This window comes from Staurois parvus, unplaced genomic scaffold, assembly GCF_062004578.1.
Source record: "Staurois parvus isolate SC_StPar_1 unplaced genomic scaffold, SC_StPar_1.0 ptg003601l, whole genome shotgun sequence".
NCBI lineage: Eukaryota > Metazoa > Chordata > Amphibia > Anura > Ranidae > Staurois > Staurois parvus.
This window is the reverse complement of record NW_028321397.1, coordinates 257,781-495,921: the sequence shown is the minus strand read 5'-3', so window position 1 is coordinate 495,921 and position 238,141 is coordinate 257,781. Positions and strand designations below refer to the sequence as shown.

At 45.6% G+C, this 238,141-nt stretch overlaps 3 protein-coding genes, 1 non-coding gene and 1 pseudogene across 4 annotated transcripts; 4 read left to right on the top strand and 1 right to left on the bottom strand.

The window, feature by feature from the left end:
• Positions 1 to 11,908: 11,908 nt before the first annotated feature.
• Positions 11,909 to 33,266, top strand: WDR88 (WD repeat domain 88). Its single transcript, XM_089667838.1, has 11 exons — positions 11,909 to 12,001; positions 12,531 to 12,641; positions 15,072 to 15,160; positions 17,782 to 17,845; positions 19,392 to 19,530; positions 22,445 to 22,574; positions 24,039 to 24,223; positions 27,196 to 27,278; positions 29,720 to 29,788; positions 30,125 to 30,217; positions 33,109 to 33,266. Exons 1-11 carry the CDS (start codon positions 11,924 to 11,926, stop codon positions 33,250 to 33,252), a joined length of 1,185 nt encoding a protein of 394 aa, XP_089523964.1. The 5' UTR covers positions 11,909 to 11,923; the 3' UTR covers positions 33,253 to 33,266.
• A 2,346-nt stretch (positions 33,267 to 35,612) lies between these two features.
• Positions 35,613 to 35,686, top strand: TRNAT-AGU (transfer RNA threonine (anticodon AGU)). Its single transcript has one exon. It is a non-coding gene; the product is annotated as a tRNA-Thr (tRNA).
• A 46,645-nt stretch (positions 35,687 to 82,331) lies between these two features.
• On the top strand, positions 82,332 to 146,437 carry LRP3 (LDL receptor related protein 3). The gene is given in 8 exon segments (XM_089667833.1): positions 82,332 to 82,712; positions 113,620 to 113,667; positions 119,829 to 119,967; positions 123,771 to 123,979; positions 135,448 to 136,534; positions 139,068 to 139,200; positions 142,655 to 142,868; positions 142,871 to 146,437. Coding segments are annotated over 8 exon segments (2,433 nt in total). The 5' UTR covers positions 82,332 to 82,654; the 3' UTR covers positions 143,416 to 146,437.
• A 15,144-nt stretch (positions 146,438 to 161,581) lies between these two features.
• SLC7A10 (solute carrier family 7 member 10) lies at positions 161,582 to 234,518 on the bottom strand. Its single transcript, XM_089667820.1, has 11 exons — positions 234,120 to 234,518; positions 189,031 to 189,235; positions 187,514 to 187,665; positions 183,628 to 183,753; positions 182,554 to 182,707; positions 180,563 to 180,686; positions 179,346 to 179,449; positions 169,894 to 169,990; positions 166,373 to 166,522; positions 164,984 to 165,161; positions 161,582 to 162,089 (listed from the first exon to the last, which is right to left on the bottom strand). Exons 1-11 carry the CDS (start codon positions 234,283 to 234,285, stop codon positions 161,959 to 161,961), a joined length of 1,587 nt encoding a protein of 528 aa, XP_089523946.1. The 5' UTR covers positions 234,286 to 234,518; the 3' UTR covers positions 161,582 to 161,958.
• On the top strand, positions 162,320 to 162,445 carry LOC149427635 (U2 spliceosomal RNA; annotated as a pseudogene).
• Positions 234,519 to 238,141: the final 3,623 nt, after the last annotated feature.

Genomic DNA, 238,141 nt, shown 5'->3' with positions numbered 1-238,141 from the left:
GTGACCTTCTGAGAGTAGAAAAGGTCATGATGTCAGTGGAGCAAAACAATGCCCCATCATTGGTGTCAGTGGGAGGAATAGTGCCCCATCATTGGTGTCAGTGGGAGGAATAGTGCCCCATCATTGGTGTCAGTGGGAGGAATAGTGCCCCATCATTGGTATCAGTGGGAGGAATAGTGTCCCATCATTGGTGTCAGTGGGAGGAATAGTGCCCCATCATTGGTGTCAGTGGGAGGAATAGTGCCCCATCATTGGTGTCAGTGGGAGGAATAGTGCCCCATCGTTGGTGTCAGTGGGAGGAATAGTGCCCCATCGTTGGTGTCAGTGGGAGGAATAGTGCCCCATCGTTGGTATCAGTGGGAGGAATAGTGCCCCATCATTGGTGTCAGTGGGAGGAATAGTGCCCCATCATTGGTATCAGTGGGAGGAATAGTGCTCCATCATTGGTGTCAGTGGGAGGAATAGTGCCCCATCATTGGTGTCAGTGGGAGGAATAGTGCCCCATCATTGGTGTCAGTGGGAGGAATAGTGCCCCATCGTTGGTGTCAGTGGGAGGAATAGTGCCCCATCGTTGGTGTCAGTGGGAGGAATAGTGCCCCATCGTTGGTATCAGTGGGAGGAATAGTGCCCCATCATTGGTGTCAGTGGGAGGAATAGTGCCCCATCGTTGGTATCAGTGGGAGGAATAGCGCCCCATCATTGGTGTCAGTGGGAGGAATAGCGCCCCATCATTGGTGTCAGTGGGAGGAATAGCGCCCCATCATTGGTATCAGTGAGAGGAATAGTGCCCCATCATTGGTATCAGTGGGAGGAATAGTGCCTCATCATTGGTATCAGTGGGAGGAATTGTGCCCCATCAGCGCTGTCAGTGGGTCCCACTGGTGTCATTGCGAGAAATTGTGACCCATAGTTGGCGTCATTGGGAGGAATTGTGCCTCATAATTGGTGTCATATGGAGGAATGGCGTCCCATCATTTGTGTCAGTAGGAGGAATTGTGCCCCATTATTGGTATAAGTGGATGAAATAGTGCCCCAAGGGCCAGATAAAAGTAAGCAAGGGGCCACATCTGGCCCGCGGGAGACCCCTGCTCTAATCTGTAACATATATAGTAAACATTGACTTGGTTATAATAGGAGAGGTTGTAACTAAACAGAATTATCAACCAGGAATAAAAGCTTTAAACCCTTCCCATACTCCACCAACTCTACATCCTTTGCATGCTTATAGAGCTTCTACTGAGGTGCGTTCTATTGAGCAGTTTGGTCTCCTGGAGGACATATAGGAGTTGGTGGAAAGGATGTAGCATCCTCTCTGTTATATGGCATGCCTGCAAACCTTCCCTTGGCTCTATGGGGGTTTCTTCACATGCTTCATAATCATTCCCTTGGCCTTTTAACACCAACACATGCGATATATCTGTGGGGCATGGCAGCTTTTACACCGTTACTTTCTTACATTCCACAAATTTTTCTTCCGAAAATGACCCTTACTTTGGTTCAGAAATGCCCTCACCCACCTTGGGGATCTGCAACACGTATAATGTCATATATCATAGATGGGGATGTTGGATTTCAGTCTTCTATCCCTACGCTCCAGGGCCTCCCCACAGGCCTGCAAGGTCTAAATGACTCTGCCGGTCTTCCTCCACCTCAGGGGCAGCCGCAGTAACATCCTGACCCATCCCAGGAATCCACTACACTCATGGATGCCATATATAGGAGGCATGACCGATTTCATGGCCTAGGGTAGGTTACACACCATTTAAAGCAAGGGTCAGTGAACTATAACATGCTGATACATTGTGAAAATAGTATATATATGCTTTGTATTCAAATAATTATAGTCAAGCGTTATTTATAATGATTTTGCTCCAATCTTTGGGTCGGTGACTGACCTGATCAACGCAAGTCACTGTAAGGGCTTATAGAAAACAACTGTTTTCTATGCGCCCCAGTCACAACACAATGCTGGTATGAAGTTGAAAAATGCAGACATGACCACTTTTGCACTGTAAAGACTTGAGTGGTGCATTTAGTGTGCAGTTAAGGTGTGAGTGGACCCTTACTGATGTAAACGCACGGTCCTAGCGGAGTGAAATATTAGAAGTGATCACATTCCATTTGTTTTGCTGCTGCAGGGAGTGATGAAGAAGCACATTGGGGATGTTTATCAAACTGAAGACGCTCGTCTGTTTTCATGCATTATGTGAATGTTTGGGCCACAGAAGGGAAAATAAAGTATTGTTTTGCTAAGGGGTGGGGGCTTGAAGTCATACACCAAAATGCACGAAAATTCACGTTGCTTGTGTTTTTCTTGCACACCCATTGAAGTCTGTGGGGCAAACAATATACTATGGTGCAACAAGAGAAGCGCCTGTGCCTTTTTCCAAGTTGCACTAAACATAGGCATGAATGGGCACAATAGAGAAGAGAAAGATCCCTCTTGGCATGCATTGTTGCATGATGGCTGAAGTACTTCAACTTGCACATATGTGTTCCGGTTCTTAGCTCCGCCCCTTTGCTATCCTCTTGCTGACATCTGTCTGAGCTTCTGGGAGGGAACCTGCAGTTCTCCATGAAAATTCTCTCACTTCCTGGATTGGCTTCAGGCACATGGAAGCTGCTATTGGTATGGAGTTTATATTTCTCCAGGGAGCGACTTGTAGGTATAGCAGGTTTACGTGAGCGTTGTGTTCATTTTTTGAGCAAACATTTCATAAAGATTTGACAGTGTTACACTAACAGACACTTTATGAAGGAACAATAAGATGGAGTTTCTTAGTTTGTTCCTGTATAAGTGAGAGAATTGGAGTCCAATTGATGTGGAGCAAACAGCACCATACTGATTAAGCATGCACCGGTATATCGGCGGACGAAAACAGTGTTATTGACATTTTGCCGATAGGAAAAAAGGTGCCAATAATAGTCGCCAAAAACATGCGCTTTTGTTGAGATTTTACCTGCGATTTGCTGAGATTTGACCCGTGATTTTACCATGATTAGGGTGTTTTTTAAAGGCTATGTGACTTAATAAAACGCATCAAAACCCAACACTTGTGCATTTTTAATGGGTTATCAATGCATTTCAGGCCTGGTTCACACCAATGCAGTTTGTGGTTTTTGCAGGGCATTTTGCAGTGCGAGTGGCATTTTTGCACTCACATTTTTTATGCATTTTTGCAGGTTGGAGGGTTTTTTTGGGCCAACTTGTTGCTTGTCAGATTAAAAACAATGCATTTCAGGCCTGGTTCACACCAGTGCAGCTTACGTTTTGTCTGATTTTGCACATATGTTTTTGCCAAGTTTTGTAAAGTTTTTTTTTTTTTTTTTGAGCCACCTTAAGCAGTTTTAGATCTGCCTGAAGTTCAGCTTTAATTTGGCCCATTACTGTATAATGATATAATATTGTACTTTGTTATTGGTCCCGGGTCCTCACCCATCCAGATAGAGATGTATAAACACGCACTCACTCCCAGAAGTGAATCCACCCCTAACATTTCTGTAAATATTTGATTCTATCTTTTCATGTGACAACACTGAAGAAATTACACTTTGCTACAATGTGACGTAGTCAGTGTACAGCTTGTATAACATGTAAATTTGCTGTCCCCTCAAAATAACTCAACACACAGCCATTAATGTCTAAACCGCTGGCAACAAAAGTGAGGACACCCCTAAGTGACAAGGTCCAAATTGGGCCCAATTAGCCATTTTTCCCTCCCTGGTGTCATGTGACTCGTTAGTGTTGCAAGGTCTCAGGTGTGAATGGGGAGGAGTGTTAAATTTGGTGTTATCGCTCTCATTCTCTCATACTGGTCACTGGAAGTTCAACATGGCACCTCATGGCAAAGAATTCAGAGGATCTGAAAAAAAAAAGAATTATTGCTCTACATAAAGATAGCCTAAGCTATAAGAAGATTGGCAAGACCCTGCAACTGAGCTGCAGCACGGTGGCCAAGACCACACAGCGGTTTACCAGGACAGGTTTCACTCAGAACAGGCCTCGCCATGGTCCACCAAAGAACTTGAGTGCATGTGCTCAGCGTCATATCCAGAGGTTGTCTTTGGGAAATAGACATATGAGTACTGTCAGCATTGCTGCAGAGGTTGAAGGGGTGGGGGGGTCAGCCTGTCAGTGCTCAGACCATACGCTGCACACTGCATCAAAATGGTCTTCATGGCTGTCGTCCCAGAAGGAAGCCTCTTCTAAAGATGATGCACAAGAAAGCCCACAAACCATTTGCTGAAGACAAGCAGACTAAGGACATGGATTACTGGAACCATGTCCTGTGGTCTGATGACACCAAGATAAACTTATTCGGTTCAGATGGTGTCAAGCGTGTGTGGCGGCAACCAGTTGAGGAGAACAAAGACAAGTGTGTCTTGCCTACAGTCAAGCATGGTGGTGGGAGTGTCATGGTCTGGGGGCTGCATGAGTGCTGCCGGCACTGGGGAGCTACAGTTCATTGCGGGATCCATGAATGCCAACATGTACTGTGACATACTGAAGCAGAGCATGATCCCCTCCCTTCGGAGACTGGGCCGCAAGGCAGTATTCCAACATAACGACCCCAAACACACCTCCACGACGGCCACTGCCTTGGTAAAGAAGCTGAAGGTAAAGGTGATGGACTGGCCAAGCATGTCTCCAGACCTAAACCCTATTGAGCATCTATGGGGCATCCTCAAACGGGAGGTGGAGGAGCACAAGGTCTCTAACATCCACCAGCTCCGTGATGTCATCATGGAGGAGTGGAAGAGGACTCCAGTGGCAACCTGTGAAGCTCTGGTGAACTCCATGCCCAAGAGGGTTAAGGCAGTGCTGGAAAATAATGGTGGCCACACAAAATATTGACACTTTGGGCCCAATTTGGACCTTGTCACTTAGGGGTGGACTCACTTTTGTTGCTAACGGCTTAGACATTAATGGCGGTCTGTTGAATTATTTTCAGGGGACAGCAAATTTACATGTTATACAAGCTGTACACTGACTACGTCACATTGTAGCAAAGTGTCATTTCTTCAGTGTTGTCACATGAAAAGATAGAATAAAATATTTACAAACATGTGAGGGGGGGGACTCACTTCAGTGAGATACTGTATATATAATATATACATACACTGCTCAAAAAATTAAAGGAACACTTTGAAAACACATCAGATCTCAATGAGGATTAATATGCTGTATATACTGCCATGGACGGGGTAATGTGTAAGGGACGTTCGGATGCCCCATTGTTTGATGGAAATGAAAATGATCGACCTACAGAGGATTGAACTCAGACACCCCGAAAATCAAAGTGAGCTCCTGGACAGTCAGGTGCAACCTAGCATCATCGGGTGGACCGAAACATGACATCCCAGAGGTTTCCTATTGGATTTAGGTCAGGCGAGCGTGGGGACCATTTAATGGTATCAATTTCTTCATCCTCCAGGAACTGCCTGCATACTCTCGCCACATGATGCCGGGCATTGTCATGCACCAGGAGGAACCCAGGACCCACTGCACCAGCATAGGGTCTGACAATGGGTCCAAGGATTTAATCCCGATACCTAATGGCAGTCAGGGTGCCATTGTCTAGCCTGTAGCGGTCTGTGTGTCCCTCCATGGATATATGCTAGCCCCACCCTCTCCTTCCACTAATAGCAATTGGAGTTCTTTCTGCTAAGTGGGGACAAGGTGCTCCTAGCTCCACCCACTCTACCCTCTTCTTCCAAAGGAGGCACCCCATTCTAAAATGTGAAAAACTATTCTAATAGTTCTATATAACGCAGCAACCTCCACACACATAGGACACCCAACATTGGAGGTGATTTATTCTCCAAAGCAAAAATACTTTTGCACACTGGTACTGACTAGTATGACAGTGTTTCTCCTTTCCCTCAGTTTTTCTCCATCACTGAGCTAATGTGATCCCAGCACTGATGGAGAGGGACAGGGGAGAGTCAAACTAGGATTCTGTGCAGGCAGCTGACACCCTCCTTATCAACTGATGATGTAATTGGTTGTCAGGGCGCTGGTGGCTAGAAGATCGTAATGGTGATCAAAGAAAACCTGTGGCTTTATGTAACTAAAAGGCGGGCTTGTTCCACCTGCTGGCTTGTATACATTTTCTGGGCAATTTTTAGACATTTTGCCAAGGCACCCCTGAAGAAACCTCAAGGCACCCTGGTGAGACAGACTGATCTAAGTTCCTTCTACTAGCTCCACCCACTCCACCTTTTTTTTTCTCACTAATACAAACTCTCTTTTCACAGATAGGAATAAGAGTTCCTACTACTGGGTGATGACAAGGTGTCCCAGTTCTACCCTCTCCCACAGATAGGAATAGGAGTTCCTTCTACTGGGCAGTATTCCTAGCTCCGCCCACTCCACCCTCTCCTTCCATTGATATGATCCAAGCTCCATCTACTGGGCAGTTCTCCTTGCTCTGCCCACTCCACCTTCTTCTTCCAATGAAATGATCCAAGCTCCATCTACTGGGCAGTTCTCCTTGCTCTGCCCACTCCACCTTCTTCTTCCAATGAAATGATCCAAGCTCCTTCTACTGGGCAGTTCTCCTTGCTCTGCCCACTCCACCTTCTTCTTCCAATGAAATGATCCAAGCTCCATCTACTGGGCTGTATTCCTAGCTCCGCCCACTCCACCCTCTCCTTCCAATGAAATGATCCAAGCTCCATCTACTGGGCAGTTCTCCTTGCTCTGCCCACTCCACCTTCTTCTTCCAGTGAAATGATCCAAGCTCCATCTACTGGGCAGTGCTCCTTGCTCTGCCTACTGCACCCTCTTCCAGTGAAATGATCCAAGCTCCATCTACTGGGCAGTGCTCCTTGCTCTGCCTACTGCACCCTCTTCCAATGATATGATCCAAGCTCCATCTACTGGGCAGTTCTCCTTGCTCTGCCCACTCCACCCTCTTCTTCCATTGATATGATCCAAGCTCCATCTACTGGGCAGTTCTCTTAGCTCCTCCCTCTTCTATTCATATTAAGGCATGCTGGGTGGTGGCAGTTTGCTTTAGCTCTGACCAGGGACGGTTCCAGAATGCAGTAGGCCTGTGTGCAAGAACATACATTTTGCTAAATGTGGATCTGCAGCAAGAGAGAACCATGCCACCTCCCCATACTAACAAACTACCTTCAGCAATAAAGGTCAGCGTGGACTGGCAAAATGCTGGGTACCGCCAGAATGTGCTAACGGGGTATATTTCTTGCTGTGGCTACAGCCAGGGGCATATTTACCACAAAGCAAACAAGGCATTTGCCTAGGGTGGCATTTTTCAGGGGGGCAGCACTGCCCCCTGGAAGAAGAGACACTTGTGGCATGGGGACCAGGTAGGATCGGAGAGAGACTGCAGGCTGCCTGATAGTGTATGCAGAACCTGACTCTCGTTCCCAGGGGTGTCCCGAGCTGTGAAGGTGAGTATCTGTCCTCTCTCTCGCCTGGGGGGATGTCTGGTAGTGGAAAACTCTCCCGGGGGGGGTTGTTGGTCAATGTCAGGCTCTCTCCGCAGGGGGAGGGGGCTCAAAACTTCCTAGGGCACCACAAAACTTAAATACACCACTGGCTACAGCATGTGCATACCCCCAGCCGCTGCCTCTGGAGCAGAAGGGAGTAGAGGTTGAGGATGGTAGGAATGTGGCTCAACCGCAGGGTTTTACCACTCCCCAACATCACTTGTGAACGAGCACTTAGATATTTCACGTTGTTATTAGTAGCATGGGGAATTATTGTATCCACTGATACCAGCACTAGGGGTGGTTATTGCATCCACTGCCACCAGCGCTTGGGATTATTATTGCGCCTGCCCCCACCAGTGCTGAGCGTTATTATTGTGACCACCGACACCAGTGCTGAGACAATACGGCGTCCACCGACACCAGTGCTGGGGGTTAATATTGCATCCACTGACACAAGTGCTCAGGCTTATTATTGCATCCACCGACACCAGTGATTAGGATTAATATTGCGTCCACTGACACCAGTGGTGAGGGTGAATTTTGCATCCACTTGCACTTGCAAGTGCTTGGGATTAATATTATGTCCACAGCCACCAGTGCTGAGAGTTATTATTGCATCCATCGACACCAGTGCTCGGGGTTAATATTGCATCCATCACCACCAATGTTGGGGGTTAATATTGCATCCACCACCACCAATGTTGGGGGTTAATATTGCATCAACCACCACTTGTTCTGAGGTTTATTATTGCGTCCACCACCACCAATGTTGGGGGTTAATATTGCGTCCACCACCACCAATGTTGGGGGTTAATATTGCGTCCACCACCACCAATGTTGGGGGTTAATATTGCGTCCACCACCACCAGTGCTGAGGCTTATTATTGTGCCCAAAGAGATTACCCAAAAATAAAATATATAAAAGAACAAAAATAAAATAAAGTCCCAATATGCAAAGTGTCCAAATAATGTGTCCAAACAAAGATCAATTTCTTGATAGGAAGACGCTTCCTACTCCACTGAAGAAGATGCAAATCAATCACAGGTGCTCTTCAAATACCTCAAAAAACAAAATCTCAACATAGTATATTACCTTTTAAATCCCAGAACTAAAGTGCCACACGTGTATCATGCAAAAAAAACACTCCAGTGTCACAGCACTCATGTGAAAAGAAAATTAATAAATATCACTGCAAACTATATATAAAGTGCATAATTACCCTAAAACAAACAGATTCCAGCTTGTAATCAACCACATATGTACAGAGTGTCCTTAGATTGGTATCCTCTTGTTCCTCAGGACCTCACAAACAGACCAGGAATCAGTATGTGAATTATAATCATATATAAAATTTATTGTAGCCACTTACATATAAAAACGATAAGATCAGCAAAACAGCATCCAACTCCTCATGCCCAGTATACGATCCCCTTTCCGTGTGTAGAGGGTCTCCCGAGCACCAGGTAATTCCCCCTTGCTACTCCTATCCAGCACTATCACTTTGTAGCTCTGGGGGACACCTGAAGTGCACCGTTACTCTCCAGATCTCCGACACACAGGGATTCCAGAATCCAAAATGGCTGCCGCAGCACTTCCGGGAACGTCATTACGTCACGTGCCCTGGACGCGTTTCGTCACTTCCGGACTTTGGATTTTATATATATATATGTGTGCTGATTTATACTTATTCCATTTTATTATTGTGCCCACCACCACCACCTATGTTGGAGGTTAATATTGCGTCCATCACTACCAATGTTGGAGGTTAATATTGCGTCCATCACCACCAATTTTGGAGGTTAATATTGCGTCCACCATCACCAATGTTGGGGGTTAATATTGCATCCATCACCACCAATGTTGGGGGTTAATATTGCGTCCACCAGCACCAATGTTGGGGGTTAATGTTGCGTCCACCAGCACCAATGTTGGGGGTTAATATTGCATCCATCACCACCAATGTTGGGGGTTAATGTTGCGTCCATCACTACCAATGTTGGGGGTTAATATTGCGTCCACCACCAATGTTGGGGGTTAATGTTGCGTCCATCACTACCAATGTTGGGGGTTAATATTACGTCCATCACTACCAATGTTGGGGGTTAATATTGGGTCCACCACAACCAATGTTGGGGGTTAATGTTGCGTCCACCACCACCAATGTTGGGGGTTAATATTGCGTCCATCACTACCAATGTTGGGGGTTAATATTGCGTCCATCACCACCAATGTTGGGGGTTAATGTTGCGTCCATCACCACCAATGTTGGAGGTTAATATTGCGTCCATCACCACCAATGTTGGGGGTTAATGTTGTGTCCACCATCACCAATGTTGGGGGTTAATATTGCGTCCACCATCACCAATGTTGGGGGTTAATATTGCGTCCATCACCACCAATGTTGGGGGTTAATATTGCGTCCATCACCACCAATGTTGGGGGTTAATATTGCGTCCACCACCACCAATGTTGGGGGTTAATATTGCGTCCACCACCACCAATGTTGGGGGTTAATATTGCGTCCACCACCAATGTTGGGGGTTAATATTGCGTCCACCACCACCAATGTTGGAGGTTAATATTGCGTCCACCACCAATGTTGGAGGTTAATATTGCATCCACCACCAATGTTGGGGGTTAACATTGCGTCCACCACCAATGTTGGGGGTTAATGTTGCGTCGACCACCACCAATGTTGCGGGTTAATATTGCATCCATCACCACCAATGTTGGGGGTTAATATTGCATCCACCACCACCAATGTTGGGGGTTAATATTGTGTCCACCACTACCACCAATGTTGGAGGTTAATATTGCATCAACCACCACTTGTTCTGAGGTTTATTATTGCGTCCACCACCACCAATGTTGGGGATTAATATTACGTCCACCACCACCAATGTTGGGGGTTAATATTGCGTCCACCACCACCAATGTTGGGGGTTAATATTGCGTCCACCACCACCAGTGCTGAGGCTTATTATTGTGCCCACCACCACCACCAATGTTGGGGGTTAATCTTGCGTCCACCACCACCAATGTTGGGGGTTAATCTTGCGTCCACCACCACCAATGTTGGGGGTTAATATTGCGTCCACCACCACCAATGTTGGGGGTTAATATTGCGTCCACCACCACCAATGTTGGGGGTTAATATTGCGTCCACCACCACCAATGTTGGGGGTTAATATTGCGTCCACCACCACCAATGTTGGGGGTTAATATTGCGTCCACCACCACCAATGTTGGGGGTTAATATTGCATCCATCACCACCAGTGCTGAGGCTTATTATTGTGTCCACTGCCACAAGTGCTTGGGGTTATTATTGCATCCGCCGACATTCTTGATGCGTTTTGGATGCGTTTCAGTGCCTTTTTTATGCATTCCAGTTCATTTTTTCTCCTCCCCTTTTCTTCAATTTAAATAGGGACATGTGCATTCCGGGTGCGATTTTTAGGGCCGGTGCACACCACAAGAACACTCCGGATACGTTTTTGCTTCCAGTTCACACCACACGCACTTCCGGTGCAGTTTTGATGCAGTTTGCTGTGTTCCAGTATGGTTCTGTGCAGAAATAATGCAGCCTGTTCTACTTTTTTTTTTTCCTGCACTGGACTAGAACTGACTGCCCTGGTGTGAACTTAGGGCCATTGGAATACATGGAAAACACTGCATGCATTTTTGATGCAGAAAAAAAATGCACTGGACTGCATCTAATGTGAACTAACCCTTATTATTTATTTATTATTATTATTTCAGGTACTTATATAGCGCCATCAATTTACACAGCGCTTTACATATATATTGTACATTCACATCAGTCCCTAACCCTCAAGGGGTGTACAATCTAAGGTCCCTAACTCACATTCATACATACACATACTAGGGACAATTCACCTACCAGCATGTCTTTGGAGTGTGGGAGGAAACCGGAGTCCCTGGAGGAAACCCACGCAGGCACAGGGAGAACATGCAAACTCTAGGCAGGTGGCGCCATGGTTGGGATTTGAACCAACGACCCGAGTACTGCCAGGCGGAAGTGTTAACCATTTAGCCACTGTGCTGCTCTTATCGCGTTCCAGTACAGTTTTGCGCTGGAAAAATGCAGCCCATTCGACTTTTTTTTTTCTGCAACCAGAACGCACTGGAACTGCAAGCGCTGATGTGAACTATGACATTGACAACCATATCACCTACTTTCTGTGTGTTTTGGATGCAGAAAAAAAAGCAACTGAAACGCATGGAGTGTGAACTGACCCTAAAGGTTGCATATACTTGACCGTATACAACGTTGCTGCGTTTCTCCTCATTCCTTGTTATATATTACATCCTTTGCAGTCATGTGACTGGGCTTCTTCTAGTGGGCGGGAACAAGTTGGTCTCCATAGAGATGCTGCTTGCTGGCTTGGCCTCGCTGTGGCCGGTCTCCATGGAGACAGGAACTCCGGAAGTGCAGCCGCATGGATCCTCTGTGTGTACAGGAGGCCGAGCCTGTCCTGCCTGTCCTGAAAGAATGGAGGAGCGATCGATTGTCTCAGGTGACTAGCCGAGCTCTCAGTGTTGTGGATGGCGGGGGGGGCTCAGGGGACCTCCACACATGAGCTCTCATGCAGGCCATACATGGATCGAATTATGAACGATTTTTCATCCGAAAATCGGAAACTTAGTTCGCTCGGTAATCCGATGGTGCCATCAATGATTTCAAAAATCGGCCGACCAAGTTCACCCCATATAACAGGTGAAACTTCTGTTCCTTCCAGGTCACGGCTCATGCGCATATTCTTTTCGGGAAAAACGATCGTACGATTTGACCATCATGGAGTCGAAAATCTGTTGTTTTTCACGAATTTTCCAACATTCTAATCACTGAAAAGGGGAGGAACCACGAAAATCGGTCGGTGCCATTGACCCACTAACAGAGCGAAAATCGACCGATTATATTTCGGATGAAAAATCGGTCAAATTTCGGCCCATGTAGGGCTGGCATCAGTCTGTGTTGTGAGAAAATAATATGAAGACGGATTTCTGGAAGCCAATGTTTGTTAGAAATCTGCTCTTTTCCTGCAGATCCCCTTCCAGACCCTGAGGGGACACCAAAGTGCGGTGAGCTGCTGTCACTTCTGCTGCCGCGATACAAAACTGCTAACCTGTTCACATGACCAGACCGCCAAACTTTGGGTAAGTCATCGCCCCGCTGACGTGGCGTCTCTGGCGCCATCACCATTTGAGTCAAATGAGGCCAAGCAAGCATGCAGCAAGTGAAGTTAGCAAAATCTCCTAATGTGCATGCTCCGTCTGGGTCAATCCCTGAGAATTTGAAGCAGGAGGATTAGCATGACAACTAGTCCGGTGGGCTTTTCAGAGAGAGAATAGCAGCCTAATACTTAGCCTAGCAGCACAGTGGCTAAATGATTAGCACTTCCGCCTGGCAGTACTCGGGTCGCTGGTTTGAATCCCAGCCATGGCACCACCTGCCTGGAGTTTGCATGTTCTCCCTGTGCCTGCGTGGGATTCCTCCGGGTGCTCTGGTTTCCTCCCACACTCCAAAGACGTGCTGGTAGGTGAATTGGCTCCTGTCTAAATTGGCCCTAGTATGTGTATGTATGAATGTGAGTTAGGGACCTTAGATTGTAGGCACCTTGAGGGTTAGGGACCTTAGATTGTACGCCCCTTGAGGGTTAGGGACTGATGTGAATGTACAATATATATGTAAAGTGCTGCGTAAACTGATGGCGCTATATAAGTACCTGAAATAAATAAATAAAATAGTTTTCTTTAACCCTTTTACTGCCGTAGAAGCTACCTTAGTAGCAGCGGGGGGTTTAAAAGCGTGGAAAGTGTGTAAATCTGACATGCCAACAGCTGCAGATCGAATGGATCCACCTAAGCCTCCCCACCACCCACGTGCCCCCGCCATGCTTTCTGGGCAGCCAAGTAGAGTGAAGGCAGACTAGCGAAGAAAAAAGCATGTCAAAGGGTGCAGGAAAAGAGAAAAAAAAAAAGTAGGAAATAGAAAACAAAAAAAAGGGATGAAGAAGGAAAAAAAAAAAAAAAGATAATGAGAAGGACAAGGGTGGCCAGTACACATGGGAAGCCCCCAGGGCAACTAGATCCTCAAGTTTTCGCTGAGACAAAGGAGATAAAAGCAGAGGACACCTTTTTTTTTTTTCTTTTTTTAAAGTGATGTTAAAGAGGAGTTCCGCTCATCCTGTCAAAAAATAAAAGTCAGCAGCTACAAAAACTGTAGCTGCTGACTTTTAAAATACAGCCACTTACCTGTCCCTCGGTCCCATGGTGTGTCCCCCGCAGCCCGTTTCACTGGCCGTCCTGTATTCCAGGAGGCCGGCATCTTCAGTGTGGGCACCCAGCTGTGACTGCTTGCGGCTTCACAGCCGGGTACCCACTGCACATGTGCGAGTAGCGCTGCGCTTCATGAATGGTCCTATAGTCTTCTGGGACCTGTCACGTGACCCAAAAGACTACAGGGAGGGAGGACACCTTCCGCTTCCAATCGCCTAGGCCGGGTGTCGGCAACCCGCGGCTCTTTTTCACCTTTCCTGCGGCTCCGGAGCACACTGCCCACCAGGTGACAGGCAATAGGGTCGGCAAGCTGCGGCTCTTTTAATGCAGCTCTTCTGTGTGCCGGGCGCCCGCTGGCAAACATTGGCTGTCAGGATGTAGGCGGGGCAGCCCGGATGTAGGCGGGGCAGCGTGAAGAACTCCTCTCACAGTCCGCCCTGAAGACCAGAACGGCGCGGGAACCCAGCGAGAGGAACGCGCGGAGCAAAGGTAAGTGAATTCACACAATATGGGGAATGAATTACTATAGGGGGGATGAAATACTATATGGGGGATGAATTACTATATGGGGGATGAATTACTATAGGGGGGATGAATTACTATAGGGGGGATGAATTACTATGGGGGATGAATTACTATAGGGGGGATGAATTACTATAGGGGGGATGAATTACTATGGGGGATGAATTACTATATGGGGGATGTATTTTCAGTTTTAAAAATGTTTCTCTCAAAATAAATTTCAATCGTGGTTTTGGCGAGATTTGGCTCAGTCGAAAAAAAAGGTTGCCCACCACTGACCTAAGGCTATGATTGTGATTATGACGATACACTGTGGCCCTGATTAACCCTTTGCTTACTGGGCCCTTAAACCCCCTTCATGACCAGAGCGTTTTTTGCAATATATGCAGTGTCGGATTTGTTTTAAATGTTGCAATGGTTTTGCGGCTCCCAGTCTTTTTTTCCCTCTCGGAAACGGGTCCAAGTGGCTCTTTATGTCTTAAAGCTTGCAGACCCCTGGCCTAGGCGATCGGACCGGAAGTGGAAGCGGGTACCTATCAAATTCAGATACCAGCTCCCCACCACCTCCTAAAGGTGCCAATCCTTATTGGGGAGCGGGGGAACAGTCCTTAAAGAGGAACTTCCCCTTTTGGGTGGAGCTCCGCTTTAAATGTTTCCAGGAAAACCGACAGTTCCCTTTGGCATGAGTGTTAGGTCCGGTAATCATTGGCTGCTCTCACTGGGGTCACTAATAATTGTTTTCATTTCTATCATTTTTAGGTATAATACTGGTGATTTATTTTCCAGGATCTCTCTAGCAGCACTTCTATTTGTGACTATGGAGGAGAACACACGGCTCCTATTTCACAGTGCAGCCAAACACAGGATGACACAAGGTGATCATTGTATCATAAAGGGAATGATCATTTTTTAAAAGTGACTTACTTATGCAAAAATGTGTTGCTGATTGTTATTACATGCAGACACCTAGAGGTACCCATACGTGTACAGCAGCTTCAGTCCCCCCAACTCCACCAGAATACCGAGCTGCTCTGATTGGGCACAGTGCTAGCACTTTTAGTATCCTAACTGAGGGATTTCCGTGGAGGCTGACCATCACTGTAGCAGTTGGTTCTACTACAATGATTGCTGCTATCTTCAGGGTCTCCTGCACACTGACCATAGGGGATTGTTCACTCGGCACTGGCGCCATTCGCAGAATGCCTTGTGTTCTTTTCAATGACTACGACACGTTCTCTGATTGGATTATGGTGGTGGTGATGTCACCAACCCCTGTTTTCCACCTCATCCAATGAGAGAACACTTTATACTCATTAAAAAAAATACAAGGTGTTCTGTGAATGGTAGAAGTCCAAGCAAGTGACCGCCTGTGGTCAGTGTGCAAAGAGGAAGTCATGAGGTACAGGAACCATCAGATCGCAGTTTGTCAGGTTCCCTAACAGCCCGTCAGGTGTGAGATATGCATACTTACTTTGTGCCAAGTATGCAATAAAGATCATACCTATCATTCAGATTTAAATGCTTATTTTCAGTGTGTTTTTTCTTTTCCATAAATCTATTTTTATTGATGTATCTTTGAACCTGAAGATGACTCCAAGAAAAGTCAGTTCCCTAGCACAGCCTCTTCCCTTCTTGCAAGTCATAGCCCTCTTCTTTTCTGGAAGTGTTTATTGTTTGTGCTGGCACAGCTCCTCGACCCCTCCACTCACTTCCTTATATAGTGTTTCATGTAGCTGCTGGGGAGGAGTGAAGGGGAATACTATAGAGCAGTGATGGCGAACCTTTTTGAGCCCGAGTGCCCAAAACTGCAACACAAAACCAACTTTTTTTATTTCAAAGTGCCAACACTTTATCACGTGATCACCGGCAGCGCAGGGTGTGTGCCACTGGGTTCGCGTTCTGGGACACCCTCCCAGAACTAGACAACCACGCTGTAGCCATCTTTTGGCTATAGTATGGTTGGCAAGCAGTTAATCTCACCTCTGGCAGTGTCGGTGTGGCTTCCAACCCAGCAGCTCATTCCCATCCACGCTGAACACGTTGCCCCTGGCTCCGGAGCTGTGTGGGAGCCTCTTCCTCTCTTCCACGCCCATCCCCGGCTACATCACCCCTGGTGCCAGATCCGCATAGGAGCCGTTTCCTCTCGTCCACACCCACCCTGGCCCCAGAGACATGTGGGAGATGTAGTTTGATGGGGGTCCAGTGTGGACGAGATCTGGATGGCCGGTCAGTGTGCGTGGTCCGTGTGCGCTCATCTTCCTCTTCTTCCTGGTGTGCCCACTGAGATGGCTCTGCGTGCCAACGGTTCGCCATCACTGCTATAGAGGGTCACTTGAGTGACAGCTCTCAGTCTGCTGACATCACATCCAATGTGAACATCTCGGTAATTTTGTCTACATATGGGAAGCTTTACAGCTTTAAAATACATTAAATGCACATATGGTCTTATGGGAATATGTTGTTGAAATGAATGATGTGGGGAAACGATCTCTTAAAAGCTACTTCAGGTATGTGTAGGTATCTCTGGGTCTCAAAGTCACATGGTCACTTGGATTTCTCTCCTTTATAGCCAGTTTCTTTGTCTCTTTAAAGTGGTAGTAAAGCCTACCTACATACTAAAATAAAGCTTACCTGAAGGTAAAGTAAATATCTCCGATATTTGCACTGTTTAGGTGATATTTACTAAAGCAGCACAGTAGCTAAATGGTTAGCACTTCTGCCTGACAGCATTACAGTCGTTGGTTCAAATCCCAGCCACGGCACCACCTGCCTGGAGTTTGCATGTTCTTCCTGTGCCTGTGTGGGTTTCCTCCGGGTACTCCGGTTTCCTCCTACACTCTAAAGACATGCTGGTAGGGTATTTGGCTCCTGTCTAAATTGGCCCTAGTATGTGTATGTATGAATGTACGCTAGGGACCTTAGATTGTACACCCCTTGAGGGTTAGGGACTGATGTGAATGTACAATATATATGTAAAGAGCTGTGTAAATTGACAGCGCTATATAAGTACCTGAAATAAATAAATAAAATAAATAGTAGCAGCCGGTGACATCACCGGCACATGTGCATTGCCCAGTCAATCAACCAAAGCCTGCGAACCCTGAAGGAAGACCAAGTGAAGATGGAGGTGCCCACTGAGGTGACAGCGTGCTGCTGGCCACCTTCATTCCAACGGAAGTCTTTCATAATGTGCTAGTATGTGATGCCTACTAGCACATTATGCCATTATTTTGCAGGATAATTTTTTCTTTTTTTTATGGTTTACTACCGTTTTAAAGTCCTTGTATACAACTATGAGGGGGTGTGTGCTCTTGATTCTGTGCAGGTTAGAGGCTGGAGTCGTTTGGTGGCCCTGTGTCCCCTGTAGATCCTCTGGCTGCCTTCTGCCCACTTTATATCTGTCACTCAGTCAGATCTGTCCACTCCCTTAAGTTGGCTCACTTTGTATCCATATAGGGTAGTATGTATCCTGACTATAATTATGTCTCATTTATAGAATGGTCACATCATCCTACGACAAAACAGTGAAGTTCTGGGACCTGGAGACGGGGAAGGTTCATGTATGTATAACTACTTATCACCCATATTTTACTCCTAGATTGTAAGCTCCCAGGATCAGGGCCCTCCTAACCTTCTTGTATTGTTGCTGTATTGTCTCCCGTTATATTGTAAAGCACTGAGCAAACTGTTGGCGCTATATAAATCCTGTATAATAATAATATATAAATCCTGTATAATAATAATATATAAATCCTGTATAATAATATATAAATCCTGTATAATAATAATATATAAATCCTGTATAATAATAATATATAAATCCTGTATAATAATAATAATAATATATAAATCCTGTATAATAATAATAATATATAAATCCTGTATAATAATAATAATATATAAATCCTGTATAATAATAATAATATATAAATCCTGTATAATAATATATAAATCCTGTATAATAATAATATATAAATCCTGTATAATAATAATAATATATAAATCCTGTATAATAATATATAAATCCTGTATAATAATAATATTACTATTTGTTTGCTTGTAAAATATTTGCTATTCCAGCTTTATTTTCTCAGTTATGTAAATCCTAACAATAAACTTCTTATTTGCTCCTTATGGTTTGTTTATGATACCATTCGAGGTGTTTTGTTATATCTGTTTAATAAATACAAAGACCTGGTGATCTAGTCTGAAGTTCAGAGCTGCCCTGTGTCCTCTGTACAGTTCCTCTGTTCTCTCAAAGAGTCTTCCCAATTCTTATCTTGGATTGCAGAATGAACATCCTTCATGTTGTAGAATTCTGAGAGTGGGGAGTGTTTGTGTAGTTTAGTAGAATACACTGGACAGGGCTGACACCACTCTGTCAACAAAAAAAGGATAAACCATGCTGGAATGTGTTTGTTGCAGAGATGTACATGTACTGCATATTTTTTAAAAATAACTTTTTTTTTTTTTTTTTGGACTGAGTAGAGTGGGATTAGAACCCCTCTCAGTTTTATAAAAATCTGTGACCCCATTAGGGAGATTCACGCTCTCTATTTGTCCTGTTTACCATTATCATTGAGAGTGAAAGTAAAAGAAATTCACAAATTTTAGGTTGTCCCCAGAAAAGTGATAGAGGGGCAATCTTCCAATGGAGACACAAGTTGTGGTGACCTGGGGGGCTCCAAGGGATTCCCTTCATTTGCAGGAATAGCTTCTCATTTCCTGTTTTGGCTATGGGACAGGAAGGTAAGGTAAATATCCCAAATGGGACACATGGCAAAAAACCCCCAAAAAACTGACAGGGCTTATAACACTCCATTACTCTATCCAAAATGAAAAAAAAAAGTTTTCCCTAATAGTTCTATTTTTATTTTTCATTTCATTGCATTGATATGTACTTTAATGACCACATTTTCTCTGTTTCCTATTGACTGCGCTTTAAGTTTTTTCTGTATGTCTATGGCCCGAAGAACTGTTTGGATCTCAGAGGTAGATGGAGTTTTTTCACAGCAAGAACTGCAGATTTTGTGAAATCTCACTGGATTTGCTGAATGAAAATCTTCATTAAATATTGTTTGTTGATGTTTTGGCTGTGAATTGCAGTGGTCGGTGAGCTTGGACGGTCTGGTGACATCCTGTAACGTTTCTGCTGATGGAAAGCTTGTGGTATGCAGCGTGGATGTAGACAATGCAGTGTGCATCATTGACTCCACCACGGCCTCCAAAGTGAAATATATTAAAGGTACTTTTTTTTTTTTTTTCATTTTGCTGCTGCTTGACACCTTAGTAGTTATGTGGAGCATCCACATTTATTTGCAAATACCCTTAAAGCTAAACTCTGGGGATTAGACAAGATCTATCCTGACCAGGGGCGGACTGACCGTTTGGAAACTCTGGCACTGCCCGAGGGCCTGGGGTCAGTAGGGGGCCCCATGAGATGCCCCTGGTACCTTTTTCATAGGCTTTTTTGAGTTTGGGCAAGGACACAGGGGCCCCATGATCCCCTATTGCCCGGGGGCCCCATGAGTTGTCAGTCCACCCCTGATCCTGACAGTGGATCCTCTTCCCCCACAGTGCACAGGTTAAACGTAAAGGTGCGGGGATAAGTTGTATTACTTACTCCATCCCTTGATCCAGCAGTCTCCAATGCTCCCCCTTTTTCTCAAAGCTCTCATTTGTGTTCAGTCCCTTGGCGTCATTACATACAGTGCAGTTTTATTAACCCTGCATTGTATAAGGAGGACCTGAGCATATGATCACAGCTGAGTGTGCCTTAGGGAGGTGGTGGTACTGGACTGGTCACATGAATGGAGAGAACCTGCTGGAGCAAGATATAAGGTAAGTTTTACACTTTATCCCTACTCCTCGAGACTAAACATTTATTTAACCCTGGCAATGCAAAGAGTTCAGCTTTAAAGTGTATTTAATCGCTTAACAACGAACTTCTAATTTTTGGTCCCTTTTTGTCTGTAAAATATGCCTGCAAAAAAAAACTATTGATCCTGCCAGAAATTGAGAGTTGTTCTTTGTCCTCTGCGCACTCAAAAAGCCCTTCTATTTCTTATCTAGGGCTACAGAAATGTTAGCCTTTATCTTTTATAGATCTAGGAGTGGGAGTGGTTCAATGGATTTGAAAAAAACAACTGGGTAGGACTGACACCAGAACTGTGGTGTCAGCCCACAACAGGACTTATGAGGTGAGTGCATTTCTGGCAGATCAGTCGGTATTTTCCATACGTGAAGGGTCTTCAATAGGATGTTCATTGGTGGTCAGTGTAGATGTGACCCCTTACATTAGTAGTAAGTTTAGGAGTGACCCTTTAGATTGGTTGTCATCTTAAAAGTGACCCCTTAGATTGGTGGTTAGGGTAGATGTGAACCCTTAGTCTAGTGCTGAGTGTACAAGTGACCCTCTTGATTAGTGGTTAGTGTAGAATTGACCCCTTATATTGGTGGTCTGTGTAGATATGACCCTTTACATTGGTGGCCAGAGTAGATGTGACCCCCTTATATTGATATTCACTGTAAATGAGACCCCTTAGATTGGTGGCTAGTGTAGATGTGACCCCATAGATTGGTGCTCAGTGTAGATGTGACCCCCTTAAATTGGTCAGTGTAGATGTGACCCCTTAAATTGGTGGTCAGCAGGGGTGGACTGACCATTTGGAAACTCGGGCACTGCCCGAGGGCCCAGGGTCAGTAGGGGGCCCCATGAAATGCCCCTGGTACCTTTTTCATACGCTTTTTTTTTTAGTTTGGGCAAGGACACAGGGGCCCCATAATCCCCTATTGCCCGGGGGCCCCATGAGTTGTCAGTCTGCCCCTGGTGGTCAGTGTAGATGTGACCCCTTAGATTGGTGGTCAGTGTAGATGTGACCCCTTAGATTGGTGCTCAGTGTAGATGTGACCCCTTAGATTGGTGCTCAGTGTAGATGTGACCCCTTAGATTGGTGCTCAGTGTAGATGTGACCCCTTAGATTGGTGGTCAGTGTAGATGTGACCCCTTAGATTGGTGGTCAGTGTAGATGTGACCCCTTACTCTAGTGGTGCATGTAGAAGTGACCCCTTACTCTAGTGGTGCATGTAGAAGTGACCCCTTACTCTAGTGGTGCATGTAGAAGTGACCCCTTACTCTAGTGGTGCATGTAGAAGTGACCCCTTACTCTAGTGGTGCATGTAGAAGCAATCCCTTACATTGGTGGTCAGTGTACATGGGGCCTCTTACGCTAGTGGTGAGTGTAGAAGTGACCCCTTAGATTGGTGGTCAGTGTTGATGTGACCCTTTAGATTGGTGATCAGTGTAGCTGTGACCCCTTACTCTAGTGGTGCATGTAGAAGTGACCCCTTACTCTAGTGGTGCATGTAGAAGCAATCCCTTACATTGGTGGTCAATGTACATGGGGCCTCTTATGCTAGTGGTGAGTGTAGAAGTGACCTCTTAGATTGGTGGTCAGTGTTGATGTGACCCTTTAGATTGGTGATCAGTGTAGCTGTGACCCCTTACTCTAGTGGTGCATGTAGAAGTGATCCCTTACATTGGTGGTCAGTGTACATGGGGCCTCTTACGCTAGTGGTGAGTGTAGAAGTGACCTCTTAGATTTGTGGTCAGTGTAGATGTGACCTCTTAGATTTGTGGTCAGTGTAGATGTGACCCCTTAGATTGGTGGTCAGTGTTGATGTGACCCCTTAGATTGGCGATCAGTCTAGAATGCCCCCTTAGATTAGTGGTCTTTGTACAAGTGACCCCTGACATTGGTGATCAGTGTTGGTAGGAGTTCAATTTACCATTGCTGTCTTCTCAAAGAATCCCTTGCAACCTTTGGAGAAACACAGGATTCCATACTACATTGGTTGAGAAAGACTGCCTTAGATTAGTCCCACCCAAGGTCATGAGAAAGCTTGCTGGACCCAGATCCTAAAGGAAAAGGCCAAAGGGAAGAGTGCTAACCACTTAGCCATTGTTTTTCTGATTCTTCACTGATTTCACCAGGCTCTGGGTATCATTATGTCCGTTGGTGGGTTATTTTCATCTATTTTGGGGTTTAAAAAGTACAACCAGGCTGGCAATGAAATACCCAACTCATCCCCTTTCAGAGGCGATCGTGTCCTTTACGTCATATAGAATTTAAGCTTTTAATATCATTGGTTCTTCTCAGACCAGCACACATCCACTATAACCCGATGCTGCTTTGACCCTGAGAGTCAGAGGATTTGTTCAGTGTCATCAGACAGAGCCATCAAATTGTGGGATGTGATCGCCCAGCGCACCACCATCAACATAAGTGGGTAAGAAGAAACACAAGCTTGTATTCAGTATTTTTCACTCCAGTGAAAACCATCTCTTTATCTTTATAGACTGGTGTATTTTTACTACAACTTTTGAGATGTTATTGTAACATTAACCTCTTCCCGTCCTGCCCATGCCGATAAATGGCCAGACGGGAGCGCTGCAGATGCAGGGGGATGTTTCTAAACGTCCCCCCTCATCCATTGCCTGTGAGCGCTCCTCGGGAGCACGCAGCAACGCAATCTGTGACCGCTGTGTCCGCCGGAACACAGATCGCTTTACGGGACCACTGTGTGAGGTCCCGATTCATGTGATCCCTGATTAGTCAATCAGTGATCACATGAACAGTAGTAAACAAGATGTTACTTCCTGACATCATTGCTTACTACGTGTGAAATCTGTGAATGATCACCGAGATCACATGGTACAAGGCTATTCACACCAGTTTTTTACCATGTGACAAGCTGTGACCAATCACAGCTCTCAAAGTATTTCTCAATGGCTGCAGGAATGCAGCCAGAGAGAAATAGAAATGATTGCTTTTACAGCCTTTATGGGTGTAAAAGCAATCAATGTAAAAAAAATCATCACCCCCCATAGATAATACACAGGGGCGGACTGACCATTTGGAAACTCGGGCACTGCCCAAGAGCCCTGGGTCAGTGGGGGGCCCCATGAGATGCCCCTGGTACCTTTTTCATAGGCTTTTTTGAGTTTGGGCAAGGGCACAGGAGCCCCATGATCCCTTATTGCCCGGGGGCCCCATGAGTTGTCAGTCCGCCCCTGGTAATACAGTGTCACTATGGTGTCTCTGTACTGCTAGGGTGAAAGTATGGAAAAAAAAACCCAGTAATATAAAAGTGTAAAAAATATTTTTGAAAAATGTTTTTATAAACTAGTTTGTGTTATTTTTTTTTTTTAACCAGAAAGATAGCTGAATACATTTTGGCCAAGATTTATGAAGAAAGATTATTTATTTGAAAAATTGTATAAGAAAAACACTTTCTTTTCAAAATTTTTGGTGTTTTTCATTTATATAGCAAAAAAATTAAAATCCCAGTGGTGAATAATACCACCAAAATCAAGTTTTATCTGTTTCCAAACAAATGCTAAAAATGTAATCTTTGTTCAGTGTTGCATGACTGCGCAATTGTTATTCAAAGTGTGATAGCACTGAAAGCTGACAATTTGCCTGGACAGGACGGGGATGAAAGTGGTTAATGTGATACAAAATCTAAATTATTTTTTACCCTAATGCATTTCTTGCATTAAGGTACAAAACATTTTTAGTTTCCCTGTGTGAAGGGGAAGAGAGGGGAGAAGAGATCAGCCTTGTGCCGGCCTTCATCTCTTCTCCCCTCACTTCCTCTTCACACAGAGACTCGAACAGCAGCCCAGTTTATTTTGTTAATTCTTGACCTTAGCGCGGTCCAATTTTGAAATCTATAATAATTCTCTCGTAGAGCACATGGCAATGTTATTTCAGACTGCGGCTTCAGTAACAATGGGCGCTTACTCTGCACGGCCTCCTGGGATAAGAGTATAAAGCTTTGGGACATTAATGCTGGGGAGTACCGCCACCATGGACCGGATACTCTCCTTCATGCACACAGCGGATCTATCAGCTCCTGCGCATTTTCAGATGATGGTGAGTCATTTAATGCAATTTTCCTTGTAAGTGTGCCTGCGTGGGTTTCCTCCGGGTACTCCGGTTTCCTCTCGCACTCCAAAGTCATTCTGGTAGGTGAATTGGCTCCTGTCTAAATTGTCCCTAGTATGTGTATGTATGAATGTGAGTTAGGGACCTTAGATTGTACACCCCTTGAGGGTTAGGGACCATAGATTGTACGCCCCTTGAGGGTTCGGGACCTTAGATTGTACACCCCTTGAGGGTTAGGGACTGATGTGAATGTACAATATATATGTAAAGCGCTGTGTGAAGTGACGGCGCTATATAAGTACCTGAAATAAATAAATAAGTGCAACGCCATTGACAGCACTGCAGAAATTGTTGAGAATGTTTTATGCAGACCATAGATGGGTCGAAAATCGGCCAATTTTTCTTTAAAAAAAAACAAAAATCGGTCGTTCAAGCGGCCGACGTTACCAGCAACGGTAAAAAAAATCGGCCGATTTTCAACCCGTCTACAGCTGGCAAAAAGTGTACCTGCAGAGAGCTCCGCTATTTCTTTGACAGTTCTTTGACATTTATAGCGGTTGCAACAATGTATCTATTTGTATCCATTTAGGATAAAGATTTTTTTTTATTCGGAAACAAATAGATACATTGTTGCAACCGCTATAAATGTCAAGGAACTGTCAAAGAAATAGCGGCGCTCTCTGCAGGGACACTTTTTGCCGGACTGGAATTCCTCTTCTTCTTCCTCCTCTTCTTCCTCTTCTTCTTCCTCCTCTTCTTCATCCTCTTCATCCTCTTCTTCATCCTCTTCTTCATCTTCATCCTCTTCTTCATCCTCTTCTTCATCTTCTTCTTCATCATCCTCTTCTTCTTCTTCTTCTTCCTCTTCTTCTTCTTCCTCTTCCTCTTCTTCTTCTTCTTCCTCTTCTTCTTCTTCTTCATCCTCTTCTTCTTCCTCTTCATCCTCTTCTTCTTCCTCTTCTTCCTCTCCTTCTTCTTCATCCTCCTTCTTCATCCTCTTCTTTCCTTCATCCTCTTCTTCTTCATCCTCCTTCTTCATCCTCTTCTTCTTCCTCTTCATCCTCTTCTTCTGTTTTCTTCTTCTTTTTGTCTTCCTCTTGCAGGTCACTGCTCATGCGCAGGTTTTTTTATCGGTAAAAAGATCGGCCGATTTGCCAATCATTGCTGCAAAAGTCAGCCAATCTGCAAAATCGGCTGAATTTTTTCCAACTTTACCGATAAAAAATCTGCCAAAATACCGAAAAACGGCTGAACAATTAGCCCACTAACGATCAGAAAATCGGCCGAAAAATCGGCCGATTTTCGACCCAAAAATCGGCCGATTTTCGACCCATCTATGGCCTGCATTAGAATCTCCATCAGCAACATCCGTGTACAAAAGAATCCTTACTGCTTATTTCAGTAAAGCTGGCCATACACTATCCAATCTAATTGTTCAATCTCTGTACAATCTCCTTTAGTATTACCAAAACTATGTAATATGAGAACGCTTCTAAGCAAACTATTCAATGTGTGTCAACTTCATTATACACAGTAATTGATTGGCGGGTCTAAAGGAGATAGTTTAACCACTTGACCATCCAGAAGGATTTACTCCTTTCGTGACCAGAGCACTTTTTTCCTGTTCAGCACTGTGCTACTTTAACTGGCAATTGCGTGGTCATGCAACATTGTACCCAAATGAACCTTATATCCTTTTTTTTTTTTTTTTTCTCACAAATAGAGCTTTCTTTTGGTGGTATTAGATCATTGCTGGGTTTTTCGTTTATTATTATATAAATGAAAAAAGACTGAAACGTTTGAAAAAAAAAACAGAATTGTCTCTACTTTCTGTAATAAAACATGTCCAATAAAAAATCAAATTTCTTCTTAAATTTAGTTCAAAATGTATTTTGCTACATGTATTTGGTAAAAAAAAAATCCCAATAAGTGCATATTAATTGGTTTGTATGAAAGTTTTAGCGTCTACAAACAATGGTATATATACTGGAATTTACTCAGCGATGTGCTATACTGGTAATCGTGGTGATCAGCAACTTATAATGGGACTGTGATAGTGTTGCGGATAATCTGGTGCTAGCTGACGCTGGCTAGAAGGGACACTGACATCAATAGTGACACTAATACAGTAATCAGTGCTAACACTGTCACTGTACTAATGACACTGACTCAGGAGCGGACTGACCATTTGGAAATTCGGGCACTGCCCGAGGGCTCGGGTCAGTAGGGGGCCCCATGAGATGCCCCTGGTACCTTTTTCATAGGCTTTTTTGAGTTTGGGCAAGGACACAGCGGCCCCATGATCCCCTATTGCCCGGGGGCCCCATGAGTTGTCAGTCCGCCCCTGCACTGACTGGGAGGGGCTAAACATCTAGGGGCAATCAAATGTGTGAAGTGAACCTCACAATGTGTATATGTGTGTAATATGTGGTGCTTTTACTTTATCATCTGGTTGTTTTTTTTCCCTGCTTTGCAGGGAGTAGCAACAGCCAGATCGATGTTCCCGTACACAAAGTTCTGTGCTTTTGTAAACACAGAACTCTGTATATGATTGGACACTGCCAATCAGCTGATTTCAGCCAAAATCATTGACTGAAGTCAGCTGCCAAACTCCCGCTGTGTCCAATCACAGCACGGGTCGACACGGGGCACAACCATGCCTGCTTCAAACCTGATAGAAGGCCGATTACGTACATGCAGCTGCCGCCCGATAGCAGTATATTCACTGTGAGTGGCCGGCAGGTAATCAGATTATATAGTGTACAGCCAGCTTAATACAAAGGCAAGGGCAAAGCACAATAAATATAGCATCTAGTAACATTTTCACTTTTTTGAGGCTACAGATGGAGAGACATTGGATTGGTTGCTAAAGGTTATTGCTCTTTCCTTGGACAAGTGTGAACGGGCCTTTTCACTAACCAATCATCGAGTATTTGTCTCCTGTTTCTCTGTCTCCTTAGGCTCCACTCTTGTATCCGGAGGGTATGACAAAACGATCGTTGTGTGGGATGTGAGTTCAGCATGCAAGAAACTCGTCCTCAAGGTATTTCATGAGATTATAAGGGTTCACCATGGAAATTCCAATATTTGCCAAAATTGCTTCTACGCCATTTTATACCTAAACTACATACTGTATATACTTTTACCTAAATGTCTGCTAACCCCCAACCAAAGTGTGTGAACCCCCCTCCTTCTCCCAGCTGCTTGGAGCTTGAATGGAACCCTATACTACAGATCTTTATTTCTTTATCCATCCCCTTTCAAGTACGTTTCAAGTACCATTAACCTCCTTGGCGGTATGATTATTTCCGATTTTTTTTGTGCTGAAAGCGGTACCATTTTTTTGCATGGAAATATGTAGTTTTTTATTGTAGGCTGTAATTTTTAGGAATAACTCACTGAAATCTGTCCGAACAAGAGTCTATTAAACATTCCGGATATGATAAAATTTGAAACACAAAATCATAAAATATAATTTAATAAATAATCATAAAAAATAATAATATAATAATAATAAATTTAATTCAATAATATAATCAAACCAAAAACACTGAAATTTGAAATACAGAGGCAAATTCGCACATCGCTGAGCAAAGTCGCAAAATCGTTTTCAGTGTCTGATGACGAATTTCCCCCACAAATCATCACTCAATTCTGCAAGTGCTTCTGATTTACTATCGTTGTTCTCTAGCCGGTCTAAAATCGCTTTTGACCTAAAGGGACGCTTTTTGGACGCCATGGACTTTTCTAAGTTTCCAGGCAGAAAGAACAGTCAAAATGCAGGCAGGGCGCAGGACAAAGCACTCGGGACAAAATGTTTGTGAAATGCATTGAAACAGCAATGTTTTACTATGTAATAATCATTTTTAAAAAATGACATTTTTAAAAATTTTTAAATTTGCCGCCGGTTCCGGCACCCGTACGTCCTGACGTCACAGGGACCGGAACACGGAAGCCGGATGCCGGCATCGGCCGGAGGAGATGGCTGGGGACGCTGCAGGGGACACATCATGGGAGCGAAGGACAAGGTAAGCGCTGCAGGGACTCCCTGAGCAATGCCGCATGGTAAGCCTGAGTGTAGCTCATTGGATTCAGGTGTTCCAATCCCCTCCATGGACACAGGTGTATACAATCAAGCCCCTAGGCATGCAGACTGCTTCTACAAACATTTGTGGAAGAATGGGTCACTCTCAGGAGCTCAGTGACTCCAAGCGTGGTCCCGTGATAGGTGGTCACCTGTGCAATAAGTCCATCCATGACATCTCCTGGCTACTAAATATTCCACGCTCAACTGTTAGTGGGATTATAACAAAGTGGAAGCAACTGGGAACAGCAACTCAGCCACCAAGTGGTAGGCCACGTCACATGACAGAGCGGGGTCAGCGCATGCTGAAGTGCACAGTGCGCAGAAGTCACCAACTGTCTGCAGAGTCAATAGCTAAAGACCTCCAAACTCGGTGTGGCCTTCAGATGAGCCCAACAACAGTGTGTAGAGAGCTTCATGGAATGGGTTTCCATGGCCGAGCAGCTGCATCCAAGCCTTACATCACCAAGTGAAATGCAAAGCGTTCCAACATGACTGCGCACCAGTGCACAAAATAAGGTCCATAGAGACATGGAGGAGCCAGTTTGGGGTGGAGGAACTTGACTGGCCTGCACAGAGTCCTGACCTCATCCCCATAGAACACCTTTGGGATGAATTAGAGCGGAGACTGAGAGCCAGGCCTCCTCCCCCGACATCAGTGCCTGACCTGACAAATGTGCTTCTGGAAGAATGGTCCAACCTTCCCATAGACACCCTCCTAAACCTTGTGGACGGCCTTCCCAGAAGAGTTGAAGCTGTTATAGCTGCAAAGGGCGGGGCCAACTCAATATTGAACCCTACGGACTAAGACTGGGGGGCCATTAAAGGTCATGTGCGTGTAAAGGCCGACCGACCAAAACGTTTTGCAGTTTAGTGTGTATGTGTATATATATATATATATATATATATATATGTGTGTATATATATATATATATATATATATATATATATATAAATAATGTGTGCGTGTGTGTATGTGTGTGTATATATATATATATATATATATATATATATATATATACATACTTTTATGCCCATCCTTACCTTACGATATTATCCCCAACCTTGTGAGCGAAACACAACACGTCACATCAAAGGAGGAGTTAGCCCCAGGTGGGGACTCCTTGTCCATATGAGCAGAAGAATAAAGTTGCCAGCAACTGAATTTATGGAGTGCTTTCTTCTTTCTGGATGGTCTGGTGTATGGAGCATACTATGAGTCCCAGGCCTGACGTATGGTACCCAATGTATATGGATGGTGACCCATATGGGCTTGGGAGCAGCATGTTTTGTATTTTATATACATGTCGCTCGGTTCAGATTTTCTTCTACCTTAAAGGAATATGTGATTATACTTTGCATGATACTTATAACCTCAACTGCTTTTGGTCACTCCGCAGGGCCACACAGATTGGGTGCTGGACGTGGCGCTGAGCACTGATAAGAAATGGATTGTGTCTGCTTCAAAGGTGAGCAACCTTGTAGCTGCTCTCTGTGACCTTTATATAGGGCAACTGCAGAGTATATTCAGTCAGTGTAGACACATGGGAAGCTGTGTCTATAAGGTTTCTGTGCATAGCAGCTGGGTTTGTAACATGAAACACACACTGTATACTTTTCACTGGAAACAACAGAGAGGACACGCTGGGGCAAACATGACAGACACTAACTACTGATTGCACAGCTGATGATTTCTCTGCCATGTTCTGTTCAAATAAAGTTTGCCATAAAAGAGCAGTTCCCCTTCAATGACTGTAGCGGTTTCAGTTACAGAAGTGATTTCAGATCTCTCTGTGCTCCTGTAGGATTCTATGCTAAGACTGTGGAATATAGAGAATTGCGAGGAGATCCCTGCCGTGATTGAGAACAAGAAAGCGATTGGTCCCCGACTTGCCCAGGTGACATATTAATAGATTTTACAGAAGCTGTTTATACATGATGTGAATGTTCCCTAATCTGCCACCAGTGCACCCCAAGGTGGGCAGATCTGTTCCAGAGAAACATGGATGGGGAGATATATCTGCTGTAGTATACACTTCATTTCAGCCAATGCATGACTGTAGGGCCTTCATTAGAAACCCTGGGGCCCCAGACAGGCTATCTGACAGTCCCCTTTCCACAGAGCTGCTGTGCACACAGTCCAGCTGTCTTTGCATAGGCCCCCATGCCCCTGAAAAGAGATAACAAAAGGCTCATCTCTCCAGTGTCAGCAAATACTGAAAGGAGAATCTTGGGGTTGCAAAAAAATTAAATAAAAACATATACTCACCTCTTTGCTGCAGCATTGGTGTGATGCTGCAGCTGTCCTACATCGGCTCTAAGACTTGACTCAGTTCCCAGTCTGTTCAGAGCGGAGAGCAGTGACTGTCAGTCACCACTCTTCGCGATGCTCTTGCAGCGCTCACAGGAGCAACAGGTAGAGGAGCAGACTGGCACAGCTGTGTGCTGAGAGGCAGAGCCAGCAATCAATTAGGCTTCTGGACGAATTCTGACAAAATTGTTTGGATCTTTCCAGAACCTAGGACGGTTCTACCACATCAACTGATAGCATGCTATAACTTGCTGTCAGCGGATCCTGGGTCACAGGAGAGCAAAATAAGTACACTCCTGTGACCCGCAAGAGACGTATGTGCCACCTTTTGCAGTTCCCAGGAAAATCTTGCCCCATAATGCACAATGATTGTGCTGTGAACTGTCCAGTACGACACTTCAAAATATGCAGGTCTCCCCCTCTCCTCCACTGCTAACTGATTGCAAAGGGAGGTAGAGGTATGCTTGCCCAAAGGTAGCCCCTGCCAGGTCCTGGCTCAGCTGATAACCCAATGGGGCCTGGGCCTGCTATGGGAGTATTGCCTGTACCCTCCTATCGGTAGCCATGGGAGACTTTGTGAAGGGCCATGTTTTCTACAAAGAAAAGTGAATGGTTGACACCCACTTGTATAAACCTCACCCTGCAGGCTGGAAGATCTCTGTGTGTAAAGCCTAGGACTTGGCAGGAATGTTTTTATTTCCTCTTAGCAGAGCCATTTACAGCTTGATTCTTTTCTGACCATCAAAGGAGGACAGAACAGGATTGACTCATCTCTGGATACAAATTTAATGGTGTCAGTGCAAACATTTTGAGCAAAACTTTACAGTAACTGGCTTGAAGAAGCTGCAATGTAAGCATCAGGACAGCGCTGCTTTATTCATGATTAAAATGGGGCAATTTACCTGGCCCAACAGGATAGGAGGCCTGCCCACCAGGTCCTGAAGTTCTGCTGCTCGTCACTATTATCGGCACTCTTCTGCTCAAATTGATATAATGTAGGTGGAGTTTGAGAGGAAGGTTGCACTGCATTAAATTACACCAAGGATCTCCAGACTTTCTAAACAAACATGTCATTCAGAATTTAGAGGGGGCCAGACTGTGGCCAGTAGGAGTAGAAGAGGTCCTGACGTCAATGGAAAAAACCACTAACACCATCTTTGGTATTATAGGGAGGAATTGTGCCCCTTCATTGGTGTCCGTGGGAGGAATTGTGCCCCTTCGTTGGTGTCCGTGGGAGGAATTGTGCCCCTTCGTTGGTGTCCGTGGGAGGAATTGTGCCCCTTCGTTGGTGTCCGTGGGAGGAATTGTGCCCCTTCGTTGGTGTCCGTGGGAGGAATTGTGCCCCTTCGTTGGTGTCCGTGGGAGGAATTGTGCCCCTTCGTTGGTGTCCGTGGGAGGAATTGTGCCCCTTCGTTGGTGTCCGTGGGAGGAATTGTGCCCCTTCGTTGGTGTCCGTGGGAGGAATTGTGCCCCTTCGTTGGTGTCCGTGGGAGGAATTGTGCCCCTTCGTTGGTGTCCGTGGGAGGAATTGTGCCCCTTCGTTGGTGTCCGTGGGAGGAATTGTGCCCCTTCGTTGGTGTCCGTGGGAGGAATTGTGCCCCTTCGTTGGTGTCCGTGGGAGGAATTGTGCCCCTTCGTTGGTGTCCGTGGGAGGAATTGTGCCCCTTCGTTGGTGTCCGTGGGAGGAATTGTGCCCCTTCGTTGGTGTCCGTGGGAGGAATTGTGCCCCTTCGTTGGTGTCCGTGGGAGGAATTGTGCCCCTTCGTTGGTGTCCGTGGGAGGAATTGTGCCCCTTCGTTGGTGTCCGTGGGAGGAATTGTGCCCCTTCGTTGGTGTCCGTGGGAGGAATTGTGCCCCTTCGTTGGTGTCCGTGGGAGGAATTGTGCCCCTTCGTTGGTATCAGTGGATGAAATATTATTATTATTATTATTATTACTACGAGTTTATATAGCGCCAAAGGGTTTGCTCAGCGCTGTACAATAGGGGGGACAATACATGGCACAGTACAACAACAACAAACAATGTACGAGGGGTAAGAGGGCCCTACTCTTACGAGCTTACAATCTAGGATAGTGCCTCAAGGGTCAGATATAAAAGCAAGCAAAGGGACACAGTTTGGAGAGCATTGGATTACACTAATGGGCCGTAGGGCATGAAAAGCAGGACTGGTGGTAGCGGGGTGTCTGTCCTATTATGACATTGTGGGGGAACTACCTCTGATATAATTTTCCTGGGTCCTCCAATTTCTTAACATGGTACTGATCAAAGGTGCTTGTTGTTACTCCCATGCTGGCGAATCTTGGGCTACCAGTAATCCGTCATTCCCTCTTCTCGATGCGACTTTGAACATTGCCCTGCAGCTCTATGGAAGGTAGGAGTGCGCTGTTTTGGAGAGGGGGTCACCATTGACGGCAGTGATGGGTCTCCTATCCTATGGTTGGTGTTTTCTGAGCCTAACCACCCTGTGTGTCCTTCCAGTGTGAAGAGTGCCAGAAGCCTTTTCCCATCATGCACTGGGACAATACTAACGTCACCCACAGATGTGTTTTTTGTCGCCGTTCCGCTCCTTCTGGAGACATCCTTCGCCTCATGCCTCCAATCGTCTCTACACAACTGGAATAAAACATTTTCTACTATGATTGTGTTTGTGTGCATTTGTAGCTCTTATTCATCCCACTCCCTCCAGACTGAACCCGGCCTGAGGAATGGTTTTTGATTCATATGAACTTTCATAAAACTGACACCATGGGTGTATGTTATAGCCAAAGTTTATATTTGCTTTTCCTGGTGCCTGTCTCCCCCTCATCAATATGCTAATGAGATTTTTAAATAAAACCTTTCCGTTTTCAGTACATATCTTATGTTAGATCAAGTGATTTCATCACTGGGCCTCTGTACTTCTAAATGCAGTGTAGGCGGATCATGGCTGGTGGGAGGGGCCAACTAGGTGGTGGAAATATGCATCTTCAGTAGGGCGATCTGTATTTATATAAATGTAACACAAAGCTGGTCAAATGTAGTCTCAGAACTGCCATCCATGCTGTTCCACTGATGCACATGTCCATCTGCTGATGTGTTTGACGTCCTGAAAATACAGATAAACAAAACACTGTAAGGCAGGCCATAGACGGGCCGTTTATCGGCCGAATTGTCGGCCGATAAACGTAAAATCGGTCGACGCCGTTGCCGATGCTGCCACCATCGTCCACGAAATACGGCTGGTTTTTGTGGATTTTCCAGCATGACCGATAAAAGTAAACGAGACGATGCATGAAAAACAGCCGACAGGCGGGCCCCACTAACTCTGTGAATATCGACCGATTTTTCGTGCTGACAAAAAATCAGCCAATAAATGACCCGTCTATGGCCTGCATAAGGCCCCTTTCACACAGGGCAGAATTGACTTGCTCAGTGTGGGATCTATCCGCTGATCCCCACCCCCCCTGCTGAGCAGACCAGGCAAATGATTGGTCAATGTCCCCTCCACTTATGCACAATGGATACAGCCTGCTCTGCTCTATGGGCAGTGGGATGTTAGTGGACCGGCTGTCTGTTTTAACAGGGGTGTCAAACTGGCCACCCTCCTGCTGTTGCAAAACTACAAGTCCCATCATGCCTCTGCCTTTGGGAGTCATGCTTTTAAAGCGGAGCTCCACCCAAAAGAGGAAGTTCCGCTTTAACAACTGCTCCCCCGCTCCCCATTAAGGATTGGCATTTTTGGGGGGCGGGTACCCGAATTTGACAGGTACCCACTCCCACTTCCAGTTTTTTTTGCCTAGGCGATCGGAAGTGGAAGGTGTCCTCCCTTCCTGTAGTCTTTTGGGACATGTGACAGGTCCCAGAAGACTACAGGACCATTCATGAAGCGCAGCGCTACTCGCGCATGCGCAGTGGGTACCCGGCTATGAAGCCACAAGCTATCACAGCCGGGTGCCCACACTGAAGATGTCGGGCCTCCTAGAATACAGGATGGCCCGTGAAACGAGCTTCGGGGGACACCCCACGAGACCGAGTGACAGGTAAGTGGCTGTTTTTTAAAATTCAGCAGCTATAGTCAGGGGTGGACTGACAACTCATGGGGCCCCCGGGCAATAGGGGATCATGAGGCCCCTGTGTCCTTGCCCAAACTCAAAAAAAGCCTATGAAAAAGGTACCAGGGGCATCTCATGGGGCCCCCTACTGACCCTGGGCCCTCGGGCAGTGCCTGAGTTTCCAAATGGTCAGTCCGCCCCTGAAGGCTACAGTTTTTGTAGCTGCTGACTTTTATTTTTTGGCTGTGAGTGGAACTCCGCTTTAAGAACATTCCTCTGAATTTCTAATCATTAGTGCAGTCAAAGTGACGGTCATTCCTGATTGCAGTGACAGGAAAATTTGAAGGAACGGTGGAAAATTTTTCTTGAGCAAATTTCTAGCAGTGGTTTGTTATTTTTGTTTATTTTCATTCCAAGATCAAATATTAAAAGCAGACGACATCTTGAAGTATCAAATATTAAAAGCAGAAGTATTTTCAAATGACATTTATCAAGTCATCGAATGTACTGAAAATTTTCGTAGTAACATTCGTTTGCAAAGCCAGCTGAATTCACACTTGGGGGTCTGCTTTAAAGACTAAAATCCTATAATAAAAAAAAATTAACATTTGTAATATTTTTATCAAAACAAAGCAATTAAATTACACTTACACAATTTAAATAAGTCATGAATATTATTATTCCTTCATTTTGATCCATTCTTCCTTCCTTTAGGTTGTAAGCTCCACGAGCTGGGCCCTCCTGTTCCTTCTGTACTGAAATGTATTGTAATTGGACTGTCTCCCCTTATATTGTACAGCGCTGCGCAAACTGTTGGCGCAATATAAATCCTGAATAACAATTCTTTCTGCTTTCTTGTACAATCCCATGTATTGTATACTAACTGCAGTACCAAAAACCACCAGCAGCAGCACCCCATGTAACAGGCTTGTTGAGGCTGGAACAGCGTGCGGCGCCGTGGCTTAGTTGGTTAAAGCGCCTGTCTAGTAAACAGGAGATCCTGGGTTCGAATCCCAGCGGTGCCTTGTGGAAGTAATTTTTATTTTTTATATACATTTTTTTAATGTTTTCCTTACCTAGGAGTAATTTAGGAACTCCTTTGATACTTTAACAATTTTTTTTTTTTCTCCATGGCAAGCCATAGGTTTTTTTTTTCCTGGCAGTCAATGAAATCTATATTTTAGGATATATTTTTTTTCATTTGCACAAAAACTTATTTTAAATTTGACCTGGACCCTAGCAATGCTGAAATTATCTGAAATTGATAAGAAATGATTATCCTAGTAAATAAATTGCATCTAGCGAACATGTAACTGTCTGTATACCATACACAGAACCAGTGAAGCTGGTGAAGAGCATCACCTAGTGGTCAAGCGAAGGTAACACAGCCTTCTGTGGTTGGGGTGGAACAGAGCCAGATAACTGCTAAAAGATTGATAATGATTGATGAAAGCAATCTGTATGATAGCTACACCTGCTTCAATATTTTTAATTACATTTTATTTTCAATTTAATTCAAATATTAAATTAGACCTGGGATTTATTATCCTTTTAAGAGATATCTAAACTCAAGTACCAAAGTTTAACTTGTGCAGATCACCAGTCTTCAGAACGATTATCAGAGGATTGATCAGTTAATTTGTTGATCTTAATCGTAATACAAATGAAAGTACCTCTAAACCCTAAAACTGAAATATATTTCTGCTTACCAGTCCTTAGATGTGACACCTGCTTTAGTTTTCTTTTTTCTGTCCAGGTACATTTTCTGCAAATATACCAAAATGCCTGTTGACCCTGCCAGGAATCTAGTGTCCTTGTCATTTCTGGTGCACTGAATGAAATCTCAAACAATCCTTTAATACTTCCAAGCTATCATCTTTGAACTACCGTATTTTTCGCTCCATAAGACGCACTTTTTTCCCCCAAAAAAAGGGGGAAAAATGTCAGTGCGTCTTATGGAGCGAATATAAAGCGGCCGGTCCGGTATTTTTGCGGCCACCATGTCAGGATACCGGGCCGGCCGCTCAGCTCTTCTCTCCTGCAGGGCCTTACCTGTTCCTCGCTCCAGCGCTGCACAGTCTTCCCGCGCTGGCTTCTGTGACAGCCGGGTGCCCACTGCGCATGTGCTGCGCTTTGTGAATGATCCGCTGTCTTCTGGGACACATGACAGGTCCCAGAAGGTGCCGGACCATTCACAAAGCGCCGCGCTTCTCGCGCATGTGCAGTGGGCACCCGGCTGCCACAGAAGCCGGCCCGGGAAGAAGAGGGAAGGACAACTCCGCGGAAGTGGGAGCGGGTACCTGTCAAATTCAGGTACCTGCTCCCCCTCCCTCCCCAAAGGTCAGCAGTCTCTGGTCATTCCCTGCACTGTCTGCAGTCTCTGGTCATTCCCTGCACTGTCTGCAGTCTCTGGTCATCTCCTGCACTGTCCGCAGTCTCTGGTCATCTCCTGCACTGTCCGCAGTCTCTGGTCATCTCCTGTACTGTGTCCGCAGTCTCTGGTCATCTCCTGTACTGTCCGCAGTCTCTGGTCATCTCCTGTACTATGTCCGCAGTCTCTGGTCATCCCTGTACTGTCCGCAGTCTCTGGTCATCTCCTGTACTGTGTCCGCAGTCTCTGGTCATCTCCTGTACTGTGTCCGCAGTCTCTGGTCATCTCCTGTACTGTGTCCGCAGTCTCTGGTCATCTCCTGTACTGTGTCCGCAGTCTCTGGTCATCTCCTGTACTGTGTCCGCAGTCTCTGGTCATCTCCTGTACTGTGTCCGCAGTCTCTGGTCATCCCCTGTACTGTGTCTGCAGTCCATTGGTTCAGAATATTTTTTTTCTTGTTTTTCGCCTCTAAAACCTAGGTGCGTCTTATGGAGCGAAAAATACGGTACATAATAAAATAATAAAACACAGTACAGCGCTAAAATATATATATATCCTTCAAGGTGCCTTAACAATAAAAATGAATGACGTTCATGGATAAATGGTTATAAATATATATAGAAATGTTCCAAAAGTGACAATATTATTATTATTATTATACAGTATTTATAAAGCGCCGATAGTTCGCTCAGCGCTGTACATTACAAAGGGGGACAGAACATGTGACAGAACAATACCAATACAATGCAAAACATGAGGGGATCGAGGGCCCTGCTCTTTGGAGCTTACAATCTAGGAGGGAGGGGATGGTGGTACAGGAGGAGATAGCTGTGGGGGATGGGGTGGTAGGAAGAGTGGAGGAGGTCGGCAAGTTAGCAGGGGGTGGGGTAGGCTTCCCTGAAGAGATGGGTTTTCAGGGTGCGCCTAAAGGAGAGGAGAGTAGGTGGTAATCTGATGGGTTGGGGCAGGGAGTTCCAGAGGATGGGTGACACCCTGGAGAAGTCCTGGAGGTGGGCATGGGAGGAGGAGACCAGGGAACTAGAGAGAAGGAGGTCTTGTGAGGAGCGGAGTGTGCGTGCTGGGCGGTACTTGGATATTAGGTCGGTGATGTAGTTCGGGGCAGTATGGTGGACAGCTTTGTACATCAGTGTTAGGATTTTGAATTTGATCCGTTGCGCAATCGGAAGCCAGTGGAGGGATTGGCAGGGGGGGGTGGCGGAGATGGAGCAGTTGGAAAGGTGAATGAGTCTGGCAGCCGTATTCAGGATGGACTGAAGCGGGGATAGCCAGCGGCGAGGCAGGCCAGTGAGGAGGGAGTTGCAGTAGTCGAGTCGTGATATGATGAGGGAGTGGATGAGCTGTTTAGTGGTTTCTGGGGTTAGGAATGGGCGTATTTTGGCGATGTTGCGGAGGTGGAGTCTGCATGAGTTTGTTAAAGATTGGACTTGGGGCTGGAAGGATAGGTTGGAGTCCAGAATGACATCAAGTACTCTGGCCTGCGGGGCGGGTTTGATGGTGGCATTGTTGGACGTGTCGGAGAAGTCAATGGGGGGTGGTGTCCGGGCTGGGGGGAAGACAAGGAGCTCGGTTTTGGAGAGGTTCCGTTTAAGGAAGTGGAGCGACATCCAGTCTGATATGTCGCTCAGTAGGTGTGTGATTCGGGCACAGACTGAGGGGGTGAGGTGGGGGGTTGAGAGAGAGTGCTCTGAAGGTGCCTGCTTCAAAGGTATTCCGGTGCTTGTGCAAATGGTTATAGTAAAATTGCGCACTCACCAGATGCGCAACATAAATGCGCATATAAATATAGATCAAGATGTCCTCTCAAGAAGATCAGGGTAGACCAGGTGGTAGGTAATCCTCCCTCTGAAGGGTAAGTGGCACACCAGATAATTCCAGGGCTTTACGGTGATCCAAGTCAGCCAGAGGTCCCCTATAGGGTTCGGTGGGTGTAGCTTCCTGGATATACAGGAGATCCCCTCTCAGGGTACTGGAATGGACCTTTGATCTTGAATGGGCTTCTGCAAACGAATGATCTCATTTAACACCTCCACCAGCTCAGCGCAGATCTCACACATCGTTCAGGAAGGAGCTGCGTCCTGAGCATGGAGATGGCGCTGCCCGCGGCCCGTCAGCCGGTGAATGCGGTGCCTGTGCAGCCTACAAGGCCCGGAGGCGTGTGTGGGAAGGAGGAGAGAAGACGGGGGCGCTCCTGAGGCGGCTGCACAAAGCCTAAATCTTTGAACTACAGGACACCGCCTCCTTTATTATGAGGATGAGGTAGTGTTTGCAGTCCAAATCAGGAGAACAACTAGGGTGGCTGCTCCTCCAGGGATATAGTAGGATGAGTGAGTGTTGCCACCCCAGGACAGCAAGTCTGTTATTGGAAGGATAACCAGTTAACAATAACACTTAAGGCTCCTTTCGCACCGGTGCAATTTGTCATGTGACTTTGGACATCGAAGTCGCATGACAAATCGCACACCGTTCTTTTCAATATGTATAAAAGTAAGAAGTGAGCGCTGTATTATAGAGCAGCTGGGACACCAAAAAGGTACCAAAAACAACCTCCCAGAATCAAAGCATAAAATAAAGGTGCAGCGCTTGCATAACTATCATTAAATTGAGAAATTATCCAACAATATGAATCATTTGTATATATCAATCCAATAGTGTGAAATGGGATAAAAAACTGTAAAAGTATAATAAATAACCAATCACTCAAAGTGAAGATTCGTGCATCTGTCATTTGTGGAGAGGTGAGGGTGACGACGGTCCGAGGTCCAGCATCAGCTCACCTCTCCACACGTGACAGATGAGTCTAACCACCCACAGAGTCTCATGAGAAGGAGAGGGAAGTTGCTGCCATCTATGACCTATCCAGGGAGAAATCCATACCAGGTTATAGAGGCCCCATAAGACGCTCCAGCTGACCTAAGATATTGTGTTATCAAATGCGCAATGAAATTGCGCATCTGGTGAGTGCGCAATTTTATTACTTGATTGTCCCCAGAAGATAAAGAAAGGGATCACTCCTAAATCTGATATCTCACTATTAGACTTCACATTTGTTTAATATATGTGGACTTTTTTGGCACTTTATGCACGAATCTTCACTTTGTTGAGTGATTGGTTATTTATTATACTTTTACAGTTTTTTTTATCCCATTTCACACTATTGGATTGACATATACAAATGATTCATATTGTTGGATTCTTTTCAATGGCACCCTTTCAGATCACTGCGACTTAAAAATCACAGCAACTTTGAAAAGGTCCCAGCACTAATTTGGTGCAACTTTTGATGCTACTTTGATCCATAGAATGTAAACTCGAATCAAAATCACACTAAAAGTTGGATTGCAGTTGCTCTGCAGGTGCGTTAATGTGAAAAGAGCCTGTTTCACACATCGTGTGGTGACGGACATTGTACTGCATTGCAAAACGTCAGTCACTACAAGGACACACAGAAATCAGTTGTTTCCTATGTGTCCCATTCACACTGCAACGCAGCCTAGGGCTGTGCTAAAATGCACACATGCTGCATTTCATCGCAGCACACCATAGAGAGTCACATGGCACTGTATGGCAGCACAGCACATCGTGCTGCTGTACAGTGCCATGAATGAAGTGTACGTTTTGTACACTTCAAATAAAGTTAAAAAAACCTGAAGAATAAAAACTAATATAGCTACCACATCTAAAGACAGGCAAGCGGCAACATATGGTTTCGTCATTTCGGCTACAGTTTAATCATCTGTTACTAATATTAATAACCAATTAATCCATGCCACCGATAATCCTTTTCAAATGACATTTGATCAATATTAGAGTCAATCAAAAATGATAAAAGTGAGAATAAACTGCAAAAAATAAATAAATAAATATCTCTCAAATTTACCGCTTGCTATAAAAATCCATCAGACATTTCCTGCTGAGCTTTGACCTAAAACAAATAATTGAAAACAAATAAAGAACACCATAGGCTGGTCATACACATCGGTATCTGATTGTAGAATCATCTTTATTTCAGGTACTTATATAGCGCCATCAATTTACACCGCACTTTACATATATATTGTACATTCACATCAGTCCCTAACCCTCAAGGGGTGTACAATCTAAGGTCCCTAACTCACATTCATACATACACATACTAGGGACAATATAGACAGGAGCCAATTCACCTACCAGCATGTCTTTGAAGTGTGGGAGGAAACTGGACTACCCGGAGGAAACCCACGCAGGCACAGGGAGAATATGCAAACTCCAGGCAGGTGGTGCCGTGGTTGGGATTCGAACTGACAACCCTAGTACTGCCAGGTGGAAGTGCTAACCATTTAGCCACTTTCTTAATCATCTTTAGATTTAAATCAATTAAATAAACAGGAAAAGAGTAGAAAAAAAATCAGATTTTGTCCTATGCCATGTTCATCTGCTGCCATTGTTCTTCCGAGTTGAATGACACCCATTGCCATTCAACCCACTCACTGTGAGCTCACACTGACCTGGGCTCACAGTACCGCTGCACAGATTAGTGCTGAGTGCCATTCTGCACAGCAGTAAGGACCGCCCACTTAGCAGACGAGTAACTCACTCATCACATGACAACAGAGAAGATACCTGCGACCCCCAAAGCACAACTGCAGTAAAAAAAATCCAGCTGCTGCGTTATAGTGCAGCCCAGCACACGGATGTAAATGCTGCTTCCATTGTGGTGCAATGCATTGTCAAAAATAGCACAATTGTATTTTTTTTTTGTGTTGAGGTGCATTTAAGGGCTCGTTTACAATTAACCTGCTTTGATGCACATGAACACACAGGTTAACGCTTGCATTATTGGGCCCATATGAATGCTTCCTGTGTTTCAGTTATTTGTTACCGGTATTCTGAAACTTGGGCTGTGTAGTCTCATGACTGACCTGTATGAGGATGAAGCTGCAAGACCACCTTGGCTACTGCCTCTGCACCCTTTCCCATTGTACTTTGTTTCTAGAAAAAAATTGGCTGTAAAAAGTCTGAATGTTAGTAGATATCCAGAAAGATGAACAAGACCGGCATTTACACAGCACGGGATGTTCCCCAACGCTCTTGGTGGTGGAACCGCAATTGTGTCGCAAGCATTCATGCAGTGTGGCCCCAAGGGATGGCCACATTGGTGGAGGTATTTGGCTACTGTAAGTGTCCAGGGCTGAACACCATAAATGAAAGTGTATGACCCAAGATATAACCCCAGACCACCCTTTGACCCTATAGGTCACATCCCTGTGTTAGGGATCCGGGTATGACCAGAAATGTGTGGACTGACACAGGGAAATGCAGGCTTCAGGTATAGTGTAAATAAGACAATTTATTAAGACTAAACAACACAAACGCAGTGCAAGGTAAACATAAAACAGTGCAAACAACCCAAACTCCAACAGATAACCATATATACAAATCAACGTAGTCGGGCAGGCTGGGTCGGTAGCAAACGGGCAAACGGTACCAGGAGAGAGCAGAAGAGTGGTCAGGAATAGCCGAGGTCAGGACAGGCAGAGTTCATGCAGAGTCAGGATTAAAGCAGAATCAGGCAGGAAGCAGACAGGATGCAGGTACAGGGACTCATGGGAAACATACACTAAGGCCCTGATCACAGGCCTGGCCATTCCTTAAATACACCTGCTGTAATCAGCCTCAGGTGATGGCTCATTGCAGGAGTGAGCCTCTGGTTGCTGAGAGCACCCGCTGGCCAGCCCTGGTACTGCAACCCACAAGGCAGGTGAGTCCCACCACCACTGGCAAGTCCATTCCTGACACCCTGCAATATTTTGTCTTTTACCTTTTTCCTGTAGTGAGAACTGATATAATTACTCCTTATGATATCAACATCAGGCTTGCAAAATGCTTTCAGGGCAGTTATAGATAGGTCTGAAGGGCAGCTACTGGTAGGTCAGTTCCTATTAATGTGAACTCCCCCAGATTTACATCTCCTAAGGCCCCTTTCTCTACATGCAGTGCGTGGGCAGGATCTTGCATAGCCAAAGATTGCTGTTGAGGATAAATAACTTCAAGTATGAATGCAAACGTAGTCAGGAAGCACAGCAAGTGTCATGTCTGGCTGATAAAAATCGAGGTTAGAACAAGCAATGTCAGCGTCTTAGGATCTGCAACACAACAGAGATTTGTAATCGTGAGCTCAAAATCTGTACAATAAGCAGCTTGAAAATTTGACAGCCCTAAAAAGTGAGCTCAGTCTAGGCAGGAGGCCAATGCCTGCTTATGTGCTTGGCTGTCCCTTATAGGTGGACAGGGTCCCTAAGGGCATAATGTGAATATTGGGGCACCCATGTTGGAATCAGGAGGGGGATTGGAATTGCTTTGAGGCCCAAAACTTGCACCAGAGAAAGACAAGAAATAAATGCTGCATGCTAAGCCTGCCAGGACCAAATCAGTAGTAACAGATGGCCAATTGACAGTCTCTTCTCTAGATGGGAGCAATGCATATGAGTACCTGACATACGTGCTCCAGTACATGTAAGTGTTGCAATAGAGGACATAAAGTGAATGCTGGTGCACCCCTTTTGGAATTAGGAAGGGGATTCAAAGAGTGGCAAGGCCCAAAACGTGCACCAAAGAAAGACGGAATAAAGAATGCATGCTGAGCCAACAACGACCACTCAGGAAAAAACGGGTGTTCATTTGTGGCGTGGACAACCTCCTGTCTGGAGGGTAGCAGTGCATGTGAGTCCCTATACATAAGTGTGTCATGAGAGGGCATAAAGTGAATGCTGGTGCACCCCTTTTGGAATTAGGAGGGGGATTCAAAGAGTGGCAAGGCCCAAAACGTGCACCAAAGAAAGACAGGAAATAAAGACTGCATGTTGAGCCAACAAGGACCAATCAGGAGAAACGGGTGTTCATTTGTGGCATGGGGAACCTCCTGTCTGGAGGGGAGCAGTGCATGTGAGTCCCTATACATAAGTGTGGCATGAGAGGGCATAAAATGAATGCTGGTGCACCCATGTTGGAATCAAGAATGGGAAGCCGAACAGTTTCAATGCCCAGAAAGGTGTACCAGAGAAAGATGAAAAATAAATGCTCCGTGCTGAGCTAGCAAGGGCCAGTTAGGAGAACTGGACACTTGTTGCATGGACAATCATCTGCCTGGAGGGGAGAAGCACATGTGAATGCTGGTGCACCTGTGTTGAAATCTGGGGGCAGATTCAAAGAGCTATGAGGCCCAAAATGTGCATTAGAGGAAGGCGAGAAATAAATGTTGCATGCTGGGCTAGCAAGGGCCAATTTGGAGAAACAGGAGGACAATTGTGGCATGGACCACCTCCTGTATGGAGGGGAGCAGTACACAGAAGTACTTCAAATAAGTGTTGCAATAGAGGGCATAAAGTGAATGCTGGTACACCCATGTTAGAATCCAGAATGGGATTCAAACAGCGGCAAGACCCAGATTGTGCACAAGAGAAAGATGAGAAGTAAATGCAGTGTGCCGAGCCAGCGAAGACCAATCTGGAGAAACAGGAGCACAGCTGTGGCCTGGATAATTACTGTCTGAAGGGAAGCAGCGCACAGGCATCCCTGAGATAAGTGTTGCAAGAGAATGAATGACGTGAATCTTGGTGCACCCATGTTAGAATTAGAAAGGTGATTCAAAGGGTGGCGAGACTCAGATGACACAACAGGGAAAATCGAGAATTAAATGCTGCATGCTGAGCCAGTAAGGGTCAATCAGGTGAAACGGATGGTCATTAGTATTATGGACAACCTCTTGTCTGGGGGGAGCAGCACATTTGAGTCCCTATCCATAAATATTGCAATAGAGGTCATAAATGGAATATTTACAATATGAAAAAGTGCAGCGCTAATAAACAAATTAAATGTGCTATATCAGAGACTGGCCACACCCTCAAATAGACAGTATGAAGTCCATAGGAACAATGTCCGGTAAATGACATGGTGACTTTGTTACTCCCAGTGAGGCACTCGTCAAAACCGTGTAGGAAATATAAGAAATGCGCACTCACCAGATGCGCACTAGGTAAGTGCAATATTAATAGCCAGAGGTCCCCTCTTATCCTGTGGAAAGTGCAGTTCTCTACTGGTGGAAGCTGCGATGGGGGTCAGCTTATATGAGTCACTCTCCTCTGGGCCTCAGGGTGGTCACCATTTGGTCCTCAGGTGCCTTCCCAATTCTCTTGATTGTTGCTGAGATGTTTCTACACCTTGATTGGAGTCCACCTGCACTCTGCTTCTCTCCTGACCTTCGATGGTGGAGGTGCAGGTGGACTCCAATCAAGGTGTAGAAACATCTCAGCAACAATCAAGAGAGTTGGGAAGGCACCTGAGGACCATATGGTGACCAGCCTGAGGCCCAGAGGAGGTTATATGGTTTACTTGTAGTGTGTCGGCAGCTTATGTTCTCATCATCTTAGAGCTCGCCGAATCACCTTTATTTAAATTGAATATTGGAACACCCACATTGGAATCAAGAGAGGGGACAACAGAGGAGGGAGGTCCAAAACATGCAGTAGAGAATGATGAGCAGTAAATGCCGCATGTCGAGCCAGCATGGACCAATCTGGAGAAACAAGAGAACAGTTGTGATCTGGATAACCTCCTGTCTGGAGGGGAGCAGCACATGAGTCCCTGTCACAAGTGTTGCAATAGAGGTCACAAAGTGAATTGTGGTGCACCCATGTTGGGATCAGGAAGGGGATTCAAAGAGAAAGACGAGAAATAAATGCTGCTTGCTGAGCCAGCAAGGGACAATCAGGAGAAATGAATGGTCAGTTGTGTTGACAACCTGCTGGATAGAGGGGAGCAGCACATATGAGTCCCTATACATAAGTATTGCAATAGAGGGCATAAAGTGAATGCTGGCACACCCACATTGGAATCAGGAGGAGACTACAGAGGTGAGAGGTCCAAAACGTACACCAGAGAATGAGAAGCGACATAAGTGTTGCAATAGAGGGCATAAAGTGAATGCTGGTGACCCAACAAAGGAATCAAGAGGAGGATACTACAGAGGTGAGAGGTCCAAAACGTACACCAGAGAATGAGAAGTAAGTGACATAAGTGTTGCAATAGAGGGCATAAAGTGAATGCTGGTGCACCAACGATGGAATCAGGAAGGGGATTCAAAGAGCGGTGCAACCCAGATTGTGCACCAGAGAAAGACGAGAAGTAAATGCTGCATGCTGAGCCAGCAAGGACCAATCTGGAGAAACAGGAGGACAGTTGTAGCCTGGATAACCAGTCCCTATACATAAGTTTTGCAATAGAGGTGCTAAAGTAAATGCTGGCACACCAATGTTGGAATCAGGAGGAGACTACAGAGGTGAGAGGTCCAAATCGTACACCAGAGAATGAGAAGTGACATAAATGTTGCAATAGATGGCATAAAATGAATGCTGGTGCACCAACGTTGGAATCAGGAGGAGACTACAGAGGTGAGAGGTCCAAATCGTACACCAGAGAATGAGAAGTAAGTGACATAAATGTTGCAATAGAGGGCATTGTTGGAATCAGGAAGGGGATTCAAAGAGCGGTGCAACCCAGATTGTGCACCAGAGAAAGACAAGAAGTAAATGCTGCATGCTGAGCCAGCAAGGACCAATCTGGAGAAACAGGAGGACAGTTGTAGCCTGGATAACCTTCTGTCTGGAAGGAAGCAGCACATAGGAGTCCCTGTCACGTGTTGCAATAGAGGGCATAACGTGAATGCTGGTGCACCTGTGATGAAATCAAGAGGGGGAGCCAATGAGCGGTGAGTCCCAGATTATGAACCAGAGAAAGAAGAGAAATGAATGCTGCATAATGAGCCAGTAAGGCCCATTCAGAAGAAACGGGAAGTCTACTTGGCATGGACAACCTTCTATCTGGAGGGCAGCAGCGCCCGAGTCACTGTCATAAGCGTTGCAATGGTAGGGGTCACTCATTTATGTCCACCCCTTCAGAGATGAAAGCTGTCATCCCTTCACTGGATTTAGGTCAAGTAGCCACAGAGCCTGGGAGCTCCATCAGCCTCTGTGCCTTCCGTCTGCTCAGACTCCTCTAAATCTGTGACTCTAAAATTAGACTACATCTGTAAAACTGGCACCTCAGCTGAAACCGCACGTGTCCTGGCTAAATTTAAGGATTAAAATACTCCGAGGAAGTTGTGTCTAACAATGACTTCTACCCCGACAAATGTGCGCCGCCAACCGTTTCTAATCCACGCATTCATTTACAGACCTGGGAACGGTCTGCTCTGAACCATGCGGCTCAGTCAGCTCGTGCAAATAAAAATGTTTCTTTCCACTTCGAGCAATTTTCAGGATTTGATATCCTATATTACTAATTCCCCGCATTCTTTAATTATTTGGAAGGAAGGAGAACACACTAGCTGAGTTCAGAGATGATTTACTTCCCATAAGCCTGGATTTAGGAGTTCTCCAGCTAAAGGAATTTGTTAGCGCAAAACGGAGACCAAACAGCTACAAACACAGCAGAAAGTATATTTACACAAGCTACTGTATGTGCCAAAATATTTTTAAGTCTGTTCAGCCATTCTTGTGACACACACACTGGAGGAGTTGGATGAAATAACTAAAACACTACAGGATAAAGGGTTCTATCTATTAAAAAAAGTGTGCGAATGTCTCACACATCATCTAATCTTTACTATTTGTCTAATATGATTATCTCCTATAGTCATCAGATCCATCTAGTGGCCATAATGCAGTATTTTCCTGAAATACCTTAATCAGGAAAATACCACATTTTGGCCACTGGATGGAGCTGACAACCATAGGACATAGGCAGATTACAGGGATTATTTTTTTTAAAATAGACCCCTAAAGTTGAGAGTTCTGAAAAGAAAAATTGTATTTTTGTGTTGAATAGTTAAAAGGGTTAGCACTTCCTGAGGGTTTTATTCTGGTCCCCATTGGTGAGAATATCACTGCAATGGGAAGTAAAATGAAACTTCTTTAATGTAGGGTGATGGATAGGGTAAGGACTATAACCTCTGTCTAGTTTTTATTCATTATGCAAAAGAAGAGAGCAGGGGGCACTGGATTATTATTTTTAGGTGGTTCTCTGGAGGTGCCACAGCCTCAGATAGGCTCATGTCACAGATCAACTGAAGACAGAAGTAGGACAGCCCCAGCAGGTTGTGAGTCCAGAAAGGATTTATTAAAAGCCACGTTAAAAAATAAACACATTTTGCACAGTTAGAGGGCCCCTCATTATCAGGGCTATAAAAGAGTATATAAAAGGTAACCATATAGGTACCACTGGAGATATATGATTTATTATTTTTATACTATTAAGTAATCCATTGTAGCCCTGATGAAGGAGGATCCTCTGAAATGCATTAGATTTTGATAAATGTTTTCTAGATTTTTCCCTCTGCTTATTTCAGTTGTTTTTTTTTCATGTCTATTGTTATGTACCTGGTGAAGGAGCCTGATGAGGTGAGGATGGCCTCTCTTACACCTCCAGCACTGGCTCCCCAAGCAAACAAGTGGCACAAGTGCCTTACACATCTGCTGGATGCTGGCGAATAGGAGACATTGGTCTGGCCTGTGATGCGTTGACTCCCTTTTGGATGATGACAGGCTAAAAATTGATCAGTGGAACATCCGGAGAGAGCAGCATGGACAGGCAACTGATTGGCCTCAAGAACAAGCAGGCAGATGCACCATATAGAGGCAAATGGCTGGTCCCAAGAACAACCAAGCAGACAGGTGCACCATGGAGGACAGATGACTTGCCTCAATAAGAACTAGCAGGCAGGTGTACCATGGGCAAGGGGGATGACTGGTCTCAAGAACATGATTGCAGGTGTACCATGGAGAAGGTGTATGACTGGTCTCAAGAACAAGCAGGCAGGTGTAACATGGACAAGAGGATGAGTGTTCCCAAGAACAAGCAGGCAGGTGTACCATGGACAGGCAGTTGGCTGGTCTCAAGAACAACCAAACAAGCAGGTGCACCATGGACAGGTGGATGACTGGTCTCGAGAACAACCAAGCAGGCAGGTGCACCATGGAGGACAGATGACTGGTCTTGAGAACAACCAAGCAGGCAGGTGCACAATGGACAGGCAGAAGACGTACCTCAAGAACAAGTAAGCAGGTGCACTGTGGACAGGCAATTGGCTGGTCTCAAGAACAACCAAGCAGACAAGTGCACCATGGAGAAGCAGATGGCTGCTCTCAAGAACAACCAAGCAGGCAGATGCACCATGGACAGTCAGAAGACTTGCCTCAAGAACAAGCAGGCAGAGGCACCATGAACAATCCAATGCTTGGTCTCATAAAACAAGCAAGCAGGCAGATGCACCATGGATAGGTGGATGTCTGGTCTTAAGAACATCCAAGCAGACAGTGAGGCAGATGACTGGTCTCGAGAACAACCAAGCAGGCAGGTTCACCAAGGACCGGCAGAAGACTTTCCTCAAGAACAAGCAGGCAGGTGCATGGTGGAGAAACGGTTGGCTGGTCTCAAAAACAACCAAGCAAACAGGAGCACCATGAACAGGCTGACTGGCCTCAAGAACAACCAAACAGGCAGATGCACCATGGACAGGTGGATGGCTGGTCTCAAGGACAACCAAGCAGACAGGTGAACCATGGACAGGCGGGTCACTGGTTCCAAAAACAAGCAGACAAGTGCACCATGGACAGACGGATGACTGGTCTTAGGGTCAGTAGACAGATGCATTGATGAGTGACTAGTCTCAGGATCAGCAGATACATGCACTGAGTGTTTGTACAATGAAGCCACCAATAGGTGAGCAAACATGATGCAGATACTGGAGAGTGGTGTGTTGTCAAGATTTAAGCCAGGTCAGGGGGGACAGGTGCAGATATGATAGCATGTGTGTATTCGGAGTTCAGGCCGCAGTCAGTAACAAGTAGGCAGATCAGATACAGATGAAATGGGCAGATGCACAGTCAGGGTATGAGCCAGAGTTATAAAAAAAAACCCCACAGCACTGAACTTATGAGGTTGTTTCATCTGTAGTACGTCTCCAGTCTCTGACCATCTCTTGTAGTATGTCTGCAGCCTCTGACTGCTTTCTGTAGTCTTACAGTCACTGAATCTTGTGTGCGGCCCCCTGGTGATGTTATGGGCTGCACTTTAGTCCCTTTATACCAAGTAGGTTGACCTCCATTAGTAGAGAGTCCTCTAGTATACAGCCTCAGATTGAGGCAGTCTATTGTAAGTGATAATGTGATTGGTTCTCTTTAACATTGGCAGCAGTAGTGAAGAGCACAGATGTTCCACATTTCCCATGTCAGACCCATTACTATTCCCATGGCCTTGGCTCCTGGTAGTTCCCATGGTTTTAAAGCCTCATGGATAAAAATAACCGTCTGCACGTTGAACATTAATCTTTTTTTCTTTTTAGCATTAGGCTCCTAATCTGTGTCCTCGGTTAATGTAACTCCTCCATGCCTGATCTATCTCTGCATATGGAAGTTAAGTACATTAATCTTGCATAAAAAGCTCTGTTCTTGAACATATTCTGCACAGAAGTGTCATTTATCTTCTCTGTGCTCAAAGAACAGTACGGTGCCACTCAAGATGAATTTACATTACTGCCAATGGTGCTTAGATCGTGCATCTTCCCTAGTCTTGATGTTGCATCTTCCCTGTCTGCCATTGTTGTAGGAACATAAAGCCCAACTCCAGGCTGCAGGTCAATTTAAAAGGCCTTCCCTACCCTGCTTGAGGCCTCCTGTATGTGTTTATGCCTACCAGGGGCGGACTGACCATTTGGAAACTCGGGCACTGCCCGGGGTCAGTAGGGGGCCCCATGAGATGCCCCTGGTACCTTTTTCATAGGCTTTTTTGAGTTTGGGCAAGGACACAGGGGCCCCATGATCCCCTATTGCCCGGGGGGCCCCATGAGTTGTCAGTCCACCCCTGCTCACATATATATTCTCATTATTATAGCCAAATTTACCCCCCTAACTCCTCCCACAGTTTTTACACTACATAGACAGTAATACGCCGAAACGTGCGGATTGTTCCCGATCGGTGTGCTATTACTTTGTGGAACGTTTCACCGAATGGTTCACGAAATATCGCTGTTTTTGTGGTGAAATTGGTCCAATAGGAATTGCCTGGGGGCCCCATGAGTTGTCAGTCCGCCCTTGATGCCTATCTTTTCCAAATATCTCCAAGTTGGTCATATGAGGCACAAGGTCCTCTTTCCCAGCAGGGCTGGTGCTTGCCATCAATCTCTTCCCGGGGTGGGGTGGGTCCATGACACCATGCACTCTCACAGTATTTATTTCAGGTACTTATATAGCGCCGTCAATTTGTGCAGTGCTTTACATATATATTGTATATTCACATCAATACCTACCCTCAAGGGGTGTACAATCTAAGGTCCCTAACTCACATTCATACATACGAAGGCCAATTTAGAAAGGATTCAATTAACCTACCAGCATGTCTTCGGAGTGTGGAAGAAACCCGAAGGAAACCCACACAGGCACAACATGCAAACTCCAGGCAGGTGGTGCCGTGGTTGGGATTTGAACCAACGACCCCAGTACTGCCAGGCGGTAGTGCTAACCATTTAGCCACTGTGCTGCCCAGTATGACCTTAGTCTTCTAGGTTGACTAACGCTGGGTGAGGACATTATGTGATGAAAAGTCCCAGTGCTGGGGAGGAGGTCAGAATTACAACCAGACCAGTTTTTAATTCTTTTCTTTAAAAATTGAACCCAGAGTTGAGCTGTAACAGGACGGAATCCAAAGAAAAAAAGGTATACCGCTCAGGCAAACAATCCAGATCAGTCCACAAGAGGTGCAGGTTCTGGTTCGCCACCACACACAATGCAATCGGAAGAAGGGTCAGCCGCACACCGGAGGATAGATGAATATACTGTGTATTTATTGATCCATAGGACACACAAAACACCAGGACATGAATACAGGACTTGTTAACGCGTTTCACACCATCGCATGCTTAATCATAATGTAACAGACAGGACATATTTATAAAACAGGACTTGGGGTGATATTTTCCAGCACACAGCTGGCTTCCTGTCTAGTAATCCCAGTGCATATGGCCAACCATCACATTTAAAGCGAACCTCTGCCAAAGTGATGTCTTATCTATTCTTCTCATCCCAGTCCAAAAAAATACTAAATTAGGCAGCAACATACTTAACTTTCCCGCTTTTCTGCTCCACCCAGAACTGGCACACATAACTAAAGGTGAGCATTTATATTTATATTACAATGAATCCATTTTTCCTCTATGCCTCAGATCGAAGCCGAAACCCATATGCCTGCTGTCATAATAATTGTGCAGCCATCTGTCGAGAGCGGAATGCGGATTAATTAATTTTTCAAAACCCACTAATGACGGGGGCCCCCCGAATATGAGTGACGGCGCCAGCCTTGTCTCTTGTGTTCCCTGCTCTCTTAACGAACAGGTGTTGCTAGGCAACAGGCAAAGAAGAGCGATGAAAGGTGCGTTAAAGGCGGGCGCAGGCCTCAAAGCTGTGGATGTAGCACTACACGATACACTTTGCTTTGTAGAATAAATAAATAAATAAGACATAAGAAGGTGCTGTGTGCATGGTCGGGGGGGGGGGGAGTTCAGATTTCAGAAGTAACATAAAAAATGATGTGAGTGAAGAAATAACGAGGGAATGAGAATATGCCTCTCGACAAGATCATTTCTCAAGAGTCATCGAAGTGCGAGTCTAGCAGTAGGGTCTAAATCAGGGACCAGAACCGAATTCTCCTGCGCTCTGAGACCCAGGAAGGGGTGGGTAGATGGAACCAGAACTGAAAATTCGACCACCAGTGCATATAGGGTTGTGCAGCTCCAAACAAGGCTGGGTAAGCCCGACCAATACTGTGAAGCGAAACAAAACAGCGCACCAACCTTGCGCATTACCTCAGTAAAACCAAATTTGATTGAATACAGAATGATACAAACAGCGAAGCAATTCAAGCATGTAAGTCCTCAAGGGAACTTTAGAATAGTAGAACCTATGCAAGTCCCATCATAGGGGTAGACACTCAGGATACAGCTGACGCGTTTCGAAGGGGGGAGCTCTGATGAAGAAGGGACCAACTTTGAAATGCGTCAGCTCCAAACAAGGCTGGGGAAGCCCGACCAGTACTGCGAAGTGAAACAAAACAGCGCACCAACCTTGCGCATTACCTCGGTAAACCAAATTTGATTAAATACAGAATGATACTCACAAACAGCGAAGCAATTCAAGCATGTAAGTCCTCAAGGGAACTTTAGAATAGTAGAACCTGTGCGAGTCCCATCATGGGGTAGACAGGATACACTGACGCGTTTCGAAGGGGTCCGTGTTTCGAAGGGGGGGAGCTCTGATGAAGAAGGGCCCCCTTCGAAACGCGTCAGGTGTATCCTGAGTGTCTACCCCTATGATGGGACTCACACAGGTTCTACTATTCTAAAGTTCCCTTGAGGACTTACATGCTTGAATTGCTTCGCTGTTTGTGAGTATCATTCTGTATTCAATCAAATTTGGTTTACTGAGGTAATGCGCAAGGTTGGTGCGCTTTCTGTTTTGTTTCGCTTCGCAGTCTAAATTGGGGACGCCGTGCAAAGGGTCAAAGAGTCTAAAATGGTATTTTATTTGATAATCATTGTAATAAGAAAGCCAACGCATTTCGAGAGTTCAGACACTGCCTCTTCATCAGGAGTATACTACAAGTGAGAAAATACAAAAATCCATACAACATAATAAAATTCATATAGTAAAGGATCTATTATGCAAAAAACTATTTCAAAATTGGGGGGGGGGGTAGAAAAGAAAAAGTCAAATGTTGTGATAATACCATACAGTGAGGAACAGAAGTATTTGAACACCCTGCGATTTTGCAATTTCTCCCACTTAGAAATCATGGAGGGGTCTAAAAATTCACAATGTAGGTGCATTCCCACTCTGAGAGACAGAATTTAAAAAATTTTTTAGGAAATCACATTGTATGATTTTTAAAGAATTTATTTGTCTTGCACTGCTGAACATAAGTATTTGAACATCTGAGAAAATCAGTGTTAATATTTGGTACAGAAGCCTTTGTTTGCAATTACAGAGGTCAAACGTTTCCTGTAGTTCTTGACCAGGTTTGCACTGCAACAGGGATTTTGGCCCACTCCTCCACACAGATCTCCTCTAGATCTGTCAGGTTTCGGGGCTGTCGCTGAGCAACACGGAGTTTCAGCTCCCTCCAAAGATGTTCTATTGGATTTAGGTCTGGAGACTGGCTAGGCCACTCCAGAACCTTGATATGCTTCTTATGGAGCCACTCCTTGGTTATCCTGGCTGTGTGCTTCGGGTCGATGTCATGTTGGAAGACCCAGCCACGACCCATCTACAATGCTCTGACTGAGGGAAGGAGGTTGTTGCTCAAAATCTCACAATAAATGGCCCCATTCATCCTCTCCTTAATACAGTGCAGTCATCCTGTCCCCTTCGCAGAAAAGCACCCCAAAAGCATGATGTTACCACCCTCATGCTTCACAGTAGGGGTGGTGTTCTTGGGATGCAACTCATCCTTCTTTTTCCTCCAAACACGACGAGTGAAGTTTAGACCAAAAAGTTCTACTTTGGTCTCATCTGACCACATGACTTTCTCCCATGCCTCCTCTGGATCATCCAGATGGTCGTTGGCAAACTTCAGACAGGCCTGGACATGTGATGACTTGAGCAGGGGAACCTTCCATGCAATGCATGATTTGAAACCATGACGGCGTAGTGTTCTACTGACAGTGACCTTTGAAACTGTGGTCCCAGCTCTCTTCATGTCATTGACTAGCTCCTCTCTTGTAGTTCTGGGCTGATTCCTCACCTTTCTTATCATCAGTGATACCCCACGAGGTGAGATATTGCATGGAGCCCCAGACCGAGGGAGACTGACAGTCATCTTTAGCCTCTTCCATTTTCTAAATTGCTCCAACAGTTGATCTATTTTCACCAAGCTGCTTGGCAATTGCCCCGTAGCCCTTTCCAGCCTTGTGGAGGTCCACAATTTTGTCTCTGGTGTCTTTTGACAGCTCTTTGGTCTTGCCCATGGTAGTAGTTGGCATCTGACTGACTGTGGGGTGGACACGTGTCTTTAAAGAGCTCAGACAGGTGCTACTAAGTAAGATTAATGAGTGGAGTAGAGGTGGACTTTTTAAAGGCACAGTAACAGGTCTTTGAGAGCCAGAATTCTTGCTGTTTCTCAGGTGTTCAAATACTTATGTTCAGCAGTGCAAGACAAATAAATTCTTTAAAAATCATACAATGTGATTTCCTGAATTTTTTTTAAATTCTGTCTCTTAGAGTGGGAATGCACCTACAATGTGAATTTCAGACCCCTCCATGATTTCTAAGTGGGATAACTTGCAAAATCGCAGGGGGTTCAAATACTTATGTTCCTCACTGTATAAGAGGTCATTCTTCTACTAATAAAAAACACAATATTGAAATGATAAAGATCAAATATTAGTTTAGAAAATGGAACAATAGACCGTCCATAATCCTTTGTCTCATTATTAGCTAAATAGGGGTGCTGCGCTGTGCCCGTTATTTTTGCTTGGGCATCCTGGCCACCAGTACTGTCCTGCACCATATTGCTATGTAGTAAAAAGTGGAAAGTTGGACTCCAATGTGAAAAAGGGGAGCTGAGTACTCTGATGTGAAAGGGGAGGACTGGGGACTCTGATGCAAAAGAGGGACTGAGGATTCTACTGTGAAGGAGGGCAGCGGAAGGACTTCTAATTTAAAGAGAGCGGGGGGTAGCTGAGAACTCTGATGTAAAAGGGGAAGAGGGACTGAGGGCTCTGGTATAAAAGGGGGGGGGGGGGGCTGTGGAATCAAATGTTAAATGGGGTCATGTGACTAAAGACTCTTATGTGAAAAGGCGGTAGATAGGGACTCTGAGGTAAATGGAGAGAGAGACTTTTATGTGAAAGGGGACTGGGACTGAAGATTTTTATGTAGAAGGATGTGGGGACTGAGGATTCTGATGGAAGGGGTGGGGACTGAGGATTCTGATGGAAGGGGTGGGGACTGAGGTCTCTAATATGAAAGGGTGTCCGGCTTAGGACTCTGATGTGAAAGGGGAGGACTGGGGACTCTGATGCAAAAGAGGGGCTGAGGTTTCTACTGTGAAGGAGGGCAGCAGAAGGACTTCTAATTTAAAGGGAAGGGGGGTAGGTGAGAACTCTGATGTAAAAGGGGAAGAGGGACTCAGGTCTCTGGTGTAAAAGGGGGGGGACTGAGGAATCAAATGTCAAATGGGGTCAGGTGACTAAGGACTCTTATGTGAAAGGAGGTAGATGGGGACTCTAAGGTAAATGGGGAGAGGGACTGAGACTCTTATGTGAAAGGGAATGGGACTGTGGAAGGATGTGGGGACTGATGATTCTGATGGAAGGGGGGGGGCTCAGGACTCTAATATGAAAGGGTGCCTGGCTTAGGACTCTGATGTTAAAGGGGGGACTGAAAACTGCAGGAGGCACTGAGGACTGTAATGTAATAAAGGGTAAGACAGACGACTCTGATGTGAAAGAGGGGCTGAGGATTCTGATGGAAGGCAGGGGGAGGAATCTGATGACAAAGGAGGAGAGGGATTAAGAACTCTAATGTAAAAGGAGGGAGAGACTAAGGGCTCATCTGTAAAAGGGTGATATGTAGAACTAAGATACTGGGATGGGATTGAGGACTCTTATGTGAAAGGATGGGGGGGACTGAGGACTCTAATGTGGGGGGATTCTGATGGGGCTCAGTTTTAGACTGGGGTGCCTTGAGATTTAACATACATTCAAGGGTTAAGGACTGAAAAAAGGTTAAGAAACACATGGCTAAACCATGGCAGCATTGTCCCCTGCAATGATTCCTTTTAGCCACTAGATGTTCTCAGTCTTCCAGACTGAAGGAGACCCAGTGACCTTCAACCTGAGAGACTGAGGACATATTGTGAGTTCAGGACAGACACGCTGCTAAGAGGAGTCACCCACACTCCTATGCAATGGTGGTGGGGGGCAGGAAGGGGAAGCCCAGAGAAGGAATTTATAACAGTGGTTGGGCAGCACTACAGAACAGAGAGCAGAGCCTGCATATGTAATTATTATTATACAGGATTTATATATTATTATTATACAGGATTTATATGTTATTATTATTATACAGGATTTATATATTATTATTATACAGGATTTATATATTATTATTATTATACAGGATTTATATATTATTATTATACAGGATTTATATATTATTATTATACAGGATTTATATATTATTATATAGGATTTATATATTATTATTATACAGGATTTATATATTATTATTATACAGGATTTATATATTATTATTATTATTATACAGGATTTATTTATTATTATTATACAGGATTTATATATTATTATTATTATTATACAGGATTTATATATTATTATTATACAGGATTTATATATTATTATTATTATTATTATACAGGAATTATATATTATTATTATTATTATTATTATACAGGATTTATATATTATTATTATACAGGATTTATATATTATTATTATTATTATTATACAGGATTTATATATTATTATTATACAGGATTTATATATTATTATTATTATTATACAGGATTTATATATTATTATTATACAGGATTTATATATTATTATTATTATACAGGATTTATTTATTATTATTATTATACAGGATTTATATATTATTATTATTATACAGGATTTATTTATATATTATTATTATACAGGATTTATTTTTTATTATTATTATTATTATTATACAGGATTTATATATTATTATTATACAGGATTTATATGGCGCCAACAGTTTGCTCAGCGCTTTACAATATAACGGGAGACAATGCAGCAACTATACAGTTCAATACAAGAGGGATAGGAGGGCCCTGATCCTGGGAGCTTACAATCTAGGAGACCAAATACAAGAATTGCAATCTATACCGGGGATATCTTACAAAAGATCTGATACACATTCAGCTGATTGACAGAAGCTCTAAGAAGACTGCAGATTCCCTAATCTGATGCTGAGGAGTCACAGAGACAAGGACCGGATGTCTGCTCCATCCTCCGAGTTCCGTCTTTGGATGTCAAAACAGGAAAAATCTCTTCTCTGTGTTTTCTGTGGATTCGGCACTTTCACCCCCACTCAGTCCATTCCAATCAATATCGCTTCCTGTGGGGATGAGACCATGTGTGTGTTATGATTATTATTGAACATGTGTCATGCACACGTGGTCCAGAGCTGCTTCATGTTCATGTTGGTACAGCAGCCATGGAAACCGAACAGCCGCTATGTAATGTACAAAATATACTCCAGGTGAGCTGATGAACGCGGATGAAGTTCATATATTGGGAAAAGCTTTATAACTCTGTCCAGCCAGTTTAGTGACTCAGAAAACTGCGCCAGGTCTGTGACCTCACTTCCTCTACCACAGTTAGGCAATACAACGTGGTCATTGACCCGCCTCCGACCAGCTGAGTGGATGGTCAAGGAACATCCATCAAAATTTAGCTCACTCCACCTGTTAGCGAGTTTCCATTGACAGCACTGTGCAGTCAGGTTTCTTTGGCTCACAATGCTTTAAAGCGGAGTTCCACTCTCCCTGTCAAAAAATAAAAGTCAGCAGCTGCAAAAACTGTAGCTGCTGACTTTTAAAAAATGGCCACTTACCTGTCTCTCGGTCCCACGGTGTGTCCCCCGCAGCCCGTTTCACCAGCCGTCCCGTATTCCAGGAGCCTGGCATCTTCAGTGTGGGCACATGGCTGTGATAGCTTGCGGCTTCATGTTATGACCGGAGACCAGATATAGTGAATGCAGGGTTCTGGGAGACCAGATAAAGTGAATGCAGGGTCCGGGGAGACTAGATATAGTGAATGCAGGGTCCGGGGAGAGTGGATATAGTGAATGCAGGGTCCGGGGAGACCAGATATAGTGAGTGCAGGGTCCGGGGAGACCAGATATAGTGAATGCAGGGTTCTGGGAGACCAGATAAAGTGAATGCAGGGTCCGGGGAGACTAGATATAGTGAATGCAGGGTCCGGGGAGAGCGGATATAGTGAATGCAGGGTCCAGGGATACCGGATATAGTGAATGCAGGGTCCGTGGAGACCGGATATAGTGAATGCAGAGTCCGGGGAGGCCAGATATAGTGAATGCAGAGTCCGGGAGACCGGATATAGTGAATGCAGGGTCCGGGGAGACCAGATATAGTGAATACAGAGTCCGGGGAGACCGGATATAGTGAATGCAGGGTCCGGGGAGACCGGATATAGTGAATGCAGGGTCCGGGGAGACCGGATATAGTGAATGCAGGGTCCAGGGAGACCGCATATAGTGACTGCAGGGTCCGGGGAGAGCGGATATAGTGAATGCAGAGTCCACGGAGACCGGATATAGTGAATGCAGGGTCCGGGGAGACCAGATATAGTGAATGCAGGGTCCAGGGAGACCGGATATAGTGAATGCAGGGTCCGGGGAGAGCAGATATAGTGAATGCCGGGTCCGGGGAGAGCGGATATAGTGAATGCAGGGTCCGGGGAGAGCGGATATAGTGAATGCGGGGTCCGGGGAGAGCGGATATAGTGAATGCAGGGTCCGGGGAGACCAGATATAGTGAATGCAGGGTCCGGGGAGACCGGATATAGTGAATGCAGAGTCCAGGGAGAGCGGATATAGTGAATGCAGAGTCCAGGGAGAGCGGATATAGTGAATGCAGGGTCCGGGGAGAGCGGATTTAGTGAATGCCGGGTCCAGGGAGAGTGGATATAGTGAATGCAGGGTCCAGGGAGAGTGGATATAGTGAATGCAGGGTCCAGGGAGACCGGATATAGTGAATGCAGGGTCCGGGGAGAGCGGATATAGTGAATGCCGGGTCCAGGGAGAGCGGATATAGTGAATGCAGGGTCCGGGGAGAGCGGATATAGTGAATGCGGGGTCCGGGGAGAGCGGATATAGTGAATGCAGAGTCCAGGGAGAGCAGATATAGTGATTGCGGGGTCTTTAACAGCGGCCACAATCATTCTGCAATTCGCTCAGATATGGCGCACATTGTCCTCGAATGACGGTCCACCCACACACTAGTAAAGCGGCGAGACTTCAACTTCTAGTCTTGGAACAGTACAGGCAATCAACATCTCCTGAGAAGGTCATTTTATTGTTTTGGTGAAAACACGGAATTTAAATAAAATTTCTCTCGCTCTCCTGTTCGAGCACAAGGCTGGGATTGTACTGGCGATCACAGTGTGTGGGTGGATTGTCATCTATAGGGAATCAGACGCTAATTAGCTGGCTTCATTCTGTGTTCCCTCTGAGTCACTCATGTACAGGGAGAACTGGAACGCTTGCCAGGAAGAAAGATGGAGGCAGGCATCACAGAGAAAGCAAAGGATTCATTTATATGGCTGATAACTCCCACTGAGCCTTACAGAGTACAATGAACATTGACTGCAGTCCAGGGGCAAACTGACCATTTGGAAACTTGGGCACTGCCCAAGGGCCCGGGGTCAGTAGGGGGCCCCATGAGATGCCCCTGGTACCTTTTTCATAGGCTTTTTTGAGTTTGGGCAAGGACACAGGGGCCCCATGATCCCCTATTGCCCGGGGGCCCCATGAGTTGTCAGTCTGCCCCTGCTGCATTCCCTGCATCTGCAGGAGCTCACATTCCCCTCCACAGCCACACCCTCACTGGAGACCCTTCCCATAAAAGCTGATTAACATACCAAGGAAGTAAAGCTGGCCATACACTATCCAATTTTCTGCCAATTTCCTTTAGATTTACCTTCAACTATGTAGCACAAGGACTTGCCTAATTGGATACAATTGAAAGTGTTGTTTAGGTTTGACCACATATTATGTTTTTTGGTAAATCTAAAGCAAAATTCTAAAGAAAATTTTATAATGTATGGCCAGCCTAAGACAAAAAAACCCCCTTCATTCCAGTAAAAGTGATAAAAGAATAAATGCATGCACCAAGTAAGACTGATCAGTCAAATACTGACTTTACTATCTGTACTACATTTACTGTGAGCCTCCTGGACCCTCCAAGTCACAGTTCAGGTTGAACTGGATGGCCGAGTGTCTTTATTCAACCTACTGTGTAACTTTACAATTAGATGTATTTAAAGCCGAACTTTAGTCTGCTTATATTTTGCCTTTCCTGTTCCTTTACCAACATGACAATGGAAATGTTTAAAGGATAACTTCACCTTTTATAAAAAAAAAAATAAAAAATGCACATTTTGTTTTGTTTATGGAGGTAAAAAAATGTGTATTAAGGGCTAGTTCACAATAGATGCAGACCGATGTGGCTTTTTTCTGCATCAAAAATGCATGTACAGTGTTTTCAGTGTATGCCTTAGTGCACACCAGTGCAGTCAGTTTTCAGTGCAGAAAAAAAGTAGAACATGCTGCGTTTTTTCTGCACAGAACTGCACTGGAACACAGCAAACTGCATCAAAACTGCACCAGAACTGCGTGTGGTGTGAACTGGAAGCAAAAATGAATCTATCTATCTATCTATCTATCTATCTATCTCTCTCTCTATCCATCCCTCTATCTCTCCATCCATCCCTCTATCTCTCCATCCATCCCTCTATCTCTCCATCCATCCCTAATCTCTCTATCCATCCCTCTATCTCTCCATCCATCCCTCTATCTCTCCATCCATCCCTCTATCTCTCTATCCATCCCTTATCTCTCCATCCATCCCTCTATCTCTCCATCCATCCCTCTATCTCTCCATCCATCCCTCTATCTCTCCAACCATCCCTCTATCTCTCCATCCATCCCTCTATCTCTCTATCCATCCCTTATCTCTCTATCCATCCCTCTATCTCTCCATCCATCCCTCTATCTCTCCATCCATCCCTCTATCTCTCCATCCATCCCTTATCTCTCTATCCATCCCTCTATCTCTCTATCCATCCCTTATCTCTCTATCCATCCCTCTATCTCTCTATCCATCCCTCTATCTCTCTATCCATCCCTCTATCTCTCTATCCATCCCTTATCTCTCTATCCATCCCTCTATCTCTCCATCCATCCCTCTATCTCTCTATCCATCCCTTATCTCTCTATCCATCCCTTATCTCTCTATCCATCCCTCTATCTCTCTATCCATCCCTTATCTCTCTATCCATCCCTCTATCTCTCCATCCATCCCTCTATCTCTCTATCCATCCCTTATCTCTCTATCCATCCCTCTATCTCTCTATCCATCCCTTATCTCTCTATCCATCCCTCTATCTCTCCATCCATCCCTCTATCTCTCTATCCATCCCTTATCTCTCTATCCATCCCTTATCTCTCCATCCATCCCTCTATCTCTCTATCCATCCCTCTATCTTTCTATCCATCCCTCTATCTCTCCATCCATCCCTCCATCCCTCTATCTCTCTATCCATCCCTCTATCTCTCCATCCATCCCTCTATCTCTCTATCCATCCCTCTATCTCTCTATCCATCCCTCTATCTCTCCATCCATCCCTCTATCTCTCTATCCATCCCTCTATCTCTCCATCCATCCCTCTATCTCTCCATCCATCCCTTATCTCTCTATCCATCCTTTATCTCTCTATCCATCCCTTATCTCTCTATCCATCCCTCTATCTCTCTATCCATCCCTCTATCTCTCCATCCATCCCTCTATCTCTCCATCCATCCCTCTATCTCTCCATCCATCCCTCTATCTCTCTATCCATCCCTCTATCTCTCCATCCATCCCTCTATCTCTCCATCCATCCCTCTATCTCTCCATCCATCCCTCTATCTCTCCATCCATCCCTCTATCTTTCTATCCATCCCTCTATCTCTCCATCCATCCCTCTATCTCTCCATCCATCCCTCTATCTCTCTATCCATCCCTCTATCTCTCCATCCATCCCTCTATCTCTCCATCCATCCCTCTATCCATCCATCCCTCTATCTCTCCATCCATCCCTCTATCTCTCTATCCATCCCTCTATCTCTCCATCCATCCCTCTATCTCTCCATCCATCCCTCTATCTCTCCATCCATCCCTCTATCTCTCCATCCATCCCTCTATCTCTCTATCCATCCCTCTATCTCTCCATCCATCCCTCTATCTCTCTATCCATCCCTTATCTCTCTATCCATCCCTCTATCTCTCCATCCATCCCTCTATCTCTCCATCCATCCCTCTATCTCTATATCCATCCCTCTATCTCTATATCCATCCCTCTATCTCTCTATCCATCCCTCTATCTCTCCATCCATCCCTCTATCTCTCCATCCATCCCTCTATCTCTCCATCCATCCATCCCTCTATCTCTCCATCCATCCATCCATCCCTCTATCTCTCCATCCATCCCTCTATCTTTCCATCCATCCCTCTATCTTTCTATCCATCCCTCTATCTCTCCATCCATCCCTCTATCTCTCCATCTATCCCTCTATCTCTCTATCCATCCCTCTATCTCTCCATCCATCCCTCTATCTCTCCATCCATCCCTCTATCTCTCTATCCATCCCTCTATCTCTCCATCCATCCCTCTATCTCTCTATCCATCCCTTATCTCTCTATCCATCCCTCTATCTCTCCATCCATCCCTCTATCTCTCCATCCATCCCTCTATCTCTATATCCATCCCTCTATCTCTATATCCATCCCTCTATCTCTCTATCCATCCCTCTATCTCTCCATCCATCCCTCTATCTCTCCATCCATCCCTCTATCTCTCCATCCATCCATCCCTCTATCTCTCCATCCATCCATCCATCCCTCTATCTCTCCATCCATCCCTCTATCTTTCCATCCATCCCTCTATCTTTCTATCCATCCCTCTATCTCTCCATCCATCCCTCTATCTCTCCATCCATCCCTCTATCTCTCCATCTATCCCTCTATCTCTCTATCCATCCCTCTATCTCTCCATCCATCCCTCTATCTCTCCATCCATCCCTCTATCTCTCCATCCATCCCTCTATCTCTCTATCCATCCCTCTATCTCTCCATCCATCCATCCATCCCTCTATCTCTCCATCCATCCCTCTATCTCTCTATCCATCCCTCTATCTCTCCATCCATCCCTCTATCTCTCTATCCATCCATCCCTCTATCTCTCCATCCATCCATCCCTCTATCTCTCCATCCATCCATCCCTCTATCTCTCCATCCATCCCTCTATCTCTCTAAGTAAGAATAAAATTAAACACAATGAGTGCTCCCGATGATGCATCCCGATGAAGCAGCTACTGCTATTTTAGGAGGAGCCAACACACCGTGATGTCACGCCGTCGGAGCCTCGTGAAGGTCCGGCGGCCAGCTTAATCTTGGTAAGTGCTGCGTTCACTCTTCATTACTGTCACCGTTTTATTGTATCTATTTTCCATGGAATAAACAATTTCCTTTACAAATATACTGCACTATGGGCACCTTTTGTTTGGCTCCTTGAATTGCAGAACCTGGCCCATACGAGCACCCAGAGGAGGGAATCCCTGTAACACAGGCTGCTGACCCATCCATCCTTAAAGGGGACCTCTGGATGAGCTGACCATTAACCCAGTCCAAGTATCTCTGCCGTGTTGCCTAACACCCTGAAGGAGGTTTACCACACACCTGGCATATCCCGTTCCTTAAAGTGGACCGTGTTGGATATATTTACATGCGCATATTCTATGCGCATCTGGTGAGTGTGCAATTTTACTATACCTTCAAAGCACCAGCACTTGAATATCACTGCGGTTAGAATCCTTTATTACTACTATCAATATAAGAACTTTTATGAACTTATATTTTAATTTTTATTCTGTTCCATAATTATTATATATCTATTTTATAGACGTATCCCTCATTTTACTTTAGCGCTGCACTCCTTGTTTATTTATTACAGTTACAATACAATTTGGTACAAGAGGAAACAGAGGGCCCGGCTCTGACACTTTTTATAAAATAACGATCCTTATTGTGTCGTGTGGCATTGGGCGCCGAGCCTATCATAGGGCTCATGTACAAGTGTGAATTACGTATTTTTATTTCAAGCTACAGAAAACAGACAGAACCCTCCGGCAATCAGCTGCGGCACTGCCTGATTTTCACATTTTATCTGCGAGTAACATAACGTGAAACCGTCACAAAGAAAAGTGATTCTAAAGATGCATAGCCTGCGCCCTCTCTGCCCTTCCTGATGTTATATTGTTTCTTTAGCTCTACAGCTCAGTCGATCTGTTATGAATTCTCTGATTGATCTAGATATCCCCCCACGATGCTGTGCTCTGTGCCTATGGTGATATAGGAGTCATTTGTGGGGCAGGGAGATTTATGGTGCCAAAAAAAATGCAAATACCGACTTCCAGAAGACTCAATATTTGCATGGCAGCATTTGAGATTAGAGTTGTGAACTGGGGTGGAGGCAGGATACAATGTGACACTGGAGAGTGCAGATATAGAACTGCGGGGTTTCACTTTACTTTTTGGGGTCTATTTGTATAAATATAATATTTGATGCTTTTGAGGCTATAATGAGGTATGTTTCCTAAAATCTCTCAATCAGGGAAAATACCACATTATGTCCATTAGATGGCATTTCTGATCATAGGAAATAATCATATAACTCAAAATACAGCAATTTTTCTTTGTGGTGTGCAAATGTTTGTCACGTTCGTAAAACCAATTTTTTAACAATAGACCTCTTTGGGTTACAGGTATAGTTTAATGTTACACCCTTCTTTAAATTCTTAGAAAGAGAGAGAGGGAGACACAGAGGGTGAAAGAGATGGTTCAGTGGTAGATCAAGTGAAAAAAGAGACAGCGAAAGAAAGAGAAAAAAGAATAGGCAATAGGTGAGGTGGTAAAGTGGAAAACGGGTGTGAGAGAGGTGAGAGCGAGTGAGAGGTGAGATACACTGTGTTGCCAAAAGTATTGGGCCACCGGCTTTTCCACGCACATGAACTTTAATGGCCTCCCAGTCCATAGGGTTCAATATTGAGTTGGCCTTGCCCTTTGCAGCTATAACAGCTTCAACTCTTCTGGGAAGGCCATCCAAGGTTTAGGAGGGTGTCTATGGGAAGGTTGGACCATTCTTCCAGAAGCACATTTGTCAGGTCAGACACTGATGTCGGGGGAGGAGGCCTGGCTCTCAGTCTCCGCTCTAATTCATCCCAAAGGTGTTCTATGGGGTTGAGGTCAGGACTCTGTGAAGGCCATTCAAGTTCCTCCACCCCAAACTGGCTCCTCCATGTCTTTATGGACCTTGCTTTGTGCACTGGTGTGCAGTCATGTTGGAACAGGAAGGGGCCATCCCCAAACTCTTCCCACAAAGTTGGGAGCATAACATTGTCCAAAATGTCTTGGTATGCTGACACCTTAAGAGTTCCCCTCACTGGAGTAAAGGGGCCAAGCCCAACCCCTGAAAAACAACCCCACACCATAATCCCCCTCCACCAAACTCTACACTTGGCACAATGCAGTCAGGCAAGTACCGTTCTCCTGGCAACCGCCAAACCCAGACACGTCCATCGGATTGCCAGACAGAGAAGTGTGATTGGTCACTCCAGAGAACACATCTCCATTGCTCTAGAGTCCAGTGGCGGCGTGCTTTACACCACAACGTTTGATGCTTTGCATTGCACTTGGTGATGGAAGGCTTGGATGCAGCTGCTCAGCTGTGGAAACCCTTTCCATGGAGATCTCTACACACTGTTGTGCTCATCTGAAGGCCACACCAAGTTTGGAGGTCTTTAGCTATTGACTCTGCAGACAGTTGGCGACTTCTGCGCACTGTGCGCTTCAGCATGCGCTGACCCCGCTCTGTCATGTAATGTGGCCTACCACTTGGTGGCTGAGTTGCTGTTGTTCCCAGTTGCTTCCACTTTGTTATAATCCCACTAACAGTTGAGCGTGGAATATTTAGTAGCCAGGAAATGTCACGGATGGACTTATTGCCCAGGTGACCACCTATCACGGGACCACGCTTGGAGTCACTGAGCTCCTGAGAGCAACCCATTCTTTCACCAATGTTTGTAGAAGCAGTCTGCATGCCTAGGGGATGATTGTATACACCTGTGACCATGGAGGTGATTGGAACACCTGAATCACATGATTTGGAGGGTTGGCCCAATACTTTTGGTAATAGAGTGTATATTGGAAGGAAAAACTCAGTGATGATAGATAGCAAGAGAGAAAAAAAACTGAAATAATAATTTGAGAAATGCTGCTTATAAAAACGAAGAGTAAAGAGCAACCATTCTGAACCATGGGTCCACAAAACCCTAGGGTTCCTCCAAAGGTTGCTAGGGGTTTCTGGAGCTGTGGCTGATTGACCTCCCATCTAATTATTATATTATTATACAGGATTTATATATTATTATTATACAGGATTTATATATTATTATTATTATTATACAGGATTTATATATTATTATTATACAGGATTTATAGATTATTATTATTATTATTATTATACAGGATTTATATATTATTATTATACAGGATTTATATGTTATTATTATACAGGATTTATATATTATTATTATTATTATTATTATACAGGATTTATATATTATTATTATTATACAGGATTTATATATTATTATAATACAGGATTTATATATTATTATTATTATTATACAGGATTTATATATTATTATAATACAGGATTTATATATTATTATTATACAGGATTTATATATTATTATTATACAGGATTTATATATTATTATTATACAGGATTTATATAGCGCCAACAGTTTTCTCAGCGCTTTACAATATAACGGGAGACAATACAGCAACAATACAGTTCAATACAAGAGGGATAGGAGGCCCTGATCCTGGGAGCTTACAATCTAAGAGGTGCCAGTCTAATTCTGGGTCCAAAGCCACTCCAGCCACTGTCCGAAGCAGGGCCAGCAAATGACATCAGTGATATTTTTAGCTGTCTGTAAGGATAATGTTTTGACCGCCATTGTGGGTGGGGGGGTGGGAGATGCTTTCTTTCCACTCACCACCAATGTAAGGAACATTCTTCCCACTGACCCCCATGAGTTATTTTATCAGCCCATCTGGGGTAAAAAGTTTGAGAAAGGTGTACATAGACAGCAAGGGGATTAGAGAGACCATGCACTGGGATAGGAGCTGTGCTGTTGGGGCAATGCCATTGTTACTGTTTAATAAGTACTCTCGGTGCAGAAGTGGTTCAGATTTCACTGGCGTTTGAGGAGCTGAAGCTCTAAAGCGATTAAACGAGTGATTTTATAAAGCGCAGAGCACTGGATGTAGATGTGAAGGTTCTGCTGTAAGAAGGCAAGTGGTGGCAAAGACATTGTAAAAATCTATATTAATGTAATAAAAATGTGTTTTAGTGTCTAGCCTGATTTTGTAAGGGCGTTTTCACGTATTTACCAGAGGCCGGCAGTGAAAAATTCCTTTGTAGCCAATATGTTGGAAAGCAGATTTGTTGTTACCCCACTCCCCCCTCCCCAACTGGAGAATCCCAACCCCTAGTAAGTATTTTGCCTTCCCCATTGAAGAAGAGTGCCACCTCCCATACATTGGAGTGCTCTTCCCCCTGACAGTTTTTTCGACCTTTGCACTGGTTCATTTGTGCTCCCCCACTGCAGTATCCCCACCCCTGCTGATTAGATTCCCCTCCCCACTGGAGAGGGCACTCCTCTGATTACTTTGCCCTCCCACTCTAGGAAAGGCACTCCTCCACTGATTAGTTTGCATCCCCACCCTCTGCTGTTTAGTTTATCCCCCAACTGAAGATTTCCTGAATACTGTAGGATCAGGGTATTTAGTGTCTCTCTTACCTGTTATTATTCCATTGAACTGCCAAACTCAAATTTCCAAAAATACAGCCCACCTAAAAACAAAGGTCTTACTATACACACTTGACTGTGACTTTGAGTAGGGGGCCCATGGAACCCAGCTCACTTTGGAGAGGTGGGAGACCCCTGTCTCAGCTCCCCATATCCCTCTTATGTGTACGTCACCCTGTGCCTGTTAGGGGTACAGGGTGATATGTCCTAATATTGTGGTGGAATATTGTTGATTGGTTAATGCCATGTGGTTGCATCCCATTGTTCTATTGCGTGTCTTGCTTGGGAGCAAACTATTATGGGATGTATGTGTTTGTGTGTATTGGCTTGGTGGGGGGTGTTTCTGGCAGCCCTCCCTCCTGATAGGACTGTCTGTTGGTGTCTCTTGTTACTGGGTGTGGTTTCCCTGTGTAGGGAGGGGGGATTATTCCCTTGAATGTATACAGTTGTGGCCAAAATTATTCAACCCCCAATGCTGTAAAGGGGTTTAGGGACTATAGTGTACATTTGGAATTGTATTCAGAATCAAATCCTACAAGGACGTTGTAACTACCCAAATGCAACTAAAATGACATCAATTGTTTATGTAATACAGTAGTAAATGGTTCTTATGTGGTTTCTTCATTGCCACAATTATTCAACCCCTTAAAGACTACCACTCTGAAGAACAGAGGTTCATACAGGTGCTTTCCATCAGGTATTGAAAACACCTGTGGATGTCACCGAGCAGCAATCAAGCATAATAAGCACCAATTAGGCAGCTTTAAAATGACTGTGATACTCAGCTCCTTCTAGACATTTACTGGTGTGGTTACAAACATGGTGAAGGCAAGAGAATGGTCCAGGAAGACAAGAGAAGAGGTGATTTCTCTTCACAGGAAGGGCAATGGCTATAAGAAGATTGCAAAGATGTTAAACATACCAAGAGACACCTTAGGAAGCATCATTCGCAAATTCAAGGCAAAGGGCACTGTTGAAACGCTACCTGGTCGTGGCAGAAAGAAGATGCTGACTTCGACTGCTGTGCGCTACCTGAAGCGTAGAGTGGAGAGAAGTCCCCGTGTGACTGCTGAGGAACTGAGAAAAGATTTGTCAGATGTGGGTACAGAAGTTTCAGCCCAGACAATAAGACGCACACTGCGTAATGAAGGCCTCCGTGCCAGAACTCCCAGGCGTACCCCCTTGCTGTCTCCAAAGAATAAGAAGAGTCGACTGCAGTATGCCAAAAGCCATGTGGACAAACCACAAAAGTTGTGGGATAGTGTTCTGTGGACTGATGAAACAAAATTAGAACTGTTTGGGCCCATGGATCAACGCTATGTTTGGAGGAGGAAGAACAAGGCCTATGATGAAAAGAACACCTTGCCTACTGTGAAGCATGGTGGAGGGTCAATCATGCTTTGGGGCTGTTTTGCTTCTGCAGGTACAGGGAAGCTTCAGCGTGTGCAAGGTACCATGAATTCTCTTCAGTACCAGGAGATATTGGATGGAAACGTGATGCAGTCCGTCACACACCTGAGGCTTGGGAGACGTTGGACCTTTCAACAGGACAATGATCCCAAGCATACCTCCAAGTCCACTAGAGCATGGTTGCAGAGGAAAGGCTGGAACATTTTGGAGTGGCCATCGCAGTCACCAGACTTAAATCCGATTGAGAACCTCTGGTGGGACTTAAAGAAAGCAGTTGCAGTGCGCAAGCCTAAGAATGTGACTGAACTGGAGGCCTTTGCCCATGAAGAATGGGCGAAGATACCCGTAGATCGCTGCAAGACACTTGTGTCAAGCTATGCTTCACGTTTAAAAGCTGTTATAACTGTAAAAGGATGCTGTACTAAGTACTAAGATTGAATGTCACTTGGGGGTTGAATAAAACTGATAATGCTGTGAGCACAGAAAAGACATTTGTGGTTATTTCATTATAACTGTTATGTTATATTTGTCTGACCTACAAGTGCCTCTTTAATGTAAATGTAAGCAAGATGACTGAATGATCAAAAGCAATGTCAAACTGGCCAAAACACTCAATTTCAGTGGGGGTTGAATAATTTTGGCCACAACTGTATATCTTGTATCTGTGTTAAAATAAAGTAGTCTACTCAGGTTTACTTCAAGACTGGTGTCGTCTAGTCTTGTATGGTCAGCTGTGGTGTCCACACCTCTTCTAGTTCATACTCATCCCTGTTCTTTTAGGCATCATGCGCACAGGATGTTTTTTCTTCCCCTGGAAGCCTTTCTTCCTGCATAGGAAAAAGCAGCGTTAAAAAATGCGCCTAAATGCATCAAGGTTTTGGGCATTCATTCATTTCATTGGCCAGAATAATAATTTATTCTGGCTAATGGAATGAATGAATGTTCAAGCGTTTAGGTGCGTCTAGTGTTTTTCTGCCAAAGCGCTCTTCTTCTGAACGTGCAAGTGATGTTTTTTTTTTCTGCCTCTAAACACTTGTAAATGCTTATGTGTGCGTGGACACATAGGCTAACATAGAGGGGCGTTTAAAGGCAGAAAAAAAATGTTAACTCCACTCCATAGACATGCTGGTAGGTTAATTGGCTCCTGTCTTAATTGTCCCTAGTATGTGTATGTATGAATGTGAGTTAGGGACCTTAGATTGTACACCCCTTGAGGGTTAGGGACTGATGTGAATGTACAATATATATGTAAAGTGCTGTGTAAATTGATGGGACTATATAAGTACCTGAAATAAATAAATAAATGTACGCCCTTGCGAAGTGTTCTGTGCATCCTCATGCAGGCAGTCCCATTCATGTTGATTGGGTTGTACACAACTGCTGCTCCCAATTTGACAGCCATGTGGGTTCATGCGGGTGCAGGTCCCTGAATGTACACGGCTGTCAAACTGGGAGCAGCAGCTGTGTGTGCGTTCAGCCACTGCAACCCAATTGACATGAATGGGACTGCCTGCATGAGGATGCATAGAACGCGTGTGCGGGCAAACACGGCCCTTGTACGGGTGTATGCCAATGTGAACAAGGCCTTAAAACTGGAAGTTCTGTCCTAAAGTGCACCTGTCACGAGTGAAACATAGAGAGCACCATTGCTGAACTCTGTGCGTCATGTTTATTCCAGGTCTGTGGCACAGTCAGGTAACTAGCATTTTTAGTAGGAGGCAAGCAATGTTAGATTCTGACTTTTGACAGGTGCACTCTAAAGTGGAACGCTAAAACTTAAAGTGGAACTCAACCCTCCTATCCCTAACAGCCAAGGAAGCTGCCATCTTAGCCAGCTTTAATCTGTAGCTGTCACGGTGCTGCACGTGATCAGCTATCAGCTAGATTGTAAGCTCAAAAGAGCAGGGCCCTCAGTCCCCTCATGTTTTGCATTGTATTGGTATTGTTCTGTCACATGTTCTGTCCCCCTTTGTAATGTACAGCGCTGAGCGAACTATTGGCGCTTTATAAATACTGTATAATAATAATAATAATGACACCAGCCATTTGATGGTCTCAAAATATCAACCAAACCACTCTCTTCGATCCTCCCAAGACCTTCTGCTCTCTAGTTCCCGTGTCACCTCCTCCAAGGGGTGGACTGACTATTTGGAAACTCGGGCACTGCCCAAGGGCCCGGGGTCAGTAGGGGGCCCCATGAGATGCCCCTGGTACCTTTTTCCTAGGCTTTTTTGAGTTTGGGCAAGGACACAGGGGCCCCATGATCCCCTATTGCCCAGGGGCCCCATGAGTTGTCAGTCCGCCCCTGATCGCACCCCGTTCATGCAAACCGATGCGGACGTGTATGTTAACAACACCCCGTAATCGGTCCACAAAACGCGGTGCGATGTGCAGAATCGGATCGCATAGGTGTGAATACCCAGGTGTCGCCTCCAGGACTTCTCCTGAGCTTCTCCCATCCTATGGAATTCTCTACCCCAATCTGTCCGGCTGTCTCCTAATCTATCCACCTTTAGACGATCCCTGAAAACCTTTCTCTTTAAAGAAGTCTATTCTGCTTCTACCTAGTAAACCGCCATTTATTTCCTCCATCAGCTCATCCCCCCACAGCTTTTGTATCACTCAACCCTTCCTCCTAGATTGTAAGCTCTCAGGATCAGGGCCCTCTGTTTCCTCTTGTTCCAAATTGTATTGTAACTGTATTGTCTCCCTTTATATTGTAAAGTGCTGCACAAAATGTTGGCGCTATATAAATCCTGTATAATAATAATGTTTGTTCCAGGTCTGTGGCACAGTCAGGTAACTAGCATTTCTTAGTAGGAGGCAAGCAATGTTAGATTCTGACTTTTGACAGGTGTACTCTAAAGTGGAACGCTAAAACCTAAAGTGGAACTCAACCCTCCTATCCCTAACAGCCAAGGAAGCTGCCATCTTAGCCAGGTTTGATCTGTAGTTGTCACGGTGCTGCACATGTGATCAGCTATGACACCAGCCATTATGTAAACAATAATGATGATTTTATCTTCCTGCACTTTTAAGTGAAAAATATATATAAATAACTACAAAGCTGCTAACACCCAACCCTATACCTATAGGTGAAAAATGGTGCTAAAAATATATATATATATGTCTATTGGTGTAGCACTACTACATAAATATTCATATAACCACATATAATAATACAATAATAAAAAAGTGTGAAAAAAAATCATAAATGGGCAACACAGTGGCTAAGTGGTTAGCACTTCCGCCTGGCAGTACTAGGATCGTTGGTTCAAATCCCAGGCATGGCACCACCTGCCTGGAGTTTGCATGTTCTCTCTGTGCCTGCGTGGGTTTCCTCCGGGTACTCCGGTTTCCTCCCAAACTCCAAAGACATGCTGGTAGGTGAATTGGCTCCTGTCTAAATTGGCCCTAGTATGTGTATGTATGAATGTAAGTTAGGGACCTTAGATTGTACACCCCTTGAAGGTCAGGGACTGATGTGAATGTACAATATATATGTAATGTGCTGCATAAATTGATGGCGCTATATAAGTACCTGAAATAAATAAATAAACTGTGACACATATAAGGTGATCTGATCCTCTCTGGGATCTTACAAGTGACAAGAAAACGTGAAAACACGCGGTCCTAATTGGACCCAATTTGGTGAAGACACAAAATACAAATGAACAAACAAACAACCCAAATCTCTAATTGGGATCAGTGGCTAAAAATCAGCCTAACTAAAAACCAAAACAAACAAAGTGACACATAAAAAGTGAATCCCTAAAAAGAGGGATATAACTCCTATATAAAGTGACTCATCCTCAGTGAAAATATCACTAAGAACTATAAATATATAAAAAAAATAAGAAAAAACAAACAACAATTACCGACAATTCATAACACATAAAAATAATCCAAAATTACTAAAAATAATTGTTTATTGAAATATACATATATAGATAAGAAAAAATAAATAGAAAACTAGAAAAGCTACAATTTCTGGGGAAATTGTGTGACGTGTTCTTGCCTCCACTTTTATATTGTGAGAATCACAAGACCCAGACTTACATTTTGATGCATAGTATGTCTCTGAAATAATAAAAATGAAGGCACAGTCGCAGTTTAGAAATTGCCCTTTAAATTTGAGGTGGCTAGAGTGGAGTTTCAATGAATGTCAATGGGCGGCATGAGTTGCAAACAAATGGTCATATTGTGAAAACTATCAGGACTATGGCTTAGCCGTGGACATTTTTAGTGGCAGCAGGGATAGCTGAACGTTTTGATATACGATTTGTGTAGGTGGGCTTGAAAATGAGGGAGTGATGGCAGTTTAGAAATCATCTCCTGATTTTTCAGCTCACACTCTAGCTTTTGTCAGCTCCCACTCTAGTTTTGAAATTCCGCCATTCATTCCTATGGGACCAATTTCACCACAAAACCGCCGATATTTCGTGAACCATTTGGCGAAACGTTCCACAAAGTAATAGCACACCAATCGGGAACAATCCGCACGTTTCCGTATATTACTGTCTATGTAGTGTAAAAACTGTGGGAGGAGCTAGGATGGTAAATTTGGCTATAATAATGAGAATATATATGTGAGATAACAGGAAGGGGTCGCCATGCAAGAACACTTAATAAATAATTGAAACAGATAGTTATCGTTCATGGCATGCCTTCTATTGAACTTCTATTGGGAAACCGTTAAATCAATGGGTTTAGTTTCTTTTTTAAATGCAAACACAGACTTTCTGAAAGTCTGAATTTACATAGAGATGGACCAACCCCTCCGTTTGCTCGTGTGATTGACTATATGAAAGTTGGGCTCTGTGAACCGAGGGGAGATGGGTGGAGGGTGTTTGTATCTGCTCCATACCAGGAAGGTGGGGCTTTTTAGAAGGTGCCAACTGGTAGTTTGGCAGATCCATAAAGGTTGGGGGAGGCACCTTATTGGCTGTTTTACTTTGCATGACCTCATTACAGTTTTTCTTTAAAGAGTATCCAAACCCAAGAACAGAAATGTAATATGCAGTATATTTTCTCCATGTGAGAAATTTCAAATAAAGAATTGTAGCTGTCCTACTTCTAATCATGTCCTCCTGTAGCAGTGATGGATGTACCCCGGCCTATCCCCCCCTAATCCACATATTATAAAGTGATCACAATCCCTCCCGCCGTCGCACACCACGACATCATCTTTTATTCTCTTTTTAAGTGGGGCGAGCTCTCTTATGTATTTTTAATGGATAATTGTTCAGCTGGAGCACCCGGCGTCGGTTCGAGAATGATTAAATCGGGGTTTGGCTGTGTGTTTCCGCTGGGATTGCCCTGCTTCCATCATTATCTGCAGTCTAGTCATGATACTCGGCTTCTTCTGAAAGTCTCTGGCTGATTATTATCAAATGATAAACCTGCCAGAATGCTGGAAATACGTTTAAAAGAGTCATTTCTATCCTGTCCTGTCCACTTAACTTGTAACAAGCAGGATATGTTGGGATTGGAGTTGTGACAGATTTAGGGTTTTCACTGACCTGCACTTACATTATGTAATTTATTCATTCATTTATCTTTGGTTTCATTCATCCATCCATCCGATAATCATGCTTCCACTTATTCATCCCTCAGTCCATTACTCCATGTATCCCTCCATCCATCCTTCTATTCATCCATCACTCCATCTATTCATTCACGCTTTCATTTATTAATTCTTCCAATCATCTATCCATCCCTCCAATTCTTCCTCCCTCTCTCCATTTATCTTTTCCTCCATCCATGTAAAGCCATCTATCCACTCATCCATTCATCCCTTCCATTATCCATCCTTCCCTCCATCCATCAATTCCTCCCTCTATCCATCCACATATCCATCCATCTCTCCCTAACTCCCTTCCCTCATCCATTCCTCCATTCATCCTTCTCCCCTTTCATCCATCCTTCCATGCCTCCCACCCTCCCTCCATTCATTAATCCATCCTTTCCTCTGGCCATTTATCATCTATTCTATTATTACGCCATCCATATATCCATTAATTCATCCATCCATCCATCCATCCAAGCACCCATCCATTTCTCCATTCCTCCCTCCCTCCCTTCATACATCCCTCCATCCCTCCCTTCATCTATCGCTCCATTCATATCTCTATCCTGTTATCCTTCCATCCATCCCCACTCTCTTCATCCATTCATTCAGCCATCCATATATCCTTCCTTCCTGCCTTCAATCCTTTCTTCCCTCCCTCCCTTCCCTTCCTTCCCTTCCTTCCTTCCCTCCCTTCCTTCTTTCCCTCCCTCCTTCCTTCCCTCCCTCCTTCCTTCCTTCCTTCCCTCCCCCCAACAATCAATCCCGCTCTCCCTTCATCTATCCCTCCATTCATACCTCCATCCCTTTATCCATCCATCCATCCCTCTCTTCAGCTATCCCTCCATTCATACCTTCATCCCTTTACCCATCCATCCCTCTCTTCAGCTATCCCTCCATTCATACCTCCATCCCTTTATCCATCCATCCTTCTCTTCAGCTATCCTTCCATTCATACCTCCATCCATCCCTCTCTTCAGCTATCCCTCCATTCATACCTCCATCCCTTTACCCATCCATCCCTCTCTTCAGCTATCCTTCCATTCATACCTCCATCCCTTTATCCATCCATCCCTCTCTTCAGCTATCCTTCCATTCATACCTCCATCCATCCCTCTCTTCAGCTATCCTTCCATTCATACCTCCATCCCTTCATTTCATCTCTCCCTCCATCCATTAATCCATCCCTCTCTCCATCTATCTATGTTTCTAACAATTCATCCATCCCTGCTTTCATTCATCCAGTTGGTGCACCGACTATCTTCCAGCCAATCATACAACAACAAATCAATATTCCTCCTGCTTGTGGTAATAGTACTACCGCTAACAATAACCCTGTAACAACAACATTAATATTTAAGTAATACAGGCAATAGAAAGGTTAATAAGAAAGGAGTGGAATTGAGAAATTTCAAATCTGAAACATTTTAGCAAAATTGTGACATTTGTTGAGATACATTTTTTTCGATGGGAAAAGGTGAAATGAAGGCGGGATTGAAGGATGATCTGGGCTTTACATGGCTCCTGTGGGTTATGAAAGCTTTTTTCAACTTTCCTGGACTTGTTCTTGTGCCCAAAAACGTCCCCAGTTATCCGAGGAACACAAGTGGACCTCAACCCCGACTGCAACCCTAATGTAAACCCATACCGGTTTCTTTTAGTCATGTGATCACCAAAGCAGGTTGAAATGGTGTTCATGTGGCTTTTTCAATAAAGTTATGTCATGTAGCAATTGATAACTTTGTGAACGCTAACAATGAACTACTCCATACTTCCTTGCTATGGCATCGCTGTGATGCTACAGCTGTCCCCCGCGGGCTCTAAGACTGAGAACTGAGCGATCACATACCCACGGATCGCTCAGTGCTCAGTGCACTCTGAGCAGAAGTCGGTGTCAGTCACTGCTCTCTGCTCTCCCTCTCCAGTGCTCGCTGAAGCACCTTTCTCAGGCTCAGTGCGCTCTGAGCAGAAGTTGGTGTCAGTCACTGCTCTCTGCTCTGCCTCTCCAGTGTGATGGGAGTGACTTTGGGTGGGGGGCCTATGGAACACAGCCCCCTTTGGAGAGGTGGGGAGACCCCTGTCTCAGCTCCACATATCCCTATTATGTGTAAGTCACCCTGTGCCTGTTAGGGGTACAGGGTGGAATGTTCTAATATTGGTGTGGGGGTTGTTCATTGTTCACTGCCACATGGTGCATCCCGTTGTTCTATTGTGTGTCTTGCTTGGGAGCAAACTATTATGGGATGTAATGTTTCTGGCAGCCCTTCCCCCTGATGGGACGGCCTGCTGATGTGTTTCCTGTCTGGGTGTGTATTTCCCTGCCCTGTGTATATATCTTGTATCTATGTTAAAATAAAGCTGTCTATATCCTGTGTGGTCAAGGGTGGAGTCCGTGGATCTATGTTCGGACAGGGAAGCAGGAGTATAATGGAAATACCCTAGTGCAGTCCGGGGTCTGGTTCCGTTACATCCAGTGCTCGCTGGAGCACCTTTCTCAGGCTCAGTGTGCTCTGAGCAGAAGTCGGTGTCAGTCACTGCTCTCTGCTCTGCCTCTCCAGTGCTCGCTGGAGCACCTTTCTCAGGCTGTCATCGGCAGCTTCTTTGGCTGTAAAGGATAGGAGGGTTTAGCTCCCCTTTAATTACTCTATATACAGGGGTTAGACAAAAAAATGGAAACAGGACATGATCTGCAGATGTGAAAGTGATGATGTGTTTCGTGTTGAAAGCGGAAGTGATGTAACATTCTTTTGCTTCCACTGTGTGATGAGACACCTAGCTAACAGGTAGGAAGCCTCACTTTTGTCATTTGCTGCTAGCAATATGGAGTCATGTCAGAGCTTACTTCAAAGAGGGCGAAGGACTGAGATTGAGCTCTGCAGTCACTTTTGCAGCAGTTGTTTTCTTATTCCGGGTCACAATCCTGCGCAATGTCCTTTTGTCTCTTTCGGTCAGTTGACCGTGTCGACCGCACTACTTTTTAACCTTCAATCCTGTACCTCCCGACATGGCAAATGAATTGGCAACTTCAGTCACAGAGGCACCAGCTAGGCGGCACCAACAACTTGTGCTCTTTGAAGCTCAGTAAGCTCTAACATGACTTCGATAGCTAGATGAGCGTGCAGTGGATGACGAAAGTGAGGCTTCCTACCTGATAGCTAGGTGTCTCATCACACAGCGGAAGCAAAAGAGTGTTACATTACTTCCGCTTTCAGTTTGAAATGTAGTCACGTTCACAACTGCAAATAATGTAGTGTTTCCATCGCTTTGTCTAACCCCTGTAGGTGTTCAATTTACAAATGTATAGATAATAGTTGCAAGTGTATATTCACACTTTTTGATGTTGGGTATTAATTGCGCTTGAAAAATATTTTTTTTTATATATTTATTCACCTTAGATAAGGCTAACACTATAGCACTGTGTTGACTTGACATAATAGAAAATGAAAACATTGGCAATAATAATCACAACAAAAATAGCTACAAAATGTGATATAGAAATACATAGGTCACAATATATGAATAGCACCATTAATAAAAAAAAAAAGTAATAAAAATGATAGTATTAATAACAACACTAATAATACAATAATTTTATAATAAAAATGATAATAAATAAAGAATACAATTCTTGAATATTATTAACAATAATTTTAGTACTGTTAACAACAATACAATCCATGTATAAGAGCAAATGTTTTATTAATAATAACAAAACAATCATAGTATAATAATGCAAATAATTTTAGTAATTATAACAATTTTATAATAAAAAATAGCTTCAGTAGCAATAACAATAATACAATAATTTTATAATAATAATAAAAATAATTTTAGTAATAATAGCAATACTAATACAATAATTGTATAAAAAGAAAAATAATATTAATAATAATAACAGTAATAATACAATAGTCGACCACCCCCTCCTCCTCAAAAAACTACACTCCCTCAGCCTCAGAGATTCTGCTCTCTCCTGGCTCTCATCCTACCTGTCACAACGCTCCTTCAGCATTACCTATCATGCTACCACCTCCCCCTCACTCCCCCTTTCTGTTGGGGTCCCTCAAGGCTCCGTCCTCGGGCCCCTTCTCTTCTCCATCTACATCTCATCCCTTGGCCAACTTATACACTCTCACGGCTTCAACTACCACCTCTATGCCGACGACACACAAATCTATCTCTCAACCCCCCACCTCACCCCCTCGGTCTCCGCCCGAATCACACATCTACTGAGCGACATATCAGACTGGATGTCGCTCCACTTCCTTAAACTGAACCTCTCCAAAACCGAGTTTCTTGTCTTCCCCCCAACCCGGACACCCCCCCCCATTGAATTCTCCATCACATCCAACAACGCCACCATCAAACCCGCCCCGCAGGCCAGAGTACTTGGTGTAATTCTGGACTCCAACCTATCCTTCCAGCCCCAAGTCCAATCTTTAACAAACTCGTGCAGACTCCACCTCCGCAACATCGCCAAAATCTGCACGTTCCTAACCCCAGAAACCACTAAACAGCTCATCCACTCCCTCATCATATCACGACTCGACTACTGCAACTCCCGCCTTACTCGCCGCTGGCTATCCCCGCTTCAGTTGATCCTGAATTCGGCAGTCAGACTCATTCACCTTTCCAACAGCTCCATCTCCGCCACCCCCCTCTGCCAATCCCTCCACTGGCTTCCGATTGCGCAACGGATCAAATTCAAAATCCTAACACTGACGTACAAAGCCGTCCACCATACTGCCCCGAACTACATCACTGACCTAATATCCAAGTACCGCCCAGCACGCACACTCCGCTCCTCACAAGACCTCCTTCTCTCTAGTTCCCTGGTCTCCTCCTCCCATGCCCGCCTCCAGGACTTCTCCAGGGTGTCACCCATCCTCTGGAACTCCCTGCCCCAACCCATCAGATTATCACCTACTCTCCTCTCCTTTAGGCGCACCCTGAAAACCCATCTCTTCAGGGAAGCCTACCCCACCCCCTGCTAACTTGCCAACCTCCTCCACTCTTCCTACCACCCCATCCCCCACAGCTATCTCCTCCTGTGCCACCATCCCCTCCCTCCTAGATTGTAAGCTCGAAAGAGCAGGGCCCTCGATCCCCTCATGTTTTGCATTGTATTGGTATTGTTCTGTCACATGTTCTGTCCCCCTTTGTAATGTACAGCGCTGAGCCAACTATTGGCGCTTTATAAATACTGTATAATAATAATAGTTTAAATTAAGAAAAATAATAGTAATAATAATGGTAACCATACACTATTTTTATAATAATAAAAATACATTTAGTAATAATAGCAATACTATTATTATTATTCAGGATTTATATATTATTATTATACAGGATTTATATATTATTATTATTATACAGGATTTATATATTATTATACAGGATTTATATATTATTATTATTATTATACAGAATTTATATATTATTATTATACAGGATTTATATATTATTATTATACAGGATTTATATATTATTATTATTATACAGGATTTATATATTATTATTATACAGGATTTATATATTATTATTATTATACAGAATTTATATATTATTATTATACAGGATTTATATATTATTATTATACAGGATTTATATATTATTATTATTATACAGGATTTATATATTATTATTATTATACAAGATTTATATATTATTATTATACAGGATTTATATATTATTATTATTATTATACAGGATTTATATATTATTATTATTATACAGGATTTATATATTATTATTATTATACAGGATTTATATATTATTATTATACAGGATTTATATAGCGCCAATAGTTTGCTCAGCGCTTTACAATATAACTGGAGACAATACAGCAACAATACAGTTCAATACAAGAGGGTTAGGAGGGCCCTGGTCCTGGGAGCTTACAATCTAGGAGACTACTACTAATACAATAATTGTATAAAAAGAAAAATAATGTTAGTAATAATAATAACAATAATAATTCAATAGTTTAAATAATTGTAGTAATAATAATGGTAACCATACATTATTTTTATAAGAAGAAAAACTAATTTCTAATAATCACAACAATGATACACCGAAGTTGAAATACTTTTTGCTATTTCTATACCTAAAGCAGTAACACCGTCATTTCTCGTCATTGTGGTAATATAACATTGTTGTCATCATTATTGTGTAATAAATAATATTTTAAATAAATCATTTATTTTCAAAGCTTTATGCCAGCTGGTCATTTCTACCAAGCCAATGGGATGTTTACCAAAGTTCTTAGAGTGACATGGTTTTATTATTATTATTATTATTATTATTATTATTCTTGAAAAGAATAATAATCATTTTATTGTTATTATTATGATTGAAAATAATAGCCATCATATTATTATTGTTGCTGTGGCAGGGTTAATGCAGGCTGTGGTGACACCTATCAGTGTCACATTGCCCTCCCCCTCCTTTTTAGATGATGTCAGTGCAGCAGTATAGGGGGGGGGGGGGCTGGTAGGAGGGGAGTTCTCAGACACACCAGGAGAGGGGGGCAGAGAGCCATCCAGTAGGGGGTGCCTGTCCTCTTCCCCAGCACAGGAAGGGTGTGCAGGAGGGTGACCTGTGCTGGTGTCACAGGCTGGGTGGATGTCCTCAGCTGCAGAGAGTGATGCTCCTGCCTCCTCCTCCTCCCATTCAGCACACACAGGATGCCGGCTCTGCTATTGCATGTGGCTGACAAGTCCTCCTCCTCATCCCCTTGTCTGACACCAGAGCCAGCTGATGTGGAGCCTCTCCCCTCCTGCACCCCCCTGGCCGGCTGACAAAGGACCCCAGCCCCCCCCCTCTCCTCTCTATCACCATGTTACTATGGACTGTCAAGCTGGACTTCCTCCACCACATCTCCGTCCTTTGCTTCGGTGAGTGCCTGTCCCCCTCCTGCCTGCCTGCCTTCCTCCCTTTGTACAATATTGTGTTTACAGGGAAATGTTGCATTTCTGGGAGGGGGGGGGGGGGGCGGTTGGCGACCACAACAAACCTTTTCAATTGACCCAACCAGGGGCGGACTGACAACCCATGGGGCCCCTGGGCAATAGGGGATCATGGGGCCCCTGTGTCCTTGCCCACATTCAAACTACACCCAAAAAAGCCCATGAAAGGTATCAGGGGCATCTCATGGGGCCCCCTACTGACCCCGGGCCCCATGCTCAGACAGTCAGTCCACCCCTGGTTACTACCCTTTACGCATTGCCAGGAAGCTCAGAAGTGAGCGTTGTGGAATCCCTCGACAGCAGTAGAGTGTCAGCTCTTGCGATCAAGGATGCCATTCCTACCTTGTTACTGTAATGGACTTGCTATTGTTACATTGTATCTTCTTCTTTGTATGCATTACCACCTTGAATTTTTTAACTTGTTTTTGATAGCGACCCTTAAAATCGCCATTAAAAAAAAAAAAAAAAAAATGTAAATTCCGAAATAACATCCTGTACCTGCACTTTGCACATCACTGTTACTCCTACAGAACCTCGCAGACGGCGACGGGAGGAAATGGAGCTCAGTGGGCAACGCGGGGTTAAAATGTTTACAAAAGGGGTCCTTTTCTTTGCAGCTGCAGCAGCCGGCGGGTCTGCCCTGCGCTTGTTGGCTGTCTGCTGTCTTTTGAAGTCGCATCCAGCCCGGCAATGGCAGGGGTTAAACAGTATGATCTCATCCCGCTCGGGGCTCCAGGCTGGTTCCGTGGCTCCCGCAATGCCCTGAGCTCAGGTTGAACCTGTGCAGAGGTTTGGGGTATTCTGTACTACTTGAGCTTTTTTTGTATTCTTTATGGCTGAATGCAGCAGATGGGAGGAAATGTTGTAGATTGTGGTATGTTTTATACATTGTAACACAATATGGGAAGTTATATGGGGGGGGGGGGGGTATCAGAGGTGGATACCCCCTGATCTCTGCAACCAGGTAATCCTGTGTATTCGCCACAGGAAACACCAGGATACACCTTTGTATTTAAAGTCGATGAATGACAGGTAGTTTGCTAAAGCCCAAAGCATTGTAAACAATTGTCTTTTGTAAAATAAAATTCTGTTTCCACCTTTATGCCATTAAAGCGGAGCTCCAGCCAAAAGGGGAAGTTCCGCTTTAAGACGTCCTCCCCCATTCCTCTGCCTTTATTTTAGACGGGGGGAACGGGTACCTAGTTTTCACAGGTACTGTTCTGTCTCTCCCATCTAAGCATTGAAAGTGCGATCTCTGTAATTTACAGTTGTGATGAGATAGCGATAACTCCAATCTTAGCTGGATACCACAGGCAGTGACTTAATCGAGATGATATCTTGTAGATCTTGTGAAGTGTATTCCATAAACTGAGAGAATCTTACAACAAGGAACATCTGATAGGTCAAAAGATCATAATGTGTCCTGCTTCATGAGACATGAGGCTTGCTGAAATGCATTACTGGGAAGGGGTTGGGCTATCTATACAGCATGAACTAAACCAAAGGAAAGGGAGGAGCAGAGACAAAATATAGAAAACACTTAAAGGCATATGACAGTCATGTGAAACATCATGACAGGTTCTTTCTCCCACTTCCGTCTGTTCGCCCAGGTGATCCAAGTGGAAGTTTTCCTTCCCCCCCCTCCCTGCAGTCTTCTGGGACGTGACAGGTCCTGGAAGACTGCTGGACCATTCACAAAGCACTTTAAGATGTCCTCCCCCGCTCCTCTGCCTTTTTTTTTTGGAAGGTGGGGAACGGGTACCTAGTTTTGACCCTCTCCCACTTCTGTTCTGAACACCTAGGTCAGGAGTAGGCAACCTGCGGCTCTCCAGCTGTTGCAGGACTACAAGTTCCATCATGCCTCTGCAAGTCATAGCTGTAACTGTCAGTTTTGTCATCTTTGCAATGCCTCATGGGAAATGTAGTTCCACAACAGCTAGAGAGCCGCAGGTTGCCTACCCCTGGCCTAGGTGATCTGAGCCGAAGTTTTCCTCCCCCCTCCTCCCTCCCTGCAGTCTTCTGGGACATGCGACAGCTCCCAGAAGACTGCGGGCCATTCACAAAGCGCAGCGCGACTTTAAGACGTCCTCCCCCGCCAGAGGCATCCTTAGGGTTGGTGTCACCCAATGCGGTAACACTTGGTGACACCCCCCTGACAATCCCCGCAGAATGAATCGGATGTTCGGATTGAGCATAATGGATCGGACTCTGATCCATTATGCTCCCCAATCCGCAGATCCGATCCATTCCCGATCCATGTCGGGATCGGGAACCTGGAGGCTAGCGAAGAACTAGCATGGGTGAGAACGACACTGGATCCTAGGACAGGTAAGTGTCCATTTATTAAAAGTCAGCAGCCATAGGACTTGTAGCTGCTGACTTGTCATTTTTTTTTTTAGAGACTGAACCTCCGCTGTAAGGATGAGAAAAGTTGAAAATCATAACGCTGATGATCACCTGCAACCTTTTCCTGTCGCTTCATGCCATTTCTCAGGGTGGGTTTCCTGAAGGTGACAACATCAGACCGTGCCGGTGTAATGTGTGTTGAGGTGGCTGCCTGTAATGTCCATTGAAGAACAGGGTGACAACCCAGGAGCACAATTAGGAGACAGGAATGAGGTGTTGTCACCTAATAACATGAAAAAGAACCATCATGACAGGATCAGTAAGAATGATTGAAATAAAAACTGCAGATTTAAGAATATTGAGAATAACTTTGAAAATTACATTTAGCCCGGGTTCACACTAGTGCGGCTTTGTAGTTGCGCTCCGTCGGTGCGATTTCAAAGCCGACGATCAGTGTGATTTTTCATTGCGGCAGATGTTAATGCAAGTCACAATGACATCACTCAAAAATAATGCATGAACCTATTTTAAAGTTTCTGCGACTAGAGTTGCAACACTTTGAACAGTTCCGTTTCTGCAAATGGGGTGCTACTTGGACTGTCAAATCGCATGACAGATCGCATAAGTGTGAACCGGGGCTTATGCCGGCCATAGACGGTTCATTTGTCGGACGATTTTCGCACTGTTAGTGTGGCAATGGCATCAGCCAATTTTCGCACTGTTAGTGGGGCAATGGCATCAGCCAATTTTCGCACTGTTAGTGGGGCAATGGCATCAGCCAATTTTCGCACTGTTAGTGTGGCAATGGCATCAGCCAATTTTCGCGGTTCCTCCTCATTTCGTTTATCGGTCGTGCTGGAAAATTCGCGAAAAATGTCAGATTTTCTAAATCATTGGTGGCAACATCGGATTACAGAACGAACGATGTTTTGTTTTTTGGATGAAAAATCGGCCGATAAACGAACCGTCTGTGGCATGCATTAGGGTAGGGTCCAGGGGTGGACTGACCATTTGGAAACTCGGGCAATGCCCGAGGGCCCGGGGTCAGTAGGGGGCCCCATGAGATGCCCCTGGTACCTTTTTCATAGGCTTTTTTGAGTTTGGGCAAGGACACAGGGGCCCCATGATCCCCTATTGCCCAGGGGCCCCATGAGTTGTCAGTCCGCCCCTGGTAGGGTCACACCTTTGTGTGTCAGGAACAGGCGCAAGATTCCCTTTAACAGACGCACAGAGTTGTTATTACAATTTACAGTTTGTTACAAAACGCGCGGCAGCGGTTTGGTGCTCGCAATCAGGCGCGTGTTTTCAGAAGCATTGGGGTGCCGTTAACAGTTATTGAATTGTTAATGGCACCCCAATGCTTCTGTAAACACGCGCCTGATTGCGAGCACCAAACCGCTGCAGCGTGATTTTGGAAAAGAGTCCTGGACTTCTTTTCTGCGTTTCTTGCGCAGAGGGCAGCCTATTGAAATACATGGGCTGCTCTACATGCAATGCACAGAAATGCACATGTGCTTGGTTCCATCTGCGCCACTCTTTACCACCCCTCTAAATATCGGATCTGTGGCTACCAGGCTATCAAGAGGTGATGCTGCCTAATCCTGAACGCCTGGTGTTTTTTTTTTACTCGCGGATGCGAAAAAGCCGCTTTCGCTTGGGTTGCGTTTAGCAGCAATACTGCGCATCGAACACAAATGGGGTTTAATATTTTGCTGCACCCACGAAGTGACTGCAGTATATGTATGATCCAAAGCAGCTGCATATTGTCATTTAGGTAGGCAGTTACAGGGGCGGACTGACAACTCATGGGGCCCCTGGGCAATAGGGGATCATGGGGCCCCTGTGTCCTTGCCCAAACTCAAAAAAGCCTATGAAAAAGGTACCAGGGGCATCTCATGGGGCCCCCTTTTGACCCTGGGCCCTCGGGCAGTGCCTGAGTTTCCAAATGGTCAGTCCACCCCTGGGCAGTTACCCCCGGTTCACATCTATGCGGCCATACGGGTCGCGTTTTGCGCAGGCACAAGAGCCCAATTATTTGAATGGACTCCGGTGCCCATGACACGCAGGGAAGAAGTCCCTGCGCTTCTTTGGAAACCGCGGCCCGCGCGGGAACCTCGGTTCCGATTTCCATTGCAGGCGGCATCCCATTAGAATTAATGGCACCCACCCGCGGGTGCGCATTCCTCTGTGAGGGTGGTGCGGCTGCATGGATTTTCGTACGGACCCGCAGCAGCACCACCCGCACAGATGTGAACCAAGCCTAAAGGGGCTTGTGGGTGTTGGTAAAATTGCGGCTCAACTGCCTGTTTTCCCTGTCAGTTTGTCCCTGCACCCATGTGTGCTTACAGGTCCCTAATCCCACCTTAATTATCCCCTCCCTGCCCAGACATCTCTTTAACAGGGTCTTTACACCTGGGGGCGGGAAGGTCTGACCAGGGGCGGACTGACAACTCATGGGGCCCTCGGGCAATAGGGGATCATGGGGTCCCTGTGTCCTTGCCCAAACTCAAAAAAGCCTATGAAAAAGGTACCAGGGGCATCTCATGGGGCCCCCTACTGACCCCGGGCCCTCAGGCAGTGTTTCCAAATGGTCAGTCCGCCCCTGGGTCTGGCCAATCATTTATTTTTATTTTATTTATTTCAGGTACTTATATAGCGCCGTCAATTTACACAGCACTTTACATATATATTGTACATTCACATCAGTCCCTAACCCTCAAGGGGTGTACAATCTAAGGTCCCTAACTCACATTCATACATACACATACTAGGGCCAACTTAGACAGGAGCCAATTCACCTAGCAGCATGTTTTTTTTAGTGTGGGAGGAAACCGGAGTACCCAGAGGAAACCCACGCAGGCACAGGGAGAACATACAAACTCCAGGCGGGTGGTGCCGTGGTTGGGATTCAAACCAACGACCCCAGTACTGCCAGTACTGCTGTCATTCACCGAAGCCTTTGTATGAAAGGTGTTTTTTTTTTTTGTTAATCCACGACAGTAAAAATCAATACTCCCCAACCTGTGCATGCGCAGAGAGGTTTCTTAAACGCGCAACCAAGCACTCAGAAGTACACGTCTTACCGTATGTTTCGGAAACTTGCAAACACGTCACGCTTGGGATGTCATTAATTGTTAACGACACCCCAAACGTGGTCAGCAGACGCACAATTTGCTGCGAGACAAAATTTGCTACAAAGCTGCTAAAACGCGCAAACAAAAAGGTACTGCAGCTACTTTGGGGCATTTGTCATGCACGGCGAGTTAACGCGCCAAAAAAGGGAGAATGAGGCCTACAAGAGACGGGGAGCTGACAACAACAGCTCGGTCACGGGAGCGCACAATGAGCGTGCTGTCAGCACAGACACCTCACCTGCCCTTGCACACGTATGTGTGGCGTGTGTTTAAACCCATCCCCCTTTCCTTCTGCACATATGCGTTACGTGGGCAGCATGAAGTTATTCGCGCACAGATGGTTCATTTTGGGTGGAGGCCAGTTAACCTACCAGCATGCTTTGGGATTATGGCAGAAAACTGGAGCGCCCACTAGAAGTGCACATACTCCATGCAGATATTATCCTTGCTAAGAATCGATCCCGTAACTCCAGTGCTGCGAGACAAGCATGCAGTTCATATATATAGCAGATAATATATCTATGTGAGGGTGGCACAGTGGCTTAGTGGTTAGCACATCCCCCTTGCAGTAATTGGGTCATGGGTTCAATTCCTGACCATGGCGCCTCCTGCATGGAGTTTGCATGCTCTCCCTGTGCTTGCGTGGGTTTCCTCCGGGTACTCCGGTTTCCTCCCACACCAAAGACATGCTGGTAGGTTAATTGGCTCCTGTCTAAATTGTCCTAGTTTCATCCCTGGCCATGCGGGAACTCCTGCATGGTGGGGGTTGGGGAAAGACCTGGCAACCTACCCTGTAAAATAATTGCTAAGAGAATTCATGGAGAAAGTCGCTTGCGAGTGACGGTCCATGCAATCGCCAAGGGTTGGATACGACTGATAGATATCTATGTGAACTGATTTTTTTTTTTTTTGTACTACAGATTTAAAGGGAGCTTGCCAGGATGGCAATATGGGGGCTGCCACTGATTTGTCTGTAAGGGATAGTTCAGACTAGAATTTTTTTCTTGCATCAAAAATGCCTGCACAGTGTTTTCAATGTATTCAGTGGTGCCCTAGGCAACCCAAAAATCAGACGCCCCTCTTCCCTGGCGTTAAGAGCCACGACCAGGGGCGGACTGACCATTTGGAAACTCGGGCACTGCCCGAGGGCCCGGGGTCAGTAGGGGGCCCCATGAGATGCCCCTGGTACCTTTTTCATAGGCTTTTTTGAGTTTGGGCAAGGACACAGGGGCCCCATGATCCCCTATTGCCCGGGGGCCCCATGAGTTGTCAGTCCGCCCCTGGACACGACCAACAACACCCCTGCCCCATCAACTCCCCCACCCGAGAGAACATTTCACTAACACCCCCAACCCCCCCCCCCCCGGAGACAGAGAGAAAGACATTCACCTTTACAGCTATGGACATCCCCAGGAATGACAGTTGTGCTCTGCATACACCATCAATCAGTGCTGCCCCCCTAACAAAATGCTGCCCTAGGCAAGTGCCTTGTTTGCCTTGTGGTAAATACGCCCCTGAATGTATTCCAATGGCCCTAGTTCACACTAGTGCAGTCAGTTTGAGGTGCATAAAAAAGGTAGAACAAGCTGCATTTGTTCTGCACAGAACCGTACTAGAACATGGCAAACTGCATCAAAACTGCACCGGAACTGCGTGTGGTGTGAACTGGAAGTAAAAATGTATCCAGAGTGCATTTTTGTAGTTTGAACTGGCCCTAAGGGCTAGTTCACACTAGATGCTGCAGTTCAGTGCGCTTTTTTTCTGCATCAAAAATGCATGCACAGTGTTTTCCATGTATTCCAATGGCCCTGAATGGATTGAATGACCTGAAATCCAATGAATGACAGGGTCAAGCTAGGGAGAGAAGAGCTTGATGATGTTGGACGTCCTCCAGGCAGGAAATGAGGCGGAGTTCTGTTTGACTTGCTGCAGCTTCTAATGCACATTGTGAGAAGCTCACAGTGTGCAGTTTAATCAAAGGAAGCCATTTCAGTCCAGGAGAGGAGCCGGTACAACTGTGCAAGACTGAAGGGGAGGAGCCGGTACACCTGTGCAAGACTGAAGGGGAGGAGCCATACACCTGTGCAAGACTGAAGGGGAGGAGCCGGTACACCTGTGCAAGACTGAAGGGGAGGAGCCGGTACACCTGTGCAAGACTGAAGGGGGGGAGCCGGTACACCTGTGCAAGACTGAAGGGGAGGAGCCGGTACACCTGTGCAAGACTGAAGGGGGGGGAGCCGGTACACCTGTGCGAGACTGAAGGGGAGGAACCGGTACACCTGTGCGAGACTGAAGGGGAGGAGCCGGTACACCTGTGCGAGACTGAAGGGGAGGAGCCGGTACACCTGTGCAAGAATGAAGGGGAGGAGCCGGTACACCTGTGCCAGACTGAAGGGGAGGAACCGGTACACCTGTGCAAAACTGAAGGGGAGGAGCCGGTACACCTGTGCAAGGCTGAATGGGAGGAGCCGGTACACCTGTGCCAGACTGAAGGGGAGGAGCCGGTACACCTGTGCGAGACTGAAGGGGAGGAGCCAATACACCTGTGCAAGACTGAATGGGAGGAGCCGGTACACCTGTGCCAGCCTGAAGGGGAGGAGCCGGTACACCTGTGCGAGACTGAAGGGGAGGAGCTGGTACACCTGTGCGAGACTGAAGGAGAGGAGCCGGTACACCTGTGCGATACTGAATTCGAGGAGCCGGTACACCTGTGCAAGACTAAAGGGGAGGAGCCGGAACACCTGTGCAAGACTGAATGGGAGGAGCTGGTACACCTGTGCCAGACTAAAGGTGAGGAGCCGGTACACCTGTGCAAGACTGAAGGAGAGGAGCCGGTACACCTGTGCAAGACTGAAGGGGAGGAGCCGGTACACCTGTGCAAGACTGAAGGGGAGGAGCCGGTTCACCTGTGCAAGACTGAAGGGGAGGAGCTGATACACCCATGCAAGACTGAAGGGGAGGAGCTGGTACACCTGTGCAAGACTGAAGGGAAAACCGGAGGTCATGTTTAGAAAAAGCCACCAGGTAACACCTTGAAAATTCGGGGGACTCAATGACGCTTCTGGTGTCAGCACTCCACCATTTCCATCATGAAGACGCAAGCAGCTCCATACAGATTAGTCTGACTCTCCCAACCGCACAGTGTTGTCTGACTGTGATAAGACACTTCCGCTGCGCCACATAGGCTGGTTAGGTCATTCCTCTCTTTGTCCTCCTATTAGTGTTGATAAATGTACAGGAGATTGTACAATGAGATTGTATAGTGTATGGTCAGAATGTTTAGGTTTTACAGCAGCGTTCCTGGGTGTATTGTTCAATGCAGAGTTACACTTTAGAACGCCAACACATGGCAGAGCCGGAGATCCATATTCTTATTTTATCCATGGATGGCGGATAAACTAAGCGCTGTGGATGGAGCGGTCAGCTCTTCAATTACTGACAGATCTGAGCTGTATGCACGCCGCAGTGAGATGCATTTGGTTAGTTGCTGTTAGGCATTGGCATTTAAAGCGGTATTAAACCCAAAACCAAACATTTATTATATTGCAGCTTAACCAATTCTTAGATGTGATGGATGCATCGGTTTTCTTTTTTTAGGCTTTCTTTTCTCTATTTTTGCCTGGCGATCCGGCCACTGAGTCTGTTGTTTTTCAAAAGAACAAGCTGTCCTGCAGATTGTATCAGTCACAGAGATGGGACAAACCATTTGCTACAGACAGGGGTGCTTACAATGATCAGCTTTTTTTATTTGTATAAAACCTTTATTCCAAAAGGAAAAAAAAACTGTAATTGCTTATGAAGTATTAGTTGGAGTTTGGCTTCAGTTTGTTAGTGTATCTAAATCTGCTAGTGCATGGGGTGTCAAACTGGCGGCCCTCCAGCTGTTGCAAAACTACAAGTCCCATCATGCCTCTGCCTTTGGGAGTCATGCTTGTAACTGCCAATCTTGCAATGCCTCATGGGACTTGTAGTTTGGCAACAGCTGGAGGGGCGCCAGTTTGACACCCGTGTGCTAGTACATCTAACACTCCCCTCCCCCCCAGACTAACAATGCTGCTGTCCAAAGGCGCCCCCGTGCTCCTTCATCCAGAGTGGCGGCACTCTAATACATGAGGTGTGTTACTGGCCGTGTCACCAGGTGAAAAGAGGGAAAAATGCCTAAAAAAAAAAGAAAATAATCCCGCCACACAATATATTACATTTTTGGTTTTGGGTTTACTACCGCTCTAAAGTAAACCTGTACTTTGTTCATTCAAGGCAAAGGGCTCATGTGCGCTGCAGCTGATAAACTCACGTTTAGGGGATGTTCAGCGTCTTTTTCAGCAGCCGCTGAACTCTCCCTAATGTTTCCTATGTGTCCATGTACACATCTTCGTTTACAGGCAGTTGAGTTTACAGATGTTTTTTTGGACGCAGAAAACTTGCGCTCAGGAGTCAATTTTATCAGCATTTCACACTTGTAAACGCGGCAAATCGCATTTATAAGCATTTGCATTTGAAATTTTTTTTTAACTCTTCCATTTCTCGATGCTGTCCAGAGCCTTTGTTCATCATGAAAAATGCATGCAAAGTGTTTTCAAGGTACTCAGATGGAGAAAACACTGAACACAGGATGTTCCTACCAAGCTTGTCATACATTGTAATGACCAATTCACACCTCAGACCTCTCCCACCCTTGGAAACAAAAGATACGTTAATGACCATTCAGACCTCAAATTCCTCATGAAGACCCCCTGCCAGGAGACCTTAATGACTCCATCCACCAGACACCTTCCCACCCTTGGAAACAAAAGAAATGTTAATGAGCAACTCACACCTAAGCTAATCTCAACACATACTGCTGTCTCTGCTTCTACTCTCTGTATTTCTCTGAAACAGTTAATAATTTACCACTTTTAGTGCATTCTGGGCATTTGGGAGGTTCTCCTGTGCTTATCTTTAAAAAATGCTTCTAAAAGCAAACTCACATAAACGCATTATGCAAACGCAGCTAAACAGACGTTTTTTAACCTACGTTTTCCAGCAGTCAGTTTCCATCGTTCAGAAGTGTCCCGTGTACATGGGGCCAAAAACAACATTCTATAGACTTGTACTTATCTTACTTATCATACTTAAAGCTCTGTGTATGCTCCAAGGTTGTCTGACCAGTGCTTACTCTCCCTGCCACCATGTGACAGCATTCCAGTGTGGTGATTGGCCGTTTAGGCATCCATTACTGCTAAGTGGTAGGAGAAGTGGTACGAGTCACATGCTCTCCATACCCGGGTATATCCCATCACTCCAGCAGAGGAGCAAATGGAAAGTAAGTATATGAGGATGGGGCTTCCAAAATGCTTATCTGCCCGCCCCCGCCACCCCAGCAAAATGAACAGTAAAATAAAAAAGATTAAAACTGAAAACACGCTTTAATTCATTTTTAACATCCAAAGCAAACTCCTCCATCCATCCATCCATCCATCCATGTCTCCAGGCTTTATTATGTTGAGAAATCACTTTGATAAACATCCCCCTAGCATTTCTAGCTGCGACCATCTTGAGTGTGGGCAGGTGATTCATGTAGCATTTACTTTATGGAATTCATCTACCCTGGAGTCAGGCATGCAGGCAGAAGTGTGTGCTTAGCTCAGAAAGCCCCTGCTTCCTGGGATGAATGACATCATTGTGACCTAGGCCAGAAACCAGGAAGTAGCTGAAGAAATGTGTAACTAACAAAAAAGTTTAAAACAAGCAAGTGTATTATACCTTCCTATCTATTACTAATGCTAGCAGCATAAAGGATTCAAAATACAGTAGTTCAGGTTGACCAAGAGAGTGAAGTTTCTCTTCAACAAAAACAAAATAAAAAATACTCACCTTGGTCGGTCCTGGCTTTTGGGAGACACAGGTGACGTCACCATATCTTACCGCTGCGTCCTGGGATAGCATTTGAAACCCTGTGAGAATGGATCCTGGCCCAGGGAAGGCGTTGATGTCAGAGGTCAGAGAAGAATGGGCAGACTGTTTCGAAATGATAGAAAGGCAACAGGAACTCAAATATTTACTTGTTACAACCAAGGTATGCAGAATACCATCTCTGCCATTAAGAATTAATGCAGTTCTGAAGGCAAAAGGGGGTCCAACTGGTACTAGCAAAGTGGACCTAATAAAGTGGCTGGTGAGTGTATGTATCTATCCATCCTATATTTATTTATTTCAGGTACTTATATAGACCATCAATTTACGCAGCACTTTACATATTAATTGTACATTCACATCAGTCCCTAACCCTCAAGGGGTGTACAATCTAAGGTCCCTAACTCACATTCATACATACACATACTAGGGACAATTTAGACAGGAGCCAATTAACCTACCAGCATGTCTTTGGAGTGTGGGAGGAAACTGGAGTACCCGGAGGAAACCCACGCAGGCACAGGGAGAACATGCATACTCCAGGCAGGTGGTGCCGTGGTTGGGATTTGAACCAACAACCCTATTACTGCCAGGTGGAAGTGATAACTATTTAGCCACTGTGCTGGCCGTATCTATCTATCTGTCTGTTTATCTAAGAATCTATTGATCGATCAATCTATCTATCTATCTATCTATCTATCTATCTATCTATCTATCTATCTATCTATCTATCTATCTATCTATCTACCTACCTACCGATCTCTCTCTCTCATCTATCTATCTATCTATCTATCTATCTATCTATCTATCTATCTATCTATCTATCTATCTATCTATCTATCTATCTATCTATCTATCTATCTCTCCCCTATCTATCTATCGACCCCCCCCCCTCTCTCTTTCTCTCTCTCTCTCATCTATCTATCTAATCCAAACATTAGAAATGAATGTAACAGACACCTGTAGTTGTATGTTAGATGTAAAGTTTTGACCTTCGTAAATATTGTTTGTGTATTTGGTGTTTGTGTATTTGGCGTTGTTTGTGTATTTGGTGTTTGTGTATTTGGCGTTGTTTGTGTATTTGGCGTTGTTTGTGTATTTGGCGTTGTTTGTGTATTTGGTGTTGTTTGTGTATTTGGCGTTGTTTGTGTATTTGGTGTTTGTGTATTTGCCGTTGTTTGTGTATTTGCCGTTGTTTGTGTATTTGGCGTTGTTTGTGTATTTGGTGTTGTTTGTGTATTTGGCGTTGTGTGTGTATTTGTTGTTTGTGTATTTGGTGTTTGTGTATTTGGTGTTGTTTGTGTATTTGGTGTTTGTGTATTTGGCGTTGTTTGTGTATTTGGCGTTGTTTGTGTATTTGTTGTTTATGTATTTGGTGTGTGTATTTGTTTGTGTATTTGTTGTTGTTTTTGTATTTGGTGTTGTTTGTGTATTTGTCCTTGTTTGTGTATTTGTTGTTTGTGTATTTGGTGTTTGTGTATTTGTTGTTGTTTTTGTATTTGGTGTTGTTTGTGTATTTGGTGTTGTTTTTGTATTTGTTGTTTGTGTATTTGTTGTTTGTGTATTTGGTGTTGTTTGTGTATTTGGCGTTGTGTGTGTATTTGGTGTTTGTGTATTTGGCGTTGTTTGTGTATTTGGTGTTTGTGTATTTGGTGTTGTTTGTGTATTTGGCGTTGTGTGTGTATTTGGTGTTTGTGTATTTGGCGTTGTTTGTGTATTTGTTGTTTGTGTATTTGGTGTTGTTTGTGTATTTGGCGTTGTGTGTGTATTTGGTGTTTGTGTATTTGGCGTTGTTTGTGTATTTGCGTTGTTTGTGTATTTGGCGTTGTTTGTGTATTTGGCGTTGTTTGTGTATTTGGCGTTGTTTGTGTATTTGGTGTTGTTTGTGTATTTGGCGTTGTGTGTGTATTTGGTGTTTGTGTATTTGCCGTTGTTTGTGTATTTGGCGTTGTTTGTGTATTTGGTGTTGTTTGTGTATTTGGCGTTGTGTGTGTATTTGGTGTTTGTGTATTTGGTGTTTGTGTATTTGGCGTTGTTTGTGTATTTGGTGTTTGTGTATTTGGTGTTGTTTGTGTATTTGGTGTTTGTGTATTTGGCGTTGTTTGTCTATTTGGTGTTTGTGTATTTGGCGTTGTTTGTGTATTTGGTGTTTGTGTATTTGGTGTTGTTTGTGTATTTGGTGTTTGTGTATTTGGCGTTGTTTGTGTATCTATCTATCTACCTACCTACCGATCTCTCTCTCTCATCTATCTATCTATCTATCTATCTATCTATCTATCTATCTATCTATCTATCTATCTATCTATCTATCTCTCCCCTATCTATCTACCGACCCCCCCCCCTCTCTCTTTCTCTCTCTCTCTCATCTATCTATCTAATCCAAACATTAGAAATGAATGTAACAGACACCTGTAGTTGTATGTTAGATGTAAAGTTTTGACCTTCGTAAATATTGTTTGTGTATTTGGTGTTTGTGTATTTGGCGTTGTTTGTGTATTTGGTGTTTGTGTATTTGGCGTTGTTTGTGTATTTGGCGTTGTTTGTGTATTTGGCGTTGTTTGTGTATTTGGTGTTGTTTGTGTATTTGGCGTTGTTTGTGTATTTGGTGTTTGTGTATTTGGTGTTGTTTGTGTATTTGCCGTTGTTTGTGTATTTGGCGTTGTTTGTGTATTTGGTGTTGTTTGTGTATTTGGCGTTGTGTGTGTATTTGTTGTTTGTGTATTTGGTGTTTGTGTATTTGGTGTTGTTTGTGTATTTGGTGTTTGTGTATTTGGCGTTGTTTGTGTATTTGGCGTTGTTTGTGTATTTGTTGTTTATGTATTTGGTGTGTGTATTTGTTTGTGTATTTGTTGTTGTTTTTGTATTTGGTGTTGTTTGTGTATTTGTCCTTGTTTGTGTATTTGTTGTTTGTGTATTTGGTGTTTGTGTATTTGTTGTTGTTTTTGTATTTGGTGTTGTTTGTGTATTTGGTGTTGTTTTTGTATTTGTTGTTTGTGTATTTGTTGTTTGTGTATTTGGTGTTGTTTGTGTATTTGGCGTTGTGTGTGTATTTGGTGTTTGTGTATTTGGCGTTGTTTGTGTATTTGGTGTTTGTGTATTTGGTGTTGTTTGTGTATTTGGCGTTGTGTGTGTATTTGGTGTTTGTGTATTTGGCGTTGTTTGTGTATTTGTTGTTTGTGTATTTGGTGTTGTTTGTGTATTTGGCGTTGTGTGTGTATTTGGTGTTTGTGTATTTGGCGTTGTTTGTGTATTTGCGTTGTTTGTGTATTTGGCGTTGTTTGTGTATTTGGCGTTGTTTGTGTATTTGGCGTTGTTTGTGTATTTGGTGTTGTTTGTGTATTTGGCGTTGTGTGTGTATTTGGTGTTTGTGTATTTGCCGTTGTTTGTGTATTTGGCGTTGTTTGTGTATTTGGTGTTGTTTGTGTATTTGGCGTTGTGTGTGTATTTGGTGTTTGTGTATTTGGTGTTTGTGTATTTGGCGTTGTTTGTGTATTTGGTGTTTGTGTATTTGGTGTTGTTTGTGTATTTGGTGTTTGTGTATTTGGCGTTGTTTGTCTATTTGGTGTTTGTGTATTTGGCGTTGTTTGTGTATTTGGTGTTTGTGTATTTGGTGTTGTTTGTGTATTTGGTGTTTGTGTATTTGGCGTTGTTTGTGTATTTGGTGTTTGTGTATTTGGTGTTGTTTGTGTATTTGGTGTTTGTGTATTTGGCGTTGTTTGTGTATTTGGCGTTGTTTGTGTATTTGGTGTTGTTTGTGTATTTGGCGTTGTTTGTGTATTTGGCGTTGTTTGTGTATTTGGTGATTGTGTATTTGGCGTTGTTTGTGTATTTGGCTTTGTTTGTGTATTTGGCGTTGTTTGTGTATTTGTTGTTTATGTATTTGGTGTGTGTATTTGTTTGTGTATTTGTTGTTGTTTTTGTATTTGGTGTTGTTTGTGTATTTGTCGTTGTTTGTGCATTTGGTGTTTGTGTATTTGTTGTTGTTTTTGTATTTGGTGTTGTTTGTGTATTTGGTGTTGTTTATTTGTCGTTGTTTGTGTATTTGGTGTTGTTTTTGTATTTGTTGTTGTTTGTGTATTTGTTGTTTGTGTATTTGGTGTTTGTGTATTTGTTGTTTGTGTATTTGGTGTTGTTTGTGTATTTGGTGTTGTTTGTGTATTTGGCGTTGTTTGTGTATTTGTTGTTTGTGTATTTGGTGTTTGTGTATTTGGCGTTGTTTGTGTATTTGGTGTTTGTGTATTTGGCGGTGTTTGTGTATTTGGTGTTGTTTGTGTATTTGGTGTTTGTGTATTTGGCGTTGTTTGTGTATTTGGCGGTGTTTGTGTATTTGGTGTTGTTTGTGTATTTGTTGTTTGTGTATTTGTTGTTGTTTGTGTATTTGACGTTGTTTGTGTATTTGGTGTTTGTGTATTTGGTGTTGTTTGTGTATTTGGTGTTTGTGTATTTGGCGGTGTTTGTGTATTTGGTGTTTGTGTATTTGGCGGTGTTTGTGTATTTGGTGTTGTTTGTGTATTTGTTGTTTGTGTATTTGTTGTTGTTTGTGTATTTGACGTTGTTTGTGTATTTGGTGTTTGTGTATTTGGTGTTGTTTGTGTATTTGTTGTTGTTTGTGTATTTGACGTTGTTTGTGTATTTGGTGTTTGTGTATTTGGTGTTGTTTGTGTATTTGGTGTTTGTGTATTTGGCGTTGTTTGTGTATTTGACGTTGTTTGTGTATTTGGTGTTTGTGTATTTGGTGTTGTTTGTGTATTTGTTGTTGTTTGTGTATTTGGCGTTGTCTTGGTATGGAGGGGTGACAGTGATGACTGTGTTAGCCAGGACAATGCCTTGTAGATTTGCGCTGTGTGACACCATCATCTGTAGATCTCTCCTCACTCTCTGCCTCGTGTGCCATCAGTGTTACATCATCTGTGGCACCTAACGGTGTATAAATAACCAGGACGGTGACAGTGAGCGATGGTTACACGGGGCTCCTAATGACAGGGCGCAGCCTCTGCGCTGTCTTCTGTCTCCACTTCCATAGACATTGGCTGAGCAGGATCAGGATGTGACATCTTCAGGTGGATGGCAGGTCTTAAAGTGGACCTGTCATCAGACGTATTTCTCATGTTAAGTAATGTGTCAGTGTAACCCTTCCAGGTATTTATTACCTCTCACAGAGATCACAGGACTCCTTATCAATGCCTTCAACTGCTTTTCTCTCCAGAAGGACGGCGCCATCTTTGTTCAGACATCATCCCGGGTCACTATCTACTTCCTGGACTGAGATGTTTACACAGTTTTTAGCTGTGTTCACAAATATCTGAGGCAGATCAGCCTCCTGCTGCCGTCTCTCACCTTGCTACAGAATTACAATGTACAGTCTGATCTCTGGGGGAGGGTAGACTGAGAAAATGCTTCCTCCTGCCTGCAGCAGACTAATGACATCATCTCAGCCTAGGCAAAGAGTGCAGCTCAAAAACTGCTTTTTTAATGATAAAAGTCCCAGATCCCTGGACACTGTTAGACCCACCTGCAGCTAAATATGTGGGGACTGCAGATCACCCCGGCTTTACTAGTTGGTTCCGCCTGGACATGGTTTTGATCAGTTCATGCCTTTTGTGTTACTGCACATGTCAAGGTTCATGCTGTCATCCTGGGACACTATCGGTGGGAGGAAAAGCCAAGATGCAGGACTGTCTTGGCAAATCTGGGGCAGGGTGCCAAGATGTGAGACTGTCCTGGCAAATCCAGGACAGGACAAGATGGAAAACTGTCCTGGAAAATCTGGACAGAAAGTCAAGATGCAGGACTGTCTTAGCAAATCTGGGGCAGAGGGTCAAGATGTGGGACTGTTCTGACAAATCGAGGACAGAAGGCCAATATGCAGGACTGTCTTGGTAAATCCAGGACAGAGGGCCAAGATGTGGGACTGTCCTGGCAAATAAGGGAGAGTTGGCATGTATGAGTCATCTGTGACAAGCAATTGTGCTCGAAGTCACCAAGAGGAGCACTGCTGGTACACACCCTCTACCTGTATAGCCACAGTAGGAAGTGGACGATTCTTGACTTCAAATCCCGTATTGGCTCCATAAGTATAATGGGGCTCAGAATCAGAGGGAAATGTGGTGTTTTTTTTTTTTTTGTCTTTACATTTGAGGCATCTGCCCTCTCTGCCCAGTCCTCAGACCGGCCCTGCCTTCTCTGCCCAGTCCTCAGACCGGCCCTGCCTTCTCTGCCCAGTCCTCAGACCGGCCCTGCCTTCTCTGCCCAGTCCTCAGACCGGCCCTGCCTTCTCTGCCCAGTCCTCAGACCGGCCCTGCCTTCTCTGCCCAGTCCTCAGACCGGCCATGCCTTCTCTGCCCAGTCCTCAGACCGGCCCTGCCTTCTCTGCCCAGTCCTCAGACCGGCCCTGCCTCCGTCTGCCACAACTGTCATTGTTTTATATAGAGATAATATACCCGGCTCCTGTCATCAGAAGTCTGCGAAACAAAGGCATAAACCTCACCTTTTATGTGCCACTTGATGGGAAATCTGCCGATTTTATTGGTGCTCTACATATCTTCTTTTATGACTACTAGTAGCTCTTCTTCGCTTCACATCAGAGTTGCAGAAATAACATCTCAGGTGGATGCCGGGATTCAGCGAAATCACTTTCATCTTCACTCAGCTGTTTGCAGGCGGCTCTCAGTGGGACTTATTTACCAGTGATATCCATTCGCTGCAACCACGGCTCGCATCATAATCTGTGCTCTGCAGAAAAAAGGGCTTTTATCTCTTCTTCTCTGTTTAATTTTCTTTACTCTTTTGCGCTTCTCTCCTTTTCTACCTTCTTCTCCCCTATGTCTGTCTCCACTCTCCTCTCCCCTCCTGCCTTCCCTCTGCTTTCCTCCCGTCCACTCCCCCCTCTTCCCTTCTCTTTTTCTCTCCTCTCTCCTCTCCTCTCCCATTCTCTTTTTTCCCATTCTATTTTCTCTCTCCTCTCCTCTCCCATTCTCTTTTCTCTCTCCTATCCCATTCTCTTTTCTCTCTCCTCTCCTCTCCCATTCTCTTTTCTCTCTCCTCTCCCATTCTCTTTTCTCTCTCCTCTCCCATTCTCTTTTCTCTCTCCTCTTCTCTCCCATTCTCTTTTCTCTCTCCTCTCCCATTCTCATTTCTCTCTCCTCTCCCCTTCTCTACTCTATTCTTTCTCCTCCCCCCTCCCTTCTACTCTTCTCCCCTCCTCACCTCTACCCTATTCTTTCTCCCCCCCCCCCACTACCTTGTTCTCCTCCCTTCATCTATCCTCTTCCTCTTCTTTTGTTGTTCCTCTACTCTGCTGCTCTTTCCTACTTCTATTCTCTCTCTTCTCCCCTCTTGCCTCACCTCTTCTCTCCTCTCCCTTTCTCTGTTCTTATTCTTCTATCCTCTCTTCTTCTCTACTCTCTCTTCTCTTCCTCTCCCCTCCTCTTCTCCGTACTTTTTTACTCGCCTCATCTTCTCTTCTCTTTTCTCTCTCCTCTCCCCTCCTCTTTTTTTCACTCTTCTCTCCCCTTCTCTGGTCTCATTCTTCTCCCCTCCCCCTTCTCAACTCTGTTCTCTTTCCTCCCCTCCTCTGCTCTGCACTTCCTTGCTCACCTCATCTTCTCTTTTCTCTATCCTCTCCCCTCCTCTCTTCTGCACTTCTCTACTTTCCTCCTCTTTACTTTTCTCTCTCCTCTCCTCTCCTCCCTTCTTTTCCCTCTCCCCTCCTGTGTTCTCATTTTTCTCCCTTCCCCCTTCTCAACTCTCATTTCTCCCCTCCTCTCTTCTGCACTTCTCTATTCACCTCCTCTTCTCCCTCTCTTTTCCTCTCCCTCTCCCCTTCCTTCGCTGTCCACGATCCTTGCCACTTCTCCCTTCTTTTGTTTCTTTGCTGCCATCATTTTCTCTATTCTCTCTCCTCTCCTCCCCTTCCCTCCTCTATCCTATATATTTATTTCAGGTACTTATATAGTGCTGTCAATTTACACAGCACTTTACATATATATTGTACATTCACATCAGTCCCCGCCCCCGAGGGGCGTACAGTCTAAGGTCCCTAACTCACATTCATACATACACATACTAGGGACAATTTAGACAGGAGCCAATTCACCTACCAGTATGTCTTTGGATCCTATGCTTTCTCCTCCCTCCTACTCTTTTCTTCTCCCCTCTCTATTCTCTCTTCTCTCCTCTTCCCCCTCTTCTCGCTTTTCCTCCACATCTCCATTCTTTCTTCTCTCTATTCCCCTCTCCCCTCCCCTTCTCTAGTCTCGGTCCTTCCCTTCTTTCTTCTCCCCTCCTCTATTCTCTATCCTCTTCTCACCTCTCTCCTCCTCTAGCCTCTCTCCTTCCCTTCTCTCTCTCCTCCTCTCTTCTATTCTCTCTCCTCTCTTCTAGTCCCTCTCCTTCCCTTCTCTCTCTTTTCCTCTCTTCTATTCTCTCTCCTCTCCTCTAGTCTCTCTCCTTCCCTTCTCTCTATACTCCTCTCTTCTATTCTCTCTCCTCTAGTCTCTCTCTTTCCCTTCTCTATCGCTCCTCCTCTCTTCTATTCTCTCTCCTCTAGTCTCTCTCTTTCCCTTCTCTCTCTCCTCCTCTCTTCTATTCTCTCTCCTCTCCTCTAGTCCCTCTCCTTCCCTTCTATTTCTCCTCCTCTCTTCTATTCTCTCTCCTCTCCTCTAGTCTCTCTCCTTCCCTTCTCTCTATACTCCTCTCTTCTATTCTCTCTCCTTCTCTAGTCTTTCTCCTTCCCTTCTCTCTCTCCTCCTCTCTTCTATTTTCTCTCCTCTACTCTAGTCCCTCTCCTTCCCTTCTCTCTCTCCACCTCTCTTCTATTCTCTCTCCTCTCCTCTAGTCTCTCTCCTTCCCTTCTCTCTATACTCCTCTCTTCTATTCTCTCTCCTTCTCTAGTCTCTCTCCTTCCCTTCTCTCTCTCCTCCTGTCTTCTATTCTCTCCTCTCCTCTAGTCTCTCTCCTTCCCTTCTCTCTCTCCTCCTCTCTTCTATTCTCTCTCCTCTCCTCTAGTCCCTCTCCTTCCCTTCTCTCTCTTCTCCTCTCTTCTATTCTCTCTCCTCTCCTCTCTTCTATTCTCTCTCCTCTCCTCTCCTCTAGTCTCTCTCCTTCCCTTCTCTCTATACTCCTCTTTTCTATTCTCTCTCCTCTCCTCTAGTCTCTCTCCTTCCCTTCTCTCTATACTCCTCTCTTCTATTCTTTCTCCTTCTCTAGTCTCTCTCCTTCCCTTCTCTCTCTCCTCCTCTCTTCTATTCTCTCTCCTCTCCTCTCCTCTAGTCTCTCTCCTTCCCTTCTCTCTCTCCTCCTCTCTTCTATTCTCTCTCCTCTAGTCTCTCTCCTTCCCTTCTCTCTCTCCTCCTCTCTTCTATTCTCTCCTCTCCTCTAGTCTCTCTCCTTGTTTCTCTCTCTCCTCCTCTCTTCTATTCTCTCTCCTCTAGTCTCTCTCCTTTCCTTCTCTCTCTCCTCCTCTCTTCTATTCTCTCTCCTCTCCTCTAGTCTCTCTCCTCTCCCCTCTTCTAGTCTCTCTCCTATCCTCCTCTCCTCATCCCCATCATCTGTGTTCCCTTTAGCTACAAATCATTGTATCCCTCCTCAGTGAGGGACCAAAGACATCAGGTTTTCATGACAAAGCTGTGATGCAGTGATCAGGGGTCTGGCAGTACAGTATATGTGGGAAATGTTTGTTCTGGGGTCACAGAGGAGGAGGAGGGACCTCTGTTAGTCGGCTCATAACATTTACAGGCAGAATAAAGGGACAGCATGTGTCCGTCTCTCTGCCAGATGCAGTCCAGCTAAGGAGAAATTGAAGGCGAGTGTTTCTTTAATGGGATAATATTAGTTAGTGAACACTAATACACAACCACCTCCTCACTTCCTCCTCGGACACGTAACAGGATTACAGCCTCATTCCCCTCTTTTCATTTCCAACATTTTCTTTTCAAGTTAGCAGATGGAGACTTCATATGGATTGTGGGAACTGAAAGTGGACCTGTTATCAAATATCATTTTTGATCCTAAGTTCATGCATGCGAAGTAATTTGTCATTGCTATTTTTACATGGTAATATCTGAATCAAAGCCGTGTGGTGCAACCTTTGTAGTAGAAACATACTTTATATATGAAAGTTTTTTGTGTTCAGCTTTAATAATTTTGATTTTGCATGTTAAGACTTGTTAATATAGCTAAAAGGAAGAAAAAAAGGTACATCTTCTTCAGGACTGCTCAGGGTAGCAAGATATGAATGTGCCCTGCTAGAGAAGAGGCATTATACGCGTATATTCACAGCCCATGTCTCCTACCTGCCCATCATTCCAGAAATGCAGCTTCTGTCAATCTCTTTGGAATCTGACATTTCCAGGAGTGTCGGCTTTCTGTTACCATCCCCCATATGGCGTGGTTCCATCCTCTGACTCCTACATGACGTAAGCCCGGCCATAGATGGATCGAATCTTTGGCAGGGACCTGTCGAAATTCGATCCATCTATGGGCAGGTTGGCTTTACTGAAGTTACATTGTTAGTCTGGCTGAAAAAAAACAAAAGTCCATCCAGTTCAACCAAAAATAAATTATAATCCTACACCCACAGTTGATCCAGAAGAAGGCAGGGGAACAAAAAATCCTTCCTGATCCCCCGAGAGGCAATTGGATATTCCCTGGATCAACTTTACCTATAAATGTTATATCCAGTTATATTCTGTGTATCCAAGAAAGAATCCAGGACTTTCCTACAGCAATCCACTGAGCTGGCCAGAACCAACTCTTGAGGGAGTCTATTCTATATTTTCACAGCTCTTACTGTGAAGAAACCTTTCCATATGTGGAGATTAAATTTCTTTTTCTCCAGACGTAAAGGGCGCCCCCTTGTTCTCTGTGATGACCTCAGGGGGAATAGCTCTACACCGAGTTCACTATATGAACCACTGATGTATTTATATATGGAGATCATATCCCCCTTATGTATTTATATATGGAGATCATATCCCCCCTTATGTATTTATATATGGAGATCATATCCCCCTTATGTATTATACATGGAGATCATATCTCCCTTATGTATTATACATGGAGATCATATCTCCCTTATGTATTATACATGGAGATCATATCCCCCCTTATGTATTATACATGGAGATCATATCCCCCTTATGTATTATACATGGAGATCATATCCCCCCTTATGTATTATACATGGAGATCATATCCCCCCTTATGTATTATACATGGAGATCATATCTCCCCTTATGTATTATACATTGAGATCTTATCCCCCCCTTATGTATTATACATGGAGATCATATCCCCCCTTATGTATTATACATGGAGATCATATCCCCCCCTTATGTATTATACATGGAGATCATATCCCCCCTTATGTATTATACATGGAGATCATATCCCCCCCCCTTATGTATTATACATGGAGATCATATCCCCCCTTATGTATTATACATGGAGATCATATCCCCCCTTATGTATTACACATGGAGATCATATCCCCCCTTATGTATTATACATGGAGATCATATCCCCCTTATGTATTATACATGGAGATCATATCCCCCTTATGTATTATACATGGAGATCCTATCCCCCCCCCTATGTATTATACATGGAGATCATATCCCCCCTTATGTATTATACATGGAGATCATATCCCCCTTATGTATTATACATGGAGATCATATCCCCCCTTATGTATTATACATGGAGATCATATCCCCCCCTTATGTATTATACATGGAGATCATATCCCCCCTTATGTATTATACATGGAGATCCTACCTCCCCCCTATGTATTATACATGGAGATCATATCCCCCTTATGTATTATACATGGAGATCATATCCCCCTTATGTATTATACATGGAGATCATATCCCCCTTATGTATTATACATGGAGATCATATCCCCCCTTATGTATTATACATGGAGATCATATTCCCCCCTTATGTATTATACATGGAGATCATATCCCCCCTTATGTATTATACATGGATATCATATCCCCCCTTATGTATTATACATGGAGATCATATCCCCCCCTTATGTATTATACATGGTGATCATATCCCTCCCTTATGTATTATACATGGAGATCATATCCCCCTTATGTATTATACATGGAGATCATATCCCCCCTTATGTATTATACATGGAGATCATATCCCCCCTTATGTATTATACATGGAGATAATATCCCCCCTTATGTATTATACATGGAGATCATATCCCCCTTATGTATTATACATGGAGATCATATCCCCCTTATGTATTATACATGGAGATCATATCCCCCTTATGTATTATACATGATGATCATATCCCCCCTTATGTATTATACATGGAGATCATATCCCCCTTATGTATTATACATGGAGATCATATCCCCCTTATGTATTATACATGGAGATCATATCCCCCTTATGTATTATACATAGAGCTCATATCCCCCCTTATGTATTATACATGGAGATCATATCCCCCCTTATGTATTATACATGGAGATCATATCCCCCCTTATGTATTATACATGGAGATCATATCCCCCTTAATCTCCTCAAGAGAGAATACATTCAGTTCCTCTAATCTTTCCTCATAGCTGATCTCCTCCATGCCTCGTATCAATTTGGTTGCCCTTCTCTGTACTTTCTCTAGTTCCCCAATGTTCTTTTTGTGAATTGGAGCCCAAAACTGAACTGCATATTCCAGATGAGGTCTTACTAACAATTTGTAGCGGGGGGGGGGGGGTAAAATGAGAGTCTATACCTCTCCTAATACAAGACAGGATTTTGCTGGCTTTATAAACCGCAGCTTGGCATTACATGCCATTATCAAGCTTGTGATCTACCAGAACCCACAGATCCTTCACCATTGACCCCCCCAGATCCTTCTCCACCATTGACCCCCCCAGATCCTTCTCCACCATTGACCCCCCCCAGATCCTTCACCATTGACCCCCCCAGATCTTTCTCCACCATTGACCCCCCAGATCTTTCTCCACCATTGACCCCCCCGCCAGTTGTACCCCCCCTAGTATGTATGATGTATGCATACTCTTAGCCCTCAAGTGCAGAACCTTACATTTATCACCATTAACCCTCATTGGCCCCATAGTCCCCCAATTACACAGAGCATTGAGGTCGGCTTGTAGGTTGGAGACATCCTGCAAGGACGTTATTCCATGGCACAGCTTGGTGTCATCTGCAAAGACTGAAATGGGATTTATAACCCCAGACCCTATATTGTTTATAAATATATTACAAAGTAAGGGTCCCAACACTGAACCTTGGGGTACACAACTAATAACACTGAACCGTGGGGTACCCCACTACCAACACTGAACCTTGGGGTACCCCACTAATAACACTGAACCTTGGGGTACGCCACTAATAACACTGAACCTTGGGGTACGCCACTAATAACATTGAACCTTGGGGTACCCCAATAATAACACATAACTTTGGGGTACCCCACTAATAACACGTAACCTTGGGGTACCACACTAATAACACGTAACCTTGGGGTACGCCACTAATAACACTGAACCTTGGGGTACGCCACTAATAACATTGAACCTTGGGGTACCCCAATAATAACACATAACCTTGGGGTACCCCACTAATAACACGTAACCTTGGGGTACCACACTAATAACACGTAACCTTGGGGTACCACACTAATAACACTGAACCTTGGGGTGCACCACTAATAACATTGAACCTTGGGGTACACCACTAATAACACGTAACCTTGGGGTACCCCACTAATAACACTGAACCTTGGGGTACACCACTAATAACACGTAACCTTGGGGTACACCACTAATAACACTGAACCTTGGGGTACACCACTAATAACATTGAACCTTGGGGTACACCACTAATAACACTGAACCCTGGGGTCCCCCACTAATAACACGTAACCTTGGGGTACACCACTAATAACACATAACCTTGGGGTACGCCACTAAGAACACTGAGCCTTGGGGTACCCCACTAATAACACTGAACCTTGGGGTACACCACTAATAACACGTAACCTGGGGGTACCCCACTAATAACACTGAACCTTGGGGTACCCCACTAATAACACGTAACCTTGGGGTACGCCACTAATTACACTAAACCTTGGGGTACGCCACTAATAACACTTAACCTTGGGGTACCCCACTGACACCCCTGGACCATTCAGAGTAAGAATCATTAACCACTACTCTCTGAATACCATCTTTTAGCCAGTTTCCTATCCATCTACATACGGATTTTTCCAGCCCGTAGTTGATCCATCGATTGATTTCAGTACACCCAGCCTGGCTAATTTTTTGTATGTGAAATGACAGCAGCAATCAAAGAAAATTAAGAGTTTTTTTAATGAAAAGTTTGATGTATGAATTTGACAAACATTTTCACAGCCACAACACAAAATAGCACCATCTAGTGGCCATAATGCTGTATTTTTTTTAAATTGAGGTATATCAGGAAAAATACTGCAATGTGGCCACTAGATGGCAGTTATGATCATAGCAAATTTCTATATTAAACAAAATATTGTGATTTTTTTTTTTTTTGTTTCCACTGTGCAAATATTTGTCACATACAGCAAATTTTTAAGAAAGAAACCTATAAATTAAATTTAAAATAAAGCACAAAAATACATCATCTAAATCAGTGGTCTTCAAACTTGAGCCTAAGGGCCGAATGTGGCCCTTTGTTTGCCCTAGGCACACTATTTCTCCCACTGATACAAGGCACTCTTTCTCCCACTGACACCATTGATGGGACATTCTTCTTTCCACTGACACCAATGATGGGGCATTATTTCTCCCACTGACACCATTGATGGGACATTCTTCCTTCCACTGACACCAACGATGGGGCACTGTTACTCCCACTGATACAAGACACTATTTCTTGCACTGACACCATTGATGGGACATTCTTCCTTCCACTGACACCAACGATGGGGCACTATTTCTCCCACTGACACCATTGATGGGACATTCTTCCTTCCACTGACACCAATGATGGGGCACTGTTTCTCCCACTGATACAAGGCACTCTTTCTCCCACTGACACCATTGATGAGGCATTCTTCCTTCTACTGACACCAACAATGGGGCACTATTTCTCCCACTGATACAAAGCACTATTTCTCCCACTGACACCATTGATGGGACATTCTTCCTTCCACTGACACCAACGATGGGGCACTGTTACTCCCACTGATACAAGACACTATTTCTTGCACTGACACCATTGATGGGCCATTCCTCCTTCCACTGACACCAACAATGGGTCACTATTTCTCCCATTGGTACCAGTGATGGGGCATTGGTTACATCCAATGACATCGGGGCATTTTCTATTCCCACTGGGAAAAGTCTGGCCCCCTAAAGTCTCAGGGACAGTGAACTGACTCTTTGCTTGTAAAGATTGGAGACCCTTTGTCTAAATAAAGAAAAATATCAGATCATCCTTCTATCAGGCCTGTTTCACCTAAGCAGCTCAATGAACAAATTTGAGGGTTTCCTCTTCGGCAAAATTCCACTGACACCAAAAATTTTGCCGAAATCACTCCCCTCATCCCTGTTGTTGAGATGGTGTTCCACCAGCACCAGGACCAGACTGGCACTGGGTTTTAGTCATACCTGCGGCTTCTTTACTTTTAGCCGGGTTCACATATGTGCGGTGCGGCATATCGCATGTGATTCTCACCGGAACCGCACCGCATTCCTCTGCAAATCAGATGAGATTTGTGTGCGGTGCAATTTGAACCATACATCTTGTATGGCTCAAATCGCACCTCATCCGCACCAAAAATGTGCAGGACCCTTTTTTGGGTTCGCCCTAGAATCAGATCGCATTCAGACACATGCGATCCGATTCCACACATCGCACTGTATTTTGCGGACCGATTTCAGGGTGTTGTTAACATAACATACACACCCGCAGCGGTTCGCATGAATGGGGTGCGATTGTGATGCGGTGCGGAATTTGCACTGAAAACGCTGCAAATTCCGCACCGCATCAGTGTGAACCCGGGCTGAGGGGGTCATTCAGGGGAGGTCACCAGCAAGAATTTGTACCTTGTACTTTGTACAATTTAATGGTCAGTGCTGCCACTGTTTGTGCGTAACTGCATACCCGGGTGATTACTTGCAATCAAGGGATCTGACCGACCCTGGATGCAGTTTCCGTTCAGAGCAGGGGCGGACTGACCATTTGGAAAGTCGGGCACTGCCTGAGGGCCCAGGGTCAGTAGGGGGCCCCATGAGATGCCCCTGGTACCTTTTTCATAGGTTTGTTTGAGTTTGGGCAAGGACACAGGGGCCCCATGATCCCCTATTGCCCGGGGGCCCCATGAGTTGTCAGTCCGCCCCTGGTTCAGAGATGGCGGTTCTGTTCGCACACAAACTGGAAGCAGCTAATTATCTATTTCCTACGCCTCCATAGCACAGAGTGCTGCTACATCCAGAGATGGCGTTTAGCGGTCCGGCCAGCCAACTGAACGGCAGATCTCAATTTTGGTTCTGTTTTCGGGTGTCACCCCCACATGGGCTCCCAGCCATGAAGGAAGATCCGGATCTGTTTTCCTGAATTTAGCTAGGCAGATGGGTGCTGAGAACTGGAGAGCCTGCAGCCGTTTGGCAAGTGCCGCCTCATTGGCAGCAGTCTAAAGTCAATATTGAGACAGCTCCTCCGTCCTCACTTTCTCATGCTGCGGCTGCGTCACGAAATGAAATCTGAACGATTATTAGTCCGTTGCTGGGAAGAATCCAATCATGATGGACCGGAGCACTCAACTCACTAAAGATGGAAAACTTCCATGTAATCCTGAGTTCTGTATGGGTTCTCTTCTTGATTTTCAGGAAAGCTGAACTTGGGCACAAAAGCCTTCACTCAATATATTCCTCAATAGCCACAAAGGATATAACTCTGCTTTGTGTGCACCAAATGCCTTTTCAAACCCAGATATTACCTTGTAAAATGAGCAATGACACATTGCCTGTGCAGAAAGCAGAGCTGTGGGAGGGGTCCGGCAGGCTTCACCCATGACAGACAGAAAAGTACAGGAGGGGGTGAAGATAAGACTGGTCACCCAGTACAAGGAGAGATAGCAGAGTTATGGGATGGGCCCAGCAGGCTCCACCCACTAGAGGCTGCCTGCAGAAGACTACAGGAGAGGCGGAGACCAGACCAGCCACCCTGCACAAGCAGAGGGACAGCAGAGTTATGGGATAGGCCCAGCAGGCTCCACCCACTACAGGCTGCCTGAAGAAGACTACAGGAGAGGCGGAGACAAGACCAGCCACCCTGCACAGGCAGAGAGACAGCACAGCTATGGGATGGGCCCAGAGGCGGAGACCAGACCAGCCACCGTGCACAAGGAGAGACAGGAGAGTGATGGGATGGGCTCCACCCACTACAGGCTGCCTGAAGAAGACTACAGGAGAGGCGGAGACAAGACCAGCCACCCTGCACAAGGAGAGACAGCAGAGTGATGGCATAGGCCCAGCAGGCTCCACCCACTACAGGCTGCCTGCAGAAGACTACAGGAGAGGCGGAGACAAGACCAGCCACCCTGCACAAGTAGAGACAGCAGAGTGATGGGATGGGCCCAGCAGACTCCACCCACTACAGGCTGCCTGAAGAAGACTACAGGAGAGGCGGAGACAAGACCAGCCACCCTGCACAAGGAGAGTCAGCAGAGTGATGAGATAGGCCCAGCAGGCTCCACCCACTACAGGCTGCCTGCAGAAGACTACAGGAGAGGCGGAGACAAGACCAGCCACCTTGCACAAGGAGAGTCAGCAGAGTGATGAGATAGGCCCAGCAGGCTCCACCCACTACAGGCTGCCTGCAGAAGACTACAGGAGAGGCGGAGACAAGACCAGCCACCTTGCACAAGCAGAGAGACAGCAGAGTTATATGATGGGCCCAGCAGGCTCCACCCACTACAGGCTGCCTGCAGAAGACTACAGCAGAGGCAGAGACAAGACCAGCCACCCTGCACAAGCAGAGAGAGCAGCTGTGAGCGGTCTTTATTACACTGGATGACTGCACAGATCTGGAAGAAATACACAAAGCTCACCGAGATTCTAAAAGAATAAACACGATGGATGGATTTTAGGCAATATTTACTTGTTCAGCTTTAAAGCAAACATCTCCCCAGCAGCTGCAGGCGATATTCCAGTTTTTCAGCTATTTCATAACTCAGATCCTCTGTATATAAATGACACATATTTATCCCTTTAAGTCATTGTCCATAATCCTGACATGCCCTATGCTGAGATTAATACCTGACATATGGCGTTTGGGCCGGTGAGAGGAGGAGCTTAATTCTTCCAATGTGACCTTTGGCAGATCGTCTACAAATCTGATTATTTAAAGAAACAATAAACCATAAAGAGAGATCATCATTATGGGGAACTGAAACGTTTTCTGTCGTATGTCACTTAAAAACTGCACAAAAAACCTTCGTCAGTGGCATTTTCCAGGCGTTTTCCATTGATTTCAATAGGAACATGCGTTTTTGGGGCATTTTTTTTAACTCAACAAACGTGCTCCAAAGATGCTGCAAGCAGGAGTTTTTACACCGCAATGGAAGCGCACTGCCCCAGTATGAAAACGTATAGATAGAAATAGGGAAGCATTTTTCTTGAGCTTTTCAAGCGCTTTTTTAACGCAGAAGCGCTTCAAAAACTCCTCAGTGTGAAGTCAGCCTAATGCCGGCCATAGATGGTTCGAAAATCGGACCATTTGTCGTCCGAAAGATTAATCGGCCGATTTTTCGTCCGAAAGATTAATCGGCCGATTTTCGCACTGTTAGTGGGTTAATTTGTAGGCCGGTTTTTGCGTTTTTTTCCACTTTTGGATTAACGGTCATGTAGGAAAATTTGTGGAAAACGACCGATTTTCGTGTCTATGATGGTCAAATCGTACGATCGTTTTTACGAAAAAAATATGCGCATGAGCCGTGACCTGGAAGGAACAGAAGTTTTGCCTGTTATATGGGGTGAACTTTATGACTTGGTTGGCCGATTTTCGGAATCATTGGTGGTTACGCTGGTTTAACGAACGACCAATTTTTTTATTTATCAGACCAAAAAATGCGCGGTTTTCGAGCCGTCTACAGCCTCCATTAGTATGTGGATGGGGTATATGGGTTGCAAAATGTTGATTTGTATTTTTTATTTAAAAATCAAACATTACGTGACATTCTTTGCTGGGCGGCAGAAAAGTCGGAGGGGCAGATTTTCTATTTCCTGTTTTTATTCTGCTTTTACCATTTATCTATTTCATCATCTCTTTAATTATATTACATGAAAATATCACGGCTTTGTATCTCCTAATTTCCGCTCTGCACCACAAATATATATGAAATACTTCTCAGGAATCAAAATCATTCGAAGTCTGGAGTATAGAGATGCTGTGACTGATACTCTGTACCGTCTGATTGTCTCTTCCAGTTAATGCGCTGTCCCCGGGATGGGTGGATACCGCTTTCCCCTTTACAGGTGAGGAATTGTTTTTACTTTTATGGATTTTTTATCTTATGTTATTATTACAGCAAAAAAAGATAACAGAACTCGGCAGCCCAATGTGTTCTACTCTGTTTGTATAAAAAAAAAAACATCACTGTGTGAATGTTTCAAGAATTCTCATAGCCGGCACAAATAATCCCCATAATTTTCCTAATACGTTTAGTTCCTATGATCGTCAAATCCATCTAGTGGTGATAATGGGATATTTTCCTGATTGACGTATTTCAGGGAAATGCCGCACTGTGACCACTAGATGGAGCTGATCACAGGAATTACATTTATTAGGCAATTTAAAAGGGATTATTTGTGACAGCTGTGTCAATGTTTGAGACTTTCACTCTTTCACACAATTTTTATTATAAATAAACCCCCAAAAGTGGACTCAAAAAGTGAAGATTTGCTATCTTATAGGGAACATCTAGAAGTGTTAAAGTGATTGTAAACCTAATTTTTTTTCAAAATAATAAACATGCCATACTTACCTGGTCTGTGCAATGGTTTTGTAAAGAGCTGCCCCATTCCTCCTCTTCCAGGGTCCCTCACCGGTGCTCCTGGTTCCTCCTCCCTGCCGAACACCCCCATACAGGGGCAGACTGACCATTCGAGCACTCAGGCACTGCCCGAGGGCCCTTGGTCAGTAGGGGGCCCTATGAGATGCCCCTGGTACCTTTCATTGGCTTTTTCATAGGCTTTTTTGGTTGTGGATGAGGACACAGGGGCCCCATGATCCTCTATTACCCGGGGGTCCCATGTGTTGTCAGTCCGCCCCTGCCCCAATACCAAGCCGCTCTCTGTGTGTCCATTGACATTGGTCCATTGGTATGTGAGTGTGCCTAGGCTCTCCTATTCCTATAGCCTCATAGCTGTATATCTGCAGTGTGAGATCTAAGGCACTGCTGCCTCTGACAACTAGTCTCAGAAGATTTAGTGATGCTACTTCTGTGCTGCTCACTGTTCTCCTTGCTGGTGGCTCTGACACGAAGAAGCAAATCCCTACCTCTACCAAGATAACTGCTAAACTAGTCTCAGGAGATTTAGTGATGCTACTTCTGTGCTGCTCACTGTTCTCCTTGCTGGAGGCTCTGACACGAAGAAGCAAATCCCTGCCTCTACCAAGATAACTGCTAAACTAGTCTCAGGAGATTTAGTGATGCTACTTTTGTGCTGCTTACTGTTCTCCTTGCTGGAGTCTCTGACACGAGGAAGCAAATCCCTGCCTCTACCAAGATAACTGCTAAACTAGTCTCAGGAGATTTAGTGATGCTACTTCTGTGCTGCGTACTGTTCTCCTTGCTGGAGGCTCTGATATGAGGAAGCAAATCCCTGCCTCTACCAAGATAACTGCTAAACTAGTCTCAGGAGATTTAGTGATGCTACTTCTGTGCTGCTCACTGTTCTCCTTGCTGGAGGCTCTGACATGAGGAAGCAAATCCCTGCCTCTACCAAGATAACTGCTAAGCTAGTCTCAGGAGATTTAGTGATTCTACTTCTGTGCTGCTCACTGTTCTCCTTGCTGGTGGCTCTGACACGAGGGAGCAAATCCCTGCCTCTACCAAGATAACTGCTAAACTAGTCTCAGGAGATTTAGTGATTCTACTTCTGTGCTGCTCACTGTTCTCCTTGCTGGAGGCTCTGACACGAGGGAGCAGATCCCTGCCTCTACCAAGATAACTGCTAAACTAGTTTCAGGAGATTTAGTGATGCTACTTCTGTGCTGCTCACTGTTCTCTTTGCTGGAGGCTCTGACATGAGGAAGCAAATCCCTGCCTCTACCAAGATAACTGCTAAACTAGTCTCAGGAGATTTAGTGATGCTACTTCTGTGCTGCTCACTGTTCTCCTTGCCGGAGGCTCTGACATGAGGAAGCAAATCCCTGCCTCTACCAAGATAACTGCTAAACTAGTCTCAGGAGATTTAGTGATACTACTTCTGTGCTGCTCACTGTTCTCCTTGCTGGAGGCTCTGACACGAGGGAGCAAATCCCTGCCTCTACCAAGATAACTGCTAAACTAGTCTCAGGAGATTTAGTGATTCTACTTCTGTGCTGCTCACTGTTCTCCTTGCTGGAGGCTCTGACATGAGGAAGCAGATCCCTGCCTCTACCAAGATAACTGCTAAACTAGTTTCAGGAGATTTAGTGATGCTACTTTTGTGCTGCTCACTGTTCTCTTTGCTGGTGGCTCTGACATGAGGAAGCAAATTCCTGCCTCTACCAAGATAACTGCTAAACTAGTCTCAGGAGATTTAGTGATGCTACTTCTGTGCTGCTCACTGTTCTCCTTGCTGGAGGCTCTGACATGAGGAAGCAAATCCCTGCCTCTACCAAGATAACTGCTAAACTAGTCTCAGGAGATTTAGTGATGCTACTTCTGTGCTGCTCACTGTTCTCCTTGCTGGAGGCTCTGACATGAGGGAGCAAATCCCTGCCTCTGCAAGATAACTGCTAAGCTAGTCTCAGGAGATTTAGTGATTCTACTTCTGTGCTGCTCACTGTTCTCCTTGCTGGAGGCTCTGATAGGGAGCAAATCCCTGCCTCTACCAAGATAACTGCTAAACTAGTCTCAGGAGATTTAGTGATGCTACTTCTGTGCTGCTCACTGTTCTCCTTGCTGGAGGCGCTGACATGAGGAAGCAAATCCCTGCTTCTATCAAGATGCCTGCTAAACTGAACAGCCAATTAAAGCGCCGCTCATTGATGGAAAATGCCACTTCTAACCCTGTTCTCCCCCGCCCTGCCTCTACCAAGATGATCGCCTCCCACATAAAGCTGCACTGCGGAACAAGGCATGGTAAGTCAGTAATGGGGAGAAGGTTAGATGCAAGGAGACCACAGGAAATACTTGTGACTAGTCCTTTACCCTCTGCTAGCTTGCAGAGCTCAGTTCCTCTTTACAGTAGTTTTACACCCAAAACCAAAAATGTAATATATTGTCGCTTACCAGTCATTAGATGCGGTGACTGCATTAGGTTTTTTTTCCCCTCTGTTTTCACCTGGTGATCTAGCCAGTAACACACATCATGTATTACCCACTTCAGGTCCGGACACTTTCACCCCCTTCCAGTCCGGACACTTCCCCCCCCCCCCTTCCTGTCCAGGCCAATTTTCAGCTTTCAGCGCTATAATACTTTGAATGACAATTGCGCGGTCATGCAACACTGTACTCATATGAATTTTTTTTTTTTTTAGACAGATAAAACTTTATTTTGGTGGTATTTACTCACCACTGGGATTTTTATTTTTTTGCTATATAAATGAAAATGTCCAAACATTTTGAAAAAAAAAGTGTTTTTCTTATAAAATTTTGCAAATAAATAATCTTTCTTCATAAATCTTGGCCAAAATGTATTCAGCTATATTTTTAGTAAAAAAAAAAAATAACCCAAATTAGTTTATAACCAAAAATTATAATTTTTTTTAAAAAATTTGGACATTTTTATTTTATTTTTTTATAATATTATTTTAGTTTTTTTTAACATACCGTCACCCTAGCAGTACAGGGTCACCATGGTGACACTGTACTACTTGTGGGGGGTGATGAAGATTTTTTTTTGTTACACTGATTGCTTTTACACCCATAAAGGCTGTAACGGCAATCATTTCTCCTCTCTGGCTGCATTCTTGCAGCCATTGAAAAATACTGTGTGAGCTGTGATTGGTCACAGCTTGTCACATGGTATAAGGCTGTTGTGAATAGCCCTGTACCATGTGATCTCTGTGATCATTCACAGATTTCACAAGTAGTAAGCAATGATGTCAGAAGTGACATCTTGCTTACTACTATTCATGTGATCACTGATTGGCCAATCAGTGACCACCAGGGGTGGACTGACCATTCGACCACTAGGGCACTGCCCGAGGACCTGGGGTCAGTAGGGGGCCCCATAAAATGCCCCTGGTACCTTCTATAGGCTTTTTTGGGTGTGTTTTGAGTGTGGGCAAGGACACAGGGGCCCCATGATTCACAAGAGGATGTTTATAAACGGCCACCCGCTCCTGCAATGCTCCCGTCTGGCCATTTATATACATGGGCTGTACGGGAAGTGGTTAATGAGACACAACTCTGGATAAATGAGCACAGGAGTCACAGCAGATAGCAGCCTTGTCAGTCGGGGAAGAGGGGGGGATTGTTATATATGCTAGCAGATTTAAATACACTAACAAATTGAAGCCAAACTCCACTTCACACTTTATATTCATTTTAAATCCCTATGAAAACTCCATTAGATGGTCAAAATCACGAAAATATTGTGTGGTCACATTGGGCCTTTACTGCAACCTTTTACCAATGGCAGCCCGGAGGAGGGTCAAAATACCTAATGAAATACAGTAGCTACAAAAAAATTCAAAAATTTTTTTTTTAGGAATAGGTTGCAATAATAATTCAACAGGTGTACAGAATGAACATTTGCTATTAGTTTCCCTTTTAAAATATAAGCCGTCACTCTATATTTAATTTTGGATGGAGTAGAAATAGTAATGACCTCGGGAGGAAGCTGCCATTCCTGGGCCAATCAGCTGTGGTCAGAACATGGCCCGCCCAGCAACTGCTCATACACAAAGGTGCGGGGATACTCATACAATTATTGATCTAATATGGCCCTATTAGGTCAATGAGGGGAATCCCCCATCCACAGCTCATTGGCCCGGCACTGACAGCTGCCTTCCGGGTTCTGCTGAATCTGAGTTTGGACCAAACCCAGAGCCAAAACTGATCTCATCCCTTGCAGGGAAATATTACAATCTTTTTTTTTTTTTTAAACCATACAAACAGCGCAAAAAAAAAAAAAATAGAATATATAATGTGTTACACTCCAAAATATTATAATGAAATAACATTTATAAAAATAATAAAAAAGTCCCACTCCAAAAATTGAAAAAATTATTAAAAAATCTCAGAAAGTCCTCTTTCCAAAGAAATGAAACGTGCTTCCACCAAAGATAATCAAACAATATATACCGCACACACCAGATACTGGAGAAAAAAACTCCTTTAGGGTTTTTATGGGATCCTAGACCCAGTTAATAGCCTCCAGATCTCCACTCCACCAAAGAACAGCCAAGCTCCAGGATCACCAGACTCCACTCTCCAAGAACACTCAGTGCAATGTAGGGAAAAACAATATAATGTAGCGTAATACTGCAACACTTGGTTATACTCAATGCTCAAGTACCAGGCCACTCACATTCTTAATGATCAAAATCAGCATTTTAATTGCATTTCAATGAATCCAAAAACGCCACAACACCAGGGTAGTTTCCAGAGATCCCACAGTCAGCAGCAGATGACAGTGTAGAGAATATCCCATACACAAGATGCCCCCTGGGAACACCGCACGCCTGCGTGCGTTCCACTCACAGGAAGTCATATATTACGTATGGCGGCGGAACTGGAAATGCATCAACGCGTTTCGCCCCTCCACCAGGGCGTTTTCACGCAGGCGGTTTTTTCACCAGTTTCTGGTGAGTGCGGTATATATTGTTTGAGCGCTATCTTTGGTGGAAGCACGTTTCATTTCTTTGGACTTTAGGACTTTCTGAGATTTTTTAATAATTTTTCACTCATTTTTGGAGTGGGACTTTTTAAAATTCTTTTTATTATTTTTATATGTTATTTCATTATAATATTGTGGGGTGTAACACATTATATATTCTATATATATTTTTATTTTTTTTTTTTGCGCTGTTTGTATGGTTTAAATATTTTTTTGGTGTAGTTTTGCACTGATGAGCAGTAGCATTTATTTGTTTATATAATTTATTTATTATTTGTCTAATTTTGGCGCTGGTGATTTATGTTTAAATATTACAATCTGTTGGGTTTTTATCGTGTCTTTGTTCCCATTACAAAGATTCATCTATTTGTCCTGACTGTTGTCACTGGGACTGAAGGTCGCAGGAAATCCAACATTTGACAGTTGTCAAAGAATCAGGAAACAGGGACACTTGCTCTGGTGACACTATGGAGACATTTGCTCTTACTTCCTGTTGTGTCTATAGGACAGGAAGTGAATGGACACAGATAGAAGACAGTTGTTATGACTGTTCCCTTTTCATAACCGAAACAATATAGGGTTTTAGATATACGATAGATATTATATATTGTCTGAAATGTTGTCACGTTGTGTCTTGGCAGCTGCATGCAGCGGTAAACTGGAACAGCACACTGAGAGGAGAGGGGTGATCTACAGTCCGGCGTGGCCACTCAACTACCCCTCAACCATGAACTGCAGTTGGTACATCCAGGGAGATCACGGGGACATCATTACAATAAGGTAATACACCGAACAGCCAATTAAAACGCAGCTTCGCTCATTGACGGAAAATGCCACTTCTAACCCAATTCTCCCCCGCCCTAAATCACTGTGGTCAGTGGTAAGGATTTGTTCCCTCCTCCCTCCTATAGGCCAGTCTGTCAAATTCGACTTGGTTTTCTGCCTTATAGATGACTTCAAATAATGGCATTAAAGTGTTCCTGAACCCCCAACAGTACAATCAGTCTGTAGATGCAGATCCTTCCCTTCTTCCAGTGTCCCCCTCTTATCTCCTGATAAGACATATCATGTGAAGTCACTCTGCACATGCTCAGTTTGGTGTGTATTGCTAGAGAGGTTTTATTTTCTTGGGAGAGTGCATGTGATCAGCAGAGGGCCAATCATCACTGTCCAGACAGAAGTCAGGGGTTCTGCATCTTCCTAGAGCAAAATTAAAACTCCTCCTACAAGCTTTAATCAGTGCTCTGCTGGACACTGATAGAAGTCACAAGACTGCTATATACTGCTAATGAGAAAAGGTATTTAGCAGTTGATATTTTCTAGAATAATTGCATTTCCATGTTCTGTGTACTGTGGGAGACCAGATATAGTGAATGCAGGGTCCAGGAAGACCAGATATAGTGAATGCAGTGTCCGGGAGACCCGATTTAGTGAATGCAGGGTCCGGGGAGACCAGATATAGTGATTGCAGGGTCCGGGGAGACCGGATATAGTGAATGCAGGGTCCGGGGAGACTGGATATAGTGAATGCAGGGTCCGGGGAGACTGGATATAGTGAATGCAGGATCCGGGGAGAGCGGATATAGTGAATTCGGGGTCCGGGGAGACCAGATATAGTGAATGCAGGGTTCGGGGATAGCAGATATAGTGAATGCAGGGTCCGGGGATAGCGGATATAGTGAATGCAGGGTCCGGGGAGACCGGATATAGCGAATGCAGGGTCCGGGGATAGCGGATATAGTGAATGCGGGGTCCGGGGAGACCAGATACAGTGAATGCAGGGTCCGGGGAGACCGGATATAGTGAATGCAGGGTCCGGGGAGACCGGATATAGTGAATGCCGGGTCCGGGGAGACTGGATATAGTGAATGCAGGGTCCAGGGAGACCAGATATAGTGAATGCAGGGTCCGGGGAGAGCGGATATAGTGAATGCAGGGTCCGAGGAGAGCGGATATAGTGAATGCGGGGTCCGGGGAGAGCAGATATAGTGAATGCAGGGTCCGGGGAGAGCAGATATAGTGAATGCAGGGTCCGGGGAGAGCAGATATAGTGAATGCAGGGTCCGGGGAGACCGGATATAGTGAATGCAGGGTCCGGGGAGACCAGATATAGTGAATGCAGGGTCCGGGGAGAGTGGATATAGTGAATGCGGGGTCCGGGGAGAACGGATATAGTGAATGCGGGGTCTGGGGAGACCGGATATAGTGAATGCAGGGTCCGGGGAGAGCGGATATAGTGAATGCAGGGTCTGGGGAGACCAAATATAGTGAATGCGGGGTCTGGGGAGACCAGATATAGTGAATGCGGGGTCCGGGGAGACCAGATATAGTGAATGCAGGGTCCGGGGAGACCAGATATAGTGAATGCAGAGTCCGGGGAGAGCGGATATAGTGAATGCAGGGTCCGTGGAGACTGGATATAGTGAATGCAGGGTCCGGGGAGAGCGGATATAGTGAATGCAGGGTCTGGGGAGACCAGATATAGTGAATGCAGGGTCCAGGGAGAGCGGATATAGTGAATGACGAGTCCAGGGAGAGCAGATATAGTGAATGCAGGGTCCGGACAGACCAGATATAGTGAATGCAGGGTCCGGGGAGACCAGATATAGTGAATGCAGAGTCCGGGGAGAGCGGATATAGTGAATGCAGGGTCCGGGGAGACCGGATATAGTGAATGCAGAGTCCGGGGAGACCAGATATAGTGAATGCAGAGTCCGGGGAGAGCGGATATAGTGAATGCAGGGTCCGGGGAGACCGGATATAGTGAATGCAGGGTCCGGGGAGACCAGATATAGTGAATGCAGGGTCCGGGGAGACTGGATATAGTGAATGCAGGGTCCGGGGAGACTGGATATAGTGAATGCAGGGTCCGGGGAGACTGGATATAGTGAATGCAGGGTCCGGGGAGACCAGATATAATGAATGCAGGGTCCGGGGAGAGCGGATATAGTGAATGCAGGGTCTGGGGAGACCAGATATAGTGAATGCAGGGTCCGGGGAGAGCGGATATAGTGAATGACGGGTCCGGGGAGACCAGATATAGTGAATGCAGGGTCCGGGGAGAGCGGATATAGTGAATGACGGGTCCGGGGAGACCAGATATAGTGAATGCAGGGTCCAAGGAGAGCGGATATAGTGAATGCAGGGTCCAGGGAGAGCAGATATAGTGAATGCAGGGTCCGGGGAGAGCGGATATAGTGAATGCAGGGTCCGGGGAGACCAGATATAGTGAATGCAGGGTCCGGGGAGACCAGATATAGTGAATGCAGGGTCCGGGGAGACCAGATATAGTGAATGCAGGGTCCAGGGAGAGCAGATATAGTGAATGCAGGGTCCGGGGAGACCAGATATAGTGAATGCAGGGTCCGGGGAGAGCGGATATAGTGAATGCGGGGTCCGGGGAGAGCGGATATAGTGAATGCAGGGTCCGGGGAGACCAGATATAGTGAATGCGGGGTCCGGGGAGAGCGGATATAGTGAATGCAGGGTCCGGGTGTGGTAGCAACTTTGGAAATACCAGATAAAACTCTGGACACAAACTTGAGCAAAAAAAAACCTTTTATTTACCAGCTGGGACTTAGCCAGGCTGTGTCTGTAAAGCTAAGTGCCTTCTAAAGCCTCTTACATGGTGTATATACCAACAATTACATCACAATACATATATTTCCTCCTTCACTTTCTGTACATTCAAAAGAATTTCTAAACTGTGCAGTATATGGCCTTGAGTACCAGCTACAGACTGGGACATTACTTCACAGGGATGCACTCGCTGACTCCAATGTTGGGTTTATTATTGCACCCACTAACACCACACTTGGGGTTTATTATTGAACTCACTGACACCGATGTTGGGGATTAATATTGCATCCACTGACACCGATGTTGGGGGCTATTACTGCATATGCTGACACCACATTAGGGGTTTATTATTGCACTCACTGACACCAATGTTGAGGGTAATATTGCGTCCACTGATATCAATATGGGGTGTTATCTCACACTTACTGACACCAATGCTGGGCGGTTTTAGTGCATCCACTGACACCAATGTTGAGGGATGTTATTGTGTCCACTGACACCAGTTTGTGGGGTTTTTGTACGCCAGCTTCTTCAGTGTGCATTGCAATATGCTGATGAAATGTAGCAGGACCCACATTTTCAGGCGTTGGGGTGCGGCAATGCTATAGTGCAGCCCTCTGGAGATGTCTGGGGCCACACTTGACACCCTCCATGATTTTTAAGGTGACTCCCACTGCCCTATAGTCATAGAATGGCTGGAATTCTGTGTTTTGGCCAGGAGGGTTCGAGGGGCAGCACTGCTCCGCTATATTTGAAACTTTCAGTTATTATTCTCTTTCTTTTCCTTTCTCTGGTGACCTCTGAACACTTGTCAGTAAGCTCAGCTACGGTGGAAAGGTAGTCTTCTGAGAGGAGTCCCAAGTCTCTCTGCAGCTCAGGTGACAGAAAACCGTCTTCTATTTATCTCACAAGGTGGAGTTGAACGGCAGACATCTAATTATGGCGCTGTGTGCTTTTACATATTAATTATTGTTATATATATCGTTTTTTTTTTTACTCTGCAGCTTCAAGAACTTTGACCTTCAGGACTCTCACAAGTGCTCTGTGGACTGGCTCCTGATTGGCCCGTCTTCAAAGCGAGAAGAGTACAAAGTGTGCGGCTCCACCATGCCTCCGGCCTTCACCTCCTCCCGCGATCATGTCTGGATATTCTTCCACTCGGATGCCTCGAGTTCCGGGCAGTCTCAGGGGTTCCGGCTCTCCTACATCCGGGGTATGAGAACACGGTGCTGCAGCGTGAAAGCAGCCAATCAGATTGCAGTTTATTTTTTAGGTGCCTGTTAGTCACCTTTGCATTGGCTGGGCAACCTGCTGACCCCAGGAGTGAAGCTACATGGAGGAAGTTCCCGTGGTTGCATGTGGGATTATTACTACCAATTTAATTCTTACCAAGATGACAACTAAGTTACTCTTTATCTCAGTATTAACCTCTTCACGCCCGCCGAACGCAAATGTGCGTCCTCCTGGCACCTGGGCCTTGACGCCGAGCGACCGCACATTTGCATTCTATTAAAAAAGAACATATATGCTGAGTGCGCACCCTGCACGCTCCCAGCACACATGTCCGGTACTCACGGAAAGGTCCTGATCTCCTCTTTCGATCGGGACCTCTCCTGATCATGTGACCGCCGTGACGACGTGTCACGGCGGTCTCATGACCCTAATCCCCGCCTCCAGGCTTCTGAAACCCTTAAAGGGCCGGGAAGCGCCGGTGTGAAGGGGTTAATATCCACTTGCCCTCTAGAGGATTCCCCTCCCCCTTCCTGACCATGCCGTTTTTTGTGATACGGCGCTGCTTTATTTTAACTGACAATTGCGCAGTCATGCAACGCTGCACCCAAATGAATTTTCTGTCCTTTTTTTTCCCAACAAATAGAACTTTCTTTTGGTGGTATTTGATTGCCTGTGCGGTTTTTATTTTTTGCGCTGTGAACAAAAAAAGACCGACACTTTTAAAAAAAAAAAACAAAACTATGTTTTTTCCTTTTTGCTATTAAACATGTCCAGTAAAAAAAATTAAAAAAATCACATTTCTCCATAAATTTAGGCCAAAATGTATTCTGCTTCGTGTCTTTGCTAAAAGAAAAATCCCAATACGTGTAAATTAATTGACTTACGTGAAAGTTATAGCGTTTACAAATGGCGGTATAGAGAATGGAATATATATTTTTTTTTTTTACTAGTAATGGTGGCGATCAGCAACTTATAGCAGGACTGCGGCGGGCATTCTGACACTGGGGGGGAACTGACTAACTGCCACTGATATCTCCAGTGACACCAATACAGTGATCAGTGCTAAAAAATAGCACTTACACTGTACTAAAGGCAGTGGGCAGGAAGGACTTAACATGAGGACCAATCAAAGTGTTACCTGTGTGCTGGGTGTGTTTTACTTTGGGGGCGGGGGTGTTTCACTGTAAGCACACTGCTTTGTATGCCATACAAAGCAGTGTGTAGGAGCTGAGCCTTGCACAGTTGTATCGTCTCCTCCCCTTCAGTCTTGCACAGTTGTATCAGCTCCTCCCCTTTAGTCTTGCACAATTGTATCGGCTCCTCCTCTTCAGTCTTGCACAGGTGTAATGGCTCCTCCCCTTCAGTCTTGCACAGTTGTATCGGCTCCTCCCCTTCAGTCTTGCACAGTTGTATCGGCTCCTCCCCTTCAGTCTTGCACAGTTGTATCAGCTCCTCCCCTTCAGTCTTGCAGAGGTGTACCGGCTCCTCCCCTTCAGTCTTGCACAGTTGTACCGGCTCCTCCCCTTCAGTCTCGCACAGGTGTACCGGCTCCTCCCCTTCAGTCTCGCACAGTTGTACCGGCTCCTCCCTTTCAGTCTCGCACAGTTGTACCGGCTCCTCCCCTTCAGTCTCGCACAGGTGTACCGGCTCCTCCCCTTCAGTCTCGCACAGTTGTACCAGCTCCTCCCCTTCAGTCTTGCACAGGTTTACCGGCTCCTCCCCTTCAGTCTTGCACAGTTGTACCGGCTCCTCCCCTTCAGTCTTGCACAGTTGTACCGGCTCCTCCCCTTCAGTCTTGCACAGTTGTACCGGCTCCTCCCCTTCAGTCTTGCACAGTTGTACCGGCTCCTCCCCTTCAGTCTTGCACAGGTGTAGCGGCTCCTCCCCTTCGGTCTTGCACAGGTGTACCGGCTCCTCCCCTTCAGTCTTGCACAGGTGTACCAGCTCCTCCCCTTCAGTCTTGCACAGGTTTACCGGCTCCTCCCCTTCAGTCTTGCACAGTTGTACCGGCTCCTCCCCTTCAGTCTTGCACAGTTGTACCGGCTCCTCCCCTTCAGTCTTGCACAGTTGTACCGGCTCCTCCCCTTCAGTCTTGCACAGTTGTACCGGCTCCTCCCCTTCAGTCTTGCACAGGTGTAGCGGCTCCTCCCCTTCAGTCTTGCACAGGTGTACCGGCTCCTCCCCTTCAGTCTTGCACAGGTGTACCAGCTCCTCCTCTTCAGTCTTGCACAGGTGTACCGGCTCCTCCCCTTCAGTCTTGCACAGGTGTACCGGCTCCTCCCCTTCAGTCTCGCACAGGTGTACTGGCTCCTCCCTTTCAGTCTCGCACAGGTGTACCGGCTCCTCTACAGGACTGAAACGGCTTACTGTGATTTCACTGCACACTGTGAGCTTCTCATAATGTGCATTAGAAGCTGCAGCAAGTCAGATAGAGCTCCGCCTCATTTCCTGACTGAGGAATGTCCAGCATCATCTAGCTCTTTCCTTCCTATCCTGACTGTCCCTGGCTCAGCACTTCCATTAATTGGATTTCAGTTCAACCACGGAGACTAATGCGGGCCATACATGGTTCGAATTCCGAACGATTTTTCTTCCAAAAATTGGAGGCGTTGTTCGCTCGGTAATCTGATGGCTCCATCATTGATTTAGAAAATCGGCCGACCGAGTCATAAAGTTCACCCCATATAACATGCGAAACTTCTGTTCCTTCCAGGTCACGGCTCATGCGCATATTCTTTTCGGAAAAACGATCGTATGATTTGACCATGATGGAGTCGAAAATTAGTCGTTTTTCATGAATTTTCCAACATGTCCGATCACCAAAAAGAGGAGAAACCACGAAAATTGGCCAGTGCCATTGACCCACTAACAGAGCGAAAATCGGCTGATTATTCTTAGGTCCGATTTTCAGATGAAAAATTGGTCGATTTTCGATCCATTGATGGCCAGCCTTACCATCACATGTGGGTGTTACCTAGGCCTAGCCTTCCTATGTACATCCACTCCTCCAGACTGACACATCAAGGCATTTTGCTGTTTATATAATTCCTCCCATGAGCCCACCCATGTGCTTGCATCGTGGCGGAGATCTCCTGAGAGGCGTACTGAGACAGGGTGCTGTGATGTTTTCAGGAACCTAAGTACAGCACCCTGCTAACTCCTCCTACCAGCCACGATCTGCCTTGATTGCATAGAAAAGCACATAGATCCAGTGATGATGTCACTAGGTCTAATATGTGGTATGTAATAAAAACCAAAAAGTTTTTATTTAAAAATATCATTGATATGTTGATGAGGGGGGAGTGGAATTAGGGAAGGCAAAATTTAAAGAGATCAAACATCAGTTTGAAAAAATCTGTGTATGAATTGCCATGATGAAAAAACTAAAAATATTAATTTGAGGTCAATAATAGTTACATAGTAATGCAGGACATAGACGGGTCGAAAACCAACCTTTTTTTTTTAAAAAGAAAAATCGATCGTTCAATCGGCCAACGTTACCACCAATGGTAAAAAAATTGGCCAATTTTTGTCCCATCTACGGCCGGCATTTTTACTTCTCTCCCTGCAGAGAGCTCCGCTATTATATTTGACATGAAAAAGTCTTGTGGTTGCAACAATGTATCCATTTGTATCCAATTCGGATACAGATGGGTTTATTCGGATACAAATGGATACATTGTTGCAACTGCAAGACTTTTTCATATAAAATATAATAGCGGACTGGAATACTTCTCCTTCTACTTTTTTTCTTCTTCTTCTTTTTCTTCTTATTCGTCTTCTGCTTCTTTTTTTCCTTTTTCTTCTTTTTTTCCTTTTTTCTTCTTTTTCTCTTCTTTTCTTCTTCTTTTTCTTCTTCTGCTTCCTCTTCTTTTTCTTCTTCTTTTTCTTTTTCTTATACTTTGTTCTTCTTTTTCTTCTTCTTCTTCTTCCTCTTCTTTTTCTTATTCTTTATATTCTTCTTTTTCTTATTCTTTTTCTTATTCTTATTCTTCTTTTTCTTTTTCTTCTTCTACTTCCTCTGCTTTTTCTTCCTCTTCTTCTTCCTCTTTTTCTTCTTCTTCTTCCTCTACTTCTTCTTCTTCTTTTTCTTCTTCTTGCAGGTCACGGCTCATGCGCAGATTTTTTATCGGTAAAACGATCGCCCGATTTGCCCATTATTGCCGGGAAAATCGGCCGATCGTTAAAATCGGCAGCAAATTTTTCAACTTGACCGATAAAGAAAATGTGCCAAAACCCCAAAAAACGGCCGAACAATTATGGTGCGAAAATCAGCCGATTTTTTCTTCCGATTTTCGACCCGTCTATGGCCTGCTTTAATCCAGAGGAAGGCAAAAAAAAGATACAATAACATCTATAATGTGTACCGACTGAAAATATTCTGGCGCATCTCCTTTTTTTTTTTTTTATGTTGTCTTCACGGTTCTTCTAATTTACTCTTTATATTCCGTAAGAGGCGTCCTTGTGAACAGAACACAGATCCTCGCTCCGCTGCACTCACGGCCTTCGCTGGGACTGTGTTCCTTTCTCCTCTTTCCCGTTAATGTCCATTTAACCTTCAGATGGTGTTGAAGCTGGAAGTGAATATCTGAGCGGAATATCTAAAGTGCAATCTGATAGAACACAGAGTACACCCAGCAATTACCGGAGCTCCGGATCAGCTAATGACATCTTAGCACATCGAGCTTCAACCGCCCCCCCCCCTCCCCTCCCCCGTCCTGTGTGCATCATGCACTATTTATCTTCTGTTTGCTGAAAACATTTAAAGCTGAAGTTTATTCTTCTTATAATTTGCCTTCCCTGGATCCTCCCTCCCTCTTCATCAGAAGGCTCCTTATGTGGGTGCGGGAATCGCATCTGTTCCTGCAACCACCCGTAGCCAAATCGCACCGAGGGGCTGAATGGCATCCCCACGCATCTCAGCCCGCAGCGCAATTGTGGGCCTGGGAGACGCAGGGAAAACATATGGTCAAAAAGACCATGCAGTTTCCCTGCACCCACGTTTTCAAAAGAGTGCATGCACCTTTTTTTGTGCAGAAACGTGGCCAGAGAAGCCCATTTAAATGAATGGGCTGCCGTGCCCGAGCAAACATGGGCTTCACTGCCCGCAATAGTGTGAACTGAGCCTACAACCTGAAGACAGACACAGTTTTTGTTTTATCCAGCTGTATTTATTCAGTGCAACTTATAACATCCGAGTGAAAGAGATAACACCAACATGTCAGAAAAAAATTAAAAAAACAGAATAACTGAGTTGCCTTTTTACTACCTGCCTGGAGTTTGCTTGTTATCCCTGTGCCTGTGTTAATTTACAATATACATTGGGTATATAAAAGAATCAGCCCCCTTTAAATTAATCCCATTTTGTTGCTTTGCAACCGGAAATGAAGGCACACAATTTTTGTTTTATCCAGCTGTATTTACTCTTATAACATCAAAGTGAAAGATATAACACCAACATGTCAGGAAAAGAAAATTCAAAAACAGAAACACCGAGTTGAAAAAAGGATAAACCCCCTCCTAAAAATGACTTGTAAACTCAATCAAGTGTAGCTAATAACCTTCTCAATGACACACAAAGCCATTTATATTTCAGCTGTGATCATGTTGATTAGCTCAGCATGACAAGAGCTTTCCTGGAGCATTTCAGTCCCTGGTAGTGCGACTGAAGCAAAGAGTCAACTAAGGGTGGCAAGGCACTGTCAAAAGATGTCCAGGATAAAGTTGTGGACAGACACAAGCAGGGGTGGACCGACAACTCATGGGGCCCCCGGGCAATAGGGGATCATGGGGCCCCTGTGACCTCGCTCACACTCAAGCCACACCCAAAAAAGCCTATGAAAGGTACCAGGGTCATCCACTGGGGCCCCCTACTGACCCCAGGGCCCTCGGGCAGTGCCCAAGTACTTGAATGGTCAGTCCGCCCCTGGGCACAAGTCAGGAGATGGATACAAAAAATCAATGGCTTTATCAATGCCTAGAAGCACAGTGAAGTCCATTAAGAAGTGGAAGGTATTTGGTACAACACAGACCCTCCCTGGATCAGGACGTCCCTCCAAACTGGATGAAAGAAGGAGGAAATTGGTCAGAGAGGCTACCAAGAGGCCTACAGCAACTATGAAGCCGTGTCAGGAATTGAGTGGTCGTTGTGTGCATGTGACAACAATATCACAAGTTCTCCACAAATGTGGCCTGTACGGGAAGGTGGCAAGAAGAAAGCCGCTCCTCAAGAAAGGCCACATGCAGTCACCACTGAGCTTTGCCAAAACGCACCATGAAGATTCTGAGGCCACTTAGAGAAAGGTGTTCTGGTTAGATGAGACTAAAATGGATGATTTGGCCTCAACAGTAAACGATATCCAATCCAGCTCCCCATCCAAATCCCACCATTCCTACAGGAGGGGGAATATGCTGTTATGGGGGTTTCTCTGCAGCAGGGACTGGAGCACTTGTCAGGATAGAAGGAAACATGAATGGGGCAAAATACCTTCAAATTCTTGAAGAAAATCTGCTGCCCTCTGCCAGAAAGTTGTCAATGGGAAGAAGGTTTACCTTCCAACATGACAATGACCCAAACCACTAGCAAAAATGAACACACAGTGGTTGAAGTCCTTGCATGGCCTAGTCAGAGCCCAGACTTAAACCCCATTGAAAATCTGTGGAATGACCTGAAGACTGCAGATCACAAATGGTCACCATCAAATGTAACTGAACTTGAGTAGTTCTGCAAAGAAGAGCGGGCAAATATTGCAAAGTCTGGATGTGCAAAGTTAGTAGAGACATCCCAACAGACTATAAAGGCTGGAATTAAAGCAAAAGGGGGTTCAACAAAATTCTGACACAAGGGGTGATCCTTTTTCCAACTCAGTGATTCTGTTTTTGAATTGTTTTATTTTTTTCTGACATGTTCTATCTTTCACTTGGATGTCAATACAGCTCCCACTCTAACCGCACGTGCATGGTTCCGGGAACGTGCAGCACAGTGATCAGTGGTGTACTGCGTCCCTTGGACACAGCAAATCACTGATCAACGGAAAGAGTCGAAGATGTCGGCTCGGACATGTGATCAGCTGTGTAATTGGCATTCCTCAGAGGGGACATGTACACTGATCATCAGGGCACTGATAATCAGTGTGCCCTGATGATCAGTGTAGCCCCAGCAGTGCTGCCTCTCAGTGCCCATCAATGCCAGCTGTCAGTGCTCATCAGTGCCACCTGCCAGTGCCCAGCAGTGCCACATCAATGTCACATATCAGTGCCTACCAGTGCACATCAATGCCACATATCAGTGCCCATCTGTGCTGCCTTTCAGTGCCACCTATCAGTGCCAGTCAGTGCCACCTATCAGTAGTGCCAGTCAGTGCCACCTATCAGTAGTGCCAGTCAGTGCCGCCTATCAGTGCTGCATATCAGTGGCCGTCAGTGCCGCCTAACAGTGCCAGTCAGTGCCACCTATCAGTGCCATATGTGAGTGCTGCCTTTCAGTGCCCATCAATGATGCTTGTCAATGCCCATCAGTGCCACCTACCAGTGCCTCCTCCTCAGTGCCCATCAGTGCCACCTATCAGTGCCCATCATTGCAGCCTTATTAACGCACATCAGTGAAGGAGAAAAATCACTTATTTACAAAATTTTAAAACAAAACCTAAGAAATACATTTAAAAAATTTTTTTTTCAGTTTTTGGTTTGTTTAGCAAAAAATAAAAAACCCCGAGGTGAATAAATACCAACAAAAGAAAGCTCTATCTGTTTTAAAAAAAATGGTACAAATTTCATATGGATACAATGTTGCATGACAGCACAATTGTCATTCAAAGTGCAATAGTGCTGAAAGCTGGAAATTGGCCTGGGCAGGAAGGGGGTATAAGTGCCCTGTAGGCTAGTAAAGGGGGGGGGGGGGTGATTCTTTTCTATACCCACTCTACCTTATTTTAGACCCCGTGACATCACTGGGTCTCTGTGCTTCTATATCAAATGCAGGCCGGTGGGAGTGGCAGGCAAGCTTCTTGAAACATCACAGCCCCCTGCCTCAGTACTCCTTTCAAGAGCTTTCTGTCCTAATGCAAGCAGTGGGCTGGCTCATGAGAGGAGTTATTCAATTGTAAATTGAATAACTCCTGGATGTCAGTCACCAGAACAGGAACAAAGGTGTAAACGATGACTTCCAAATCTTCCAATGACTTGTGTTGATGACTGCTGTTGGATTTCCCTCACTTTGGAGAGCGATTTCTTCTCACGTCCTGCTATTTCTAGCACAGGAAATAAAAAGAAATCTACCCCTTCCCAGGGCCACGGATAGGTGGGTATAGGCAGGGGTGTATTTACCACAAGGCAAACAAGGCATTTGCCTAGGGTGGCATTTTTCAGGGGGGGGCAGCACAGTCCCACGGAAGAAGGGACACATGCTGCATGGGGACCTGGTGGGTTCCGAGAGATGCTGTAGGTTTCATGATGGTGTATGCACAGCCTGACTCCCGTTCCTGGGGATGTCCGGAGCTGTGAAATTGAGTGTCTCTCTCTCTCGCCATGGGGGATGGTGGCTGGTGCATGGGGGGCAGTAGTAGTAGAAGGCTCAGGTGGAGGGCAGGGGTTTTCTTGGTCAATGTCAGGTTCTTTCTGCGAGGGGGGGCGCCAATTTTTGTGTTGCCTAGGGCAGCACAAAACCTAAATACACCACTGGGTATAGGCTGTACTCCTCTACCAGGCCTGGTCCCCATTGGGTCAGCAAGTGGTCTGGGTGGCCTGGTAAGGGTTGCCTATGGGTGGCTCCAGTGCAGCGTCATTCCAGCAGAGTGCACTGCATCTGTCCGTGATTGACTTGCAATGGAGTGCCATTGGAGGTAGGCCCTTCCCCAGGCAATCCAAAAGGAAAAAAAAATGCTTTACATACACATTACTTTCTTTTAATATAGTATAGTAATTTTTTTGCTGTATTTATTTTATTATTTTATTTCAGGTACTTATATAGCGCCATCAATTTATGCAGCACTTTACATATATATTGTACATTCACATCAGTCCCTAACCCTCAAGGGGCGTACAATCTAAGGTCCCTAACTCACATTCATACATATACAGTTGTGACCAAAATTATTCAACCCCCAATGCTGTAAAGGGGTTTAGGGACTATAGTGTACATTTGGAATTGTATTCAGAATCAAATCCTACAAGGACGTTGTAACTACCCAAATGCAACTAAAATGACATCAATTGTTTATGTAATACAGTAGTAAATGGTTCTTATGTGGTTTCTTCATTGCCACAATTATTCAACCCCTTAAAGACTACCACTCTGAAGAACAGAGGTTCATACAGGTGCTTTCCATCAGGTATTGAAAACACCTGTGGATGTCACCGAGCAGCAATCAAGCATAATAAGCACCAATTAGGCAGCTTTAAAATGACTGTGATACTCAGCTCCTTCTAGACATTTACTGGTGTGGTTACAAACATGGTGAAGGCAAGAGAATGGTCCAGGAAGACAAGAGAAGAGGTGATTTCTCTTCACAGGAAGGGCAATGGCTATAAGAAGATTGCAAAGATGTTAAACATACCAAGAGACACCTTAGGAAGCATCATTCGCAAATTCAAGGCAAAGGGCACTGTTGAAACGCTACCTGGTCGTGGCAGAAAGAAGATGCTGACTTCGACTGCTGTGCGCTACCTGAAGCGTAGAGTGGAGAGAAGTCCCCGTGTGACTGCTGAGGAACTGAGAAAAGATTTGTCAGATGTGGGTACAGAAGTTTCAGCCCAGACAATAAGACGCACACTGCGTAATGAAGGCCTCCGTGCCAGAACTCCCAGGCGTACCCCCTTGCTGTCTCCAAAGAATAAGAAGAGTCGACTGCAGTATGCCAAAAGCCATGTGGACAAACCACAAAAGTTGTGGGATAGTGTTCTGTGGACTGATGAAACAAAATTAGAACTGTTTGGGCCCATGGATCAACGCTATGTTTGGAGGAGGAAGAACAAGGCCTATGATGAAAAGAACACCTTGCCTACTGTGAAGCATGGTGGAGGGTCAATCATGCTTTGGGGCTGTTTTGCTTCTGCAGGTACAGGGAAGCTTCAGCGTGTGCAAGGTACCATGAATTCTCTTCAGTACCAGGAGATATTGGATGGAAACGTGATGCAGTCCGTCACACACCTGAGGCTTGGGAGACGTTGGACCTTTCAACAGGACAATGATCCCAAGCATACCTCCAAGTCCACTAGAGCATGGTTGCAGAGGAAAGGCTGGAACATTTTGGAGTGGCCATCGCAGTCACCAGACTTAAATCCGATTGAGAACCTCTGGTGGGACTTAAAGAAAGCAGTTGCAGTGCGCAAGCCTAAGAATGTGACTGAACTGGAGGCCTTTGCCCATGAAGAATGGGCGAAGATACCCGTAGATCGCTGCAAGACACTTGTGTCAAGCTATGCTTCACGTTTAAAAGCTGTTATAACTGTAAAAGGATGCTGTACTAAGTACTAAGATTGAATGTCACTTGGGGGTTGAATAAAACTGATAATGCTGTGAGCACAGAAAAGACATTTGTGGTTATTTCATTATAACTGTTATGTTATATTTGTCTGACCTACAAGTGCCTCTTTAATGTAAATGTAAGCAAGATGACTGAATGATCAAAAGCAATGTCAAACTGGCCAAAACACTCAATTTCAGTGGGGGTTGAATAATTTTGGTCACAACTGTACATACTAGTCAGGAGACAATTAACCTACCAGCATGTCTTTGGAGTGTGGGAGGAAACCAGAGGACCTGGAGGAAATCCACACAGGCACAGGGAGAACATGCAAACTCCAGGCAGGAGGTGCCGTGGTTGGGATTCGAACCAATGACCTGAGTACTGCCAGGTGGAAGTGCTAACCATTTAGCCAATGTGCTGCCCCTTATAATTCTCCTTCTATCACCTCAATGCTTAGGAGGAGCAGGGTGGATGACATTGTTTTTAAAGGAGGGTTTCCTATGGAAAAAAGTTTATTGAAAGAAAACAATAGAAAGAATCTGGCAGTGGTGCAGCTTCTTGGGACAAGGATGGGTCCCTAGTAGCCTCGGCTCTTGCCGCTAGCAGTGGGGTTTTTGTTCACCTAGAACAGTGATTCTCAACCTTCCTAATGCCATGACCCTTTAATACAGTTCCTCATGTTGTGGTGACCCCCAACCATAAAATTATTTACCCAGTAATTATAATTCATTAAGTGTCGTTTTATCTCCAATACTGCTGCTTTCAACACAGCAGCTGCTTTCTACACAGTAGCTGCTCTTTACACATCGGAAATATGTGTTTTCCGATGGTCTTAGGGGACCCCTGTGAAAGGGTCGTTCGACCCCCAAGGTTGAGAACCACTGGCCTAGAACGATGCCTCTTACTGTTGCATCAGAAAATGTTTAGGGTGAATTTATATTTTTCTGGAAATAGTAATTAATATTTTTTCTGTCCCAAACAGGTAAAATGGGGCTGACTTCCTGTCCATTGGATGAATTTCTCTGCGGAAACGGCAAATGTATTCCAAGCACCTGGAAGTGTAACGCCGTGGATGAATGCGGGGATAACTCAGACGAACGCAACTGCACACCACCATCTACAGAGATTCGCACGAGCCTTTGCCCCCTGGGGACATTCCCTTGTAACATGGCCCACTCCACGCAGTGCATGCCCAACGAGCTGCGCTGCAACTCCGTGAAGGACTGCATCAGCGGCGCTGATGAGGAAAACTGCCCGGAGTTGTCGTGCGGTGGAAAGCTCAGCAATTTTTACGGCTCCTTCGCCTCACCGGACTTCTTCCGGGTAGATCGCGGCCACTCTGAGCTGCAGTGCACGTGGTTCGTGGACACAGAGGATAACCGGCACGTCATCCTGCAAATCGACCTGCAGCTGGGGTACAGCGACTTCGTCAGGGTGTACGAAGGCATCGGTGAGAGGAGCGATAAACTCCTCCAAACCCTTTCTTTCCGAAACAACCGTCACACGGTCAGCGCCGAGTCCCCCAACGGTCAGCTCACGTTGACATACCACGCACGCTCGAAGAGCATGGGTCACGGGTTCAATGCCACTTACCAAGTGAAGGGTTACTGCCTCCCCTGGGAGCATCCGTGCGGAACGGACGACATCTGCTACTCAGACAGCCAGAACTGTGATGGGTGGTGGCACTGCCCGAACGGCAAAGACGAGGAGAACTGTCCGGCCTGTCAAAACAATGAGTACCCCTGCGAGGGGGGGAGTGGATTGTGCTACTCCTACCTAGACCGCTGCAACAACCAAAAAAACTGTCCAGATGGCTCGGATGAGAAAAACTGTTTCACATGCCAGCCTGGCAACTTCCACTGTGGCACCAACCTATGCATCTTCGAGACTTGGCGCTGCGATGGGCAAGAAGATTGCCAGGACGGGAGTGATGAACAGAACTGCCTGGTTATTGTACCGCGAAAAGTCATCACGGCAGCGCTGATCGGCAGCCTGGTGTGTGGACTGCTGCTGGTGGTCGCCTTGGGTTGTGCGTTCAAGCTCTACTCACTAAGAAGCAGGGAATACAGGTGAGCCAGCGTGTACCTCACTTACCTGGTGGTTCCTAAAAGTTTGTGAACACCTGGCCATCACACCTATATGGGCTTGCTGGCAGGGGCGGACTGACAACTCATGGGACCCCCGGGCAATAGGGGATCATGGGGCCCGTGTCCTTCCCCAAACTCAAAAAAGCCTATGAAAAAGGTACCAGGGGCATATCATGGGGCCCCCTACTGACCCCGGGCCCTCAGGCAGTGCCCGAGTTTCAAAATGGTCAGTCCGCCCCTGCTTGCTGGACATTCCATAACTTTGGCCATTAATATGTCATGGTCCGCTCCCTTCTCCCATGGCCATTAATGTGGAATTGATCTCCTTTGTGGCTATTACAGCCTTCGGCTTTCCACAAGCTTTAAGGGGGTGCCCGTAGGAATAAGAGCCCATTTGTGAGGTCAGGTACCGGTGTTGAATAAGAAGACCTGGATCACAGTCGGTGTTTCAGTTCTTAACAAACGGGTTCAGTGGGTTGAAGTCCCTGTGCATGCCCATAGTGCTCTGGAAATCCTTTGTTGTTGGTGCACCCTTTATGAAAGTATATTTAAATCAGAAACCATTTTTTTTTAGTTTTGGATGGAGTGGAGAATGGTTATAACCCCTGTCAGGTTTTTATTTCTTGTAAAACGTCCAAAGAGCGCCAAGAGTCCAAAATCTTTTAATTTTAGGGGTGATCGTCGGCAGGGCTGAGAGGGGAGAGATCTGTGTAAACAACACAGATCTTTCTCCTGTCAGCGTGGACATGCTGCTTTGTATCTCTCTGCACCTACAGAACAAAAAGTGAGAAGAAATCTTCCAGTGGGATGCCTGTTCTAGTGACAGCCGTCTAGGAGGCAATTTGGAGATATTTCCTTAACTTCCTGTTGTATCTGCTGGACAGATGTAGGGATATTGTAATTATATATATATATATATACTGTATGTGGTGTATTCTCACGTTATTCACCAGGCCAGAATGGGAGCTAGATTTATTTTATTTTATGTACTTATATAGCACCATCAATTTACGCAGCGCTTTACATATGTATTGTACATTCACATCAGTCCCTAACCCTCAAGGGGTGTATAATCTAAGGTCCCTAACTCACATTCATACATACACATACTAGGGACAATTTAGACAGGAATCAATTAACCTACCAGCATGTCTTTGGAGTGTGGGAGGAAACCCACGCAGGCACAGGGAGAACATGCAAACTCCAGCCAGGTGGTGCCGTGGTTGGGATTTGAACCAACGTCCCAAGTACTGTTAGGCAGAAGTGCTAACCATTTAGCCACTGTGCTGCCCATGTATTTTACACAACAAAAGCATAGCCAAGGACTCTTTGCTATGTTCATTTTCTGCAAGGTCACCTCGGTATTTGGGGAATAGCCTGTTTATCTAATTAGACATTTCAAAGGGTATTCATGGGAAATGGTGAAAGGGTGACTTGTGTACCTGATAAACACTATAGTGACCTTAATTGTTATTTATAGTAATGACAAGTGAAGTCTTTTCATGGAAGATCATTGCATTTTGTCAGCCAATCAGAAACCCCTCCAGTAAACTGTATATCAAGTGAAGTTTTTTGGCTGGGAGAGAGCTTCCTTTAATATGGAAGCACAGGTATAGATCATAACTCATTATTGCACGCATGGAAGGAACCTCGGTGCATATTATAGATCAGACCTATGCTGGACGGTGTATTATCTCCATGTTTGATATGGAGTATCTTAAATGGGACTCTGAGGGCTGTTGTTCATTGTAATATTTACAAGTATTCAGCTGGATTTCTGTTATCTGTTATCTGTAACAAATATCTTTATCCGAATAAATGCATCTCTCTGGAAAAGAACTGTTGGACTATTTGCTGCGGGAAAGTACATTTATAAATATACGCTGGTCATCCATCCTCCTCTCATGAGATAAGACAACAGATTGGTGCCGTGACTCGGATACAGAGATAAGACAACAACTGAAAATCTCAACAGGGACACAGACAGCTCTTGACAGGGATTCTAACTAATCTTCACTCTATCCAAATTTTGTGAGATACAGTTCTATAAAAAATAAAAAACAGATATAAAACATCTGCTATAAAACATAATGAAAAAAATAGATATTAATATTGTTGGATAATCACGAAATGTTTACATTTAAATTGATTATCAGACTGCTGTAACCAGTTCTATGTGATTGCTGGTATCCTGTAATAATATGTCCAGTGTGTTCTCTGTTTCCGGTCTGAAGGATCAGGGGATTATGGGGTAATTATTCCTCACCCCGTGACATCACTGCCCTGATATGGAACTACTATAGGGTATGCCACGTTTGTTGGTACCTTTATTACATATTTGTTTTGTTGGGATATCCAGGTATTGGTGTGTTCCAGATATCATTGGACGATGTTGGTGTGAGGGGTGTATCCTGGGCCATGGTCAAGGTGGCTCTTAAGTGAAAATGTTTGTGCTGTGTCAGAATAGAGACTGTTTTCCCTCCATACATAACTAACCAACTATTATCCTCATTAGGGCCTTCGAAACGCAAATGACTCGCTTGGAGGCGGAGTTTGTAAGACGTGAGGCTCCTCCTTCTTACGGGCAGCTTATTGCTCAAGGGCTTATTCCACCTGTTGAGGACTTTCCAGCTTTCAGTGACTCTCAAGTATGTACACTTTATCTATCTATCTATCTATCTATCTATCTATCTATCTATCTATCTGTCTGTCTGTCTGTCTGTCTGTCTGTCTGTCTGTCTGTCTGTCTGTCTGATCTATTTATACTATCACTTTTAACACTGGATTAAGGTTATTATAAAGCCTAAATATTTGTATGCATGCTTCCTTTTTTTTGTTTTTCCCTTGGTTTACCTTAAAGTGGTAGTAAACTGCAGCAACAACAAAAAAAAAAAATCTTGCCTTAGGCAGTTTAAGTCATCATATGCTAGTATGCACTGCCTATGACAGACTTACCTGAAAACGAAACCCTCCAGCGGCGGGCTGTCACCACTGTAGGTGCTTCAATCTTCAACCAGTTTTCCTTCCAGGTTTGCAGGCTTCGGCAATAGGAATGGCCGAGCCGTGATGACGTCACTCCCACGGGCATGCACACTGTTGGCAGCACAGGGCTCTAAAGGAACGGCATGGGCGTGCTGTTTCTTCAGAGTGCTAGGGGCATCTCATGGGGCCCCCTACTGACCCCGTGCAGTGCCCGAGTTTCCAAATAGTCAGTCCGCCCCTGACTGTACCTATAGGTAAGACTTATTATAGACCTGCCTATAGTTAAAAATCAGCCAAGGGAGTTTACTCCCACTTTAATATTTTTTTAGTAGTATCCCCCCCAATACTTACTTGAGCCCTCATTCCTATCAGCGCTGTGCCCATCTGCAGCGGCTCCCTACCAGATCTCGGAGGCTTTGCAGAGGCAGCGGGAGCCATTGACTCCTGCTGCTGTCAGTCAAAGCCAGTGTCAAGGGTGTCTGTGTCTATAGTCACGGCTCGGGCAGCGGACCCGCACAAGTGCCCCCATAGGAAGGGCCTATTTCCTGGAGAGGAGGAGTCAGAAGGGCAGGCATGGGACCCAAGAAGAGGGGTTTCCATTGTAGAGCAGGTAAGTATAAAGCTGTTTTATATAAATTTTTTTTGCGTTTGCAAACACTAGGAGGTAAAGGAAAAGGCAGAAACTCCTTATTCCTCCAAACCTCCGGCACTCTAACCTTCACTTCAATGCTTCGGGCTATGGGCTGGCCCTTGCTGTCCTCATGTTCAATGTAGGAGTGTTGGTCCAGCAATGTATATGATGATACCAACGCTTCAGGGAACCAGACGCACAGTGGAGGCCTGCCAGAGTGATTCAGAAGGTAATACAGTTTATTCTCCCCCCCCCCCCCCAGACTTAACCCGCATGTAACCCTTGCAATGCCATGGGTAAAACAGGTAATTTTTTAATGCTGCCCCCCTGAGTGAGCCTTTATGACCTTGTCATTTTTTTTTCTTTTGTTTGCTGTCTGTGTCCTGCTAATGAGATTCCCGTTCACCTCCTGTTCTGGAGACAGAACAAGATGTGGACAGAGAGGAAATCACTCTAAAGTGGATACAATTCTCACCATAAAGAGTTATCTTAGGAACAGGTGTCCCCACTGGGGGATAAAAAGAGAAGGTTATCTCCCCAGCAGGGACATAGACAAATATTAAAATCTGACAGAGGATCAAACCCTTCCCTAGAGGATCCAACCTTTTCCCACTATATCCAAAACTAAAAACAGATAGACTTACAGTTAGGTCCATATATATTTGGACACAGGCACAATTTTAGTTTTTTCAGGTATTTACCAAAACATATTGAAGCTATAATCATATAATGGATATGGGCGGACAGTGCGCACTCTCAGGTTTAATTTGAGGGTATGTACATCCAAATTTGGAGGAAGGGTTTAGGAATTACAGCTCTTAAGAGTAGCCATCCTTTTTCAAGGGACCAAAAGTAATTGGACAACTGAATCAGGAGCTGTTTCATGGCCAGTTGTGGGCTACTCCTTCGTTATTTCTTCATCAATTAAACAGGTAAATGGTCTGGAGTTGATTCTAAGTGCGGTATTTGCATTTGGAATCTATTGCTGTGAACCTACATAATGCGTTCAAAGGATCTGTCCATGCAAGTGAAACAGGCCATTGTAAGGCTTCAAAGACTAAACAAATCCATCAGAGAGATCGCAGCAACATTAGGAGTAGCCAAGTCAACAGTTTGGTATATTTTGAGGAAAGAAGAACGCACTGGTGAGCTCAGCAACATAAAAAGGCATGGACGTCCACAGAAGACAACAGCGGTGGATGACCGCAGGATCCTCTCTATGGTAAAGAAAAACCCATTCACAGCATCCAGACAAGTGAAGGACACTCTCCAGGAGGTGGGCGTATCATTGTCAAAGGCTACAATCAAGAGAAGAATTCACGAGAGCAAATACTGAGGGTTCACCACAAGGTGCAAACCATTCATAAACCTGAAGAATAGAAAAGCCAGATTAGATATTGCCAAAAAACATCTTAAAAAGCCAGACCAGTTTCTGGAAAAGCATTCTTTGGATGGATGAAACTAAGATGAATCTGTACCAGAATGACAGGAAGAAAAAAGTGTGGCGACGGCTTTGCGCAGCTCATGATCCAAAGCACACGATGTCATCTGTAAAACATAATGGAGGCAGTGTGATGGCTTGGGCATGCATGGCTTCCAGTGGCACTGGGTCATTGGTGTTTATTGATGATGGGACAGAAGACAGAAGCAGCCGGATGAATCCTGCAGTGTTTAGAGATATACTGTCAGCCCAGATTCAGCCAAATGCAGCAAAGTTGATTGGACAGCGCTTCACAGTACAGATGGACAATGATCCAAAACACACTGCAAAAGCAACCCAGGAGCTTTTGAAGGAAAAGAAGTGGAATATTCTCCAATGGCCAAGTCAATCCCCTGATGTCAACCCAATTGAGCATGCATTTCACTTGCTGAAGGCAAAACTAAAGGCAGAAAGACCCACAAACAAAGAACAACTGAAGACAGCTACAGTCAGAGCCTGGCAAAGCATCAGAAAGGAGGAAACCCAGTCTTTGGTAATGTCCATGGGTTCCAGACTTCAGGCAGTCATTGCCAGTAAAGGATTCTCAACAAAACATTAAAAATGAACATTTTATTTATGATTATATTCATTTTTCATATTACATTTGAGCCCCTGAAAATGGAGGGACTGTGTATAAAAATGGTTGCAGTTCCTAAAATTTGTACTTGATATTTATGTTCAACCCCTTGAATTAAAGCTGAAAGTCTGCACTTCAAATTCATTTGGATTGTTTGTTTAATTTATTCTGGTGGCGTACAGAGCCAAAACGTATGAAATTGTGCCTGTGTCCAAATATATATAGACTATGCTGTACACATATACAGGATAGGAAAATCTGTTGGGTCTGTGTCCACAATGAGGGATTTTCTCTTACTTCCCTTTTTTGAAACCTGGACAGGAAGTGAAGGAACATTTTCTTATTTATGGTTACAAACCGCATATAAATCCGACAGGAGTTCTAACCCTTCTCTACTTTATCCTAACAGCTTTCTTTTTTTTCTTTTTCCAGGTTTCCATGTTACAGAACATCCGCACAGCGATGAGGCGTCAGATGAGGCGTCACTCGTCCAGAAGGGCCTCTTCCAGGAGACGTTTAGGCCGGCTTTGGAACAGATTATTTCACCGCCCTCGGGCGAGAGGCCAGATCCCCCTCCTGACCTCATCGCTCCTTTCCCGATACGGTGACCCGGATGGCGGGAGGGGAGAGGAGAACTGCTGGAGTCCACGACGCCTCCAGAAAGACTCAACATGCACACGCAAACTGGCGGCCAGGATGGAGAAAGCCCCAACCTGGTGGTTGGGCGGCATGAACTGGAGATCGTGGGTCGGCTTCCTTCAAACTTTCTTCGGGAGATACGCTCGGAAGGGAGTTCTCAGCCTGAAATGGAACGGTCCGCCGCACGTTTGGACTCTGAAAACAGCCGTGGTTACTTGAATCTAGCCATAAGAGAAGATGCGGGGGATCGGACACCGGCTGGTCCCTCAGATACATTTTACATGGTGCCTGTACCGGAAAGGACTACTGCTGGTCCCAGCGCTGCATCTAATAGCCATCAACTCAACAAGAAACACTTAAGATTGCCTTTGAAGTACTCAGACAGCTCAGTGAATGTCCAGATTCAGGGGAACGAGCCGCCATGTGGCTGCGTGACTTCATGCCAGGATGAGCCTTTGGGCGTACATGTGACTTGCCACCCGCCAATGTCGTCAGCCTCTCACCCGCTGTCGGAGGGCAGCCCAAGTGACGATGAATCTTTACTCAATTGCTGACATTTCCTCTCATTCAGGCTTTTTTTATATGGTGGTACGACGTGCAACTAAGTCATGTGACATGCAGTAACCCAAAGCAGCCAATCAGCATTCAAAGCCTTGCGGCTTAAAGTGTTTCCCTCACCAGAAATGTTTTTTCTATTTTTGGATAGAGTAGGGAATGTTTAAGAGCCTTTTTTTTTCTGCTGCCTGTGTCCCATCAGAGTGATTGCCCAATTACTTCCTGTCCAAGAGACACATCAGGGAGGAAGAGGAAATCAAATGGAGAGGAATTCCTCTCTTAGTCGGGTGTCACCAGAACAAGTGGCCCCACTGGAGGTTTTTCCTGTTTTGGTGACAACTGTAAAAGTTTTGGTTTCTCATTACTTTCTTTACCAGTGGCTAATGATGAGTTAAAATTTTGGTCAAACCCATGAGAATCTGTCACATGATAGCATGTCGCTGGTCCAATCAGCTGCGGCTACACATGTATCAAAGGGGCAGGGATGTTGTTGACATTGTTGTTCTAATTTAGCCACACAGCCATGTTTAGTCAATGACAATGTCCAAATATACCCATTTGGCCATATTAGGTCAACACTGTCTCCAGCATCCCCGTCCTTTTGTTACAGGTGGCTGTGGGGTGGGGATACTGGTATCATCATTGACTGAATATGGCCATATATCCATATTTGGTCAATGACATTGTCCAAATACGCCCATTTGTCTACATTAGGTCAATTATATCCAAATACGGCCATTGACCAAATATGTCTATGTGGCCATATTAGGTCAGTGATATCATTAACATCCCCAACCCTTTGGTCCATGCGGTTGTGGGGCGCGGTGATGCTCTTGACATCATTGACCTAATATGGCCACTGAACCATATTTGGTCAGACATTGTCCAAATATGCCCATTTTGGTTATATTCAATGATATTTCCAGTATCCTCGGCTCTTTGTTATGTGTGGCTGTGGGATGCTGGCGACATCATTAATGTCCAAATTTGGGTCAATGTCGAAATATGCTCATCGACCAAATGTGACCATATTAAGTCAAAGATGTCACCAACATACATGCCCCTTTATTACGTGCATCTTTGGAGTGGGAATGCTGGTGACACCATTGGCCATATTTGGTCAATGAGATTGTCCAGATATGCTCATTTGGCCATAAGGTCAATGATGTCACCAGCATACCTTCCTCTTTATTACACATAACTGTGGGATGGGTATGCTCTTGACATCATTGTCCTAATATGGCCAGATAGCCTTCAGTGATGTTGTCCAAGTACGGTATGTCAATTATGGCCATATTAGGTCAATGATGTCACCAGTTATCCCCAGCCCTTTGTTCTGCATGGCAGTGTGATGGGTATGCTGTTGACATCATTGACATAATATGGTCATGTAACCATATTTGATCAAATACGCCCATTTAGTTATTTTAGATCAATGATGTCACCAGCATCCCTGCCTCTTTGTTATGTGTGGCTGTGGGATGCTGGTGACATCACTGACCTAACATGGCCACATAGCCAAATTTGGTCAATGACAATGTCCAAATATGCCAATTGACCAAATATGACCATATCAGGTCAATGATGTCACCGGCATGCCCACCTCTTTGTTCAACTTTGGTGCGGGCCAGGGGCGGACTGACCATTTGGAAACTCAGGCACTGCCCGAGGGCCCGGGGTCAGTAGGGGGCCCCATGAGATGCCCCTGGTACCTTTTTCATAGGCTTTTTTGAGTTTGGGCAAGGACACAGGGGCCCCATGATCCCCTATTGCCCGGGGGCCTCATGAGTTGTCAGTCCGCCCCTGGTGCGGGCATACTCTTGATAACATTGTTCTAATATGGCCACATAGCCATGTATGGTCAGTTATATTGTCCTAATATATCCACATAGCCATATTAGGTCAATGATGTCACCAGTGTCCCCGCCCCTTTTGCTACATGCAGCTATGGTGCTAGGAAATCCCCGGCCACAGCTGATTGGGCAAGTGGCTTGCTATAATGTGGCAGTTTCCCGTGGGTTAGGGATGAATTGGGTTTATTTCATCACTACCGGAGTAAATATCTTCATTCTGGAGCATAGACGGCAATAAAAACCTGAATGAGGTCCTAACCCATCCCCACTCCATTCAGTTTGTGATTTCCACAATTTCCCAGCTATCACAAGAACAGGAAGTGAAGGGAAACCTTCCAAGAAGGACACTTTGGGGAGATTTCCTTTAATTTCCTGTTGTGTCTTCAGAAAAATCTTCCCCGCGAGACACACAAAAAATACATATCAGGGTTCCAACCCTCCCCAGTGCTGTCCAAAATAAAAAAAAAAGATTTTTCCTTCAGATAAAATTTAATGGCTAGTTAAAGCTGAACTCTAGGCTGGATACATAGATAAAAATATATAAAGGATTTATTTGTATTTCTGTCCACTGAGTCCTGAGATTTACACAGCTCTGCCACCCAGCACAGCCCTCTGTGGTAGGGCAGGATACCTGATTTATTTATCTGTAAGCAACAGGTCTTGTCCTGCTCCCAGCCTGTGACTGGAAAGCGAAAAGAGAAGAAGCAGACTGATGAGTACCTCTCTCTGTCACTTTGCTCTCTCCTCCTATCAGCGTGCTCCTTGCACATCAGCACAACTGTTTGGTGCCTCATGCTGCTTCTTTGACTCCTTGTCTGAGCTCTGCTGTACATGGGATTGCATGAGACTGGTAACAAGTTAATGTCAGGTACTTAAACTGCTTACATGTGAAAAAAAACACATTTGATGTAATAACGAATACAGAACTACATTGATTTTTGTCTTTTACCTCTGCCTGGAGTTCAGCTTTAATGGTGCTTTGTAAAGGCTCTGCGGGCTGTATGACTAAGAATGTGCTGTCATCAATGCACATGTGTTGTCATGCTTGCCTTACGTGTTCCCACGCATTGGTGTATATATATATGTTTGGTGTCCGCCCATTTATTCCCTATGGACCCTCAACACGCGTCTGCGCATTAAAGAAGTACACAACCCTTTCTTTCCAACACAGGCATCTCCCAGGTGTGTGGGGTATAAAAGGCGACATGTGCTGCATTGGCGGTCCATAAGAAAAAAACATATGTGACCAACAATATAAATGGGAATAGGTGAGAAGTGGGCCGGGACTCCAGCAAATATTGTCTATATACAAGAGGCATGTGTATTCTTGCTTGCATCTTAGGGGGTCTATTAACCCCTTAGCGCCGGCGCCTCCCGGCCCTTTAAGGGTTTCTGAAGCTGGGAGGTGGGGCGGGGCTTAGGGTCATGTGACCGCCGTGACATGTCGTCACGGCAGTCACATGATTGGGAAAGGTCCCGATCGAAAGGGGAGATCGGGACCTTTCCGTGAGTACTGGACATGTGTGGTGGGAGCGCTCTCAGCACATATGTCCTTTTTTAATAGAACGCAAATGTGCGGCCGCTTGGCGTCTAGGCTCAGCCTTCGCTCGTTTGCACGTTTGCGTTCAGAGATTAAAAATGTCTCAGCATTCGCTCAGCCATTGTGAATAATACCTGTATTGTAAATATATAAATGCAGCGCTTAAGAGTGATAAACACAGTCAGAAGTGCGTGCGCACGAAACGCGTCAGATGGGACCCAGGACGTCGTTGACACTAAGCCGCCGGTGCCACGAGGAGGCCCGGCGGCCATCTTTGTTATCAAGGGGTCAGTGTGTTTCATCCATATCTGCCTATACCCTGTTCATTGTGCACAGATGTTTTATAAATAAAGCCTTATCTAGTATCTACTACACTATGAGTACTCCCCTGTGTCTCCTGTGAGGAGCTTCTTGCATTTTCACAGCCCCTAAGGATCTTCTAGGACGGGGGAGACTTTTCTCAGATTGGCATCTTTCTGACCTGCTGGACCACACTTTCACCACATGAGGGCGCAGGACACCTACCTTTTCCGGCTATTCTTCTGACCAGATCCGAGTGGAGAAGGCGATCCCATAGGATATATACATACATGCGTTTTATTTTACGCTTTCTGGTTAGTGTAAATTTCCACCATTTGCACTAGGAATCACGGAGCACTCCTTTCACCGGACTGTGTTTATCACTCTTAAGCGCTGCATTTATATATTTACGTATTGTGGGACTTCTTATGCGTTTTCCTGTATGTTCAGCTGCTGCCATCAGTATTGAGCGCTTACTGTTTATTTTATTCAATACCTGTATTGTGTCTAACATGTTTATTTCCTATATTTCCTATGTTCGTACGCTCCATCTAGTGGCCATTATGTATTGCAGAAAATACTGCATTATGGCCACTAGGTGGAGCTGATGATCATAGGAAACACAAATATTAGACACATTGTGGGGATTATTTGTGATGACTGTGTGAATGCTGAGACATTTGCAGTTTATATATATATTAGGGATGCACCGAAACATATCGGCTGAAAATAGCTCTATTGATAGGAAAAATGTAGCCGATACAAGTGCCGATACAGGGGACTGTGTGTGCTGCAGATGAGGGGGGGGGGGGCGGACAAAGGCAGGAGAGGAGCAGAATATACAATGTCTGGCTGTCATTGCAATTGCTGGGGGAGGGGGGGGATGTTTCCTTCATTATAGCTCAGAGAATCAGCTGTCACTTTCATGGAGCTAAAAGAAACAAAGTTTCTTTTTAGTTTCTTTCCGAGCTAAAATGGTGAAAAAACAAAACAAAACAGCGATTGCATTTAAAAACCGGCACTGACATATGGTGGCAGCCAGTGAGGGAGCCTCTCTGTATACACCGCACCCTCTCTGTATACACCGCTCCCTCTCTGCATACACCGCTCCCCTCTCTGCATACACCGCTCCCCTCTCTGCATACACCGCTCCCCTCTCTGCATACACCGCTCCCCTCCCTGCATACACCGCCTCCTCCCTGCATACACCGCTCCCCTCCCTGCATACACCGCCTCCTCCCTGCATACACCGCTCCCCTCTCTGCATACACCGCTCCCCTCTCTGCATACACCGCTCCCCTCTCTGCATACACCGCTCCCCTCCCTGCATACACCGCTCCCCTCCCTGCATACACCGCCTCCTCCCTGCATACACCGCTCCCCTCCCTGCATACACCGCTCCCCTCTCTGCATACACCGCTCCCTCCCTGTATACACTGCTCCCTCTCTGTATACACTGCTCCTGTGGGAGGGGCCCAGCAGGCTCCACCCACTAAAGGCTGCCTGGGGGAAAAAACTACAGGAGGAGGCGGAGACAGGACCAGTCAATCTGCACAAGGAGAGAGAGTAGCAGTGAGCGGTCTTTATTACAGGAAGGGGCGGAGACAAGACCAGTCACCCTGCACAAGCAGAGAGAGCAGCAGTGAGCGGTCTTTGTTACAGGAAGTCTCATGCTGGATTATTGCACAGATCTGGAAGAAATACACAAAGCACACTGAGAGTCCAGGAAGAATACACAGGATGGATGGATTTAGACAATATTTGCCTAAACCGGAGTTCAGCTTTAAAGAGAAAGCCTGGCTTTGATATAGGAGAAGCTGATTGGTTGTCACAGGGTTACAGCACTTCCCCATGCCTTTTTCTATTATGTTTTCAGTAAGAAATGGACTCTATCGGAGCGTGTGGCTTATTTTTTTATATTTTGCTATCATGGCCATACCATTGCAGAGTCCAGGCAGGGCCATCCTGTCATGACAGGTCCACTTGAGACCCCCCTTCCCTCCCATTTTAAAATATATCATTGGTATATAGAGGGATGATGGTTCATCATAAAGAGGGATTAAATCCAAAATATATTAAAAAAATGAGCAACCCCCCCCCCCCCCCCCATGATCATCAGCTTTATCTGGTGGGCATAATGCAGTATATTCCTAACTGATGCATTTCAGGAAAAATATGTATATTATGGCCACTAGATGGAGCTGCTGAACATGGGAAATAAAGCAAAATATGGAAAGAATTTGTGAGGGCTAGGCGAATACTTGTAACATTCGTCCAACCAATTTTTTCTATATATAGACCCCCCCATGAGCTGGCCTTGTGCATAGGAAGCACAGCAATACCTGCAACGAATTATCTATAGCGTGTTTACCGCACAGTTTCTTCACTTTTTTTCTTTAAGCATCTGTTCTGCCCTGTAGGTAATGATCCCACTGATTCTGGCCTACATTTTTAACTGGTTTTGGATAGTGTGTGGAAGGATTAGAACTCCTGCTATCCAGGGATCAGTTAGAGCCTGTTTACTTGTGCGGTTGGGGGGTGATAAAAATAGGCCATTGAGTCCCATTTTTACAGCTCACCCAACCGTATCTCTTAAGCTTCAAAGGCGGCTGGACTGGGTTGTACACATACCGAGGCAAAAATGATACCATTTGTACTGCCCGCCATACACAACCCATTCAAGTGACTAGGGCCGTGCTGCAACCAGGGGCGGACTAACAACTCATGGGGCCCCTGGGCAATAGGGGATCATGGGGCCCCTGAGTCCTTGCCCACATTTAAACCACACCCAAAAAAGCCTATGAAAGGTGCCAGGGGCATCTCATGGGGCCCCCTACTGACCCTGGGCCCTCGGGCAGTGCCCGGGTTCCCGAATGGTCAGTCCGCCCCTGGCTGCAACTACCCTGCACATGGTTGCGGCACGGTGCTGTGAGCGCTGCAGGGTTACCATAGGTGGTGAGGAGGTGAGATATGGCCTCCTTATCACCTGTCAAACTGCCTGTCCTGACCACAGCTTCACCATACAAGAAGTGAAGGAAAATCTGCAACAAAGACACACACTGAGATAATAGCTAAAGAGGATAAAAGAAGTAAGGGTGCCACTTCAATAGTCAAAGAGTCCCTTTTTTTTTTTTTTTTTTATTAGACGATGGGCTAAAAGAGCGTCAATGCGTTTCGGGGGTTCACACACTCCTTCATCAGGGCCTATGTAAGATGTAACCTCAAAAATGGCTGGACCCCATTGTATTGTAATAATAGTATATAAAAAACCAGATCGCACAGCCAGCAGTTTGTGCCGCGCTTCTAGACGCATTCATACAACTTTCATCACAATCCGAAGTCCAGCCATTTTTGAGGTTACATCATACATAAGCCCTGATGAAGGAGTGTGTGCGCCATGAAGCGAGTCGGCTCTCTACTGATTATTGAATAGAACGTCCTGGACTCTATGACTGTTTAGGCCACGCCCTTACTGCTTTTTACATGTTTGTGCTTCTCACATGAAGTACAGGTCCTCCTCTTGGGAGTCAGCTTGATCAATGAGACGGCCTTTTACAACACTGGATACTGCATAAGATGAGCCAAATCTCCTATTATCAAGTGCCCGGAAATAAAAGTCCAACAGGGGTTCTAGCCTCCTCTGCTCTACTAATGTTTCCTTCTACAATGGAGAATTCACACTGAGCGGAGCAAAAGACAACAGTTGTACATTTACTGCATCAGACAGTTCAAGAAACTACACAGAGAAGCAAAGCAAGCCTTGAGGAGTATTGTTCACACGATGTAACATTTCACCACCCTGGCCTACAATTGCAGTTTTTTTTTTTTTCAAAAAGGGTGGCGTCACAGCATAGGGCCCCTTACACGCAGGTCTGTGCTCCTTACACGCAGGTCTGTGCTCCTTACACGCAGGTCTGTGCTCCTTACACGCAGGTCTGTGCCCCTTACACGCAGGTCTGTGCCCCTTACACGCATGTCTGTGCTCCTTACACGCATGTCTGTGCTCCTTACACGCAGGTCTGTGCTCCTTACACGCAGGTCTGTGCCCCTTACACGCAGGGCTGTGCCCCTTACACGCAGGTCTGTGCTCCTTACATGCAGGGCTGTGCTCCTTACACGTAGGTCTGTGCTCCTTACACGCAGGTCTGTGCCCCTTACATGCAGGTCTGTGCTCCTTACACACAAGGCTGTACTTACATGCAGGTCTGTGTCCCTTACACGCAGGTCTGTGCTCCTTACACGCAGGTCTGTGTCCCTTACACGCAGGTCTGTGCTCCTTACACGCAGGTCTGTGCTCCTTACACGCAGGTCTGTGCCCCTTACACGTAGGTCTGTGCCCCTTACACGCAGGTCTGTGCTCCTTACACGCAGGTCTGTGCCCCTTACACGCAGGTCTGTGCTCTTTACACGCAGGGCTGTGCCCCTTACACGCAGGTCTTTGCCCCTTACACGCAGGTCTGTGCCCCTTACACGCAGGTCTGTGCCCTTTACACGCAGGGCTGTGCCACTTACACGCAGGGCTGTGCCCCTTACACGCAGGTCTGTGCCCCTTACACGCAGGTCTGTGCTCCTTACACGCAGGTCTGTGCCCCTTACACGCATGTCTGTGCTCCTTACACGCATGTCTGTGCTCCTTACACGCAGGTCTGTGCTCCTTACACGCAGGTCTGTGCCCCTTACACGCAGGGCTGTGCCCCTTACACGCAGGTCTGTGCTCCTTACATGCAGGGCTGTGCTCCTTACACGTAGGTCTGTGCTCCTTACACGCAGGTCTGTGCCCCTTACATGCAGGTCTGTGCTCCTTACACACAAGGCTGTACTTACATGCAGGTCTGTGCTCCTTACACGCAGGTCTGTGTCCCTTACACGCAGGTCTGTGCTCCTTACACGCAGGTCTGTGTCCCTTACACGCAGGTCTGTGCTCCTTACACGCAGGTCTGTGCCCCTTACACGCAGGGCTGTGCCCCTTACACGCAGGGCTGTGCCCCTTACACACAGGTCTGTGCTCCTTACATGCAGGGCTGTGCTCCTTACACGTAGGTCTGTGCTCCTTACACGCAGGTCTGTGCCCCTTACATGCAGGTCTGTGCTCCTTACACACAAGGCTGTACTTACATGCAGGTCTGTGCTCCTTACACGCAGGTCTGTGTCCCTTACACGCAGGTCTGTGCTCCTTACACGCAGGTCTGTGTCCCTTACACGCAGGTCTGTGCTCCTTACACGCAGGTCTGTGCCCCTTACACGCAGGTCTGTGCTCCTTACACGCAGGTCTGTGCCCCTTACACGCAGGTCTGTGCTCTTTACACGCAGGGCTGTGCCCCTTACACGCAGGTCTTTGCCCCTTACACGCAGGTCTGTGCCCCTTACACGCAGGTCTGTGCCCTTTACACGCAGGGCTGTGCCACTTACACGCAGGGCTGTGCCCCTTACACGCAGGTCTGTGCCCCTTACACGCAGGTCTGTGCTCCTTACACGCAGGTCTGTCCCCCTTACACGCAGGTCTGTGCTCCTTACACACAAGGCTGTACTTACATGCAGGGCTGTGCTCCTTACACGCAAGGCTGTGCTCCTTACACGCAGGGCTGTGCACCCTTACACGCAGGTCTGTGCTCTTTACACGCAGGGCTGTGCCCCTTACACGCAGGTCTGTGCCCCTTACACGCAGGTCTGTGCCCCTTACACGCAGGTCTGTGCTCCTTACACGCAGGTCTGTCCCCCTTACACGCAGGTCTGTGCTCCTTACACACAAGGCTGTACTTACACGCAGGGCTGTGCTCCTTACACGCAAGGCTGTGCTCCTTACACGCAGGGCTGTGCACCCTTACACGCAGGTCTGTGCCCCTTACACGCAGGGCTGTGCCCCTTACACGCAGGTCTGTGCTCCTTACACGCTGGTCTGTGCTCCTTACACGCTGGTCTGTGCTCCTTACACGCAGGGCTGTGCTCCTTACACGCAGGTCTGTGCCCCTTACACGCAGGGCTGTGCCCCTTACACGCAGGTCTGTGCCCCTTACACGCAGGGCTGTGCTCCTTACACGCAGGTCTGTGCTCCGTACACGCAGGTCTGTGCTCCTTACACGCAGGTCTGTGCCCCTTACACGCTGGTCTGTGCCCCTTACACGCAGGGCTGTGCTCCTTACACGCAGGTCTGTGCTCCGTACACGCAGGTCTGTGCTCCGTACACGCAGGTCTGTGCTCCTTACACGCAGGTCTGTGCTCCGTACACGCAGGTCTGTGCTCCGTACACGCAGGTCTGTGCCCCTTACACGCAGGTCTGTGCACCCTTTTAGTGCATCTGGGAGGGATAGGTCGCACTGCAGGCCGCCTATCAAAGTCTATAGCAAGCTGCAGCTGAATGCTTTATGAAGTGGCATCGATGTTCTGGATTCTGGGGGTGGAAGGTGCAGAACACAGAAGTCCTACATTCTGGACCTGAAGGGACAGGGCCCTAAACATCGGTACCACTAATGCATTCAGCCCAGACACAGCCTGCTATAGACTGCGACAAGCTGCCTGCAGAAGGGCTGGACGCTGCTCCTGTCCCTCCCAGGCACATTGAGGATTGGTCCGCGCCACAATTTCTGCACGCAGGTTTTTAATGCATTTTTGATGCGTTCCAGTGCATTTTTTCCCCTCTTTTCTCTTTTCTTCTCTATTGAAGACGTGTGCATTCTGGAGCATTTTTGAGTTTTGCCGTCTTCCAGATGCATACTATACAAAAAAAATGCAACATGTTCTACTTTTGTTGGCTGCACTGCTGTGAACTAGGACCATTAGAACCCATGTTGAACGCTGTCCAGGCATTCTTGATGCTGAATAAAAATGCATTGGGCTGCATCTGGTGTGGACTAGTCCTAAGGGGACCCTTCACATCAGTGGAATGCATTTTTAACTGACATTCCAAAGTCCAGGTTATGCAGTGGCTGCAGTCCACACTAGTGCAGTGCAGTGAAGACTAGTCCAGCAAGCTGCATTTTTCTGCAGGAAAATGCAGTGCAGTGCACATAAAAGGCAAAAAAAGAAGATGAAAGTGACCTCAGGGGGAATGCAAGCTTAGGAAAAATGCACACAAAGATGTGCGTCAAATGCATGTCACTGCAAAAACGTGCAATAATCGCACATTTCTGGTCTGTAAAATCGCAGGAGGGACGCACTGCAGCTGGACACCCCGGGTGCGTGGGGCCTATATTGGTCAGTGCGGTTGATTTGAGCCGTCCTCAGTCAGGATCTTTGTTCCTATGTATATCAGACGACAGTTCTCAGCCCCGTCCTCCATAAAAGTGCAAGACCCGTCAGCTGTGTGTGAGCGATCTGTGCGATCTGTACATTTTTACAATGAAGTAGCCCAGTTTTAAGAGAATAAATTATTTTTGTCCTACCTCATTCTTGTTGTCCTTCTTGGTTGGAATAGCCGTGGTCTCAGGGGCCTTGCTGTGGAAAAACTGCACCTTAAGGCTTGGTTCACAGTCCTGCGACCCCCTTTGTCGTGCGATTTGCCAGTGCAAAATTTGCAGCGTGATATTAAAGTCGCATCAAAGTAGTGCAGGAAACTCTTCTGAATGTGCTGCCACTTGAGTCGCATTGATTGGATTACAGCGGAAACGTGTTTTGACTTGTCATGCAACTTTATATGTCACAAGTTGCGTGACAAGTCGCAGCAGTGTGAACCAGGGCTACGTCACCTATTTAAAAAGAAGCTCCATCCTGCTTTTTAAAAATTTTTAGATATGTTCTGTTTGGTCAGTGTTACAAATCGTGCCAAGGTGAGTTAATGTTTGAAAAAAAAAAAAAACTTGTTTCCCGGTTTAAATGTTCATTTTCTGCACATGAGGGCCTCCATTTTTGTACTCTAGGTATTGCAGGCTTGCTTTCAAAGCAACGGGGGGGGGGGGGGGGGGGTGGGGGGGGACATATTGATGGCGCTGGGGGAATATATTGGTTGCACTGGGGTGACATAGTAGCCTGACAGGGACAAGGTTCCCATTTGGTCCTCCTGGCCAAAAGGCCTGGTGGACCACCGTTCCTTGTGTCCAGCTGAAGCCAGCCACTCAGTACTTGGTCAGGGGGCTCTCCCGGAGAGAAAACCCCCTAGGGACAGGGGAGGAAGGAACCAAAAGGCCACACATCCTCCCCCTAGACTTTAGGGCAGGCCCGAGGACCCACACCCTCCATCCTGTGAAGAAAACACACACATAAGTAAAGAAAAAGTGACAAAACGTGGGAGGTGTAATAAATTAAATAAATAAAAAATAAAAAAGTGGTCGTGCCAAATAGTGCACAGACCAGGCCCTGAGGCCTGTAGCAAAAATTGCCCTGGTCCTAGCCATAAGGCCTGGTCCTGAGGGAGCTGTGCAGAAAAAGTTTGTAAACAAGTGACCATGTGCCATTTTCACACAGTGGGGCCCCACACCCAGGTGTTACTAGTGGCACCCCTGAGGCGACTACTCAGGGGGCACTGGTTTGCGGACTCTCTGCCTTCCCGACCCCTGGCCAGACAAGGTAGATCCGTCCAAATCAGGAGGTACTGGTCCCTTCCGGTCTCCTCGGGGGAATTACTCCCAGGTCCCAGCTACGTGTGGGCGTCCCGGGTTCTGTTCCCCCCCGTAATAGCCATCCAGACCCCCATCATACCAGCAGGGGTACTATACAAACAGTCATCCCCGCAAAGCTAGAATGGCCGTGGAGCATCCCTACTGGACACCGATAAGAACAGATTTTTTTTTTTAAGTCCGCAAACGTGCAACTATAACGAAAAAACCCGTACGTGTTCACAAAAAAAGTGCAAGTGCAAAACACCCCACGAAAAAAGTGCACTTAGGGGTGTGCTTTTGTCCTACCCCTAAAGGGGCTGGACCACTACCCTGATCTCCTGGGGCACGAAGCTCCTGACAGGGACAAGGTTCCCATTTGGTCCTCCTGGCCAAAAGGCCTGGTGGACCACCGTTCCTTATGTCCAGCCGAAGCCGGACACCCAGTACTTGGTCAGGGGGCTCTCCTGAAGAGAAAACCCCCTAGGGATCAGGGGAGGAAGGAACCAAAAGGCCACATATCCTCCCCCTAGACTTCAGGGCAGGCCCGAGGACCCACACCCTTCATCCTGTGAAAACACACACATAAGTAAGAAAAAGTGACAAAACGTGGGAGTGATAATAAATTAAATAAATAGAAAATAAAAAAGTGGCCGTGCCAAATAGTGCACAGACCAGGCCCTGAGGCCTGTAGCAAAAATTGTCCTGGTCCTAGCCAAAAGGCCTGGTCCTAAGGGCGCTGTGCAGAAAACGTTTGTGAACAAGTGACCATGTGCCATCTTCACACTGTGAGGTCCCACACCCAGGTGCTACTAGTGGCACCCCTGAGGCGACTACTCAGGGGGCACTGTGTTTGCGGACTCTCTGCCTTCCCGACCCCTGGCCAGACAAGGTAGATCCGTCCAAATCAGGAGGAACTGGGTCCTTCAGACGTTCCAAAGGGGAATTACTACCAGGCCCCAGCTATGTGTGGGCATCCCGGGTTCTGTTCCCCCCCGTAATAGCCATCCAGACCCCCATCATACCAGCAGGGGTACTATACAACCAGTCATCCCCACAAAGCTAGAATGACCGTGGAGCATCCCTACTGGACACTGATAGAACAGATACTACACTCGATCATAGCCAAAAGGAAGCGATAACTGACTCCAACATGTCACTTGCTCTGATGATCTTGTAGATGGTCTTTGGTTTCCACAAGTCAGGCTTCACTCCCTGTAGCCTCTGCTTCTTGATAAACTTAAAGGTATCCAGATAATACCAAGGAGTGTCCCAATTGTCCCATCCAAGAGATCTCCAGAGAGACAAAAGGAAGTATGCATTACCTTAACCAAAAGACCCTTTCCTTCCCCCCCAATGCCATACTCCTTTTGTTATTGCACTTTAGGGAGAGTGTTCTGATCCAACTGCAAAGCATCATGGTAACTCTAATTTGCATACTTCCTTTCCTTGGCCCTCAAGAAACAGAATTATTTAAAAAAATATGCAAATGTTAATGCAAATTTATCTCACGCAGAAAACCCCCTACTTTTTCTCAGATGCCCGCTTGGTTTGTTGGAATTGGCCACGCACAGATCCAACTAATTTCCCCCCCCCCTCACCCTTCCCTGCTATCCATCAAAAAAAAAAATCATGATTTTGGAGCATACTATTTTAACTTAGGGAGAGCATTGTATCTAATTAGCATATTTGCTCTCTCTCCCTCACCCGGAGAGCCCCCTCACCTAGTACTTTTAGTATGCTTTGGCAAGCCTTGATTTGACCCCCCCCCCCCGTGCAGATGCTTTTAGAGAATACAGAGCCAATTATCCTTTTCTGGTGCAAAGTCATTTTGATGGAAGGTGTTAATGAAAACAAGAGAAGCAGTAAAATAGATCTTCTCCCCCTCCACCAACAATAGATCCCCCAGCAACAATGGACCCTGGCAACAAAATACCACCCCAGCAACAATAGACTCTCCAGAAGCCCACAGCAATAGATCACCTCCCTCACCTGTAGATCCCTTTCAGCAACAGTAGACCTCCCTAGCAACAAGAGACCACCATGCAAAAACAGATCCTCTCCAGTAACAATAGATCCCCGGAAACCAGCATGAATAGACCTTCCAGCACACCCCAGCACCCCTTGCCATTACATACATTCAGTGCTGGAGGTGCCGGAACTGCGTTCCCCCGTGTTCAGCTCCCTCTGTTTGATTGAAACCTCCGCCTGATATGGGAGGAGTCATAGCGGTAATGAATCCATAGAGTTCCATAAACAAAAGCCTCCTATCTACACTACTGCCAGTGGAAACAGCCAAATATGTGAAATGGTACTACAGTGCCATCTAATGGTAAAATAAAAGACTGCAAGAGATTAATCTACCAAGATTTCATCCATCACCCTGATCTGTCTGGCAGATCCCGCAGTTTTGAATTCTTCAGCTACCTGTCAATCCTCCAGCTATGTGTAGAATCTTTGTATGATTGCACTGATTGGCTCCTCTCTAGGTTAGGTTGGCAGCTCCATGGTCATTCTAGCTTTGTGGGGATGACTGTTGTATAGTACCTTCACTGGTATGATGGGGGTCTGGACAGCTAGTACCGGGGGGACAGAAAGCGTAGTGCCCACGAGTAGCTGGGGCCCGTGAGTAATTCTCCCGAGGAGACCGGAAGGACCCAGTACCTCCTGATTTGGGCGGATCTACCTTGTCTGGCCAGGGGTCGGGAAGGCAGAAAGTCTGCAAACCAGTGCCCCCTGAGTAGTTGCCTCAGGGGTGCCACTAGTAACACCTGGGTGTGGGACCCCACTGTGTGAAGATGGCACATGGTCACTGTCTTTTCAACTTTATCTGCACAGCGCCCTCAGGACCAGGCCTTCTGGCTAAGTTCAGGGCAATTTTTGCTACAGGTCTGTGCACTATTTGGCACGACCATTTTTTTTTATTTTCTATTTATTTATTACACCTCCTACGTTTTGTCACTTTTTCTTACTAATGTGTGTGTTTTTCTCACAGGATGTAGGGTGTGGGTCCTCGGACCTGCCCTGAAGTCTAGGGGGAGGATGTGTGGCCTTTTGGTTCCTTCCTCCCCTGATCCCTAGGGGGTTTTCTCTTCAGGAGAGCCCCCTGACCAAGTACTGGGTGTCCGGCTTCGGCTGGACACAAGGAACGGTGGTCCACCAGGCCTTTTGGCTATGTGGACCAAATGGGAACCTTGTCCCTGTCAGGAGCTTTGTGCCCCGGGGGATCAGGGTAGTGGTCCATCCCCTTCGAGGGAAGGACAAAGCACACCCCTAAGTGCACTTTTTTGTGTGGTGTTTTGCACTTGCACTTTTTTTGTGAACACTTACGGGTTTTTCGTACGTTTGCGGACTTAAAAAAAAAAAAAGTTGGGCCTGTACACAGGAACTGTTTCTGGCCTGGGCACAGGACTGCCGAATGCCCTGAAGGCAGGAAGTGCCACTATTGTAGCAGGGAGACACATCTAGCCCGGCAGTGTCCACGGTTGAGCTCCAGGGTAGGTCAACCTAGGGAGGTCCCAGTACCGGCAGCATAGCTGGGGTTGGTGGAGGAAGGGCACCCTCATATGCAGAGGTGACCAGGGGGGTAACCCCAGTGAACGGTGTGAAGGAGGCCAATGACCCTGCAAGAGGGGAGGTCCCTGAGCAGACAGGACCAAAACCCAAGCCTGATGAAGCTGCAGTGGAAACTCAAGCCCTGACAGTTGAGGCCTCTGAACCAGAGCATCTAGCAGTGGAGGGTGGTAGGGTGACCTTGGAGGTGGAAGGGATGGACCTATCTAGGGACACCTTAAAGCAGAAGTTGGAGGGCCTGGAGGCAATTCTAGCCTCCCAAAACATTGAGGAGTTTCTAAGCCCTGGGCAAGATCCTACGTCTGACTCCTCTATAAGATCTACAGAATCATTTGTGAGCACTGGCCAGGTAGAAGATCTACAGTCAGTAATGGGCTTCTGTAAGCTGGCCCCAGATATTGGGGAGGAGAAAAGTGCTATGGTTGGGGTGACAGGTGCCAGGCTAACAGGTGAGAAAACCTATGAGTATTAAAACCCCATGGTTTTATGTACGGATAGAAAGAGGTGTAGAGAAGTTTGGGCTGAATGATGTGGAGAAAGAATTGTGGTATGAATGTAAGAAAGTGATGAAGGTATTGGATGGAAGAGAAGAAATGGAATGGATTGGTGGCCTGACTGTTGTAGAGAGTGAGAGAGCATGGAAGAATGTGTGTATGAAAGAACTGGAAAATGGACAGAAAGATATTGTGTGGATGGGTGTGCATGATTGTTTGCCAGTAAGGGTGTTTCAACAAAGGAGAGGTATGGCTGATACAGAGAAATGTCCAAGAGAGGGTTGTGTGGGTTTGGAAAGTGAATTTCATGTGTTTTGGGAGTGTGGTTTTGCGGAGGATGTATGGAAAAGCTTAGAAAGGATGGTTGAAGGTTTGTCTGGGGTGAGGACGTTGAAGTATGAGATGGTGTTGTATGGTCTGTGGAAGTTGGGAAAGAAGGAAGCAAGAGTGTTGTGGATGTTGGTGAGTTGTGTGAAGGAATGTCTGTGGGATGTAAGAAATATTGTAGTGATTAACCCCCCTGGCGGTATTCCCGAGTGCAGCTTGGGGTAAAGTTTCAGCACCACAAGCGGTAACCACAGGGGCGGACTGACAACTCATGGGGCCTCCGGGCAATAGGGGATCATGGGGCCCTTGTCCTCGCCCACACTCAAAAAAAGCCTATGGAAGGTACCAGGAACATCTCATGGGGCCCCCTACTGACCCCGGGCCCTTGGGCAGTGCCCAAGAGCTCGAATGGTCAGTCCGCCCCTGGATAACCCCGAGCTACACTCAGGAATACCTTTCAGCGTTGCTCCGGGATCCCTTCTGCACTTACCTTGTCCTGCGCTCCCGCGATGTCCCCCCTACAGCGTCCCCGGCCATCTCCTCCGGCCGATGCCGGCATCTGTTTTCCGGATTCCATTCCCTGCGACGTCAGAACGTACGAGGGACGGAACTGGTGGGAAATTTAAAAATGCCAAAAAGTGACATTCACTAAATACACTAAAATCTGATAGTATTCCATTCCTGTATCAAACCATTTCACATACATTTTGTCCCGAGTGCTTTGTCCGGCGCCCTGCCTGCATTTTTACTGTTCTTTCTACCTGGAAACTGAGAAACGTCCATGGCGTCCAAAAAGCGTCCCTTTAGGTCAAAAGCGGTTTTAGACCGGCCAGAGAACAGCGATAGTAAATCAGAACCACTTGCAGAATTGAGTGATAATGATTCGTGGGGGAAATTCGTCATCAGACACTGAAAACGATTCTGCGACTTTGTTTAGCGATGTGCAAACATGGCGCTATATTTCAAATTTCATTTTTGGTTGGATTACATTAATGAATTAAAATTTATTATATTATTATTTTTTATGATTATTTATTAATTTATGATTTCGTGTTTGAAATTTTATCATACCCGGAATGTTTACTAGACTCTTGTTCGGACAGATTTCAGTGAGTTGTTCCTAAAAATTACAGGCCTACAATAAGAAATATTTCCATGCAAAAAAATGTACCGCTTTGAGCACAGAAATATGGACATAATCAGACCGCTAGGAAGGCTACGAGAGAGTGTTTGAGTGTGAGAGAGACATATTGGCGACACTGGGGGGACAGGGTGGAATTGGGGGACATATTGGTGCCACTGGGGGGACAGGTGGCAGTTTGGAGACGCGTTGATGGCGTGGACATTGATACTTTTACTAATACGATAAGCAGCACTCACCGCCAATGTAAGAATGAATGTTGCTGGGGCTCCCCAATGACCACCAATGTCATTGGGCAACACTCACCACCAATGTAAGGAAACACTGACAATCAAGGCATGCTTTATCCTATCATGCCCCGCCTCCTATCGGCGTCCCCCTGACAGCCTTACACGCAGTACATCTCAGGTGGTTGAAAATGAGGCTTTAATAGAGAAAAAAAAAGGCCACTTCGATTTATACAACAGGAAAGCCAAAAATGCTTTAAGTTAGAATACATCGTAGTTCTGTCCACTGAAGCGGCGCAGCGTTCCCAGGGTCACGGTGGAGGTTATCCCGGGCACAGAAGGGGTTAATGATCAAATTATAACAAAAAGGCTCCCCGCTTGTAGTCCTCCCATCCAATCAAAAGAGTTCGCCATTCCATGCCTTGTCCCCTGCAGTCGCATTTCCTTTTTCCTGCGATATTTTCTCTATGTTGCTGGGTGTTCAAGTACATTTTCTCTCCGCAAACACGCCTGTAAACAAAATGCAGGTCCCGGGTGCGGGGGGGAGGAGGGGAGCAGCTTATTGCATTTTGAGGGTCTTCTCCTTCTCGTTCACTACGGCGTCATTGCAAGCGATTAAGTCGTCCTCGGGGAGGGTGGGCTGAGGGTACACGACGTAGCAAACCTTCTGTCCACAGTAGGTGATATTTTCTGAAATGGAAAAGGAGAACTGGATTCATTACAGCTGAAAAAAATGAAAGCGAGAGAAGACTTGGAGCGAACGCATCCTGTATTCAGTGCCAGGCAATCCCACTGTGAATGATTTAGCTGACAACAGCCATGATGTGGCCTCTCTTTGCCCTAGGCTCACTTTGTTGTTCATTTTGCAGCACTGGAAGTGGCCATGTTAGTAGAGGCATGATCTATTTTTGTAACTAGACTCCGCCCCTCGGCCTTTTGGCTACGATCAAGTGTAGTATCTGTTCTTACAGGCTTCAGGGCCTGGTCTGTGCACTATTTGGCACGGTACCACTTTTTTATTTTCTATTTATTTAATTTAACCACTCCCACGTCTTGTCACTTTTTCTGTTCTTATGTGTGTGTTTTTCACGGATGGAGGGTGTGGGTCCTCGGGCCTTACCTGAAGTCTAGGGGGAGGATGTGTGGCCCTACGGTTCCTTCCTCCCCTGATCCCTAGGGGGTTTTCTCTTCGGGAGAACCCCCTTGCCTAGTACTGAATGTCCGGCTTCGGCTGGGCATAAGGAACGGTGGTCCACCAGGCCTTTTGGCCAGGAGGACCAAATGGGAACCTTGTCCCTGTCAGGAGCTTCGTGCCCCGGGGGATCGGGTGAACGGTCCAACCCTTTCGGGGGTAGGACAAACACACCCCTAAGTGCACTTTTTCGTGTGGTGTTTTGCACTTGCACATTTTTTGTGAACACTTACGGGTTTTTTCGTTATAGTTGCACGTTTGCGGAGTTAAAAAAAAAATCTGTTCTTATCAGTGTCCAGTAGGGGTGCTCCACCATCATTCCTGCTTGCGGGGATGATTGGTTGTATAGTACCCCTGCTGGTAGGATGGGGGTCCTGATGGTTAGTACAGGCTGGAACAGAAACTGAGGCGCCCACAGGCTGCTGGGGCCCGGGAGTAATTCCCCCTGAAAAACCAGAGGGGCCCAGTTCCTCCTGGTTTTAATGGATCTACCTTGTCTGGCCAGGGGCGGGGAGGCAGAAAGTCCGCGAACCAGTGCCCCCTGAGAGTGGTCGCCTCAGGGGTGCTCTTAGTAACACTTGGGTGTGGGACCCCAATGTGTGAAACGTGCACATGGTCACCGATTCCAACACTTTTTCCTGCACTGCGCCTTTTAGGGTTAGGCCTTTTGGCTAAGTCCAGGGCAATTTTTGCTACGGGCCTCAGGGCCTGGTCTGTGCACAATTGTACGGCCACTTATTTATTTAATTTATTTTACCTCCCACGTTTGTCACTTTTCACTTTTGTGTGTGTTTTCTTTCTCACAGGATGGAGGGTGAGGGTCCTCGAGCCTACCCCGAAGTCTAGGGGAAGCTCCTGACAGGGACTGAGGTTTCCATATGGTCCACCTAGCCAAAGACCTATCGGACCCCTTTCCTTGTGGGCTCTCCTGGGAAGGGGGGGGAGTAGAGGGAGAGAGAAAAAATATGCTAATTAGATACAATGCTCTCCCTAAGTTAAGATAGTATGCTCCAAAATCATCATTATTGATGTAAGGAGGGGGATGGTGGGTGATCTGTAGGATCAGTGTGTGTCTGATCCAACAAACCAAGCGGGCACCTGGGAAAAAGTAGTGGTTTTCTGGGTGGGAAATGGGGAATAAATTTTTTCAATATTTGCAATTGGATCAGAACACTCCAGGAAAACCATTTGCATATGGGGAAAAAAATAGTATGCAAATTAGGGTTGACCAAAGTCCTTTGCAATTGGATCAGAACACGCTAACGTGCAACATCAAGAAGGAAAGGCGTATACAAATGAAGGCCCATGATCCTTTGAAATTGGATCAGAACTCTCTCCCTAATGTGCAACAACAAAAAGGGGGAAAAAAGGCCCTTATTATGCAAATTAGGATAACCATGGTCCTTTGCAATTGCATCAGAACATTCTCCCTAATTTACATCAAAAAAAGGTGTAGGGCTTAATGATGGGGTGGGGGCACCAACTAATGGTCTTGGGTAAGGTCAGTGTGCTTGTGCCTGGTCTTGGCCATAGGTAATAACTGATACCAATTTTCACTTTTTGGCTAAGATCAAGTGTAGTATTATCTTGATATCTGTGTCCACCATCATTCTTCCCTCTTGGCAAGGGTGGTTGGCTGGTATGATGGGACTCTAAAGGCTAGTACCGGCTAGAACAGAAAACGTGGTGCCCACAGGCGTAATTCCCCCCCGGGAAAACTGGAGGGGTCCAGTTCCTCCTGATTCAAATGGATCTACCTTGTCTGGCCAGGGGTTGGGGAGGTAGAGAGTCCACGGAACAGTGCCCCGAGTGAGGAGTGGGATCCCACATGTGATCCCATGGTCAAACACTTTTTCTGCACTGCGCCTTTAGGGCTAGGCTTTTGGGTAAGTCTACACCCTACCATCCAGGGCCACTTTTTATTTATTTATGTGTGTTTTTTCTCAAGGATGGTAGGGTGTGGTCTTTTGGTTCCTTCCTCCCCTGTTCCTGTGGAGTCCCTCTTTAGGAGCCCCCAGGACCTAGTACTTGGTGGATAGTGGATCGTGGATGTGGATAGTGGATGGTGGATCACATGGATAGTGGACCATGTGAAAACCTCAGTCCCTGTCAGGAGCCTCGCGCCCCGGGGGAGCAGGGTAGAGGTGTTACCCCCCAGGTGCACTTTTTTGTGTTGCTGTTTTGCACTTGCATGTTTTTTGTTCACTTATGGGTTTTTCCTTTTATCGCACCTCCGCGGAAAAAAAACAAATTCAGCAATTTGAAGTCAAGAGGCGTGGAGACAAAATAGTGGTGGTGGGGGAGGGCGGTCAATAAGGTGAATACAACTACAAGCATTGACGAGGTGACACCGTTGGGTTGGGTGGATTGCATGTAGTATGTGCGGACTCACCAATAAATCTATCTATACACTTTGGTTTATTCTTCCAGTAGACCCCCAGGAAAAAGACCGGAACTCCCGTAAGAATGATGATCAGCCCCACGCCGCACACGATGGGCTCGGAGTAAAAGCTGAATATTAGCAGGAAGGCCCAGAACAGCAGGTAGGTGATTGGAATCAGCAGATTCACCTGAAATAATAAACAAAAAAGACAAATGGATTGATGAATATTTTCTCCTTTATTTTTACTTGGTGATCCTGCCAGTAATACACTTCCTGTCCTAGGGTGACAACACTCTCACGTCTTAATGTATCTGGGGCACTGTTGTCACCCTAGGACAGGAAGTGCTAGGACTTCAAAAAAACCACCCCCTCTATTCACCTTTATAACTAGGGTTGGGCTTCATGTTCAAATCATCTTCATGTTCGAAGGGCGTTTGGTGGGCTGTTCGCCCGCCACACCCTACAGTGCATTGTGATTGGCCAAGGCAATCACAGCGTATAATGATGTCACAAGGGGGCAGGGGCGGACTGACCATTTGGAAACTCAGGCACTGCCCAAGGGCCCAGGGTCAGTAGGGGGCCCCATGAGATGCCCCGGTACCTTTTTCATAGGCTTTTTTGAGTTTGGGCAAGGACACAGGGGCCCCATGATCCTCTATTGCCCAGGGGCCCCATGAGTTGTCAGTCCGCCCCTGGGCAGGGGTGATGTCATCACACTATTTAACAACTGTCATTCCGGTGCAGCGGGAGCCAATGTAAAGAGCATGGGGGGGCGGTGTTTCCATATCGGCGGTGGAGGGCATCATGATTGATGTTGGATCTACTTCGGGGGGGCATTTTTTTCATTTTTCTTTTTTTTTGGTGAATGGGTACCCCATACATGTTCACATTGTGGGGGGGCGGGATCTGGGGGCCCCTCAGATAACTATAAGCTCCCTGTCCGAAGACAGGCCTGATAACGGACCCCCAAAATCCATACCAGACTGAAGGGCTTGGTATGAACAGGGAGGGGACCCCATGCCGTTTTTTTTAATTGCCAGCAATTCTTTTGACATTCAGCTGTCAGCGGGGAATCCTGCTGACAGCTGAAACATTAAAGAATTGATGGTTGATGCTGTAATTCCAGGACATGGCCCAGGACATAGCGGGACAGAGGGCCAAGATCCATGACATATCCATGACATGACAGCTGGCATCTATGCAATCCCTACCTCCAAAGCAAGCCTAAAAGTAATCTAACCACCTAAACTCATCCCTGATATTAACCCCTTCTCTGCTGCCTACACATCTCATCCTGCACCAAACAGTCCCAGCTGGTAGCCTGGGATCCCACCATCAGAATAACCCCAGAGGCTGTTTTTATCAATCACTCAAAATAAAAAAATTCCTAAAGCTTACCTTTATGGGACGGAACATTTTGGGCTTCTTGAAGCGAAGGACGATCAGCCCCATAATTGTTACTCCGTAACAGAGGTAGTTAATGAAGGACACATAGTTTATCAAGGTGTACGTATCCCCAACCAGCATGATGATAATTGTCGCCCCACACTGCAAAATAAAACATCTCAATTTTTGTTCTGTTATTTATTACAGGTACCAGCACTTCACACATGTTGTACATTCACATCAGTCCCTGCCCCTAAGGAGCTTGCAATCAAAGGTCCCTAACTCACATTCATACACATATTGGGGCCAATTTACCTACCAGCATATCTTTAGAGTCATCCATATCTTTAGAGTGTGGAAGGAAACCAGAGTAAACCCACACAGGCACAGGGAGAACATGCAAACTTTATGCAGTTGGTGCCGCAGTTGGGATTCGAACCCGTGAGATGCCCCGGTACCTTTTTCATAGGCTTTTTTGAGTTTGGGAAAGGACACAGGGGCCCCATGATCCCCTATTGCCCGGGGGCCCCATGAGTTGTCAGTCCACCCCTGATAGTGCCGCATTATTGGTGTCAATAGAACGAATAGTGCCCCATCATTAGTGTTATTGAAATTATTAGTGACCCATCATTGGTGTAAGTGGAAAGAGTATCATCCCATCATTGGTGTCAGGGGGGGAATAGTGCCCCATCATTGATGTCAATGAAAGGAATAGTGCCCCATCATGGGTGTAACTGGAAGAAATAGTGCCTGATCATTGGTGTCAGTGGGAGGAATAGTGCTCCATTGCTGGTGTCAGTGGGAGGAATAGTGCCCTGTCATTGGTGTCAGTGGGAGGAATAGTGCTCTATTGCTGGTGTCAGTGGGAGGAATAGTGCCCCATTGTTGGTGTCAGTGGGAGGAATAGTGCCCCATTGTTGGTGTCAGTGGGGGGAATGGTTCACGATCATTGGTGTGAGTTGGAAGAATAGTGCCCCAGTGTTGTTGTCAGTGGGAGGAATAGTGCCCCAATGTTGGTGTCAGTGGGAGGAATAGTGCCCCAATGTTGGTGTCAGTGGGAGGAATAGTGCCCCAATGTTGGTGTCAGTGGGAGGAATGGTTCACCATCATTGGTGTCAGTGGGAAGAATAGTGCCCCGTCATTTGTGTCAGTGGGAGAAATAGTCCCCCAAGGGCCATATACAAAGTAAGGCGCCACATCCAGCTCCTGAGGCACAGTTTGTAGACCACTTCTCTAAATAAAGTAAAAAAATATTTTTCAGATTTCACTGATTGCCTAAATGATAACTTTATGTTTTTTTTAATTGAATAAATTGGACCCCAAATATTCCTGAGACGTCTGTGCTGTCTTGATCCCTTTTGCCAGCAGAGGGCAGTACAGGAAAACAATTCCACATGGCACATTGTAGCCACTCTAACACATGTATTTTCATGAATGTCTGCTATATGGATGACGTATGAAGAATGATGTCTGCTACATGGATGACGTATGAAGAATGAGGTCTGCTACATGGATGACGTATGAAGAATGATGTCTGCTACATGGATGACGTATGAAGAATGATGTCTGCTACATGGATGACGTATGAAGAATGAGGTCTGCTACATGGATGACGTATGAAGAATGAGGTCTGCTACATGGATGACGTATGAAGAATGAGGTCTGCTACATGGATGACGTATGAATAATGAGGTCTGCTACATGGATGACGTATGAAGAATGAGGTCTGCTACATGGATGACGTATGAAGAATGAGGTCTGCTACATGGATGACGTATGAAGAATGAGGTCTGCTACATGGATGACGTATGAAGAATGAGGTCTGCTACATGTATGATGTATGAAGAATGAGGTCTGCTACATGGATGACGTATGAAGAATGAGGTCTGCTACATGGATGACGTATGAAGAATGAGGTCTGCTATATGGATGACGTATGAAGAATGATGTCTGCTACATGGATGACGTATGAAGAATGAGGTCTGCTACATGGATGACGTATGAAGAATGATGTCTGCTACATGGATGACGTATGAAGAATGAGGTCTGCTACATGGATGACGTATGAAGAATGATGTCTGCTACATGGATGACGTATGAAGAATGAGGTCTGCTACATGGATGACGTATGAAGAATGAGGTCTGCTACATGGATGACGTATGAAGAATGAGGTCTGCTACATGGATGACGTATGAAGAATGAGGTCTGCTACATGGATGACGTATGAAGAATGAGGTCTGCTACATGGATGACGTATGAAGAATGAGGTCTGCTACATGGATGACGTATGAAGAATGAGGTCTGCTACATGGATGACGTATGAAGAATGAGGTCTGCTACATGGATGACGTATGAAGAATGAGGTCTGCTACATGGATGACGTATGAAGAATGAGGTCTGCTACATGGATGACGTATGAAGAATGATGTCTGCTACATGGATGACGTATGAAGAATGAGGTCTGCTACATGGATGACGTATGAAGAATGATGTCTGCTACATGGATGACGTATGAAGAATGAGGTCTGCTACATGGATGACGTATGAAGAATGAGGTCTGCTACATGTATGATGTATGAAGAATGAGGTCTGCTACATGGATGACGTATGAAGAATGAGGTCTGCTACATGGATGACGTATGAAGAATGAGGTCTGCTACATGGATGACGTATGAAGAATGAGGTCTGCTACATGGATGACGTATGAAGAATGAGGTCTGCTACATGGATGACGTATGAAGAATGATGTCTGCTACATGGATGACATATGAAGAATGAGGTCTGCTACATGGATGACGTATGAAGAATGACGTCTGCAATATGGATGCCGTATGAAGAATGACGTCTGCTATATGGATGACGTATGACGATAGATGTCTGCTATATGGATGATTTATGAAGAATGACATCTGCAATATGGATGCCGTATGAAGAATGATGTCTGCTATATGGATGACGTATGAAGAATGATGTCTGCTATATGGATGACGTATGAAGAATGACGTCTGCAATATGGATGCCGTATGAAAAATGACGTCTGCTATATGGATGACGTATGAAGAATGACGTCTGCTATATGGATGACGTATGAAGAATGACGTCTGCTATATGGATGACGTATGAAGAATGACGTCTGCTATATGGATGACGTATGAAGAATGACATCTGCTATATGGATGACATATGAAGAATGATGTCTGCTATATGGATGACGTATGACGATTGATGTCTGCTATATGGATGACATATGAAGAATGATGTCTGCTATATGGATGACGTATGACAATTGATGTCTGCTATATGGATGACGTATGACAATTGATGTCTGCTATATGGATGACGTATGACAATTGATGTCTGCTATATGGATGACTTATGACGATTGATGTCTGCTATATGGATGACGATTGATGTCTGCTATATGGATGACATATGAAGAATGATGTCTGCTATATGGATGACGATTGATGTCTGCTATATGGATGACGATTGATGTCTGCTATATGGATGACGATTGATGTCTGCTACTTACACACACCAGCAGAGCCGGCACCGGGGTGCAGTATTTAAAATGGATCATGGCCAATAGGCTGGGCAGGTGGCCTTCACGAGCTCCAGAGAAGCACAACCTGTAGAATGAAGGAAGACACAAATCAGCGAAGGTCAAAGGTCAGTCCACCCACAACTGAATTCCAGCATTTGGTGGGAGCCATTGAGCTCAGCCATGGATTGGCCTGTTATATCCCCCACGACTCCGGTGGAGAGTTTAGATTTCCCATCTTTAGTCCCCGCGCACCCCCTGCGGCAAGCTCGTATACACACAGGCGTTTTTGCATGCGCCAAGATTGCGTTTTGTGGTGGAGTTTAAGCCGGTCGCCTCTCCATGCGTTTATGCAAAATAAATGAATTTCATCTTAGCATAAGTCTGAGATTTTTAAAGTATAACTAAAGGCAACAGATTTTTAGTTTTGGATGGAGTGGAGAGGGGTTAGACCTCTGTCAGGTTTTTATTGTGCCCCCCTCCCCCCCTTAGGGAGATTCACCCTCTCTCTGTGTCCTGTTATTGTTATCAAGAATGAAATGAAAAAAAAAATCCAAATTTTGTGTTGTCACCAGAACAGGAATAGAGGGGAAATCGCCCAATATGGACACTAGTTTGGTGGGATTTTCTCTCACTTACTGTTTGGCTATGGGACAGGAAGTGAAGGGAAATCTCCCCAATGGGACACACATGGCAAAAAAAAACCTGACAGGGGTTATATCCCTCCCGTACTCTACCCAACATGAAAACAAAGTTGTTTTGTCTTTAGCTCTACTTAAAGTGTTACTAAACCCCCCACAGTACAATCAGTCTGAATCTGCAGTAAAGCATGCTTGTTATACTCACTGTGGGACCTAAGGGGCTAATCCTCTGCATTGTGTAAAAAGGCTGTTTGATCCTGTCTTCTCTGATCCTCCCCTTCTTCCAGTGTCCCCCTCTTATCTCCTGATAAGATATATGGTGTGTCACTCTGCTCATACTCAGTTTGGTGCGTATTGCTAGAGAGTTTTTTTTTTCCCCTTGGGAGAGTGCATGTGATCAGCACAGGGCCAATCAGCACTGTCCAGACAGAGGTCAGGGGTTCTGCATCTTCCTAAAGTAGAATGAAAACTTCTACAAGCTGTAACATGTGCTCTGCTGGACACTGATAGAAGTCACAAGACTGCTATATACTGCTAATGAGAAAAGGTATTTAGCAGTTTATATTTACTAAAATAATTGCATTTCTATGTTGTGTGTACTGTGGGAGACCAGATATAGTGAATGCAGGGTCTGGGGAGACCAGATATAGTGAATGCAGGGTCTGGGGAGACCAGATATAGTGAATGCAGGGTCTGGGGAGACCAGATATAGTGAATGCAGGGTCCGGGGAGAGCGGATATAGTGAATGCAGGGTCCGGGGAGAGAGGATATAGTGAATGCAGGGTCCGGGGAGAGAGGATATAGTGAATGCAGGGTCCGGGGAGAGAGGATATAGTGAATGCAGGGTCCGGGGAGAGCGGATATAGTGAATGCAGGGTCCGGGGAGAGCAGATATAGTGAATGCAGGGTCTGGGGAGAGCGGATATAGTGAATGCAGGGTCCGGGGAGACCAGATATAGTGAATGCAGGGTCCGGGGAGACCAGATATAGTGAATGCAGGGTCCGGGGAGACCAGATATAGTGAATGCAAGGTCTGGGGAGACCAGATATAGTGAATGCAGGGTTTGGGGAGACCGGATTTAGTGAATGCAGGGTCCGGGGAGAGCGGATATAGTGAATGCAGGGTCCGGGGAGAGAGAATATAGTGAATGCAGGGTCCAGGGAGAGAAGATATAGTGAATGCAGGGTCCGGGGAGAGAGGATATAGTGAATGCAGGGTCCGGGGAGACCGGATATAGTGAATGCACATTCCGGGGAGACCAGATATAGTGAATGCAGGGTCCAGGGAGAGAAGATATAGTGAATGCACATTCCGGGGTGACCAGATATAGTGAATGCAGGGTCCGGGGAGACCAGATATAGTGAATGCAGGGTCCGGGGAGACCAGATAGAGTGAATGCAGGGTCCGGGGAGACCGGATATAGTGAATGCAGAGTCTGGGGAGACCAGATATAGTGAATGCAGAGTCCTTGGTTTAGTAACACTTTAAAAGTAAAACTTTTTCAGTTTTGGATGGAGTGGAGAGGGATTGGAACCCCTGTTAGGTTTTTACCGCTGTCTGTGCCATTTAGGGAGATTTACCCTCTACTCGTCCTATTTACCATGATCACCAAAAGTGAAAGAAAATTCCAATGTTTGAGTTGTCACCAGCACATGGATAGAGGGAAAAAATGTTCCAGCGGGAACACTTGTTCTGGTGACAACCACTTCGGAGGGATTTCCTCTCACTTCCTGTTTGGCTATGGAACAGGAAGTGAAGGTAAATCACCCCAATGGGACACAGAGGGCACAAAAACCTGAAAGTGGTTGTAACCAGGGCCGGACTGACCATTTGGAAACTGGGCCTGGGGTCAGTACGGGGCCCCATGAGATGCCCCTGGTACCTTTTTCCTATGCTTTGTTGAGTTTGGGCAAGGACACAGGGGCCCCATGATCCCATATTGCCCGGGGGCCCCATGAGTTGTCAGTCCAGCCCTGGTTGTAACCCTCCTATACTCTGCACTGAAAAGAAAAGGAAAACTTTTTTTCATTTTGGGTAGAGTAGTTAAGTGTAGTGACCCTGAAAAGGCTTTATCTGTCATGCTCTCCATCAGTTTAAAGGGAACCTGTCATATCCTTGTCTCTGAGCTCAGACTCCTCTCTCACACTGGAGCCACAGCAAACCATGAGACTGCTATGGGGCCCAGAGACACCGTGGGGCCCCCCTACAGTGCTTTAGCCAAGTATTAGTAGCACATGGCAAATACATTTGGCTGAAAAGAATGGATTTCAGGGTGTCCAAAGTCATGAAATGTGGTCTGAATGTAACGCCATCTGAATTTTAGGATGGAATCGATTCATTGGTGTACAGACAGCGACCTACCTGCCCACAATTCACCGCCGTTCAGCTGACGGCAGCTCCGGATAGGGGACCTGGGTGAGCTAGTATTAAAGCAGAAACCCAACCAAAAATACCAAGAAACACAAAATACCGAAAAAAAAATGAATATCCAATTAAAAGATAAAATAGCAAAAATCAGCTTTTGCTACAATGTTCACCTTCATCCAGAGATTTCCCCCACAGTACTCTTTCCTGCCACTAGATGCCCTCAGTCAGCCAGAATCACTAAACTCACTTTCTCTGAGCCCAGGTTGTCCTAACCTGTGACTGGGCAATGAAAGAAGAAGCAGCACAATGAGGAGCTCATCTCTGTCGCTCTGCTTGCTCCTCCTGTCAGCATGCTTCTTAGTGCATGAACTGATTGGCTTCTTGTGTTGCTTCTCCCTCTCCCAGTCTGAGCTCTGCAAGAAGTTAATGCCAGGTCTTCAGATACTGCGTGTATTTCAAGAAACACATTTAGGGGTCCTGCACACAAATGTATATGGGGGGCGCAGGGGCGGACTGACCATTCCAGCACTGCCCGAGGGCCCAGGGTCAGTAGGGGGCCCCATGAGATGCCCCTAGTACCTTTCTTGGGCTTTTTTGGGTATGGTTTGAGTGTGGTGAGGACACCGGGAGCCCGTGATCTCCTGTTGCCCGGGGCCCCAACTCATGGGACCCCCGGGCAATAGGGGATCATGGGGCCCCTGTGTCCTTGCTCACACTCAAAGCACACCCAGGAAAGCCTTAGGAAGGTACTAGGGGCATCTCAAGGGGTCCCCTACTGACCCTGGGCCCTCGGGCAGTGCCCGAGTGCTGGAATGGTCAGTCCGACCCTGGAGGGGTGTATGGCTGGACAGAGTAATTCATTTGCGTCCTGTATATCTGCCTGGAGCTCCGGTGTTAGGCCCCGTACACACTAGAAGAAAATCGTCTGAAAATGTTCATATGTGGACCGATCGTCCGATAATCAGATCTTTAGTACACGGCTTTCGAGAGCCAATCACGACAATTCATGCAACAATATCCGAAGGGACATGCGTGAATTTTTTTCATACGATACCAGATTGTACAATTTTTGTTTAATCAGTACAGTAGTTGTCCGAAAAATCCAATACAAATCCAATACAACGCATGACATCACTTTCGAAATTCTTTTCTTTCGTACGAGAATTTTCGTATCTTTAGTAACCTTTTCACTTTTGATGTGAGACTAGCAGGCGAAAAAAAAAAAATAAAAACAGGCGATCGTTCGTCCGATATTCTCATGGTGTGTACAGGGCTTAAGGCTGGCCATACATTATACAACTTACTTGAGATTTTTGCTTTAGATTTACCCAAAACCAAATAATAGGAGGTCAAAACTAACAACACTTTCAATTGTATCCAATCAGGCAGGCCCTTGCACTACATAGTTGAAGGTAAATCTAAAGGAAATTGGGCAGAAAATTGTATAGTGTATGGCCAGTCTAAGGTTATGACAGGTTCCCTTTAAATGAAGCATTCCCTGCAGCCTGTGTGTATGAGGCCGTTCCTGGGAGCCTTTTCTGTTGAGTTCACTCAAATCCTGGCTGATCACTGCCGCCACTAAGGTGTGCACTTGTGGGCGTGTACTCTGGTAGCACAGTCTTTGATGGAGTGGGGAAAGGGTTAAAACCTTTGCCAGGTTTTTATTGCTGTCTGGGAAATTTCCCCTCACTTCCGGCTAACAAAAGAAAAAATTCAGAAAACAGTGTGGAGATGCCCTTTAAGCCCTTCCTTTCCCATTAACTCTCACCCAGGGGGTGAGAAGGACTGGCCAATCATGTGACCACTGTCATCACATGATCAGGAGCTGGTCCCCCTATCCTCCAATCAGTACTAGAGACCAACACTTTCTATATGTTTTTTTGGTATTTTAGTGGCATGGGGATAGCACTGCTTGGTGGCCCCTTTGGACACAATTCCCTCTACTTCCTGTTCCAGTGACAACATTGGAAGTAGGGAAGAGTTTCCAAAAGCAGTTGTTATAGAGAAGGCTGTCTGATTTTTATTGTGGTGTCCCCTTTGGAGAGTTTTCCTTGGTAAATTTCCTCAATGGGGAAATGGCAGCTGTATATAAACTAAACAAAATAAACAAAAAAACTAATAATAATAATTAAAAAAAAATGGAAGCAGTTACATTGCAGCTCATGTAGACGGCAATCCAACCTTTGTCATCCATTGTGGAATGTTGGCAGCCCATTCATAATAAATCTATTCATTCTGAATCTGTTCATTATAAATGGGCTGCCAATGCACCACAATGGATGAAAAAAACTTGCATGACCCTTTGTCTTCTAGGGCCGGTTCACACCATAGAAACGCAGTCTAGATGTGTTCTGCATGCGTTTACACATTCGTGTTTTTGATGCATTTTTGGCACGTTTTTCATGTGTTTTTGACGCGTTTGTGGCACGTTTTTCATGTGTTTTTGACACTTTTTTTTTATGCATTCCAGTGCATTTTCAACGCTTTCTGGTTAATTTTTTCCCCCTCTCTTTTTCTTCAATTTAAATAGGGACATTGTGTAACAGTGCGTTTTTGATGAGTTTTATTGCGTTCCAGTGCAGTTCTGTGCAGGAAAATGCAGCCTGGTCTACTATTTATTCTGCACCCGGAACGCACTGGAACTGCAAGCACTGATGTGAACTATGACACTGACAACCATATCAACTACTTTCTGTGCGTTTTGGATGCATTCCAGTTCATTTTTCTCTCTTTTTCTGCAGTTTAATTTTGGACATGTGCGTTCCGGTGCGTTTTTGTGCATTTTACCGCGTTCCAGTGCAGTTCTGTGCAGGAAAAATGCAGCCGGTTCTACTTTTTATTCTGCACCCGGAACGCACTGGAACTGCCAGCGCTGATGTGAACTATGACATTAACAACCATATCACCTACTTTCTGTGCGTTTTGGATGTAGAAAAAAGCAACAAACGCATGTAGTGAGAACTGGCCCTTGGGGCCGGTTCACACTATAGAAACGCAGTCTAGATGCATTATGGATGTGCTTCCACATTCGCGTTGATGCGTTTGTGGCACATTTTTGATGTGTTTTTGACACGTTCTGGTGCGTTTTTTATACTTTCCGGTTAATTTTTTCCCCTCTCTTTTTCTTTAATTTAAATAAGGACATGTGCATTCCATTGCGTTTTTTGTGCATTTTTGATGAGTTTTATTGTTTTCCAGTACAATTCTGTGCAGGAAAAATGCAGCCGGTTCTGCTTTTTATCCTGCACCCGGAACGCACTGGAACTGCCAGCACTGATGTGAACTATGACACTGACAACCATATCACCTACTTTCTGTGCGTTTTGGATGCAGAGAAAAGCAACTGAAACGCATGGAGTGTGAACCGGCCCTAAGGGCTGGTTCACACTATAGAAACGCAGTCTAGATGTGTTTCCACATTCGTGTTTGTTGCACGTTTTTGATGTGTTTTTGACGCGTTCCAGTGCGTTTTTTGTGCTTTCCGGTGAATTTTTTCCCCTCTTTTTTTCTTCAATTTAAATATGGACATGTGTGTAACAGTGCGTTTTTGGTGCATTTTTTATGCGTGTTTTTGCTTTCCAGTACAATTCTGTGCAGGAAAAATGCAGCCTATTCTACTTTTTGTTCTGCATCTGGAAGGCACTGAAACTGCAAGGACTGATGTGAACTATGACACTGACAACCATATCACCTGCTTTCTGTGTGTTTTGGATGCATTCCAGTTCATTTTTTCCTCCTCTTTTTCTTCAGTTTAACTTTGGACATGTGCATTCTGGTGCATTTTTGATGCGTTTTACTGCATTCCAGTGCAGATCTGTGCAGAAAAAATGCAGCCTGTTCTGCTTTTTTTCTGCAACTGGAACTGCAAGCTCTGCTGTGAACTATGACACTGACAGCAATATCACCTACTTTCTGTGCATTTTGGATGCAGAAAAAGGCAACTGAAACGCATGGAGTGAGAACTGGCCCTTAGGGGCCGGTGCACACTATAGAATCGCAGTCTAGATGCATTCTGGATACGTTTTCACATGCGCATTTTTGACACGTTCCAGTGCAGTTTTGATGTGTTCCGGTGAGTTTTTTTTATGCATTTCAGTTAATTTTTTCCCACTCTATTTTTCTTTATTTTAATCAGGGTCAGTACGTTTTTTGTGAGTTCCAGTCCATTTTTTATGTGTTTTACTGTGTTCCAGTACAGTTCTGTACAGAAAACCTACTTTCTGTGTTCATATAACCTACTTTCAGTGTGTTTTGGATGCAGAAAAAAGCAACTGAAATGCATGGAGTGTGAACTGTCCCTTGGCGCCGGTTCACATTATAGAATCGCAGTCTAGATGCATTTCGGATACGTTTTCACATGCGCATTTTTGATGCGTTCCAGAGCGGTTTTGATGCATTCCAGTTAATTTTTTCCCCTCTATTTTTCTTCAATTGAAACAGGGACATGTGTGTAACAGTGCGTTTTTGGTGCCTTTGGTGAGCTCCGGTGCGTTTTACCGTGTTTCAGTACAGTTCTATGCAGAAAAAAATGCAGCCTGCTCTTTTTTTTCTGCAACTGGAACGCACTGGAACTGCAAGCACGGATGTGAACTATGACACTGACAACCATATCACCTACTTTCTGTGCGTTTTGGACGCAGAGAAATGCAACTGAAACGCATGGAGTATGAACTGTCCTTTAGGGCCGGTTCACACTATAGAATCGCAGTCTAGATGCATTTCGGATACGTTTTCACATGCGCATTTTTGACGCGTTCCAGTGTGGTTTTGATGCATTCCGGTGAGTTTTTTATGCATTCCAGTTCATTTTTCCCCTCTATTTTTCTTCAATTGAAACAGATACATGCAGGGGCGGACTGACAACTCATGGGGCCCCCGGGCAATAGGGGATCATGGGGCCCCTGTGTCCTTGCCCAAACTCAAAAAAGCCTATGAAAAAGGTACCAGGGGCATCTCATGGGGACCCCTACTGACCCCGGGCCCTCAGGCAGTGCTGAGTTTCCAAATGGTCAGTCCGCCCCTGGTTACATGTGCATTCTGGATGCAGAAAAAAAGTAGAACATGCTGCATTTTTCTTGCACAGAACTGTACTGGAACACAATAAAACGCATCAAAAATGCACCAAAAACGCAGTGGAACGCACATGTCTCTATTTAAATGGAAGAAAAAGAGAGGTTAAAAAATTAACCAGAAAGCGTAAAAAATGCACCACAACGTGTCAAAAACACATCACAAATGCGTCAAAAAAGTGAATGTGGAAACTCATCCAAAATGCATCTAGACTGCGTTTCTATAGTGTGAACCGGCCCTAAAGGACAGTTCACACTCCATGCATTCCAGTGTGTTTTTGGTGAGTTCTGGTGCGTTTTTGATTGACATTTATTTATTTATTACAGGTACTTATATAGCTCTGTCAATTTACACAGCACTTTACATATATATTGTACATTCACATCAGTCCCTAACCCTCAAGGGGCGTACAATCTAAGGGCCCTAACTCACATTCATACATACACATACTAGGGACAATTTAGACAGGAGCTAATTAACCTCCCAGCATGTCTTTGGACTGTGGGAGGAAACCGGAGTACCAGGAGGAAACCCACACAGGCACAGGGAGAACATGCAAACTCCAGGCAGGTGGTGCCATGGTTGGGGTTCGAACCAACGATCCTAGTACTGCCAGGCGGAAGTGCTAACCATTTAGCCACTGTGCTGCCCCATTGACAACCATATCACCTACTTTCTGTGTGTTTTGGATGCAAACAAAACACAACTGAAATGCAAGGAGCGTGAACTGAAACGCATGGAGTGTGAACTGAAACGCATGGAGTGTGAACTGAAACGCATGGAGTGTGAACTGAAACGCATGGAGTGTGAACCGGCCCTGAAAGCAGCACACGACGATGCACCATATAATGTTCATGGTTTGTTATCAGTTGGGTTCTATTACAATGTGTCCGGCATTATCATGCGTTGTGGAAATACGCCTTAACCCATGTGTTGCCATGTGTGAATGGGCCCTAAACGTCTTGAATAGAGCAGGAAGAGTTCACATTTCTGTCTTTATTTCTCACCGTGACCCCATTGGGAAGATTTTCATACACTTCCTGTCCCTGTGACACCCACCTATGAAATGAAGGCATGGGAGTCACCAGGACAGGAAGGCACAGACAGCAATAAAACCATTGCCTGGCCCTTGAGGGCCTCACTGTACTCCATATGTATAGATTGGTTTTTGGTTGGAGAGGGATTGCCTGATGAAGGCTGTGATTGGTCACGCTCCGCCCTGACTGATTGTGACGTGCGTGTGAAAAAAAGCGCAATTTGCGTCTCTGAAATCAACAACAGAAGCAGTTATGGTGGTTAGAGTCCAGTGATTGGTCGGGAGTTAGAGGCTACATCTACGGGGTTAGATCATACTCCCTCGGACCTGGATGAGGTAAAGAGGTATCCGTTAATCCCTCCGAATGTGGACAGTGCCACTGATACTGGCATGATCCAGGAGAAATAGCCCAGAAGCTTTTCACCAAACGTCTAAAGCAACAGAAGGAGGAGAGGCTGAGATATCGGCAGAAAGACACAATGCACACAGCTGACACGGGGCCCCGCTTACCCGGGAGGGCCCACCTACTGGGTCTATGGGACCACCCCACACACAACTGCTATTGGGAGTTTGCTGGATGCTAGAGTTCATTGGGGTCCCGGGTCTGTACTCCTGCTGTGCCCATTATGAGGGGTTCCCACCATCCCTGTGCTGAGTTCCCGGGTCTGTACACCCGCTGTGCCCATTATGAGGGGTTCCCCCCATTGCTGTGCTGAGTTCCCAGGTCTGTACACCCGCTGTGCTCATTATGAGGGGTTCCCACCATCCCTGTGCTGAGTTCCCGGGTCTGTACACCTGTTGTGCCCATTATGAGGGGTTCCCACCATCCTTGTGCTGAGTTCCCAGGTCTGTACACTTGCTGTGCTCATTATGAGGGGTTCCCACCCCTGTGCTGAGTTGCCAGGTCTGTACACCCCCTGTGCCCATTATGAGGGGTTCCCACCATCCCTGTGCTGAGTTGCCGGGTCTGTACACTTGCTGTTCCCATTATGAGGGGTTCCCACCATCCCTGTGCTGAGTTCCCGGGTCTGTACACCTGCTGTGCCCATTATGAGGGGTTCCCACTATCCCTGTTGGATTTAATTTATCAGGAACACCTAACGTTGGGTGACACCAAATACTCCGGATGGACAGAAGCAGAATCAGAAATGACACCAGGAAGTTCCCATTATTGGAGGCTCTGCGGGGTGGTGTCACCCTATGACAATATGCAGATGTCACAAACCCGACAACCCAGCACCATAAATCCCTCGGAGATTGGCCCGTCCCTGCACGCCCCGTCCCTGCACGCCCCGTCCCTGCACGCCCCGTCCCTGCACGCCCCGTCCCTGCACGCCCCACTCTTCCCATCTCCCCGTGGGCACAAATCAGCTGATCATTCCCATGTCCTCCCATGCTGCCATGGAGATTGAAAGGAAAATGTGATTGGATGTTAAGGGCAGCACAGAGAGTTCTAGCTACGGACCCTTGATCACTGAGGCCCAATGTGGCTGGATCCTGACTGGAGGAGGGTAGACGAGGGCTGGGGGGGAGGGGTTACTTACAACAGCGACGGCATTGGATGACATGAGCTCCTCCGGTGTCATAGCGGTGAAATATGCGATGTTGGTGAACGTGTAGACGAAGGTGACCAGGGGGATGGAGATAAATATGGCACGAGGTAGATTCCTGGAAGACACAAACAATGTGTATAGTGCTGAGAGAGTCATCAGAGCTCACAATCTAATCCCAGGACCCCTGGCAATTAATATGGAGTTTTCTCCTATGGCCGATGACACAGAATTTTTCCCCCATGGCCACTAATATAAAGTTTTCCCTCATGGCCATTAATATGGAGTTCCCACCAGACCATTAATATGGAGTTGACCCCATGGCTAATATGAGCTAGTGTCCCCCCCTTCCCAATTGGCATTAATATGGAGACCCCCTTCCCCATAGCCATTAATATGGAGTTGACTCCATAGCTATAAATATTGGGTTTCCCCCATGACCATTAATATGGAGTTGACCCCATGGCTATAAATATTGGGTTTCCCCCATGACCATTAATGTGGCTTTTTCTTCTTTGGCTAATAATATGGAGTTCCCCCCAATGGCTTTTATTATGGAGTAGTGTGTCCCCCTCCCATGGGTATTAATATGAAGACCCCCTCTCCCATGGCCATTAATATAGTCTTCACCCATGGCCACTGATATGGAGTTTCCCCCATCACTATTAATATGGAGTTGACCCCATGGATATAAATATTAGGTTCCCCCAATGACCATTAATATGGAGTTTTCTTTCATGGCTAATAATATGGAGTTCACCCAATAGCTTTTAATATGGAGTCGTGTCCCCCACCCCCTCCCAATTGACATTAATATGGAGACCCGCTCTCCCATGGCCATTAATATGGAGTTGACCCCATGGCTATTAATATAGGGTTACCCCCATGGAGATTAATATGGAGTTTCCCCCATGGCAATTAATATGAAGTTCTCCCCATGGGAGACCACTACAACAACCTCCACTCCACAAAGGAGTCCCCTCGCTCCCCTGGCCATTACTATAGAGTCTTCCCCCATGACCATTGATATTGAATTTCCCTCCATTGTCATTAATTTGAAGCTGCCCCCATGGCCCTTAATATGGAGTCCCCCCCCCCCCAGCCCCCTGGCCAATTATTTGGAGTTCCCCATGGCCATTAATATAAAGTTTTCCCCCATGACCATTAGAATGGAGTATGGCCATTAATTTGGAGCTCCCCCCATGGGTAATTATTTGGAGTTCCCCCATGGCCATTAATATAAGGTTTTCCCCATGACCATTAGTATGGAGTATGGCCATTAATTTGGAGCTCCCCCCATGGGTAATTATTTGGAGTTCCCCCCATGGACATTAATATGGAGTTCCAACCAAGGCCATTAATTTGGAGTCCCCCCCCCATGACCATTAATATGGAGATCCCCCCATGGCCATTGATATGGAATCGACCCCATGGCTATTAATATTGGGTTCCCCCATGACCATTAATATGCAGTTTTTTTCTATGGACATTAACATGGCGTTTCCCCCATGGCAATTAATATGAAGTTCTCCCCATGGGAGACCGCTACAACAACCTCTACTCTTCTGGGAAGACTTTCCGTAAGATTTTGGGGGTTTCTGTGGAAATGTGTGCCCATTCACTGGATCTGGTACTTAAGTTTGATCTTGAAAACCCGGATTACAATTGCAGTTCAGTAGGGTTGAGGCCAGGGCTCTGTACAGGACACTCAAGTTTTTCCACACCAAACTGGTCAAACCATGTCTTCATGGAGCTGGTTTGGTGCTATGTAATGGTGGGACAGAAAAGGGTCTTCCTCAAACTGTTACCCCAAGGTTGGAAGAGCTCGGTTGTCTACAATGTCTTTGTATGATGTAGTATTATCAGTACGCTACACTGGAGACATCCGAATTCAATAGGTGGAAGGCGGCACTTCAAGAAGGTCCACTCTGCATCTCCTCCCACTAGAACAGATGATTACACAACGAGGATATGGCTACAAGTACCTTCTGGGATCGACTAGCTCTTCTGTGACATAATTCAGAAAGTTCCAGCCGCTGAATGCAAATGAGCCTTGCAAGAAGGCCAGCGCCAACTGCCCCACCGTGGGGGTCATCCAAAAATTGAATGCGTTGCTTGGTTTTAACTCTTCATAGTTACCTGTCAAAAAAGCAAACTATATATCAGCCTCAAAAATGCATGACGAATATTTTTGTAGTAGCTTTTATTTATGTATTTAAAGGATCAGTCCAACCAAAATAGATATTTCAGTAGGTGGAAACTGAGGAGATAAAGTAAAGCTAAACCCTATGTGGGTGACATTAGGTTTGCTGGGTGCACCATAAACCATTGCCATATCTGTAAATATAATATTGTTTTCAACTTTTCTTTTTTTGTAAATTCTTCATACATCTCAGTTCTGCTGATTTTTCTGCAGCCTCTATGCAGGCACTTTATGTCTGCATGGCATTTCTCAGGGGTTTCCTACAGGTGACAACCCTGGACCATGCTTGTATAATGAGTTGAGATGGCCACTTGTTGTCTCCATTGGAAGGCTGTGTGACAGGGTGACAACGCAAGAGCACAATTGGACAGAGCGTTGTCACCTCATAACAGGAAATGCCTGAACAATAACCTTTATGGTAGGATCACCTGGTATTATTTTATTAAACGAACTAAGAGTTCATGTTCATGATTGTAGAACCCATGGGCAATGTACAGTACCTAGGAGCCTATGGCCTTTATAATTGGATGCTGTAGCTGGCACACAAATTCCTCCAATGGGACGCAACATTGGAACATATGCTGCCACATAAAAAAATCCTATCAGGTTCTTTACATGTGTTCAAGCATTGAAACCTTGCTCAGTGCCCTCTGGAGGAAAAGTGGGTTCGCTAAACCCCAGATCGGCAACAAGCCCAGCTTCAAACTGCCTAGGAGAAGAATGGCAGCTTCCATCAGAAGTTTCTTAAGTTGGAATTTTGTGACGTTGTTAAATATGTTTAGCATGTTATCATTTCATGAAAGCTGATGTTCTATTGCTATTATTAATTATGAAACAACAAATAAATAATCGGCACCTTTAAATATTTGCATGAAGCCGACAACTATGATGAGGCCCAAGGCCAAGAGCTTCCCAGCTGTGAAGATGTCCTGAATCCTGGTGGCCCACCGGACACTGGAGCTGTTCACCCAGGTCAGCAGCACTGCAAGTAAAAAGAGACTGTTCAGGTGAGGGGGACACCTTCTGGGTGGTGCATGGCAAAGGTCAAGGGTCTCAACACAGCAAGCACTATGGCACAAGCCATCCTCAGGACTCATGAGAATACATTTCTGAGAAAAGACCACACCGGATTCCACATAACGTGATATTTATTGGGGTATTTATATATGTATATACTGTATGTATGTAATATCAGGGCATCTCTTGAGTTCCCTCCCTCATCCTCAAAAGCAAAGCTACCCAATCTGCATTAACTGAGTCCCCATTATTAGTATTACAAAAACCTTCAGGACTCATTTACATTTTTGGGGGGTGTTAATGCGCATTAGGCCTGGATCTTGGGGTGCAATAAAAAAAAGTCAGGGGGCATATTGTCAATAGTGTGACAAAGATGCAGGGAACCAGTATTACCTGTTCACTAAGCGTGCTTCTGTAATACGAAGAAGTAACATCTGACAGGTAGTGCAGAGGCGGTGCAGGAGCGACCAGGGAACGATAATATGTGTTAGGCTGTCATTAGACTAGGAAGATTAAACAGGACCTGTGCCCCCCTATATCCCTCCTTATATCAAGAGTCCTCATCAGAGTTCCCCCTTACATCAGGAGTCCTCATTAGAGTTCCCCTTACATCAGGAGTCCTCATCAGAGTTCCCCCTTACATCAGGTGTACGCAACAGTGCATCCTTTTACATCAACTGCTCCCATCAGAATGTCCCCTTGCATCAACTCTCTCCAAGAGAGAGCCTACTTATATCAACTGCCCCCGTCAGAGTCCAACTTACAGTACATCAACTGCCCCCATCAAAGAGCCTCCTTACGTCAACTGCCCCATCAGAGAGTCTCCTTACATCAACTGCCCCAATCAGAGTCCAACTTACATCAACTGCCCCCATCAGAGAGCCTCCTTACATCAACTGCCCCCATCAGAGAGCCTCCTTACATCAACTGCCCCAATCAGAGTCCAACTTACATCAACTGCCCCCATCAGAGAGCCTCCTTACATCAACTGCCCCCATCAGAGAACCTCCTTACATCAACTGCCCCCATCAGAGAGCCTCCTTACATCAACTGCCCCCATCAGAGAGTCTAATTACATCAACTGCCCCCAGCAGAGAGTTTCATTACATCAACTGCCCCCATCAGAGAGCCTCCTTACATCAACTGCCCCCATCAGAGAGCCTCCTTACATCAACTGCCCCCATCAGATAGCCTCCTTACATCAACTGCCCCCATCAGAGTGCCTCCTTACATCAACTGCCCCCATCAGAGAGTCTCATTACATCAACTGCCCCCATCAGAGTGCCTCCTTACATCAACTGCCCTCATCAGAGAGTCTCATTACATCAACTGCCCCCATCAGAGTGCCTCCTTACATCAACTGCCCCCATCAGAGAGCCTCCTTAAATCAACTGCCCCCATCAGAGAGTCAAATTACATCAACTGCCCCCAGCAGAGAGTCTCATTACATCAACTGCTCCCATCAGAGAGTCTCATTATATTAACTGCCCCCATCAGAGAGCCTCCTTTCATCAACTGCCCCCATCAGAGAGCCTCCTTACATCAACTGCCCCCATCAGAGAGTCTCATTACATCAACTGCCCCCATCAGAGAGCCCATTCACATCAAATGCCCTATCAGAGTCCCCCTTACATCAATTGTCCCCATCAAGTCTCAGATTAGTGGATGCACTCTCAGAGATCTTGGGGGGAACAGCCCACCCCAGCACCCCTAGATCTGGGCCTGACATGCCTCATATCCCATGTGAACATGCATTGCATTAAGGCAGCATATTGAAATGAATGTGATGCCAATACACCTTGAAGTTTCAAAAATAGGATGTGGCCAATGTTTTGTAATACAATGCCATGTATGGTACCACAACGCATGCAGTGTAGGTTTAAATGGGCCCTATCTCTAAGCTCGCAATTTTCAGTATGTGATCATTTGATTGAGCAATGGAACTTTTGATTACTTTTTTGTAATGTTGGAATGTTGGTCCACTCTTCTTTGCAGAATTTCTTTAATTCAGCCAACATTGGATGGTTTTCGAGCATGAAGGGGCTGGTTAAAGGTCATGCCACATCATCTCAATAGGATTTAAGTCTGGACTTTGACTAGGCCACACCAACACCTTAATTTTGAGGTGGACTTGCTGGTGTGTTTCAGATTATTGTCCTGCTGCGTAACCCAAATGTCACATACTGATGGCTGGACATTCTCCTTCAGGACTTTCTGGTACAGCACAGAATTCATGGCTCCATCACTTATGGCAAGTCATCCAGGTCCTGAAGCTTCATAGTAGACCCAGACCATCACCCTACCACCACCATGGTTGGTATGATGTTCTTTTTACAAAATGCTGTGTTAGTTTTACACCAGATGTAAGGAAATGCACACTTTTCAAAAAGTCCAACTTTTGTCTCATCAGTCCACAAAATATTTGCACAAAAGTCTTGGGGATAATCAAGAGTTTTTTTGTCAAATGTGGCTTGAGCCTTTGTGTTCTTTTTGGTCAGCAATGGCTTTCACCTTAGAACTCTCCCATGGAGGACATTTTTGCCCAGTCTCTTTCTTATTGTTGAATCATGAACATTGACCTTAAGTGAGGCCTGCAGTTCTTTAGATGTTGTTCTGGGTTCTTTTATGACCTCCTGGATGAGTCGTCGTTGTGCTCTTGGAGTAATTTTGGCAGGCCAGCCACTCCTGGGAAGGTTCACCACTGTTCCAAGTTTTCTCCATTTGTGGATAATGGCTCTAATCATGGTTTGCTGGAGCCCCAAAGCCTTAGAAATGGCTTTGTAACCCTTTCCGGAGTAATTTTGGTAGGCTGGCCACTTCTGCGAAGGTTCACCACTATTCCAAGTTTTCTCCATTTGTGGATAATGGCTCTAATCATGGTTTGCTGGAGCCCCAAAGCCTCAGAAATGGCTTTGTAACCCTTTCCAGACTGATACATGGCAATTACTTTGATTCTCATCTGTTCATGAATTTCTTTAGATTGCGGAATGATGTGTTGCTTTTTGAGATCTTTTAGATTGCTTCACTTTGACAGACAGCTTCTATTTAAGTGATTTCTTGATTCAACAGGTCTGGCAGTCATCAGGCCTGAGTGTGGCAAGTGAAATTTAACGCAGCTTTCCATAAAATATGCTTAATCACAGTTCATTCATGATTTAGCAAGCAGAGGGGGCAATTACTTTATCACATAGGGCCAGGCAGGTTTGGACAGCTTTTTTACCCTTAATAATTGAAATCATCATTTAAAAACTGCATTTTGTATTTACTCGGGTTATCCTTGTATAATATTAACAATTTTTTTGTTGATCTGAATCATTTAAGTGTGACGATTATGCAAAAAAACAAAACAAAAAATCAGGAAGGGGGCAAATACTTTTTCACAGCACTGTAGCTACACATAGAGCGGTTAGCTGTGGTTAGGGACAGGTGTCACGCCTAGGCGCAGATCATGGCTGAGCAGAAGCTGCCGATTGCTTGACCTGGTCATTCCAGAGGCAAGAACCTTCTGATTTTTGCCGCAGGAATCTGGCGGTCACATGTAACTTGCTCTGGTAGCCATTAAAAATGCACCAACACCACCCCACATTGAACATGTGTGCATCACTGCCGTGAAATGGTGTGACCGGACCTCAAACCTTACAATCTCTTCAATGGTCTATCAGCAGTTAGAATGCAACTCACTCTTTTCTGTCCCCAACTCATAGCTATGTACCTGGGAAACTTACACAGACAGACCAATGAGAGGGTCCTGGTGGCATCATATGGTGGTATACAGTCCGGGAACACAGGCTGGAGGACGTAGTTGGAGAATGTCAGTGCAATGACCGCCAGGCTGGTGGGGTACATAATGAGAACGGCACTCCATAGAAGCAGGAACCTGCAAGAATTGGCAGAAGAGAATCAGGCTGGCAGGTAGAACATTGTGGTTTATTATATACAACATTCACAGTAAGTAAGATTCGCAGGGGTATGTGTGCTATAGGTGGGAGGGGCCAGGACTTATGATTGGTCTAGCATAGTTCAACCAGTTGTGTTACCTTTACCTCAGAGGCGTGTCCTTAAAGCTAAACTCCAGGGAAAAAATAATTCACCCTTGTAATGGGCCTGCCTTCCTGTTGCAGAGGTTGCCTGCTCATTTAGGGGATGATAAACAAGTAATAATTCTAGGGCCATAATTTAGAGTTAAAGTGTTACTAAACCCCGGACCAGGAGCGGACTGACAACTCATGGGGCCCCCGGGCAATAGGGGATCATGGGGCCCCTGTGTCCTTGCCCAAACTCAAAAAAGCCTATGAAAAAGGAACCAGGGGCATCTCATGGGGCCCCCTACTGACCCCGGACCCTCAGGCAGTGCCCGAGTTTCCAAATGGTCAGTCCACCCCTGCCCCGGACCCTGCATTCACTATATCCGCTCTCCCCGGACCCTGCATTCACTATATCCGGTCTCCCCGGACCCTGCATTCACTAGATCTGGTCTCCCCGGACCCTGCATTCACTAGATCTGGTCTCCCCGGACCCTGCATTCACTATATCCGCTCTCCCCGGACCCTACATTCACTATATCTGCTCTCCCCGGACCCTGCATTCACTATATCTGCTCTCCCCGGACCCTGCATTCACTATATCTGCTCTCCCCGGACACTGCATTCACTATATCTGCTCTCCCCGGACCCTGCATTCACTATATCTGCTCTCCCCGAACCCTGCATTCACTAGATCTGGTCTCCCCAGACCCTGCATTCACTAGATCTGGTCTCCCCAGACCCTGCATTCACTAGATCTGGTCTCCCCAGACCCTGCATTCACTATATCCAGTCTCCCTGACCCGGCATTCATAGGGAAATTAGTATCTCAAGGGTTTCCTTGTCTTCAATGGATGACTCTAGTGTAGACACAGACCAATCATCTGTTTTTTCATGTATCATTCTGAGAAACACCTTCCTCAGGAAGAAATTCACATCTTTGAATAGCTTGAACTCATAGGCGAAAAGGACATTCCTTTGTTTAATAGTTTTAGATGTTCCTGCAACTGGTGGGCTTGAAAGGGTGTAATGATCTAAGCAGAGCAGGACCGTTCATACTGCATGCATGGAGTTTGGAGCAATGTAGGCACTGAATGTCTGTATCCACAGCCCATAGGCTAATGCACATTCTTGCATCCATAAAATTGTCAAAACAGACCCAACCCTAGAGGAAGGCAATGCAAGTTCAGAACAACAGATACCAAATCTCTATTACTTACCCTGTTAACCCACCAAAAATCTCAGTGACATATGAATAATCACCTCCTGATTTAGGAATTGTGACTCCAAGTTCAGCATAGCACATGGAGCCCAGAGCAGAGACCCCGCCCCCGAGGACCCAGATGATTAATGCCAAGCCCACAGACCCGCTGTGTTCCAGGACACCCTTTGGGGAGATGAAGATACCGGAGCCTATAATGTTACCTGCAGCAGGGAGACACAAACATATAGTTATGAGTTTCAGCAGTTTACAGGAAACATCAAGAACTTCACATATATCCCGATCCCCCAGTTAGTCACAGATAATACACGAAAAATTTGACACAGCTGTACTGTCACAACAAAAGCCAATTTGGATGGCGTCACATGCACTGTCTTAAATTGCACTTGTACCCAGACAATGGACGAACTGAGCGCACACTCAGCACCAGGGGCGGACTGACCACTTGGAAACTTGGGCACTGCCCGAGGGCCCGGGTTCAGTAGGGGGTCCCATGAGATGCCCCTGGTACCTTTTTCATAGGCTTTTTTGAGTTTGGGCAAGGACACAGGGGCCCCATGATCCCCTATTGCCCGAGGGCCCCATGAGTTGTCAGTCCGCCCCTGCTAGTGAGTGACATAGCAGATTGCAAGGATGGTATACAGCCCAAATTTCACATTACTGCCTCCAGCAGTGGCACTTTCCCAATCTTACTAAATGCTCCAGACAACATGAGAAGTGAGACCACCACCAGGAATATATGGCACTCACCACATCCCTGAGGCTAAGTTTACACAGGTGCAGGGGCGGACTGACAACTCATGGGGCCCTGGGCAATAAGGGATCATGGGGCCCCTGTGTCCTTGCCCAAACTCAAAAAAGCCTATGAAAAAGGTACCAGGGGCATCGCATGGGGCCCCCTACTGACCCCGGGCCCTCGGGCAGTGCCCGAGTTTCCAAATGGTCAGTCCGCCCCTGCACAGCACACAACCTCAGGTTGGATGCATATATGTGTGGCCCACCTTTCTTGTGGTTACATGGCCAGAAAGCAGACCTGTCAGTAGCTTTACAAATTTGCAGTTAATATACTTCAGACATGTCAGTATCATATTTCAGAAAGCTCCATCTTTCATCAATAAAGAGCCATCCTTGAGTTTCTTTCCAGTGATTTGTCTAGGCTGAGTAGCTGTCATGAGTCTGCTGCAAGCGTGAGGAAAGCATTTCCTCAGTCTCCCCTCCTTCAGTAATTAGACTGTACATTAAAACTTTGCAGCAAGTCACAAGGTGAGAAGTTAAAGCAAGGGCCGATCTGTGTCATAGATTTGTGAACACAGCCAAGAAACGCACAGACACTAGGACTGACATGATTGTGTTATCTTTGAGCTGGCATTTCAGTCTAAGAGGTAGATGGTGACCCTGGTTCATGCCTGAACAAAAATGTATTGAGCATTTTCCCATTTGGGAATAATAAAGAATTCTGAATTTCCCTGCACCTTTCGGCCGTGTAGCTCAACGGGGCCGATGCTCAAGAGGTACACCGAGCGGAAATGGCCTGCAAACTCAAGTCGGATGGGGCGCCCCCGCCGCGGGCACATTCTGTTGCTTGAACATCGCCCATGCAAATGACTTACACGGGAAAGGCCAGCTCGATACACAGCCACAATGTGAATTTGTCAAAGTGTCTCCGGCGCACACGGAACAAAGGGCGGCTATCTACGAAGGCAGCTGAATTGTGTAATCTGCTCCGAGGTTCCTGGCTGGAAGGAAATCTCATTGGGACACAGCAGAACCTCTTTATTATCCAGCAAAAGGCTTTTAGCTCGGTGGCACGGGGTCAAGCTAACACCCCTGCCACGTTCAGTGCCTTCTTCTTCCCCCAGGCAACCACCTTGAGAAGCTATGACCCCCCCCACCCCTCTTCCTCTTCTTTTTTTCCAAGCTTTGCTTGCTTGGCATGCAGAAAGGCAAGCGGATTTTCACACTTCTGCTAGCGGGAGAGTCAGCCAAAAATTAGCAGACCTATTGCACACTAGTTAACCATTTAAGGGTGCAAGCCAAGAAAAAAAAGGACAGTTTGCCTTTTTATTTAGAAAGAGGTAGCATAGCACACTTGTGTGCTGCCAGTCATTACCATCCTGAAAGCAACATGTTCTTATGGTAGCCTGAGATCCTGGGAACCCCCCTGTTCCCATACTTGTGAGCATGCAGGTCCAAAAGTTCCCAGCTCCACCTATCTGAAAACACATGACACAGTAGATACTAGTGATAGAGTGCAATCTTCTGCTGGGTGAACCATGACCCACCAACAGCAAAATGACAATGGTTTGAACCATGACCCAGAGAAACAGTGTCTCTCATCTGGGTGCTCTTTGGGTTCCAGTTTGCCCTGGATCAGAGATGGATGGGAGGACTGATCAAGGTGGAGATTCTGATGTGATGGGGGATCTCGGATTCTGATGACTGTGGGCCCCCTGATGTATAGGGGGACTTTGACGTGATGGAGGGACTCTGATGTGTAGAGGAACCTTTGACGTAAAAGGGGGGTTTTGATGTGATGCGGAAACCTCTGATGTGACGGGGGACCTCTTATGTAATGTGGGACCTCCAATGCAATGGGGGAACCTTTGATGGGAATGGGGACCTCTGATGTGTAGAGGAACCTTTGACGTAAAAGGGGGGTTTTGATGTGATGCAGAAACCTCTGATGTGAAGGGGGACCTCTTATGTAATGTGCGACCTCCAATGCAATGGGGGAACCTTTGATGTGAAGGGGGACCTCTGATGTGAATGGGGACCTCTGATGTAATGGGAGGAATCTGATATGAGGGGACATCTGATGTGATGGGGGACCTTTGATGTAAAGGGGGAACCTCTGATGTGAATTGGGATCTCTGATGTGATGAGGGAAATGCTGATGTAATGGGGAAAACTCAGATGTAATGGGGGATCTCTGATTTGATTGGAACCTCTGATGTGATGGAGGATCCTCTGTTGTGATGAGGGAACCTTTGATGTGATGGGGAGACCTCTGATGTAATGGGTACGTCTGATGTGATGGAAACCTCTGACGTGATGGTGGAACCTCTGATGTAATGAGGGAACTTCTGATGTGATGGGGAGACCCCTGATGTGATGGGGGGGGGACCCCTGATGTGATGGGGGGACCTCTGATGTGATGGGGGGACCTCTGATGTGATAGAAAAACCTCTGATGTGATAGGGGGACCTCTGATGTGATGAGGGAACCTCATGTGAAGGGGGCTTCTGATGTGATGTTAAATGTCATCAAGGGAATTGTTTGCATCATCCCAGGTTCAAGTTTCCCATTGAGAAGTAACAATTACTGGGGTGCCTCTATATTTTGCATACTTTTACAGGTTGTTGTGACTGAAAATAGCTTGGAAAACACTGTCTTGGAGCTTCACCCAAAAAGGGGTCCTATGCTCCCCTTTAAGAATTGGCACCTTTGGGGAGGGGGAGAGCGGGTACCCGATTTTGACAGGTACCTGCTCCCAATTCTGCCCCGTCCTCCTAGGCCAGGGGTCTCCAAACTTTCTAAACAAAGGGCCAATTTTTTGTCCTTCAGACTTTAGGGGGGCCAGAATGTGGCTGTTGGAAGTAGAAAAGGTCCTGACGTCAGTGGGAATAGACTAATGCCCCATCTTTGGTGTCAGTGGGAGGAAATGTGCAGTTGGCACACGGTTGTGAAGCTGCATGCTGTCACAGCCGGGTGCCCACAGTTAAAGTGCTGGGGACAAAGGACAGCCTGTGAACCTGGTTGGGGTGAGCATACCGATGGATCAAGGGACAGGTAAGTGGCTGTTTTTTTAAAAGTCAGCAGCTACAGTTTTCATAGCAGCTGACTTTTTTTTTTTCACAGGAGACTGGAGCTCCACTTTAAGCAACATAGAGCAAATTAACCTCCCTAGGCAGCTCTCCCAGGGTTGGTGGCCAAATGTAGGTTTTTTTGGACTGGATGGAAAGTGCCCAAAACAGAACATATAAAGTCCAGAAGTCACTTTTATTCTATAAAATACAATGCATTTTAGGGGTTCAAAGGGCCCAATTTGTAGAGGCAAAAAATCTAGCTAGACAACTCTCCCAGGAATAGTGGCCTACAGGTAGGCTGTTTGGGCAAGTAGGGACTGAGCGTGCAGTGAAGAAAGTGCCAAAAACAGACTGCATAAAGTCCAAATTTCAATTTTTCTAGACTCTTCTATCATACAATCCTGTAGACAGCAGTGAAAACCTGAAAAAAGTTCTAACCCTTCCCCACTCCATCTAAAATAAAAATCATCTTTGAGAACAGCAATATGAGGAATGATTAGTTCCCCCTTCTACAGGAAATGCAAGTAGAACAAGGGAAGAAAAGATCTCCTCTCCCAAAATTGGGATTTATAACGCTTATATTTTGGGTGCTGTAGAAACTGTCCAAGTGCAGATATTGGATTGCTCCTTGGTGGTCCAAGAGAGAACATTATGTTCTCTTAGGCTGTCAAGAGTACAAAATGTTCTGTTGGTGGCCCTAGAGAACTTACAGACCTACCATGGATGTCGATCCAGTCTTCCTGAATTATGCAAGTCATGTCAGATCTTCATTTTTAAGGAACAGTAGCACATTCCAGACTGGAATTCCTTTAGTTAAAGACCTGGATCTGGAACAGCTAATGCTAAAAGACAAAAGGTTGCTCAGAGTGGGCAATTAAAACTCTTCTAAAAATAAGATTGTTGCTTAAAAAAATTATACAAAAGTGTGGAATGTTTTTTCTCCTTGAAGCAAAAAGAAAAGTCTTGGACCAGATACAAGCATTTTCATCATTTCTAGAAATTAAATCTTCCAGACATTAAACTTGTGGAAGATCTGGTTGCAAAGAGACTTACCTCAATCAGAGAAAGTTCAATACCAATTCAGCAAAAGATTGTTCCTCCATAAAATTTGTCAAAGAGCTGAACGGATTCACCAACCTGCCCTTATACTATACTGGATTGCTTGTTAAAATGTATGACTTTAAGATGGTTTTTCTTCTAGTCATTACGATGGCCAGGAGAGTTGAAGATCTACAATACTTTTCCATCAAGGAACTCCAGCTGATGATTTTCCCAGATAGGGTTACAGTAAAGCAAGAACTGTCTTTCTACGACAACCCAAGAAACCCTAGGGAAGAGAGCATCTATTGTTTAGTTGTCCAAAGATGCCTCCTTAGATACCTAGATATCATTAGAGTTTTTAGAAGATGGAGCCACCTTATGTTGTTTAATGACCCTAAGAAGGGGCTTACAAGCTTTAAGAAGCACAATTGCAAGATTGATAAAGCAAACTATATTTTTAGCATATAAACGATTGCAAGTACCACCTTAACTAAAAGCGCATTCTACCAGATCCTTGGCAATATCGGGGGCAAAAAATGTGGAAGCGGCAGAAAAAGAAATCTGCAAAGTGGCTATGTGGTCTAGTCAGGATACCTTTGGAAAATACTATGACGTGGAGTTCCTTTCATAACAAGAGTTGCGAGAGTTGGGGATCTACAAGGCTTTTCCCTCAAAGAACCCAATCTGATAATTTTCCCAGATAGGGTTGTACTCAAGCCAGAATCTATGAATCTGCCCAAGGTGGTAATAATATTTTATAAAACGCAGGATTCTGTAGTACTTTCTTTCTGCAACAACCTCAGGAAAGAGAGGTTTATTTACATGTCCACACGCACCCTTAGATACCAACGTTTTATAAGAGACTTCAGAAGGTCCAGTCATCTTCCTATCTTGTTTAGTGGGCCCTTAAGAGGCTTACAGGCTTCTAAAAGCACAGTTTTCAGATGAATAAATCATGCTCTATCTTTGTACATCCAGAAGGATAACAAGTACTTCCTTCATTAAAAGTGCATTCTAACAGATCTTTGGCAACATTGTGGGAAGCAAGAGTGGCAGGGTTAGTAGAACGAATCTGCAAAGTTGCTTTTTGGTCTAGTCAGGATTCCTTCATCAAACACTAAAGAGTGGAGGAGACGAGTTGCAAGAGTTGGGGATCTACAAGCCTTATGCCTTAAGGAACACTATTTGATGATTTTCCCATATAGGGCTATATTCAAGTGAAATCCCATATTTCTATCCAAGGTGGTCACAATGTTTTATAGAACTACCTTCTTTCTGTTAAAAGAAACACATTTTTTTCTCCCCCTCAGAGATTGTTTCTTTTAACATTCTGCTAAAACTTTGTGAAGTAGTACTGCTTGAACCTTGAAGAAGGGAACATACCCCGAAAGCTTGTCCTGAAAATTGTATGTTAGTGCAAATAAAAAAAGTATCACGGACAGTACTCAATTGTTTCTGGCCTAGTCAGGAATCCTTCATCAAACCCTATAGAGTGGAGATCCTTTTGCAACAAGACAAGTTCTGAGAGCTGGGTATCTACAAGCCTTATCCCTTAAGGATCCCAGTTTGATGATTTTCCCAGAAAGGTTTACACTTAAGCCAAACCCTATGTATCTACCCAAGATGGTCACAATGTTTTAAAGAACTCAGAAAGCTGTGAGTTCCTCTCCTAACAAGACCTGGCATTCATCAAAAAAGTTCTACAGGCTGTGGTCCCACCCTGGGGTAATCTTTTTTACTCATTCTTTCAGCTCCCACATTCCTGTTCTGGAAGTCCCCAGTTAGTCCTACTGGTAATGGTCCATCTAGGAATCTTCCAGAGCGGAGTGCCCGGGGTTTTCACTTGCTCCACTTGCGTTTCCTGTAGAGCGAAGAACCAATAGTCTCTCATGTTGCTGTCCTGGAAGATTCCTAGAAATACTGTTATAGTTAAGACTAACTGGAGATTTTGGCTAGAGGTAGGCTTTAAGTCTTTGGTTTTGTGATATTAGTCCTGCATTTTCCAGTGACCCCTCTGAAGACCCACCATTCCACCTCAGCAGTTTTTGGGATTAAATCGGTATTGGTGATATGAGCTTTGTCCTGACTCCTCAGATGACCTGGTGTGTGTATTATAGAACACCGTCGTGTCCGAGTCTGACTTTTGCAAGTAACAACTTGAACGCACATTGTGCACTGTAAGTCTGACATTCCTAAAGGGCTTTTCCTGGGCTTAGGAGGCCTAAGCGGATTACGCAATGTACAACTTTTAACAGCGCTCTAAATGAAGTCCGATATCACTCACCTTCAACTTATAGTAAATGTTGACGGTGCTCCTGCCAATCTCTTCCCAACGAGAGAAAGTGGATGGTGGTTAAAGGAGCAGCACAATCCAACTGATAAAATTCTGCAGTCTTTAGAGAAACTAACAATTTCCAATGTTCTGCAGAATCATTACCAAAGACAGAAACGTTTGTGGCAAGAACTAAAGAACACCCCACATTTCTGCTAGATGAAAGTATGGAAGCTCTAAATTGGGTGCAGAAACAATTCACAGAGGAACCATATAATAAAGAGAATTGTTTATACCTGCAACTTGTAAATGTTTCAATCTGTGAATGCTTCATGTAGACCACTGATCTGATTGTACTATTGTGCTTTTCTAGAGGTTAATATTTGTTACCGTGTACTACATGATTTTATAACATACAAAGCTTTTTTGTAGTTCATTGATGTTTATATGTTCTGCTTTCCATGAATAAACGTCAATTGTTAAAAAAAAAAAGGATAATCAGGAATGAAGAGTGTGGAAAAGTTATCAGCTTGGTAAAGAGACCACATAGCATTCCACATATAAATATAAAAGTCTAAATATTAATCATTCATGGATTCTTCTATTGACTAAACTCATTCAAACTGTGTCTTGATGTCAATAGACACCCCACTGTGACCACTCTCTACTACTATAGGCCTATGGGAGTATGATAATTAAAACATAGCTATAATAAAAGAGATCTATCTATTGTATCTATCCATCTATCTATTGTATCTATCCATCTATCTATCTATCCATCCATCCATCCATCCATCCATCTATCTATCTATTGTATCGATCCATCTATCTATCTATTGTATCTATCCATCTATCATATCGATCCATCTATCTATCTATTGTATCTATCCATCTATCTATCTATCTATCTATCTATCTATCTATCTATCTATCTATCTATCTATTGTATCTATCCATCTATCTATCCATCCATCTATTGTATCTATCCATCTATCTATCGTATCTTTCTATCTATCCGTCAATCGTGTCGATCCATCTATCTGTCAATCGTATCAATCCATCCATCTATCTATTTATTGTATCTATCCATCCATCCATCTATTGTATCTATCTATCATATCTATTCATCGTATCGATCCATCTATCTGTCAATCGTATCAATCCATCCATCTATCCATCTATCTATTTATTGTATCTATCCATCCATCCATCCATCCATCTATTGTATCTATCTATCATATCTATTCATCGTATCGATCCATCTATCTGTCAATCGTATCAATCCATCTATCTATTTATTGTATCTATCCATCCATCCAGCCATCTATTGTATCTATCATATCTATTCATCGTATCTATCCATCTATCTATCGTATCTTTCTATCTATCTATCGTATCGATCCAACTATCTGTCTATCTATCTATCGATCTATCAGGCAGACGTTTGTGATTTGATAGATAGATAGTTATCCATCTATCTTTCTTTTATATCATCCTTCTGTCTATTCATCTGTCTGTTTGTTAGATAGATAGATAGATAGACAAACAGACAGACAGATGAATAGACAGAAGGATGATAGAAAAGAAAGTTATCCATCTATCTTTCTTTTCTATCATCCTTCTGTCTATTCATCTGTCTGTTTGTCTATCTATCTATCTATCTATCTATCTATCTATCTATCTATCTATCTATCTATCTATCTATCTATCTATCTATCTATCTATCTATCTATCTATCTGACATTCATACTATTTTGCTATTCTTGTTGATGTATATTATATAGAGTATATAGATATTTTTCATCATCAGTTTTTGTTGAGTACATTGCCTGGGATGGGGGGGAGGGGGGGGGGTATATGTCGCAAAGGTAACCTCACAAAGAAGCTGCTCTTTGCTAACTCTAATGCTGCATGCTAGTTCCAGGACAGTGAAATGAGCCCATTTAGAGCCAGCGGCTAGAGATCGCTCACTTCCACCGCCGTGCGTTTAGATTCAGGTCAGACACAGCTATTGCCCTCTTTGGCAGCGCGTCCGGCTGGAAATAGAGTTTCCAACCTTTGGCCCGAATGAGATTAGCGGAGCAGCGATGTGAGGGGGGCATTGTTCTGTGCTGGAGGGTCAGCACTTCCCGGGGACATTATTAACATTCCTCTTGTAGTAAATCAGGATATACAACATCGCTCCGCCGCTTGTCCCCCATTCGCTGGTTTCGCTTACACTTTATCCCCTTTAATCTCTTGCGTCCCTTATGTTAGAAAATGCTGAGCAAATCGATCGTAACAAGTGGAGGGATTTAGTAATTTTACATAAAGGAGTCAATGGTGGCTGGTAACATTACAGGAACATGGCTGGTAACATTACAGAGACATGGCGGACACCCGTACCTACAATACAGTCATCAGTCGTTCTGCGCTACTACCTAGGGAGCAGGGGCAGACTGACCATTTGGAGACTCGGGCACTGCCCGAGGGCCCGGGGTCAGTAGGGGGCCTCATGAGATGCCCCTAGTACCTTTTCATAGGCTTTTTTAGGTTTGGGCAAGGACACAGGGGCCCCATGATCCCCTATTGCCCGGGGGCCCCATGAGTTGTCAGTCCGCCCCTGCTAGGGAGTGACATAGCAGATTGCAAGGATGGTATACAGCCCAAATTTCACATTACTGCCTCCAGCAGTGGCACTTTCCCAATCTTACTAAACGCTCCAGAGAACATGAGAAGTGAGATCACCACCAGGAATATATGGCACTCACCACATCCCTGAGGCTAAGTTTACACAGGTGCAGGGGCGGACTGACAACTCATGGGGCCCCCGGGCAATAAGGGATCATAGGGCCCCTGTGTCCTTGCCCAAACTCAAAAAAGCCTATGAAAAAGGTACCAGGGGCATCTCATGGGGCCCCCTACTGACCCCAGGCCCTCGGGCAGTGCCCGAGTTTCCAAATGGTCAGTCCGCCCCTGCACAGGTGTCGAATTTTAAAGCAACCCTTAAAACGCATTAATGTGCCTAAACATTGATGGGCATTTCAGATGTTATTGCACATTTCACCTTCTTCACATGGGTAAATGGGGGTGGCAAAAACTGGCAGTTGAGCCATGGTTTTACCACACCTTGTCTATGCACATAAAGAATAACACGCCCCAATCTGTACACAGTAGAACAGAGGGAGATCAGCTGTCACCCTTAGAGTTGGTGAGAGGTCACTGGCCAAACCCAACTACCCCTATTAAAGAGAAACAGTATTGCTTGGGACGCAAGCTCAGGTGCAGGCACCTATACTTGGGATCAGAGGAACTATATCTGAGCACTCCAACACTGGATTTGGGTCCCAACGTACTGAACAGGAAAGACTTTGACAAAGACCGCCAAACATTTATCTTAGCATTGCCCATTAGGAAGGACTATCCCCAGTAGAGGGCCATCTTCTGGACCAGTGACTTATTATCATCTGTATATCTTATTTGCTACTGCTTATATATTTATTAACCAATAAACACTCTATTTTGCTACTTTTTTACATTCGTTTGAGGTGGTTTTGCCATTTTACTTTCTTTCACTATTGTAGTATTACATATATCGTTGCAATAAATATCCTCTCTTCAGCCTGGGTGTGTCGTAGAGAGTAGTGCTGCTTACAGAATCGTGGTCTTTGGGAACAAGGGACCCGAGAAAACAGAGGCTCCTTCGGGGGTATGCACTACTTGGGAAATGACAACTTTTGGCCCTTTGTAACCGTGCCTTATACAAGCTGTAAAGAGTATAGGCATGTCTCTGGTGCATTTCAGTAGAAGTGATTGGAGGAGGTTGTGAAGTGCCAATGCCTGCTCAACTGTGATTTTGTCTTGCTGAAATGCATTGCTAAAGGCTGCCATGTGTACACCTCCATCCGCTCCCTGTTTTAACAACTGTGAGTGGCATTAAAGCGGAGTTCCACTCACACTGTAAAAAAATAAAAGTCAGCAGCTACAAAAACTGTAGTTGCTGACTTTTAAAAAAACAGCCACTCACCTGTCCCATGATCCCACGATGTCCTCCCCGCTGCCTGTTTCACCGACCATCCTGCGTTCTCGGCACTGGCATCTTCAGTGTGGGCACCCGGCTGTGACAGCTTGCGACTTCACAGCCTGCTGCCCACTGCGCATGCGCGAGAAGCGCTGCACTTCCTGAATGGCCCCATAGTCTTCTGGGACCTGTCACGTGTCCCACAAGACTACGGGGAGGGAGGGTAGGAGGACAACTTCCACTTCCGATCGCCTAGGTGATCGCGGCGGAAGTGGGAGTGGGTACCTTTCAGTTTCGGGTAGCCGCTCCCCCCCTGCTCCCCAAAGGTGCCAATCCTTAATGGGGAGCGGGGGACAAAGCATTAAAGCGGAATTCCGCTTTTGGGTGGAACTCCGCTTTAAGGGCTTGCCTGATTACATATAGATTATAAGTGTTTAGGTTTGACCTCATATTATATGGTTTTGGTAAATCTAAAGGACAATTGTACAAGTTGATTGTATAATGTATGGCCAGCATAAGGACTCATTATCACCAGGTGCACAGAGTTGCATTGATCAGCTCGATCATCGTAGGCTCAATGCGAGGACACAAAACCAACAATTGTCTGCCCGTTTATACCATACAGGTGCATTAGTGTGTGCTACATAAAAAATGAATGCAGCGCCTGCACAAGGTGTTACCATGCACATCAGCAAAGAGTTAAACAAAATGTTACTTTGGAACATTCTAACAAGTTCAAAAAAATTGTTACAATACATTGCACTTCCTCTACACAACGCACACCAATGCCTAAGCACTATATATCATAAAGTGCACCCGCTGGTGTGAACAGGTCCTAAATGTCATTATTCCTCTGCAATGTGCCGCTCAGTTGAATCCTCCATGCCAGAAATAATCCCGGGGCTCCTCATGGCACCCTTTTGGGTAAAACAGTCTGGGTGGAAATTCTGTGCTTGTGACTTCAGATGTCATACTTAGAGTTTTGGCGTCATTTCTAAGAAGAAAAAAATAAAAAAATTTAATGTTGGAACTTTTGATTTTCTTTTGTATTTTATTAACCGGCAGATTCATCTGGAGGAGTTTTAGCCAGGACGCCACCAGAAGGGTATCGCCAGGATCATATATAGTGAGGAGGATTCTCCAGGATCATATATAGTGAGGAGGATTCTCCAGGATCATATATAGTGAGGAGGATTCTCCAGGATCATATATAGTGAGGAGGATTCTCTGGGATTGTATACAGTGAGGAGGATTCTCCGAGATCGTATATAACAACGAGGATTCTCCGAGATCGTATATAACGACGAGGATTCTCCGAGATCGTATATAACGAGGAGGATTCTCCTAGATCGTATATAACGAGGAGGATTCTCCGAGATCGTATATAACGAGGAGGATTCTCCGAGATCGTATATAACGAGGAGGATTCTCCGGGATTGTATATAATGAGGAGGATTCTCCGGGACTGTATATAATGAGGAGGATTCCCTGGGATTGTATATAATGAGGAGGATTCTCTGGGATTGTATATAATGAGGAGGATTCCCTGGGATTGTATATAATGAGGAGGATTCTCTGGGATTGTATATAATGAGGAGGATTCCCTGGGATTGTATATAATGAGGAGGATTCTCCGGGATCGTATATAGTGAGGAGGATTCCCTGGATATTCTATATGAGGAGGATTCTCTGGGATTGTATATAATGAGGAGGATTCTCCGGGATCGTATATAGTGAGGAGGATTCCCTGGATATTCTATATGAGGAGGATTCTCCGGGATTGTGTATAGTGAGGAGGACTCTCCGGGATTGTATATAGTGAGGATTCCCTGGGATTGCATATAGTGAGGAGGATTCTCCAGGATTGTATATAGTGAGGAGGATTCTCCGGGATTGTATATAGTGAGGAGGACTCTCTGGGATTGTATATAGTGAGGAGGATTCTCCGGGATTGCATATAGTGAGGAGGATTCTACGGGATTGTATATAGTGAGGAGGACTCTCCGGGATCGTATATAGTGAGGAGGACTCTACGGGATCGTATATAGTGAGAAGGACTCTACGGGATCGTATATAGTGAGGAGGACTCTCCGGGATCGTATATAGTGAGGAGGACTCTACGGGATCGTATATAGTGAGGAGGACTCTCCGGGATCGTATATAGTGAGGAGGATTCTCCGGGATCGTATATAGTGAGGAGGATTCTCCGGGATCGTATATAGTGAGGAGGATTCTCCGGGATCGTATATAATGAGGAGGATTCTCCGGGATCATATATTATGAGGATTCTCCGGGATCATATATTATGAGGATTCTCCGGGATCATATATTATGAGGATTCTCCGGGATCGCATATAATGAGGATTCTCCGGGATCATATATAATGAGGAGGATGCTCCGGGATCACATATAATCTCTGTCTCCCTCTGTCCTACCACAGGCTGAATTTAGTACTCAATGGAGGAGAGTCGCACTGCTTATGCTTTGAAGAAACGCGCCCCCTGCTGACCCGTGCTGTGATTGGACACATCACGAGATTGCCAGCAAGTTTCTGCCAATGATTTTGGTTGAAACCTGCTGATCGCTTGTGTCCAATCACATCACATACACACAGAACCCTGCATACACAGAGCAGCAATCTGGCTGTTTCTTCTTCCTGAAAAGCAGGGAGAAAACAGCCAGATCTGTTAGTAATAGAAGCACACAGTTACTCCATTAATTGCCCCTTGATGGTAACCAGCCAGTGTCATTAATACAGTGTACAGTATTATATCTGATCACTCTATTAGTGTCACTAGCGACATCAGTGTCAGTTAGTGTTCCTCCCAGCCAGTGTCTGTTAGCACCAGATTGCCTACCGCATTATCACAGTCCCACTATAAGTAGCTCATCACCGTCTAGTATAGCATCAAGAATAAATATCTATAGCTGCATAAATTCCAGTATATATACCACAGTTTGTCAATGCTATAACTTTCACACAAACCTGTTACACTTACTGGGGTCTTTTTTTTATCAAATAAATGTAGCAGAATACACTTTGAAGAAATGTGATTTTATTGAATTTGTTTTATACCAGAAAGTAGAAAATATAATTTTTTTTTCAAAAATGCTCATTTTTTTTCTTTATATAATAAAAAATAGAAAACCCAATGGTGATCAAATACCACCAAAAGAAAACTCCATTTGTGTGAAAAAACGATACATTTCATTTGGGTACAGTGTTGCATGACCGAGCAATAGTCAGTTAAAGTAGCATGGTGCTGAATAGCAAAACAAATGCCCTGGTCATGAAGGGGGTAAAACCTTCCATAGGTCAAGTGGTGAAAGAGAACCTGTCACCTATTAAGGCTTGGTTCACACCTGTGTGGCTGCATTCTGTGTGTAAGGCAGGCCATTCATTTCAGTGGGCTGCCCTACCTGCAGAAACGTGGGAGAAAAAGTCCCTGATCCTTTTTTTTTTTTTTTTAATCGCGGCGCAGCGATTTTTCCTGCATGACCCACACAGAGTAAATCTAGGTTAAAGGTGCTTGCAACAGCCATTGCATGTTTCCCAGTCTGCCGGTGGTCAGGGTCAGGTTACAAAGTATTAATAAAGTCATTCCATTCCAGAGTAATCCGTCCAGGCAGAGCGCATTGCTCACAGCTCTTGCTGTATATATATTTGTACAATTTATACATGGCAGCTAGTATTTATATTTAATACGCAGTAGCATAATTATCTGGATGTTGTTTTAACTAGTGCAAAGCAGGCCACGCTTTTAACTGCTTGCTTGTCTGCCGCCCTATAGAAGAAATACTGCTACAGGGCTGCAGGGCTGCGCAAAATCACGTATATATACGTGATTTTGCATTTCCAGGTAGGGGGCATGCGCGCCCTACCCACGCCGCCATTGGCAGCCTCAGCTGTTAACCACAAGGTCCCGGCCAGTGATTCCCCGCTGGCACCCGGCGATCACCGAGTATCACTGCTGGGGGAGAGGGCTGTATGGAAACAATACAGATCTCTCTCCCGTCAGCATAGCAGAACCATACAAAGCAAAGTGCCGACACAGTAAATCACACACAGCACACAGTTAACCCTTTGATCGCCCCAGATGTTAACCCCTTCCTGCCCAGCGTCATTAGTACAGAGTCAGTGCTTTTTATTAGCACTGATCACGGTATTGGTGTCACTGGGGATGTCAGTGGCAGTTAGTCAGTCCCCCCCAGTGTCAGAATGCTATAAGCAGTCCCGCTATAAGCCACTGATCGCGACCATTAGAAATAAAAAAAAAAATTCCCAGTATCTATACCGCCATTTGTAAACGCTATAACTGTCACGTAAACCAGCTACTTTACACTATTGGGATTTTTTAAGCAAAGACACGGAGCAGAATACATTTTGGCCTAATGCAGGCCATAGACGGTTTATTGGGTGATTTTTCGTCCAAAAGAATAATCGCCGGATTTTCGCACCGTTAGTGGGGCAATGTCATCGGCTGATTTTCGTGGTTCCTCCTCATTTCTTTTATCGGTCATGCTGGAAAATTTGTGAAAAATGGCCGATTTTCGCAGTCATTGGTGGCAACAGAATTACCAATGTTTCGTTTTTTGGCAGAAAAATCGGCTGATAAACGAACCGTCTATGGCCTGCAGAAGTTTATGAAGAAATTTTATTTTTATATTTTTTTTACTGAACATGTATAATAGCAAAAAGTCAAAAATATTGTTTTTTTTCACAAAATTGTTGGTCTTTTTTGGTTTATAGCCCAAAAAATAAAAAACACACAGGCAATCAATTACCACCAAAAGAAAGCTCTATTCGTGGGGAAAAAAGGACGTAAAGTTAATTTGGGTGCAGCGTTGCATGACTGCGCAATTGTCAGTTAAAGTAACGCAATGCTGTATCCCCCCCCAAAAAAAGGCCTGGTCGGGGGGGGGGGGGAATCCTCTTAAAGGATGTCGCGGCTTCCCGTGGTTTAGGCTGGGTTCACATTGTTGCACTGCGGTATGCTTTAGTACACTTGTGAACACAGCACGCAAAAACATGCGGTGTGCAATCCTGCCTGTCCCAGCATCCCGATCGGCGATCATGTGATCACTCTCACAATGGTCACCTGATCAGAATCTGTTCCCCGCCAGCTAGCGATCTTTAGATTGGACCAAGAGCGGCGTTTGTCCTAGGAGTGTGTAGCGAGCGCGCTCTCAGCACGTAAACATCGGTCGCCCGGTGACCTATATGTGCGGCAAATGGGCATTAAAGCCCACATATGTGATAGGTGGTCAGAAAGGGGTTAATGTGCCTTACGAATATTGCAGCACACCACAATGCACGGTGAGGCAGTATCTGTGTGGTGGTGAGCTACCGACAAAAAACAAAAAGTCATGCACCTTTTTTGGTGCATTAGGCAGCGCATTCATTTGAAACACAGAATACGTAGCATAACGCACATCAACGTGCGTGCATTACACACCCCGCAACAATGTGCGCCTAGTCATAGGGTTTCACACGGACCTTCTGATCTGGACCGCCTGCCTGTTTTTCAGGCAGACCTGATCGCAAACCTCCATTCTCCACTATGGAGCAGCAGGTGTAAAAGGACATGTGTCCGTTCACACCCGCCGACATTCAATCCAATCTGATCTGCACAGAAAAGATGGATGGGGAATCCTTTCCCCTTCTGTCCGTCAGATCGGATGGCAGTCAGATGGAAATGGACAGGAGATCCGTTTTCATCCAACCGCACATAGAGGACAGCAGGCTGTGTCCCACTGACACCAACGATGGGGCACTATTCCTCAAATTGACACCAACGATGGGGCACTATTAGTCCAATTGACACCAATGATGGGGAAGTATTCCTTCCACTGACGCAAATGATAGGGCACTATTCCTCCCACTGACATCAATAATGGAGCACTATTCCTCCCACTGATACCAATGATGGGACACTATTCCTCCCACTGATACCAATGGTGGGGCACTATTCCTCCCACTGATACCAATGATGGGGCACTATTCCTCCCACTGATACCAATGGTGGGGCACTATTCCTCCCACTGATACCAATGATGGGGCACTATTCCTCCCACTGACGCCAATGATGGGGCACTATTCCTCCCACTGTCGCCAATGATGGGGCACTATTCCTCCCACTGACGCCAATGATGGGGAACTATTCCTCCCACTGATGCCAATGATGGGGAACTATTCCTCCCACTGACGCCAATGATGGGGAACTATTCCTCCCACTGACACCAATGATGGGGAACTATTCCTCCCACTGACGCCAATGATGGGGAACTATTCCTCCCACTGACGCCAATGATGGTGTCAGGAATGGACTTGCCAATAATGGTGGGACTCACCTGCCTTGTGGGCTGCAGTACCAGGGCTGGCCAGCGGGTGCTCTCAGCAATCAGAGACTCAACCCTGCAGTCAGCCAAAACACCTGAGGCTGATTGCAGGTGTATTTAAGGGATGGCCAGACCTGCAGTCTGTGCCTTGGTGTGTGTTTTTCCATGGGCCCCTGTATCTTGTTACCTGCATTCCTGTTCCTGTTCCTGTTCCTGTTCCTGTCTGACTGATTTGTTGCCGACCCTGCCTGATCCGGACCTCTGCTGACGTCTCCTGTTTGATCCCTGGCTTGTGACCCCGACCATTCTCTGCCGGACCCCCTGTACCTACCTGCCCATTAGTTGCTGTACCCGGCTCGTGACCTGACTACTCTCTGCCTGCTCCTCCTGTTCCTACCTGCCGATTGTTATTGACCAGGCCTGCCTGATTACGCTTGCATTGTTTGTATTGTTATCTGTGGGTGGTTTGGTTTGGTTCGTTTGCACTGTGTTATGTTTTAGTATTGCACTGCGTTTATGTATTGTTAGTATTAATAAATTATATTGTTTATAACATATCTGAAGCCTGCGTTTCCCTACGTCAGTTCACATACCTCTGGTCATACCCGGAGCCCTGACAGATGGGGAACTATTCCTCCCACTGACACCAATGATGGGGCACTATTCCTCCCACTGACACCACTGACACCAATGATGGGGCACTATTCCTCCCACTGACACCAATGATGGGACACTATTCCTCCCACTGACGCCAATGATGGGACACTATTCCTCCCACTGACGCCAATGATGGGGCACTATTCCTCCCACTGACGCCAATGATGGGGCACTATTCCTCCCACTGACGCCAATGATGGGACACTATTCCTCCCACTGACGCCAATGATGGGGCACTATTCCTCCCACTGACGCCAATGATGGGGCACTATTCCTCCCACTGACGCCAATGATGGGGCACTATTCCTCCCACTGACGCCAATGATGGGACACTATTCCTCCCACTGACGCCAATGATGGGACACTATTCCTCCCACTGACGCCAATGATGGGACACTATTCCTCCCACTGACGCCAATGATGGGACACTATGCTTCCCACTGACGCCAATGATGGGACACTATGCTTCCCACTGACACCAACGATGGGACACTATGTTTCCCACTGACACCAACGATGGGCACTATTGATCTTTTATTGAAAAGAATCAAGCAACAGAATTTTATACAAAAGTAAAAAAAATAACCATAGTACGGTCATACAACAGAAAACAAAAAGGAATGTACATCCATGTCCAGAATATATACAATATATACATAGTTTACCACCAAATTTTCAGACTATTGAAAACTATTTACATAAAGCAGCAGAGAGGACCTAAGAGGCACGACCCATCACCTATGTACACCCATCACCTATGTATGCAGCCATTTTTAAAAAATTGAGCATCAAGGAAAAAAAAAAAAAAAAACTAGGGTGATAAGAGAGACAGCCACACCCTGTAAAAAGACTCCTGGTAGTCAGGGAGGCTTGAAACCCCTCCACACCTTCACCCAAGCCCCCTCGACCCCACTTGTCTCTCTCAAGCACCCGAATCTTCCCTACCCTTTGCAAAATGTCACACACCACTACCTGAACAGGAAGGATTTTACGCTGAGTGGTGACCTGACACCGTGCGTTGCATGTGGAATAACGGACTACTAGACTAACTAAAAAAAAGTGTATCCAAACAAAAAGCCCCACCAGTGTTGAATGCTTCGTTTACCCACCCAGCAAAACCCAGCCTAGAGAGGAAAGGAACACAGAGGGCCCGCCCCACCTGTTTGTATACCTCTATGCAGGGGCGGACTGACAATTTGGAAACTTGGGCACTGCCTGAGGGCCTGGGGTCAGTAGGGGGCCCCATGAGATGCCCCTGGTACCTTTTTCATAGGCTTTTTTGAGTTTGGGCAAGGATACAGGGGCCCCATGATCCCCTATTGCCCGGGGGCCCCATGAGTTGTCAGTCCACCCCTGCCTCTATGTTAAAAGAGCAACGAAGCAGAAAATGGTCCATAGTCTCCTCCTCACCTCCCAAGGACAACTATGATCCACCTCACTGCGATATTTCAAATTGCCCAGAACATTGAGCCTCCCATGGAAGCACAGCCAGGCCAGATCCCTAAATTTAAGGGGGACTCTATCCAAATTAATCAACCTTAACCCATCCCTCATAATTTCACCTGGGCAATTCCTTAAGGCCAGTGGGTCATGAAAGACTTCACTCAAGACCCGGTTCATAAGGACTTTCCTCAGAGCGGATCTGAGATCTTCAGCTAACAATCGCCACTGCCGCAGCAATTTCAGACACAGAAAGATGTAGGCTGGAAGCTGACCACGATGACCTCGTAGATTCTTCACTTGGCCACCTTCTTTCCAAAGTCGTAGAAAAGGCAAACCAAGATCTAAACATGCCTGCCCATCCAGGAGGTTCCACTGCAAGCATATTATCAATGTTAAACTTGAGCAAAAGCAGTGAAAAGAACTGGGTTGACCATACCTAACCCTCCCCCTCTCCTGGACAGATAGGTGACTTTCCTCTTGATGAGCTTCAGCCTGTTCCCCCACAGCATCTGGAAGAACACACTAGAGACCCTAGCATAGAGAGACACTGGCAAGATGCAGACAAAGCTGACATACTAGAAGGTCGGAATCAGGTAAGTCTTAATCAAATCAACTCTTTCCCTCAGAGATAACTTCCATCTCTTCCAGCTGATCACCCTAGTATTGGCAACTTCCAGCCTGCCTTCCCAATTTTTAAGGCCATAATCGCCAGGTCCGAATTCAATGCCTAGTATCTTAATTTTTTCCTGGGGTGTTGGAAAGGCATCTGGGAGATCAAACACCTCACCTTCCTTTCCCATCCAGAAAACTTTACTCTTATCCTGATTGATCTTGGATCCTGATGCTTCAGAGTACTGTAATGTCAGAGAGACCACCTCCTCTGCTTCATCTGTCCCAGTGATAATCACGGATACATTGTCCGCATAGGCAACAACCCTCAAAGGTGGCTCACCCAGGAGCCCCACTGGTACCCCACACAACATGCTGCTCTCTAGGTTCCTGATGAAGGGGTCGATTGCAAACACATAGAGCAGGGGACTCGGAGGAAAACCCTGACGCACCCCAGAGCCAACCTCAAAGGACTGCCCAACCCAACCATTAACAAGAGGGAAGCTTTCCACCCCCTTATAAAAGACTTTCAACCAATCGACAAAACCACCTGGCAGACCATACTTACTAAGGAGCAGCCACAGGTACTCATGGTTGACACGATCAAAAGCCTTTGCCTGATCCAATGCCAGCAAATACTTTCCCCAGCCTGCAGCCCTGCACTGCTCCAGGGCCTCCCAGACAGCTAACACCGCTGTGAAGGTGCTCCTACCCGGGACCGAACAGTGCTGATGGCGAGAAAGCAAAGACTCTGCTACTGATGATAAGCGCCAGAAATGTATCTTCGCCAGCACCTTTCTATCGACATTGAGAAGACTGATGGGGTGCCAATTCTCAATCATCGAAGGATCCTTACCTTTTGACAGAAGAATCACAGCTGAGTGCCTCATGGAAAGGGAAGAGTCCCCTCAGCGAAGCAGCTGTTAAAAATATCTACTAAATGCAGAGCCAGAATAGAGTTGAAAGCTTTGTAAAATTCAGCCATCAAGCCATCCGGTCCAGGTGACTTTTTGATGGCTAGCTGCTCAATTGCCCATCACCTCTTCAACTGCGATCTCCTCTGTCAAATGAATCAGTGGAACATCTCCACCATTTAGACCTGGAGTAGAGTCCAAAAAGCCTTCCATCTTGCCTCGATCAAGCTCTTTCCTTCCAAGAAGTTCAGCATAAAAGGACCCCATGATCTCCAGGATTCCTGACCTGGACTTTGTCAAGGAACCTGTACTATCCTTAGGGTCAACGACCGTCTTAACTGCTACACCTTGTTTGCAGTTCTGGTAAGGGTCAGGTGAGTGGTACTTCCCATAGTTCCTCTCCAGAACCAAAGAGGCATGCCGGTCATATTGACACTTCCTGAGGAGGAGCTTCACTTTGGAGATTGCCCCAGGATCTCCTCCTCTCGAGACAAGAATATCCAGCTTCCTCCACAACCTTTGGTAAGTCATGTATCTATCAAACTGCTTTCTATTGGCTAGGTCCATGAAGAATCCAGCGATCCTCATTTTGGTCAGCTCCCACCACTCAGCCTTGCTGCTACAAAAGTCCAGGATGGTCACCTGTGCCTGATAGAATTCCTCAAAGGATTGTCTAATGTGTTTTTCCTCGAAGAGAGTCGAATTCAATCTCCAGATGCTCTAGCCCCTCTGAGGGGAGTCTAAATCATTCAAAACCACAGATAGCATACAGTGATCAGAGAACTCTGCTGCCTGCACCACTGGGGGAGAGAAAGCAGAGGTCTCCTTTAAAAAAAAAAAAAACTTATCTATCCTACTCTGGCCATTACCTCAATGAAAGGTGAACCCTGTGTTGTCTGGGAGGTGCTTAATGTGCACATCCACAAGACCAGCATCCCTAACCATACTGTTCAAAAAATGCCATTATATCCCAGCTTGTCTCTGAACTCCTTCCTGTCCATCGACCTAGTCACAGTATTAAAGTCACCTCCAAAGACCACTTGCCGGGATGTAAAAAGAAATGGCTTAATCTTTGTAAAAAGGCATTTCCTGTCCCACTTTATGTGCGCCCCATAAACATTAATTAGGCGCAGGTCCTGCCCTCCCACAAGGATGTCTAAGACCATATATCTCCCAATCTCCACTTCAATAATGCGCCGGACAGTTACCATGCCAGTTTTAAACAACACCGTTGTAAGGCTGAGCCGCAAGAGACCAGTAAGATGGACCATACCTCCACTCTCTTTTGGCCATATGAATATCTACCAAGGAGGTGAGTCTAGTCTCTTGCAAAAATAACATTTCAGCATCTAATTGGCTGAACAAAAAGAAGGCCATAGAACGAGCTCTTACCGACTTAATGCTGGCGACATTTATTGTCGCCACTTTTAGCAGAGTGGGGACCGACATTTGGGTTATTGGGTGGATTGCTTCTTCGCTCCCCTCTGCTGCTCATCACCAGAAGCATCTCTCTTTCTTGAGGCTTTCTCAAACTCCATTTCAAATTCTGAACTACATTCAGAAGAAGTGCCTGAGGAGGAAATATCTAAATTGGAAAACCGGTTGGAGACAGGCACTGGAGCTTCCCATCCCTGTTCTGTCCCCATCGCCCGCCTGTTCTGCCTCACAACCTTCCTTCTCCTCTCTAGGTATTGCCAGTCAGACTCAGAGATGCTCTCATCTCTTGCTTTTTTTTTTTTATAGAATTCATCACAGAAGACTTCTTTTCATAAGAGATGGCAGCACAATTTTTGCCACCCTCCACCACTCCTGGTGGGGGGGACCTTCCTTCAAGTCAGACTTGAGAGGAGAAGACTTATAGGGGATAACTGACTCAGGGGGCACAGATTTGGAAGGTTCTGACACAAGGGGAGCAGGTACAGTAGGTTGGGGGGACACAGACAGGAACAGAAGGAATACTTACAGACACAGAAGGGGTGGCCAGTGGAACTGGGAAGAGATCCTGAATAGAACCAGGGGAGGAGGATGTTACACCAGGGGCCTTACCCTCCATCCTGTCCAGCCTCAACAGCTCATCCCATCACCTCTTTCTCCACATTGTGCCAAGCCTCAGGACATTGGCTGTAGGGGTGGCCTAGGCGTAGGCACAGGTTGCACCTTATCTGGGTGCAGTCCTTGGCCACGTGACCCTTACTCCGACACATTGAGCATATCAAAGCCGAACAGGAGGAGCTAAAGTGCCCCTTTTCTCCACACCGGTGACACAGTTTTGGCTGACCAGGATAGAAAATATTAATCCTGTCCCTCCCTATAAAATCAGAGGAGGGCAGGTGACGGACAACGTTCCCATCCCTGGCCAACCTGACTGTCACTGACCAACCCCCAGTCCAGATGTTGCATTCATCATGAATTTTATCTGGTTTTGTCAAAACCTCCCCATAATACGTCAACCAGACCTCTAGGTCCCAAGCAGGAACACTCTCATTACTGAGGATGATGGTTATTTTTTTCACGGTTGACCTCTGTGAGACAGCAACTGGTGCCAGACCTTCCCATTCCGGGCTTGACCTGCACTGAGCCTCATACCGCTCCCAAAACAGGTCCAAAGCCTCTGGCCTGGTGAAACTTAGGGTGTACTCCCGGCTCCCAGCTACATGAATGAGGGCATAGAGGTCATTTGCCCTGAACTCCATCCCCAAGATCAATTTAACTACCACTCACCTAGCTGGAGGGACTGCACTACCTTTCCATTTAAGTATGACGACATTTCGCCTTGGACCCCCGGCAGAGGCCAAAGACCCTAGACCAGACCCTGGATTACTCAAAGTGGTGGTTTTTTGGGGATCAACTTGCTTGGAAGTGGAGTTCCCCTTCAACTGCAGCCCTGGCTTGATCGATTACCAGGAGCAGAGCTTACCACCGGAGCAAAGGTAGGCTTATCAGGGCCAAGGCCCCACACTGATAGAGCACTGGTCTGCACATTACTATTCACAGATGGATCTGAGCTGGCAGGACTGTCCTTCCCACCTGTACCAGCAGGATTGTCCATCACACCTGCACTTGCAGGACTGTCAGTCACACAGACATTAACCCTTTCATCAGGTGCAGTCACAGTCTCCACCGCAATACCATTGGTCATCCGATGCTGTACTATAGAGCCTTGTTCAGCAGATGTGACTGGGCAAGCAGCTTTGGATTTGGCCAAAGAAGGGTTAATGGGTTCTTCTGGCACTTGTAGTCCCTCTACAGAAATGTCATTTTTTAAATGCTCATTTTGCTGACTTCTAACACCATCCGTCAAAGACTTGCTGGACATGGGGTCACCAGGCTGGGTGTCACTGGGCAAACGGTCAACATTAGTTGCTGCGTTAAACGGCACAAAGTCTTATCCACAGTTTGGGGCTTGATAGGCTTTACCTTATCAGGGAAGTTCTCACCATCAAACACCAGCTGATTCCCCCGCATTGGAGACTCCATTCACTGGATCACCCTCAGCATGCCTCCTGAGTAGGCATAGGGCTGCTTACCTCACCCTGAGGGGGCAGGGGGTCAGAACTGGGGGTCTCCTCCTCCACCTTTGCCATTCTTGCAAACCTTCTCTCATTAGAAAACTTCTCCTTGAAAGGCCCATCTCTCCCTTCCATCATGGCCACAATGGTTTCCAGGTGTTCCACCCTGACTTTAGCATCCATGGTTCCAGCTATACATGCTCGCACGCTGACTAATGGATCCCCGGTTCCGGCTATACATGCTCTCCCGCTGATCCATGGTTCCGGCTATACATGCTCTCCCGCTGATCCATGGATCCCCGGTTCCGGCTATACATGCTCTCACGCTGATCCATGGATCCCCGGTTCCGGCTATACATGCTCTCACGCTGATCCATGGATCCCCGGTTCCGGCTATACATGCTCTCCCGCTGATTCATGGACCCCGGCTCCGGCTATACATGCTCTCACACTGATCCATGGACCCCGGCTCCGGCTATACATGCTCTCCCGCTGATCCATGGATCCACGGTTCCAGCTATTCATGCTCTCATGCTGATCCATGGTTCCGGCTATACATGCTCTCACGCTGATCCATGGATCCACGGTTCCGGCTATACATGCTCTCACACTGATCCATGGAACCGGCTATACATGCTCTCCCGCTGATCCATGGTTCCGGCTATACATGCTCTCCCGCTGATCCATGGATCCCCGGTTCCGGCTATACATGCTCTCCCGCTGATCCATGGATCCCCGGTTCCGGCTATACATGCTCTCACGCTGATCCATGGATCTCCGGTTCCGGCTTTACATGCTCTCACGCTGATCCATGGATCCCCGGTTCCGGCTATACATGCTCTCACGCTGATCCATGGACCCCAGTTCCGGCTATACATGCTCTCATGCTGATCCATGGACCCCGGCTCCAGCTATACATGCTCTCACACTGATCCATGGACCCCGGCTCCGGCTATACATGCTCTCCCGCTGATCCATGGATCCACGGTTCCAGCTATTCATGCTCTCATGCTGATCCATGGTTCCGGCTATACATGCTCTCACGCTGATCCACGGTTCCGGCTATACATGCTCTCACACTGATCCATGGACCCCGGCTATACATGCTCTCCCGCTGATCCATGGATCCCCGGTTCCGGCTATACATGCTCTCACGCTGATCCATGGATCCCGGTTCCGGCTATACATGCTCTCACGCTGCTTTCTCAGTCGCTTCAACTCCACTCTGAATTTGTAAAGCTTGTCTCGCTCCGTATTCAGGACCTTAATCCCAGCCACCACTCTCTCCCGAATGGACTTCGTGCCTTCATCTTCACCAGGGGCAGATAGATCAGCAACCCCGGCTTGTACTGAGGCAGGCATGTCACCCGTCAGCCCAGGGGATGGCTGCAAGCTCCCAACAGGAGAAGCCCTGCTGACCTCCATGGCTTCCACAGGAAGGGGCCAGAAGTCCTGGGAAAGATTTTAACACACTCCCCTCTCAGACAATGGAGCCAGAGCACCTGACAGCAGGAGAAACTCCTCCCTCCTGACACACCTGTGCTCAATGATAGGGCACTATTCCTACCAATGATGGGGCACTATTCCTACCAATGATGGGGCACTATTCCTACCAATGATAGGGCACTATTCCTCCCACTGACACCAATGATGGGGCACTATTCCTCCCACTGACACCAATGATGGGGCACTATTCCTCCCACTGACACCAATGATGGGGCACTATTCCTCCCAATGACACCAATGATGGGACACTATTCCTCCCACTGACACCAATGATGGGGCACTATTCCTCCCACTGATACCAATGAATGGGCACTATTCCTCCCACTGACACCAATGATGGGGCACTATTCCTCCCACTGACACCAATGATGGGGTACTATTCCTCCCACTGACACCAATGATGGGGCACTATTCCTCCCACTGACACCAATGATGGGGCACTATTCCTTCCACTGATACCAATGATGGGGCACTATTCCTCCCACTGACACCAATGATGGGGCACTATTCCTCCCACTGACACCAATGATGGGGCACTATTCCTCCCACTGACACCAATGATGGGGCACTATTCTTCCCACTGATATAAACGATAGAGCACTGTTACTCCCCCTAAGACAGGGGTCTGCAACCTTTAAGACATAAAGAGCCACTTGGACCCGTTTCCGAGAGGGAAAAAAAGACTGGGAGCCGCAAAACCATTGCAACATTTAAAACAAATCCGACACTGCATATATTGCAAAAAACGCTCTGGTCATGAAGGGGGTTTAAGGGCCCAGTAAGCAAAGGGTTAATCAGGGCCACAGTGTATCGTCATAATCACAATCATAGCCTTAGGTCAGTGGTGGGCAACCTTTTTTTTCGACTGAGCCAAATCTCGCCAAAACCACGATTGAAATTTATTTTGAGAGAAACATTTTTAAAACTGAAAATACATCCCCCATATACTAATTCATCCCCCATATAGTAATTCATCCCCCATAGTAATTCATCCCCCATATAGTAATTCATCCCTCATATAGTAATTCATCCCCCATAGTAATTCATACCCCCTATAGTAATTCATCCCCCATATAGTAATTCATCCCCCCTATAGTAATTCATCCCCCATATAGTAATTCATCCCCCATATAGTAATTCATCCCCCGTAGTAATTCATCCCCCATAGTAATTCATCCCCCCTATAGTAATTCATCCCCCCTATAGTAATTCATCCCCCCTATAGTAATTCATCCCCCATATAGTAATTCATCCCCCCTATAGTAATTCATCCCCCCTATAGTAATTCATCCCCCATATAGTAATTCATCCCCCATATAGTAATTCATCCCCCCTATAGTAATTCATCCCCCATAGTAATTCATCCCATATAGTAATTCATCCCTCATATAGTAATTCATCCCCCATATAGTAATTCATCCCCCCTATAGTAATTCATCCCCCATATAGTAATTCATCCCCCCTGTAGTAATTCATCCCCCGTAGTAATTCATCCCCCCTATATTAATTCATCCCCCCTATAGTAATTCATCCCCCATAGTAATTCATTCCCCATATTGTGTGAATTCACTTACCTTTGCTCCGCGCGTTCCTCTCGCTGGGTTCCCGCGCCGTTCTGGTCTTCAGGGCGGACTGTGAGAGGAGAGGAGTTCGTCACGCTGCCCCGCCTACATCCGGGCTGCCCCGCCTACATCCTGACAGCCAATGTTTGCCAGCGGGCGCCCGGCACACAGAAGATCTACATTAAAAGAGCCGCGGCTTGCCGACCCTTTTGCCTGTCACCTGGTGGGCAGTGTGCTCCGGAGCCGCAGGAAAGGTGAAAAAGAGCCGCAGGAAAGGTGAAAAAGAGCCGCATGCGGCTCCGGAGCCGCGGGTTGCCAACACCCGCCCTAAGACTAAGATGGGGCATTGATTACTCCCACTGCTGCCAGGACATTTTCTACTCCCAATGGCCACATTATGGTCCCCCTAAAGTTTAAAAGACAGTAAACTGTCCCTTTGTTTATAAAGTTTGGAGACCCCAGGATTGCCTGGATTTCGGACTGTCTCTATGCAGTTGGAGTGCGGTCAAAAATGCATCCAACTGCACCTGGTGTGAAAGGGCACTTAGGGCTGGTTCACACTGGATGCGATTTCAGGTGCGATTTGGCAATTGAAATCATACCTGAAATCGGATTTAATGAATGTGAATGTGAGTGTCATAACATAAAAGATTTGTATTACTTTTTCTGCAGTTTGTTGCGATTTCACATACATAGACTACAATAGAAATCACACTGCAAAACGCAAGAAATCATTGGGAAATCTCAAACAAATCTTCAGAAAACGCGGTGAAATCGCAATCAAAACGCATGTTTTTAAATCACATCCAGTGTGAACCAAGGCTTAGGCTGGTTGCAATTTAAAATTGCGCATTTTGTTTGCTGCGTTTTCTGAAGATTTCCCAACAATTTCTTGTGTTTTCCACTTTTATCAGCGCGATTTCTAAAGTAGTTCTTGTGTTACTTTTCTGCAGTTTGTTGCGATTTCAAATACATAGACTACAATAGAAACTGCACTGCAAAATGCAAGAAATCGTTGGGACTGCGATTTCACCGCATTTTCTGAAGATTTGTTTGAGATTTCCCAATGATTTCTTGCGTTTTGCAGTGCGATTTCTATTGTAGTCTACGTATGTGAAACCGCAACAAACTGCAGAAAAAGTAATGCAAGAACTACTTTTGAAGTCGTGCCGCAGCAAATCGCATATGCTAAGACACTCACATTCACATTCATTAGATCTGATTTCAATTCCCAAATCGCATCTGAAATCACGGTGGTGTAAACCTGCCCTTTGTCCTGGTTCAGACCGGTGCAACATGCGATTTACAAATCGCATCTGAAATCGTGGCAGTGTGAACCTGCCCTTCGTCCTGGTTCAGATCTGTGCAACATGCGATTTACAAATCGCACCTGAAGTCGCATCTAACATATTTCTATGGCACTGTCTTAATCAGTGAGATTTGAAGTAGTGCGCTTTCAAAAATAGTTCCTGCGCCATTTTTTTCCGATTTGATTTCGACTTGCATTGGCTTCTGTTAAATGAAGTTGCACTCCGCTGTGAAATCATAGGGACAAATCGCACTGATTGCAGCTTTGAAATCACACTACGTAGCCTCCCTAGCGGTCTGATTATGTCCATATTTCTGTGCACAAAGCGGTACATTTTTTTGCATGGAAATATGTCATTTTTTTATTATAGGCCTGTAATTTTTAGGAATAACTCACTGAAATCTGTCCGAACAAGAGTCTAGTAAACATCCCGGGGATGATAAAACTTGAAACACGAAATCATAAATTATAATTTAATAAATAATCATAAAAAATAATAATATAATAATAATACATTTAATTCAATAATATAATCAAACCAAAAACACTGAAATGTGAAATATAGCGCCAAGTTCGCACATCGCTGAGCAAAGTTGCAGAATCGTTTTCAGTGTCTGATGAGGAATTTCCCCCACGAATCATTATCACTCAATTCTGCAAGTGGTTCTGATTTACTATCGCTGTTCTCTAGCCGGTCTAAAACCGCTTTTGACCTAAAGGGACGCTTTTTGGGCGCCATGGACGTTTCTCAGTTTCCAGGCAGAAAGAACAGTAAAAATGCAGGCAGGGCGCCGGACAAAGCACTCGGGACAAAATGTATGTGAAATGGGTTGATACAGGAATGTTATACTATGTGATTTTAGTGAATTTAGTGAATGTCACTTTTTGACATTTTCAAATCTCCCGCCAGTTCCATCCCCCGTACGTCCCGACGTCGCAGGGAACGGAACCCGGAAGACAGATGCCGGCATCGGCCGGAGGACATTACAGGGGACACTGCAGGAGGGACATCGCGGGAGCGCAGGACAAGGTAAGTAAAGAAGAGATCCCGGAGCAGCACTGCAGTGTATTCCCGAGTGTAGCTCGGGGTCACCGCTTGTGGTGCTGAAACTTTACCCCGAGCTACACTCGGGAATACCGCCAGGGAGGTTAAATCAAGTTGCACGCCGCAGTGAAATCAGAGGGACAAATCGCGCTGATCCACAGCTTTGAAATCACGCTACTTCAAGTGAAGTAGTGCGATTTCAAAGTTGCATTCAGTGTGAACTGGGCTAAATCAATGACAGGTGGTCAGACTTGCGCGGAACTCCAAGCGCATTCCATAGCATGCATCCAGTTGCAGTTCCGGTTGTACGGAATCCAGTTTGTCTGCACCCAGCCCACCAGGAGGTACAGATCCGTGCAGCGTGCGGCCTGTCATTGATTTCAACAGGCTGCCTGCAGGGGGCTGCATGGAACACCTGTGCCCATGAGAGCCCATTGGAGGGGTTTATGGATCTGTGAATGAGGCCCAAATGTAATGCAAACAGTGGAAGCACCTGACCTGATATGAGCTTCATACAGAACCTGTACAGCAGAGCTCAGACTGGGAGAGAGAAGCAGCACAAGGAGCCCATCAGTTGAGCTGCAGCTCCCATGCGCTAATAAGGGATGAGAAGAGCGAGGGGCAGATGAACTCATCAGTCTCCTGCTTCTCCTTTCACTGTCCAGTCGCAGGGAGTGGGAGGGACAAGACCAGAGAGTGTTACTGAATTGCAGGGCTGTGCTGTGTGACGGAGCTGTGTAATTCTCAGGACTGGATGGACACAATTCCTTTGACCCTAATACATCCCCTGTATATTTATCTGTTAGCCTGGTGAAGATAATTAAAGGATGCTCGGTGGATATTAAGCTGTCCCCGCTCTGTTTCTGTAATTGAACGTTATCGTTTTCTAATATGGCGGCTGATATGTGTCACGGCGCTGCGATTTCTCATTATCCCTCTGAATGCTGCACTGGCTTCATTTCACAAATCACATTAAACACTGGATTCAGGTCAGTGACCCCGCGCTCCGCGTCATCATACACTCGTTGTCACCGGGTAATGAATAACTGGATGACAGCAGAAAGATGGAGAATAATGGCGAGTAATTCAGGATCGCATTAGTCACCTGATCAGCATGGGCGGGCTTTAGAGACCCCTGAACTGGATATGTGGATCAGGGGCAGATGTGGCCCTATGGATCATGGAATAGGATTTATCAACAAGACACTGACTACTGAGAATGCTAGACTGACGATCATCAGAAGCATCTGCAGACTGTGCGCCATTCTGTGATCATGGATGGCCGACTGTCAGAGTTCTGGAAACATCTGTGCCCATTATGAGGGGTTCCCACCATCCCTGTGCTGAGTTCCTGGGTCTGTACGCCTGTTGTCCACATTATGAGGGGTTCCCACCATCCCTGTGCTGAGTTCCCGGGTCTGTACGGCCGCCATGCCCATTATGAGGGGTCCCCACCATCCCTGTGCTGAGTTCCGGGGTCTGTACACCCGTCATGCCCTTTATGAGGGGTTCCCACCATCCCTGTGCAGAGTTCTTGAGTCTGTAGACCTGCTGTGCCCATTATGGGGGGTTCCCACCATCTGTGTGCTGAGTTCCCAGGTCTGTACACCTGCTGTGTCCATTATGAGGGGTTACCACCGTCCCTGTGTTGAGTTCCCGGGTCTGTACACCTGTTGTGCCCATTATGAGGGGTTACCACCGTCCCTACGCTGAGTTCCCAGGTCTGTACGCCCGCCGTGCCCACTATGAGGGGTTCCTGCCATCCCTGCACAGAGTTTCCAGGTCTGTATACTCGCTGTGCCCATTATGAGGGGTTACCACCATCCCTGTGCTGAGTTCCCGGGTCTGTACTCCTGCTGTACCTATTATGAGGGGTTCCCACCATCCCTGTGCTGAGTTCCCGGGTCTGTACACCTGCTGTGCCCATTATGAGGGGTTCCCACCATCCCTGCGCGGAGTTCCCGGGTCTGTACACCTGCTGTGCCCATTATAAGGGGTTCTCACCATCCCTGTGCTGAGTTCCCAGGTCTGTACACCTGCTGTGCCCATTATGAGGGGTTCCCATCATCCCTGTGCTGAGTTCCCGGGTCTGTACACCTGCTGTGCCCATTATGAGGGGGAATGACAGCTGTATTACTGTTGATGATACAACTGACATAAGAAGCCAATACTGTCAGGATATCAGTTCAGGTCATTTTTGGTGCACACCATCCTACCCTCAGGCTTGGTTCACATTATTTTGTGCGCAGGATTGTTTTGCACGCTCTCCTGCGTTTATAATTTATTTAAATGGACTGCTTCACACAAGAGAAATGCGGGAAAAGAAATCCTCTACTGTTTTGTAAAATTGCGCCACATCGAACTGCATGGTGCTGCGGCTCCATGCCATTTGGCGCATATTAAAACACACCTCCAGCTCCTGGTATAAATCAGCGCATGTCTGGAAAGTTAGCGATTTTGCGTTCCTGACACCCATAGCTGTGATCCAAGGATGGCGGCGCAGTATTCTGCTGCGGTAAAGCAGCCTGTTATGGTGCCAGTAATTGCGCTGCAATAGAAAAGTGACGCTGGGACATTTTTTTAATTTGTTGACGTGTTAGCAAATAATTTATTCTATGTTAGTGCAATAAAAATGCAAGTAGATATCCCATTCCTCCCTCTGTGGCTGGGAAAATATATATTTTGTTACCCATAGCAACCAATCGCAACTTTTGTTTCAGAAATGCCAATTGGTTTCTAAGGGCAATAGTAACTGCCCTTTCATTTATAATGGCAGTGATCGGATCACATGGGCCCCAGATCATTCCATTCTGTGGTGGTGGCCTTAGATTGTAAGCTCCTGTGGGGCTAAATCTAATATGAATGTCTCTGCTCTGTGCGAGCCGATTCACATATATGCGATGTGTGGAACGCAGCGAATCCTTGGAGTTTCCCGCACTGCAATAAAGTCGCACTCTGTTCATGCGATCTGCCACCGGTGTCATTGTTCAATGAATGACACCCCAAAACTCCCCAGTTAATCAATTGTTCAATTAATGACACCCCAAAACACACCAGTTAATCAATTGTCAATTAATGACACCCCAAAACACCCCAGTTAATCAATTGTCAATTAATGACAACCCCAAAACACCCCAGTTAATCAATTGTCAATTAATGACAACCCAAAACACCCCAGTTAATCAATTGTCAATTAATGACACCCCAAAACACCCCAGTTAATCAACTGTCAATTAATGACTATCCCAAAACACCCCAGTTAATCAATTGTCAATTAATGACACCCCAATACACCCCAGTTAATCAATTGTCAATTAATGACAACCCCAAACCACCCCAGTTAACCAATTGTTCAATGAATGACACCCCAAAACACCCCAGTTAATCAATTGTCAATTAATGACTACCCCAAAATGCCCCAGTTAATTGTCAATAATAACTACCCCAAAACACCCCAGTTAATCAATTGTCAATTAATGACACCCCAAAACATCCCAGTTAATCAATTGTCAATTAATGACTACCCCAAAACGCCCCAGTTAATCAATTGTCAATAATGACACCCCAACACACCCCAGTTAATCAATTGTCAATTAATGACACCCCAACACACCCCAGTTAATCAATTGTCAATTAATGACACCCCAAAATGCCCCAGTTAATCAATTGTCAATAATGACTACCCCAGAACGCCCCAGTTAATCAATTGTCAATTAATGACACCCCAAAACACCCCAGTTAATCAATTGTCAATTAATGACTACCCCAAAACACCCCAGTTAATCAATTGTTCAATGAATGACACCCCAAAACGCCCCAGTTAACCAATTGTCAATTAATGACTACCCCAAAACACCCCAATTAATCAATTGTCAATTAATGACACCCCAATACACCCCAGTTAATCAATTGTCAATTAATAACACCCCAAAACACCCCAGTTAATCAATTGTCAATATTGACAACACCAAAACACCCCGGTTAATCAATTGTCAATTAATGAGACCCCAAAACGCCCCAGTTAATCAATTATCAATTAATGACACCCCAAAACACCCCGGTTAATCAATTGTTCAATAAATGACACCCCAAAACACCCAAGTTAATCAATTGTCAATTAATGACAACCCCAAAACACCCCAGTTAATCAATTGTTCAATAAATGACACCCCAAAATACCCAAGTTAATCAATTGTCAATTAATGACAACCCCAAAACACCCCAGTTAATCAATTGTTCAATGAATGACACCCCAAAACACCCAAGTTAATCAATTGTCAATTAATGACTACCCCAAAACACCCCAATTAATCAATTGTCAATTAATGACACCCCAATACACCCCAGTTAATCAATTGTCAATTAATGACAACCCCAAAACACCCCAGTTAATCAATTGTCAATTAATGACAACCCCAAAACACCCCAGTTAATCAATTGTTCAATGAATGACACCCCAAAACACCCAAGTTAATCAATTGTCAATTAATGACTACCCCAAAACACCCCAATTAATCAATTGTCAAATAATGACACCCCAAAACACCCCAGTTAATCAATTGTCAATTAATGACACCCCAAAACACCCCAGTTAATCAACTGTCAATTAATGACACCCCAAAACACAGTGCGATTGTAAGAACAGGATGGCATAGGTGTGAACACCCATGTGATCTAGTTTTGGGGTGGCAAAAGAAGGTTCCAGCACCTTTTTCGTTCGGGTGCGGTGCAAATCGAGCCCATACAAAATGCATGACTGAAATCGCACTGCAAAGAATCGCATGTGATTTGAACAGGAGTGCGGTGCGATTCCTGTCTGAATCACATGCGATTTCCCGCGCCGCTTTAGTGTGAATCCAGCCTAATGCAGGCCATAGACGGGCCGTTTATCGGTCGAATTGTCGGCCGATAAACAAAAAATCGGTTTATAGCATGACCGATAAAAATAAACGAGAAGATCTGCGAAAAACGGCCAACGGGCTGGCCCCACTAATGGCGTGAATATCGGCCGAGTTTTCGTGCAGACGAAAATTCAGCCGATAAACGACCCGTCTATGGCCTGCATAAGGCATGTCATTAAATAAACACCTAAAGTAAATAACTGGTGGTCACCATAACAACCATCTAGATTCTCACTTTAGTAAGGTAGGGGCTGAAATAAGGTTGCCATGGCGAACACAGCACTTTAAAATGTTATTAGCGGTCACCATAGCAACCCAGGAGATGCCTGCTTTAGGAAACTATAATATGGTTACCATTGGCAACACAATATAAATTACTAGCGGTCACCATAGCAACCAAGGAGATTCGAGCTTTGGAAGCCAACTCCTGGAATATGGTTGTCTTGGGCAACACAGTACAAATTACTAGCAGTCACCGTAGCAACCAAGAAGATATTCACTTTAGTAAACTGGCCGCTGGTATACGTTTGTCATGGGCAGCACAGTACTTTAAAAAGAAAAATTACCAGTGGTTACCATAGTATCCAAAATGAGGCTCGCTTTAGTAAACTGGCAGCTGGAATATGGTTACTGTTGGCAACACAGTACACATTGCTTGTAGTCACCATAGCACCCTAGGAGGTGCTCTCTTTAATAAACCGGACTCTGGTTACCATGGGCAAGACTGACATTTAAAGTAAAAGCAATAACCATAGCAACTGAAAGATGCTTTCTTTAGTAAATACGGTTGCCATGTGCAACACTGGAACTTAAAAAAACTGGTTGTAACCACAGCAACCAAAGAGAAGATTGCTGAATAAAATCAGTAGCTAAACTATGGTTGTCATGGGTAACACTAGCACTTTGAAAAAATCACCATAGCAACCAAGAGATGCCTGCTTCCGTAAACTGACAGCTGGAATATGGTTGCCATGTGCAACATTGGTGCATAAAAAAAGCGTTACCATAGCAACCAAAGAAAAGCTTCAATAAAGTGGCAGCTGGACTATGGTTACTATGGGCTAGACTGACATTGAAAATAAAAGCAGTCACCATAGCAACCAAACAGATGCTTGCTGTAGAAAACCAACAGCTAAAATGTGGTTGCCATGGGCGTCACTGGCACGTTGAAAAAAGTAAACAAATACTGGTCACCATGGCAACAAAGGGGATACTTGATGTAGTAAACTGACAGCTGGAATATGGTTACCATGTGCAACACCAGCACCTAAAATAATAGCGGTACCCATAGCAACCAAAGTGATGCTCACTAGACCATGGTTATTGTGGGCAAAACTGGCATTAAAAAGAAAAAACAATGCCAATAAAAACAAAAACAATAAAAAGTAACAAAAAACAAAAACAACAAAAACATCTGCCACCATAGCAACCAAAGTGATGATTGCGCTAAAAAAATGACAGCGAAAATATGGTTGCCATGTGCAATGGGGGCACTTAAGAAAAAAAAACAAAACCTAGCAGTAACTATAGCAACCAAGGGGATGCTTACAGTTGAAAACCAACAGCTAAAATATGGTTGCCATGGGCATCACTGCCACGTTAAAATGAAATAAACAAATGATGGACTCCATGGCAACCAAAAAGATGCTGGCTTTAATAAACTGGCAGATGGACTATGGTTACTGTGGGCAAAACTGACATTAAAAAAAAAATAACAAAAATAGAAATAACAGTCACCATAGCAATGAAAGAGGTGCTTGCGTTGGTCGACTGACAGTTGAAATATGGTTGCCATGTGCAACATTAGCATCTTTTTTTTTTTTTTAAAGGCATTTCCTGTGTTTTATCTGGAACCGGCGGGGCCCAGCGCGGCGGGTGAATAAGCGTCTCCCAAGGAACAAGCGGGCACACATCGATCCCCCGAGGCCTCTGCCAGCCAAGACTCCAGCCTGAGATTTATGTGACTCCGGGGCGGATGAAGAATACATCTCGGGACGTTCACATCCGCCAACCGATCTGTATTCTGGAGGGGACGCGGGGGGCAGGTACCTGGTCCCCACCAGCTAATAGGCCAAATGGATTAATAATGAGCCACACACTGAGGAGGCCTTCTCAGCCCATTGAGGCCTATTCAGCCCCGGGTCATTAAACTGACTCCATGCAGACAATGGCGGCCCTTTTCACAGCGCCGCGCACTTCCTATGCTCCAGGCCGCCGTGCTCTGCGCTTACTGTAATAAAGTCATCTGTGTGCGGACAACGGCGGAGAAAAGCTTTTATTATTTGTGACCTGTTTAAGGCAGTGGTGGTCAACGATCCTGATATGGAGGGCTTCAAGTGTGGCCCCTGACATCACCATAAGGCCACATGTAAATTCAGTGAATATTCATTATCAGAGACAGTAGACGCAGCAGGACTTGAGTATGAAAAACAAGATGGTAGACATACTACGAGAGATGGTCAGAGACTGCAGGCATGATACAGGAGATGATCAGAGACTGAAAACATGATACAAGAGATGGTCAGACACTGAAAACATGATACAGGAGAAGGTCAGAGACTGCAGGCATACTACAGAGGATGGCCAGAGACTGCAGGCATGATACAGGAGATGATCAGAGACTGAAAACATGATGCAAGATATGGTCAGAGACTTCAGACATGATACAGGAGATGGTCAGAGACTGTGAACATGATACAGGAGATGGTCAGAGACTGTGAACATGATACAGGAGATGGTCAGAGACTGCAGGAATACTACAGAGGATGGCCAGAGACTGCAGGCATGATACAGGAGATGGTCAGAGGCTGCAGACATGATAAAGGAGATGGACAGAGACTGCAGACATACTACAAGAGATGGTCAGAGACTGCAGACATACTACAAGAGATGGTCAGAGACTGTGAACATGATACAGGAGATGGTTGGAGACTGCAGACATGATAAAGGAGATGAACAGAGATTGCAGATATACTATAGGAGATGGTTGGAGACTGCAGACATGATCCAGGACATGGTCAGAGACTGTGGACATGGTACAAGAGATGGTCAGAGAGTGCAGACATGATCCAGGAGATGATCAGAGACTGCACACATGATACAAGAGATGATCAGAGACTGCAAACATGATACAAGATATGGTCAGAGACTGCAGACATGATGCAGGAGATGGTCAGAGAGTGCACACATGATACAAGAGATGATCAGAGACTGCAAACATGATACAAGAGATGATCAGAGACTGCAGAAATATTACAGGAGATGGTCAGAGACATCAGACATGATACAGGAGATGATCAGAGACTGTAGACATGATACAAGAGGTGGTCAGAGACTGTAAATATGATAAAAGAGATGGTCAGAGACTGCAGACATTGTGCAAGAGATGGTAAGAGACTGCAGACATGATACCGGAGATTATTAGAGACTGCTGACATGACACAGGAGATGGTCAGAGACTGCACACATGATACAAGAGATGGTCAGAGACTGCACACATGATACAAGAGATGGTCAGAGACTGCAGACATACTGCAGAAGATGGTCAGAGACTGCTGGCATGAAACAAGAAAGGGTGGGAACTAGCACCGCTTGTAGTAATTTTGGCTTTAGATAACCCCTCTGTTAGTTTTTGTTTCCTGTCTATGATTCCCTCCACTTCCTGTTCTGGGGACACTTCAGGAAGTGGGAGGAAAACCCCTCTTTATTGTCACTGGAACGGCTTTCACCAGTCATAGGTTTTCCCTCTATACCTGTTTTGGTGACAACTGTAAAATATTGGATTTCTCATCACATGGTAAGTGTCACCAGGACACATAGAGAGGGTGAATCTCACCACAGGGACAGGGGCAGCAATAAACCTGACAGAGGCTGAAATTCATCCACAGCTAAAAGAGCATTTTCGGCTTTAAATAGTTTAGTTGGTGATAATAGGATCCCTTCTGAGCCGGCACTACGGTCGTTGGTTCAAATCCCAACCACGGCACCACCTGCCTGGAGTTTGCATGTTCTCCCTGTGCCTGTGTGGGTTTTCTCCGGGTACTCCGGTTTCCTCCCACGCTCCAAAGACATGCTGGTCGGTGAATTGGCTCCTGTCTAAATTGTCCCTAGTATGTGTATGAATGAATGTGAGTTAGGGACCTTAGATTGTACACCCCTTGAGGGTTAGGGAGTGATGTGAATGTACAATATATATGTAAAGTGCTGCGTAAATTGATGGCGCTATATAAGTACCCGAAATAAATAAATATATCCAGTAAAAGGATTTTGGAGAGTCTTACGCTGTGGAATCATGCTTCACGATTATCTTTTCTGCATAGAAGATCAGCCTTCACTATACCACCCGGGAAGTCTCAGTGTTGTAATGAGAAAAGTTGCAGTGTCTGCATCCCTAGTGGATGAGCCCAAGGCGCCGGGAGTATGTACAAGAGTGCATGTTACTCTACATCAGTGGACTCCAAACTGCGGCCCGTGGGCCGGATGCGGCCCTTTACTTATCTTTATCCGGCCCATGAGGCACTGTTCACCCACTGATATGAAGCACTAATCCTTTCACTGTCACTAACTATGAGGAACCATTCCACCCACTGACATCAACATGGGGGACTATTCCTCCCACTGACACCAATGATGGGACACTATTCCTCCCACTGACACCAATGATGGGACACTATTCCTCCCACTGACATCAACATGGGGGACTATTCCTCCCACTGACACCAATGATGGGACACTATTCCTCCCACTGACACCAATGATGGGGCACTATTCCTCCCACTGACACCAATGATGGGGCACTATTCCTCCCACTGATACCAATGATGGGACACTATTCTTCCCACTGATACCAATGATGGGGCACTATTCCTCCCACTGACACCAATGATGGGACACTTTTTCTCCCACTGACACCAATGATGGGACACTATTTCTCCCACTAATACCAATGATGGGACACTATTCCTCCCACTGATACCAATGATGGGGCACTATTCCTCCCACTGATACCAATGATGGGACACTATTCCTCCCACTGAGAGCAATGATGGGGTGCTATAACTCCCACTGACACCAATGATGGGACACCATTCTTCCCACTGACACCAAAGATGGGACACTATTCCTTCCACTGACACCAATGATGGGGCACAATTCCTCCCACTGACATCAATGATGGGACACTATTCCTCCCACTGATACCAATGATGGGGCACAATTCCTCGCACTGACACCAATGATGGGGCACAATTCGTCCCACTGACACCAATGATGGGACACTATTCCTCCCACTGATACCAATGATGGGGCACTATTCCTCCCACTGATACCAATGATGGGGCACTATTCCTCCCACTGATTCCAATGATGGGCACTATTCCTCGCACTGACACCAATGATGGGGCACAATTCGTCCCACTGACACCAATGATGGGACACTATTCCTCCCACTGGTACCAATGATGGGGCACTATTCCTCCCACTGACATCAATGATGGGACACTATTTCTCCCACTGATACCAATGATGGGGCACTATTCCTACCACTGACACCAATGATGGGGCACTATTCCTCCCACTGATACCAATGATGGGGCACTATTCCTCCCACTGTCACCAATGATGGGGCACTATTCCTCCCACTGATAGCAATGATGAGGCACTATTCCTCCCACTGTCACCAATGATGGGGCACTATTCCTCCCACTGATACCAATGATGGGCACTATTCCTCGCACTGACACCAATGATGGGGCACAATTTGTCCCACTGACACCAATGATGGGACACTATTCCTCCCACTGATACCAATGATGGGGCACTATTCCTCCCACTGACATCAATGATGGGGCACTATTCCTCCCACTGATACCAATGATGGGGCACTCTTCCTCCCACTGATACCAATGATGGGGCACTATTCCTTCCACTGACACCAATGATGGGGCACTATTCCTTCCACTGACACCAATGATGGGGCACTATTCCTTCCACTGATACCAATGATGGGGCACTATTCCTCCCAGTGACACTGGTAATTTATTTTTCTCCCACTGCCCACTAAGCCTATGGCACATTTACTCCCACCAATGACAAGGCATTTTCTACTGCCACTGGCCACAGTCTGCCCCCCCCCCAAAGTTTAAAGATCGGTAAACCGGCCCTTTGTTCTGAAAGTTTGGAGACCCCTGCCCTGTACCAATCTCCCATGCGAGAGTCTATTGCGTGTTTTGACATACTGCTGCAGTGTCACCCCTCCTGTCTATAGAGACAGAGCTGTACAGAGCTCATACCATATTCACTATACCCATCCCTCATACTAGAGGGTATCTGTTGTACCGTGTGAGCTCTGCTGTCCATAGACACAGAACAAAGACAGAATTGTACAGAGCTCATACCATATTCACTATACCCATCCCTCATACTAGAGGCTATCTGGGGTACCGTGTGAGCTCTGCTGTCCATAGACACAGAACAAAGACAGAATTGTACAGAGCTCATAATAATATCACGGCTTCAGATCCTATTAGTAAGATGTGTCATATACTATTGCTGTGTGAACTCTTCCATCTGCTAACAGAGATAGAACTGTACAGAGCTCATACCAGGACTACTGATCTAACCCCACGTGCGTGTTTCTAGTAAATGGCATTATATGCAGCTGCAGGGGACCTCTCCTATATACTGACATGTGATAGAAGATAACTGAACAGGGCTCATACCGGCATTACTTATCGAACTCACGATCACATGTTTGTTACAAAGTGCTATATTTCTGCAGAGGGATCTCTCCTATATATTGGCGCACTACATGGAGATAAATGACAAGAGCTCATACCGGGAATAATTATCTAACCCAAGAGCACCGTGGTATACTGCTGCAGAGTGACCTCTCCTATATACTGGCACACTACATGGAGATAACTGAACAGAGCTCATACCAGCTTTACTTATCTAACCCTGGAACACTGGTTTCTGCAAAGTGATATACTGCTGCAGAGTGATCTCTTTTATATACTGGCACACTACATGGAGATAACTGAACAGAGATCATACCGGGAATAATTATCTAACTCAAGAGCACATATTTATTAAAAAGTGGTATATTTCTGCAGAGTGACCTCTCCTATATACTGGCGCACTACATGAAGATAACTGAACAGAGCTCATACCGGGAATAATTATCTAACCCAAGAGCACCGTGGTATACTGTTGCAGAGTGACCTCTCCTATATACTGGCGTACTGCATGGAGATAAATGAACAGAGCTCATACCAGCTTTACTTATCTTACCCAAGAACACTGTGGTATACTGCTGCAGAGTGATCTCTTCTATAAATTGGTGCCTACTAAACACTGGCATACTGCATGGAGATAACTGAACAGAGCTCATACCAGTTTTAATAATCTAATCCACGAGCAGTGGTTTCTACAAAGTGGTACACACTGCAGAGGGATGTCTCCTATATACAGACACACTGCAGGGAGATAAATGGATAAATGAACAGAGCTCATACCAGCTTTAAATATCTCAGCAAAGAACACCGGTTTCCAGTAATATCCTGCTGAAGAGGGATCTCTCCACTATACTGGCACACTGCTAGGAGATAACTGAACAGAGCTCATACCGGAAATAATTATCTAACTCAAGAGCACCGTGGTATTTTGCTGTGGAGTGACCTCTCCTATATACTGGACCACTGTAAGGAGATAACTGAACAGAGCTCATACCAGTTTTACTTCTCTAACCTTGGAACACCGGTTTCTGCAGAGTGATACACTCCTGCAGAGTGATCTCCTCTATATATTAGCACACTACATGGAGATAAATGAACAGAGCTCATACCAGTTTTACTAATATAACCCACGAGTACTGGTTTCTACAAAGTGGTACACACTGCAGAGGGACATCTCCTATATACTGGCACACTGCTGGGCGATAACTGAACAGAGCTCATACCAGCTTTAAATATCTCAGCAAAGAGCACTGGTTTCCAGTAATATGCTGCTGAAGACGGATCTCTTTTCTATATTGGCCCAATGCAGGGAGATAACTGAACAGAGCTCATACCGGGAATAATTATCTAACCCAAGAGCACTGTGGTATATAGCTGCAGAGTGACCTCTCCTATATACTGGCACACTACATGGAGATAACTGAACAGAGCTCATACCAGCTTTACTTCTCTAACCCAAGAGCACCGGTTTCTACAAAGTGATTCATGTGATGCAGAGTGACTGCTCCTATATACTGGCACAAGGCAGGGAGATAACTGAACACAGCTCATACCATAGGCACACAGGGGGTTAATTTTCTAAAGGAAAATAGACTGTGCACTCTGCAAGTGCAGTTGTTCCAGAGCTTAGTAAATACGGTAAAGCTTCACTTTGCGATGAACACCCAATCACGTGCAAGGAAAATAAAAAAAACTGCATTTTTGCTTGCACATGATTGGATGATGAAGTCAGCATAGCCTCTGCTCATTTACTAAGCTCTGGAGCAGGGGCGGACTGACAACTCATGGGGCCCCCGGGCAATAGGGGATCATGGGGCCCCTGTGTCCTTACCCAAACTCAAAAAAGCCTATGAAAAAAGGTACCAGGGCATCTCATGGGGCCCCCTACTGACCCCGGGCCCTCGGGCAGTGCCCGAGTTTCCAAATGGTCAGTCCGCCCCTGCTCTGGAGCAACTGTTCTTGCAGAGTGCACCATCTGCTTGCCTTTAGCAAATCAACCGCAATGCGTGTCTATGGTATGAGCTGTGTTCAGTTATCTCCCCGTCTATTTGACTTGATTACAGGTACTTATATAGTGCTGTCAATTTATGCAGCACTTTACATATATATTGTACATTCACATCAGTCCCTAACCCTCAAGGGGTGTACAATCTAAGGTCCCTAACTCACATTCATACATACAACTTCAGCAGATCAACTCCATAAGTCCTACTGTCTGGTTTGTATGCCCTCCTGTCTGCTGACACATAACTGTACGAGGCTCATACTGCTCTCACCATTCTTGAACACCAAGGGCCATTTCACACTACGTGCGTTTCAGTTACTTTTTTTCTGCATCCAAAATGCACAGAAAGTAGGCTATATGGTTGTCAGTGTCATAGTTCACATCAGTGCTTGCAATTCCAGTGCTTGCTGAAAAAAAAGTAAAACATGCTGCATTTTTTTCTGTGCACCCATTGTACTTGAATGCAGTAAAACGCATCAAAAATGCCCTGAACGCACCAAAATGCATTGCACATGTCTCTATTTAAATTGAAGAAAAAGAGAGGGGGAATGCATAAAAAAAAAGGAACTGGAATGCATAAAAAAGGCACTGGAACTCATCAAAACTGCACCGGAACGCGTCAAAACGTGGAAATGCATCCATAACGCATCCGGACTGCGTTTTCATAGTGTGAACCGGCACTAATGTCTACGTTTATAAAAAAAAAAAAAAAGATAAACAAGATCGTTTCTATCACACCGATCCCATTAGAACGACTTTAGATAGCTTTAAGAAGAAGAAGAATTTTGACAGAAGGCTGCAGATGACCTCATAGGAAGTGGGCACCTGTCTCAGAAGCCCTTGATGGAAGCTGCCTTTCTGACAGTCCAGTTTTCTAGCTCTGAGCCAGTAAAGCGGTGTCTCAGCTTCACTCTGAGCCAGGGGCGGACTGACTATTTGGAAACTCGGGCACTGCCCGAGGGCCCGGGGTCAGTAGGGGGCCCGATTAGATGCCCCTGGTACCTTTTTCATAGGCTTTTTTGAGTTTGGGCATGGACACAGGGACCCCATGATCCCCTATTGAGGGCCTGGGGTCAGTAGGGGACCCCATGAGATGCCCTGGTACCTTTTTCATAGGCTTTTTTGAGTTTGGGCAAGGATACAGGGGCCCCATGATCCCCTATTGCCTGGGGGCCCCATGAGTTGTCATTCCGCCCCTGCTCTGAGCAATGAGACAGCCCCAGAACTAGCATGTGGGGGCAGAAAACGATTCCCTTCCCCTAAAGGCTTCTGAGACAGGGGGGTAGTTTGATGACAGGTTCCCTTTAAACACTTTGAGCTTAATCAGGGCACTAGGCACGACCAATCAGAATGTTTCTTGCACCCGTCTGATCTCGGCGGTGGCACCTGTTGGCACTCGTAGAAGGTGATGGTGCGCCGCCGGCGATTTTCTTACCTATGATGATGGCACAAGCGCTCACCAGCCCGATCTCTTTTTTTAGAGTCACTTTTTCAGCGCCGGGGTCCTGGCTCGGCGGGGCGTCGGGCAGGTGCGGCGTCGGTGCCTTTGCGTCGTGCCCCGGACTGCTGTTTGACGTTTTGATCTGGTTCTCCCCTGCCATGGCTCCAGCGTCCCGGAATTCCTCCTACCCAGATCGGCTCCCCTGGCGGCCCCTGCGGTGCCCCTCCGTGCAAAGTCCCCGGGCTCTCCTCGAAACGGACCCTTTGCGCGGTGTATACCGGGCGCCTTCCCGCACAGCATACAGTGGCAGCACACAGCCTGGCACACACACGCAGTGCCCTTCACATGCCGCTTCCCCCGAGCCAGTGTCCAGGGCCAGGAGGAGGGTCTGCAGACACGCTCAGCTCTTAAAGACACCGAGCTTCCATCTGCACCCTCCTCCCCTCCCCCCCCTCCCCCTCCCGATAAAAAAACTTCATTATAATCTTTTAGCAGTTAATGCAAATATTTTCGAAGGTATTTAGCTGCCCTGCGGGGCTCCGCGGCAAAATCCACGCTAATCTTTATTATATTGATCGGGTTCTACAAAATGCAACATTCCTCAGGGGGGGTCACCGGAGATCTGAACCCTAAACTGGATGACAGTTAGTTGGCTAAAGTGCTGCGTATCGTTATCATTTGTCCTTCTTTTTTTAATCGTAGGAAATTGTGTTTTTCGCATTTTTTTTTTAAATCCATTGTCCCCATCTCGGTGCTGCTGATCTCCTCCGGACTCTTTTAGCCACTTCCGGTCTACATTCGCCGGCTCTAGCATTGGCTGCACATTCGGATCGGTTTATCTTGATAACGGTGACAACGGTGGAATACGCCAGCGCAAGGTGTGCTGGTCAATGGTGTATTTGGGTTTTGTGCTTCCCTAGGGAACACATAAATCTGCGCCCCCCCCTCCCCTCTCACAGAGAGAGCCTGACACCAATGAACACCCCCCCACAGAGAGAGCCTGACACCAATGAACACCCCCCCACAGAGAGAGCCTGACACCAATGACCACCCCCCACAGAGAGAGCCTGACACCAATGAACCCCCCTCCCACAGAGAGAGCCTGACACCAATGAACCCCCCTCCCACAGAGAGAGAGCCTGACACCAATGAACCCCCCTCCCACGGAGAGAGTCTGACACCAATGAACACCCCCCCCCACAGAGAGAGCCTGACACCAATGAACATTCCCCCCCCCCCACAGAGAGAGAGCCTGGCACCAATGAACAACCCCCCCCCCACAGAGAGAGCCTGACACCAATGAACCCCCCCCACAGAGAGAGCCTGATACCAATGAAAACCCCCCCCCCCACACACACACAGAGAGCCTGATACCAATGAACACCCCCCCCCCACACATATAGTGAGCCTGACACCAATGAACACCCCCCCCCACACACAGAAAGAGCCTGACACCAATGAACACCCCCCTCCCACAGAGGGAGCCTGACACCAATGAACACCCCCCCTCCCACAGAGAGAGCCTGACACCAATGAACAACCCCCCCCCCCACAAAGAGAGACTGGCACCAATGAACACCCCCCCCACAGAGAGAGTCTGACACTAATGAACACCCCCCCCCCCACAGAGAGAGCCTGACACCAATGAACACCCCCCCCCACAGAGAGTCTGACACCAATGAACAACCCCCCCCCCCACAGAGAGAGCCTGACACCAATGAACACCCCCCCACAGAGGGAGCCTGACACCAATGAACACCCCGTTCTCCCACAGAGAGAGCCTGACATTCACCAACAACACTCCCGCCCCCCCCACCTGAGAGAGCCATCTATTACCACCCCCCATACACTGGCCACCGAACCCTCCTCCCCGTGGGGAGAGAGAAAACCACTGATCTGCACAGCTCCAGACATCCCCTGGAACGAGAGTCGAGGCTCCACATACACCATCAAGCAGCCCGCAGCCTCTCTTGGATCCCACCTGGTCCCCATGCCGCATATATCCCTTCTTCCAGGGGGCAGTGCTGCCCCCCTGAAAAACGCCGCCCTAGGCAAATGCCTTGTTTGCCTTGTGGTAAATACGCCCCTGGTGCCGGTAGGGCTGCTTGTAGTCTCCAGCAGGGTGACAACGCAAAACTGAAAGACTGTTGTCACCTTGTAGGAAATAACTGAAAAATGGCCTTTATGGCAGGATCGGCAGAGATTATATTAGTGCGCATCCATATTGGTTATGATTGATAATATTGCATTAACTACTTGCCCTTCAGAGGATTCCCCCCTTTCCTGACCAGGTCATTTTTCGCGTTACGGCGCTGCGTTACTTTAAGTGACAATTGCGCGGTCATGCAACGTGTGCGCCTAAATGAAATCATGTCCTTTTTTCCCCCCACAAATAGAGCTTTCTGTCAGTGGTATGATCGCCTGTGCATTTTAAATTTTTTGCATTATAAACAAAAAAGAATGACAATTTTGAGAAAAAAACAAACAAACAATATTTTTGACTTTTTGCTTTAAAACATGTCCAGTAAAAAAATTTAAAAAATCAAATTTCGTCATAAATTTAGGCCAAAATGTATTCTGCTCCGTGTCTTTGCTAAAAAAAAATCCCAATACGTGTAAATTATTATTTTTTTTCTTTAAGTCCAAAGGGTGTGAAAAAAAGAAAAACCCATAAGTGAACCAAAAATTGTACAAGTGCAAAACACCAACACAAAAAAGTGCACTTAGGGTTGTGCCTTAGTCCACCCCCCCCAAGGGGTAGGACCTCTGCCCTGATCCCCCGGGGTGTGAGGCTCCTGACAGGGACTGAGGTTTCCACATGGTCCACCTAGCCAAAAGGCGGACCCCTTTCCTTGTGGCTAGCCGAAGCCGACCATCAAGTACTAGGTCAGGGGGCTCTCCCGAAGAGAGACCCCCCCCCAGGGACAGGAGAGGAAGGAACCTAATGGCCACGCATCCTCCCCCTACACTTCAGGGCATGGCCGAGGACCCACACCCTACCGTCCATGAGGAAACAAAACACACACAAAGTGAAAGTGATTCAAATGCGGGAGAAAAATAAAAAAATAAATAAAAATAAACAAATAAACAAATGAATTAAAAAATAAAATAAAAATATAAATAAAAATAAAAAAATAAAAGTGAAAATAAATAAATATAAATAAATAAGTGGCCGTGCAATTGTGCCCTGGATAGGACCTGAGGTCCGTAGCATAAAAATTGCCCTGGACTTAACCAAAAGGCCAAGCCCTATAAGGCGCAGTGCAGGATAAGTGTTTGAAGCAGTAACCATGTGCACTGTTCACACGTGGGATCCCACCCCCATGTGCTGCTAAGAGCACCCCTGGGGTGACCACTCAGGGGTCACTGCTCTCCGCACTCTCTGCCTCCCCGACCCCTGGCCAGACAAGGTAGATCCATTCAGATCAGGAGGAACTGGTTTTCGCAGGGGAATTACTCCCAGGCCCCAAATGCCTGTGGGTGCCTTGGTTTCTCTTCCAGCCGGTACTCTCAGAGCCCCCCATCATACCAGCAAGGGTACTATACAGCCAACCATCCTCGGCAAGAAGCAAGCATGATGGTGGAGCGCCCCTACTGGACACTGATAAGAACAGATTTTTAATTTGAAGTCCACGGAAGTGCGAAAAACTAAGAACCCGTAAGTGAACAAAAAACGTGCTAGTGCAAAACCAACACAAAAAAGTGCACTTAGGTGTGTGCTTTGTCCACCCCCCGAAGGGGTAGGATCAGGGGCGGACTGACAACTCATGGGGCCCCCGGGCAATAGGGGATCATGGGAACCTGTGTCCTTGCTCAAACTCAAAAAAGCCTATGAAAAAGGTACCAGGGGCATCTCATGGGGCCCCCTACTGACACCGGGCCCTCGGGCAGTGCCCGAGTTTCCAAATGGTCAGTCCACCCCTGGGTAGGATGTCTACCCTGATCCCCCGGGGCACGAAGCTCCCGACAGGGACTAAGGTTCCCATGTGGTCCTCCTGGCCAAAAGGCCTGGTGGA

What these genes read in the sequence shown, in the direction of transcription:
- WDR88 (XM_089667838.1), top strand. Translation starts at nt 11,924, where the DNA reads ATGGATCCTCTGTGTGTACAGGAGGCCGAGCCTGTCCTGCCTGTCCTG. An exon ending in CAAACACAGGATGACACAAG is followed by an intron (nt 15,161 to 17,781) that starts GTGATCATTGTA and finishes TCTCATTTATAG; the next exon opens with AATGGTCACATCATCCTACG. An exon ending in CAAAGTGAAATATATTAAAG is followed by an intron (nt 19,531 to 22,444) that starts GTACTTTTTTTT and finishes GGTTCTTCTCAG; the next exon opens with ACCAGCACACATCCACTATA.
- SLC7A10 (XM_089667820.1), bottom strand. Translation starts at nt 234,285, where the DNA reads ATGGCAGGGGAGAACCAGATCAAAACGTCAAACAGCAGTCCGGGGCAC. An exon ending in CGCTTGTGCCATCATCATAG is followed by an intron (nt 189,236 to 234,119) that starts GTAAGAAAATCG and finishes TCCCTGCTGCAG; the next exon opens with GTAACATTATAGGCTCCGGT. An exon ending in GTGTATAGATAGATTTATTG is followed by an intron (nt 162,090 to 164,983) that starts GTGAGTCCGCAC and finishes TTTCCATTTCAG; the next exon opens with AAAATATCACCTACTGTGGA.